This window comes from Bufo gargarizans, chromosome 11 (genome assembly GCF_014858855.1).
Source record: "Bufo gargarizans isolate SCDJY-AF-19 chromosome 11, ASM1485885v1, whole genome shotgun sequence".
NCBI lineage: Eukaryota > Metazoa > Chordata > Amphibia > Anura > Bufonidae > Bufo > Bufo gargarizans.
In genome coordinates, this window is record NC_058090.1 from 50,790,323 (window position 1) to 50,995,795 (window position 205,473).

A 205,473-nucleotide genomic window follows, 5' to 3' on the forward strand; every position below is an offset into this window, starting at 1 on the left:
TCAAAACGACTGAACTGAAGACATCCTGATGCAAACTGAACGGATTACTCTCCATTCAGAATGCATGGGGATATGCCTGATCAGTTCTTTTCCGGTATAGAGCCCCTGTGACGGAACTCTATGCCGGAAAAGAAAAACGCTAATGTAAAAGCAGCGTAATCCGTTCAGGATACATCAAAATGTCTTCAGTTCAGTCTTTTTGACTGATCAGGACAGAGATAAAACCGCAGCATGCTACGCTTTTATCTCCGGCCCCAAAAACTGAACACTTGCCCGAATGCCGGCGTTTTTTTTCCGAAAAAATGTATTGGTGCCAGATCCGGCATTCAAAATACCGGAATGCCGGATCCGTTTTTCCAAAAAATAAAATAAATGCTGGATCCGTTTTTCCAGATGGCACCGGAAAGACTGTTCCGGCATTTCAATGCATTTGTAAGACGGATCAGGATCCTGATCAGTCTTACAATTGCCATCAGTTGGCATACGATTTGACGGACCCGACAGGCAGTTCCGGCAACGGTGCCGCAAGTGTGAAAGTACCCTAAGCTCATGCAGTGCTGCGGTTTTTGCTACCATTTCGGACATTGTGGCAGCAATGTGTGATCAAAGCCTTAGAGGAAGGCTCCATTCACACATCCGCAATTCCGCTCCGCTTTCATTTTATTTCCATTACCCGCACTTCCGGGTCCGCAATTCCGATCCCTAAAAAAATAGAACATGTCTTATTCTTGTCCGCAATAGCGGACAAGAATAGGCATATTCTCTTAGTGCCGGCAATGTGCGGTCCGCTGTCCGTGTTTTGCGGATCCGCAAAACACACGGATGTATGAATGGACCCTAAAGTGGCAGCAGTGCTAGGAAAGTGTTCCCTGGTGGTCTGCTTAGGAGGTTATATGGTTATATAGTTTGTGGTGCCGGTGATGTGTCCTCAGTGTCATACAAGTCAATGAAGGTACAAAGTGCATGGCCCGACCGGCTGATAACCTAGACCAAACCGCCTGTGGCTGCCACAAAGGGGGTCGGGAGGGGGCTGTTCTAGAGAAAGAGGTGGGACCGACAGCACCGTGCATACGCCAGAAATATTCTGGATCGGTTAGTGCTTTAGGGTGCTGCAACATGTTTTTTGTTTTTTTTTGCCCCCAAAAATCCCCAAACACCTGACTTGGGTAGCATTTTTTTTAAAGGAACTTTATCCATATAAGGGCTCGAACGCGTGAATCCCGTGCTATGGACCGCAAATTGCGCATGGGGATCACAGACCCATTCACTTAGATGGGTCTGCGATCCTTCCGTTCCGCAAAAAGATAGAACAATTTCTATCTTTTTTCAGTGATGAGGCACGGAACGGAACTCCAGAAAGCACTCTGTAGTGTTCCGTTCTTCCGTTCTGCATCTCCAGATTTGCCGACCCATTGAAATGAATGGGTCCGCATCCGTGATGCAGAATGGCCACGTAAAAATTTCTCTCTGTAGTCCCTTTTTGGCGTCCTGCAGTTTTTGTGGTGTTTTCTGCACACAGTCAGGGGTCATGTAAGACCAGCGTGTGGTGCACTAGTCGCGATATTCCCTTCCCTGCAGGAGGGTGCGCTTAAAGGGCACCTGTCGGCAGATTTGTACCTATGGACCTGGCTGACCTGTTACATGTACACTCGGCAGCTGAAGGCTTCTGTGTTGGTCCCATGTTTATATGTGTCCGCATTGCTGAGAAAAATAGTGTTTTATTATGAGCCTTTAGGAGAAACGGGGGAGTTGCCTTTAGGCCTTGCGCACACGACCATTGCCCGGCTGTGCTCGTATCATGGCCCCCAAACAGCAGGTCCGCAATACATGGTCACCGGCTGTGTGTGCTGCGTATTATTGAAGCGGACCTATTCACTTGAATGGGCTCGCAATGCGGATGATGCGGTGCGGAGGCATGGAGCTGAAGGCCACAGAAGCTGAAGTTGAATGGGTATGCATCTATCTGCGCCAGCCACAGGGATGGTGCCCATGCATCAGGGACTGGAATTTGCGGTCCCCAATGCACGGAAAGATGCAAAACATCATTACCCCCCTGGCCCTGTCAAAATGCAGAGGGCGCAACAGTTACAGAGAAAACTTAGCCTTTAGGTGCAATGACAGCACCACTGTTGCTCCTAGAGGCTCGTTTGATATATTAAAAGTTCAACTTCATAGCGGCCTGCTATTGGCTGCACCCTCCTCCCCCTGTGAAGAGTGTCGGAAAAAGTGTAGAAATCCTAGATGTGCCAAATTGCGCCACATTAGTAAATCCGTGCCAGCATTTTGAGTGCAGTTTTTGCACGGTATGGGTATATTCGTCCTGTCTTGGTTCCTCTGCTTTCTGTTTTGTTAATCACAGCGTGCTCTGGGTGTGGCCATTTTTTAGGCATTTTCCCCTAGATTTCTCATAAGGAAAAAAGAAAAAAAAAAAGCAAGTAAGACGCTGAGTAACTAAACATGCCACCACTTGTAAAACTCAAAATTCCTAGGTGCTATTTTTTTTTTTTACAAGCCTAAAAATTGCTGAAAAAAAACCTAGTGTAATAATCACCCAAAGGCCTCGTTCACATTTCAGTGTCCGTCTGATGAAAAATCTGTCCGTCTTTCATCTGCAAAGAATCCGTGTGTCATTTCATTTATTCCATGGATGCTGCTCAGCTGAAACGTAATTTCCAGAGCATATACTTACCCTGCCCCCGGTGCCGCTCCTGGTCCCCGCACCGCTGCTTCTCCCCGTGTGCGGGTGAAAACATCCGGTGTCGGGCGGTGACAACTCTCCCCTAACGTCACCCGCGATGCTAGGGAGACTCGTCCCCGCCTGCCATTGGCTGCTCCCCCCGAGACCGGATGTTTTCATCCGCGCAGTGGGAGAAGCTGGCGCGGGGAGCAGGAGCGGCGCAGGGAGCCAGGTAAGTAGAATCAATGTGAGGGGCCCGGCATATGGGGGACATTTTTAGTCTTGGATAACCCCTTTAACGTAAGAAAATCCTCTTTGACCTATAATTGTCCACCCCAGCACCATGATCATTGCAGGATGACATTATACATCTTGAGACTTTTCTCTAAACTTAAAAATTATTAAAAAAATCTAAAACACAATTTTTACAGCATTTATTTAACAGACAACACGACAAATGTGTATGATCTGCCCGTAACAACCAATCAGATCTCACCTCTGATGTCCGACCCAGAGGCCCATCATGTGAGTCCGGATCGCCATACATATCAATATCAGTCGTTTTTCTCTATGCTGTTCACTTTCAGGGCCATCATTAGAACTGCTTTGGGGGTCAGACAACCCCTTTAATACGCAGTCCTAAGTAAGGGCCAGTGGCGTAGCTATAGGGGAAGAGGCTGCTTTGGGGCCCAGACCCACAAGGGGCCCCCTCAGGAGGAAGACTAAAAGATTTCATTGTCAGGGCCCCCTCAGCAGTATTATAACAATGACATTAAATGCAGTGGCACTGTAGGAAATGGACGGAACACTGCCGGGCCTGGTCTGAGAGCTCAATCTTGACTAGTTATGGGAGTACAAAAACTTGCTGTGGGGCCCGTCAGTTGTAGTTACACCACTGGTAAGGGCTGCATATTCTAGCTAGAGGTTTGTGTTTCTAGTAGCGGAGGCACGAACAGAACACCACGGAAGCACTCCCTAGTGCTTCCGCATCTCGGTGATTGTGGACCCATTCAAGTGAATGGGTCCACATCCGTGATGCGGAGTGAACACGGCCGCGATACGGCCACGGGCACACAACGTTCATGAGCAAGAGGCCTAAAACGGATCCTGTTGCATCAGTTAGGCCTTAGGCACATTCTGTGTCCGTTCCGTTTTTTGCGGACTGTATACAGAACCATTCATTTCAATGGATTTTCTATTATGCAGTCTGCAAAATGCGGAACGCACATGGCCGGTATCCGTGTTTTGCAGAATAGGCCCTTAAACACAGCACCTGGTCAATCACCACCCCAAGGGGCAGGAGGAGGTGGGCAGAGCACTCTGTTCATGAAAACAGACAGACTCGGGGGGTACGCTGCAGATTTTTTATTTCAGAATTGCAGGTAGAAAATCCACAATAGACGGTCTCCTTCAATATTTTCCGTGACTTTTTTTATTTTCTGACTTTTTTTACATCCATTTTCCACACCTAAAAAAGAAACATAAAAACACTGCATTGTTTGTAGAGCATTTCACTGTTCTCTGCTGATTAAAATGTTAAAAAATTAAAATCAGACATCATATGGTACATGGCAACCTCTTTCTAACAAAGCTAGAACCAGCCCTGTACCTCACATGGATCCAGAGATCTCCCCATTCATTACTCTGCTAGATTTATATCAAGCTGACAGCTCAGGGGGCGTGTCCATGCTCTCCCTATCACAGCTCAGGAGGCAGTTGAAGGATGAAACTAAGCATGTGCAGCCTTCTCAGTGAGCAGGTCAAAAAAATAATAAAAAGAACAAACAGCAGGTGGCGCTATACAGATACATTTTATTGAATAACTCGGTGGTTATGCTAAATTTTTAATTACATGCAAGTACAAAAGTATTCAGATCCAGGTGCTGGTTTGAAAACTGTAGAATTTTTTTTTCGTGGGACAACCCCTTTAACCACTTCAGCCCCGCTAGCTGAAACCCCCTTCATGACCAGAGCACTTTTTACACTTCGGCACTACACTCCTTTCACCGTTTATCGCTCGGTCATGCAACTTACCACCCAAATGAATTTTACCTCCTTTTCTTCTCACTAATAGAGCTTTCATTTGGCGGTATTTTATTGCTGCTGACATTTTTACTTTTTTTGTTATTAATCAAAATGTAACGATTTTTTTGCAAAAAAATGACATTTTTCACTTTCAGCTGTAAAATTTTGCAAAAAAAACGACATCCATATATAAATTTTTCACCAAATTTATTGTTCTACATGTCTTTGATAAAAAAAATGGTTTGGGTAAAAGTTATAGCGTTTACACACTATGGTACAAAAATGTGAATTTCCGCTTTTTGAAGCAGCTCTGACTTTCTGAGCACCTGTCATGATTCCTGAGGTTCTACAATGCCCAAACAGTAGAAAAACCCCACTAATGACCCCATTTCGGAAAGTAGACACCCTAAGGTATTCGCTGATGGGCATAGGGAGTTCATAGAACTTTTTATTTTTTGTCCCAAGTTAGCGGAAAATGATGATTTTTTTATTTTATTTTTTTCTTACAAAGTCTCATATTCCACTAACTTGTGACAAAAAATAAAAAATTCTAGGAACTCGCCATGCCCCTCACAGAATACCTTGGGGTGTCTTCTTTCCAAAATGGGGTCACTTGTGGCGTAGTTATACTGCCCTGGCAATTTAGGGGCCCAAATGTGTGAGAAGAACTTTGCAATCAAAATGTGTAAAAAATGACCGGTGAAATCCGAAAGGTGCACTTTGGAATATGTGCCCCTTTGCCCACCTTGGCAGCAAAAAAGTGTGACACATCTGGTATCGCCGTACTCAGGAGAAGTTGGGGAATGTGTTTTGGGGTGTCATTTTACATATACCCATGCTGGGTGAGAGAAATATCTTGGCAAAAGACAACTTTTACCATTTTTTTATACAAAGTTGGCATTTGATCAAGATGTTTATCTCACCCAGCATGGGTATATGTAAAATGACACCCCAAAACACATTCCCCAACTTCTCCTGAGTACGGCAATACCAGATGTGTCACACTTTTTTGCAGCCTAGATGCGCAAAGGTGCCCAAATTCCTTTTAGGAGGGCATTTTTTGACATTTGGATCCCAGACTTCTTCTCACGCTTTAGGGCCCCTAAAAAGCCAGGGCATAAATTAGCGGAAATTGATATTTTGTTTGTTTTTTCTCACAAAGTCTCACTTTCCGCTAACTTAGGACAAAAATTTAAATCTTTCATGGACTCAATATGCCCCTTAGCAAATACCCTGGGGTGTCTTCTTTCCAAAATGGGGTCAGTTGTGGGGTGTTTGTACTGCCCTGGCATTTGAGGGTCTCCGCAATCATTACATGTATGGCCAGCATTAGGAGTTTCTGCTATTCTCCTTATATTGAGCATACAGGTAATGAGATATTTTTTTCCGTTCAGCCTCTGGGCTGAAAGAAAAAAATGAACGGCACAGATTTCTTCATTCGCATCGATCAATGTGGATGAAAAAATCTCTGCCAAAAAAAAAAAAATGGAGGGGAAAGGCGTCTGCCAGGACATAGGAGCTCCGCCCTACATCCATACCCACTTAGCTCGTATGCCCTGGCAAACCAGATTTCTCCATTCACATCAATCGATGTGGATGAATAAATCATTGCCGGGATTTTTTATTTTTTTTATATATATATACAAAGTGCTTGCCAAAGCATAGGAACGCCGCCTCCTCCTCAGCTCGTATGCCTCGGCAAACGTATCTGTCACTGCAGAGGAGAAAATCCCGTCTTGCAGCGCCGCATACACCGACTTGCGTGTAATCTGATAGCAGCGCAATGCTTCTGTCAGAATGCACATCAGTGCTGCAGCTAGTCGATCGGTTGGTCCACCTGGAAGGTAAAAAAACAAAAAAGAAAAAACCAGGCCGCAACGCAATAATTTTATTAACTTTGCAACAGAACATATAAACTTTAACTTTTTTAACTGAACATTAACCTTTTTGCTTACTGGTGTTTTTTTTTACCTTTATAGAACAAACCTTTCCGCGTTATGCACTTTGTCCCATGTGAAAGGAGACGTTTGCAGCAGCTGTGAGTGAATGGGCCCTAATAGCCCTGTGTGCCTGTCCTGGTGAGATGATCCCTATGCTAATAGTGTACCTGTGAGTGGTACTTCTGGAAACACTCTCCAAAGCATAGGGCAGGGTGGTCAGGACAGTCAGGACAGAAATAGCGGGTGTCACACCTTATTCCACTGCTGCTACAGACACGACATCTTTTTCGGGGTGACGGTTGTGTTGAGGTACCAGGAACGACATTGGGGAAATGTCGCTCGTGTAGACGGCTAACTACACTGGTGGATGGGGCCACGGAACCTCCTGGGTACAGGAGGTTCTCGATGATCTCTTCCTGAAATTTGAGGAAGGATCCAGTTCGCGCGCTTGCTTGGGATGTATTGTTTGAAGCCAAGGCGCCCGGTAAAATGTATTAGGGACTCGTCTACGCAGATGTTTTGCTCTGGGGTATACAAATCTGCAAATTTCCGGTTGAAATGGTCTATGAGGGGCCGAATTTTGTGGAGCCGGTCAAAAGCAGGGTGGCCTCTGGGACGGGAGGCGGTGTTGTCACTAAAGTGCAGGAAACGCAGGATGGCCTCAAAACGTGCCCTGGACATAGCAGCAGAGAACATGGGCATGTGATGAATCGGGTTCGTGGACCAATATGACCGCAATTCATGCTTTTTTGTCAGGCCCATGTTGAGGAGGAGGCCCAGAAAAGTTTTAATTTCGGAAACTTGGACTGGTTTCCACCGGAAAGGCTGGGCATAAAAGCTTCCCGGGTTAGCGGTGATAAATTGTGTGGCATACCTGTTTGTTTCGGCCACAACTATGTCTAAGAGCTCCGCAGTCAAGAACAGCTCAAAAAATCCCAGGGCCGAACCGATCTGAGCTGTCTCAACCCGAACTCCAGACTGGGCAGTGAAAGGGAAAACTACGGGTGCGGCTGAAGTTGGGGACTGCCAATCAGGGTTTGCCAGCACCTCTGGGATTCTAGGGGCTCTACGGGCACGTCTTTGCGGTGGCTGCGACGGGGTCACTACTGCACGTGCCACCGTACCAGCTTCAACTGCCCTTCTGGTGCTCGCTACTTCACCAGGTTGTACGGCAGTGCTGGTACTAGGTCCAGGGAGGGCTGCGCTGCTGGTGTATGCCTCACCACGTAATCCGACAGTACCAGCCCCACTCTGCTGCTCTTGAAGCGGATCCTGCGCAACCTGTGATCTAGCGACACGGGGCCGGGTACGCCTGGTGCTATCAGGGACCTCAACCTCCTCGTCCGAACTTTGGGTCAGAGAGCCACTGCTTTCTACAGGTTTGTATTCTGACCCGCTGGATTCATCAGATGAGGGTTCCCACTCCTCATCCGACTGGGTCAGAAGCCTGTAGGCCTCTTCAGAGGCTGGATTAGCGATACGCTAATCAGCGAATAACGGACTGCGGTGCGGTGGGCTGGGCGCTAACTGATCGCTAACTACCTAACCAAGGGGCCTAAACTATCCTAAAACCTATCAGTCAATACCAGTGAAAAAAAAAAGTGACAGTTTACACTGATCACTTTTTTCCTTTCACTAGTGATTGACAAAGGGGTGATCAAAGGGTTAATTGGGGTTCAGGGGGGTGATCTGGGGCTAAAGTGTAGTGTTTGGTGTACTCACTGTGAAGCCTGCTCCTCTGCTGGATCCAACCGACGAAAAGAACCAGCAGAGGAGCAGGCAGCCATATAACAGATCATATTTACAAATATGATCTGTTATCTGGCGCTGTGATTGTTTTTTTTGAAAATCATCAGCTTGCCAGCCGCGATCATTGGCTGGCAAGTTGATGACGAAATGGTCCCTGGCGAAATGCCGGCCCGAACTGCGCATGCGCGGGCCGCATAGCGCGTCATCTCGTGTCTCGCGAGATGACGCGTATATGCGTCGTTGTGCGCAGCGCTGCCGCCTCCGGACCGCACATCTGCGTTAGGCGGTCCGGAGGCGGTTAACCACCTCCCGACCGCCTAACGCACGGATGCGTCCGGAAGGTGGTTGATTTACTCCTCCTGGACGCATCCGTGCGTCATCTCGCGATAGCCGAGATTTCCTGTGAACGCGCGCACACAGGCGCGCGCGCTCACAGGAACGGAAGGTAAGCGAGTGGATCTCCAGCTTGCCAGCGGCGATCGCTCGCTGGCAGGCTGGAAATGTGATTTTTTTAACCCCTAACAGGTATATTAGACGCTGTTTTGATAACAGCGTCTAATATACCTGCTACCTGGTCCTCTGGTGGTCCCTTTTGTTTGGATCGACCACCAGAGGACACAGGTAGGTCAGTAAAGTAGCACCAAACACCACTACACTACACCCCCCCGTCACTTATTAACCCTTTATGAACCACTGATCACCCCATATAGACTCCCTGATCACCCCCCTGTCATTGATCACCCCCCTGTCATTGATCACCCCCCTGTAAGGCTCCATTCAGAGGTCCGTATGATTTTTACGGATCCACGGATACATGGATCGGATCCGCAAAACGCATACGGACGTCTTAATGGAGCCTTACAGGGGGGTGATCAATGACAAGGGGGTGGTCACGCATATAGACTTCCTGATCACTTCCCTGTCATTGATCACCCCCCTGTCATTGATCACCCCCCTGTAAGGCTCCAGTCAGACATCCGTATGATTTTTACGGATCCACTGATACATGGATCGGATCCGCAAAACACATACGGACGTCTGAATGGAGCCTTACAGGGGGGTGATCAATGACAAGGGGGTGATCACCCATATAGACTTCCTGATCACTTCCCTGTCATTGATCACCCCCCTGTCATTGATCACCCCCCTGTAAGGCTCCATTCAGACGTCCGTATGATTTTTACGGATCCACTGATACATGGATCGGATCCGCAAAACACATACGGACGTCTGAATGGAGCCTTACAGGAGGGTGATCAATGACAAGGGGGTGATCACGCATATAGACTTCCTGATCACTTCCCTGTCATTGATCACCCCCCCTGTCATTGATCACCCCTCTGTAAGGCTCCATTCAGACGTCCGTATGATTTTTACGGATCCACTGATGCATGGATCGGATCCGCAAAACACATACGGATGTCTGAATGGAGCCTTACAGGGGGGTGATCAATGACAAGGGGGTGATCACGCATATAGACTTCCTGATCACTTCCCTGTCATTGATCACCCCCCTGTCATTGATCACCCCCCTGTAAGGCTCCATTCAGACGTCCGTATGATTTTTACGGATCCACTGATACATGGATCAGATCCGCAAAACACATACGGACGTCTGAATGGAGCCTTACAGGGGGGTGATCAATGACAAGGGGGTGATCACGCATATAGACTTCCTGATCACTTCCCTGTCATTGATCACCCCCCTGTCATTGATCAAACCCCTGTAAGGCTCCATTCAGACGTCCGTATGATTTTTACGGATCCACGGATACATGGATCGGATCCGCAAAACGCATACGGACGTCTGAATGGAGCCTTACAGGGGGGTGATCAATGACGGGGGTGATCAGGGAGTCTATATGGGTGATCACCCCCTTGTCATTGATCACCCCCCTGTAAGGCTCCATTCAGACGTCCGTATGTGTTTTGCGGATCCGATCCGTGGATCCGTAAAAATCATACGGACGTCTGAATGGAGCCTTACAGGGGGGTGATCAATGACAGGGAGGTGATCATTGACAGGGGGTGATCAATGACAGGGGGGTGATCAGGGAGTCTATATGGGTGATCACCCCCCCCTGTAAGGCTCCATTCAGAAATTTTTTTGGCCCAAGTTAGCGGAAATTATTATTATTATTTTTTTCTTACAAAGTCTCATATTCCACTAACTTGTGTCAAAAAATAAAATCTCACATGAACTCACCATACCCCTCACGGAATCCAAATTAACATTTTTTAGACATTTATATTCCAGACTTCTTCTCACGCTTTAGAGCCCCTAAAATGCCAGGGCAGTATAATTACCCTACATGTGACCCCATTTCAGAAAGAAGACACCCCAAGGTATTCCGTGAGGGGCATATTGAGTCCATGAAAGATTTAAATTTTTGTCCCAAGTTAGCGGAAAGGGAGACTTTGTGAGAAAAAAATAAAAATAAAAAATCAATTTCCGCTAACTTGTGCCCAAAAAAAAATGTCTATGAACTCGCCATGCCCCTCATTGAATACCTTGGGGTGTCTTCTTTTCAAAATGGCGTCACATGTGGGGTATTTATACTGCCCTGGCTTTTTAGGGGCCCTAAAGCGTGAGAAGAAGTCTGGGATCCAAATGTCTAAAAATGCCCTCCTAAAAGGAATTTGGGCCCCTTTACGCATCTAGGCTGCAAAAAAGTGTACACATGTGGTATTGCCGTACTCAGGAGAAGTTGGGGAATGTGTTTTGGGGTGTCATTTTACATATACCCATGGTGGGTGAGATAAATATCTTGGTCAAATGCCAACTTTGTATAAAAAAAATGGGAAAAGTTGTCTTTTGCCAAGATATTTCTCTCACCCAGCATGGGTATATGTAAAATGACACCCCAAAACACATTCCCCAACTTCTCCTGAGTACGGCGATACCACATGTGTGACACCTAGGTGGGCAAAGGGGCACATATTCCAAAGTGCACCTTTCGGATTACACAGGTCATTTTTTACACATTTTGATTTCAAACTACTTACCACACATTAGGGCCCCTAGAATGCCAGGGCAGTATAACTACCCCACAAGTGACCCCATTTTGGAAAGAAGACACCCCAAGGTATTTTGTGATGGGCATAGTGAGTTCATGGAAGTTTTTATTTTTTGTCACAAGTTAGTGGAATATGAGACTTTGTAAGAAAAAAAAATCATCATTTTCCGCTAACTTGTGACAAAAAATAAAAAGTTCTATGAACTCACTAAGTTGCATGACCGAGGGGTGGTAAGTTGGGTGGTAAGTTGCATGACCGAGCGATAAACGGTGAAAGGAGTGTAGTGCCGAAGTGTAAAAAGTGGCCTGGTCATGAAGGGGGTTTCAGCTAGTGGGGCTGAAGTGGTTAAGGCCGAGGTCACACGTGACATGCAGCAGATCCGCAGTGTTATACAGCAACGGCAAAAATATGCAGCAGAAAATCTGTGATATTGCAGGTTTGAAAGCCGCAACTTGTCAATTTATACAGCGTATTTCTCCTGCTTATTTCACCCTTTAGCATGGAGAGGGTATAATCTTCTGGCTTTTCTGCGGCCATAACTGCATGTAATACATGCTTGTTTTTGTGCGGTTTTTGCTGTAGAGGATTTTTCAGCCGGATTTTCAGTCACGTTTGTACCCGGACTTAGGCTGGGACTACAGATTTTGCTGCAGTAATTTCTGCGACTGAAATTCACTTCCATTCATCTGAATGGGGTTGGTTTTGGTGGCAAACACACAGGCCCTGATTTATCAAAACTGGGTTAAAGTAGAACTGGCTTAGTTGCCCTTAGCAACCAATCAGATTCCACCTTTCATTTTCCAAAGGAGCTCTGAAAGATGAAAGAAGGAATCTGATTGGTTGCTATGGGCAACTAAGTCTGTTTTCCAGTTTTGATAAATCCTACTCCATAAATTTCTTCAAGCATTATTCAGAAGAATGATACTGAGTTTCAGTCACAATAAAATCTGCCGCGTGTAAAGGCGTCTTATAGCTAACTCAACCGAAAAACTGTAGGAACTACCCTTGAAGGACTTATCACATAAGAGAAAAACTTGTTGATCTTATGGCGATGTGCTGATTATGGCGGTCTGTCTCCTGGACCCCCTGTTCCTATGGCAATGTGCTGATTATGGCGGTCTGTCTGCTGGACCCCCTGTTACTATGGCGATGAGCTGATTATTATGGTCTGTCTGCCGGACCATCTGTTTCTATGACAATGAGCCAATTATGGCGGTCTGTCCGCTGGACCACGTGTTCCTAAGGAGATTATGGCGGTCTGTCTGATAGACCCCTTATTATGGTTCCTATGGCGATGAGCTGATTATGGCGGTCTGTCTGCTGGACCCCCGTTCCTATGGCGATGAGCTGATCATGGCCGTCTGTCTGATGGACCCCTTGTTGCAGTTCCTATGGAGACGAACAGATTATGGCGGTCTCTCTGTCTCGAACCCTTGTTGTGCTTCCTATGGTGATGAACAGATTATGGCGGTCTGTCTGCTGGACCCCTTCACTTATTGCGGTTTTTATGGCGACGAGCTGATTATGGCTGTCTGTTCGTCTTGAACCCTTGTTGTGGTTCCTATGGTGATGAGCTAATGATGGCGGTCTGTCTGCTGGACCACTTCACTTGTTGCGGTTTCTATGGCGATGAGCTGATTGTGGCGGTCTCTCTGTCTCGACCCCTTGTTGTGGTTCCTATGGTGATGAGCTGATGATGGCGGTCTGTCTTTGTGGACCCCCAGTCATCACTCTCAGCGCCTCCATATTTTGGTGCAGTGGAAATGTGAAATTTGAGTCTCAATGTACCAGGGCAGCCTCTGTCAGGGTATGGTGGGAGTTGTACTCTTGCAAAATCGGTAGAGCATTAGGTTGTATCCGGACCCATAAGGTTAGGTCTACACGACGACATTTGTCGCGCGACATTTTGTTGCACCAATGTCGCGCGACAATTTTTATAATGGCAGTCTATGGTGTCGCACTGCAACATGCGACATGTTGCAACTGCGACAGTTGCAGAAAAATCCATCTTGAATGGATTTTCTGCGACTGACGCGTCGCAGTCGCAGCATGTCGCATGTTGCAGTGCGACACCATAGACTGCCATTATAAAAATTGTCGCGCGACATTGGTGCAACAAAATGTCGCGCGACAACTGTCGTCGTGTAGACCTAGCCTTAGAGATCTTTCACATGCGGCAGATTTTGTTGCAGAAATTCCTGCAGCTTAAAGTCGGTTCTATTCACCAGAAATCCATGTGCCTGACGCTCCATTCAAATAAGAACTGTTTTTCAGACGCGGAAACTTCTACAAATAAACCGGCAGTGTGTGAGTGCGCCTCCCTGAGCCTCTGCGGCGTGGCTGGTGTCTCCGCTTACATCTCTGTTTTCCTTCCAGATGTGACCCCCGCTGTATCAACACCCTTTGGACATTAGGTGGCAGCAGCGAGCGGGGAATAGCTCGGTGCTCGATTGCTTTGTTATGCTGGAGTCAGAAGGGGGCGGCCATGTCGGATGTATCTGTGTAACCTGCTGCTGTCAGAGCGGGGAGACCCGCACCCCTCCCATCACATCCCCGGGACCGGGGGCAGTCCGTGCCCTAAAATCTCGGGAAACCCGTTCCTCTCTGGACTGCTGCCTGGGTGGGGAGACCCCCGGAGGTGAGCCGGGGGCGTCCGCCTCCTCCTCTCATCCGGGATGTTCTCTAAAAAAACTCACGGGGATGTGAAGAAATCAACCCAAAAAGTGCTGGACCCCAAAAAGGATGTACTGACCCGGCTGAAGCATCTGAGGATCATGATAGGTGAGAGATCCGGGGATGATGGGAGTGCTGCTGAGGGGGGAATGATGGGAGTGCTGCTGAGGGGTGGGGGGCCCTGCTGCTGGGCCGGGGGTGGTTCCTGCTGTGCTGGAGGATGGGGTCACCATAGACATATTATTGAGCCCTGGGGACCTCATGTTTTTACCTCTGTGGAAACCAAACCCTCCGCCCAAATTTATTAGATCCTTGAGACAGTTCAGATTTATTTAAAGTGGTACATTTTTTAAATTAGTTTGATACCTGAAGCTCCCCTCGAAGGGCAGACAGTATTAATCTACCAGGAACACACAAACGATAGAGGTACTAAAGGCGAATATCTGCCAACTTCTAGACCAGGGGTGCACAACCTGCGGCCCCCAACCATCTGGTACCAGACATGTATGCCTATGACTCGTGGCTGCTCACATGTGTTTCTCCCATTAGATGGGAGTCCTGGAGGTGTAACTAGGCATTAATGGTATATCATATGCCAAAAGTACCACATTTTAGTTGTTAATACTCCTTTAAATTTTAATTTCGGCCCTCGTCATTGGTTCAGTCTGGCAATGTGGCCCCCAACCAGGAACCGTTGTCCACCCCTGTTATAGACTAAAGCGGCCACATCGCTAACACGTATGCAGCCCTGACATGGAACATACCAGACATGGGGCCCCGTAGACCTCAAGGGTGGGGTGCATTTGTATTCTAAAAGGTTAATTCTATGCTGGGAGGAAGGTAACCGCCTATGGCGCCGCTTATCTCAGTGAGACACAAGGAAAGTGACATTATACAGCCCCACCATCACTGACACGGAACATACCAGACATGGGGCCCCGTAGACATCGAGGGTGGGGTGTATTTGTATTGTAAATTATTTCTATGGAGGGATGAAGCTAACCGCATATAGAGCCGCTTATCTCAGTAAAGCACAAGAAAAGTGACGTTTACGCAGTACGTATACAGCCCCACCATCACTGACACGGAACATACCAGCCATGGGGCCCCGTAGACATCGAGGGTGGGGTGTATTTGTATTGTAAATTATTTCTATGGAGGGATGAAGCTAACCGCATATGGCGCCGCTTATCTCAGTGAGACACAAGGAAAGTGACGCTATACAGCCCCACCATCACTGACACGGAATATACCAGCCATGGGGCCCCGTAGACATCGAGGGTGGGGTGTATTTGTATTGTAAATTATTTCTTTGGAGGCAGGAAGTAATCCACTACTGGCGCCCCTTCCTGCTGGATTCATGAATGGCTTTGGCTAAAAAAGAAACGGTGTGAGAAACTGTCACCAAAAGCGGTGTGCGCCCCCGTCCATGGTGGGTGGCGGTGGAATTGGTGTCTGTGACCGGCCTCACTGCATATGTGCCACAGGTTCTGTTTCCTAATAAGTTTAGTTTGCACACAAGCCTTTTACAGGCACTTTCTGCTTGTTTTGCGCCCGTGCCATTGATGAGTTGGGGTCTGTAGACCGGCAGTCGGCCCAGGACCCCCTGTCTGCAGTACGCTTACGTGAGACTGGACTGGGTCGGACTGGTTCTAGTGGAAACTTGGGTGTGAGATGATGAAGAGCAATGTACCATACATCCAGGTATTGTTACTAATCACCTATCCTTTGGTATCAGTATCTGATGGGTGGGGGTCCGACTCCTGGGACCCCCGCCGATCAGCTGTTTGAGAAGGCACCGACGCTCGCAGTAGCGCCGCTGACTTCTCTCAGCTCCCCAAGCACAGCGCCGTACATTGTGTTTTGCGGTCCGTGTTCTTTGTTTTTCTTCTTGCTGACCCCTTGACATGGGTCGGTGGTTTGCGGACATGCTCTTATCTTTTTGCGGAACAGACGTACGGATGATTTCAGCATTCCAGTGGCACCAGATGTCACCGTGAGCGTGGAAATGTCCTCGCCTCCCACACAAACCACAGAATGGTGGAGAAAACAAAGCGCCATTGTCACGTCTAGCCGCCGGGGATGAAACCAGTGTAACTGAATGAAGACTAATGCATTATTAATTCCCAGTGACTGTACAGTATAAGGCACTATATGACGGTGACGTATCACTCGTCATACAGATCGCTCTGTGAACTACTGACTGGTGTGGATGTCCATCCCTCCCCTTGTGAGTAAAGTTTTACTGAAAACTAAAGCCAAGATGTGAGTCGTCGGGGAGGACTCCTTGCCCACGATCACAAATCGCAAATCCGCAAAATACGTATGCGGCCACATGCGTTGTACTGCGTGCATATGAGGATAGGGACTGAATAGAGCAAAACTCCAGCCGGGAGAGTTTGATGCCATTGAGCCCACGTTGAATATTATCAGAATACGTACCTCTATCCCGAATGTGTCTGAACCTGTCGAGTACACCGCCATCCCGAACACAGAAGGTAAAGCTTTGTGTCGAAGCAGCAGATTTATTTGGTAGAAATTGCCCTTTTTTTTTTAGCTGTATGTCTCGGCGTGGACCTTGAGGTCACATAACTGCGTCACTGTTCCCGGGCTGGGTTCACATTCATCACTTGTGTCCAGACAGGTCTTATTTCTATGCCTGAGCCTGAACAAACAGATGACATTTCTGTGCTCTGCTATTTCCCCAGGACACGAGATCACTGTCGCCGATCCGCTAGCTCCGGAACTACTCAGGCCGCCGTCACGCTGCGGACGGCGCTGGTCACTGCAGTGATGCTACCCAGTTCCGACACCTGAGCTGCTGCAGAACATCGGATCGGCTGATGCTGGATGATTAATCTGGTGCTAGGTGTTAGGCCCCTTTCACATGAGCGAGTTTTCCGCGCGGGTGCAATGCGTGACGTGAACGCATAGCACCCGCACTTAATCCTGACCCATTCATTACAATGGGTCTGTGTACATGAGCGTTGTTTTTCACGCATCAGTTCTGCGTTGCGTGAAAATCGCAGCATGTTCTATATTCTGCGTTTTTCACGCAGCCCTGGCTCCATAGAAGTGAATGGGGCTGAGTGAAAAACGCATTGCATCCGCAAGCAAGTGCGGGTGCAATGCGTTTTTCACTGATGGTTGCTAGGAGATGTTGTTTGTAAACCTTCAGTTTTTTATCACGCGCGTGAAAAACGCATCAAAATGCATTGCACCTGCGCAGAAAAAACTGAACAACTGAACGCAACCGCAGACAAAACTGACTGAACTTGCTTGCAAAATAGTGCGAGTTTCACTGAACGCACCCTGATCGCATCCGGACCTAATCCGTCACGCTCGTGTGAAAGAGGCCTAACCCTAAGTTCACACCTGAGTGTTTTATAGCGCGTTGAAACGCGCTGTAAAACGCTCAACACGTGAAAACCAATGCTTCCCTATGGCCCTGGTTCACACTTGAGCGTTTTACAGCGCGTTTGAACGCGCTGTAAAACGCCCGACGCATAAACAAGTTCTTGAGCTTTTTTTGGGGCGTTTGTCGCGCGTTTGGGCCATAGACTCATTGGACAACACTGCAGTCAATCACACAAACGTGCGTCAAACGCGCGTTTACTATTGCTAAAAACGCGCGACAAATACGCGCGTTTTACGCGCGTCTCAGAAACGCTCAGGTGTGAACCCAGGGTTAGTGTCTAACGCACTTGATGAATGCAGTCCTAAGCTTAGTACATGGATTGCAGGCTAAAACTTACCAGGAAAGAGAAGGACCTTAACATGTATAGCTTGGAAGAAAGACGAGACAGAGGGGATATGATAGAAACTTTTAAATACATAAAGGGAATCAACAAGGTAAAAGAGGAGAGAATATTTAAAAGAAGAAAAACTGCTACAAGAGGACATAGTTTTAAATTAGAGGGGCAAAGGGTTAAAAGTAATGTCAGGAAGTATTACTTTACTGAGAGAGTAGTGGATGTATGGAATAGCCTTCCTGCAGAAGTGGTAGCTGCAAATACAGTGGAGGAGTTTAAGCCTGCATGGGATAGGCATAAGGACATCCTTCATATAAGATAGGGCCAGGGGCTATCCATAGGATTCAGTATATTGGGCAGACTAGATGGGCCAAATGGTTCTTATCTGCCGACACATTCTATGTTTCTATGTTGTCCTACAGATTTTGGGCAAATTGTGCCAAACAAGGCACGTTTTCATGGCAGTTAAGGGAATCTGTCACTGTTATCTGCTGTAAAAAGTGCTTCCACCACTGCCCTAGAATAAAGCTCTCAGAGGCTACTTTGGGGTAGTGTACCTCTTGATGAGAGATCGTTGACTGCTAGAGATGCCACTATGATGCACTCAGACATTGTGCCCAGTTGACAGACTTTGAGATGGGGTACATCATTGGACTGAGAGAAGCAGGATGATTTTTTGGATTGTGGCCTAGCTGTTACGGGTCATGCATACTGCTGTTAGTGTTCTGCAAATCGCTGATCCACAAAACACGGTTCCCGGCTGTGAACATGCCGCCTTTTTTCCCCTGTCTAGAGAAAAGTCCTATTCTTGTCTACAAAACGGACAACAATAGGATAGGACTTTTTTTTTGTCGGGGCCACAGAACGTACGTACGAATGAGGACAGCATACAGTGAATGGGTCCACATCCAATCCACAAAAAAACACAAATCGGATGAGGACCGAAACTAGGGCCGTGTGCATGAGCCCTTAAGAGGTGTTGGGAGCAGTAGTTATGTGAGGGCACCCATGGCGATCAGGCAACGGATGACCCAGAGACCACCAGTAGAGAGCATTGTTTGATTCACTGACCAGCACGAGCAGCTCCCACAGTCTTGTTGTCCGCCAGCCAGACACGGGTGGCATCTTCATTACACCCCTGCTTCTGCCCAGACTACGAGGGAACTTACCAGAAGGAAATTTGGTGTCCCAGTGCCCATTACATGTCCTGCCACTCTCGCCTTCTTTTGCAGTGGTGTCATGAATGAGAAACCTGGATGACTACGGCCTGGAACTGCATCGTCTGAAAGCATGCCTGCATTTTCAAGGAGGAAAATAAAAATGGCTATCCGGAGTCCTTGTGTGCACTACTCATGTATTTTTTCAGATTAGTGACGTGTCAGGTTCTCTTTTAACATCAACGGGAGCAGTGCTGCAGGGACCAGCTCAGTTCACTACAAAGTAGATGGAGCTGTCTGATTCCAGCTCCGGAGCCATCTGATCAGCGGGGTGTCGGGCACCGCAGATCAGATGGTGATGGCCTGTCTGCAGCTAAATCCATAGGTAGCACATGGAAACCCAGCAAAATCCACAGTGTAAATTATGCCCAGTGTGTCCACGCTGTAAGGGTACGTCCACACGGGACATACAGATTTGCAGAGTATTTCACCCTCTGGCTTGCAAAGGATGAAGTCTGTGAAAATCCACAGGGTGACATGGCATCCCGCTGGTTAATTTCTGTGCAGATTTTGCCGCAGTGATGAAACGTAAATCTCGCCCACTTTGCTGCTACTGAACATTTTCTGCATGCAATTCTTTGGTGGAAGATCCACAGGGTTTGCAGTTACCCTACGTGGACATACCCTCATGAACAACATCTATCCGCAGGGCAGGAGATAAATGTATGATTTATGGGGCCGGGATCCCCAGCGATCAGGAGAACGCGGTCCCATGTGTGAATGGATCGGTTTGTGCGCATGTGTCAGCACCGCTCCTGTTACTTCTGTGGGACTGCACAACAGTCCTGTGGAAGTGAATGGAGCAGTGCTCACAGAAGATATGGGGATCCCCAGCGGTTAGGCCTCCAGCAATCGTACATTTACCAGGTCCTGGACCAACCTCTCTGCAGAGCGTCTCGATCACAGATTTCCTGTGGACAATACATGGTTGTGAATCAGTCTGTCCACATACATCGGGTGATGCCACAGATAGGACAGAAAACCTGTTCTCTTCTGCCTGGACTACTACGCCTGTATGCGGCGTCCCTGTATATGTCATATTGTTGTGGCCTCCGTGTGTTTTGCTCCGAGCTTGGCTTCCATCCCAGTTCTTAAAAATAATTAGTACACAAAGGAAATTGTGCAGCTAATGCACTGCCGTCATCTGCTACCTCCTCGCTCCGCAGTACACAGCACTAACTATTCATCATCCTCACTACATTGCAGCGTTCTGTTATCCTCCGTTTCCTCTTTGCACTAGACATATTGCATTTCCTGCCGGTTAGGATAGTCGTACTGTATGTAACATACTGATGACCTTGGATGATTACTATGTTATGACATAATGGTTTAATATGGTCACGGAGTCCACGAGCAGGGGTGCGCTTGGGCCGCTGTGTTGCTGCCCCTACAGTTGCGGTGCAGAATGGTGCCCACTTAGGAGGTCCAAATGTATACTAAGAAGCCCACGTTCATCTTGACAGATCTTGCTTTGCAGCAGTAGATCAGTTTATTAAGGTCGGAGCTGCACGCAGAGCCTTTTTTGGTGGGGTTCTCTGGTTTTGGCTGCGTCTGCCGTCCATGAAGGGACCTGTCCAAGTGATGCCAATTCTTATAAAAAATATCTCAGAATGGTGTTAAAATACCCACTCCACTGGTCACGACGGGCCACAGAGGTGACCCACCTTAGCCACTGTCTAAGTAGTCATTTCCTGCATGTTGAGAGGAGAACTACGGCCGAGTGGCAGGGGATTGGTGAGGTAGTGTTGCTGTAGTTTCTGCAGACTTGCATAAATTCATAGTACAAGTAAAGATAAGAAACTTTGTAACCTATCTTATTAGAGGGGGAAAAAAAATGCCTCATTCTCCATTCACAAGACATCACCCCAGCTTGTGCACTGATCACCTTGACTACCTCAGTCCATCTTGAGGGAGGCAGAGACCCAGATGCATTTTCAGCTTCACTGAGTGATCAGGTTTCAGTTGCTGCCCAGAGAAGTCTATGGAGAGAAGGAGGGAGAAAAAATAAAGGAAAAACCACTGTTTCCAGGAAATGTTTTATTCTTGCACCCCACTACTGGTACTGTATAATGTCCTCCATGCTGTCACTGCTGCTTCGATGCTCTATGGCAGTGTTTCCCAACCAGTGTGCCTCCAGCTGTTGCAAAACTACAACTCCCAGCATGCCCGCACAGCCAAACTGCTCTATGGAATGGGGAAAACTGCTCTATGGAATGGGGAGGAGAGCAGGGTCTCCTTTGTGTGCAGTGTACAGGAGACATCAGAGTAGCTAGCCTCCACTGACTAGCTCCTGGAAAGGTGAAAAATGTAGGTTACAAGTCGTATAATTTCCTGATAGTGCTATTCTTCATGTACACACACTATCAGCTTACTCTGAAAAGCCACTAAAACGATGGGTAGGCTTTAATTTTCTTTAGGAGGGCACTCCTAAGGGAACGCCTTCTCCCATGGCTCAGTCATTTATATCATGCTGGAAAAACGCACACAGAACATTCTATCCCAGGCAACACGCTTCTCATACTCAATCATATACCTCTCTATTACATGTATAATAGTATATACTACACGGGTCTCTGATCAGGTTTACTATTGTGCTTGCGCCTTGACTTTGGCTCAAAATGCGTTGCAGTAAGGTTATGGTACAAATGATAAGAGGACATGTACAGTTTTAATGCAGTTGACTTATGCACGGCTGGCACTTCTGCAGGCTATTTGGTGGATGTGATGAATCTCAATGTTAAAAACAGACCCGGATTCTTATAGTCAGGTTTTTTCTGCAGTGGGTTTGATGGTGCTGAGCAGTCACCAGGATGGAGGAGACTTGTGTTTGCAAACAAATTCTTGTCAGTAGGTTGTCAAATATTTTTGTGAATTCCCAGCAATGTGGCTCTGATATACTAAAGGGTGAACCTGCTGACTACCTCTTCTCAACTTCTGAGGTTATGGTAGCTGGAGCCAAAAGTTGTCAATGATTAGATTTAGAAAAAACAAAAGGAACTTCACAATTCATCTGGACAGGAGTGGTTCTCTCTGGTCCTGCTTCCTACCTCTTCCTCACACAGCAGTCAAGTCTTCTAATCTAGTAGGACAACAAGGTTAAAAGCAAGTTTTGAAGTTATCCCCTACCCACCAACTCATCTGTGGTCCGATCCTCTTCGTGCCCTGCCACTCCATTCATTTTTATGTGGGACCTCCAGAAATAGGGGAGCGACGTAATCTGCTGTCTCCAACGGTCCCATAGAGAATGATTGGAGCGGCAGGGTGCATGCCCGACCTGCCGCTCCATCAGATCGGGGGAATGGGACCCCCGTTCTTGGGATTGGAGTCTCAGCAGTCAGACCCCCACCAGTCAGTGATCAATAGTGGATTCATTCAAACTTGGCACAACCCCTTTTAAGATATGTAAATTTAGTAAAATGAGTAATTAAACAAAGGTAGTCAACCTTGGAGATGTTGATCTACCATTGTAACTTGAAAGGGTCTTGAGATCAACTTGGAATTGAGTTGTGACAAAACCATGGAGGAATGGTGTGACCATGGCTATAATGGTATGGGGGGGGTTATATCTATTGATTCAAAGATGACTTCTTCTCTGATAGCAGACTTTCCCATTTCTCTATTCATCTCAGATTTCGCAACACTTCTTTCAGCTAGTTTGTCTACAGAGGTTACTTTCCAGACATCTTAGGCTTTTGCATTATTCTTTCCACCTTCTCTCCATCTCCCATCCCTAACCACCACCTCTTGGAGCCCCCATAATATAGGATAAGGCCAGCCTCTACAGCCCATTTAATGTTTACTGAACCCCAATCATAGGGACAAAGCTCCTATATCGACACCACTCTCAGACCATCATCACTTGCATTCATGCTGCCAATTTCCCTGGTGCTACCCATAAGACACCACTAAGCATGTCCTTATGCCGATGTCACTGTCAGCCTACTGACCCGCTGTTTATGTGAACATCAAGCCTCCCTGAAGCCACAAGGTGTACTAATGCTCTCCTCCAAATATGTTCCCAACTGTCTCAGCAATCCCAAAGGCCCAAACAAAGCCCCTGCCACCTACCACTGCCTACTCTGATGCCAACTTGTAGCCAGCAGCACCCACTTCCCTCCATGGGTCCTTCTCCCTGTATATACCCACATGTTTGTGCTGTACCCTGGCTGTTTTACTGGCAATGCAGGTTACCCGTGTCCCCATTTTCTCAGCTCTATCGATTGACCCTGCAGGATAAGGAAGGGTGTGAATTGAAGTTCGTCTGGACACCCACAAATTTGAGGAACACTGCCCTATAGAGTAAGGACCTGGAATTTGGAGAATGTCCCTGCAGTAGTTCTTGTCAGGTATGGAAATTCTCTCCAGGTAAGGCCTCATGCACACAACCATGTCCATTTTACGCTCTGCAAAATGAGGATCCGCGAAACACAGATACCAGCCGTGTACCTTTGGCATTTTGTGTAACAGAACATCTGGCCCATAATAGAGCAGTCCTATCCCTGTCTGTGATGGGGACAAGTTTAGGACATGTCTTTTTTTTTTTTTGCGGGGCCTACAGAACTGACATGGATGGGGACAGCACACGGGTGTGCGTTTCGCATTTTTTGTGGCCCCATTGAAGTGAATGGGTCCGCATCCAACACGCCACTCAGGTGTGGACCCATACCATGGTCGTGTAGATGAGGCCTAAGGTGAATATTTCTGACAATAGCCAGAACTTTACTTTGCCTTTACCTTTTTCCAGAATGTATTTACTATGCATTGTTGTTTAGTGATTTGATGACTTTTGACAGAGTGTGGTGCTAGGCTTCCGATGCTGCTTGTTCTGTATTCTCACCATGTGTGTTCATTTTCATAATTGTGCTCTTTGAATAGTTTCCAAAGAATGGATTAGATGGCGATTAATGGAGAAATCACAGGATTTAAAGGGGTTATTTGATGATTGATGTAAAAAATCAACACCAGACATCATATTGTATGTGACAATCTCTTTCTAGGGCTCTTTCACACTTGCGTTGTCCGGATCCGTCGTGTACTCCATTTGCCGGAATTACACGCCGGATCCGGAAAAACGCAAGTGTACGGAAAGCATTTGAAGACGGATCCGTCTTCAAAATGCGTTCAGTGTTACTATGGCAGCTAGGACGCTATTAAAGTCCTGGTTGCCATAGTAGGGAGCGGGGAGCGGTATACTTACAGTCAGTGCGGCTCCCGGGACGCTCCAGAATGACGTCAGAGCGCCCCATGCGCATGGATGACGTGATCCATGCGATTAAGTCATCCATGCGCGTGGGGCGCCCTGACGTCACTCTGGAGCGCCCCGGGAGCCGCACGGACGGTAAGTATACTGCTCTCCCGCTCCCTGCTACACTTTACCATGGCTGCCAGGACTTTAGCGTCCTGGCAGCCATGGTAACCATTCAGAAAAAGCTAAACGTCGGATCCGGCAATGCGCCGAAACAACGTTTAGCTTATGGCCGGATCCGGATTAATGCCTTTCAATGGGCATTAATTCCGGATCCAGCCTTGCGGCAAGTGTTCAGGATTTTTGGCCGGAGCAAAAAGCGCAGCATGCTGCAGTATTTTCTCCGGCCAAAAAACTTTCCGGTCCTGAACTGAAGACATCCTGATGCATCCTGAACGGATTTCTCTCCATTCAGAATGCATTAGGATAAAACTGATCAGGATTCTTCCGGCATAGAGCCCCGACGACGGAACTCTATGCCGGAAGAAAAGAACGCAGGTGTGAAAGAGCCCTTACAAAGCTAGAACCAGCCGTGTACCTCACATGGATCCAGAGATCTCCTCATTCTTTGGTCCAATTGTTCTACTACTTTTATTTCAGGCTAGCCGTTCGGGTGGGGGGGGGGGTCCTTTTTCGGGGAAGTGTTCTTTCTGCTGTAGCTCGCTCCCTGTAACTAGCGGAGAAAAGTAGATGAAGCCCACAAGTCGGCGCTGCCAGCAATATAGATGCAGAAACAGTGTTCTTAGGAAGTTCTTCTTTATTGTAATGATAAAATGTCAGCGCGTTTCTGGGACAGAGCGTCCCCTTCATCAGGACAGTAATGGTAAGACATGCACAGGGAAGCTTTAAAAAGGCACATTTTTGGGCGGGCTGATTGAGGAGTGGGGAGGTACACAGGTGTGTTTTACATAATTACAGAGTCTGCAGTTAGTATTGTACGGTAGTTTGCTGATGGTGGAAGATCACATTGTCATATGAGTAAGAATATCCCTCATGCAGCATTAGAGGGAGCGCTTGCTGCAAGAGGTTAAAGCGATCGCATCCAGTGTCTGTTTCACTAGGGGCTTCGCGATCAATTACATGCTAATCGCCGGGCACCCGCCACGGAGCAGGAGATGTTCATCTCGTTGTTGTTTTTTACACTTCAGGGGAAAAGGGTACATTGGAAAACATACATTGTACATGTTGTATGGTAGGGGGGTCTGGTGCTGTGCTATGCAGCTGGATGGAGTGGCTGCAGGATAATAAATATATAGACTAGCATCAGATAAAAAGTTTCAAGTTTTCATCTAGGGTTGTTTCGGGTATCGAACTTTTAATACCCAGTCGATACTTTTGTCCCGGTATCGATACGATACCAAGACCATGGTCAGCTCCCTGCTGCTGTGTGCACAGGGCAGCAGGGAGAGTGCAAGATCCTATTTACCGTGATAGAGCTCTATCAGGGTGAATAGGACAAGGGTCTGGTTGTTGATTATAATTTTGCAACATAAGCATCGTGACGACCCACATTTGAAGCTCCCTAATCTTGGAGGGTGCTTGTCGTTATGGGTGTCCCGTTTCGGCTAATGCTGTTTTTGGTTTGCTCGGGGCGAGAATATTCTGTATAGTAGGAGCTCGTCTGCACGTAATCTTGGGCCCACCGGAAAGATATTTGGCTGAATGTGGGCGTAGGATATGTCAGTGCTTTTTAAAGTGGTTCTGCAGTTTTTTTAAAACTAATGATCTATCCTCTAGATAGATCATCAGCATCTGATCGGCGGGGGTCTGACACCCGGGACCTTTGCCGATCAGCTGTTTGAGAAGGCAGCGGTGCTGGCAGTAGTGCGGCGGCCTTCTCTCTGTTTACCAGAAGCCAGTGACGTCACGACTAGTATCATTGGCCTGGGTGGGGCTAAGCTCCATTCAAGTGAACAGAGCTTAGCCCCGCCCAGGCCATTGATACTAGTCGTGACGTCACTGGGTCTGCGGTAAACAGCGAGAAGGCCGCGGCACTACTGCCAGCGCCGCTGCCTTCTCAAACGGCTGATCGGCAGGGGTCCCGGGTGTCGGACCCCCGTCAATCAGATGCTGATGATCTATCCAGAGGATCATCCATTTGAAAAAACTGCAGAAACCCTTTTAAGGCTCGTTAGGATACATTTATTTGATGTGTTAAACTGTAGTGACAAATCGTATGTCATTAGTGGTCTGTGATCGTTTTAAACCAGGCACGAGGCATAAGTCCTGCATCTGTGTCATACTCTTTTGTATTTCATTTTGTACTAGCTTTTTAGGATAGCCTTTGTCACTAAACCTCTAATATTTTCGATTGAAATTTGTAATAGTGATTGCTCGTGCAGTTTCGTCTGATCCGTTTTCATTGTCCGTACAGTATGTTTTGTAACAATTTTTTTATGGTGAAAACTAGTGTAATATAACTTTTAGTGTCAACTGTTTTGAAGTAGGTTTTAGTGGATAATTGGTTGTTTTGGTATGTGATGACGATATGCAGAAATTCTGTTGTCGTTTTGTTGTAATTTGGCATAAGCGAGATACCCCAATCAGTACTGTTCAGCGAGTCACAGAACAGTATGACGGAGGTCTCGTCGCCATCCCATACAATGAATGTCATCAAGATTTTATCTGTTTGTTATATATGGGGTGGTCCAGGATGTGTTTGTGTTGCCTTTCGAAGTAGTTATTTTCCAAAATGAATCGTAAGCCCTCCAGAAAAAAGGCAATTTGTAGACTTTGACGTACCTTCTCGTGGTTTCACCCTGGCTTGGTTTTGTATTTCTCTTAGTTTCTGATTTGGCTCTGATTGCACTCTCCTGGTGTAACCTAGTCTGTCTGGTTACGTTCTGCTAGTGCTATCATTTGTTTTCTTTGCTTCTGATGCCTTCTGTGCTTTCCCTAATAAGCCCCAGCACTTAATGAGGAAGTCGTCCAGTTGTGGCCGTCACCAGGACAGATCGCACAAGTTGGTAGGGACAGTGATGCTGGTGGAGTTAGAGATCCCTGTTTCCCTCTGCTCAGCCTGGCATGCGTGTTTTCTTTTTAGAGCTTTCAGTCACTGCATGAAACCGCCCATTGAACTCCTGAGCTCCAACTGATCAGAGATATAAATAAAAATATTGCAAGCTACGCTGAATCTTTTTGTCATGAACTCACCTGGAGGTGGTCCTGTGACAGATCCTGTCCCTGGAACATGCAAGACCCTTGGCCTCTCCGGGAACGAAGGCATTGGACCAATCAGGTGCGACTCTGGCGTCACATACTCTCTGCCAGAGGGAGATATAAACAAGAAGTTGGTGGCAACAGGTGCCTGTGATTGGTTTTCTAAGCCTCACTAGTGTGAACTCTGGATTGCTCCTGACCTTGCTCTTGAATGCTGTGATCTGGTATTTGACTGATTATATGATGTTAACATCTTGTCTTGGTTCTGACGTATCTTTCAGGTTTGAACTCTGACCTGATTTTTACTCTTATTACGTCTTTTATTTTCATTTTGTATTTTCCCTCATAGGCCCCAGCACCTATTGAGGAAGGGACTGTCGTCCAGTTGTGGGCCATCACTTTAGGACGGAGTCGGGCAAGTAGGTAGGGACAGTAGTGCTTAGGTGAGTTCAGGTCTTCACCACTTCGTAGCATGACACTTTTCCCACAAAAATATATCCGTTGTGTCATCTACCATTGCTTTATAAGATGCTGTCTACACAAAGTGACATGTCCGACTTCCTTCCATAGTGACAAGTTCCCTTTGAAAATGAAAACTCCCTCCCTCTTGCTGAGGGTGAAGCAGTGTTATGGGTACAGGCATTGGTTATAAATGATCATTAGACAGCTTCCTACTATATATCATTTCTACATCTATGGCTCTGTTTGCCAAGCCCTGAATGTTGATATGCTGCCCTGTATGAACATGCAAGCAACTAAAAAGCACAGGCTTAAACTTGCTGCTGGAAATTGCCAGTCAGAGGCATGCAGGTATCACCTTGAGCCTCCATGTAGGCCGTGATCCGAGGAACAGACCAAGATGATGAGCTGAGAAAAGTGACGTGCTTGGTTCTTAATTAAACCTTTTTTCACTGCTGTTAAAATTTCACTAAACAAGTTGCTGTAAGTTTTACAGGGGAGTTGCTAGAAGTTTAAAGGTGTTATCCAGGATTAGATATTGATGACCTATCCTCAGGATAGGTCATCGGTATCAGATCGGCACTTGATACTGCAATATGTAAGATGTGATCCTAGACAAGAAAAAAACCACATTTCTCTGCTTATTTAAACCACTTAATGCAAAATCGCTTACACTTATGTCGTTGGATGCCTTATCTCGTTCACATGCGGTGATCCTATTTATGGGTACAGCTGTTGTGCCAACCCGATCGCCTCGTAGGAGGACGGCTGTGATTGACAGCTACACTGCCCAGCCAGACGTTTTCCACGAGGTTCATTTGAATGGGATTGTAGTGGCTGTCGAAGAATAGAACTGAGCGTGGGTGACCACCTGAGTGAGGTGGACAGAGAAATATGGAAAAGAACGAACACCAGGTGGCACTATATGAAGATTTTATTGTATAACTCGGCAGCTTTACAAAATCTTTATTTACATCCAATTCCAAAAGTATTCAGAATCTAGGTGCTGGTTTGAAGAATGCAGAATATTTTTGATTGGACAACCCCTTTAAGAGATGTAGCAGCCGACCAACCTTCTATTAACTGAAGCCAAAGTCCACATTTAGCCGACTCCTTGCAGGGATGTTTCTTGTTTGTTTTTTATGCTACATTTCTGAAATAATTTCCATTCTCTTAAGCCGCCCGTACACATGAGATAACTGCCGGCCAAACAAGCTTGTTCAGCAGACAGCTATCTCTTCCGATCCTCCCATACATATGCATGTGTATGTAGTGAGTGGGAGAGGGTAGGAAGCCACTGCCTGGCACCTCTGGGCGGGTGGTTTATCTCTCCGACAGGTAAAGAATTGGGCCTGTTTAAATCCATCATGTCCTGACCCTTCCCTCCCCCACCAGGCCCCCTTACTCACTAGATGGTCAGCCATTCCATCAAATTGAAGAGGTTTAGCCGACATATTGCAGGCTGCTGAGTGGTAGTGTGTGAACTGGTGCCTGACCTTACAAGGCAATAAAGCTTCTGTTTTTCTACTTGAAAGTCAAATGTGTTAACCATTTACTGCTGCAAGGTAAAAATTCTTCTTCACAATGTGCTGAACTAGTAGAGCAGAATCCACAGTGCTAAAGTATATTGAAGTACAAGAAATGCTGAAGTCCAGGGCTGGCGTAGATTTCAATCTTCTACTCCAGAAAACTGGAGTAGAAGATAACTGTGGCCAGGCCGGCAGGAGAAACGGCACCTGAGCAAAACAATTTTGCACTAAGTGCCGTTGAAAAATTTGCAAACATGCAGTTTCGTGACTTTTTCAAGTCACAAGAGCAGGCATCTGATGATAAATCTGGTCCACAGTCTCCTGCCCTTTTCCACCTCTTACTGCTGAACATGTTGTTCTTCTCTGGGGTAAAGCTCTTTATTCGAGCTGTAATCGAGTTCACCAATTACGTTAGATGCCTGCTTGGAGTAAGCACTGGCTTTGCTTGCTTTGGTTGGAGATGCTGGTCGGGAAGTGTGAGGGTCATGTTTAATATTGACACAACCCATTGAGAATTCAGTCTGGAACCTGCATGGAAGAATACTTGTGAGGATCACAGTTTGTGCCAAAGAATGTGAATTATTCCGGTAGCAGAAAAGGCATGACCTTCTGTTTTCTGCAGGCAGTGGAGACTGTTTATACTAGGTGTTGATATGAGGCGGCCTCTGGTGCCCCCCTCAGCACCGCCGCCTCATACCAGTTCTATTTCTGTACTTATGTTTTAGAGCTGAAGGGGGATGGGGCCTGCGTAAGAAGAGGTCTCCATGTCCGTCTGCTTCTAAAGCTGTCCAGTGGGACTTTTCTTCAAGAACAAGTTAAACAACTTAAACCGAAGTGAGGGAATTTACAACCTTGGTTCTTTGCAAACTCTGAGACCTGTAGTCACCGTCAGGTTGGCTCAGTGCTTGCTCCATGGTGTAGATGGTGAAGTTCGACCAGACTTTGTTCCTTCACACGGATTCATTCCTGATCCATTGTCCTTCTGAGGACATCCCACCTTTGGGATACCGAGCAATCACCTGTAATCTGCAGGGGATCATGGAAGCAAACATTTGATTCCTTGCAGTGCCACCACAGGAGAAATGATGCATTACAAGGTGCCTGTCTGTCTAATGCATGAATTTGCTAGGTCCTTCAAGCAAGAGAGAGGCTTTTGCTGACTACTCCTGCCAATGGATCTAGATCCTCGAAGAGCTGATATGATCTGTTGACTTAAAGAGGATCTTTTACCAGATTTCACAAAACAAACCACATACATTGTTAAAGGGAACCAGCCACGTTGAACATGTAGCCCTATATGCTGGCAGAATGTTATAGAGCAGGAGTAGCGGAGCAGACTGATGTATAGTTTTATGGGAAAAGATTCAGTAAAACTCGTTATTTGCATCCCTGCTCGTTCTGTTCTTAGGAGTCCAGTGGTAGTCCTAGTCAGGGATTGGCAATCACTGGTAGGACTGCCCCGCTGGGCATCTAAGTATAAAAAGAGCAGAGCATTACATAATAAAATACAAGGTATCCAGAATTTTGTCCCTCCGTAAAACTATTCTGCTCAGTTCCTCCTGCTGTATGACCTGATCCCTAGTCATTAGATTGCTTATTCAGCATGACAACTTCCCTTTAAAGAGGACCTTTCATCTGTTTAACCCTAGTCTAATTGGGGTCTTGCCTTATAGGGCGGCCACACTTTTATTTTTTTTCAAAGACTCCTCCCTGGCTATGAGTGGTGCGCTCTGATTGGATGCGCTCACAGCCAGGGAGAAGAGAACCGCTCCAGTCTCCACCTAGTATAACCAAGTCGGCTAATTAGAATAGAAGGCGGCGAAATCAACGAGGGACAACAGCGGACAGTGGGGGCCGCCCTATAAGGTAAGACCATAAAGACTAGGGCTAAACTGATGAAAGGTAGATCTCTTAGACCCAATGGGGCCGGTGTACTTACTTTGAAAAAGCATGTTAGAATGTCTTGTATAAGTCTTCTTAAGGCTGGGTTCAGACCTGAGCGTATTCAATATGCGCTTTTTACAGGCGTTTTTATCGGGCGTTTTTAATGGGCGGAAACAAGCAAAGGCCCATTTAGGCGCGTTCCCGCTGAAGTCTATGGGCGGGAACACGCGACAATACGCCCCAAAGAAGATCCTGTACTTCTTGAGGCGTAGGGCGTTTTACAGCGGGTTCGTACGCGCGGTAAAACGCTCGGGTGAGAACCATGCCCATAGGGAAACATTGGTTTTTGCCTGTTGAGCGTTTTACAGCACGTAAGAACGCGCTGTAAAACGCTCAGGTCTGAAAGGGAGTCTGTCAGTGTTTTAGACTGCTCAGATCGTGTTATAGAACTTTTACCCCCAATCAAAATAGTACCTCTCTTGTGTCTGTCCCACATAGAGATCCTGAAAAAAGTACTTTATCAAGTTATGCAAATTAGCTGTCGCCCAGGAAGTACCCAGGCATGGAGATAAAGCCACAAGTGCCCAAGCCCCTCAGCTATGTGTCCAGATAACTGTTCCCCTTGCAGTCCTCTGGCCTGCCTTCCTCTCCTACTTTTGTTCTACTCCTCTCGCCCGGAAATCTTACCCGAGCGCCTACCACCCCCTGGCCCGCACATGCGCACTGCTCTTCCCATGGGCAGAGGCACTGATCTTAACAGTGCGCAGGCCTGGTGGTGACTGGTGTTTGCGCGAGATCTCCAAGCCAGAGGAGGAGGTCTAAGTAGGAGAGGAGGATGCGCCAGAGGCCTGCAAGGGAAGCGGTTATCTGGGCACATAGCTGAGGGGCTTGGGCACTTGCGGCTGTAACATGGACCCTGGGCACTTGCGACAGGTAATTTGCATAACTTTTATAAAGTACTTTTTTTCAGGCTCTCTGAGTGGGACAGACACAAGAAAGGTACTATTTTAATGGGGGCAAACGTTCTGTACGTGTGTACTCTGTAAAATGTGGTGTGCAAAGACAACCAGGTAGCCTGCCCGGCACACCTGAAGGGCCGAATCCCCATGATGTACTGCCCAAGAGGCCCCCACTTGCCCGAGCAGAATGAGCAGTAACCGGGAAGGGTGGAGCCCAGTCACTGATGCAGTACGCTTCCACAATGGCCAAACGAATCCATCGGGAAATGGAAACTTTGGATGGAGCCATCCCTTGTCTCTGTCCCTCTGGAATGACGAATAGTGAATACGTCCGTCGGAAAGAGGACGTCTGAGACAGATAGATGCGAATGGCCCGAACCAAATCCAGAGTGTGGAGTGACTGCTCACGAGAATGAGACTGGGCAGGACAAAAGGAAGGGAGAATGATCTATTCATTGAGATGGAGTGCCGACACGACCTTCGGAAGTAAGGGCTGGACAGGGCGAAGGACTACCTTGTCCTGATGGAGGATAAGGAAGGGCGACCGACAGAAATGAGCCGCTAGTTACGACACCCTACGGATGGAAGTGACCGCCGCCAAAAAGGCCACCTTTGTAGGACAGGAAGCGAAGGGACACCTGCTGCAAAGGCTCAAACAGAGAGGACTGGAGAGTGCTGAGCACCAGATTAAGGACCCAAGGATTCAACGGAGGCCGGTAAGGGGGCGCAGCATGCCCCGGCCCCCTGCATAAAGGTCCGAACCGCAGAAAGTGAAGCCAAGTTCTGCTGAAAAAGAATGGAAAGTCCGAAACTTGCCCTTTGAGGGAACTAAGAGCCAGTGCCAAGTCCATGCCCGACTGCAGGAAAAACAAGAGTCGCGGCAACGAGAACCGAATGGGAGACAACTGGTGGCATTTGCACCAATTAAAGTAGGACTTCCAGGTCCGGTGATAGATCTGGGAGGATGACTGCTTCCTAGCCCGAATCATGGTCTGAACAGCATCCGAGAAACCCCTAACCCTTAGTGCGGTGGCTTCAACAGCATTGCCGTTAAATGTAGCGACCCTAAATTCGGGTTGAAGATCGGTCCCTGCGACAAGAGGTCCTCCCGAAGGGGAAGGCACTGGGGTTTGTCGGAGAGGAGGGAGACTAGGGATGCGTGCCCAGTTCGGGGCCACTAGAATGACTGTCAGACCATCGGACCTGACTTTCCAGAGAAGACGCGGAATGAGTGGAAGAGGAGGGAACATGTAAGGAAACGTAAACTGCGTCCACGGGATCACAAGGGTGTCCAACGCCCCCTGAACGAAAAAACCGGGGCGGAGGTGGGGAGCGGAACTCCAGTTTGTAACCCTCCGAGATGACTTCTGGTACCCAGACATCTGAAATGTGAGCTGGCCATACATGCTGGAACAGATGAAGATGACCTCCCACTCGACTGGGGGGGCGGCAGAAACCACACATCATGCAGAGTAAGACTTGGGTTATAGGGCTTGGAGCCCTGCTGGCAGGGACGCCAGGGAGGGTGAGGCTTAAAAGATGGCTTGCGCTTCTGTTCTGGGGCAGATTTGTTGGCTGGCCTCTGCGGGCTGGAGGAACTCCGAAAGGGCCAAAAAAGAGGTGCGCTTTTTAGACCTGTTGAAGCGCGTGCTACTCTGCGGCAAATGGGTGCTTTTATCCCCTGTAGCATCAAAGATAATTTCATCCAGACGCTTGCCGAAAAGCCTGTTACCTGCAAAGGGGAGGAACTTCAAGGGTTGTTTTTAGAAGCAATATCTGCCACCCAGCAAGATGGCCACAGGGTACGGCGAATAGCCACCAAAAGGGCTGAAGAGCGGGTCAAAAGCCTTGCCGCGTTCAGAGAGAGGCCTCACAGATATAAGAGCTGGCGTCGGAAAGTTGCACTGCAATATCCAAAAGTTCCTCAGAGGAGTCTCCCGAGGTGTGGCCCTGACATAGCTTGTTTGCCCACTCTGTCATTGCTGACCCATGTAGAGGTAAAAACCGGGCATAGGGCAGTGCCAACTGCTTCAAAAGCAGATTTGGCGAAATATTCAATTTTTTTATCCCTGGGGTCCGAGAAGGAAGCCCCATCCGCCATAGGCAAAGTGGTATTCTTAGCCAGGCGGGATAGCAGAGGGTCAACAATAGGAGAGGAGGACCACTTCTAAGCAAAGCAAAACGCCTGTCAGGGAAGTTCCATCCCTTGGAAAGGGAGGAATCAAACTCCGGGTGGTTGGGGAAAACTTTTGACAAGCAACGGGATTGCCTGAAGGAAAAACTAGAACCGTCGGAAGAGAGCGTAGGGTCCTGAACCTGTAAGGTTTCTATAACTGCTGCAATGAGATTGTCTACCATAGCGGATAGTTTGGAAGACATGGTGCGGGGGGTGGGACGACAGATAGAAGTTTGACAAGCACAGAGGGCTACCCGTAACCCCCACAGAAGAGCCGTCACGCAGCTGTTAACCCTTTCCCCCGCCTGGGGGGGGCAAGGCTTCGTGGGGGTCATCCACAGCAATTAACCTGAATGGTGACCTGAAGGCTGGAGGGATGCAGAGGCTTTAGGAACCTCTGGTCCTCCTTGTCTTCTGGAGACCAGGAAGGAGCAACTGGTTTGGGGACCCCCTGGTCTCCCATCTCCTGGGTGGGAGTGCAGGCAGCTAGGACTGCCTGTTATCCCGCTAGAAGAAAAGAGAAACTGTTTTAGCTTAGTCCCTGTAGGAAAGGTATAGCTGGAGGAAGAAGCTCACACTTTTGTGCTTAGTGTCGCCTCCTAGTGCCAGCAGCTATACCTACAGTCAAGCCTGTGTCCTTCAATGATACGGATGAGAAATACTATTTTGTACAAATCTAAGCTTTGAATCCTAGTCTTAGCTGCTTTTCAACCTAAGATACAGCCTTTAAAAATGAGGCCGAGTGTGAGAACTGCAGATTTATGCATCCCTCACTGGTCTTATGGCTATAGCTCTGGATGTATTATAGCTAACACTGTGATCCTGGTCCTGTTTTTAAAGCCTAGATTGTCAGCTTTGACATCGCTCTTCTCTATCAGCAGCAAGTACTATGAGGTATGTCCTTAGCTACTGAAGTGCCACCCTGCAAGGACACGTGAGACACACCGTTGGAATGAAAATAGTTAATGCTGCATCGTACAAAGGCATTTTTGGTGATTTTGTGCTTCCATACATTGTGGACACAGTTTGGGGATTTCTTGTATGCTGAAGTTGGCAGTACCTGTGCAATTTTCCTTTTGTATCTTGATTCTTGTAAGAGTAGGACTTGAAAGAAACCTTATTAGTTCCTTGCACTGCAGACTCGAAATGGAAGAAGTGACTTTGTGAGTATGTGTCATTTTTTAACTTGTATTTTTCTACTTGATGGTGGTGATTTTTTTTTCTTGGACCTAAATTCTTCACTTTGTATCCACCTTTTCTTTACGTGATACATCCGAGGCTTAGGGGTCTGGGCAGGAACTTCCTTTCTCATTGTCTAACACCACTTGACATTTTTATTGTTTTGTCTCCAAAGCTCTTTCTTCTCCATGGTTTCCAAGTTAGAGGGCTAAAGAATATTAGTATCTGTGTCTCCAGTAGATATACCAAGCCCTTTCCTCACAATACGACTTATTTATTCAAGTAGCTGAGGCTTATTCCGCTTTCCCCTTTGTATTAAAGTGCATTGCCTGCCCAAAAAAAAGTCGCCACCTGAATTTAACTAAGCAAATAGTTATGAGCCTCCTATTTGATAATTACTGCATAAGCGATTATCTTTCAGCTGGCAATAAGTTATTTAACCCCAACTGGTGCAATGAGTTGCTTCTCATTTTTTAAACAACCTTGTCGCAAGACACATCTCGTGGTCGTGGAAAAGATGTTAGTCTGTTTGAGAAGGGTCAAATCATTGGCATGCATCAAGCAGAGAAAACATCTAAGGAGATTGCAGAAACGACTAAAATTGGGTTAAGAACTGTCCAACGTATTATTAAAAACTGGAAGGATAGTGGGGACCCATCGTATTCGAGAAAGAAATGAAAAAAATCCTTAATGATCGTGATCGGCGATCACTTAAATGTTTGAAATCAAATCGAAAAAAAACTGTGGAACTCAGGGCTATGTTTAGTAGTGAAAGTAAGAGCATTTCCACACACACAAAGCAAAGGGAACTTAAGGGATTGGGACTGAACAGCTGTGTAGCCGTAAGAAAACCACTAATCAGTGAGGCAAACCAGAAAAAAAGGCATTAATTTGCTAGGGAGCATAAAGATTGTACTCTGGAGCAATGGAAGAAGGTCATGTGGTCTGACAAGTCCAGATTTACCCTGTTCCAGAATGATGGGCGCATCAGGGTAAGAAGAGAGGTAGATGAAGTGATGCACCCATCATGCCTAGTGCCTACTGTACAAGCCTGTGGGGGCAGTGCTATGATCTGGGGTTGCTGCAGTTGGTCAGGTCTAGGTTCAGCAACAGTATGTGCTCCAAGAATGAGGTCAGCTGACGACCTGAACATACTGAATGACCAGGTTATTCCCTCAATGGATTTTTTCTTCCCTGATGGCACGGGCATATTCCAAGATGACAATGCCAAGATTCATCGGGCTCAAATTGTGAAATAGTGGTTCAGGGAGCATGAGACATCATTTTCACACATGGATTGGCCACCACAGAGTCCAGACCTTAACCCCATTGAGAATCTTTGGGATGTGCTGGAGAAGGCTATTTTTTTAGACAAGCATTTAGTACGCCAGCCTTAAACTGGTGTGCCCTGGACTACAACGTGAAAAATGGATTATGAGATGCACACCTCTTAATAAGTTTGGCACATCTAAAAAAAAGTCTAAGCCTAAACCAAAAAATCATGTTATGTTCACCCCTTTCTCCAGAATCCTCCTCTGCTGCACTGGTCCAGTCCTCCTGCCGCTGCTTGTTTACAGACTGTCTCGGTGATGTTCCGGTATACAGCATGTGACCACTGCAGCCAATCACTGTCATCAGGATTAGACTGTTGAGAACAGTGATTGGCTGCAGAGGTCATTTGTCATGTACCAGCAAGAGGACTGTTCCAGGACTGCAGAGGATGTTTCCGGAGAAAGAGTTGAGCAGATCATGGTTTTATTTTTTTTGTTTTAGGCTTTTGGAGGGCTTGTTTGAAATTTTTTATTATTCCAGACTACCCTTTTTAAGCCAGAACATGTCATAAACTTGCTGACCTCACCCCCTCCCGCTAAACCTCATCCTTTCAAAAGTGGCGAGAGGAGGAATATAAAAAATGATTTCTCAAATGTAATATATGACGCAGATCCCCTTATATCTCTTTGTTGGCTTTGGAGGAAGGTTATGTAGAGACGTCATGAAGTACATATGTCAATAGAATAAAAAGTTAAAGTAGAGCTGCTTCCAGCATAAAAATATAATTGCCATCAGCCAACCTATTACAGTACATTGAATGTCCCATGTCTACTACTTGTAGCAGAGTGGTGGCTGCACGTGCTCAGACTCCCTCAAGTATGGAGACATGTAGACAGCCAGTTATTGAGACCTAGAGACTGTCAGTTATGGAAATGTAAAGACAGTCAGTTAGGCCTCATGCACACGACAGTTTTTTTCACGGTCCGCAAAAACGGGGTCCGTGATCCGTGACCGTTTTTTCGTCCGTGGGTCTTCCTTGATTTTTGGAGGATCCACGGACATGAAAAAAAAGTTGTTTTGGCGTCCGCCTGGCCGTGCGGAGCCAAACGGATCCGTCCTGAATTACAATGCAAGTCAATGGGGACGGATCCGTTTGATGTTGACACAATATGGTGCCATTTCAAACGGATCCGTCCCCATTGACTTTCAATGTAAAGTCTGGAGTTCTTTTATACCATCGGATTGGAGTTTTCTCCAATCCGATGGTATATTTTAACTTGAAGCGTCCCCATCACCATGGGAACGCCTCTATGTTAGAATATACTGTCGGATATGAGCTACTTCGTGAACCTCAGATCCGACAGTATATTCTAACACAGAGGCGTTCCCATGGTGATGGGGACGCTTCAGGTTAGAATACACTACAAACTTTGTACAAGACTGCCCCCTGCTGCCTGGCAGCACCCGATCTCTTACTGGGGGATATGATAGCACAATTAACCCCTTTAGGTGCGGCACCTAAAGGGGTTAATTGTACTATCATATTCCCCTGTAGGAGATCAGGGCTGCCAGGCAGCAGGGGGCAGACCCCCCCCCCCTCCCCAGTTTGAATATCGTTGGTGGCACAGTGTGCCAACCACCATCGGCCCCCCCTCCCTCCCTCTATTGTATTAAATCGTTGGTGGCACAGTGTGCCAACCACCATCGGCCCCCCTCCCTCCCTCTATTGTATTAAATCGTTGGTGGCACAGTGTGCCAACCACCATCGCCCCCCCCCCCCCCCCTCCCTCTATAGCAGTAACATTGGTGGCAGTGTGCGGTCTCAACAGTAGAAGATTCATACTTACCGGCTTGCTGCTGCGATGTCTGTGTCCGGCCGGGAGCTCCTCCTACTGGTAAGTGAAAGGTCTGTGCGGCGCATTGCTAAAGAACTGTCACTTACCAGTAGGAGGAGCTCCCGGCCGTTCACAGACATCGCAGCAGCAAGCAGGTAAGTATGAATCTTCTACTGTTGAGACCGCACACTGCCACCAATGTTACTGCTATAGAGGGAGGGGGGGGGGGGGCGATGGTGGTTGGCACACTGTGCCACCAACGATTTAATACAATAGAGGGAGGGAGGGGGGCCGATGGTTGTTGGCACACTGTGCCACCAACGATTTAATACAATAGAGGGAGGGGGGCCGATGGTGGTTGGCACACTGTGCCACCAACGATTTAATACAATAGAGGGAGGGAGGGGGGGGCGATGGTGGTTGGCACACTGTGCCACCAACGATATTCAAACTGGGGAGGGGGGGGGGGTCTGCCCCCTGCTGCCTGGCAGCCCTGATCTCTTACAGGGGAATATGATAGTACAATTAACCCCTTTAGGTGCCGCACCTGAAGGGGTTAATTGTGCTATCATATCCCCCTGTAAGAGATCGGGTGCTGCAGGCAGCAGGGGGCAGTCTTGTACAAAGTTTGCAGTGTATTCTAACTAGAAGCGTCCCCATCACCATGGGAACGCTTCTGTGTTAGAATATACTGTCGGAAATGAGTTTTCACGAAGTGAAAACTTAGATCAGAAAAAGCTTTTATGCAGACGGATCTTCGGATCCGTCTGTATGAAAGCAACCTACGGCCACGGATCACGGACACGGATGCCAATCTTGTGTGCATCCGTGTTCTTTCACGGACCCATTGACTTGAATGGGTCCGTGAACCGTTGTCCGTCAAAAAAATAGGACAGGTCATATTTTTTTGACGGACAGGATACACGGATCACGGCCTCGGCTGCAAAACGGTGCATTTTCCGATTTTTCCACGGACCCATTGAAAGTCAATGGGTCCGCGAAAAAAAACGGAAAACGGCACAACGGCCACGGATGCACACAACGGTCGTGTGCATGAGGCCTTATGGAGACAGAGGCCACTGAATCTGCTATGAGACTCTGAATCATTGGAGGTCTCTGCAGTCATACTCCTGATTAAACTTTTTGGAACCCCCTATCAATGTGCATATGCATAGATATATTGGAAAGTGTGTGGACACCCCTCCTCAGTGATCTTAAACATGGCACTATAGTAATATGGTACCTTTTCCAAGTCATTTTTGTGAAATGTCTGATTTGCCAGATCTGCCTGCTCCATTGTCAGTGCTAGGGCTTGTGTTCACACAGTGGTTTCCCATGGGTCGGCCATGTGGTAACGCCTCCCTTTCTTTTCAGTGCCATGCTGCCATTCATGAGGTCGCAGTCCTTTTCCGGCGCTGGTCTGCACTAGGGTGGATTTGATTTAAATCAATAGTCAGTAAGGCTTGATTTAAATCATAGTTTTCTACATAAAGACTAATTCTTGCTGGTATAACTTATAATATGCAAGTAGATAAAGATTTTGTTATAACATTTTTGCTGTGAAGAAGAGGCATGTGATCTCTGCTGAGTCAAATATAGTTTTGAGAACTGCAAAAGTAAACCAAGCATCTGTGATAATATCTTGTAGGCAGAGAAACTATAAAAAAATGACACATATAGAAACATAGAATGTGTCGGCAGATAAGAACCATTTGGCCCATCTAGTCTGCCCAATATACTGAATGCTATGAATAGCCCTTGGCCCTATCTTATATGAAGGATGGCCTTATGCCTATCCCATGCATGCTTAAACTCCTTCACTGTAGTTGCAGCTACCACTTCTGCAGGAAGTCTATTCCATGCATCCACTACTCTCTCAGTAAAGTAATACTTCCTGACATTACTTTTAAACCTTTGACCCTCTAATTTAAAACTATGTCCTCTTGTAGCAGTTTTTCTTCTTTTAAATATTCTCTCCTCTTTTACCTTGTTGATTCCCTTTATGTATTTAGCAGTTTCTATCATACCCCCTCTGTCTCGTCTTTCTTCCAAGCTATACATGTTAAGGTCCTTTAATATTTCCTGGTAAGTTCTATCCTGAAATCCATGTACCAGTTTAGTAGCTCTTCTCTGAACTCTCTCCAAAGTATCAATATCCTTCTGGAGATATGGTCTCCAGTACTGCGCACAATACTCCAAATGAGGTCTCACTAGTGCTCTGTAGAGCGGCATGAGCACCTCCCTCTTTCTACTGGTAAAGCCTCTCCCTATACACCCAAGCATTCTGCTAGCATTTCCTGCTGCTCTATGACATTGTCTGCCTACCTTTTAAGTCTTCTGAAATAATGACCCCTAAATCCCTTTCCTCAGATACTGAGGTTAGGACTGTATCACTGATTTTATATTCTGCTCTTGGGTTTTTACGTCCCAGGTGCATTATCTTGCACTTATTAACATTAAATTTTAGTTGCCAGATTTTTTACCATTCCTCTAGTTTTCCTAAATCTTTGTGTCATCAGCAGAAAGACAAACCTTACCATCGAGGCCTTCTGCAATTTCGCTGATAAAGATATTAAACAATATGGGTCCCAGAACAGATCCCTGAGGTACCCCACTGGTAACAAGACCATGGTCTGAATATAATCCATTGACTACAACCCTCTGTTGTCTGTCCCTCAGCCACTGCCTAATCCATTCAACAATATGGGAGTCCACGCACAGCCTTATTCTACATAATAAAAAAAAAAAATAATCTTTATTTAATGATGGAATAACCTTTGGATGGTAATACATTTTCCTCAAAAAGCATTTTATAAAAAAAAAATCGATTTAAATAAAACAAATCTGCTAAAAATAAATAAAAAACATATATATTATTATTTTTTTAAATCGTTGATTTTTTTCCACCCTGGTCCGCACGGATACAGCTGGATATCGTAGACAGGGTCTGCCCGCGGTTTAACTCCATTCAGTGGGGCTAAACTACAAGCGGGTCTGAAAAAATTCTCTGGTTTCTGGAGCGGAAGACTTAGCAGATTTTGCCAAAGGCCAAAGACACCACATGGACTAGCTCTTTTTAGGTTAGGTTCGCGCAACAAAATCCACAGCAGAAAAGTCAACTGCTGAAAATTGGTAATTTTACATGGTCATGCACATGGTTCCTTTTTTTTTTCATTGAAGTTGATGGCAAGCTTTTGATAGCATTTTGAATGAGAATTACACAGCAGAAAATGCCCATTTCAGTGGCTGATGACATGTGAACACAGCTTTCTTATGTAGTGGAAACCACTGGTTGGTAGAACACACAAAGGGGCTGCAAAGTGCTGGTGTGTAAAAATCCCCTATCTTTTTAGATCATTCAATACAGGGCTCCAAACTGCCTCCAAAAGTTACGTGGGTTTTCATGGTCGAGCAGGTGTACACAAGCCTAATGTCACCACACACAATACCAGATGTCATCTGGATTGGTGTAAAGCAGATCGCCACTGGACTCTGGAGCATTTCAAACATGGTGTGATGAATCTGGCAGTCTGGTGGAGGAATCTAGGTTTGTTGAGTGCCCGCAGGATGCTACCTTTTGGTGTCGGTCACAAATTCCAGTTTTGCAGGCCTGCTCCTCAACATAAATGAAAGTCCTGCTCCAGTAACGCTTGGCCCATCACGCCGATCTTGATAAATCAAAGCCATAATGTCTACGGTAAAATCTAGGAATAGTTGTCTAGGTTTAGGCTAGGCCCCTTATATCCAGAGAAGAGTAATGTTAGTGATACAGCGTACACAGACATTTTTGGATAATTGTTGCTTCCAACTTTGTGGCCATAGTTTGGGGAAGGACCCTTTCATGTGCCAGCATGACTGTGCCAAAAGTCAGATCCATAAAGATATGGTTGGGTGAGTTTGGTCTAGAGGGATTCTGACCTCAACCTAATCAAACACGTTTTGGATGATTTGGAATTGTGAGCCAGATCTCCTCCAACATCAGTGCCTGGCCTCATGTTTTTATGGCTGGATGGGCACAACGTCCCACAAACTTAAGAGCCCGAGCACCTTCACTTGCTCACCACTGACCTTTAAAGATCTAACAAAGGCCAGAGAATATGAAGAGCTTTATTTGTGTGTATAAATCATCTTGTACTTGGTCTAAACGTATTTTGAGTGGGTGTTTCCTACTCAAAGCACAAAATTGGTTTTCACGTAATTAGAACTAAATATATTGGTTTCCAAGGAAGCTGTAATAGATGTGACTGTGCCTGGGTCATGGTTAATCGGCTTGTTTTCAGAAACAGATTACTAAATAATTGCTTGCATTGTAAGATTTTACAGCTAAGTACCGTAAAAAGGTTACTTTTATTTAATTTATTTTCATCCGTTTTCGGTTGTCATTTTTTTCTCTCTTCACATTAGTATGAAACCCCCTCAAGCATTTTTAGTTCTTCCTTTTTTCTTTTTTTTTTTTAATACTCAAATCAATTCAACATTTCTGAGAGTTGCTTAGAGTTATTCCCATCACATTTCCACCTGTTAACCAGGCAATTCAAGTTTGAAGGGGCTCTCGGACATGAGAAACCCCTTTTCATTTGGGGTCACTACCAAGTTTCCTTCTGCTCTGCTTTCGATCCCTGCTGGAGGAAAAGGGAGCATGGTGCTGGACTTTGAGAACTGGTTAAAACTGAGTATTTTTTCTTTTTCTTTTTTTTTTCTTTTTTAACCCCCGCTGCCTGCCTGGCCATCTTAAAAGCAGCTCCTCGTCTCGGAGAAGCCCTTTAAGGGAGTTATGTAAAGAGGATAGGTTGTCAGTATATGGCTGTTGATTGAGACCCCTATCGACCACTAGAACAAGGGTCCCTGTCTTGTATGTAAGATGGAGGTGCATTAGAGTAAAGGCTAAGCATGTGCATTAGGAGGAGCATTGTGTCTGGATGACCATTCTGGTAATTGTTGTGGATAGAGGTCATACACATTGGAGGACTGTTGGCTGGATCTGGTAGGTCTGGGTAACCATCTAAAGTGCTTTAGGGTGTCCAATGGCAGATAGTCAGGTCCAAAAATATTGGGACATCGACACAATTCTAAAATTTTTGGCTCTATACACCACCACAATGGATTTTAAATGAAAGGAACACGATGTGCTTTAATGGCAGACTGTCAGCTTTAATTTGAGGGTATTTACATCCAAATCAGGTGAACAGTGTAGGAATTACAACAGTTTGGATATGTGCCTCCCACTTGTTAAGGGACCAAAAGTAATGGGACAACTGGCTTCTCAGCTGTTCTATGGCCAGGTGTGTGTTATTCCCTCATTATCCCAATTACAATGAGCAGATGCAAGGTCCAGAGTTTCATGTGTGCTATTTGCATTTGGAATTTGTTGCTGTCAGCTCTCAAGATGAGATCCAAAGAGCTGTCGCTATCAGTGAAGCAAGCCATCATTAGGCTGAAAAAACCTAAACAAACCCATCAGAGAGATAGCAAAAACATTAGGCGCGGCCAAAACAACTGTTTGGAACATTCTTAAAAAGAAGCAACGCATCGGTGAGCTCAGCAACACCAAAAGACCCGGAAGACCACGGAAAACAACTATGGTGGATGACCGAAGAATTCTTTCCCTGGTGAAGAAAACACCCTTCACAACAGTTGGCCAGATCAAGAACACTCTCCAGGAGGTAGGGGTATGTGTGTCAAAGTCATCAATCAAGAGAAGACTTCACCAGAGTGAATACAGAGGGTTCACCACAAGATGTAAACCATTGGTGAGCCTCAAAAACAGGAAGGCCAGATTACAGTTTGCCAAACGACATCTAAAAAAGCCTTCATAGTTCTGGAACAACATCCTATGGACAGATGAGACCAAGATCAACTTGTACTAGAGTGATGGGAAGAGAAGAGTATGGAGAAGGAAAGGAACTGCTCATGATCCTAAGCATACCATCTCATCAGTGAAGCATGGTGGTGGTAGTGTCATGGCGTGGGCATGTATGGCTGCCCATGGAACTGGGTCTCTTGTATTTATTGATGATGTGACTGCTGACAAAAGCAGCAGGATGAATTCTGATGTGTTTCGGCAATATTATCTGCTCATATTCAGCCAAATGCTTCAGAACTCATTGGACGGCGCTTCACAGTGCAGATGGACAATGACCCAAAGCATACTGCAAGAGCAACCAAAGAGTTTAAGGAAGTTAAAGTGGAATGTTATGTAATGGCCAAGTCAATCACCGGACCTGAATCCTATTGAGCATGCATTTCACTTGCTGAAGACAAAACTTAAGGGAAAATGCCCCAAGAACAAGCAGGAACTGAAAACAGTTGCAGTAGAGGCCTGGCAGAGCATCACCAGGAATGAAACCCAGCGTCTGGTGATGTCTATGCGTTCCAGACTTCAGGCTGTAATTGACTGCAAAGGATTTGCAACCAAGTATTAAAAAGTGAAAGTTTTATTTATGATTAATATTTTGTCCCATTACTTTTGGTCCCTTAACAAGTGGGAGGCACATATCCAAACTGCTGTAATTCCTGCACCGTTCACCTGATTTGGATGTAAATACCCTCAAATTAAAGCTGACAGTCTGCAGTTAAAGCACATCTTGTTTGTTTTATTTCAAATCCATTGTGGTGGTGTATAGAGCCAAAAATGTTACAATTGTGTTGATGTCCCAATATTTTTGGACCTGACTGTATAGGGGAGGAAGAAGGATCGTGCATGTTAGATTTCAAGATACCCAATCTTTATGTTAAGGAGCATAGAAGACACCACCAATTGAGTCTCCCAAAGGACTAATACCCCCTCCCTATGAGGGGCTTTGTGAGGATTAACTGCAGGACGAATTAATGATCGATTGTCCGACAGCTATCTAAGCTCTTTAGTGACTTTGTGGTACTTATTTTTTTCTTTTGTCCTGTAAGGCTAAGGATTAAAAATGGTCAAAATCCTGCAATAAAACATAACTTTGTGAGTGGTAACAACCCGAAATGCTTAAAGGGAACCTGTCACCGGGATTTTGTGTATAGAGCTGAGGACATGGGTTGCTAGATCGCCGCTAGCACATCCACAATATCCAGTCGCCATAGCTCTGTGTGCTTTTATTGTGTCAAAAAACCGATTTGATACATATGCAAATTAACCTGAGATGAGTCCTGTCCCTGACTCTCTCACATACAGGACTCATCTCAGGTTAATTTGCATATGTATCAAATCGATTTTTTGACACAATAAAAGCACACAGAGCTATGGCGACTGGATATTGCGGATGTGCTAGCGGCCATCTAGCAACCCATGTCCTCAGCTGTATACACAAAATCCCAGTGACAGGTTCCCTTTAAAGGAGTTCTCTAGGACTGCCGTGTGACCTACCATAGAGGATGCCTCGGTTCAGTTACTTATAATCCTCCATATACATCCACATTGATTCAGATGAAGCCAGCCATTAAGGCTACTTTCACACTAGCGGCAGGTCCTGATGCTATTTCGCCATGCCGCCGCTCCGTCCCCATTGACTATAATGGGGACGTAGCTCCGGTGCAGCACGGCAGTACACGGTGAGAGGCCTCTGGACTAGAGATGAGCGAACTTCTGTTTTAAGTTCGGCGTCTAAAGTTCGGGGGCGGGTTAGCGGAGAATCCCGATATGGATCCGGATATGGATTCCGACTTCCGTTGTGGTCCGTGGTAGCGGAATCAATAATCGGCCATTATTGATTCCGCTACCACGGACCACAACGGAAGTCGGAATCCATATCCGGATCCATATCGGGATTCTCCGCTTAGACGCCGAACTTAAAACAGAAGTTCGCTCATCTCTACTCTGGACTAAAAGTACTGCATGTCTGACTTTTTAGTCCGGTGGCCTCTCGCCGTGCACTGCCGTGCTGCGCCGGAGCTACGCTCCGTCCCTATTATAGTCAATGGGGATGGAGCAGCGGCACGGTGAAATAGCAGCAGGACGGATCCGTCTTGCTGCTAGTGTGAAAGTAGCCTAATCTGTTTTATCCAGTGAAATTAATGTACTTCTCAGCCTTGACTGGATAATTTTCAGCTTAAAATAGACAAACGAAATGAATTGTGCATTAGTAAGATGAGATAATACAGATAAATGCTGGGCTCTCAAGGAATTGTATGACTCTATAATCCTCCTCCAAATCCACCGCCATTGCAGATCCATCAGCAGCCTGTATTCTGCCTAGGGAGCAGCGCACTGTCATCTGATGGACTGACAGGATACCTGTAAAGGTAAAGGTCCTGCTGGGTCCCTACAGTACGCTGCTCTAGGAGGGGAGCCTTTTGGCTTTGCTTTGTAGCACATCAACATTTAGGTAGACTTTATAGTCTTCTACATTGACATATTTTTTTATTTTTTTTAATCTATATTGCCTTTGTATACCAGCAAGTGAGAAAATCTTCCATCTTGCAGTATTTTCTTTACCTCATGGACCTTTGTGAGAAATAAATATATTTTGTCATGACTGTGGCTCCCAACAAAGTTTCTACTAAATTGCAAAAATGTTGGGAAAGCTGTACGAGATTGAGGGGAAATCGAGAACATGGAGAAGTCCACTCTCTTATGGAGAAAACTGAGTCTATCTATGGCAGCGTTGCAGGACAGCCTGTTTGGGCTTTCCTACTACCAAGGTTCCTTTGCTCCTGATGAGGGATTCAGCTGCAAGACCTGTCACTTTTACAGTATGGCTCACTAGTTCTAGCCTGTTAAAGATGGTTGGCGTCAGGCCAGGTCACACCTTGGTCCAGAGCAAGTTTCCTAGAGGTAGTGTGTATACAGGTTCTCTGGGAGTGTATATGTTCTTCAGAAGTTCCTCCATGGTGATATGATTGGGGATCACTGCCCAGTACAAACCTGAAATCCAATTTCTTCAAATGGGAAACCACACAAGGAGCCATCATGACATTTCTGTAGACTTATTCTCTTTCTCTTCTTTTTTTTTTTTTCTCGTAGAAAATGCAGAATCTATTGACCTCAGGCAGTTTTTTGAACAGAACTTCTCTCACATCTACTATGTTTTCTTTGAAAACTTTGTGATTATCGAGACGTCTTTAAAACAAAAAGGTAAGACTTGAAAGGACTTCATAATGTTTTATGTTCATTCTAGTAGTGTGTGCTACTTCCAGTCTTTTAAGAGACCACGTTTATAGGAAATCCGTCACTTTGAACATGGTGTTTGAGCTGCGGACATCATGTTACAGAGCAGGAGGAGCCGAGCAGATTGATATATCGTTTTTTGCGAAAAGTTTTACTGAATCTTTTCCCAAAAACTATATATCAATCTGCTCAGCTCCTCCTGCTCTATCACGGGCTGCCTGCAGCTACATTGCATCTGAGGTTATCTGGGAAAATTATATTGATGACCCACGTTAATAAGCTGTTAGAAGAGGCCCAGAGCTCCGTGAGTGTCGCAGCCTCTTCCTAGTCCAGTGATGTCACCGTACCTTGATCACGTGGCCTATTTGCCGCTCAGTCCCAATCCAGTCAATAGGGCTGAGCTGCAAAACCAAGCATAGCCGCTATACAATCTACAACGCTATGCTTGGAGAGCTGTCCTAAAGCCACACGGCTCCGGTGAGCGTTGCGGCTCCCTCATTCTTCCAGGAGGAATAACAGAGGAGTACAACAAGGCTGAGTTCTAAGAGCAGATTCGGATTCCAGGTTTGGAGACCCGGCAGAGCCTCTTTAATGCATGTTCTAGCGTTGCTACTGCTTGTTCTGTACGTAATTTTCTCTTTCCTGTAAGGTCACAAGTCTCAGCGTGAAGAGCTCGATGCCATCCTCTTTATCTTTGAGGTAACAAAAGTTTTAACATAATAATCTAGAAATAAAAGCTTCTGGTGACCATTCCCACTGGTATCTTCTACAAGAAGTAGCTTGGGCCGTAGTTACTTAGTGCCCATTTTTAAGGCAATTTTTTATGAGTTCATTTTTGCTTATTTTGGGCTAAAAATAATTTTTTTAATTGATCTTTAATATATAAAATCGTCAGTTTTGGGCATAAAGGGTTCTGTTTCATCTGTAGAGTATTTACTTTCAGTTTTACTCTGAGCACATGACAGCTGGATCTGTAGCCCTCATCTCTGAATTCCTGGTAGGTCATAAACACTCATTATAGCTGCTATAACTATAAGGCCTCTTCCCCACGACCGTATGCCCTCTGAGATATATGGTCTGTGAGCGGCATTGATCGTGCGCACAGGAGCGCGCAGCATCCTAGATTACAATGATGCTGTGCACGTTGGGTCGCCCGCGGGACTATTGTCCTGCACTCATATGATCATATGAGTGCAGGACAAAATCCCCGCAGGCAGCCTGACATCCATAGCATTATTGTAATCTATGATGCTGTCTGCTCCCGTGCGCATGATCAATGCCGCTCCGGGACTTATGGCCCGCTCACGGACCATATATCTCGGAGGGCATACGGTCGTGGGCAAGAGGCCTAACTGATAAGATATGGCTTCAGTGTTTATGAGCTGTCAGGAGTTCAGAAATAAGGGTTACACATAGCTCTCAGATGCCTTCAGCTGCCAAGCGCACATGTAACAGGTCAGCCAGTGTCCTAGGTACAAATCTGCCGACAGATGCCCTTTAGAGGTCCTGCTTTTTTAATGTAATAATGTGGTATTTTCCAGTTGCAAATAAGTTGAAAAAACTGCATTTGATAGTTTTTAACTTTTATATTTTTCTAGAAAATTCTACAACTTCTTCCTGAGAGAATTCACCAGCGATGGCAGTATCACAGCATCAGTGAGTGTCTTCTGGAGGTTTGGTTACCCTTACTATTTGACACGGGGTTCCTTCTTTTTTAAGGCTCATCCTCTATTAGAAGGAAGTGGAACCGGCACTCACCAGTATGTTGTGATAAATATCTTCAGGATCAACCGAGGGGGAATGATCTGATCTCGGCTAATGAAACATTTCATGCTACGTGCTTATCCTCAGTCTGATGGGATACTGCTCCCCCCCTTTCATCTGTCACCAGTAAATTCTCCAGGATGTTGATATTAATGGCCTGTCCTCAGGATAGGTCATCAATATCTGATCGGTGGAGGTCTGACTCCCGGCACCCCTGGCGCTCTGCTGTATGATGAGGTTGCGGTGCTCCATCAGCACTTAGGCCTCTTTCTACACGTTCATCGGTCACATAGCCTAGACCAGGGGTGCACAACCTGCGGCCCGAGGGCCGCATGCGGCCCCCAGAGCCATGGTTTGCGGCCCCCGCCCTGCTGGGCAGAAACACAGCTGATCCTGCAATGAGCTGTGTTTCTGCACAGCGCGCCGCACAGCAGATGGATCACAGGTTTTGCACTGTAGCAGGAGCAGAAAGGGTCCCCGGCTATTAGTGAGAGCGGGGAAGCCGAGGAGAAGACAGAAGCGCTTTATTAGTGCTTCTGCCTTCTCCTCTATGAGCGCTCTGCAGTGTAGACCCAGCAATCACGTGATCGCTGGGTGTCTCGGGAACAGAGGAGCGCTGCCCTGGTACAAAGCCTCCGCAGCAGGCTGGTCTCCCTGTAACTGGGGCTCCTTTGGATGCTCCAGTTACAGTGGTAATAGTACAAAAAAAAGTCACTTATTGTCTCCCAAAAGTCTTTCAGTGACCTCTTGGGGACAAATTATGTGGTAAAAATATATTAAAAAAAGTTTTAAAAAATGTGAAAACTAAATAAATTTAAAAATGTAATAAAAAGGAAAAAGTGCTTAATAAAAGAGGGTTCACTGTCCCACCACAGTCTTTTTATGAAAAAGTGCAAAATGTAAAGTGACAGTGTGCCCCAAAGTCTTTTTATGACCTCTTGGGGGACATATTATGTAGCAGAAATATATTAAATAAAAAAAAAAAAGATACATAAAAGAAAAAACACCCACACCAATCAAAACCGTCACCATTACCGCCCCATTCATGTGAAACTTTTCATATTATATTGCAAAATGGCCTACACAAAATAGAGAACTAATTATAATAATGTATTTTGGTGTCAGTTTGCATATTTAAAGAATAAGGAGCTATAGTTTAAAAAAATATATACTTTTTAAAAACGTTTTGTACAGTTTCCCCCAAATAAAAATTGTTGCAAAAATTATTTTGGTAGTCCAACAAATAAGATAGTTACAATCGTTTGAACCACCACGCGCGCTAAATCACAAAAAAGTGTTTGGTCCTTAAAGGGAACCTGTCACATGGGCTGCTAGATGGCCGCTAGCACATCCGCAATATCCAGTCCCCATAGCTCTGTGTGCTTTTATTGTGTATAAAAAACGATTTGATACATATGCAAATTATACTGAGAGGAGTCCTGTATGTGAGATGAGTCAGAGACAGGGCTCATCTGAGGTTAATTTGCATATGTATCAAATCGGTTTTTTTACACAATAAAAGCACACAGAGCTATGGGGACTGGATATTGCGGATGTGCTAGCGGCCATCTAGCAGCCCATGTCCTCAGCTCTATACCCAAAATCCCGATGACAGGTTCCCTTTAAGGCCTTTTCGGGCCTGGTCATTCAAGCGTTAACCAATAGGCGCCTTCCCCACTAGCAAGGTAATGTGCTTACTGGTTACTGCAGAGCGCCTATAACTGGATTGGCAGGAGATGGTAGTAACCAGTGAGCTCCGTCCTCTGCAGGGAAGGAAAATGCTGATTTATAAATAGGAGGCAGGATGGAAGGAAATGTCACCACTTTTCTGGTAAAAATGATTTTTAACAAGTTCCTGCAGCATGGCCTCTGAAATCGAAAATTCATAATTACCTGCTTCACTCTGGTCCTCTGCGCGGCCCCCGCTGCCTCCATCTTCCGGTTCCTGCGCTGTTTACACCCGTCAGTGCATGGCCATGGTCACTTGCACGGATCCAGTGAATGACTGGCTTCAGCAGTGACACGCTGCTTGTGACCACATCACCGCCTAAGCCAGTCATTGTCTGGAGTGGTGTATGACCATGTCCATGCACTGCCAGGTGTAAACAGCGGAGGCAATTCGAAGAACCAGAGAGGCGGGGAACAGGTAAGTATAACTCTTCAGTTTCAGGGGTTATGCTGCAGCACTATATTTGGGACAATTACTGGGAACAAGTGTCCATTGGAGCGCTCATATCTTATATCTGGCCGGTATAATCCTGCAGCTGATTAGTCGATAAACAAGGAATTGCTCATTTGTCGTCTGATTTGCATATTTTATCAGGATGAAAGATGTCCGATCATCTGAAGCACGACTGTGACAGCGATCACTCCTCCCCAGTCACTTTGCACTGGCTTGTGTAATAGGCAGATGAGCGCCAATCAACATTTTTTTATTTGCGGCCCCTTGAAATAGAGCGATGTGACAATGCGGCCCCCAGACCAAAAAAGGTTGTGCACCCCTGGCCTAGACGCAGCACAGTCCTATAGAAGTGAATGGGGCTCAGCTGCAATTCCAAGCCCAGCCGCTATGCAGTGGATTGCGCTGTGTTTTGGTAAGCTGCCAGAAAGTCACATCGGTCGCCAGAGCTCCGGTAATCGCCGTGGCTTCCTCAAACAGCTGATCAGTGAGGGTCCTGGGAGTCGGATCTTGTATTGATGACCTATCCGGAAGATAAGCCATTAATGTAAAAATCCTAGAGCCCTTTTAAACGGGTGATTTACCAAGGTTTTACGCCAGGTTATTGGCGTAACTGGCGTAAATAAGGACAGTCATTTACTCCAGCTGCGGACAGCAAAAGGCGCGACAGATTTATTAAGCAATGTGCCTCCTAATAGATTGGTCAGATTTTCCTCTAGCTGGGTTATTACTAAAACTGGAGTGTGACTGTCTTTAGTAAATGACCCCGTTCTGCAAATCCACAAAACACAGATGGCGTCCGTGCGCGTTCCGCAAATTTGCGGAACGGCACGGACAGCCTTTACATCATTTAAACTGCCTATTCTTGTCTGCAAAGCGCGAACAAGAATAGGACATGTTATATTTTTTTAGCGCTGCCACGGAACGGAGCAACGAATGCGGACAGCACACGGAGTGTTGTCCGCATCTTTTGTGGCCCTATTGAAGTGACTGCGGCTCGGATGCAGACCAAAACAACGGCCGTGTGCTTGAGTCCTTAATATGACCTGTCGCCTCTTTTGACATGTCCTTTTTAGGAAATACTTGTATTCCCCATAAAGCGATCATTCTGGAGCATATTTTCTGTTACTCCTACTAGAAATTTACTTAAAAAATGAAGACTGGATGTTATGATTTATCTTCTCAAAGGGGTGTCCCTTCGGCACTGATTGGGCAGTGTCAGAATGTGCACTGTGACACCCCCCAAATGGTAACATCCAGGCCTCCATCTTTTCATGTATTTCTAGTAGTAATAACACAGACACTGTAATTATATGGTGCCTGCCCCTTTCAGCAGAGAAGGTTATTCCCTAGTAACATTGTTCTCCTGCTCTTATCTCGTCTGTATGTGTAGTACACTGGTAGAGCCTCCGTCCTTCCACACCGTGACCCAGGTTCAAATCCCTGTAGGTGCAGGAAGGCAGAGGTACCGTAAAATGTCTCAAAGGGTGGTCTGTTTCATCTTCCTTCAGGTATTGAGAAATTGCCTGAAGGACTCACTGATCACCAACATAATACTGGAGGATGCCAAAGACCGGTGCAGGAGATCTGTACGGTTCTGACCGAGGCCTCCGACACCGTGAAAGGATGCGTTTCTGAGAAAACCTTTCTTACAATCTGTTTTTTTAAATGGCAGATCCTATTAAAGGAAGGGTTGGTCTAGCACTTTGGTGACATATTGCTGGGATATGCCACCAATGTCTGATAGGTGAAGGTCCCCCCCAGCACGTGTCTTTAGAATGGGGCCCCCAAAGCAAAGGAGAGCGCACCGCACGTGTATGGCATTCACTTGTAAGGAAGTTCCGAAAAGAGCCGAGCAAGTGCACTTGTTATTTCCGGAACTCTCATGGAAGTGAATGGAGAGTGCACCGCGCAAGCGTGACCACTTCATTCACCTCCATGGGAGTTTCGGAAATAGTAGTAAATGGAGAGGTGGCCACGTGTGCGCAGTGCACCCTGCTTCACTCTGGGGCCCCCTCTTCTAGAGGTAGATGCGGGGGCAAACTATCGGACATTGGTGGCATCCTTGCACAATGTGTCAACCCCTTTAAGAGTGAACAGTGGTCTGACTCAAGGACGCAGAACTGTGGGCCATGCTGTTTGCTGTGGTCAAGTATCATCTGCATGTTTTTAACAGAGCAGAGACATCGCTAAAGGGGTTTCCCAGAAGTTCAATATTGATGTCCTATCCCAGGGAGGATGCCCCACCTGCGGTCCTCTATGCCTGGACAGCCTACAGCTATTATGGCATGCTGGGGGTTGTAGTTTTGCAACAGCTATAGGGCCGCAGGTTGAGCATCGCCGTCTCGGCCTCCTCACAGTTTACCAGTGCAGCGCCATACATTGAGTAGTGGCCGTGCTTGGTATTGCAGCTCAGGTGCATTCACTTGAATGGTACTGAGCTGCAGATAGGCCATGTGACCAGTGAATGCAACGTTACTGACCCGCAGCACTCATCGGAGCACCACAGCCTCTTAGAACACCTGGTCTGTGGGGGTGCTAGCAGTTAGGCCCCCTCTGATCATATATAGCTGACCTATGCTGGGGATAAGCCATTAATACCAAACTCCCAGAAACCCCTTTAAGAGTGCATTTGCAGCATAAGGAAATCCTCCCACCTCATGTCTCTGATATACACTACAAAAGCAGTAAGCGTGCAGGACAGAGTAGTCTGGCAGGGTCCGGAATAGAAATTTCTCTGTGTAAATGTGCAATATTTTAGAAACTGTGATATACATATTTTTTTTCCTTTAGGTCTGATCTTGAAAAAACTGCTTCACACTGGAAACTCCTTAAAGGTAATTACAGTTGTAAAGACGCGAGTGTATTATATAAAATATCCCGGTTCCTGCTGGGTTGTATCTGATTGCTTAGACTTGGGCTACATGCACACGAACGTTGTTTGTTTCTGTGTACGTTCAGATTTTTTATTTATTTTTTTGCGGATAGGATGTGGACCCATTAATTTCAATGGGTCCGCAAAAAACGTGGCCAGCACACCGTGTGCTGTCCGCATCAGTATGTCCGTTCCGTTGCCCCGCAAAAAAAATAGTGCATGTCCTATTTTTTTCTAGTTTGCGGACAAGGATAGGCATTATTACAATGGATCCACCAAAAAAAAAAACGGATGCCATACGGAACGTCATCCCTTTTTTTGCTGACCGCAAAACACATACGGTCGTGTGCCTGTAGCCTTAAAGCGTGAAAGAATCCAAATTAAATCATCCCTTAAAGGGCTTTCCCCACCTCAAACTTTGGCGTATCTGTAGGATAAAAGTGTCATAGATACAGGTTCCTACTCTGGGACCCACATCTCTCTCAAGAACAGGCCCCCATTTGCCAGCTGCAGTACATGGAGAGCTGGCCGTACTTGCACTGATCTATCCATTCACTTCTGTAGGATTTGCAAGGACATCGGCCGCGGTCGGCTGTTCTCGGAAATACCAGAGAAGTGAATGGAAAGAGACACAGCACATGTTCAGCCGTCACTCAGTCCCCCGCTGGGCGAGGCTCTGGTCCTAGCCTCCTTTGTGACTGCTGCAGCCAATCAGTGGCTTCAGTGGTTTAGAGTATGAGACTGCGGAAACCAATGAGTGGCTGCAGTGGTCACATGGTGTATATGGCTTCATAGACACTGCAGTCTGTAAGTAGGAGCCATAGGACTTTTCTGTAGATGGGGGGGGGGGGGGGGGGGGGGATGCTCACATCCAGGATCTGTGGTTTGTGAAAGTTGCTGATCCCTGATATAGCAATATCAGCCACTCATTGTGACGGTGAGATTATTAAAGGTATGGCGTTGTTTAGTTTTTTTTACCTATCTGTTTACTGGTGCCCTAGACAACCTCCCATTCTGTCTGCCCCAACTATTCAGTGGAGCCCTAGACAACCTCCTTCTGCCTGCCCCCTCTATTCTGTGACTCCCTAGACAACCTCCTGTTTTGCCTGCCCCATCTATTCAGCAGTGCCCTGCCTAGACAACCTCCTATTCTGCCTACCCCATCTATTCTGTGACTCCCTAGACAACCTCCTATTCTGCCTGCCCCATCTATTCAGTGGAGCCCTAGACAACCTCCTATTCTGCCTGCCCCATCTATTCTGTGACTCCCTAGACAACCTCCTATTCTGCCTGCCCCATCTATTCTGTGACTCCCTAGACAACCTCCTATTCTGCCTGCCCATCTATTCTGTGATTCCCTAGACAACCTCCTATTCTGCCTGCCCCATCTATTCTGTGATTCCCTAGACAACCTCCTATTCTGCCTGCCCCATCTATTCAGTTGAGCCCTAGACAACCTCCTATTCTGCCTGCCCCATCTATTCAGTTGAGCCCTAGACAACCTCCTTCTGCCTGCCCCATCTATTCTGTGGAGCCCTAGACAACCTCCTTCTGCCTGCCTCTTCTATTCTGTGACTCCCTAGACAACCTCCTATTCTGCCTGCCCCATCTATTCAGTGGAGCCCTAGACAACCTCCTATTCTGCCTGCCCCATCTATTCAGTTGAGCCCTAGACAACCTCTTTCTGCCTGCCCCATCTATTCAGTGGAGCCCTAGACAACCTCCTTCTGCCTGCCCCTTATATTCTGTGGAGCCCTAGACAACCTCCTTCTGCCTGCCTCTTCTATTCTGTGACTCCCTAGACAACCTCCTGTTTTGCCTGCCCCATCTATTTAGCAGTGCCCTAGACCAGTGTTTCCCAACCAGTGTGCCTCCAGCTGTTGCAAAACTACAACTCCCAGCATGCCTGGACAGCATTTGGCTGTGCGGGCATGCTGGGAGTTGTAGTTTTGCAACAACTGGAGGCACACTGGTTGGGAAACACTGCCCTAGACAACCTCCTATTCTGCCTACCTCATCTGTTCTATACTTAACTATTTACAGAAGTCCCATAGCAGTGATTTACAGAGATACTTGTGTGTGAGTGTGTGTGTGTGTGGGGCCTCCTCTCCATGCTGTGGATATGCCATGAATGTCCACATGGGACAACGACTTTAATTCAGTATCCTTGCACAGTATTGAAGGTTGTAAGCCTCTGTGCGCTAATATTGCAGTAATTGAGCCTGTGCTTATCCTACTACTGCATTACGAGGGCCCTTCCTAGTAAACACGGAGGCATCGGTGTGCTCCTTATGTTTAATGACCACTATAAGCTTTCACTTGACATTTACTTGTAGATAAGTGATTACCGTGTCTCATTTCAGATCCGCCTTGAAGGAATGCGCTTGTTTCTCCTGTGGCTTCAAGCACTTCAGAACAACTGCAGTTGGGAGCAGCTCTGCATGTTTGCCTGTCTCATCCCTGGTTTCCCTGCGCCACCCTCCGACCATGGAATATATACTCTGGATAATCTTATCAATCAGCCCTTGAACCTGCAAGAAAGTAATGCACTGATTGTGGCCCCTCTTCATTCTTCTAATACATCATCATCCATTCTTTTTGTATATTGCGATTGCAGAGGTGGTCGTAGATTTTACATAGTTGTCAGTTCGTCTGACCACTATCTTTTCAGACACCCCAGAGCAGACTCGGCCGAGTATTCGTATGTTCCGAATGGGGAAGTAAGGAGCTGCCAAGAACAAAAGAATGGGACATTCGATGGCAGAACTCTGTATATTCAGCCCTCCTTAGTCTCTTGTGTATGGCCACTCTGATCGGCCGTTCCAGGCATTGGGGACTGCAATTTGCGGTCCCCAATGCACAGGCAACATCTGTGCGGATTCCTCAGACGGATCCAGACCCATTCAACTTGAATGGGTCCGTGGTCTGTCCGCACCGCAAAAAGGTAGTCGATGCACTACTTTTTTGCCGTGCTTAGGCACAGACAGAAACCCCACAGAAGCACTCCGTAGTGCTTCCATGGGGTTCTGTGCCTCCATTCCGCACCGACCTTCCACATCCGTAATGTGGGGTGCACACGGCCGCTGCCAGCATATTGCGCACCCGCTGTTTGCGGGCCACAATATGGGAACGGCCGTGTGCATGAGCCCTAAAGCAGGAGTTTTGCCAGCAGATTTGCCTTCATTTTAGCAGGATCTCCCCATGTTGTAACACGTGGGCGTTGGTGTCAATAGGCTTTTTGCTGTGTTCATTTATTTTCCCCCTCCCAATCCTCTTCTGTTTGCGAATGCGCAGTGGGTGAGCTGCCTGGCATAGACATAGTGTTCTGCTTAATAGGCCATTTAATGAAGTTCACAGCAGCATTGTAAATGCACATGAATGGGATTTAGAAAACACCTTCCGCATTCAGAGATTTCAGAACGTGCTGCTGGTTTCCCAACTCTAAGACCCCCACCAGCCCTGGGAATGAAGGGGCTGCAGTGTTGATTCAGTGCTATGGCCTCTGCACAGTGGTGCACTGGCATAACCAGATGTGCAGGGTGCTGCGGCACATCAAGTGAATGAGGTCAGGTTGTAGTACCCGGCTAAGCCAAGATACCAGGCACGCCGTTATGCTGGAAAAAAGCTGTGAAGGGGCCCAGTGCTGAGTCAGCTCTTCATTATCAGGATCATATAGGTGTTCATACAGAGATGGCACAGCCTAGTGATAGACCATCACTTCATAAGAGGGGAATGACCCTTCAGTGATCTTTTAAATGAAAGAGTTCTCAGATTTCATTGTGGTTTCTGATGGAACAGATCTGAAACTGTAACCAGACATGCAATGACAATATACACAGTCAAGTCACATTATTCTGACCACAGCTAATCTCCAGAGTAACCGCCGTGTGCAGCGCGGCTCGACAGGCTGGGAGTCGCTCGGTAAGGTCCTGGTAGTTGTCCCAGGTATCTGGAGCCATGCTGACTGCAGTGCATCCCACAACTGCTGGAGGGGGCATGGGGGGGTATCTATAGAGGGAACGTGATGATCGAGGTGGTCCCACAGATGCCCAATTGGGTTCAAGTCTGGGGAATTAGGAGGTCAGGGGTAGTACCTTGAAAGTCTTGGTCATGCTCTTCCAATGTTGGACATTTCTAGACATGTGACATGTCTCATTGTCTTGATGGAGGATCCCATCTGCCCCAGGGAAGACAATCAGCATGTATGGGTGTACGTGATCTGCAAGGATGGATTCATAACCAAATAGGTTGAGAGTGCCTTCCACATGATGAGTGGTCCAAAGAATGCCATGAAAACATTCCCCAGAGCATGATGCTGCCACCGCCAGCTTGTGTTCTATCAGCAATGGTTACAGGGTGTTTGTTATCTGATGTTTCTCGCGTGACACGCCAACATCCGCCCAGTCAACAAAGCAGAAAACGTGACTCCTCATCAGAGAAGGCAACCGTTTTGTCAATCACCGGAGGTCCAGTTCCGATACTACAGCGAAAATTGAAGGCTTTTCTGCTAAAGAAACTTTGTTAGCAGAGGTGCAGTGACCATCCGTCTGCTTTGGGGTCCCATACACTGTAGGGTTCCCTGAACTACTGTTTTAGACACATGTCTGGTAGTCACTGGTTCATTTTGGCGGTGAGCTGCTCCTCTGTAGCATGTCGGACCACCCTTGTGCACCTTCATAGCTAACGTTCACTTCTCGCATAAATGGCACGTGGAGCTCCGCAGTTTCCATGAGACTTATTCACAATGGTACCATTTGTCCACTCACAATACACTTTCACCACAGCAGCTAGTGACCACTTCACAAACTGCACAGTCTTAGAAATACTGGCACCCAATAATCATCCCTTTTTACAACCCTTATAAATTGCCACTTTTTCCCATGGCAGAAACAAGGGATATGGGTGCAGACAGCCTATCGCACAGCTTATATACCCACCAAGCAATCTCATGGCACGTGACTTCCTTCATGAGCTACGTGCTGCCGACATCGAAAATAGGAAGTGATCATAATAATGGGACTCTACTGGGTATTTCCTCTAAAGCCTTGTCCGTATTACTGAAAAAGTTGGTATCCTGGTTGAGAAATGCCATTCTTTGGTTAAAATAGTAAGATTTATTTCCGTTCTCTCCAGGTCAAGTTGCCATTGAGGAAATTACACCACTCGTACCCCCCCAGTCAGGGGACAAAGCACAGGAGGATCTGACCAGCTATTTTCTGGAGGCCTTGTTGAAGTACATGGTGATACAGGTAAGAGCTTATATGTTTCAGTAATATATCTGAATAGACACCATGGTTTGTGTTTCTTTATTTTTTATATACCAATGTTATGGCCGAAAATTTAATTCTGCCAGCGCTTTCGACTTAGGCTACTTTCACATCTGCGCTTTCCCTTTCCGCTATTGAGATCCGTTTCCATTTTGTCCCCATTGATTATCAATGGGGACAAAACTGAACTGATTGAAGCGGAATGCACCAGAATGCATTCTGTTCCATTTGGTTGCACCCCCATCGCGGACAGATGTCCCCGATGTGGTGCGGAGCAAGACGGATCCGTCCTGACACACAATGTAAGTCAATGGTGGCGGATCCGTTTTATCGGACACAATAGAAAACGGATCCGTCCCCTATTGACTTTCAGTGGTGTTTATGACGGATCCATCATGGCTATTTTAAAGATAATACAACCTGATCCGTTCATAACGGATGCAGCGGGGTGTATTATCATGACGGAAGCTTTTTTGCTGATCCATGACAGATCAGGCAAAAACGCACTTGAGAAAGTAGCCTCACTGGAAAGTGTCCATTCTCAGTAAAAGGAAATAGTTGAGCATGGCTAATTCCACTACATAGAGGTTCTGAGGACAGGCGGGTACCTCATTGCCATTAGGCGATACTGAGTCACCCCATGACCATCTGCAAGACTATATATCTTAAAGAGAACTTGTCAGGAGATTCTTGATACCCAAACCACAGGCCGCATGAAATCTCAGCAGACTCCTTCATTAGAGACAACTTTATTTCCCTCTGAAACCATGCAGCATTTCAGAGGCAACATAGTGGGACTACGATCTGGGAATGGAAAGAAGATTCATGAGGGCTAGTCCTTGCAGGCTTCTCTCTGCCGTCTCGGCTTGATTTACTGGTCTCTCCGTATGCTGTGTGTTTATATAAGGAGTCTCTCCAGGGAAGCTCCATTCGTGTCCTTTTTAAGCCATATTTTCTCTGAAACTCTTTGGGGCACATTTACTACTGAAAATGTGCTTGTTTTGGAGGCATGGGCACCTCATTTGCCTGTTTTTAGATTTCTTTTAGACTAATTCAGAAGTTTTATAACTTTTGTTCCTATTTTCTGACCTATATAGCTGCGCCTTATTTTGCGTCTGATTTAGTTTAATTTCTACTCCATTCCAGACTTTTCTAAAGTCTTGTTCACACGTCAGTGTTTTGGTCCGTGATTATGAGCCTAAAGCCAGGATTGGAGCCTCCACAGACATAAGGTATAATGGAAAGATCTGCACCTGTTCTGTGTTTAGAGCCCCACCTGGTTTTGGCTCACAATCACTGATGGAAATCACTGACCAAAATACTGACGTGTGAATGAGGCATGAGTCTGTTTTGAGTGGCGAGTTGTGCCACATTTTGCCTAAGAATTCACTCTTTCATGGAGACGTGTGCCAACTTTCAGCTCACTTGCACCACATTTTTATGCGCATACTAATTAGACCAGCCTTAGTGAATATGAACCTGTCAACAACTCCCAGCATGCCCAGGCTGCCTACAGCTAGCCTACAGCAGGGCATGGTGGGAGTTGTAGTTTTACAACAGCTGGAGAGCCGCAGGTTGGCATCCCTGTACTAGTAGATCAGGCAGATAATTGCTGGGAGGGAAGCGTAACTTCCCAGCAATCACCTGCTTGTCACCAGAGAAGACCGCTGCTATTACAAGCAGAGATCTCCTGCTCAGTATGGGAAGGAGTAATCCCTAATGCCATCTCTCGTCCCCATACTGAATCATTTGCACAATCTGCTGCCAGCAAACAATGGTATTTAAGCCTTTGCTCGTTTATCGGATAATCTGCAGCAGTATTACACTGCCAGATTATCACTAACGAGCGTCCCGACGAACGCTCATTAGCAGTTATCTGGCCGACAATCGGCCATGTAATATAACTGGTTATATTGGTATAAAATATGGTGGCCGTATTTCCTGTTCCCTCACTGGTTTCTGTTCTTCCTGCTCCAGCGACATCATGTCAACCCGATCACTGGCTGTAGCGTTATCGTTTTGATACCACTGAGATTCTGCTGCAACAAGTGATTGGCTGCAGTGGTCAGATGTCGTGTTGGTACGTCAGCACCGAGCAGGAAAACATTGGCATCAGGGGAATGGCGAGTTGACAATGACTCCTTTTATTTTTCACTTTCTTTGTAATTCTTGGGGGTTGGACAACCCCTTCAAATCTCTTGAGTTGTTAAAGAACTACCAAACTACACGTCCTGTCCGGAAAATTTCATTCGAGTCACGTGATTTTTTATTTTTTTCCTGCTAATTAAGTCGCACACGAAAACAAAAATGGCAGTGTGATCCAGCCTGGTCCAGTCTGTACCCATTGCTGGAATGTGGCACAACTAGCAGCGCCAACATTAAGCTAGACACGTTTTCTTAACCCATTGTATGCTGTGAACTTCTAGTGTGGTTAAACATTACGATAATTAAAGGGGTATTCTGGTAAAGTAACTTAATTCTGTGAAAAACTGCATAAAGGCTGCAAGCTGTGACCCAACCAGAACCCATAACTATACATATAACCAGAGCTTCAGTTTACCTTGCAATCCATTTGTCTAGCTCCTGTGTGAGTCTGCAACACACTGAGAGTGTCATGGCGCCTGATCTCGCAAAACTTCAAAGACTACAATCCCCACAATCCCTAGCTTTCCTGCTGTGAGTGTTGATGTTTACTGATTGGCTGCCTGATATACAGTCCGGTCACGCCCCCTCTACTCAGTAATCACCAGCACACTGACAGCTAGAGGGGTGATAGCAGCACACTGCGCATGCTCGACCTAACAAAGGCTCAGCACTACAGGTCGAGGCCATGGTAATTTATGAGGAAACACAGTGGGTAGCAGAGGAAGAAAACTACTTTTATGTGATTTTGTATTAGGTAATTATTGATGATGAATTAGTCTAAAACAAGTTATATTTATGGTAACCGGAATACCCCTTTAACACATTTCACAACGTACTGTATTTTATATGTAGAAGGCCTCATGCACACAACCATGGTTTGGGTCTGCATCTGATCCACATTTTTGTGGGTCAGATGTGGACCCATTCACTTGAGTGGGGCTGCAAAAGATATGGACAGCACACGGAATGCCATCTGCAAAATTATAGAACATGTCCTATAATTGTCCACTTTACGGACAAGGATAGGACCATTCTATTAGGGGCTGGACGTGCCATTCCACAAAATGCGGAATGCACACCGACGGTATCTGTGTTTTGCGGATCTGTAACTTGCTGAGCACTATAAGGGCCCTGGCAGTTTGCATGAGCCCTACATGTGATCCACTTACTGAAGCCTGAGTTTTGTACCAGTTGAAACCACAAATGTGACTGTAATCCGCAATTAAAGTACATGAAAATAATTGTCTTACTCCCCCCTCCCTGTAGGTCCGGAGTCTGGAATGGCAGAATAAAGATAAGGAGGAAGATGGCTTTGCCTTCTTATTCTCCAACTTCAAGAAATACTACATGCCTTATATTTTCCCTGCCATGAGCAGAGAAAGCAGCCTATACAACCCCGTACTTGGTGAGCTGATTGTCAGTGCGGTTATTTCATGTGTTCCTGTTATGGCAGTGATACGCTGTATGATGGTTTTACTTGGGCATTGTATTGGTGGTGGTGATCAGGCGCTTTATGGTGTGTTTGTACATTGTATGATGGTATTACTTGGGCATTGTATGGTGGTGGTGATCGGGTGCTGTATGGTGTGTTTATACACTGTATTATGGTATTACTTGGTGGAGGTAATCGGGCACTGTATGGTGTGTTTGTACACTGATGGTATTACTTGGGCATTATATGGTGGTTATTGGGCACTGTATGGTGTGTTTTATGCACTGATGGTATTACTTGGGCACTGTATGGTGGTGGTGATCAGGCACTGTATGGTGTGTTTATACACTGTATTATGGTATTACTTATTGTATGGTAATCAAAAGACAATAGTAGGCAGTGAACAGGGCACCATGCAATCTAAGACTGGCCGTACGTTTTAGGTAGCTGTCGGCCTAACGCTTGTTCAGCTTTATACTCTCTCTCCAGACTGCACCGTACACATGCACGCTCGGTTGAGCATGCACACTTCTGTTCTGACTTTGACACCTGACAGCTTCTCTCCCATGAAAACAAAAGGATTGGTCACCTTAAAATCCAACTGCCGATTCTTCTCTCCCAGGAGGCCCCTAAACACACTAGGTGGTTGGCAGGTTTGACCGCCATTAATCCGATATGTATATAGTCTGGTTTTTCCATGATGCTCTGCTCTCGGATCATGTCTTCTCTTTTATACGGTAATCTGTTGTAAGGAGACGAGTTCTCCCCGTTTTAGTGTAGATATTGGATCATTGTACTCTCCTTCAGATCTGAATTGGTTGCTTGCCAGTTTGGCGCACTCCTTAATGGATTTAATTGGTGTGCAGTAGATTTAGCTGGGGCAGGGGTTCATGCACACGGGATGCTAACAAGTCTATGTCTATGCAGTGGTAGTATGGAGACTGAACTGTATTTGTCTATATGTGTTGGAATATGGAGTCTTACAGTATTGTACATGATGCAGACGAATAATACAACTTCATAAATGTTTGCAGAGATACCACAGATAAGACCAAAACCTCACTACATGCTGGTCCGGAGGGATGCAGAAAGCAACGAGGCTCAGTACTGCACCAAAGAGCCCTTTCTTAACGCCCGGGTCATCGTCATCAGATGGCTGGTGTCCTTCTGGCTGGAACCCAAGCCACACATGGGGACTCACATCCCTGGGACTGAAGGGGAGAATGTGCCAAAGAATATACAGGTACTGAGACTCAGGATAATCCACAGTGTAAGGAAAGTCTGTATCTTCAGGTCCCTTCTTGCCGCAGGTTTAAACCACCACTGCGCAATCCTCAGTGCTGCCTCCCATTGAAGATGTATGGGAGACAGAAAGGACACAGCTGGTCTCTGCTTTTTGGGGAGAAATTTCAACGCGGCTGTCCACGCCATAATTTCACTGTAATTTCCATCGTGTGATCGTCCCCTTAAAGGGGTTATCCAAAGTCTAACACATGCCTCTCAGTGCTCGGGCCCCTCATATAGATTATACTTACCCCGCTCCCCAGCATCCGTGTCGCTCCTGATCCCTGCCCCGCACGGCTGATGCATCGCTAGGGAGGCTCATCCCCGTCGCTACCTGCTGTTGGCTGCTCCCCCATCGCCGGGTGTTTTGATCCTCGCAATGGGGAGATGCAGCGGCGGTTGTGTGGGGATCAGGAGTGACGCAAGTGCCGGGGAGGGGGTAAGTATAATCTGTATAAGGGGCCGGGGCATTGGGGGGCATGTGTGACTTTGGATAACCTCTTTAAGCTTAGAAAGGATTACCTAGGGTGAATGAGTGTGTAGCAAGTATTAGTTGTGTATAACTTTTCAGCCCCTAGTTCTAAACTAGAGAGTTTTCATCCACTGACAGCAAGCAGGTCTTAACTGCCAACAATTAACAGGACGATGTGTGCACATTATTTTTTGTTTGTAATAGGAGAGGTTGTTAATGTGAAGACATTTTTTACCCACCTCTTTGTACTTTTTCTTTATAAATTAAGTGCAAGATTTCTAAGATTTTGCAGGTGTCCTTTTATGGACGTACAATATATTCTGATATTGTGCAATGTATTGTAGCTTTCTTGCTATATGTCCTATTTCTGTTAATGTCTCCATGTAGAGAGCTGCTGCCAACCTGGCTGCCCAGGAGGAAAGTAGAAATGAAAATGGAGAAAGGACAACTGAGCCCGAGCAATCGCACTCCAATACCAGCACCCTTACAGAGCGGGAGCCGAGTGTCTCCAGCCTGTGCAGCATCGCTGAAGAGCACGTCACAGACTACGAGATCATCCGCAGGTTCTTCTCCAGCAGACACAGTAACGTCGACTTTCTCATTGAGATCTTCCGGCAGGTGAGAAGAACATGCTGTGTTCAAAGGGTTAGGAACACTTGGATTTGGGCAGAACTGGAGATGGGAAATTGCATAGGTGAAGCTTTGCAGGCATCATCTGGAAGTGACCCGATCCTGTAAATGAGGCGACGGAGGGTGGAGGGTGTGCTGTCCGCATCCTTTGAGGCCCCATGAGTGGGTCCCCATCCTATATGTAAAACGTGGATCGGATTCAGATAAAAAATACAGTTGTGTGCATGGAGCCTAACAGTGCAGAGTGGCATGCCTTGACAACCACTCGCCTGCTTAACCCCATTCTGAGTCCTTAGTGTGTCAGGGTGGCTCTGGACTGAACAGCTGGCTTATGTGAGACAAACTAGTAGCTTTGGATAAATTGTCCCACTATATTCAAGATGTAAGATGTCATGTACCCAGTAACCAGTCCGCATTCAATTACTCGGATCTTCAGTTCATGAAAGAATTAACGCTAAATACAGGGAAAAGGTGCAAGGAGACTTGGCAGCCCGAAAACTATACAAAAGTAAATGCAGGTGGGAAACTTGTGTAGTAGGGTTGTCTCATCCAAGACAGCCCCTTTCAGAATATGGCCATCATGGGGATCAGCTGATCAGCACACTATGGCCATGGCTAGCCAGACATATATTTTCCATGCAGCCTGAGAATACGTAGTACTACATGCGGTTATTTAGATGAACGGCACTCCATGTAATACAAGAACAGAACGAGTCTTCCCGAACGGGAGCCACTGTCAAAGAATGCACACATCTGGAGACCAAATTCAAATAAGTAAACCCATGGTCATGCTGAGAAACGCGTCCAGAATACGGATGTGCGAATCCAACCTTAAAAAGAGTGTTATAGGTTGAAACATTAACTATTCATTGTCATTGTGTCTCTTTCTCTCAGTCTTTCTTGTTGCCGGTGTGTGAAGCGGCAGCCATGCGCAAGGTGCTGAAGGTGTATGAGCAGTGGATTAAACAGAAGGAAAAACCCTTGTTCATGCAAGAGCCTGATAAGCCGTCTGCCTTAGAGGAAGGCATTGTCATATCTGTTGAGCGGCAGGAAGGTTCTGCTGGGACGGAGAAGGGAAAAGAACGTGAAGAGGTAAGGGTATAGAAGTGGCCTTACAGTTTTCTGTTGGGTTAGTTTCATTCTTGCACTCTGGGAGCAACAGACCTCACTTTCATGGAGTCAGTATTTGGAAGAAGGATCTCCAGTTAGTAACATCATGATCATCTGACCAGAAAAGACTTCTATAATGTCCCGTCACCTTGCTCTAATCTTGCAGGTCCATTCTATAAACTGCTGCAAATAATTCTGTCCAAACATCGTCCCTTGGCTGTTATTGATAGCTGGGGATTAGATGGTGGATCTGTGAGCACCTAAAATGAGGGAATCCTTGAGGCAGCAGATGAAAGTCACAGTGATTTCTGCCGCACAATATTGATTTGGGGGTACTATCTTTCCTTGGGGAGAGTGCCTTTATTGGCATAAGGAGACATAGGCCATACATGCTCCTCTGGATTTCTGGGAAGAAAGGGATGCAAATGAGCTCTTAACAAGCTCTACCTCTAATGCCTCTATATGGCAGCTATCCTATAAGTCAATGTTAAACCCTTTTAAACAAGCCTTGAGACATGACTCTGATATTAAATAAGCCAGCACCTCATCTGCAGACACAGATTAAGACACCTCATGTTGATTAAGGCGCACTCTCCAAAAAGGAGATAGTACCTCCCCCCTATCCTGACGTAGTCTTTTCACCCAGTTAAGCCAGTACTCTCTGCTCTGATGAGGGGCAATCACCCCGAAACAGCTGTCTGCAGATGAGGTGCTGGCTTACTTAATATCGAAGTCATGTCTCAAGGCCTGTTTAAAAGGTTGAACATGGACTTATAGGATAGCTGCCTTACATCTGGTGGCATCAGAGGCGGAGCTTGCTAAGGGCTCATTTGCATCCTTTTTTTCGCGCAATATTGAGGGATTCTTGTAGACAGCACTTGAAGGGCTTGTTCACATCTGTGTCAGAGGCTCCCTTTTGGGCCTCTGTGGCACATTCTGTCAGAAACAGCAGAGAGGAGTCCTGCATGCCAGACTTTTTTCTCCGCCAATAAAGTGGACTCCTCTTTATTGGCGGATTACCCCACCTAAGACAATCGCCAAAAAAATAAATAAAAATATGGCTCTCAGACTATGGAGACACTTTCAAAAATAATAATATTGTGTAAAACTTAAATAAAAAAAAGTATACAAATTATTAGGTATTGTCGCGTTTGTAACAACCTGCTCTTTAAAAATATCACATGACCTGTTCTAACCCTTCAGGTGAACACCGTAAAAAAAAATTTTTTTTTATAAAAACTGTCAAAAAACATTTTTTGTCCCCTTACATCAAAAAAAGTGTAATAGCAAGCGATCAAAAAGTCATATGCACCCCAAAATAGTGCCAATCAAACTGGAATCTCATCCCGCAAAAAAATAAAAAAAACTATGGCTCTCAGATTATGGAGACACTAAAACATGATTTTTATATATATATTTTTTTGTTTAAAAAATATTATTGTGTAAAACTTAAATAAAAAAAAGGACACATATTGGGTATCGACACGTCCGTAACAACCTGCTCTATAAAAATATCACATGACTTAAAGGGACACTGACAGGCCCAATAACCATAATTAGCTGTACATATCCATGCACAGGTCTTCTATTGTGCATTAAAAACATATAAGTATAACCCCTGTCCACATTATTAATACAGCAAACTCACGTTTTATAACCTGAACTAATCGCTGTTCTTTCTGCCCAAGGGGCGGGGTTTCAGCTCCACTTACGCCCAGCCAGCATAAGCCCAACCGCCGTTTTGAAGCGCCGCCCAGCTCATCAATATTCACTTAGCTGGGCGGCTTCTGCTGTCCCCAACGTTCTGAGATACGGCGCATGCCCAATAGAAAGCTATGGCCATCGGACTCTCTTTCAGCTTCTGCGCATGCGCCCAGCACCCATAGCTTCCTATTGGGCATGCGCCGGATCTCGGAATGTCGGGGACTGCAGAAGCCGCCCAGCTAAGTGAATATTTGATAGATGAACACTGTAAATAAAATAAAAATATAAAAACTGTGGCAAAGCAGCTATTTTTTGTTACCCTGCCTCACAAAAAGTGTAATATAGAGCAACCAAAAATCATATGTACCCTAAAATACTATCAACGAAACTGCCACCTTATCCTGTAGTTTCCAAAATGTGGTAATTTTTTGGGAGTTTCTACTCTAGGGGTGCATCAGGGGGGCTTCAAATGGGACATGGCAGCTTAAATTTATTCCAGTGAAATCTGCCTTCCAAAAACCATATGGCGTTCCTTTTCTTATGCACCTGCCGTGTGGCCGTACAGCAGTTTACGACCACATATGGGGTGTTTCTGTAAACTACAGAATCAGGGTAATAAATATAGAGTTTTGTTTGGCTGTTAACCCTTGCTTTGTTAGCAGAAAAAAATTGACATGGAGAATCTGCCAAAGGCCCCTTGCAGACGAGCGTGTCCAGATGTGTCCCGGTGCATTGCAATGTGTTTTGCATGCGCGTGATAAAAAAACGGACTGTGGTACCCAGACCCGAACCTCTTCACAGAAGTTCAGGTTTGGGTTAGTTGTAGTGTAGATTGTATTATTTTCCCTTATAACATGGTTATATGGGAAAATAATAGCATTCTGAATACAGAATGCATAGTACATTAGGGCTGGAGGGGTTAAAAAATAAATAAATAATAATTTAACTCACCTTAATCCACTTGTTCGCGCAGCCGGCATGTCTTCTGTCTTGTTCTGTGAGGAATAGGACCTTTGATGATGCCACTACGCTCATCACATGGTCAGTCACACGATCCATCACTATGGTGATGGATCATGTGACGGACCATGTGATGAGCGCAGTGACGTCATCAAAGGTCCTATTGCTAACAGATGAAGACAGAAGAGATGCCGGCTGCGCGAACAAGTGGATTAAGGTGAGTTAAATTATTTTTATTTATTTTTTTTAACCCCTCCAGCGCTATTGTACTATGCATTCTGTATTCAGAATGCAATTATTTTCCCTTATAACCATGTTATAAGGGAAAATAATAATGATCGGGTCCCCATCCCGATCGTCACCTAGCAACCGTGCGTGAAAATCGCACCGCATCCGCACTTGCTTGCGGATGCTTGCGATTTTCATGCAACCCCATTCATTTCTATGGGGTCTGCGTTACGTGAAAAACGCACAAAGAGGAGCTTGCTGCAATTTTCACGCAATGCACAAGTGATGCGTGAAAATCACCACTCATGTGCACAGCCCCATAGAAATGAATGGGTCCGGATGCGGGTGCAATGCGTTCACCTCACGCATTGCACCCGCACGGAAATCTCGCCCGTGTGAAAGGGGCCAAAAAAGTGAAGTTCTGAAACTTCATCTACATTTTTCATTAATTCCTGTGGAACACCTAAAGGGTTAACAAAGTTTTTAAAATCAGTTTTAAATACCTTGAGGGGTGTAGTTTCTATAATGGGGTCATTTTTGGGTGGTTTCTATTATGTAAGCCTCACAAAGTGACTTCAGACCTGAACTGGTCCTTAACCCCTTAAGGACATAGGACGTACCGGTACGCCCTATTTCCCGAGTCCTTAAGGACCAAGGACGTACCGGTACGTCCTGACTTTAAAATCGGCATTCCGGCGCCGCAGGGGTTAATTTGAACAGGATGCCGGCTGAAATCATTCAGCCGGCATCCTGTTAAAACGCCAGGGGGGGTCATGTGACCCCCCCGTGTCGGCGATCGCAGCAAACCGCAGGTCAATTCAGACCTGCGGTTTGCTGCGCTTTTTGCAGTTTCTGATCCCCGCGGTCCCTGACCGCGGGGATCAGAAACTTTAGAGTGCCTAAAATCAATATAGTACACCCCCCCCTGCACCCATGCATGATTTGATGGCGGCGGGTGGTGCAGGGGGGGTGTCGCAGGCGGTGGGGGCGTTGCGGGAGGCGGGCGGTGCGGCAGGCGGGATCGCGATCCCCCGCCCGCCTCCTATTGCGTAATCGTTGGTGTACAGTGGGTATACCAGGGTGCCAGCACATTGCTGGCACCCTGGTATAAACGGCTGACATCGTTGATGCGATGTCAGCCGTTTAACCCTTTCCATACAGCGGTCCGTACGGACCGCTGTATGGAAAAGGTTAACAGTAAGAGGGAGCTCCCTCCCTCTCCGATCGGGGGGCTGCTGTGCCTTTGCAGCCCCCCGATGGAGAGGGAGAGAGCCCCCAGAGAGCCCCCCGAAGCCCCGTCCTCACCCTTCCCCGTCTGCGAAGTTCTGACCATAACTGAGCAGACGGGGAAGGTTCCCATGGCAACAGGACGCCTGCTCAGGCGTCCTGCTGTCCATGGTGCTGAACAGATCTGTGCTGAAAGCATAGATCTGTTCAGTGTAAGTAAAATACAGTACAGAAACCTATATAGAGTACAGTACTGTATTTTACAGACATCAGACCCACTGGATCTTCAAGAACCAAGTGGGTCTGGGTCAAAAAATAAAAAGAATAAGTGAAAAAAGTTAAGATAAAAAAAAAAACATTTATCACTGAATAAAAATTAAAAAAATAAAATAAACTACACATATTAGGTATCGCCGCGTCCGTAACGACCTGATCTATAAAACGGCCATGTTACTTTCCCCGCACAGTGAACGCCATAAAAATAAAAAAATAAAAACTATGAGAAAATTGAAATTTTGCCCACCTTACTTCCCAAAAAAGGTAATAAAAGTGATCAAAAAAGTCGCATGTACGCCAAAATAGTACCAATCAAACCGTCATCTCATCCCGCAAAAAATGAGACCCTACTCAAGATAATCGCCCAAAAACTGAAAAAACTATGGCTCTTAGACTATGGAAACACTAAAACATCATTTTTTTTGTTTCAAAAATAAAATCATTGTGTAAAACCTACATAAATAAAAATAAAGTATACATATTAGGTATTGCCGCGTCCGTATCGACCGGCTCTATATAAATATCACATGACCTAACCCCTCAGGTGACCACCGTAAAAAAAAAAAAAAAAAACGGTGTAAAAAAAGCTATTTTTTGCCATCTTACGTCACAAAAAGTGTAATAGCAAGCGATCAAAAAGTCATATGCACCCCAAAATAGTGCCAATCAAACTGTCATCTCATCCCGCAAAAAATTAGACCCTACTCAAGATAATCGCCCAAAAACTGAAAAAACTATGGCTCTCAGACTATGGAGACACTAAACAATTTTTTGGTTTTAAAAATGAAGTTATTGTATAAAACTTACATAAATAAAAAAAAATTGTATACATATTAGGTATCGCTGCGTCCGTGACAACCTGCTCTATAAAATTACCACGTGATCTAACCTGTCAGATGAATGTTGTAAATAACAAAAAAAAAACGTGCCAAAAAAGCTATTTCTTGTTACCTTGCCGCACAAAAACTGTAATATAGAGCAACCAAAAATCATATCTACCCTGAACTAGTACCAACAATACTGCCATCCTATCCTGTACTTTCTAAAATGGGGTCACTTTTTTGGAGTTTCTACTCTAGGGGTGCATCAGGGGGGCTTCAAATGGGACATGGTGTCAAAAAACCAGTCCAGCAAAATCTGCCTTCCAAAAACCATGTGGCATTCCTTTCCTTCTGCACCCTGCCGTTTGCCCGTACAGCGGTTTACGACCACATATGAGGTGTTTCTGTAAACTACAGAATCAGGGCCATAAATAATGAGTTTTGTTTGGCTGTTAACCCTTGCTTTGTAACTGGAAAAAAAATATTAAAATGGAAAATCTGCCAAAAAAGTGAAATTTTGAAATTGTATCTCTATTTTCCATTAAATCTTGTGCAACACCTAAAGGGTTAACAAAGTTTGTAAAATCAGTTTTGAATACCTTGAGGGGTGTAGTTTCTTAGATGGGGTCACTTTTATGGAGTTTCTACTCTAGGGGTGCATCAGGGGGGCTTCAAATGGGACATGGTGTCAAAAAAACTGTCCAGCAAAATCTGGCTTCCAAAAACCATACGGCGCACCTTTCACTCTACGCCCCGCTGTGTGGCCGTACAGTAGTTTACGGCCACATATGGGGTGTTTCTGTAAACGGCAGAGTCAGGGCAATAAAGATACAGTCTTGTTTGGCTGTTAACCCTTGCTTTGTTAGTGGAAAAAATGGGTTAAAATTGAAAATTAGGCAAAAAAATGAAATTCTCAAATTTCATCCCCATTTGCCAATAACTCTTGTGCAACACCTAAAGAGTTAACGAAGTTTGTAAAATCAGTTTTGAATACCTTGAGGGGTGTAGTTTCTTAGATGGGGTCACTTTTATTGAGTTTCTACTCTAGGGGTGCATCAGGGGGCTTCAAATGGGACATGGTGTCAAAAAAACTGTCCAGCAAAATCTGGCTTCCAAAAACCATAAGGCGTACCTTTCACTCTACGCCCCGCTGTGTGGCCGTACAGTAGTTTACGGCCACATATGGGGTGTTTCTGTAAACGGCAGAGTCAGGGCAATAAAGATACAGTCTTGTTTGGCTGTTAACCCTTGCTTTGTTAGTGGAAAAAATGGGTTAAAATGGAAAATTAGGCAAAAAAATGAAATTCTCAAATTTCATCCCCATTTGCCAATAACTCTTGTGCAACACCTAAAGGGTTAACGGAGTTTGTAAAATCAGTTTTGAATACCTTGAGGGGTGTAGTTTATAGAATGGGGTCATTTTTGGGCGGTTTCTATTATGTAAGCCTCGCAAAGTGACTTCAGAGCTGTAGTGGTCACTAAAAATTGGGTTTTTGTAAATTTCGGAAAAATTTCAAGATTTGCTTCTAAACTTCTAAGCCTTGTAACATCCCCAAAAAATAAAATATCATTCCCAAAATAATTCAAACATGAAGTAGACATATGGGGAATGTTAAGTCATCACAATTTTTGGGGGTATTACTATGTATTACAGAAGTAGAGAAACTGAAACTTTGAAATTTGCAAATTTTTCCAAATTTTTGGTAAATTAGGTATTTTATTATGCAAAAAAATTAATTTTTTTGACTTTATTTTACCAGTGTCATGAAGTACAATATGTGACGAAAAAACAATCTCAGAATGGCCTGTATAAGTAAAAGCGTTTTAAAGTTATCAGCACTTAAAGTGACACTGGTCAGATTTGCAAAAAATGGCCTGGTCCTTAAGGTGAAAATGAGCCTGGTCCTTAAGGGGTTAAAAGTGGGTTTTGGAAATTTTCTGAAAAATTTCAAGATTTGCTTCTAAACTTCTAAGCCTTCTAATGTCCGCAAAAAATAAAATGGTATTCACAAAATGATTCAAACATGAAGTAGACATATGGGGAATGTAAAGTAATAACTCTTTTTGGAGTTATTACTATCTATTATAAAAGTAGAGAAATTGAAATTTGGAAATTTGCTACTTTTTCAAAATTGTTGGTAAATTTGGGTATTTTTTTTATATATAAAAATTTAATATTTTGGACTCCATTTTACCACTATCATAAAGTACAATATGTGACGAGAAAACAGTCTCAGAATGGCCTGGATAAGTAAAAGCGTTTTAAAGTTATCACCACATAAAGTGGCACATGTCAGATTTGCAAAAAATGGCCTGGTCCTTAAAGGGAACCTGTCATCGCCTTTATGCTGTCCATACTAACAGCAGCATAAAGTACAGACAGGTGAGATGATTTCAGCGGTCTGTCATTTATAGTCATCAATAGTAAATGGTTGCCGAGAACCAACATCACAATCATTGCAGACTGGGCCTGGAAAAGAGTCCCGGCCACTGGAGAAGAGTCCTGGTTATTCATTATCTCCTGCTCTCCTGCCCACCTGCTGATGACTGACCGGCTTCTACTGAGTTTTCTCCCCATCTTTCTAGGAGAGAACTGCCAACCATCAGCAGATGGGGAGAGAGCAGGAGATTAGGAATAACCAGGACTCTTCTCAGGTAGATCTGACTCTTTTCAAGGCCTGGGCTGCAATGATTATGATGCTGGTTCTCGGCAAACACTGACTTTTAGCTCATGAGTGACACACCGCTGACATCAGCATTTCTGTCACTACTTTATGCTGCGTTCAGTGAGGCCCGCATAAAGTTGATGACAGATTCCCTTTAAGGTGAAAAATGGCAAGGTCCTTAAGGTGTTAAATCAAGTTTTTATGTTTAATACAATTTTTAAGATTTTTTTTTTAAACTTCAATCTCCATTTATATATATATATATATATATATATATATATATATATATATATATATATATATATATATATAAAAATAAAAATCTCACTATAGATTTACACTTCCTGTTCTGTAGAGTTCACTTCTCAGTAGTCATCTCATTATCATCACAGACAGGGTTACAATGACAGGTAAACACCTATATAAATACAGGATCCTCCGTTCACAAGAGGTGATGGTCACGGCTCACCTCCTCCTCCTTCCTGCACAAGTGACCCCTGCACAGGACAAAGAGTGTATCGGAACACTTTCCCATAGAAGTCATGGGTGTCGTTTCCAGACTACAGATTCCTATGGTCAATTTACAGCTGTACAGCATATCTCAAAATGCTGTTAACTGCTCAAGCATAATGGTCGTCCTCATAAAAATGTACAGACAACAGAATAAATATACAATAGTAAAATAACAGAATAGGACAAAAGAATATCAGTATCTAGTTTTAATACAGAACAAAAGTGGAAAGAAAGGTCAGCCATGTTGAATTGTAATAGGCCCAATCCTTTTGCTCTTAGGGAGATAAGCCGCTGGCAGAGGTGTCTCCTAGAAGCCTGGGGGGCACAGAGTAATAGTTGCTGGCTGAATGAGTGTCAGCTGTGTGGCCAAGTTAAGTTGCTGTAATAATGTATACAGCATAGGGTGGACTACGAATAACCAATGCATTCTTTCCCTTGTATAGGATGCACTGACAGTTCCTCCAGGACATGTCCGCACTGCCAGCTGGTCCAAGTGTCCCCAGGACTCCAGTAGCCAGCTCTCAGAAGCTGACCTCTTTGACAGGAATGTGAAGGCTGGTGCTCAGGCCGTGTATCAGGTATCCCTGTGCAGCGCCCTGATTCTGTGTCATTCACGGATGAAGCAATCATCAATTCTGTTTACGTCTTTGGTTCTATTTTATCTGTAGGTTTTTATCGTAAATGCTGCAAATATAATTTTGCTTGAACCGGCAAACGACAACAAGACCATGTTAAATGAACATACGGACATGTGCAAGAGAGTCCTGAACATCTACCGTTACATGGTGGTTCAAGTCTCCATGGATAAGAAGACCTGGTAATAAGGGCAACTGAGAATGACTGCTGCTGTGAACACGTGGTTTAGAGCTTTGCAGGTTATGCCGTATATAGAGTGCCTATTGTCCCACCATAAGAAATTAACCCCTATCCATAGGAAAAGGGACCCTCACTCATCACAAGAATTCAACAGAAGTCACGCGTGTGTGCTGCCGCTCCATTCAACTTACTGAGAGACAGCGAGTGCCACACTGCTTATCCTTGGAAGTCCCATAGAGGGAAATGAACGGCCGCACACATGCGTGACCACCAGTTTGTTTGCTCTGTAGACTCTGGTACCTCATTCTTATTATTGTTGGTGGTCCCAGCAGTCGGACCCCCACAGATCAGATACATATCTCCTAACTTGTGGATAGGGGATATGTTTTATGATGGGACAACCCCTTTAAGGAATTTTGACACTAGAGAGTTGTATAGCTTATTACTCAGGTATGCCATAACTTATTCTTCCCTCAATGGGAATCCGGAATGCCAGGATTACCATGCCAGCCAGGGACCGACAAACATTGCTTCTTTGAGAGGATCAATGAAAAAGAAAAAAACTGGGCCCTGAAGGCCCAAATTAGGTCGGTCATTAAGGCCCCTGGCAGACGAGCGTTTGTCACCTAGTCCGCAGGCAGCTCCCGGCCTGACCTCCCAGCACTGACGGGGTCACCTAGCATTATATTGATTTATGATGCTATGTAACCCTTACATTTCTGGAATGTCAGTGTCATCTAATACATTCCAGAACTGTAAGGGTTACATAGTATTATATCGATTTATGATGCTATGTGACCCCATCAGTGCTGTGAGGTCAGGCCGGGAGCTGCGCTGCGGACTCGCAGAGTGACACGCGCTTATCTGTAAGGGGTCGAGATATGAAAAGTGGGATATGCAAGATTTATTAAAACTGGTGTAAAAGAAGACTGGCTACCTTAACACCCGCGTTTGGTGCGGATCCGTCATGGATCTGCACAGACGGATCCGTTTTAGATAACACGGCCATCTGCATCTGTTCAGAACGGATCCGTTTGTATTATCTTTAACATAGCCAAGACAGATCCGTCTTGAACACAATTGAAAGTCAATGGGGGACGAATCGCTTTTCTATTGTGCCAGTGAAAACGGATAGGTCCCCATTGGCTTACATTGTATGTCAGGATGGATCCGTTTGGCTCAGTTTCATCAGACGGACACCAAAACGCTGCAAGCAGGATCCCTGAACGGATCTCTCAAATGGAAAACCAAAACGCCAGTGTGAAAGTAGCCTTAGTTAAACGTAGCAACCAATCAGATTCCACCTTTTAATAATTTTTTATTTTTTGGGGTAAAATTAAAGGTGGAATTTTGATAAATCACTCAGGTCACAACAATAAATTTTCTGTCCCTTTTTGTTCTGTTTAATCAATTACTTGCCATTGGTATTTCTGTGAATGTGCACAGTCTAGGTACCGTATTCTCAGTTAGGCAATAATAAATATATATCTAGCACACATAAATGGAGAATTAATTATTTTTTTGGGGGGGGGGGGGGGACTAACATATTGATGACTTGCCCATAGTACAGGTCATCATTATGTGATTGGCGGAGGTTCAACACCCCCCCACTGACCTGCTGTTAGCGGCAGCTGCAGGATCCTTAAATTTAGTATAGTGTCTAGAGGCAGAACACAGCTCCTTACACTGTCACTTAAATAGGATCATCAGCTGCAGTACCCAAGAACGGCCACTACACAATGTAAGGCGCTATAGTGTTACAGTTCAGTACACTGTTTACCTCTGGAACCTGCAGCTGCCAATGACAACTGGATGGGGGGTGCTGGGTGTCAGACCCCCACCAGTCTCCTACTGATAACCTGTTCTGTGGATAGGCCATCAGTATGTTAAGGCCCCCGTACATATTAGTGTTCGGCAGACACTTCTTCCAACTCTCCCCAGCAGATGTCGAGGGAGACAGGGATCAGGCGAAATTAATAATTTCTCCTCCTCTTTTTATTCTGGCGGAGATACGAACATCCAGAACCGTCTGGCATCAGCTTTCTCCGCTCTCCCCAGAGAATACACATTGGCCAACAGCTATTTTTGCATACCCACCTGTAAAAACCCCTGAAGACTCTTGGTTGATCAGGGCGAGCCCAGTCCTGGTTGGTTAGAAAACAATCAGGGTTTTTACAGAATAACCTTGTGAAATTGAATTTAGCAGCCTCAAAGGGGTTTTCTGGACTGTAATTAAAAAAATATATATTAGGTTCAGAAAAACATAATTGATACGTAACTGATCCCCTTTTATATCTATCACTTTTTTTGTTCCTTTACGCTCATGTTAAGATACCATTTTGTTGTGTCCAGGATGCAGTTGCTGCTGGTTATGCTCAGGGTTACAGAGTCTGTCCTGAAGATCCCACAACAGGTTCTACAGCAATATCAAGGCAGGAAGAATCAGATTTTGGCTGGCCGGTTGGCGGGACCCTTGTTTCAGGTAACTGTTGGTGGGTCACAGCGTGGAGGGGTAGATGTTACTATTGATGTAAGGAGTGCCAGACTCTCCGTGTTGGGCAGAAGACGTGGTCAGTGGCTTCTCATCTGAACTCCTCCTGTATTAGAATGATGGTCAGGCACATGAAGGGCAGGTTCTGATCTAATTTCCAGTATTGGCTCTATTAACCCCTTAACACATAATTCCGTATATGTACGACATTATGAGTGGGGGATTGTATGGAGCTGGCTCAGCGCCGCAGCCCGCTCCATACGCAGTGGGTGGCAGCTGTAAATACTACAAAAACCTGGCCGCAATGACGGGGATCAGCAATGATGCCGAAACTGGTTAGTAAACCCCTCAGGTGCCACGTTCAATAGCGATCAGGGCCTGTGTGAGATTAGGCAGAGGAATGCTGCACTCTCTGCCTTCCGATCAGAGCCCTCTCAGTGAAATTGCAGTGCTTCGATCGATTACCATGGCAGCCGAGGGTCTGCTGAGGCTTCCCAGGCCTGCCATGGTAAGCCCCTTTTGAAGAAGCTGAGCGAAACGCGCGTCAGGGGTGCGCTCACCAAGGTCCTAAGGTTGGTTCCCCTTCTATTCTATCTCATATATGTGTTTTACATGCCGGTCGTGACCCTTTATGTGCTGGATGCATTTGGCATTTAACTATGTCCGGTGTTGTGGATATGCTATCCATACACTGCGTCCATTTACACTTATGATTCGGCTGGCATGCTAACACCTGTATTATTACTTAAGCCCACGTTTCCCGTGGCCTGTGGATGAGACAACCTATCTTGATTAAGCTATTTAGCTTACTCAGGCTAGCAGGTGACGTGTGCTTAGGGGATATATCCACTTTGTGTAACCTAGGTGGGGCGCTGATCCGCAGTGCCGCCACATTACTGCTGTTATTCATTACATTTACTATTGTCTACTTTTTTTGTCCTTCTTGTGACTAATTAATAAAATATTTTTGTGATTTACGTACATGTGTATTCTTGTTTATCGGATCTATTATGCTAAGCTGAGCACGAGGCATCAGAATCCCATTCATCATAATAGATCTCTATTATGGTGCATGGGACAAGAGATCAAAAGATATCCCAGGTTTTAGCTCCCTAAGGCCTCTTTCACACTTGCGTTGTCCGGATCCGGCGTGTACTCCACTTGCCGGAATTACACGCCAGATCCGGAAAAACGCAAGTGTACTGAAAGCATTTGAAGACGGATCAGTCTTCAAAATGCTTTCAGTGTTACTATGGCAGCCAGGACGCTATTAAAGTTCTGGTTGCCATAGTAGGAGCAGGGAGCGGGGGAGCGGTATACTTACAGTCCGCGCAGCTCCCGGGGCGCTCCAGAGTGACGTCAGAGCGCCCCATGCGCATGGATGACGTGCCATGCGATCACGTGATCCATGCGCTTAGGGCGCCCTGACGTCACTCTGGAGCGCCCCGGGAGCCGCACGGACGGCAAGTATACTGCTCCCCCGCTACACTTTACCATGGCTGCCAGGACTTTAGCGTCCCGGCAGCCATGGTAACCACTCTAAAAAAGCTAAACGTCGGATCCGGCAATGTGCCGAAACGACGTTTAGCTTAAGTCCGGATCAATGCCTTTCAATGGGCATTAATTCTGGAATTCTGGATCCGGCCTTGCGGCAAGTCTTCAGGATTTTTGGCCGGAGCAAAAAGCGCAGCATGCTGCGGTATTTTCTCCGGCCAAAAAAGTTCCGTTCCGAAACTGAAGACATCCTGATGCATCCTGAACGGATTTCTCTCCATTCAGAATGTATTAGGATAAAACTGATCAGGATTCTTCTGGCATAGAGCCCCGACGACGGAACTCTATGCCGGAAGACAAGAACGCAGGTGTGAAAGAGCCCTAAGGGGTCTAAAAGTTATTACACAAGTAGTAAAAGAAGTAAAAATATACATAAAAATATATTAACTTAAAGAGGACCTTTCACTAGAATAAAAAATCGAAACTAAGCATACAGAAATGGAGAGAGGCGCAGGGATCTCACTGCACTTACTATTATCCCTGGGCGCCGCTCCGTTCTCCCGGTATAGGCTCCGGTATCTTCATATGTTCGGCTCAACTGGGTGGAGCCTGCCGGCGTCTCCTTCCCCCAGGCTGTAGCGCTGGCCAATCGTGCAGGGAGATCCCTGGGCGCCGCTCTCCATGTGTCTGTATTCTTAGTTTTGATTTTTTATTCTAGTGAAAGGTCCTCTTTAATTGTTACTGAAAAAACAAAAAACAGTCACCATTTTTTAGTCACGTTGTCCCCTGAAAAATTTGGAATAACAGTGATCAAAAAGTTGTGCATAGCCCAAAAATGGGATCAATAAAATTTAAGTTCATCCCGTGAAAAATAAGCCCTCATACAGCTGGGTAGATGGATATTTTAAAAAGTTATGGCTGTCAGAAAATGGCAATACAGAATAAAATTAGATTTTTTTTAAAAGTAATAAAACTAAATAAAAGCTATAACTATTCCTGTTCCTTTAGTGTTGTATAACATTTCTTTATATTAACCAATTTTCTATCTTTTGTCTCAGACGCTGATTGTGGCCTGGATTAAGTCCAGCCTTCATGTTAGCGTCTCCCGAGAACTGTGGGACGATTTATTGGCAGTTATGTCATCGCTGACGTACTGGGAGGAGCAGGCCACAGAGTGGGCTCACACCATGGAAACGTTAACCAAAGTGCTGGCCAAAAACGTCTACCATCTTGACTTGAACGAGTTGCCATTAGACAAGCTAAGCGAGCAAAAGCAGAAGAAGCACAAGGGCAAAGGTTAAAGAATACGTCTCAAAAGCTCACACTCTACTGATGTGCAGAATCGCACTCCTTGTCTGCAATCCATGTGTAAAAGGAACAGTTAAAGTGGATCTGTCCTCAGACTATGCTGGTCTTTGTCAAGTCAGCATAGTGTGGGGGACAGGTCCACTCTCCTGTTAACCAAAAAAAACACAAAAATATTCAGCTGTTTGGCTAAAGAGTGATCAAAGAATACACTGGACACATAGGTATGCAGTACACAGCAGCTTGCTGTCAGTCACTGCTAAAAGGGGAGGTAGAGCGCTCTCTCAATACACTGGACTCCTAACTTATGTGTCTGGTGTATTTTTATTAAATTTTTTTAAATAAAAGGGGTAGTCATATTTTAGTGGTGACCTATCCTCAGGATAGGCCATCACTACCTGATTGACAGTGGTTTGACACCATGCACCCCCTCTGATCAGCTGTTCTGTGTAGCTCGTCACTGGACGTCGGCGCCTGAGCTACAAAGCACAATCAGCGTTGTAGCAGACAGCACTGCTGTCATTGAAATCAATGTGAGCAGCGTTGCTGTGACAAGCATTGCCCACTTCAATGGTGACAGTGCTCTGTAGCTCCATTGTGCCGAGGTCCAGCGGCAGAGCTACACAGAACAGCAGATCGCTGGGTGTTGAACCTTTGATGGCCTATCCAGAAGATCACTTAAAAAGAGGCTGGAAGACCCCTTTAATTTTTACTCAGCTTAGAGAAAAAAAGAACAGTATGCATACTGGCCTTGCAAAGACCTCTAATATATAGTAATTGTACTTTGCTTTTACATTACCGATCCCATTGTAACCCATTCAAACAAAATTGGAGAAGAGGGGGGCAGGAGAAAAAAAAAAAACAAGACAGAGCATGTCCTTTTTCTTTGATAAAATTTGCCAAACAGCACAATGTTTTTTTTTTTTGCCGTTTTGGCTTATAGAAGAGTGGGCCTGTGACTATGATGTTACTATGATGCCATTACATAGGTATATCTCCTTTAAGTTGTGGTTGGTCAGACAATGAAGGGGCCTCCAGTGCATGGAATAATCCAAATGGCATCATGTAGTGACATTCTCTTCTCAGACCTTGTTGTCGTTGCCTTTATGTAGGAGGCGGCCATGAATTTCAGAAAGGTGCAGTGGATAAGTCGTTCTCACGAGGGTGGAGCAGAGAGCAGCCCGGCCAGGCTCCGATGCGCCAACGCAGTGCCACTACCACCGGATCTCCTGGCACTGAGAAAGCCAGAAGTATTGTGCGGCAGAAGACTATTGGTACGTGAATATTATAACATCTGCCATGATTTCATTGCTCATATCAGTCCATGATTTCACGGATTGCAGGATTCACTGCTGGTGCTTTTTAATTTGATGAGAAGGTTATAGAATTTATATCAGCAGAAGGTGTTGGTTAGAATCATCCTGTATGCAGAACCCATCCCTATTGTGTACAATCCCCATCATTCCAGTGTGCTGAGCTGCCTGTTATTTCATCATTAAATTATATAAAAAATACATGACTTAGCTACTGATCATAGGATCGGTCATCAATATGAGATCTGCGGGGGTCTGATTCCTGGCATCACTGCCAGTCAGCTACTTTCCCAAGGTTACTACAGCGCTGCTCTCATGGTGAGTGTCCAAACCCAAAAACTGATGACCTCTCCTAAAGTCGTCAGTGTTATAGTCTCTGAGAACCCCCTTTAATTGTGATGAATAACCAGTGCAATAGTAGAGCTATAAAACTGAAAGATCTAGTTCTCTGTAGCGTATAGAGCTTTCATTGCAATCCCATGTTTCCCAAATGTGAGAGGTGGCTGTGGCACATTTGCAGACAATTCCCGATGGTCTACAAGAGAGATATTAAATGTGGTTATAAAAAGTTATTCCCTATCCACAGGATAGGGTGATAACTATTAGATTGATAGAGGTCCACCACTGGGACCCGCACTGTAAGGCCCCTTGCAGACGAGCGTTCCTCTCGCAGTGAGTCCGCAGTGCAGCTCCCGGCCTGACCTCCCAGCGCTGCCGACCGATCATGCATATTTAGACTAGTGATGTTTATTTACTTTTTATTATTCTGTGTGTTATTTGTCTGTGTTATCTTATATGTAATTACACTTAGTAAATATATTTATTCACTTAGCCTGCGTAAGATTATTTATTTTCAAATCTTTGAATTCACGCTAGGCCCCTTGCAGACGAGCGTTACTCCCGCAGCGAGTCCACATCACAGCACCCGGCCTGACCTCCCATATTCACATAGCATTATATTGATTTATGATGCTATGTAACCCTTACAGTTCTGGATGTATTGGATAACACTGGCATGATGCTGTTACATAGCATCATAAATCAATATAATGCTATGTGAATACTGTCAGTGCTGGGAGGTCAGGCCGGGAGCTGCGATGCGGACTCGCTGCGGGAGTAATGCTCGTCTGCAAGGGGCCTAACGTGAATTGAAAAGATTTCAGAATGAATAATCTTACGCAGGCTAAGTGAATACATATATTTACTAAGTGTAATTAAATATAAGATAACACAGACAAATCACATACTAAAAAATAAAAAGTAAATAAACATTGCTAGTCTAATTCTGCACTAGCCTAAATATGCATGATCGGTGGGGATCCCTGTGGTTGCACCCCCATTGATAAAATGGTTATCCCCGATCATGTGAATAGGGATAAAATCTTATGGCCAGAATAACCCTTTAAAGTGGTTGTCTCATGATGACGGTAAAGCCAGCCAAAGATCAGCTGATCTTGGACAGTCTGGCTTCTGACTTGACAGTTAGCTATTTTCTCAGGGGGAAGCCAATATGGCTGCAGCAGGGGAAATGTAGTATCAGGCCTCTTGCACACAACGGTGTCCATATTGGGGTCCGCAAACCACTGATCTGCAAAATACGGCAACCTTCCACGTGCACTCTGCATTTATCTCACTCCTATCATTAGAAATAATTCTTCTTCTCTGCAGTATGAACAAGAATAGGACATGTTTTATAATTTGCATAAATAATTTCGACATAAGAATACAGACAGCAAACAGATGACATCTGTGTGTTGTCCGTTTTTTTTGTCGACCCATAGAAAGGAGTGGGTCCATGTGCAGTCTGCAGACCCATAGAAAGGAGTGGGTCCATGTGCAGTCTTCCAAAAAATGTGGATTGGACATGGACACAGATAACTTCACAGCATAATCAGTTCAGAAAGGTTTACTTAGTTAATGAGCCAGTACCCTTTCCCAAGTCATACTCACAGGAGTCTGTAAATCTGAGTTTTGGGGTGCCCTTTTTTTGGGTTTCTTACTTTGCTTTGCAGAATTAACATGGCGGAGAGATGCTGGGCTCCTCTGGGTATGACCTGGAAGGTGGACCCTTACTCCAGTCAAGGGGAGCATTCAGAACCTGTATATCTCCATTTGCTGTCCATGTGCCATGCATTATGTGATATCTTTTCCTGTCTGTGGTGTATTTTTCTGTTGTACCCCTCTCTCTGTCTTGTCCTGTTCTCGTCTCCCATGTCCATGCTCCACCATAAAAGCACACAATGTTGTAGAGTTCTCCACCTGCATAATTTCACTTTCTGCCTGCTTCTTGTGGTTTTGCTGCACTCTCATCAGTCACTTCTCTTTCCTCTCCGGTCCCTCTTCTCCCCCGATCTCTCCTGTCTTTCTGTCTTCTTTTTTTAAAGCCATGAGGAGCCGATCCATTGGGGACAGTGCCCTGCCATCAGCCTCTATCCGCAGCGCTAAAAGTGCACCTGTCCTGATCCATCCTTCCAAACCCCTTCTGCCTGATATTGTTCTCACTCTGCTTTCCGATGAGCTGTCAGGTAGTGGCACCTCTGTCTGCACTCCTTCCCACTGTCTGCAGCCCCCTGTAACCACACAGAAAAGAGGAGAGCATTATAGCGTCCGAAGGGTGGAATCTGCGCGCCCGTTCCCTCCCTGCACGTCCTCTAATCGCTGGTATCAGACATTCTCAAACTACTTCATAATCCAGCGTGTGGATCTACTACTCCCTGCATGCATTATTCACTTCTGTGGGAGTCCAAGGACAGCCGGCCGAGCAAGGGTTCATGCTGGGAGTTGTAGTTTCACAGCATCTGGAGTGCTGGAGATTGCTGACCCTTGGTGCAGTCACTGATTAATGGAGGCCATGCATTCAACTTGTTTAGGTCTCTCGCCCCTTAACATGCTAACATTTGGCTGACACTATGGGGCAAATTTACTACTGAAAATGTTCCATTATTTTGGAGTATTTTGCGCCAAAAAACTGGCGTGCATGCTTTAAATCACATTTACTAACTGTTTTACCCTTCACCTGACAAGGGCATGGCTTCACTTTGAAGAGCAGTCTCCTAAATCTACCTCCGTGCACCAGAAATGCATCAAACTTTTGCCGCATTTTTGGAGTTTCTGGTATAAATTTAGAATAAACCGTTTTTTGGGCTCACGGATAGAATTCTAGAGTAAATCTGCTGCAGGATTTACAATACTCCAAATTTCTAAAGGTCCATGCGCCAGAATAGTCAATTTGTCTAATATTAATTCTGTGATTCGTATTGTTAGACAATGTAAAGTGCGACCTTTGGTAAATCTGCCCCATTTTATCTGGGCTACAGTCCACTTTCCAAAAAGCAGTCCTGTGTTTTCTGCCCCGTTGAGAATGTCTGATACGTGTCCTTTATGCCGCCTTTCTGCACTAACTTGCCATATTGACTTGTTGCCTGGTATTTATGACCTGGACGCTCTAACCTTTTATTCTAGCTTCTGCCAATCGGAGCTCAAGCTCTGTCTCTTTTTATGTTCTAGATCTTCTCAAGTCATTTATAATGTTATTCTTATATTGTGTTAAAATTTGTGCAAATTCGGGAACATTTGCCATCAGAGTGCATGCCACCTTGCATGATCCCCTGAAATAGTTAAAACCAGTGCACACATGGAGTAAAAGCTAAACATTAAAGGGCATCTGTCAGCAGATTTGTACCTATGACACCGGCTGACCTGTTACATGTGCACTTGGAAGCTGAAGGCATCTGTGTTGGTCCCATGTTCATATGTGGCCATATTGCTGAGAACAATGAAGTTTTATTATATGAAAATGATCCACTGGGAGCAACGGGGGCGTTACCGTTACACCTAGGCAGTGTAAATGCAGATGGTGCAGCAGGTCCAGAGAGATCTGAGATCCTAGGTGTAACAGCAACGCCCCCATTGCTCCTAGAGGATCATTTGCATATAATAAAACATCATTTTTCTCAGCATTGTGGACATGTATGAACATAGGACCAACACAGATGCCTTCATCTGTCAAGCGCACATGTAACAGTGTCAGCCAGTGTCATAGGTACAAATCTGCTGACAGATGCCCTTTAAGAGTGGTGTTTGGTGCTTCCACTAGCATATATTTAATGTAATGTAATTTATTTAATTTATTTTTTCTTTTTTCTTCACGTATTTACAAATCTGGTGCATTCACCACTTACTGTAGCAGCACTACTAATACATGGCTGCCTGTAAAGGGATTCATGATGAATTAAGGACATTTACGTGGGTTGAGGACCCAGTCAGTTATGAGGAATGATTATTACTATGACTACTCGTTCTCATAAAATGTGCTGCCATTCATCCAACAAATGTGCAGCACATGACAAACTATTTGAGGGGTATTCCAGGAGATATAGATGAGCAGGGCAAGTCATCAATATCTAATGGGGGGGGTCAGACTTCCAGCACCCCCACCAATCAGAGCTGTTTGCAGGTCCACAGTGCTCGGGCGTGCGCTGCAGCCCATTCCTTGTCCTGGGCTGCAATACCAAGCACAGCCATTAACGGTATGTTGTTACAAGCACTGAGGCCCTTTAATTCAGCTGATTGGCGGGATTGCTGGGAGTCAGACCCCCACCGATCTGATACTAATGACCTGTCCTGAGGATAGTTCATCATTATTGTACTCCTGAAAGACCCCCTTAACTCATTGAAGGCATTTGCATTAGCTTGGGCCCAGTCGCCTCCCTTTACATGCTGCCATTTTTATATCAACGTACATACTAACAATATGCTTTCCCAGTCCTGATTGTTAACCCTCATCTTCCAGACCCCCCCCATCCCCCTTAATACAGTAAGGCTGCAATGAAATATAGTGACTGCATGTGTATAAAGAAGTAGAGTCACTTTGTGAGGTCTGTTCCTCCCCTGAATGTCGTGGTTTCATCCGTGACATTGCTTTTTAAAGTTGACTTCTTTCTACACAGCCGCAAAATCGTACAAACAAGATGATTGTTTTTAATTAAGCGACCAAATTGAAATCAATTTACAATGTTTTTCCCCCTTCTGTCTGACAGAAATGGATGACGCCCCTGTCCATCCACGCGTTCCCCGAGTAAGGCATTACTCCCAGAGTGAGGAGACCCCTACGGAGACATTTGGAGGAGCCAATGAGGAAACCTCAACTTTACCTCGCAGCAGCAGCACATCTGACATCCTGGGGCCCATGACGGCTGAGAGAGTCAAAGGTGCAGTGCCAGTTGCAGACCATCCCTCCCCTCAGACTTTGGACCCCCCTTGTGCTAACACACACTGTCAGGAAGCATCCCTAACACAGGCGGATGGCAGTATATATGATCACCTTTGCCAATTGACTGGCTCGGCTGAATTGACAGATGCAGAATTTGAGCAGGGCTGGTATGAGGAATTGGAGGGAGGAGGAGACCTTTTGCCTTTTTTAAGGGAGTATTTCAAAGCGCAAAGCATTCAAGGTGATGAGATGGAAAAAAGCAAGGTCGGGTCTACTTTGGTGGATCATAAAAAAGAGCACCTTGATGAATCAGAGTTGTGCCCTAAAGGAGACGGCCGTACAGTGTTAATCGAGGGGCTCCATCACCCACCACAGGGTGAGAGTGGTTCAGGTTTAGAGGGGCACGTAGCCAGGAAATCGGGGGGTTTGAAGGTACCTGGTAGATCGAGGGATGTTCATGTGAGGATTCAGGTTGACGGAGAGTTAACCGAAAGTAAATCTGTTCTGGAGCAAGTTGACCGGAAGAGAGGTCTGTTTAGACAAGCTGCAGCAGAGGAAGATGAGGTTCCTGATCTGCAATCTTCTCAGCCTCCTCAATCTTCAGGTGGTGAACACGGGGCCAACATAAAGAACTTGTGCGAGTCTGTGACGCACAAGGCCAAAGCAATTCGCCGAAAACGCAACAGTGTGCAGGTCTCTTTCCGTCCTTCGACTGAGGCGGTGCTTTTCTACAATTCTATGGAGAACAAAGATGCCCCATGGAAAGCCAGGCTGCGCAAGATAAGTGGCTTGAGTTCAAACTCCTCCATAGTTGTGGATACAGGGAAGCCCACGGCATCCACCGCCATGGGTGCAGTGAGAGTAGCGTCAGGCGTTAGCCAGTCAGGGACTGACCAAACTGGTGTTCCCTACCCTCCAACACAAGTGCATAAGGAACCTAGCCGCACCAGGCCGCGGTCTAGCAGTCAAGAGAGAGCCTCTTCTCATGCGTCTTTAGGAGGCGTATATAAATCTGTTGTTCATGCTCTCTCAAAACCTAAGGCCAGCGTGTCCCTGCAGAAGCAGCAAAGGACGGCAGCCGAGGCTCCACTGAAGGACCTGTACGGTCATGTAATGGGCTATTTTGGAAGGAAGGCAGCAGGTGAGATCCTTCAGCCCTGGGAAGTGTCCCCAGAGCGCACGCAACGATGCAACACCCGTTTGGCTTTGTATTGCAGATGAAAAAACCCCAGCTGCCAGCAATCAGGAGCTTCTTTTGGGATGACTTGCCGCTTATACCTCCTCCATGCCTCGTTGACACCCTCTGTGGGATCTTTGCATGTGACTCCCCTGTGGCTGATATAACCTTTCTGAAAGTGTTGTACCTCCCCTACCTTTTTCAGCAACTCTGCTTTCTTTACTAATACCCCTCCCCATGAGGTGAGTGCTGTCACGTCCTGGCTATCACAGTTGTGTCGCTGGATAGCTGGAGAACACCTCTGTTAAGTGTCTTGTCCTGCAGTCTTCTCGTTTGGTTACACGTAACTACTCCTTGAACGCATTGAATGGGGAATCTTTTCATTCATGTATTTAACAGTTGTGTCAACCCGTCCACCTATCACCACTGAAGTGTACAATGCACATATAAAACACTGACCATGACCTAGAAAACGCCAGGCATCAGGGTCAATCAAGGAGTATTCCGTTTTTTTTCAGTGTACTTTTGCATCTGTTCAACATGGTTTTCAAGATATCTGCTTGCCAGCGGACACCTTCATTTTTTTTTTTCCAGTGGAAAAAAATGTCCTGGTGGTGTGCACGCAGGGGCCGGAATGGTCACACGGTGTGCGCACATGGACTGGAATGGTCATGTGACGTGCACACAGTAGGCAGGACTGTTAACATGATGTGTACACAGGGGGCAGGACTGTTAACATAATATGCACACGGGGGGCAGGACTCTTCACATGACGTGCCCTCGGGGCAGGACTCTTCACATGACGTGCCCTCGGGGCAGGACTCTTCACATGACGTGCACTCAGGGGGCAGGACTCTTCACATGACGTGCACTCAGGGGGCAGGACTCTTCACATGATGTGCACTCAGAGGGCAGGACTCTTCACATGACGTGCACTCAGGGGGCAGGACTCTTCACATGACGTGCACTCGGGGCAGGACTCTTCACATGACGTGCACTCGGGGCAGGACTCTTCACATGACGTGCACTCGGGGCAGGACTCTTCACATGACGTGCACTCAGGGGGCAGGACTCTTCACATGACGTGCACTCAGGGGGCAGGACTCTTCACATGATGTGCACTCAGTGGGAAGAACTCTTCACATGATGTGCACTCAGGGCAGGACTCTTCACATGACGTGCACATAAGGGGCAGGACTGTTTACGTGACGCGCACACAGTGGGCAGGACTGTTTACGTGACGTGCACACAGTGGGCAGGACTGTTTACGTGACGTGCACACAGTGGGCAGGACTGTTTACGTGACGTGCACACAGTGGGCAGGACTGTTTACGTGACGTGCACACAGTGGGCAGGACTGTTTACGTGACGTGCACACAGTGGGCAGGACTGTTTACGTGACGCGCACACAATGGGCAGGACTGTTTACGTGACGCGCACACAGTGGGCAGGACTGGTCACGTGGTGTGCACACAGTGGGCAGGACTGGTCACGTGGTGTGCACACAGTGGGCAGGACTGGTCACGTGACGTGCACACAGGTGCATGGTGAACTGATTACAATTACAGGACATTTATCAGAGCTGTGTGCCACATGAGCAGGACACATTTATATTTACTGAAAGCTAACAATGAAGCATCCTATTGAATGACTGCAAGCAAAGATATTGAAAGAGATGAAAAAGTGATGCCGAAGATATATTGAAAAATAATATAACTTTTTGTTTTAAGAAAAAAAAACTGTTATTGCCAAAACCATCATACCTGCCATTAGTGCATTTTCTCATGTGACTCATTATCGTGCGTCACCATAAAAAAGCTCCTGATGTCTACAGCCGGCTTTAGTCCGATTAGTCACCATCTTCAAGTGTCCATTCTCTATGGGGACAAATAAATCAGGATTACTTCTGCCTTGAGTTGGTTTACCCCAGTGAAGTCCCGCCATTTACCCCGACCACTACATAGACCTACATGGCGACGATAATTGGATGGTTTTGGAGGGTGCCTGTTACTATCCATGGTCATGTGTATAGGCAGCTGATGTGATTGATGGTCCTGATGCCTGCTTTGTCATCGGGGTGTCTGCATGTGCACAAACTATAACCCGTGAGGAACTTTGCTGGTGATATGTGAACAGACTCCTAGGTAATGTTTGAAGCCTGTGTCACCCTTGTCTACTATTTTCCATTTACATATAGAGTTACTCTACATAAAAGGTTTGTAATGACTTTGTCGTATGCTACATTATTTATCTTGTACTGATCCTGAGCTACGGCCAGTGGCATAGTTCAGAGCTGCATTCCCAGTTCTGAAGGCTTCAGAGCTGAAATCTCCCAGCATTCCTTGCTGACTCAGTGTCAGAGCATGTTCTTTATTCCAGTCATTGTATATTGGAAATCCTGCCTACATTACTTAGCTCTGCTAAGCTGTCACAGATGTGTCTGACAACAGGCTCGTGGTCTATTTCCAATGACGACTGGCAGAACTATGAATGCAGCTGTGAGGTACAGGCAGGTTGCAGTGCAATGCATTTACAAAGTTATTACAGCTGTATGTAGGTGATAGCTACATGTAAGCGGTAAGATGGTGCTACGCGGTGCACGCTCCATTGACTGCTTTGTTGCAACGTGTTGTTTGTTCATTGCCTTGTGTACGGAGTTTGTGCTCCACGCTTTCACAAGTTCTGCAACTTCAAGAATTCTTCTATGTCCAGCTAATAATCCAGTTACCTCTGTATATTAATGCAACTTTACCGTATGCGCCACAATTGTTGCAAAACATCATATTCGGCCAGACAGACTTAAAGGGAACCTGTCATCAGCGACCTCCCTGCCAGCTGTTTTCACGAACACATAGCTGTGGTTCATCTGATTTAACCCCCGCTGTTTTTCTTTTGTTGATCCGAGGCTCCAGTCCCGAGTTATGTTACTTATGTTATATGCAAATGAGGTCTTTGGTGCAAAGAGGGCACCACCATTGCTCTTGTTGCTTCCATGCGCCACTAATTTCTGTGGACAGCCGCTTCTCGCACTGCTTTGCCACTGCCTGGACCTGTCAATAAAATCAGGTCAGGGAAGGAGATGGTCACAGAAAGGGGTGGGGCTTGGCTGTAACAAGAGCAACGGTGACGCCCTCATTGCACCAAAGGCCTAATTTGCGTATTAGGAAAAAAAAACATTTGAATCAGGTGAACCACAGCTTTGGGTTTATGCAAACAGCTGGATTGGGATGTCACTGTTGTCAGGAAATTTACTGATAAACCAGGTACAATGTCTTGTAGGGCTAGCAGCTCATCTGAATGTAATGAGACCTTTCACTGAGCCGTTGCTTCATTCTAAAGAAAAAATACTTGCAATCTATATGCAGATGAGCAGTTAAGTGCACTGAGGGCGGGCCCAAGCCGCTGTGTGCCCTCTTGCTCCTAACGCTTCCTCTGCCATCCTCTCCCTCTTCTTCCTGATTGGCAGGGCTAGGTTCCTACATGGTCATGTTGCCTGGCCCTGGCAATGTAGAGGAGTGGCTGGCAGAAGAAGCAGGCGAAACAAGGGTGCACAGAGTGGCTTGGACCCACCCTCAGTGCATTTAATGCTCATTTGCAAATGGATTAAAAGTACGGTACTTTTTTGCCAGAGAGAAGTAGAAGGTACCATTTCAATCAGCTGAGCTGGCCCTATAAGTCATTGTTCCTGACAGTGAATTTCCTGGTGGCAGATTCCCTTCAAACGTGTTGGCTCACCATATAACAACTTAACACCTACCTGATCACTTGGGGCCCGACCTAGGGCTGCAGCTATTGATTATTTTAGTAATCAAGTATTCTATCAATTAATCCAACGATTAATCGCATACTCTAATAAGAAAAAAAATGAATTTAAAGAACATTTTCCTTTATAAAAACTTATCAGCCCCCCGTGTCATCAGTCCTCAGCGCCATCAGCCTGCTCCATGCCATCAGCTCCCCCTAGTGCCATCAGTCCCTCTATGCCATCAGCCCCTTAATGCCATCATGTCCCCCACTGCCATCAGCCCCTCTATTTCATCAAGTCCTCCATCATGTCCCCCACTGCCATCAGCCCGCTTCACGCCATCAGCTCCCCCCTAGTGCCATCAGTCCTCTGTGCCATCAGCCCCTCCATGCCATCAGCCCCTTAATGCCATGTCCCCCGCTGCCATCAGCCCCTCTATTTCATCATGTCCTCCAGTGCCATCAGCCCCTCCATGCCATTATGTCCCCCAGTGCCATCAGCTCCTCCATGCCATCATGTCCCCCACTGCCCTCAGCCCCTCTATTTCATCATGTCCCCCAGTGCCATCAGCCCCTCTATTTCATCATGTCCCCCAGTGCCATCAGCCCATCTATTTCATCATGTCCCCCAGTGCCATCAGCCCATCTATTTCATCATTTCCTCCAGTGCCATCAGCCTCTCCATGCCATCATGTCCCCAGTGCCATCAGCCCCTCTATTTCATCATGTCCTCCAGTGCCATCAGCCCCTCTATGCCATCATGTCCTCCAGTGCAATCAGCCCCTCCATGCCATCAGCCTCTCCATGCCATCATGTCCCCCAGTGCTATCAGCCTCTCCATGCCATCATGTCCCCCAGTGCCATCAGCCTCTCCATGCCATCATGGCCATCAGCCCCTTCACTCCCCCCCCCACCGTAATACTTACCTTTCCTGGCAGGGTGCGCGGCTTGCCGATATGGAGTCCGCAGGAGAGGGATCACAGCTTCTTCTTCTTCCCAACATGCACTGGGATCTGACGTCGCACAGCGTCAGGCAGCGCACGCTGACTATGTGTACACACCAGGCCCAGGATAGTGCAGCGTGGTGCTGACTCACGCTCTGTGGTCACATGATCAAAACGAATCCTCGATGCAGGAAAACTGCATTGAGGATTTTTTTTTGTATCGATTACAGCCTGACCCCTGGTACCCTCACAGATAACGGAAAAGGCCTTTTCCCCTCCGTGACGTAAACGACAGTTACAGACGTGCGCTGGCTCTCCATTCTTCTCATTGAGACCCCTGGTGATAGTCAAGTGATGTGCTTGGCTTCTCTTGGCCTGTCTCATAGAGATGAATGGAGCGGCAGCGCACATTTTGGGACATTAGAACTTGATAATCCTCATGGTCAGTGGGGGTCCAGAGGATAGGTGAGGAGTTAAAGTTCGCCAACACTTCTAAAGGAGTAAAGGGGATATTTAACCTGTTGTGTGGGTATGACCGCTAGGACCCCCATCAATCAGTTTTTCCCTATCCAGAGGTTAAGGGAAAACATGTAGTAACCAGAATACCCCTTTAATAATGCATCCAAAATGCAGCATTTATTATAAAGGCAACCGGTCACCTAGGTTGGGGGCCATTAAACCTGGGGTTTAGCTTTCCAAACCTGCCCTTGTGAAAACCGTCAATGTGGACAATGTGTAGTAGAAGAACCGATATCTTATCAGAGTTTGGGACTAATTTCCGTCAGCATCCGGCGCATGTGCCCCAAGTACCTGAAGGGGAGCACCGTACACCTCACTGCACATGCTAAACTGCTACAATACAGCAGTGCCATTAGTTTTGAATTTGCCATTACATATTTGATCTTGGCACAGTGGGTCTCATCGGGGCTTCCGTGTCCCCCTTCTGAATTGAGCCGACATACACTTGTGTGACCAGAGCACACCTTGACTTCACATAGGGGACATGGGGACTCTTGTGACCGGTGGTGCTCCCAGCAGTTGCACCCCCAGCAATCATGCATTAATAATGTCATTGACTCACGCCTTCTGACGTGGGATCAGTGTGCATAACTGCCTTTAGAGTCAAGCAGCCCTATAAACAGCCTTATAAACTCTTGCTATCACTTTTTAGTACATTAATGCATCGCAGAAGACCTGATTACAGGTCATTACATGGGCGGAATGAAGAGAATTCCCGTACGGTGCCTGCAAAGAAGGATTTCTGAGCATCCCTCCTATGTACAGCTAATGAACGGGGAAGGGTTACATCTGCCAATGGAACCTCTGGTTATATCATTATTGGCTGCACACATGTAAGTGATCTGGCTGTCAACTCTCTAACTTCCAAATGGGATCCATACATCCAGTCCAGATACCATCCAACCTGGGTACCCCATTGCCTACAGCAGGGATCAGCAACCTTCAGCACTCCAGGTGTGGTGAAACTACGACTCCCAGCATGTACACTTGCTTGGCACAGAAGTCAATGGAGCATGCTGGGAGTTGCACAACAGCTGGAATGCCGAAAGTTGCTGACCCCTGGCCTACAGCATTTGCTTCTGTATCCCGGATTGGAGGTGAAGTAGTACATGAATTGTATAGTTGGTATTTAGTAGGAGGTGGGTACCCTCCCTTGTCTGAGTAAGATGGGTGCCCTTTTATTAACCGCGGTTCTATTTCATTGACCTCATTCTTACATTCGCGTGCAAATCCTCATTTATTCACTTATCCCCAGTGCACAGGACCGTCCATCCCGAGACAAGCAGTGTTGGAGGTTTAGTAACAGCCAAGCCAAACATGCACATTATCCAGGGGATCGGGGGGGTGCTAATACTCGGCCAGCACTTGTGAAACCAGCTAGTACCTGTTACCTCATCACTGATGCCACACATCGCCATCACACGTGTCACTGGCACCTACTGACGCAATGTACAATGGCGCTCACACCGTGTTTTGCTAGCATTCGCTTTGAGTGTTCCCTGTTGTAATAGAGCTTGCCCGTCTCTGGGAATGCTGGTATCTGGGGCAATGTTAAGGAATGGACTGACTGTAAACCGCTATCTAAGGGAACCATGAAATGTTAGAAATCACCGAGGTGTTCTGAGACCATGTAGAAGTGCCGCAGGGTGTCTCAAAATGACTCCTTATCTACTTACTCTAATAGTAGATACACACCACAGCTGCTGCTGAACCCCTTGTGTTTTAATTGCGGAGGTGTATATTGCTGTACCCGCCGCAGTGGCCATATATGCATGCATGTGTATGGTGGAGTCGGGTGGAAGGAGTATGGCCTCTTTTACCATTTTCTTTCCCTCCTTAGTGTAGTAGTTTAGGTCCAGCGTGCTGTACATCAATAGTCCTAGTGATTTCACGAATAGATGGTAGGTCCAAATACAGTAATAGCATTGGAGACCTACAGCTTGAAGCTACATCTCGGCTCATAATAGAGTACATGAGCCATTGTGTATATGCCCACAAAAACCCTTTAATGAAAACATTTCTTCTTGATACACCTTTCCAAATTGATGATTCTCATGATTTCATCCATATTGGAGTTGATATCCTGTGATATTGTAATGTGTATAAACTCAGGATGACCACCTTGTCCAGAGACGGACAAGCCTTGTTGGACTTTGGATGTTGTCATCCCCTGTCTGAATAACCAAGCTGCAATGAAGCATCCAGCAATCTGTTTAAGGGGCCGAATGGGTCTTGACTATATGAGAAAATCCAACATATTTCTTGGCCTCTGGACCCATGAAGTGAGCCAACACTTGCCCAGATAAGGATGACATCCAGGAATGTTACTCCGGCCTGTTACTCCATATAAAAATGTGTTATTTTTATTTTTTGTTTGTTTTTTACAGTTGGTTTGGTTTGTAATACTATAACTTTATATTATGTGGGGATATATTTTGTAACCTATGAAGGATTGATCAGGAAAGCCGGCCCAAGATCAGAACATCAGGAAGACTTTTCTTTGGAAGTGCTCCTTTCCTCTTCCTATAACCTGCCGACTCTGCTTCAAGGAATGACCTTTCTTTTAAAATTCCTCCCAGATTTCACTAACTGCTTATTGGCTGAAACATTGCAAAGAGTTTCAGAAATGACTAATCCCGAAAACACATTCCCCGCTCTACAACGTAGAGACCCCTCTTCCCTAATCGCATGCTGCAACCCTAACAAGTCTACTCTCCTCATCCGCCCCTATTGATCCTTGCTTGGTTTTGCTTTACAGCTGAATTTAAAATACTAAATTGATGATTTATTTTATTATTTTTCTTTTTTTTTTTGTAGCCACCAAAGAGGATTTAGCTCCCCAAATAAATTCTCTGAATAGTGATATCAACTCAAGCTCCAACATCCCCGATCTGATGGATGAATTCATAGCGGAGCGGCTGAGGTCGGGCACAGTTCCGGTAAGAAATGACTATGTTTTCTGACATCTCTTTGTAGGAAACTCTCAAATTCTTACTGTATGTCCACCTCCCCCTCCCTGTTTTCCAGAATTTGACAAGAAGAGGTAGTAGCCCCGGCAGTCTTGAGGTCCCTAAAGATTTGCCTGACCCACTAAACAAACATAGCCAAATGCGTCCAGTAGATGATCCTGGTGTCCCATCTGAATGGACCTCTCCAGCCAGTGCTGCCAGCAGTGATCTGCTAAGCTCAGACAGCCACTCCGACTCATTCAATGCCTTTCAGTATGAGGGGAGGAAGTTTGAAGGTGGGTACATGTAGATAGCAGCATGATAACCATGATAACACAATCAAGCAGCTCATGGCGTGTTCGGCTTTTTAATTTATTTTTATTTTTATAGCTGGTTTCCCATTTGGCAGCGATTCAGCAGCTCCTCTCACCACAGAGACAGATGCCGGGTCCATACAGCTAAGCACAGAAGAACAAGAGGTTGTAAGCCTGACCACTCTCCATATTGACTCCGAAACCAGCAGTCTTAACCAGCAGGCCCTGTCTGCAGATGTGCTGGTTACTGCAGGTATGCCCAGATTGCTAGGATGTCTTTTTGCCCTGACTGATTTTATATGCCTCAAAAACTAGTAAGGTTGCACACATTTGAGAGTTTTGGCTCAAAGGTCATCAGTTTCGGATCGTTGGAGGTCCAACACCCTAGCTGTTTGGAGAAGCCGTGGGGCTCAGGTGAGCACTGTGGCCTCCGCACAGGAAACCAAGCACAAAGCCTCTACAAACCGCTGATCGGCGGGAGCACCAGGAGTCGGACCTTCACCAACCAGATATTGATGACTTATCGTGGTGATAGGTAATCAATATTGATCTCCCAGAAATTCCCTTTAAGAACATGTATAGTAATGAGTTGGATCTTTTAGCCTTAGCAGTCAATATAGGTGACATGTACCAGCCATTCGAATGTATGACCCTTTCATGTAATCCATGGACATGCCAGGTCCACCAGAGCAGGAGTGTGAAGACACCAACTCTCCGTTCTGGATCATCTTCCAGATGCAACTACTTTTCTGATGTACAGAACGAAAGGAGCAAAATATACCCTTTTTTATGGCTTTACACCCTAAAACATTAGTTTGACCTACAGCCATTCCTCCCAACCTTCACATAAACATGCATTCTTGGCTCAGCCGAGTATGCATGTGTTCTCAATGGGGAGAGGAGAATAAGCCACTGACAGACGCCTTGAAAACAAAGAATCGAGCTTGTTGAAATCCTGCATGCTCGATCCTTCTTTCCTCAGCCATCTGGGGAGAGTCGGGACACCCCCATAACATGCGAGTTCAATTGTTGAATGCCCCCCCTTAGTGTGCCTTGTTGTGTAATCAAGACACTCTCTGTTCATGTAAAATGTGGATGTCATAGAGGGGGGCCTACTGAAGTACAATAATCATTTACAGTCAAATAACTTGGACAAAACCACTTCCTCAGCTTAAAAAAATAATATGTTTAATACTGTCTTAGGCTCTGAAAATGCATCTCCTGCCGTCTCTGCTCATGGCTCACGCTCCCAAACGCCGTCTCCTGCTGTGTTTCCTCCTGATCAGACAGAACTGCATGAGAAGCTTCAACATTCGGTGTTACAGACGCCAGACGATATAGGTAAATTAAATGTTAGATCAGATTTCTGATTGGAATAGTGTTAAGCCAAGAAAGCATAGTAACATAGTACATGAGGCCGAAAAAAGACATCTGTCCATCCAGTTCGGCCTGTCATCCTGCAAGTTGATCCAGAGGAAGGCAAATAAAGCCTGTGAGGTAGAAGCCAATTTTCCTCACTTTAGGGGGAAAAAAATTCCTTCCCGACTCCAATCAGGCAATCAGAATAACTCCCTGGATTAGCGATCCCTCTCTAGTAGCTATAGCCTGTAATATTATTACGCTCCAGAAATACATCCAGGCCCCTCTTGAATTCCTTTATTGTACTCACCATCACCACCTCCTCAGGCAGAGAGTTCCATAGTCTCACTGCTCTTACCGTAAAGAATCCTCTTCTATGTTTGTGTACAAACCTTCTTTCCTCCAGGCGCAGAGGATGTCCCCTCATCACAGTCCTGGGGATAAATAGATGATGGGAGAGATCTCTGTACTGACCCCTGATATATTTATACATATTCATTAGATCTCCCCTCAGTCGTCTTTTTTCTAAAGTGAATAAGTTGATAATCTTTTAGGGTACTGTAGTTGCCCCATTCCAGTTATTACTTTAGTTGCCCTCCTCTGAACCCTCTCAGCTCTGCTATGTCTGCCTTGTTCACAGGAGTAAACCGAAAGAAAAGAGAAGAGAAAAAAGCCACCAAGGCGGTGCCACAGACTCTATTAATCACTAAATGCACACTAAAGATACCAATATTTTCATATAACAGAGAGATATAAGAGATTATGAAACAAATAAAATTAGGTCTTGGAAGAGAAAATCAAACCTGAAAACAACTGCCCAACACCCTTGGACTTATTTCCCTGCAGACAACAAATGACCCCTTTAATAAACAGATAAGAGCCCCACCACCATATATCAGTAATAAGATCCCCGCCCCTTTTACGAATGACACCAGAAGACCACCGGTGAGGAGAACCTTTTGCAATAGTAAAATAAAAACAAGAAATATGCATGACCCTACATTATCAGAGTCCCGTCCACTCTCAAAAAATAATCCGATTTCCATATTTAGCCACTCAAAACCAATCCACGTCCTACCTACCAATTAACTCCTATCCCAAAGACCACCACCGCATTATGACTATAGTACCATCCAGTCCAGCTGTTCCTCTAAATAGAACACCAAAAAATAACCATATGCATCATGCGTGGAACCATGCCAATAGCTGAACGCAAAATGTAGAATCACGCATGTAGTACAAAAAATGTAAAAATCTTTATTACACAAAAATACAATATAAAATTTGCAGTTGAGGGCTACAGAGCAAAAATCACCCCTCCCCCAACACAGATGCCAATGGGTCAATTAAAACTATACAAATGAAATATACACATCAATAAGTGGCACCTAAACAGTGCTACAGTTATAAATCACATTGTAGTCGTCCATGGCCGGTACAACACTAAAAAGGAATCTATACCTCATCACATATGGTCAGAACACATCCGAATTCCTCCCTAGATATGGTCCAAACTCAGTGGCTCCAACTCGGGGAACTCCCGGAAAGTGTAACTAGCGACCATTAAAAAGGTGTAAACAACTAATATGGAGCTGTAACTTTCCTACTTATTATTGATGCACCTAACTCAATTGTGTTGGTTTGTGATTATTATGCCAATAAAAACATAGTTGACAAAAAAAATGGTGTAAACAACTGCTGACCAACACAGACAAACAATATACTGACCCTGTGTATCCGTGGGGGAGGGAGGAAGGGATGACTCCCTGATGTACGTTTCGCCTTAGCTTTGTCCAAGGGAATAGAGACACTGAGTTGCTACCTCCAATATAAACCCAGTATCTATCTTCTCCGTGTTACCCAGTGTTTTACCATTTAGTATGTACTGGGTGACTTGCATTATTCCTTCCCATGTGCATAACTTTACATTTGTGTTAAACCTCATCTACCACTTCTCTGCCCAAGCATCCAATCTATCCAGATCCTTCTGTAGCCGTATACTGTCCTCTTCCGTAATTACTTTACACAGTTTTGTAAAAATTTATATTTGACTGTGCAAGCCTTCTACAAGATCATTAATAAATATATTGAAGAGGATAGGGCCCAATACTGACCCCTGAGGTACCCCACTAGTGACAGTGACCCAATCTGAGTGTGTACTGTTAGTAACCACCCTCTGTTTGCATGAAGATTTATTTCTTAGGATAATCACGTTACAGCAGACAACCAAAGGTGTGTGATTTATCACCGTATTATGATTCTGCGCCCTGGCTGTGGCAGTTCTGTGTTCTTTCCTGTAGGTGTCACCCTTGCTATTGTTGTGAAGTCACTCGCAGACCATCGCGAAACCACATGTGCTGCTTTCTTTTGCAGAGCCTTGTGAATTCCCGCTGGAAAGCTGCAGCGTAATGGCAGGTGGGACGCTAACCGGCTGGCATGCCGATGTATCGACAGTTATGTGGAGGAGAATGCTAGGAATCCTGGGAGATGTCAATAATATAGGCAACCCTGAAATCCATGCGCAGGTTTTTGACTATTTATGCGAGCTGTGGCAGAACCTGGCCAAGGTAATGTATCTGCCAAGATCCATAGCTGCATGTATAGACGCTCATTTGAACGACAGCTATTCCTTCCAGCCCCCTTGTACTTGTACGCTTGACTCCTCTGGTGGCAGGATATCTCCCTTCAGAACAAAATGTTCAGGCATGTTAAATTCCAGTACGCCCAACCTTTATTTACCCCAATAGTATATGCCTGGGGAAAAAGGGAAAAAATAAGGTTACCTCCATGCATATTAGTGCCACATTAGTCTAATGTGTAAGGCCAGCTTAAAGGAGTTATCCAAAACTGAATAACCCCTCCCCTACAATGGCAATGGCCGGACCAGCGACACTGAACATGCTTTCCTGGTTTCCTCCCATATCGCTCCACGGCCATTTTCACATCTCCCCTGCCTGCAGAAAATAACATCCGTTAAAAATGGGATGGGGGGGTTGGTGGTGAAATGGGGGTGTGGGGGTGGCAGGTTGTGACAGTCGCCTGCCCCCTCACATGACGCACCAACCAACCCTCCCCCCCATCGACAGATGATGTTTTCTGCTGGCGGGGAAGATGCGAAGATGGCCATGCAAGAGCAATTAAGGAGGAAACCGGCGTCGGGGGGCCAGGTAAGTGTGCTCCGTGTCGCCAGTCCGGGTGTTGTAGGGGGTGGTTATTCAGTCCACGTGTGTCCGATTTTGCTATAGATTATTGTGCAACAAGTCTGCAGGAAAATCCACAAGGCAAATTTAGCTTTTCAGTGCAGAAAGAAAAATAAACTGTTGATTTACCTCTGCAGATCTGTGGGTTTCACAGAGAAATGGTAAAAAATGTGAACTGGTAAAATAAATGGTAAATAAAGTAAATCTGCAGCGGTAGATTACTTGCAGGTTCAATTATAGATTTTTCTTCCCCATTGAAGTCAAAGGGGAAAATCTGCAACAGATCTGACAGGCTGCGGCTTTAAAAATCCGTTACGCTGGTCAGAATCTGCATGGAAGGGTAAGACCGCTTGTAGATAAGACTTTGTGCAGTCTCATTCGCTTACATTGTAACTGTATTCCACGGTGGATCATTGCAGCAGAAATCCGAGGTATAATCCAGGGTAAGCTCGTGAATGATGTCATTTTTGTATTAACGTGATGATTATTTTCCTTTTCTAGATTCGAGACAATTTGGGGATTTCTTTGGATAATATGTCATCTCCTCCCCCGCCTGTACTTATCCCACCCTTAAGGATCCTCACCCCGTGGCTTTTTAAGGTACTGACACGTGCGTTTAGCCAATGTTAGTGAAAGGAGATCGTCAGGAGAAGCTGAGATCAGGGTTCTCACATCAGTATCTTTTTCTTCTCTTCATTAACCAGTTAATGACCCTGCAGGGCAAGGCACACTTCACATATATCAGTTGTGTCCAGCCAGCTACTGATGTATGTGCACAGCGCATCCGTGCACAGATCCGGCGTCTCTACACTGATGGCGCCGGACAGGATAACGTACCATGCAGCGTTTTTCCGTCCGCCACTATTTGCCATCCAGCATCACAATGATGCGCCAGATTTATGACAATGACTCAGATCAGTGCCCCTCCTGAAGTTTTCTACTTTTACACCGGAGGGGAATTGATCTGGATCGACAGAGATATCGTGAAGGGGGAGGGGGCGCTAAGATAAAAGCATTTTTGACCTATTAACCAGACAGTCAAGTAAAGCAGTGACCAACAACTCTCCATTATGGCAGCCGGATCCCCCTTCACTTCCATGGCCCCAGTGAGTGTGACAGGCATGCTACATGCTCAGATTTTGAATGATGTTAAGAATTCATTTTTTATTTTATTTTTTAGGCCACAATGTTACCAGACAAGTACAAACAAGGGAAACTCCATGCCTACAAACTGATCTGCAATATTATGAAGAGAAGACAAGATGTGTCTCCAAACCGAGACTTCTTAACGCACTTTTACAATATTATGCACTGTGGCTTGCTCCATAATGATCAGGTAAGTCTATGTCATTGGGCAGAGTCGCATAGAAACATGGCAGGAGGGGAAGAGAGGTAAGTGCTGGTGCCACCTTACTTCATTTGCTGTATGTACGGACTGGTCGCTGGTTGTCCCATAATGTTACATTAAGGCCGGGTTCACATCACCGTTTATTCTTCCATTCTTCTGATCCGTCTGAAGAACTGAAAAAAATGCCTAAAACGAATGTTAAATGTGAATAACTGATGCTTAAAATGCAGGATCATTTTTTTTTCCCTTTCCTTCTGGAAAAATAAATTGATGACGTGAACCCAGCCTGAGGGGATTATCTGGGTTGCGCCAGGATCGCATGCTGTATGTTGGGCACGTGATCCTAACCTGGCTAGCGCTGTTTCAAACCCAGGCTAGGATCTCATGCTCAATGTACAGCACGTGATCCTGGAAGTGGCCTCTACACGGTATAGCGGAGCAACCCGGATAACCCCTTCACATATGTCACATGTCACAGGACCAATTTTAAAAATAAACCCGATAACCTACCATGTTTTTATATTAACTGATTAAGAAACTTTTAGATAAGTGACTATATTTTTTTCCCCCCTTTCCTCACGTAGGATATAGTAAACACCATCATCAAGCACTGCTCTCCTCAGTTTTTTTCACTGGGGCTCCCAGGGGCCACCATCTTAATTATGGACTTTATTGTAGCAGCAGGAAGAGTTGCTGCCTCATCTTCTTTGAATGTAAGTAAGAGGATCTCTTGGGACTCTATAGGCCAACTGTGGTTTTCCTTGGGGATTATTCCCCCCCCAAATTATATACCGTACATAACTAAGGAGACCCAGCATCATCTGAATTGTGTACCACCATTATGTGCAATGTATAAGATGCAGTGGTGGAAAATGCAGCACAGTATGCAAAAATAATACTGACCACAAATTTACGGACTTCCATATTCAATGCTGTATTTCACCGGTCTTGCGTAGAGAGCCCTTTGTAAGTTGGCCTGGGCCATGTGCAGTAATTCTGTACCACCAGCAGCAAGCATACTAAACGTTGCAGTTTACAAATTGGTTTATATGACGTTTTGACGTTAGTTTTTGTATTTTCTTTCTGACAGGCTCCACGTGTGGAAGCTCAGGTCCTTTTAGGATCTCTGGTCTGCTTTCCTAACCTCTATCAGGAGCTCCCAGCCCTGCACCCTACCGGCTCTGAAATTGTCATGTCCAAGTTCACAGATGTAAAGGTGAAGCACCGAGATATTACCGTCTTCACATGTAATAGTGATATAAATGGGTCGAAAAGGGATCCTTTGTAAATAAAGCTTAATGGTTGTAGTAATGAAGAATTATACAACTTTCTAATCTGCTTTAAAGGGGTTGTGCCAGGTTTCTAAGTTATCCCCTATCCACAGGATAGGGGATAACTAGCTGATAGCTGGGGGTCCGACCACTCTGACCCCCACTGATCACCGGAACAGGTGTCCCACTCCCCCATTCTGATGGAGCAGCAGGTCATGCATGCGCACTGCTACTCCATTCATTCTCTTTGGGAGCGCTGAGGACAGCACTCGGGTGGTCATCTCTCCTGACAAGTTTTATTTTTATAAATGCTTATTTTCCCTGTGTTGTGCCATTCCTCTGTTATTCCTCCTCAAAATGTATAAATATACGGACAGCTGGATGTTACCATTCCCCTTGTTAAAGGGATGTAACCCTACACACTCTGACCCTGGTAGGACTGATCAGTCAGTGTCAGACACTGTAGGAATACCCACCTTTCCCAATAGTCCTTTACTAAAACAGACATATCAGGAAAGGCAACAAGGTTCTATTTAATTCATCGCCATTTTAAAGATTCTTTCTTTACATCTAGAGGCTAAACACCTAGTCAGCCCTATTACTTCTGAGAGTTAGATACAGGAGTATCTGTGTATCTAAGCTCTCCCTGTTCCTATTTGATTTTCTGAGTCCACAGTATTTAGCTCACATTGGTTTGTCTAGACCACATACCATGTAGAAAAGACTCTGCTATCTTAACGGGGGGTTTCTATCCATAGGATAGGTAATCTGATCAGTGGTGGTCCGACATCAGCACCCCCACCTGTCAGCTGTTACCTGCATCCTCAGTTCTATAAAGCAGACATTGTACAGAGTCAGTACACCACAGCTCCGTACAATGTGTAGTGGCGGTTCTCGGGTTCCGCAGTTGATGCTCCTATTTAAGTGAATAGAAGCTGAGCCCCAGTACCCAAGAAAGACCACTATATAGTAGACTGAGCCTTCTTCTTTAAGCTTTTTAGACGGCATCAACTGCAGCTGTCAGATACAGACCCCCATCGGTATTGGTGACCTATCTATTATTATTACTACAGGAAAATGCTTCTTCCTCCTGCACTGATCTTTGACTTTTAGTTCACTGTTGAAATCCATATACAGGAGTCTGTATACTGAGACATCAGGTTACATTTGATGCCCAGAAAAGTCTGAAGGGAGCAGTAGGGGGAGAGCCGCACAGACAGACACTGCTATTTTTATTTTATTTTACCGTCTTACGCCAGTTCTGGATTGACAGCTACACTGCTCAGGTACTGCTATATAATGTCCACTGTGCTATGGATTCTGAGTGTATGTAAGAGATAGGGGAGCAGGATCACCTCTTTTTTGTGTGGTATGTATGGGAGACATTCATAGCAGCTAGCCTCCACCTACTCTGAAGCTGAGCTCAGGGAAAACTGACAATTTGCTACTGAGCATATGGAAGTGGAGAACAGGTGAAAAGTATCAGATCCAAGTCATAATGGTCACATATAGCGTTCGTCATGTATACACGCATGGCAGCGTGTTCTGAAAAGTCATCAGAAACAACAGGCACACTTCAGTGCAGTAGAAACTCTGAAATCTGTATGATGCATTCACAAAGTATTAGACACCCTTTTTAGCATAAGAACATATCAAACTAAATTTGCATAGCTCTAACAGTCCCTGTGTGGTACCATTGTAATTTAGGAGACCGTGCTGGGTCTCCACATGGTGGTGAGAATACAGCTTTGTCACCTGTGGGTCACACCCCGCTGTTACGTGGCCCGTTGCTGCGCCTGGGATGTAACACATTCTCGCTGCTGATTAGTAAGCAGCGGGGAAATAGGAAAAGGCTTGTGCGCGTCGGATCATCAGGTAATGTGATGCTTGTGTAAATATGAGGACTATGTTAGGTGAAGGCCTTGCAGTAAATTGACTGGGGCTCCGTTACTTCCATTAGGAGGGGCAGCTTTCAGGACCCTTATGCTGTTCCCTCTAAGGACAGCATATACTGAGGTGACAAACTGGACTGATTTCGGATATCTTTCAGCCAGCACTCCAGCAAGGAGGCCAGTGAATATCATGACTTGCGAGCTCCCCCACCCTCTACTGTGGACATAAAGAGACTCGTCCGTCAGCAGTAGGATGGCGGAGCTATGCCCACATATCAGACCCCATCCTTCCCAGCCTAACCAATGAGCTCTTAAACGCTACTTTGTATTAACTCCTATGTGACAGTCCTCTGAAATCCGTGTGCCTTTTTCTACCCTATGGTTCTCCCATGAGTAGATGTAATGAATGTAAATCAGACATCATATAGTACATGACAATCTCTTTCTAACAAAGCTAGAACCAGCCCTGTACCTCACATGGATCCAGAGATCTCCTCATTCATTGCTCTGCTAGATTTATTTCCAGCTGACAGCTCAAGGGGAGTGTCTTCTCTGCTGCAGCTAAAGGGGCGTGTCCATGCTCTCCCTATCACAGTTCAGGAGGCGTGTCCATGCTCTGCCTATCACAGCTCAGGAGGCGTGTCCATGCTCTCCCTATCACAGCTCAGGAGGCAGTTGATGGTTGAAACTGCGCATGTGCGGCCATCTCAGTGAGCAGGTCAAAGAAATAGGAAAGAAACAAGCAGCAGGTGGCGCTATACAGATACGTTTTATTGAATAACTCAGTGGCTATTCTAAATTTGTAATTACATGCAATTACAAAAGAATTCAGATCCAGGTGCTGGTTTGAAAACTGTAGAATATTTAAATATTTTTATATTTTTTTTTTTTTTTGTGGGACAACCCCTTAAAGATGGATTCGGGCAGGTTCACTTTAAATGTAGGGATCGTTGCAGGTTGGGATGGTCGTTCTTTTGCCCGCATACAGTTTGCATTGTTGTTCGCAGCACACCCCCTTCCTTTACGAAGGGACTTCCTCCTCACAAACAGTGATTTTGTACCTGCATAAAATGTTATCAAGAACAAAAGTGTTTCACCATTTGCTCGCTGGACAACAAGCGTTCATGTGAGCAGAGCAGTCATTCGGGTAGTTAGTGCCCTGTGTACCTCTATCAAGCCATCATAACGTGGGTACACATGTGATGCGCTCCCTAATTGAGTTTTTATTTTATCACAGGAGCTCACAATCAAAACTGTTCTAAACTCTGCCAGAGAAGAGCCATCTGGGCCTGCGAGGTAAGACCATGAGAATCAGGTGGTGGATGCTTGGGCTCCTAGCTCTAATATTGGTTCCCCCCATAGTCTGAACACTTACTGACGGAAATGACTGCTTGTGCTGTGGGATATCCGTCTCTGAGTACACGTGGAGTGGTTGTGACTGTATAGCATGATCATCACATTGCAGGTTGCTTCCATGGTTGGGATGTCCAGACACAATGGTGGGTTTTCTAGCCTATCCTGCAAGCTGCAGATGTTGCATTATCCCTTGGGGGGGGGGGGGGGGGGGGCCAGAATCATGCTTTCTGGATCTTGTGATGTATGCATTTTATTAATCTGCTTCTTTTTCTTGCAGATGTGTAGCACTGTGCAGCCTTGGGATCTGGATGTGTGAGGAGCTGGTCAATCAGACACGTCATCCACAGATCAAAGAAGCGCTTAATGTCATCTGCGTGTCCCTCAAAGTAAGGACCGCTTATAAAATGGAAAAGACGTGTGTGATGATATATACCTAAAGACATGGAGGACATTTATCAAACTGGTGAATAGGAAAACTGGCTTAGTTGCCCATTCCTTTACACCAGACCACAGCGCTCACCGGACTCTTCAAGCATCTGATCAGCAGTCCCATAGACTTTGAATGGAGCTCTGAGCACATGCTCGACAACTGCTCCATTTCAAAGTTGGGGAAGGGCACAAACCCTCATTTTTGTGATCTGTTAGTATTTGAGTGATCAGGCCCACATCATTGTATCAGTTATCCCATATCCCATTGATAGGGGATAGCTTATTTTCTACTGGATGGAATACCACTTTAAGAGGTCACTGAGTTTTCAAAATACTTTTGATATGTCATAAAGACATCAGAAGTTTGGGTCGTGGGGTCTGAGTGCTGAGACCCCCACCAATCGCTAGAACCAGGAGAGAGAATAGCACACATACTGCTCTCTCACGTCACCTAGAAGTCCGTCAGTCCATGTCGATTCTGTCGATAGAGCAGGATATGGGAGCAGTTCTCTCTCCTCGTTCTAGGGATCGGTAGGGGTCTCGGCACTCAGGCCCCACCAATCAAAACGTTTGATGTCTCTATGACACATCAAAAGTTTTTTGAAAACTTATTGACACTTTAATGTATTTTTCATTATCAAAAATTTCCACTTTCCTTCATTGAACATCAATGAAATAATTGATATTCCTGTTTGATGAGGACAATATTGTTCTGTGCTCTCCCTTAGTTTCCCAACAAAGTTGTTGCACAAGTGGCCTGCAGCGTGCTGAACATCCTCCTCAGCTACGCCCCTCAGCTGCAGATTTACCATCCGGACTATCCGCTGAAAATTATCGAGGTAGGTTCATATCCTTGGAATCGCAATCGCTTTATACACGATGCACTGAACTTCTATGTGCTTTAAACATTGTACTGTTAAGGGTGGTGTCACAGTGCAGTTTTTGAGCCCAAGCCAGATTTCAATCCAACAGGAAGGAGTAGTAGTCCTTTCTTTATAAATTTCGTTCTCTTCAAAACGCTTCTGGCTTTGGCTATTTTCGCTGGCCCCATAGAAATGAATGCAGGGCTGCTGGGAATGCGTCCTCCTTCACTTTGCCGGCTCAGTTTACGAGATAGGTCCGGGTCCAAGAGGTGGACAGCAGACAACGAGGGCATATACTAGCGATTTGCTCCCATTGTCTCAGATGGGAATGCCTCTTTAAATGGTTCTACAAAGAAGATATCAGATGCTGATTCGACAGGTTACTTCTCCTATCACGTCTGTTTTGGTAACTACTTGTGTTCCCCATGTAGTAATAATTCTGGAGCATCTATTCTTATGACTCTATGTTGTACCGCTCTTCTCTTATTCCTGCTGGAAGTTTATGGATAAAGGTACAGATGGCTTTATTAGTTGGAGGGTGTCCCTGCACAGACTGCCATTGCCAGCTCTCATTGGACAATGTGAGACTGGGCAGGGACACCCCCCCAACTGGTAGCACCCATCTGTACCTTTATCTTTAAACTTCTAGCAGTAATAAGAGAAGAACGGCACAGCATAGAGTCAAAAGAATAGATTCTCCAGAATTGTCATTCCATGTGGAATACAATTGTTTAACTAAACAGACGTATCAGAAGTGGAGACAGGTCATCTTTAAAAAGAGTCAGTAAACCTACCGGTCTGCCTTCTGCAGTGAGATACATTGCTGTTGTATGGAGCCTATGGTGATGTTATGCAGTTCTGTATCCTGATGGAGTATTTCACACAAGTTGTTCATGAAATGCCATTTTACCACAAAAAATCTTTGCATTTTGTTCATTTTTTCTTTTTTTTGCGGCAGATCCTTCTAGCCACTGTGACACATCTCTTGCCAACTGCTGAGACCTCTTCATATGAACAAGATAAACGAGTAAGTACATAAAGGCATACTACGGGGCACATTTATTAAAAAGCCCTATACCTGGTGGTGGACCCGCCGGAGTTATTAGGAAGCGCCTCTACATAACCTCGGCAGATCTACCGCCGCTTCTAAATGGAAGACCGCTTCCTAAAACTGGCGTAGAAAATGGTAAATGAAAGGGGTCTCCTGGCCTGCCCATGCCACATCCACTTTTTTTAGACCTGGCGGGGGGAGGGGGGGGGGTTGCAGAATGCAGCGCAAAGGACCTTTTGCAGTGTATTTCTGTTTCATAAATGATCCCCTATGTGTGTGTATACATTCCTTTACAGGGGTATTCCACAACTTACATATTGATGACCTATCCTCAGGATGGTTTTTCAATAACTGGTCAGTGGGGGTCTGACTCCCAGCACCAACGCCTTTCACCTGTTCAGAGACCACAGCACTCCGAGTCTCTTCATTGTTTACAGCGCTGTACATTGTGTAGCAGCCGAGTCCCGTTCACTTGAGTGAGGATGAGGAGGGCAAAGGCCATATGTCCGACTGACGAGACTTCACAGGCCTAGGAAGATGATGTGACGCTCGCCCTAGTGCTGTTTCCCCTTCAAACAGCTGATCTGTGAGGGGGCCATGACTTGGACCCCCACCAATCACTTATTTTATAGAATGTAGACTTTTGCTGGTGCCAACTTGAATATGAGATGCGCCTTTTTCAGACTACTTCATGTGTGTAATGTTAAGCCCACTTCTTAGTACAGGGGTCAGCAACCTCCAGCTGTGGTGAGACTACAACTCCATTCATGCTCTATTCACTTCTGTCAGAGTTCCAAAAACATCCAAGCAAGCTTGCATGCTGGGAGTTGTAGTTTGACATCAGCTGGAGTACAGGAAGTTACTGACCTCTGTCTTGGGGCTCTTTTTACACTTCCCGATGTTCAAGCAGTAGGAGCACTGATGGATGATGCCACCTCCATTGGCACAGGCCGATACAAACTGAGTGTGGGGGGAACAATTACTGCAGTCATTCCTGGCAGCACATCCCTGATTACACAGAGAGCTGGGCTAGCGATAAATCGGACAACCCCTTTAGTGTATACTTGCTGAAGATTCTTGTATATAGTCATGTAACACTTTGCTTCCTGATGGTTGTTTTTCAGTTGATCGTGTCCCTGCTGCTCTCGCTTCTAGAATGGATGATGGCATTACCGCTGGCAGTATTACTGAAGCCAGTGCAGCATTCTGGCGGTGGAAACCAAGGAAGGGAAAATTCTGTATTGCACTGTGCTTACAAGGTAGTGTATGACTGCAAAAGCTTAAAATCCAGAAATGAAGAGTTTCTGCCCAAGTAAATCTGTCCAGCATAATGGATGTAACGAAACTCACTGTTTAGTATATGCCTGCTTAAAAGGACAATAGCATCAAAACTTTAAGGGGTTATCTGCGATGCATTTTTTAAATTTCATCTTGCTCCCGTGGATGTGAACTGCAACTGTTGTGATGATTAAAAATTCCTAACCGAGCCAGCGCTACGCTTTGCGGTCTAATTAGGTTGCGGGCACTTCCGGGATCACGTGCATTACATTGGGACAGCCTGGAGGACAAGGATCCAGAGGGAAGAAGAAAAATCATTGCTGCTCCCACAAATACTCCCATTTTTCTTCTTCCTTCTGGATTTAAAGCCTAAGATTTTGACAGTATCGGCTGACCATTTAATGTGTATAAGGCTCGCCAGTCTTTCCCCTGATTGCAGATATTAGAAAAAAGAAAGGACGGCCATGTTGGATTTCTGACGGCCGCCTTTCTCCACATTGAAAACTTGCGCACATTCAGCAGAGTTGAGGGTACATGTGTATAGGGGAGTCGGAAGATAAAGCGGTTTGTCCAACAGCTGTCTGCACTGTATGGGCAGCTTTAGGCTAATGTTTAAATGGGTTCTGCACTTTGTTTTAACTAATGATCTATCCTCTGGATAGATCATCAGCATCTAATCGGCGGGGGTCCAACACCTGGCGGCGCTCCAGCAGCGCTGCGGCCTTCTCACTGTTTACCGCTGGCCCAGTGACGTCACGACTAGTATCAACTAGCGTGGGCGGGACTAAACTCTGTTCAGTTGAATGGAGCTTAGCCCCGCCCACGCTAGTTGATACTAGTCGTGACGCCACTGGGCCGGCGGTAAACAGTGAGAAGGCCGTGGCACTACTGGAGCGCCGCTGCCGTCTCAAACAGCTGATCGGCGGGGGTCCCGGGTGTCGGACCCCCACCAATCAGATGCTGATGATCCATCCAGAGGATAGATCATCAGTTTAAACAAACTGCAGAACCCCTTTACTGTTTTGCCCTATCCACAGGATAGTAGATGAGTATTAGATTGGTGGGGTCCTACTGCTGTGACCCCCCCACAGATCATGAGAATAGGGTGTTTGTAACCCACAGGGCTCCCCAAAAGGAACAGCAGCAGGTTGAGCATTGCTGCTCCATTCATCTCTGAGACCTGCTGGAAATAAACAGTCTTGTAGCTTTCCCTTGTTACTAGAATACCCTTTAAATCAGAAACCATTCACTAAGACAAATACCATAATATGGGGCATCTGGAAGAAGACACATTGGGGGAGATTTATCATCTCCTTTGTGTCAGAAAAGTGGCTTTAACAAGTCATAAGCTGTGTGTTTGTGACTTTGGTGGGAAAAAAGGGGGACGGGAAAGGGACGTGGCCGGCTGCTGAGACAAATTTATCCTCATTTACACCAGTTTTCGGGTGCAAATGAAGCCAGATATCCATGGAATAGATTTCTGTTTAGGTGCATGGACTGCTGCAGGAGGCGCCTAATTTATAACTAGGCCTGTGCCTCCAGCAGCACAGGGGTTACCAAGACTGGCACAGAAAGCGCCACTCTTGATAAATCTCACCCATAGAGCGATTTAGGTTTTTGAACATAGGAGTGAATTGAAAGAAAGGAAAATATAAAGAAAAACTAATAATATATCTTGTTTCTTCTCCATTTGTTGTTTGTCTTTTTTGTAAATCAAGCCTAAAGGCGTATTTACACGCCCTGAACGAGCGTTTCTCTTGTGCCTCTGGTGTTTGGAAGCACCTTTACACTAACGTTCCTTCCCAGTCTGAACATCTGAACATACTAAAGCCGAATGCACACGGCCGTGAACGGTCCGTGGTAACCCGGCCTGGATTCCTGTTCAGAGCAGGAGCGCACGGCGTCATTGGTTGCTATGACGCCATGCGCTTCATGCCGCCGCTGCACTACAGTAATACACTGGTATAGATCATACGAGTGTATTACTGTAGTGCAGCGGCGGCATGAAGCGCACGGCGTCATAGCAACCAATGGCGCTGTGCGCTCCTGCTCTCGGCAAGAATCCAGACCAGGTTACCATGGACCATTCATGGCCGTGTGCATTCGGCTTAAGGGTCCATTCACACATCTGTATGTGTTTTGAGGATCCGCAAAACACGGACACCAGCAATGTGCGTTCCGCATTTTGCATACCGCACATCGCCAACACTCTCATTGAAAATGCCTTTTTTTTTTGTCTGCAATTGCGGACAACAATAGGACATGTTCTATTTTTTTGCGGATCCAGAAGTGCGGATCTGCAAATGCGGATCCGAACAGCACATTCCGGCCCCATTGAAAATGAATGGGTCCGCACCTGTTTCGCAAAATTGCGGAACGGACGCGGACCCATTTTGCGGACATGTGAATAGACCCGAAATGTGTCCCCTGGGACCTGTATTCACAGATTTCCTCTACATTTCGGATCTCTGTTCCTATGGGGGAACATTACACCAGACCTGGGCGAATTCCTCGGCTGCACCTTGCAATCTTCTTGTGTTCATACCTATCGTTTAAATAGGAATCGTCTCTCTTTCTAGATGCCTTCAATAAAGCAGTCACTCGGTGTAAAAGAAGTGTATTGACCTCAATTACAGTCGCTTTATGGTTCATTACAATCAGAAAGCTCCTTGGTCCAAGATGTAATTCATTACACTCTGATGCATATTGATTTTTACATAGTAAATCGCTGTGTTTGCTCCTTTTTCACACACGTCTGCCGTGTTAATTGTATTCTTTAATCTACAGGTTTTGCATGACTGTATTTATGGCTCGCAGCATTTCAGCAACCCGCGGTACTTTCCCCTGAGCCTTTCAGATCTGGCATCTGAAGACTATGATCCCTTTTTGCAGCTGGAATGCCTGAAGGAACCAGAGCCCCTCCACTCCCCAGATTCAGAGCGGTCCACTAAACTACAGCCGGTCACCGAAGGTAGGTACTAATGTGAAATACAATACAAATCCATGGCTACGCCAGTCCTTCCCTCCTTTAGTTGCCTCTTCCAAGTTGTTCTCAGTGTTTTTGATATCTGCTGCAAGCTTTTTTGTAAAAAAACTAAAAATAAGTATATTTTGAACATATCTGTGTCAGGAAGTCCATCTTATGGTCAGGTCTTAGTTTTTCTCCCATTTCTCATGTAGAAAAAAGTTAATACCAGACACTTACTAATGTATTGTGATTGTCCATATTGCCTCCTTTGCTGGCTTGACTCATTTCTCGCCCATATTCATTGGGGGACACAGGAACCATGGTATAGCTATGTCCTCTAGGTGGCGTTGACACTAGTAAAAGCAGTTAGCTCCTCCCCTGCTAGCTATACCCCCTCCAGCCTGGAGAGAGAGCTTCAGTTTTTTCTAGTGTCAATAGGAGCCAAGACCTCCCTCTGCAGGGATCTCCTGAAGATTTTTTTATTTTATTTTTTCATTTTATTTTTTTATTTTCCTCTTTTCAGGGGGGAAACAGTAGTCGTCTAGCCTCCCTGTTCTTCCGGGGGAGCATGCCTGCGTTGGTCCGCCACGCTGCCTCCTCCCCCACAAGAAGACAAGGTGGACCAGGGCAGCCTCGCTCCCCTGCATCCCGCCAGCAGAAGGGTCACCTAGGTCCGCCAAAGAAAGACCCTCCCGCCATACCAGACTCCTTCCACTCCAGTGCCAGCTGCTGAGGAGGTGACCCTACTGGAAGAAGGTGACCTTGCGGGTCCACTTATGGAGGGTGAACAGAAGAGGATGAAGATGAGGTTAGTACACGGGACTAGGTAAGTATGAAGCCCTCTTCCCCCTCCCTCCCTCTTTGGCATATCAAGAGTTAACAGGCACGGCTGCCAGGGGACTTTATTTATCTTAGAAACAAGACCCCTAAGGCAGAAGGGGTTAATCCACCACCAACGATACGCGGACGCCCCCTCTCACTCCCCCTCTAGGCCGACTGCTATTCCGGCTCCTAGGGGGTTAATGAAAAGTTCTCCCAGCGAAAAACAGAGGAGCGCAGGCGACTCCAACTTACCGCTATTCACCACCATATTCCGCCCCTTTCGGGAGCGGGCGCCAAGCGCGCTGCTCTGAAAGGGTTACTGCCACCAAAGATATCGTGGACGCCTCGTGCGCTGCGGTGCATTTTCATATAACTTCTGCCCGACTCCGGGCTCCAGCGGCAGATGGCAGTGTGTGTTTTTCCTCCGGGGACGGGCACCTCCGGCCGGTGGGGGCAATTCGCGCGCCACTACCAGGTCTATTTTTTTCCCCGGCCGTCGGGCAGTGTTTCAGGTCGGCTGGCGCAAATTCGTCTCGCCTAGCTGTTCCCCTCCCCCAGAAGCCAGCTGAGTTACCGCCCCTGGTCTTCTAGGCACGTAACCCTTCCTGGCCAGCCACTTCTTTTAGGTCGGCGCCGGTTTAGAAGGCAGTGCAGTTGCTGATACTCAAATTAACCCTTCATATGTTATTTCAAAAAAAAAAAAAAAAAAAAAGCATTTAATAGGGGCCCCGGCCCCCCTCAGCACACATCATAACTGTGCGGTACCAGACTGGGCCTGTGCCCTGTCCCGGTCACAGGAGGACCTCTCATAGTCCCAATCCGCCCTACACGGTCGCTTAATTGATAATTCTGCATGCATCTGCGCAATACAGTAAAGGACCCCTGAAACATTCCCAATACGTCCTCCAGGGCCGTTTGCGCAGGTGGAGGATTGTCAGCCAATCAAGGAGGACCTCTGACATTCCCAATCCACTCTCCTGGGTCGTGTGGTTGATAATTCTCCGCCTGCGCAATTCAATACTGGACTTCTGACGATCCCAATCCACCCTCCGGGGTCGTTCGGTTGATAATGCACCGCCTGCGCAATCCAGTGGAGGGACCTCTAGAAGTTCCCATTCCACCTCCTGGGTAGTTTGGTTGATAAGTCCCCACCTGCGCAGTCCACGACTGCCAGGGGCGTGATTCTGAGGGGTAGACCTACGCGCAAGCGGACCACAGCAAGACATCTTCGAAGTCTCCGCACCCCCACCCATCTTCCCTGGGTCACACTCTGACACACCCTCCCTCCCCGGAGAGGTTCAGTCCGAAGGGGGGGGGGGGGGGGGAATCACTAATTCAGACCCTGACGTGAATCCGAAGCAATCCCCCAAGATTCAGTACCTGCCGTACGCATCAGCCTCTTCCATAGGTGGCGTGATGACATTATCACTGGTTACATTGTGTGCTGTATGCATTACCCCCTTACTTAGGTGCAATTATTGCACTCCTACTGGGTACAGGACTCGCCATATTCACTAGTTCCCGCCGTGGGCATTAACCTCCGTTTATAGGGGAGTATTTCCCTACCACTGGCTTAAGTACTTGCCGTATGCATTCCACCTTCCATAGGTAGGGTAATTGCACTACTATTGCATACGGTCTCGACTGTCGCGCTCTCCCTCTCCATAGGCGGAGTGTTGCACTTCACCGTGCTTCCAGCTACGTTACCCCCGTCCACAAGTGATCCACTAGCGAGGAATACCTAAACATCTCGGGATGCTGCAATTCAACTACGCCATGGCTCTACGTGCCTTCGCTCATTTCACGAGGGGGCGTGGCAACAGTCAGTACCCGCGGGTGCCTGGTACTCTTACTCTAGTGGTATATGGGTGCCGCCAGTGGATACGGTGGCTATTCCTTCTTTTCTTTTGGCGCTGGTTTTGGACATGCTTATAACATCCTCTGTCTTCTCAGGGGGTCGCCTAGCATCTCTTGTGTCCTAGAGACCCCCCCCCCCCCCCCATCTGTCCGCATCAATGCGTAGTGCGTGCACTATTGCTCATCTATGGTGAGTACGTTCCAGCGAGTCAAGTGTTCACTGACTCTGAATTCTCTATCCACCACTCCTTCTCTGAGGAAGTGGTTATGCTATCACTCTGGTTTAGCTACTACAGCATGTTCCCCTATACAGGTGCAGCTTTTTCGCTAATGCTCGAGTTCGTAGTCGCTGCAGTGGGACATCCCCCTCAGTTAGGGGTCCTACCCTGGCACTAGCTTGCCAGTTTCTCCTGTTCAGCGCCCTTCCAGGTAGAGTTTTTACTGTAGCTCTACTTCACTGGAGCAGTATAGTACGTGGCTTCTACGGATAGTCTCAGGCCACCTCACTTTGCGCTGACAAGGCAAGCGCTGACTCCTACTGTGGGAGCGGTATTGCGTTCCACTACATACTTTGGTTTTTACTGCACAGCTCTTTAGTCAGGTGGTGGACTCTTCTAGCACTGAATTCGGTGGCCTCTGCGGGTGGCCCCCTCATCTGCTGCGGTATGGGGCTAGCAATACAGTTGGACTCCCCTTGCCTGGCTTTCTCCTCAGGCAGAGTTTTTTTGCGCAGCCACTTAATCCTTGGCTACTTCTGTATAGCGCCGGTCTCAGATGGGGAATGGGCTTCAGTCCTAGCCTATTCCTGTCCTGTCTTTTTCCTCTGGCTCATGGTTCGTAGCCACCCTGCAAGCCTTGGTAGCTCCTATGTTACTACCTTTCTCTCATCTGCTTTTGCATGGAGTATTCGTTTTGTGGCACTCCGGTCCCGACTGGTGGGCTGTGGCGCCCACCACATCCCTCCTTCTCCAGGCAATCCTTCCATTGATCCTGGGAGTGCTAACGGTATCTACACGACAGATTCCCAACTTTCTCTCCCGAGCAAGAGATCCGGAAGCATGCGGCGTGGACACCTGATGTCTCCTTGACAGGAGTTCTCCCTTCTTACGTGTTTTCCACTTCGCCCTCCTACCCAGAGTTCTACGGAAGATCAGGATGGAGGGCATTCCGACAATCCTATTCGATCCGGATTGGCCCCATCACGCATGGTACACTGACCTTGTTCTCCTTCCAGGAGAAGTCCCTCGGTCATTGCCACTCAGAGACGACCTTCTTTCTCAGGGACCGATCTTCCATCAGCATTTAAGGTCTCTTCGTTTGACGGCGTGGCCATTGAAACCGCCATTCTAATGCGCAGAGGGTTTTCGGCGGATGTCATCCGCACTATAATTCAGGCCAGGAAGCCTGCATTGTCTAGGATCTATTACAGGACCTGGAGGTCCTTCCTGGGTTCTGTAAAATCCGAAATATTCTACCACTTCGTTTTCCTTCTTTAATCAGGGTTGGACCTTGGTCTGGCCCTTAGTTCTCTAAAGGATCAGGCGTCGACCCTTCTATTCTTTTCCAGCTCCCTCTGGCCCCTTTGGGGCCTTTAAGGATTTTTTTTTCAGGGAGTGGCACATGTGGTTCCTCTGTACCGTCCTCATTTACCCCATTGGGGTCTGAATTTAGTCCTCTCATTGCTCCAGGCTTCCCCCTTTGAGCCCTTGCGGGAGATTTCTCTCCGACTCCTGTACTGGAAGGTAGTTTTTCTTGTAGCTATCACTTCCATCAGACGGGTGTCCGAGTTGGTGGCGCTCTCTTGCAGAGAACCCTTCTTGGTTATTCATAGTGACAAGGTGGTTCGCCGGCCTGTCCCTTCTTTTCTTCCGAAGGTGGTCACTGACTTCCATATTAACGAGGAAATTGTCCTTCCCTCACTCTGCCCATCTCCTTCACGCCCTAAGGAAAAGGAGTTGCACCATTTGGACGTTGTCAGAGCTCTGAAGATCTAGCAGCCTCCGGTCCCTTCCGCCATACGGACTCCCTTTTTGTGATTCCGGAGGGTCCTCGCAAGGGATTGGCGGCATCCAAACTGGCAATCGCACAATAAATTCGGTCTATAATTGCTGAAGCATACCGCGCTTGGGGCAGGGTTCCGCCCTTAGATGTCACGGCTCACTCCACCAGAGCGGTGGGCGCATCTTGGGCTCCGAAGAATCGCGCTTCGGTTGCACAGTTGTGTAAGGCGGCTACTTGGTCCTCCCTACACACACTCACAAAATTTTACTAGGGTGCATACTTATGCATCGGCGGACGCTGCCTTGGGCCGCATGGTCTTGCAGGCGGCAGTTTCTTAGATGCCTGCAGGGACGATTGCTTCCATGGGTCTGTGGTTCTTCCCTCCCTGTGGACTGCTTTTGGATGTCCCACGGTTCCTGTGTCCTCCCCCCCCCCCCCCCACCCCAATGAATATGGACGAGAAAACAAGATTTTTGTATAACTTACCAGTAAAATCTCTTTCTCGCTCTTCATTGGGGGACACAGCACCCACCCAGTATTGTTGTTGAACCACAACTGTGGTTGTTACTGATTAGAACCCCGTTGGGTCCTTGGCATTGTTGGTGTTCCATGTTTTTTCTTGGTTGGCTTGCTTCTCCTACTGCTTGTGCACAAACTGAAGCTCTCTCCCCAGGCTGGAGGGGGTATAGCTGCCAGGGGAGGAGCTATAGCTGCCAGGGGAGGAGCTAACGGCTTTTACTAGTGTCAACGCCTCCTAGAGGACATAGCTATGTCCACGGTTCCTTTGTTCCCCAATGAAGAGCGAGATAGAGATTTTACTGGCAAGTTATACAAAAATCTCCTTTTTTCCATCGCATTATACTCTGCTTGTATCCAGGGGCTATGACCACCACTGCAGCGCAGATACGAGGTGGCCAGGATGGGATCTGTGGTGCCTGCGAGCCTATGTGCACTAACACGGTCCTGGCCACCAGAGAGGCCAGCGCTTTTTCCTACAATATCCAAGCACGACCAGCACTGCTGGATTACAGGGTGGTCATAACCTCTGGTAACAAGCAGTGTATAATGTGATGAAAAAATGAATCCAGCCAGCAAAGGAGGCAATATGGACAATCACAATACATTAGTAAGTTCCTTGCATTAGCTTTCTCTCCATGATAAATGCTGAAGTAAGGAAACCCCTGTAATATGAAAAAACAGATAGAAACAAAAATGTCTTCCCACACATCTCGGCTTTCCTCTTGAGCTCCCATAAAAAATACGTAACCTTAAACAATTGTGCGTATATCCTCAGTAAGGAGCAGGGATTGGTTATGGTGAAATTCAGCTGCCCAGTACTTTTTTTTTGCATTATCTGCGTTGGGACTCCCACCATTCACACTAGAAAGTTGGCTGGTCCGGCTGAAATAGACGTACTTAATTAATGTTCATCTATGGGCATCTTAAAGGGTTTCTACCACATCGTTTTGACAAATTTAGCTGTCAGACAGACACTAGTGATCCGCTAGTGTCTGCTCTACCAAACAATGCTATTATAATAGCTTTTTGTGCAGCCGTTTCCATAAAAAACTAACTTTTATTGATATGCTAATGAGCCTCTAGGTGCTATGGGGGCGTCTTTTCAGCACCTAGAGGCTCGGTCTACCTTCACAAAATGCCGCCCAGCGCGTCCCTCCACCCCACCCATCTCCTGCGATCCTACCTCTGAGTCAGCGGACGAATTCTCGCGCTCCTGCGCGTCTGTCTTCGGCGCAGTGAATGTCTGACCGCTTCCTGCACAGTCATCTCGGTCATCGGCGCAGGCGCAGTGGAGATGTCTGTGCAGGGAGCGGTCAGACATTCACTGCGCCTGCGCCGAAGACAGACGCGCACGGCGCAGGAGCGCGAGAATTCGTCCGCTGACTCAGAGGTAGGATCTCATTCCAGAGGAGATGGGCGTGCTGGAGGGACGCGCTGGGCGGCATTTTGTGAAGGTAGACTGAGCCTCTAGGTGCTGAAAAGACGCCCCCATAGCACCTAGAGGCTCATTAGCATATCAATAAAAGTTTGTTTTTTATGGAAACGGCTGCACAAAAAACTTTATAATAGCATTGTTTGGTAGAGCAGACACTAGCGGATCACTAGTGTCTGTCTGACAGCTAAATTTGTAAAAACGATGTGGTAGAAACCCTTTAGGTTATGGCATAGCATTAGGATTAGGGTGGGGGTCCGCTGAATAAATGGGGCTCTTTGGAGTTCTGTGCACAACAGGTGATCGAGAGCACTGGTGGATAGGAACTGGCTGGACCTCCAAAGTACAGAGTTATCACTTGTTCTAGCAGTATGTCCTACTATTCCAAGATGGAAATATCTGTGTAAGGAGCACCCATTACACAGGTGTACTGCAATAACCATACAAGTGCACTTCTGTGGTGTGAGAGCTTCATTACACACCCTGTACGGGAATTTTATCCTTTAGACATTTTTACACCCTGTATGCAAATTATGACTCCAGTATAAAGGTGCTATTATATTTGCCTCTGCATGTGCTAATGGTACCCTATGTAGGCGTATAGGCAAATATGGCTGGAGTAAAACCCCATGTATCGTATGCAGTTTTGTGCTGCCATAACTGGGTTAGGCTACTTTCACACTTGCGGCAGAGTAATCCGGCAAACAGTTCCGTCGCCGAAACTGCCTGCCAGATCCGGCAAAACATATGTCGACTGATGGCATTTGTAAGACTGATCAGGATACTAATCAGTCTGAAATATGCCTGATAAGTCAGAAAAATGCATTGAAATGCCGGATCCGTCTTTCCAGTGTCATCCTGGCAAAGCGGATCCAGCATTAATTTTTTTTCGATCTGCGCATGCGTATTTTGAATGCCGGATGCAGCACGAATACATTCCTATGGAAAAAAATGCCGGATCATTCAGGCAAGTCTTCAGTTTTTTTGGCCAGAGATAAAACCGTAGCATGCTGCGGTTTTCTCTTTTGCCTGATCAGTCAAAATGACTGAACTGAAGACATCCTGAACGGATTACTCTCCATTCAGAATGCATGGGGATAAAACGGATCAGTTCTTTTCCGGTATAGAGCCCTTAGGACGGAACTCAATGCCGGAAAAGAAAAACGCTAATGTGAAAGTACCCTTAGCTGCCAGGATTAAGGGTACATTCACGCGACCGTATAATTTTATCCGCATCTAATCTGCATCCGTTCCGTATTTTGCGGAATAGATGCAGATCCATTCATTCCTATGGGTTAATAAAATGTGCAGAAGACATTCAGCATGTTGTCTGCATTCGTGTTTCCACATTTTCTCATCCGCAAAAATATGAAGCTTGTAATACTTTGTCCGCACAGATCGGTCCACAACCCCATTCAAGTCAATGGATCTGCAAGTTGCAGAAGACATACGGAAACCATTCCGCATGTCATTCGTTTTTTTGTGGATCCGTTTCCGTGTAATTGAAGTCTCTGCTCGCTGAGCTTGGTGCTAATTTTTCTGATATTACTATTGCAAAATGCGGACACCCGGAATGGAACCGATGCAGAAACGCAACAGAAACAAATTACGGACACATGGGTCCGTTATTTACGGACCACAGAACGGAAAAGGATTACACACGGTCAGTGTGAATGTACCCTTATACATACATAGAATTTCAGCATCCTAAGATGCCTTATCCAGACGTAAGGCATCCATATCTGACCAGCTTCTACGTAGAGTGGATATATGAATATTATTAGTATAAGTTTTATTATTATTGTATTTTTCTCCCACATTTTAGTTCTTTAATTAGTGTCCTAACGATTCTCAGGTCTAGGCCAGGAACTGGATTAAACAAAAAAGTATAACTAGTTTCAACCATGTTCTGTATGCAATGTTTTCACCCCTCACTGCGATGCCAGCAAAAATATTGAGCGCCAAAATAAACTTTTATGTCCATAATTTAGGATTTTTCACACCAAAAAATAGAGGAGGGCTTCAAGCCAGGTCCCCTAATGGTAAAAACAGCAATTCTATTAGCAATCATGGCACCAGTTGAAGGTTTGTCAGCAGGACGTCATACACAAATCATTTCATTTCTTGGATCAGCAAATAAATTGAATCCTCCATATGGGTCTCAATTCATCCATGGGATTTAGACTTGTTTAGACTGCAGCCTCATTTCCTGGATTTTAAAAGCATCTTAAAAAAAAAAGAGAGACAAAAGTTACTAGTTGTGCCAAGTACAGTGGAGTTAGCCCTTCTCCATTTTCTCTATACACATAGAATCTGTAGGTTGCAGTTCAGGCACAGTCTCTGATGGACTATATGTGCCAGCATGCTCTGCCAACAGGAATATTCTATGGGCAACCCAGACTAAAGAAATACTTTATGCAGCTTGTAAGTTTGATTGATGAATGGTTGGTACTTTGCAGATGTTGCAATATTCATTTAAACCTGCAAGTGAATTAAATTTTTGCAGATTTCCTACAAAATGTAAGTTGACCGTACAATACGGACATACAGTTTGTTTTCCAGACTGCCCTAGAAACATGCATGCTTAGCCAAGCACGCCCGTACATTTCAATAAAGAGCGAGGAATTAATTGCTTCCAGGTTGTCTACACGATAAATACTTGGCCGTTTCAAAATTGGCGAGTTGGACGAGCTCTGTTTAATGTGTAGGAGCAATTTGCAGCTTTTATCCTCCAAGTGGAATGAACGGAGGCATGTGTTGGTGGACATTGCAACGGTCCCTCTGCTTGTCCTGTTCAGGGAATGCAAGATCCAGTACTGTGCAGCATAGTAGTCTGCAAGCTTTTGACCCCATAGACTCAAGTGTGTAAAATGTAAGAAAGGAAATAATATACAGTGGAGTCACATTATTATGTGCTTACCGTGACACGTTTGCCGTGCATGCTGGTTGCCAGGGCAATGTGTCGTTTATGCAGCATGTGTGTACACTTCTCCTTTACACTGGGTTCACACCTGAGCGTTTTACAGCGCGTTCAAACGCGCTGTAAAACGCTCAACACATGAAAACCAATGCTTCCCTATGGCCCTGGTTCACACTTGAGCGTTTTACAGCGCATTTGAAAAAAGTTCTTGAGCTTCTTTGGGGCGTTTTGTCGCGCGTTCCCGTACATAGACTTTCGGGAACGCGTGACAATGGGCGTTCGCTTGTCTCTGTATGCGCGATTGTAAACGCCGGTACAATCGAGCATACAGAGCGCTCCTTTCAGAACGCTCAGGTGTGAACCCAGTGTTAAGGTTTGTTTCCCTTCCCTGTCTGGTGCTTGTGGGGTTAACTACCTGGCTGGGTGTGGTCACTAGGTTGCTTATATTACCTGTGGCTGATAGCCTAGAGTTTAGTTGTCCTCCAGCCTCTGTTGGTGCTGGAGCAATGCTCCTGTCCTGGGTATTCCATCTGCCCAGTTATTGAGAGCCACCTATTGAGACATCAATGTCATCCTGTTGTTACCATGTCTTCCTAATTTACCCGTTTCTATGTATGGTGTGGTTTGTTCAGGGTTTGTGTTGTAGGTCTAGTTGTTGTACCATGTTTGGTGTGTGCGGTCCTGCGTGGATGATAGACATTTCACGTGTCTGTGCCTTCAGTGAGAGGGCTCCTGGGTTCCCAGGAGAGGGAACAGAAAGTCAGTGTGCAGCTCTGCCTGAGGCCACCATGCACCCTGTCCGCATGGGGGTCCATGCAGTTCCTGTTGTGCTGGATTCCGTGTTTGTTGTTTGTACTGTGTCCTGTATGGCGTTTGGGTTCCAGTACATTTTAATGGGTTCCAGTTGTTGTGGCGTGGACTGCTGGTGTTCCTTCCAGCAGCCTGCGGCAGGTAAGTGAACAAGTATACCTGTGCCCTTGATCCAGTAGGGAAATATTTACCATTAAGTTCTTACCTGCCGATCCAGTTTTGCTTATCGCTGTCTTCTCTTTATATGTGCCTGTTATGGGGTTTCCTTTTGTTGTGGAATGTTCTAGGGGTTAGATGAACCTGCTCTGGAACATGACAGTTTGTTTTGTCTTCCCCTTTCATTGCATCTAGGCTGGTGGGAGACTCCTGTTCATCCTTGTCTTGGAAGAACAGGTCGTCTCAGTCCTGTCACTATTCCAGGAATATTTAGGGTTAGTAGGGCCCGAGGTTCCTGTGTATGAGCCCACCTACCATCTGGGTCCTGCTCATACAGATAGAAGTCAGGGCGAGGATTAGGGATGCTTTAGGAGGTTACTTGCTCCCTTTTCCGGGTGTCCTGGCCTAGTTTCTATTCCAGTTTACGTCGGTGTTCGGTGGGGAGTTTTCACCCACTCCCCACCATGACAGTTGCAGTCTGCTATGGCCACTCCCCCCTATTTCCGGATGTTTTGATCTGCACGGCAGCCGTGCCGGGGGAGCAGGTAAGTATGCTCTAGAGGAGGGGCCCTGGCATTCTGGGGGTCATTATAGAGATTGGATAGAATCTTGTACTTTAATATTTCTTATCATAGTTCATGCCATTATTGCAGGACTGGCGCGTTACAGTTTCCCAAACACGTGATTGCTGGTGCAGTGGCAGTCCCCATGTTTACATGGCAGCACATGTGATATGTATTAAGGTCATATTAATACAAAAAGAAAATAATCCATTTGACTTAATGTTTCCTGTTGAGGGGCCCATTATGTAAAGGTGTTCTCATTCATTGTCCCTACATACACATAAAGGTGTATGGTTTGTGTGCGCATGAGAGGTCATAATTACAGCCAATGCGGGAGCGTTTCCCCTTCGATGATGATCGCCTTATTAGCGCAATGTACTCATTTGAGGGCCAGGACGGATCCTTTCTCCAGTAATTACATTTTCACCTATTGCTATTACAAGAGGCTAACATTTGGGCCCCTTGTCACAATTGGTTTCATGTTTTCTTCTTTTCCCGGCAGTAAGGACAGCGGGCGCTCTGTGTCATGCGCCGCTTCTCTGTATGCTATAATGGCCTGTAATTACTGAGTTTGCAGCACAATGCATGGGTGTTTGTTTAAAGCTGAATAGCCTGCTCTGAATAGGCTCTTCTATTAAGTAAATAGAAGTTGCACAAAGCCGTATTATCAAAGGTATCCTAGGGATGGCATTCCCCACACGTGTGTCTTTGTGAGGACCGTCCATAGTGGCTGGAGAGTTGTCATTCTGTACATGTCACCTATTCTCTTTACAGGATATATAATAAATAAAGATATAATATAATAGAAAAAAAATCTAATTCTTGCGAAATCTACATTCGTAACACAATGTTATCACATTTTTAGCCATTAGACCTGTTTGCCCCTTTAATCCCTTTACATCCTTTAATTATTGGAGATAAAAGCAAATTTAGAAACTACCATATATGTTTGCCATTAGGACATCGTAGGCTAAAACAGACCCACCTTCATACTTTTTTGTCTTAAGGGTTTTTTCTTATCTGATCGGTAGGGGTCCGACACCCGGGACCCCTACCAATCAGCTGCACCGCAGCATTCTCATACCTTACGCTAGGACGGTGACGTTGCATTTATCGGTCACGTGGCCTAGGCGAAGCTCAGTCCCTTTCAAGTTAATGGGGCTGCGATACCAAGCATTGCCACAATACGATGTAGAGGAAGCTGTGCTCATTCAGACAGATAATGGGCGAGGGTCCCTAGTGTTGGACCTCCACCATCAGATACTGGTGACCTATCCCAAGGATAGTTCATCAGTATAACGGCTCATGTGTGTGTCCATAATATATGGCCACCGGCCCTGTTCAGTCCATATCACAGGTGCAAGATATGGATCGGATGCACACGGAAGCACTATGAAGCGCCTCTGTGGGATCTCAGACCATGCACCCACACAGCAACATGTCCTACTTTGGTCATGGGCACACCCTCACTGCTGGACCATTTTTGCAGACTGCTGACAAGTAATTAATAATGTTCTAGCAGGAATAATAGAGAAATGGCACAATATAGAGTCATAAGACTAGTTGTTCCCGAATTGTTATTATATGGGGAATACAAGTAGTTAATAAGACAGACATGTCAGGAGAGGTCACAGGTCCCCTGTGGGGAGGGCAGTGTAGAACTGCCACTTACCTCTAGATTTACACCAGAAAGCTGAAGCAGGGGGTATGATCAATTCTTCGCCAGCGTTTCCTAATTGGTGAACTTGTGAATTTTTGGGGTGTGCATCATATACAATGCATTCGGAAAGTCTTTAGACCCTTACACTTTTTCCACATTTTATGTTGCGGCCTTGTGCTAAGATACAAAAAAAATCTAGTTTTCCCCCCATGAATCTGCATTCAATACCCCATAATGAAAAAATTAAAACTGTTTTGCTAATTTATTAAAAAGGAAAAACTATAATTTCAAATAGACGTAAGTATAAGTCCTTTTGCTATAGCACTTGAAATTTAGCTCTGGGACCTTATTTCTCTTGATCATCTTGGAGATGTTTCTACTCCTTGATTGGAGACCACATGTGGTCAGTTCAGCCGATTGGATATGATTTGGAAAGACACAGCCCTGTCTGTATAAGGTCTCACAGCTGACAATGAAGATCATATAAAAAAACAAGCCATGAGGAGGAAAGAACTGCCTGTAGAGCTCAGAGACAGGATTGTGTGGAGGGACAGATCTGGAGAAGGGGACAATAAAATTCTGCTGCACTGAAAGCACAGTGGCCTCCATAATTCTTAAATGGAACAATAACCAGGACTCTTCCTAGAGCTGGTCGCTCTACCAAACTAAGTAATTGGGGGAGAATGGCCTCTCCTCAGTAAAAAAAAAAACATGAAAGTTTGCAAAAAATAAAATAAAAGCACCTAAAGGGCTGTGTTGAAACAAGATTCTCCATTCTGATGAAACCAAGATTGAACCTTTTTGGCTTAAGTTTTAGGTGTCCTGTTTGGAGGAAACCAGGCACTGCTCATCATATGCCCAATATCATTCCTACAGTGAAACATGGTGTTGACAGCTTCATGCTGTGGGGGTGTTTTTAGCGGCTTGGACAGGGAGACTGGTAAGGATTGAAGGGAAGCTGATTGATGCAAAGTACAGAGAGATTCTTAAAATAAACATTATCCAGAGTGCTCCAGGCCTCAGACTGGGCCGAGGGTTCACCCTCCAACAAGACTGATGCTAAGCACACAGCCAAGACAACACGGGAGAGGCTTAGGCTTGTATTACACCAATAGATTATCTGACATATTTTCTGACCAATCATTGGTCAGATGGCCTATTACACACAGATATTTTGTTATACACACCAACTATTGGTCTGATTGGACAGATATTGGTCAGATAATCTGTTGGTGTAGTACAGGCCTTAGGGACAACTCTGTGAATGTGGCCTAACCGAGTGCCCTGACTTGAACCTAATTGAACATCTCTAGAGAAACCTGAAAATGACTGTCCACCGATGGTCTCCATCCAACCTGACAGAGCTTGAGAAATCCAGGTGTGCAAACCTTGTGGCATCATACCTAAGTCCTGAGTAAAGGGTCTAAATACTTATGTCAAAGCAAGATTTTATTTTTTCATTTTCAATAAATTAGCAAAGCTTTCTAACATTCTGTTGTCACTTTCTCATTATGGGGTATTAAGTGCAGATTTTCATTTTATTTTAGCACAAGGCCACAACATAAAAAAAGTTTAAAAAAAAGTCAAATAGTGAAGACTTTCAGAATGCACTGTATATTAAATCTCATTTTATCCTGGAAGGAAGAGTCACCATTGAATATAATTCATTGAGTTCTACAGTGTTGTTTTTTTTTTTTCCGCAGATCCTCCAGTTTCTAGGAAAGCTGGGTATCAGCCAGTATAACTGCTATTATAGATCCAAAATTGGAAGACTACACTGCCTTTTAATGCAGTTATACACTCCCACGCCTTTGTGGCCACATAAATGGGCTCATTCTGGCAACCGTTAGTTGGAAATAAATGTCTCCCAAAGTCTTTGTGTAGTCCTAGTCCCGACTGTATCTGCAATGCAATAGACCTAGGCTGTATAGACACGTCTCTAGAGCGAGGCAGCAATCTCCTGGTGACTGCTGGCAGGCGGCCACGTATAGACCTGCTTCTCTAGCAGTGCTGTGGACACATTATGGTTTCAGTAACACGTTGGCTTTAACTGGCCGTGCGTTGCTTTCTGCTGATGGATCTTTATACATTCACTTAATCTAATTTTCATTAGTTTGCATAAAAGTCCTATATAAGCCAGCCTTAATTAAAGCAGAACAAAAGTAATTGCGTGCATATGTCCAAAGCCTTTCCAATATCACCCATGCCCAGGGGCCAGATCTCCTAAATAGAGATGAATTGTGAGCTCCTGCCCAAGTGTATGGTTTAATTATCAGATGCCAAGTGAGAGTGGTGTATTAGTGGGAAGGATGAGTTTGATATTCTGTCCTTAATTAGAAGATGATCAGATTTGTCTTTCCCTCGTTGACCTATAGTTAAACCCTCCAGCCCCAAGGGACTATTACTCTCTGTTGTCAGGAGATACTTTGGAGATAAACGCTACTCGTTGAGCTGAGCCCCGGCTGTAACCGCATTGTTCTTCGGAGGGTCATTTTCACTTCCCTCTAATCATGTAATGAACACATCAACACTACTGCTATTTTTTACAGGACTGGCCAAATATTGAATGACAAACTGAATTAACATTGGGGTTGGCGCGCTCCGCTGTGCATAATTGTCATTGGTCTTAGTATAACTCCACCATTATTCAGTATGAATAATCAGCAGCCATGGTCGTCTCCTCATTGGCATCATATGTCAGGAAGATCTCATGCACCTGTAATTTTATAAACACTGATCAGTCATCACATTAAAGGGGTTTTACATGATTATTTAACTGATGAACTATCTGGATAGGTCATCATTATCTGACCAGTGGAGGTCCGACACCCAGGCCCCCCACCGATCAGCTGTTTGAGAAGGCACTAGCGCTTGCAGTAGTGCCGCGGCCTTCTTGATGCTTTTGGTAGGCCATGTGAGGCTAGGTGGCTTAGATGCAGCTCAGTACAACTGCAAGAAAAAGGGGGTCAGTCAGAGCATCCCAATGCGCAGGTGCACGCTGCTATGGCTAGAAACATGAAGAATTAAAAATACAATGCAACAGCACTCTGCAAAGAAAATAAAGTATAATAATTCCATAGTTATAGAAAATATTCTGCTGCTAATGCTACGCTGATTTTGTAAACTTGAAATTCTTGGCAAATACATTTTTACAGACGTGGACAAAATTGTTGGTACCCTTTGGTCAATGAAAGAAAAAGTCACAATGGTCACAGAAATAACTTTAATCTGACAAAAGTAATAATAAATTAAAATTCTATAAATGTTAACCAATGAAAGTCAGACATTGTTTTTCAACCATGCTTCAACAGAATTATGTAAAAAAATAAACTCATGAAACAGGCATGGACAAAAATGATGGTACCCCTAGAAAACACAGAACATAATGTGACCAAAGGGACATGTTAATTCAAGGTGTGTCCACTAATTAGCATCACAGGTGTCTACAACCTTGTAATCAGCCATTGGGCCTATATATATGGCTCCAGGTAATCACTGTGTTGTTTGGTGATATGGTGTGTACCACACTCGACATGGACCAGAGGAAGCAAAGGAAAGAGCTGTCTCAAGAGATCAGAAAGAAAATTATAGACAAGCATGTTAAAGGTAAAGGCTATAAGACCATCTCCAAGCAACTAGATGTTCCTGTGAGTACAGTTGCACATATTATTCATAAGTTTAAGATCCATGGGACTGTAGCCAACCTCCCTGGACGTGGCCGCAGGAGGAAAATTGATGACAAATCTAAGAGACGGATAATCCGAATGGTAACAAAAGAGCCTAGAAAGACTTCTAAAGAGATTCAAGGTGAACTTCATGCTCAAGGAACATCAGTGTCAGATCGCACCATCCGTCGTTGTTTGAGCCAAAGTGGACTACATGGGAGACGACCAAGGAGGACACCATTGTTGAAAACGAATCATAAAAAAGCAAGACTGGAATATGCCAAACTACATGTTGACAAGCCACAAAGCTTCTGGGAGAATGTCCTGTGGACAGATGAGACAAAAATCGAAGTTTTTGCCAAGGCACATCAGCTGTATGTTCACAGACGAAAAAATGAAGCATATCAAGAAAAGAACACTGTCCCTACTGTGAAACATGGAGGAGGCTCTGTTATGTTCTGGGGCTGCTTTGCTGCGTCTGGCACAGGGTGTCTTGAATCTGTGCAGGGTACAATGAAATCTCAAGACTATCAAGGAATTCTAGAGAGAAATGTACTAGCCAGTGTCAGAAAGCTTGGTCTCAGTCGCAGGTCATGGGTCTTGCAACAGGACAATGACCCAAAACACACCGCTAAAAACACCCAAGAATGGCTAAGAGGAAAAAATTGGACTATTCTAAAGTGGCCTTCTATGAGCCCTGACCTCAATCCTATTGAGCATCTTTGGAAGGAGCTGAAACATGCAGTCTGGAAAAGGCACCCTTCAAACCGGACACAACTGGAGCAGTTTGCTCATGAGGAGTGGGCCAAAATACCTGCTGAGAGGTGCAGATGTCTCATTGACAGTTACAGGAAGCGTTTGATTGCAGTGATTGCCTCAAAAGGTTGCGCAACAAAATATTAAGTTAGGGGTACCATCATTTTTGTCCATGCCTGTTTCATGAGTTTATTTTTTTACATAATTCTGTTGAAGCATGGTTGAAAAACAATGTCTGACTTTCATTGGTTAACATTTTATAGAATTTTAATTTATTATTACTTTTGTCAGATTAAAGTTATTTCTGTGACCATTGTGACTTTTTCTTTCATTGACCAAAGGGTACCAACAATTTTGTCCACGTCTGTAACTAAATTATTTGGACCCGTCTGCCAAACGTCAAGGCGATCTCAGTAAGGCGGAACCTAACACTAAATACTACCTGTTATGTGCCATGACGGCCACCATAAAATTCAGGGAGTGCAGGTTCCACGTGCATGCTGGGTCCTCTCTGCCTTTTACCAATTTTGGTGCCATAATGGCCTCCATTAAATCCAGGGAATGCAGGTACCAACATGCATGCTGAGCCCACTCTATACTTCTGGTGCCAGATGGCTTCCAATGAATGCAAGGAAAGCAGGCTACTGCTTTATAATTACACTAATTAAAATCATCCTATGTATGGCACATAACGGGTATTATTTAGTGTTAGGTTCCCATCTTACAGATATAACCTTGGCGCCGCCAGACGGGCCCAAAGATTTTTGCCAAGAATCTCAAATTTACAAAATAAGCGTAGCATTGGCTCCAGAATATTTTCTATAACTATGGCATTATTGTACTTTATTTGGTTTGCAGAGTGCTTTTGCATTGCATTTTTCTTAGATGCAGCTCAGCCCCAATGAAGTGATGAGAGCGATACCAAGCACTGCCACTATACAATGTACGGTGCTGTGCTTAGTTAGCACTGAAAATGGCTGATGGGTGGGAGTCCCAAGTGTCAGACCGCCACCGATCATATACTGATGACCTATCCAGAGGAAAATCCTAGAAAACCCCTTTAAAACCGGAGAAGTGAAAACTATTATTATCTTGTTCATTTGCACCTGCCATGGGGTGGGATATAGGAGTCAGTGAGTGAAAAGCCAGTTCTGGAAGGTGATGTGTTGGAAGCAGAAGGAATGGGCAAGCATGAGGATCTGAGCCACTTTGACCGGGATAAGTTGTGATGGTTAGACCGCCAATTCAGAGCATGTTCAAAATGGCAGGTCTGGTGGGGTGTTTGCAGTGGTTGGTACCTTACCAAAAGTGGTCCAATGACGTAAACCAGGTTCATAGGGGCCTAAGGCTTATAGATTCAAGTGTGGAGCAAAGGCTAGTCTGGTGTAATCTCACAGAGGAGCTATTGTAGCACAAATTGCTGAAAAGGTTACTGCTAGCTATAATAGGTGTCAGCACACAGTGTATCGTAGCTTGCTGTATATGGGGCTGTATAGACCAGTCAGAGTGCTCATGCTGACCCCTGTCTACCGCTGAAAGTACCTACAGTGGGTATACGAGCATCAGAAATCCATGGTGTTGATGCATTGCTAACCTGGGGAAGAGATGCAAATGTCAGAGAAAGGGAAGTCGTGGAGGTAGTGTGATATTATGGGCAAGGTTCTACAAAAGAAACCTTGGGGCCTGGCATTCATATGGATGTTACTTTGACGAGATCCACCTAACTAGATATTTTTATTGCCTTACAGCAGGGGCCTCTTTCAGCAGGAAAATGTACCAGCCACATTGCATAAATTATGCAGAAATGGCTTTAGGAACATGACAAGTTAAAGGTGTTGGCCTCCAAATTTCCCAGTTCTCAATCCAGTCGAGCATCTGTGGGATGTGCTGGAAAAACAAGTCTAATCCAAAGAGATTAGGTTTGCCAACCGTCCAGAAATTTCTGGACAGTCCGTAATAGTAGGTGACTTTTTTTTTCCCGTCCATGAAAAAAATAGATGTGTCCTTGATTTTTTTTTTTTTTTAGGCTGATGCTACTTGATTAGATTATTGTAGTGGTAATTATCATTTTACAGCTCAGAGTAAAGGGTGCCAGTGAGTTTGGATCAGTATATTGAGCTATAGATATGTATTACTTATAATCGTTATCATTCATTATGGTTTTCCAACTTGTCCATAAAATAAATCCTGCCTATCCGGGATTTTGGGAAAAATTGTCCAGAAAAAAATAGAAATTCTGGTTGGCAACCGTGCACACCTCAGTTTACTCTACTGCTTACTTGATGCCAGATACCACAGCACACCTTCAGAAGTGTTGAAGAGTCCATGTCTCAATAGGTCATATCTGTTTTGGTGGCACAAGGAGAACCTACACAGTATTAAGTGGTGGTGTTCATGATGGCAATCTGTGTATGTCCAAGTACCATATATATAGTGGATTAGTGGTTAGTACTGTGACTTGCGGGATTGGGAAACTAGACTAGACTTAAACCAAGGACAAGTTTTGCATTGTGTTTGTATGTTCTGCATGTGTTGTGGGGTTTTCTGTTTCTCCAGTTCCCTCCCACTTTCCAAAAGCCTACTGACTTGCCTTAAAATTGGACCAGTTTTGAGGAGGGGAAATTTAGATTATGAGCCATAAATGGTTTAAGGGCTGAAGTGAGTATCTATCTTTGTACAGTGCTATGGAGTATATTAATACTGTCTAAGCAACAGCACATACATTAATACAAATTATATCCTGGTTAACATGAAAAATAATTAAAATGTGGACTTTAATTATTAATGTATATTATGTTCTTGCACTAAAATGTATTTTTTTAATTACAGTGAAAACCCAAAAGCAGCAAGGTTTGATCCCAGTAGCAGCAAGGACCGTTATCACACATCTGGTGAACCACCTAGGACATTATCCCATGAGTGGAGACCCTGCCATGCTGACTAGCCAGATCTGTGAGAATCATGACAACCCCTACAGTGAAAGCTCTGACCTCTCCCCACAGCTCTTCCATAGCCCCAACCTTCAGTTCTTTGTACTGAATAATACCACACTAGTGTCCTGCCTGCAGATCCCAGCAGAGGAGAAGCTGCCTCCTGGTGAGGAACTATCTTCTGCTAGTTCAATGGTTCGCATTATCATGAGGGACCTTTCGGGCAAGTACAGTTGGGAATCTTCCATCCTTTATGGACCTGCCCTTGAACATTCAGGACAAAAGTCTCAGTGGTCTTCCCTTCTTCCTGCCTTTAATACGTCTTCTGTTACTGTAGAAGAAGAACAGTCAACAGGCCAACGGGAGTCTGAGGAATTCTCCTTGGTTCATTCTAGAAGAAGAGGCATGGAAGCTCTGCCTTTATGGGACAGCTTGTCAGATGAGGAGGATGCTCTTGACTGCCTTTTGCAGTATCTGGGAGCCACAGGTCCTGAGTGCCTTCAAAGAGCTGGAGTTCCTCTAAACGTTCCCTCTCCACCACCTGCCTGCTTTTCTGAAAAACTGGAGAATGAGGTCAGTAATGCTATTTTAAAGCAAAGCGCAGAAGAGAAGGAATTTGTAGAGAAGCATTTCAGTAACCTCCACATGAGAGCGATGCCTCAAGAGGAACCAGACAACCAAAAACCAGAGTCAGCCTTCTACTACTCCCGACTGCTGCTCAGCATTTTAGGCATGAACTCCTGGGAGAAAAGGTAAAAATCCTATGCTGAACTGAACTTTTATCTTTTTGCCATTTAAATAAAATGATTGTATTTGCTTCTTAGGCCACGTTCACACAACCACTAGTTTTTTCTGAAACCAGTGAAGCTGAACAGACCCTATTTACTATAATGGCGTTTGTTTGGTTTTCCGCATGGGGAATGAAGGATGTGTCAAGTTGAAATCCAGTACTCAAGCTGCTCTAACACTGTCAGTGGACATCTGTCAGCCGAATCAACCCTATTAAACCAGCCACACCTAGTAAGGCTGACTTTGCCAAATAAAACCATACCTGTCATTCGCCAATCTGTTGCTTCATTTAGGGGAAATGTTTTTAAAAAATATACAAATATGGGCTTGAGTGCACCATGGGCAGGCCCTCACAACTCTGTGCACCCTAACTCCTCTGCTCAATTTCCCTGGACTCCCCCCTCCACTTGATTGACAGGACCAGGTGTCCAGATTGAGGGGGGAAATGTCCAAGGAAACAGAGCGGAGGAGCTAGGTTGCACAGAGCTGCTAAAGCCCACCCTGGGTGCACCTAACTCCTAATTTGCATATTTTTAAAACGCCTATTTCTCCTAAATGCACCACTGGATTGGAGATGAAGAGTATGTTTGTAACCAGCAGGGTCACCCCTACTGAAAGTTATAGTTGGTCCGTTTTGCCGGAACACTTAGGCCTAGTTCACAAGAACGTATGGCTTTTATAGTTATTTGCGGTCTGTTTTTCACGAAAACGTAGTTCAGTTTTTGAGTTCCGTTTCCTTTCCGTTTTTCCGTTCCGTTTTTCTGTATGCCATTGCCATGTACAGTATACAGTAATTACATAGAAAAAATTTGGCTGGCCATAACATTTTCAATAGATGGTTCAGAAAAAACGGAACGAATACGGAAGACATACGGATGCATTTCCGTATGTGTTCCGTTTTTTTTTTTTTTGTGGACCCATTGACTTGAATGGAGCCACGGAACGTGATTTGCGGGCAATAATAGGACATGTTCTATCTTTCAACAGAACGGAAATACGGAAACGGAATGCATACGGAGTACATTCCGTTTTTTTGCAGAACCATTGAAATGAATGGTTCCGTATACGAAACACAAAAAAACTGCGCCTACACTCGCAAAAAAAACGTTTGTGTGAACTAGGCCTTAATGCCAGATTCGGCACTAATACACTTCAATGGAAATTAATGCCAGATCCGGCATAGAAACATAGAATGTGTCGGCAGATAAGAACCATTTGGCCCATCTAGTCTGCCCAATATACTGAATACTATGGATAGCCCCTGGCCCTATCTTATATGAAGGATGGCCTTATGCCTATCCCATGCAGGCTTAAACTCCTCCACTGTATTTGCAGCTACCACTTCTGCAGGAAGGCTATTCCATACATCCACTACTCTCTCAGTAAAGTGATACTTCCTAATATTACTTTTAAACCTTTGCATTCCGGCAAGTGTTCAGTATTTTCGGCCAGAGAGAAAAATGCATCATGCTGCAGTATTTTCTCCGTCCAAAAAACGTAAGAGGGACTGAACTGATGCATCCTGAACGGAATGCTCTTCATTCAGATCGCATTAGAATAAAACTGATCAGTTTTTTTTGACAGAATTCAATACCGGAAAACAAAAATGCTAGTGTGAAAGTACCCCAAGATGAGTTTTTTCCACATGGGAATCCACATGGAAAAACTGAACGTATTCCGCAACATGCGCAGGTGCCCTAAAGAGGACCTTTTATGGAATTTTTTGGTTTAATTAAGTACCTTTTACTTGCGGGGTACCCTCCACTGATGCTACCATTCTTGTTCTTTTTTTTTCAAATACCTCTCACATGCCCCACTGTGCCCACCTGCCGTTTTTGTGCCCAGTATGTTAATACTTAACATCGGTACAGAAAGGAGCAGACGCCAGGGTTTCACAGGGGGTGTCTCCTTCTCCCTGGCTGTGCCGTGGTCCAATCACAGAGGTGAGTGTAACAGCCAGGGAGAAAAACAGCTCACCTTCTCCCTGGCTGTGCCGCACTCTGCTGCGATTGGACAGCGGCACAGCCAGGGAGAAGAAGACGCCCCCTGTGAAACCCTGGAGTCTCCTCCTCCCTGTACCAATGCTCAGTATTGACATACTGGGTGCGAAAACTGCAGGAGGGTGGCAGCATCAGTGGAGGGTACCCCACAAGTAAAGGTACATAAAGGGGTTATCCCATGACTAATGTAAAAAAATGAACATCAGAAATCATACAGGACACGGTACACAGGCTTGGTTCGTGCTGTAATTAAGCAGATGGGCGCACTATAGGGTATTTCCGCAATGGACAGAAAAATAAAGAACAAATACAAGGCTCACCTTGTTGGGTTGTGCTAATGATAGGCACAACTCTAATGAACGCTCATCAAAGTGGGTCCTGAGAGCCCGGAGAGTGGTAAGTCTGCAGCCACGGATAGTCTTCTTATCGGAGATGCCTGGAATCCCCAAGAAGATGCAAAGTTCCAGAGAAAAATGTCCTACGGCGCAAAAGACCAACCACAGGTCACCAGGATCTTGGTTCAAAGTATTTATTGCAGCGATACAATGCATTTCGGGGATTCCCCGAAACGCGTTGTATCGCTGCAATAAATACTTTGAACGAAGATCCTGGTGACCTGTGGTTGGTCTTTTGCGCCGTGGGATATTTTTCTCTGAATCATACAGGACACGACAACCTCTTTCTAACAAAGCTAGAACCAGCCCTGTACCTCCCATGGATCCAGATATCTCCCCCATTCATTGCTCTGCTAGATTTGTATCAAGCTGACTGCTCAAGGGGATTGTCTTTTCTGCTACAGCTAAGGGGGCGTGTCCATGCTCCACCTATCACAGTTCTGGAGGCAGTTAAAGGATGAAACTGAGCATGTGCGGCCATCTCAGTGAGCTGGACAAAGAAATAAAGAAACAAACAGCAGGTGGCGCTATACAGATACATTTTATTGAATAGCTCAGTGGTTATGCTAAATTTGTAATTACATGCAATTACAAAAGTATTTAGATCCAGGGGCTGGTTTAAAAACTATAGAATATTTTTTTTGTGGGACAACCCCTTTAATTAAACAAGGAAAATAAATTCCATGAAAGGTCCTCTTTAAAACTTTTTTACAGTACAATCAGGAAATGCAGATATATATTTATCAGTGTAAATCTGAATCGCCTGATTATTATACTTAGATTGCTCCAGCATTTGGACTGTGTGGAGGATTTAGTATTGTAGAGGTACAAGCTGATAAATCACTGTCTGATGTGCCCCTGACGTGGAGCTTCCTGATGTTGGACGTTTTAGTGAATTGCACAGTGTGTCGTCAGTAATCAGATATGTGGTTATTGTGTCATTATAAAAACTAGGACATTCTGCATATTGACGGCTGATATGTCCTGTTCAGCATCCTCCACGTGAACGCCATGTTCCTTTCTTTTGTATTACGTGTTGAGTATAACTTGTGTAAGAAAAAGAGGGTCAGCCAACACATCCCAATGTGCAGGGGCGCCCTGCCAAGGATAGAAACATGAAGAAAAAAACACAATGCAACAGCACTCTGCAACCGAAATAAAGTACAATAATGCCTTAGTAATAGTAGAAAACATTCTGCTGCTAATGCTATTCTGATTTTGTAAATTTGAGATTCTTGGCAAATACATTTTGTACAAAATTATTTTGACCCGTCTGCCAAATGTCAAGGCGATCTCTGTAAGACGGGAACCTAACACTAAATACTACCTGTTATGCGCCATAATGGCCACTATAAAATACAGGGAGTGCAGGTTCCACATGCATGCTGGGTCCACTCTGCCTTTTTCCATTTTTGGTGCCATAATGGCCTCCATTAAGTCCAGGGAATGCAGGTACCAACATGCATGCTGAGCCCACTCTATACCTCTCCTGGTGCCAGATGGCTTCCAGTGACTGCAGGCACAAATAATTTAGTACAAAATGTATTTGCCAAGAATCTGAACTTTACAAAATAAGCGTAGCATTAGCACCAGAATATTTCCTTGTACTTTTTGGGTTTGCAGAGTGTTGTTGCATTGTATTTTTTCTTTTTCTTAGTATAACTTGTTATCCACATGTCTCAGCTCTTTGCTTGGCGCGATTCTTTTGACTGTGTCTCCACTTCACGTAGTATTGTCTGTGACAAGAGTTAATGGAGGATCCATGACCTGTCTGTATACAGCATACTTCATTATATTGGTCGTTATTCCCACGACCATATGATTTTCCGTGTGCTGTCCGTTTAAGGGTACTTTCACACTTGCGTTGTGAGGATCCGGCAGGCAGTTCTGTCGCCGAAACTGCCTGCCGGATCTGGAAATCCGTATGCAATCGGATATCATTTGTAGAGGGATCCAGAGCCGTCTGACAAATGCATTGAAATTCCGAATCTGGTATTTATATATTTTTCACATTTTTAAAGGTCTATGCATGCGCAGACCGGGAAACAGAATCCGGTTTTCCAGAACACTTGGTACTGGATCCGGCATTAATACATTTCAATGGGAATTAATGCCCATTCCGGCAAGTGTTCCGGAATTGTGGCCGGAGAAAATACTGCAGCATGCTGCGTTTTTTTCTCTGTCCAAATACCGTAAAGGGACTGAACTGAAGACATCCTGATGCATCCTGAACCGATTGCTCTCCATTCAGAATGCATTAGGATAAAACGGAAGCGTTTTTTTCCGGTATAGAGCCCCTAGGACGGAACTCAATACCGGAAAAGAATAACGCTAGTGTGAAAGTACACTACCCATTACAAAAAAATAATTGGTCTGTTCATGTGCTTTTTTTTTTTTTTTTATAACAGATCTGTGTGTCCGATCCGAGAAACTCGCTGCAGGTCCTACTTGGTCTGTTTTATCAGATAAGACCGGTCTATTCAATTGAAATTTTTTTTTTTTTTTATGGTTGCATTTTACTCATTTCAGGCTAAAAATCCTTTTTTCAATTGGCCTTTATTAAAATATATTGAGCTGTTTTGTCACAAAGGGTTAACTGTTTTTCTAGCTGTGTGACTGGTACTTTCACTTTCACTTTGTGCCGGTCATCTAATAACCCTCTAAACTACTAAGAGGTCATAAACACTTATTTAAAGGGAACCTGTCACCGGGATTTTGTGAAATGAGATGAGTCCTGTCCCTGAGAGGAGTCACGTACTGGACTCCTCTCAGGTTAATTTGCATATGTATCAAATCGGGAGGAAAGTAACCACAATGACATGGAGGTGGATTACCCGGAAAATGAGGGCAGCAGCTCGGAGGACGAGGACACGGACAGCTCCAGCGGCAGTGAGGAGGGAGACACCTCGGGTAATCTGCGCTCCCCTAGTACAGTCTGCCGGTGTGCAGTTATGGCGGCGGAGGGAACTGAGGCAGTGATAAGACTGGAGGCATCTACCCCATAGGGTGACAGGGCCATCACTGCCGCAGGCTGGCAGGTGACTGGCATTCCTTAAAGGGGTGTTCCAGTAATTATCCTCAGGGTGAGGGATGGCTATTGGCTCAGTGGGGTCGTTCTACAGACCCCCCCCACCCAAGGGGTCATTCACCTGTCGCTCAGCTATGTCTGGCGAGTCCCAGCATCAGGACCCCCACCCGTCCTGTGGATAGGGGATAATTAGAAATTTTCAGATTATCCCTTTAACCACTTAAGGACCACAGGTTTATACCCCCCTAGTGACCAGGCCCTTTTTTACAAATCGGCACTCCACAACTTTAGCGGTTTATTGCTCGGTCATGCAACTTACCACCCAAATGAATTTTACCTCCTTTTCTTCTCACTAATAGAGCTTTCATTTGGTGGTATTTCATTGCCGCTGACATTTTTACTTTTTTTGTTATTAATCGAAATTTAACGATTTTTTTGCAAAAAAATGACATTTTTCACTTTCAGCTGTAAAATTTTGCAAAAAAAACGACATCCATATATACATTTTTCGCCAAATTTATTGTTCTACATGTCTTTGATAAAAAAAAAATGTTTGGGCAAAAAAAAAATGGTTTGGGTAAAAGTTATAGCATTTACAAACTATGGTACAAAAATGTAAATTTCCGCTTTTTGAAACAGCTCTGACTTTCTGAGCACCCGTCATGATTCCTGAGGTTCTACAATGCCCAAACAGTAGAAAACCCCCACAAATGACCCCATTTCGGAAAGTAAACACCCTAAGGTATTCGCTGATGGGCATAGTGAGTTCATAGAACTTTTTATTTTTTGTCACAAGTTAGCGGAAAATGATGATGATTTTTATTTCATTTTTTTTTCTTACAAAGTCTCATATTCCACTAACTTGCGACAAAAAATAAAAAATTCTAAAAACTTGCCATGCCCCTCACGGAATACCTTGGGGTGTCTTCTTTCCAAAATGGGGTCACTTGTGGGGTAGTTATACTGCCCTGGCAATTTAGGGGCCCAAATGTGTGAGAAGAACTTTGCAATCAAAATGTGTAAAAAATGACCGGTGAAATCCAAAAGGTGCACTTTGGAATATGTGCCCCTTTGCCCACCTTGGCAGCAAAAAAGTGTGACACATCTTGGTATCGCCGTACTCAGGAGAAGTTGGGGAATGTGTTTTGGGGTGTCATTTTACATATACCCATGCTGGGTGAGAGAAATATCTTGGTCAAATGCCAACTTTGTATAAAAAAATGGGAAAAGTTGTCTTTTGCCAAGATATTTCTCTCACCCAGCATGGGTATATGTAAAATGACACCCCAAAACACATTCCCCAACTTCTCCTGAGTACGGCGATACCAGATGTGTCACACTTTTTTGCTGCCAAGGTGGGCAAAGGGGCACATATTCCAAAGTGCACCTTTCGGATTTTGCAGGGCATTTTTTACACATTTTGATTGCAAAGTTCTTCTCACACATTTGGGCCCCTAAATTGCCAGGGCAGTATAACTACCCCACAAGTGACCCCATTTTGGAAAGAAGACACCCCAAGGTATTCCGTGAGGGGCACGGCGAGTTCCTAGAATTTTTTATTTTTTGTCGCAAGTTAGTGGAATATGAGACTTTGTAAGGAAAAAAGAAAAAAAAAGAAAAATCATCATTTTCCGCTAACTTGTGACAAAAAATAAAAAATTCTAGGAACTCGCCGTGCCCCTCACGGAATACCTTGGGGTGTCTTCGTTCCAAAATGGGGTCACTTGTGGCGTAGTTATACTGCCCTGGCAATTTAGGGGCCCAAATGTGTAAGAAGTACCTTGCAATCAAAATGTGTAAAAAATGGCCTGCGAAATCCGAAAGGTGCACTTTGGAATATGTGCCCCTTTGCCCACCTTGGCTGCAAAAAAGTGTCACACATCTGGTATCGCCGTACTCAGGAGAAGTTGGGCAATGTGTTTTGGGGTGTCATTTTACATATACCCATGCTGGGTGAGAGAAATATCTTGGCAAAAGACAACTTTTCCCATTTTTTTTATACAAAGTTGGCATTTGACCAAGATATTTTTCTCACCCAGCATGGGTATATGTAAAATGACACCCCAAAACACATTCCCCAACTTCTCCTGAGTACGGCGATACCACATGTGTGACACTTTTTTGCAGCCTAGATGCGCAAAGGGGCCCAAATTCCTTTTAGGAGGGCATTTTTAGACATTTGGATCCCAGACTTCTCACACTTTCGGGCCCCTAAAAAGCCAGGGCACTATAAATACCCCACATGTGACCCCACTTTGGAAAGAAGACACCCCAAGGTATTCAATGAGGGGCCTGGCGAGTTCCTAGAATTTTTTTTTTTTTTGCATAAGTTAGCAGATATTGATTTTTTTTTTTTTTTTTTTCTCACAAAGTCTCACTTTCCGCTAACTTAGGACAAAAATTTCAATCTTTCGTGGACTCAATATGCCCCTCACGGAATACCTTGGGGTGTCTTCTTTCCGAAATGGGGTCACATGTGGGGTATTTATACTGCCCTGGCTTTTTAGGGGCCCTAAAGCGTGAGAAGAAGTCTGGAATATAAATGTCTAAAAATGTTTACGCATTTGGATTCCGTGAGGGGTATGGTGAGTTCATGGGAGATTTTATTTTTTGACACAAGTTAGTGGAATATGAGACTTAGTAAGAAAAAACAAAAACAAACAAAAAATTTCCGCTAACTTGTGCCAAAAAAAATGTCTGAATGGAGCCTTACCAGGGGGGGGGGGGGTGATCAATGACAGGGGGGTGATCAATGACAGGGGGGTGATCAATGACAGGGGGGTGATCACCCATATAGACTCCCTGATCACCCCCCTGTCATTGATCACCCCCCCTGTAAGGCTCCATTCAGACATCCGCATGATTTTTTACGGATCCATGGATACATGTATCGGATCCACAGAACGCATGCGGACGTCTGAATGGAGCCTTACAGGGGGGTTATCAATGACAGGGGGTGATCAGGGTAATCAGGGTGATCACTCCCCTGTCACTGATCACCCCCCCTGTAAGGCTCCATTCAGACATCCGCATGATTTTTTACGGATCCATGGATACATGGATCGGATCCACAAAACGCATGCGGACGTCTGAATGGAGCCTTACAGGGGGGTTATCAATGACAGGGGGTGATCAGGGTAATCAGGGTGATCACCCCCCTGTCACTGATCACCCCCCCTGTAAGGCTCCATTCAGACATCCGCAGGATTTTTTACGGATCCATGGATCGGATCCACAAAACGCATGCGGACGTCTGAATGGAGCCTTACAGGGGGGTTATCAATGACAGGGGGGTGATCAGGGAGTGTATATGGGTGATCACCCGCCTGTCATTGATCACCCCCCTGTAAGGCTCCATTCAGACGTCCGCATGTGTTTTGCGGATCCGATCCATGTATCCATGGATCCGTAAAAATCATGCGGACGTCTGAATGGAGCCTTACAGGGGAGTGATCAATGACAGGGGGGTGATCAATGACAGGGGGTGATCAGGGAGTGTATATGGGTGATCACCCGCCTGTCATTGATCACCCCCCTGTAAGGCTCCATTCAGACGTCCGTATGCTTTTTGCGGATCCGATCCATGTATCCGTAAAAATCATACGGACGTCTGAACGGAGCCTGACAGGGGGGTGATCAATGACAGGGGGGTGATCAGGGAGTTTATATGGGGTGATCAGGGGTTTATAAGGGGTTAATAAGTGACGGGGGGGGGCGTGTAGTGTAGTGTAGTGTTTGGTGCGACTGTACTGACCTACCTGAGTCCTCTGGTGGTCGATCCTAACAAAAGGGACCACCAGAGGACCAGGTAGGAGGTATATTAGACGCTGTTATGAAAACAGCGTCTAATATACCTGTTAGGGGTTAAAAAATTCGGATCTCCAGCCTGCCAGCGAACGATCGCCGCTGGCATGCTGGAGATCCACTCGCTTACCTTCCGTTCCTGTGAGCGCGCGCGCCTGTGTGCGCGCGTTCACAGGAAATCTCGCGTCTCGCGAGATGACGCCTATTGGCGTTAGTGTGACCTGGGAGAGCCGCCGCGATGACGCCTTTCGGCGTTAGCGTGGCGGCAAGCGGTTAAAGAGAACCTGTCACCGGGATTTTGTGTACAGAGCTGAGGACATGGGTTGCTAGATGGCCGCTAGCACATCCGCAATACTCAGTCCCCATAGCTCTGTGTGCTTTTATTGTGCATAAACACTGATTTGATACATATGCAAATTAACATAAAAGAGTCATATCTTACTTGTGTGACCAGAGAAGTCATATTTTCAAGCTCTGACACATCTCAGGTTAATTTGCATATGTATCAAATCGGTTTTTATACACAATAAAAGCACACAGAGCTATGGGGACTGGGTATTGCGGATGCGCTAGCGGCCATCTAGCAACCCATGTCCTCAGCTCTATACCCAAAATCCCGGTGACAGGTTCCCTTTAAGATAAGAACCGAGCTATTATGACTATTTAGGACGCAGCAGTGGACTGGACACTCGGGCATGAACCGAGGGCCCGCGGCCACTAGGGGCCCTGTGAGAGGCTCCTGGTACCTTTTATCGGTTGGCAGCTTCACCTCTCTGATCGGTGATGCTGCCACTCTCTGAGCTCTGTGCTCCTCCGCACAGGCCTGCCACAGTAACATCACCGAAATGGCCGCCGCCCGTTAGCAGCGGCGGCCATCTTTATCCCCGCAAATGCCAATAACAGGCCAGGCTCTTTTTACAGGCTGCTGCCACTCCGATAATCGCCGCTCTGAGTTCATCCGCACGGGCTGCCTCACATGAAAGTCACTAAGATGGCTGCCGCGTGAGGGCAGCGGCGGCCATATTTAAACCTAGAAGTTCCCACAGTCCGGGCCCGGAAACAATTTTTTTTTTTGTTTACAATTCTGCTGATGGGCCTTTCTGCTGTGCTGCAATGTGTGGTATGTCTGCCACACATAGGCTATTGCTCCCCAGGCCTCTCCGATGTCCTGCAGGCTGGGCTGGCGCTGTGGCAGCGTACGGTTGCTCTGGAACTTTTCCCTTCACAGCCACTGCTATCTCCCTTCCTCTTGTACAGTGCGGACTCTGCAGGAAGCAGACTGTTTCATAAGTGCACGAGATGAGCAGGCAGCACCTACTGAGGAGACAGATAGGGCAAGCAGGTAGCAGGGCCAGCGGAAGGCTTGTATTCTCTCTCTTGTGAGTGTTCTTTTTTAAAATTAAGTCCTGCATCCAGTGCTTTACAGACTCCCGCGTCCAGTGGGTTGCCGGCTCCCGCGTCCAGTGGGTTGCCGGCTCCCGCGTCCAGTGGGTTGCCGGCTCCCGCGTCCAGTGGGTTGCCGGCTCCCGCGTCCAGTGGGTTGCCGGCTCCCGCGTCCAGTGGGTTGCCGGCTCCCGCGTCCAGTGGGTTGCCGGCTCCCGCGTCCAGTGGGTTGCCGGCTCCCGCGTCCAGTGGGTTGCCGGCTCCCGCGTCCAGTGGGTTGCCGGCTCCCGCGTCCAGTGGGTTGCCGGCTCCCGCGTCCAGTGGGTTGCCGGCTCCCGCGTCCAGTGGGTTGCCGGCTCCCGCGTCCAGTGGGTTGCCGGCTCCCGCGTCCAGTGGGTTGCCGGCTCCCGCGTCCAGTGGGTTGCCGGCTCCCGCGTCCAGTGGGTTGCCGGCTCCCGCGTCCAGTGGGTTGCCGGCTCTGTAACAGAAAGACTGTGAGGGATTCTAGATGGAGACGCAGAAGCCACTTAGCTTAATGATTCAACTGTTACGTGGTAAACATAAAAATGTAGTATAGCTAAAAAATGGAGTCAGTGATTTCCTATGCTCCTCATCAGCCCATATCAGGGGGTTTATTCACTGAGAACAATTCACCTAGACTACAGCCAAGCTAATGGTCTGCTATGTTAAACTATAGGGATACATCAATTCAGCTGCAATTCAAGTGAATATGAATAAACCCTATTAGTATTTTTAATCTCCTGACTGCAGTTAACACTAAAGATGATATAAATCTATTCTGAGACTGTCAGCCAAATGTGGGTTTAACATTACTTATGAAGTGCATTCAGTAAAAGATTTATTCACCACAAGCTAAATTTTTCAGAAAATGAAAGTCTAGTCGAAGCAGCCAATTTAGAAAAAGATTAAAATAAATGGGGAATTTTCACTGATTTGACGCACTGGACTAGATATTCAATTCCAATACCAATTCTCCACAATTCTTTCTGTGGGTTTTCAGCCTCTGCGATGTTTCTTGTGCACTCCGGTATTTTTTGTTTCCTGTTGCTGGCTTATTATGTTATCTACAGCAGTGCAAAACCACCTATTCAGAGATCGGTGAAAAACACCTGAACTTCCAACATGCTAATGTTTTTTGCAACTGTCAACGTCAGGGATAATTATTCCTTATTTTTATCATCAGGTATAAAAATATTGGCAATGCCTGGAACTTATAAAAACAAAAGTGGTGCTATGAAAAGAAATTTAAAGAGGTTGTCCGGGTTCAGAGCTGAACCCGGACATACCCTTTTTTTTCACCCAGGCAGCCCCCCTGAGGCTAGCATCGGAGCATCTGATGCGCTCCCTTGCCCTGCGCTAAATCGCGCAGGGCATGGGCTCTTTTGTTTTCAATAACACATGGCAGTGTGTTCGGTGACGTCACCGGCTCTGATGGACGGGCTTTAGTGCTGCCCTAGCCATTTGCAGCCCCATGGAGAGCCCTGGTAAGTCACCGGATCTCCAAAAAAATGCCTTTGCCCTGCGCGATTTAGTGCATGGCAAAGGGGAGCATGAACTGCTCCCAATCTCAAGTCAGGGGGCTGCCGGGGTGAAAATGGAGGTATGTCTGGGCCGCTGGCTATGTCCAGATGTTGCAGAGAGCATTCCTCATGACTGAGGGCCCTCGTCTGTGTGGTAAAGACTGGGTTTTTCAACAGGACAACGCTACAATACACAATGCCCACAGGACAAGGGACTTCTTCCAGGAGAATAACATCACTCTTTTGGCACATCCTGCATGTTCCCCTGATCTAAATCCAATTGAGAACCTTTGGGGATGGATGGCAAGGAAAGTTTACAAAAATGGACAACAGTTCCAGACAGTAGATGGGCTTCGTGCGGCCGTCTTCACCACTTGGAGAAATGTTCCCACTCACCTCATGGAAACGCTTGCATCAAGCATGCCGAAACGAATTTTTGAAGTGATAAACAAAATGGCGGAGCTACTCATTACTGAGTACTCATGTTTGGAAGTTGGATTTCTGTTTTGGGGGGGTTTAGTATTTTTTTTTTGGGAGGTGTGGTCCTAAACTTTTGATCAGCTAAAAAACAGCCTGTTTCAGTTTATTCGTTGTTTTCATTAAATTGATTGCTCAAATTTTTTTTGGTCTCACTCCCATTTCTTCTTGTTGCATGTTGAAGCTCTACTTGGAACCTTGTTAAGATCCAGCCATGCTAAATATGATTTTTTTGCCATTTTTCAAGTGGTCTTAAACTTTTGATCAGGACTGTATTATGGCCAGGAAAAGTATAAGCGGACTCAGTTAATCCAGGGTTGTAGCGATTGGAGACGCATCACAACAAGATTATCGGAACGTGAAAACTCTCCATGCCATAAACTTGCAAGTGATGCTTAATTTGTCAATATGAGGGGCAAATCCATTAAGCACAAATTGTTAGGTGGTCAGATGTCTCTAAGAAATCGGCAGGTACTCCAACGTCGTGCTGTTGTAAGCCACATACTTGATATTGTTTTTCTCATTGGTGTTCCAGCATTCAGAAGCAGTCATTTAGAGTCTGTGGCAGGTGTGTTCAATGAGGACCATCTTGATAATCAAGGCAATTTTCTGGAGATTGTCAAACCTCTTGCTGACTACAGTCTAGTCTTGTAGAAGCACTTAAGAAATGTTTTGCAGAAAGTAAAAAGCCACGATCCAGAGAAAAGAGGAAGAGGGAAGTTTGTCACTTTCCGAAGTAAATCAACGATAACAAATGTCAACGATAAATGAATGTTTTTAATTCAAATGGACTCCACACAAGATGTGTCAACTCACGATCAGTGTGCCATTGTTCGGTATGTTGCTGGTGATAAAGTTAAAGAAAGATTACTGTCTTGTTACAGTTGAAGATTCCAGCAGTAAAAACCTACATCCCATACTTGCTGAATCACTATCTGCTTTAGGACTTAATCTTGAAAAGTGCATAGGTGATTCTTTTGATGGAGCGGCCAATTTGAGTGGGACTTACTCAGGCTTGCAAGCATTTATGAAGGAGGTTCTTCCTACACACATTCACACAGGGTGTTACGCACATGTGCTTAACTTAGTTATTGGCGATGCGAGTACTGTGTGTGTTCCAGCAGTCGGTCTCATTGGGCTCCTTAGCACCTATCAACATTTTTCACTGAATCATACAAAAGGATGAAACTCTGGGAAGACCAGATGAAAAAAAAAGACTGGCAGTTCTAAGCTTAAAAAGCTGGAACGTCGTTTCAGAACAAGGTGGTCAAGCAGACCTAGAGCACTTTGAAAGTTATTTAGAAGCTTTGACGATCATTCCAAAGAGTTAGGCTCCGATCTCTTAATTATCTTGGAACAAGTAAGCGAATCCTCAGATTTTTTTTTCAACCTCTGTTCGCCACGAAGCTCTGAAATTAGGTGAAAACCCCAGCAAATTTGAAACCATCCTGGTAGCTTTTACCTTTGTTCGTATTTTTGACATTACTACCCCTGTATCGGATTATTTGCAATCAACAGGCCTTTATTTTATCCAGGCATGGAGGAATGGTGGATGATGCTGTAAAGCGTTTTGCAGTTGGCAACTCATTTTATAGATTTTATTTTATTTTTTAATTGAGAAGTTGGCAAATGAAAACATTTGTTTGAATAGGAGCTTTTCAGACCTAAGATCCACGAGAAAAGCAGAAGGTACTGATAATAAGAAACATTTTCAGATTTCTTGCTGCAGTGTTATCGTTGAGTAGAGAGTGTGAAGTAAAGATTTTCCACTCATGGAGAACTTTTACAAGCAAATGTCTTGCTTTGATCCCAATCGGTTTGGGGAAATACTGGCCTCTTCAGACAAAATGCAGTTGAATGTTATTTCAGAAGCAGTACCAGTAATAGACCCAGTTGCTCTACGTGAAGAACTAATCTTATTTGCCCCCAGCTGCAAATATATCCGTAAAGGCTTGTTGGATGGCAGTGATGACTGAGGAGGAGAGTGAAGAATTGGTTTCAGATTTGGAAGCTCTAGATCTGAGCCGTCTACGGCTGCTGCAAAGAAGGACTCCTGCTAGAACTGCATGTCTTGTGCTTTCAAACTACTGTATCAGTACTGACGGTGTTCAGCGGCCTTTGAGAATCTCTTCTTGGCATACCAATATTTAATTACACTGAGCACTACACAGTGTACATGTGAAAGATGCTTTTCCAAGTTAAAAATATTAAAGTCAAGACTAAGTCATCTCTTTCACAGCATAACCTGGAGCCATTGATGCTCATTGCAGTAGAAAAGCAAGTTGCACTAAACATAAAGAGTGACAAAGATAAAATCATTGACAGATTTTGTAACATGCAGGTCAGAGCTTCTTATTTGTTAAAACGTGTTTACTTTTACTGAGTGAGTTTAATTTTTTTAATTGTTAATTTAGCTTGTATGTGTGTGTATTTTACAGACATTTGTTTCCTAATATTCTGTGCAGGATTTATTCTAAAATATGCTGTCAACCATTCAGTTGAATGCTAAATATTTTGCAACAAACATTCAAATGTTTACAATTTTTTACAGTGTTTTTTTTATTATGCACTTTTTTCATTTTTTAAGATGCACCTTTTTTCTTATTTGAAGATGCACTGTTATGTCTTGGAATTCGATGCTCACATTTAGGTAATAGGAAGAGATTAGCGGTATTTTCTGTGATGTAAGTTTTCATATTCTATATTTTGTTATCTTATTAAAATGTTCAGCTAAGAAGACATTTGTTACACCTGTTATATTTTGTTAATTTATTAAAACCTTGATTTTGGAAATGTACCATTTTTTTTAATTAGTAAACATTTATTTTTGAACATAGTGAAGAGAAATTCTGTACCAAGTGTAGGTGATGTAGGTGGCGCGATATTTAGGTGGGGCTGTGTGTGGGTGTGGCTTGAGGGTGGGCGGGGGCACAGGGGCCCCATAATCTCATATTGCCCAGGGACCCCTGTTAGGAGGTCTAAGAGCAGAGATAAGGAGCCCGTCAGCTCCCCAACTGACGGAAAAGACCGAAAATCCAAAGGGGGCTACTAGAGCATCTCAGCTATGTACAGAAAAAAGGGACTCCATATCTTTAAAAAGACCAATTAAAAATATTCTTTTTAGCTGAAAATGAGTACAATGCAATAATTAAAAAAAATGCCCCCAAAGGTGTACATAGCCTTTAAAAAATGGACATGGTCATGTGAATGAGCTCTTCTGTTCCAGCACCGAGCTCCCTTCTCCTGTGTTTCCGTTTCCCGCTCGATCGGAAGTTTGACTTGGCCTCAGCAGTGACTGCTGCCACCGCTGAGGCCATTGATTGTCTGACCTGCACATCACACTTTGGTCCTCCAGGGACTGAAAAAAATAACTGAGCTCAGTGAGCACCAGTGACGGTTGATCATTTTTTTATTTACAATTTTTTTTTTTACAATTGCTCCTGAATATACCATCACCAGCATAAATGAAAATCTTGCATGTACGTGTGAAAGAGTGAAACGTCTCTGAGTTTACCAAAATGACATTTAAAATTGGTCTTCTCTAATAGATGATTATACATAACATATGGTGGAACTGGAAATCTGGTCTGGATAAGGGGGGGGGGTCTTCTCAAAGAGGTACATTCCAGAGTAACTTTACTACTGTGCATTTACTTATTTTGTGTGACCAGAATGCCACCTAAGAGTAAGCTGGTGTAGCACCCACATTACACTGGTTCAGAAAGGAGCATATCGCAGGCTACCCAATACTGGTACTAAAAAGATGGAGGTCAGGTGCTCCCAGATGCTTTCTAAAATGCAGTGCCAGGGGTTAGACACCTATATACACCTATATCCTGAGTGCAAAAAATAGTTTTAATTTGAAAGCACATTCCTCCTTTTTATTTTTATTTTTTCAGGAGAAACTTTCATCTTCTCAAGAAAAATGAGAAGTTGCTTCGAGAACTTAGGAATCTAGATTCCAGGCAATGGTGAGTGGTACATTGTGTTTAGTGTCTATATGTTATAATAAAAGGATTGTCTGGATAAAAAAGTAGAGTGAGTTTTCTTTAATTTGCGAGACCGGAACCATAGAACTAAGAGACAGCTCCTCTGATGATGGTGGCATGTTGGTGTGAATATGAAGTGCTGTCTTCCAAAAGGCTCTGAAGTAAATTTAAAGAGGACCTTTCACTAGTATACAAACTAAAAACTAACTCTATCTGTGGGCAGAGCGGCGCCTAGGGGTCCCCCTGCACTTACTAGTATGCCTGGGCGCCGCTCCATTCGCCCGGTATAGGCTCCGGTGTCTCAGCTCCGTCTGTTGTACTGGACTGATTTTTTGTAGGAGGCGTGTCCCTTGCTGCAGCACTGGCCAATCGCAGCACACAGCTCATAGCCAGGCTATGAGCTGTGCACTGCGATTGGCCAGCACTGCAGCAAGGGACACGCCTCCTACAAAAAATCAGTCCAGTACAACTGACTGAGCTTAGACATCGGAGCCTATACCGGGCTAACGGAGCGGCAGCCCAGGCATACTAGTAAGTGCAGGGGGACCCCTGGGCGCCGCTCTGCCCACAGATAGAGTTAGTTTTTAGTTTGTATACTAGTGAAAGATCCTCTTTAACGGAGGGAAAAGCTGCACAAAAGTTGCAAATGTGTGCACAAAATGTTCAAATTTTTCAAATCGTTTTCAATTTTACACCGCACTCCCACTTTTGGAAAAATGAGATGGAGGAGAGTGCGTGGCCTCCCACAGTCTGACCAGGTTTACTACAATTTACTGCAGAGCCCTCTCCCCCCCCCCCCCCCCCCAAATGTTTTTCCATAACCATCCAATGCCTGAAGATCCTGGTAGGTCCTGGTGATGCCAATTGAACCCCTTTATCCAGGAATTAAGAAAATGAAAATACATGAATCTTACTTTATTATAGATATATTCCCAGATACCTGTCATTAGTTAGAATGGCTCGTTTTGTCTGAAGAGCAATCATTAGGAGAAATAAATTGGCTGCCATCCTATTAGTACACACAAAACCTGTCCTAATCACACAGGAAGACAAGTGACTTCACAACTCTGAGCTAAAGATCTGTCTCATCCTCCCTTCTGCTCTGCTTCTCAGTGATTATGATCCTGAATACAGATAAGATCTTCAGATGATTCTCTGTGGGAATGGAGTTCATGAGAAGACAGAGAGGAGGTGGGGATGTGGGTAATGAGCAGCAGCACTTGTATGCAGTCTCCATTACCACAGCCTGTCCTGTCCGTCCTCTCTGTACTTCATGTCTCTTCATGAACTCCATGAGCTCTGCTGTAACTGCTGGGATGGGAGCCAGCTTTGATCCCAGCAGGTTAATCTCTTAGACGCTGCAGTTCAGTAGTAACCATGGCATCGAAGTGATTGACAGAGTCCTAACAAAAGCCCCCAGGCACGCCATCAGTATCTGCCTATTTGGCCCTGCTGGAGATGTTGCCTAAAAGGTTGCTTGTCAGTGTAATACTGCCAGGGTATAATGCCATCGAATACTGTCATAGATCACTACTTCAGGTCCCCAAGCGGGACAAAAAAAAAAGTAAAATTATGTTTAATAAAGGTTAATGAAAAGTTAAAAAATAATAATAAAAACTTCTTTTAACCATAAAATTTACATATTTGGCATTGTCACAATGAGAATAACCCTCAAAATAAATATAACTTCTTATTTTAATTATTGTGCAAAATTGATAAAAGATAGATAATACTTTGAATATCTGGTATCACTGTGTTCGTACGTAATATTTTATTATTACCGCACTGAGAACAGAGGGGAAAAAAAAGCCAATATCGATGGCAGCATTGCTTATTTGTCTTGCATGCCCTCAGCTAATCAATAAATTATGTTCCCCAAAATAGTGGCATTGAAAATACAGTGTGATCCACACAAAAAAACAAGCCGTCATACAGCCTCTGTACGAGGAACGGCGCTCTGCTTGGGGTGCTGTGAGGAGGCCGCAGCGCTCAAGGGAGTACTGCAGCCTCTTCAAACAAATGGTCGGTGGCTGTTTGGAGAGCACATGTGCTCCTTTATTATGAAGACATGCCTTAATAGGGCACATGGAAAGAGATTGCCCACATTGGATGGGGGATAACTATTAGATTTAAATGGAGCCCTACTGTTGGGACTCATCACAAAAATGGGGACCCCATATCTCTCAGGGTTCCCTGAATTGAATGGAGCTGCAGGTCATGCAGTGCTAGTCCGTTCATCTCTTAAAGTTTGGCTAATTCTGGAAAAACCCATAGAACGTAATGAAGCGGCAGTGCGCATTTCTGTTGTTGAATCATTTTATTAAGGTTGAATATGTAATAACATGTACCAGTACAATGTGGAAATCAAATCACAAATAATAATCTCATTAATAGGGTTACACAATCTGAACATAGGTGATCGCACAATTACTAAGCCCCCGACACAAGACATACGGGACAGACAAACTCAGACATCACACATACAACACATAAGGGTAAAGACAAACAACAAGGTATCATTCTGAGATAACCGGAGATGAACTGGTCCGTTCCAGCCAATCAGAGAACTCCTGGGACCCTTTGAAAAAAAGCCATGGCGTCCACAATTTCAAATATTTCTGATCTAGTCCTGCATCTTCAGCAATCCATTCCTCCATTCTGCGCATATTCTCGAACGTCTCTAACCATTCTTTCACAGTGCGCATTTCTGACCTGCCTCTTTGTTCATTTCAGTTGGGGTGACAAGCTGCTCCCAAGTGGTACAAGGTCCCAGTTCTTGTGACTGGTGGTGGTCCCAGTGGTAGGACCCCCAAGATCTAAGAGTTACCCTAGGGGATAGCTTGTAACAACCGGAATGCTCCTTTTAAAAGAGGGAGGTTGTGATTGTTTTCCCTTTTTTAATAATTTTTTTATTCTTCTTTTACAGCCGCGAAACACACAAAATAGCAGTTTTCTACATTGCTGACGGGCAGGAAGATAAACACTCGATACTCTCCAACACGGGCGGCAGTCAGGATTATGAGGACTTTGTGGCTGGGCTTGGGTGGGAGGTAGGAACTCTTCACTTTCCACTTAAGTGTCTCTATAATTTGTCACCTGAGTGTATCTCTTGAGTGTTTACATGTCTTCGTGATGAGGCGGTATGCATCATAATCACTTTTTTTATTTATTTATTTATTACTGTACTGGAAAGCCTACTGCGATTTGCATTTTCAGTGCCCTTAATAACAGTTAGTGATAACTATGCATCTGTTGTATAGATCCGCACCATGGGGCAGATTAGTCACAGCCCTGTGGTATATGCTGGTCTGCAATAACCAGGCGCGCTGCCAGATGCTGCTCCGGATTTATGATGAGGCACCTACCTCTTCATTTATTAGGCGCAGCATCCGTCAGTCTATGCACGTGAACTGAAATGTACTCAAGCCCCTGGCTGGCATAGATTTTGGCGGTGTTCTTCACCAGTAAATTGACGCAGAAGATGATAAATGTGGCAGCAGAAAAACGGCACTTATGCAAAAAAAAAAATTGAGCAAGTGCCATTGAAAAAGTTGCAATCATGTAGTTTGCGACTTTTTCACGCCCCTGTGTATCTGGCACATATGTTGGGAGTTGAGTGTGCACCTTGAATGGGATATGTACAAGACCTAAGCATCTTATATATTTTATTTTTGTAAATTCTAGAATTATTAGTACTGTTTTTTAGGAGGTATTCAGCCTCTAATATATGTCATGTCTGCAGGTGAATCTAGCTAACCACTGTGGCTTCCTGGGAGGGCTTCAGAGGAACAAGAGCACTGGACTGAGCACTCCTTATTTCACCACTTCTATGGTAGAAGTCATGTTCCACGTGTCCACTCGGATGCTTTCTGACTCAGACGACTGTTTAACAAAAAAGGTAAGAGAGAAATGATATGAAGTGACTCCCGCAGGTCCCTGTGTCCGGCCAAGAGCCAGCCTTACACAGTAAGCCAGAGTCTCCCAGTCACACAACTTTTCCAAACTATCTACGCAATTTCTGTTCCTACAGAGTGTATACTATACAAACTGGCAGTGCTCATTGTATATATGTGACATGCTCTGTAAATAACCCTATGGGATTTATGTAATGGGATTGTCCCGTCATTACATATCATCCTCAATGTGTAGATCCTAGTCATTATTACATGCTGGACCAGGACCAATTTTTGCAGTAGCATGGAAGTACAGCTAAGAAGATCTTTTTTTTTTTGCAGAGGAAATAAAAATGGTGGAAGGAGGCTGATTGTCTATAGCAGGGATCAGGATATCAATGAGCAATAAAGCACAAAACCGGAATACGGTTATATAGCACAAATAGAACGCAAGTGTCAAAAATGAATATCTCCTAGATGGGACAAACCCAGGTACTCAGCATATACAAAAATATATATACACAAATATATCTTTATTGAAATCGATAAAACAAATAACTAGATGCTTAATTTGGCAAAGACAGACACAACCACATGGAGAGTGCACAAAATACGTCGGGACATCAAGTTATAGCATTGCAGGTAGTGGAAAAGGTGGGATGGAAAAACAAGTACAAATAAATACAAAATCAAACCATGTGGCTCCCCCCACCTAGATAAAAGACTATGATTCACAACATATACACAATACAGACCCGGCTAGTGGCACCTCCAAGAGACCCCTACACAATGTTTTGCGTCGGCTTCCTCAGGGGTTGATTTTGTATTTATTTGTACTTGTTTTTCCATCCCACCTTTTCCACTACTTGCAATGCTATAACTTGATGTCCCGACGTGTTTTGTGCACTCTCCATGTGGTTGTGTTTGTCTTTGCCAATTTATGCTTCTATTTATTAGTTTTAGCTATTTCAATAAAGATATTTTTTTATATACATTTTTGGTATATGCTGAGTGCCTGGGTTCGTCTCATCAAGATGCTATAGCAGGAATCAGTAACCTTTGGCACTCCAGCTGCTGTGAAACTACAACTCCCAGCATGCAAACATGATTTGTTCTTCTAACTATCATAGAAGTGAATGAAGCATTCTGGGAGTTGTGGTTTCTGAACAGCTGGAGTGCCGGTGGTTGCTGGTCCCTGGTCTATAGTCTGCTTTCAGCAGTGCAGATTAGCAGCAGAGACAAGTAGGAAACATGGAAGTAGAGAATAAAAAGGGTATTTTTGTGGTAGAAACACTGCAGATTACTTTTAAAAGACCATTTACTCCAAAACTATTTTTGAACACGTTATGCGAGCTCCAGGAGTCTAGACCAGGCCTGCAGAGTTACACTCCCGACTCCTTCATTAATGGCCAATAATTGCTAATTTTGGTAGAGAACACAGAAGATGGGAGAACTGATTATTTATCACCACTAGAACACACTGATTATAGTATAAGAGACAGGGGAGAACACAGGAGAGGTGAGAACCGATTATCCATCACCATTAGAACATTCTGCTTATAACTGATTATAGTATAAGGACAGGAGAAAACACAGGAGAGGTGAGAGCTGATTATCTATCACCACTAGAACACCCTGCTTATCACTGATTATAGTAGAAGGACAGGAGAGAACAGAGGAGAGGTGAGAACTGATTATCTATTACCCTAGAACACCCTACATATTACTGTTTATAATAGAAGAACAGGAGAGGTGTGAAATTATTATCTTTCACCAATAAAATACTCTGCTTATCATTGATTATAGTATAAGGACAGGAGAGAGAAATACTGATTATCTATCGCCACTAGAACACCTTGCTGTTATAGATGAATAAGGCTATACTAGTGCCGGTTAGACTGCACACCACACGTGCAGGGGTACTGCTCCATCATACAGTTAAGTAGATTACCTGATTCAGGGCCTCTGTACAGCTTCTGATGAGGTGTCCGCAAAAGGGATACATGAAACGCGTTGAGCAAGTTAGGCTACTGACGTTAATAAGGAGATCTTATTTTTGAAGCGGTCACTGTTCTGAATCTCTGGTGTCCTTTTAGCCATAGGTTCCATCTGCCTATGGATATATTAATACAAGGGTAAACTCTATATTTTTATTATTCTTATCTGGAATAAAACTTAATTTTTTTTGTTTTAACCATCTTGTGCAGGTAGTTAGGTTATAGATGAATAAGGGCCTTAGATTGATGGAGCATAAAATTCCTTTGAAAATTAATAAATACATTAAATACACAATATTATTAACAGATTAATAATGTTTTAAGCCAGAATTTCACAACCCAAACCCCACAGCCCTGGTCTGGACAGTACACCTACCAGGTATAAGGCATTTGTTCCCTGCAGGAGAAGTTTTGTTGTATGTGCTGTTAGGGGGAGGATAAGGGGGATGCACTCTCTTTTAGAGAATTGTAGGATAACAATTACCAATAAGATTTCTATTAAGATGACCCTGCTGGAATCTGGCTGTAAGCTTCTGAGGTGGGTGAAGATTAAAGGATGTTCCAGAATTTTACCATTGATGGCCTGTCCTCATGATAGCCCATTCATTTTTTTAACCAAGCCTCTTGCTCCTGATTTGTGGCACCAAAAAGTCACAAGGTTTTGACTCTTAGCCGTTGTGTCACTTTTGTTACAAGTAGGCAGGGCATCAACAGAAGCGCATGGGTCCTACATGGGCTGCAACCGCTGCAAGCCGTGCCTGATACCTACACAAGCTGATACTTTGCGTAGATTTTAGAGTGCGGTGCACGTACCTGCCTAGGTGTGCCAAAATTAATAAGAGGTGGGCGTCTCTTTTGGAGCATCTCACACCATCGCAAACTGCATCAAGCGTGTCTTTACAAACGCCAATCTTGATAAATTTTTTTTTACATGTTTGCACATGCATTTAGTAAGTTACGTATGTGTTTGGTTCATGTGAAATGCAAATGCAGATCCACCAGGCGAGCCAAGTGCACACTTACCGTAAAATGTGTGGCGGTTTGTCTGCAGAAGTATTTGTTTTTGATGCTGTGCAATAAATTCTGCATTAGTGCTAACAAGTCCAGGTCTCGGATCTTGGCCCTTGTCAGGGGTGCGCATCCTCCCCCCGGCTCCTCCAGACATGCATCTTCCGAGGTGTTAATCCAGTCAGTGGGAACATTAATGAGCGCACGCTGGATAGCTGGGGATGCAGGAAGTGGGAACTGCTTGACCTCAGCATGGAGTTTAATGCCTCTAATTAAATTAGAACGATGGAGCATTGGGATCTGGCCATGCCTCGGGCTCTAGCTGTGCGCTATGGATCCTCCTGTGCCTCACGTACAAAGACAACTCCATTTCATCATCGTTACTGTAAGGAAAAATGATCTGAGGGGAAAGCCATATGTCCTTACCATTTACTTCTCTATACGTTGTTCTAGTTTTGTCTATGTATCTATGCCCCTTATTTTACATTAATGTGTCAGTGTAATGCAGGGGAAGTAACTACATTCGGCATTGCGCTGAGGTTCTGACACTGTAGAGCTGCTTCTGTAGACTGAATGTATAATATATCATGACACTGGGGTCCTGACGGGGGCTTTAGGTGTCCGTGTGTCTGGCATTGACATCGAGGAAACACTGATCACTGGTGATTTTTCTTCCCCTGATCAACAAAGGAATTATCCAGACGGTAAACGGGTTGATGGGCATAAAAAACTGATATATTGGTGTTAAGGTGTGAAATGAATTGACTTAATAATTTTTCCGGACATTCTGAGGTTTTCTTCTTAGTTGATGTGCCATCACCGGGAGCCACCAGTCAATTCATAGGAGGATCTGCACGAAACGACCCTTCTGAGGGGTTGACCCCACAGCTCCAGACGCTCCCTCTGCCGGCAGATTAACATGGCCGCCCATGTCATGTGATCTTTATAATCTCGCAGTAACAGTGCACGAGCTGATAATACGCCTACGGATCCAGGTCAACCAATTTTAGCGGCATGCACAGAATCGACAATTTGTTTCTGTAGGCATATCCTCTGCGCATGCAGTGCCTCCGCAAGATTATCAAGGCCGCATGAGATGAGCCGCCATATCGATCTGCTGGCAAAGTGGGGAATAGTCTGTAGATGGATAGTCCTTCACTGACTGAGGGTTCGTTCAGATGAACATATAGATTGGTGCAAATAAATTCACTGATCCTTAGGCCTCATGCACTTGACCATTGTTTGGGTCGGATGCGGACCCATTCACTTTAATGGGGCCGCAAGAGATGCGTACGTCACTCCGTGTTCTGTCCGCATCCGTGGATCCGTTCCGCGGCCCCGCTAAAAAAATATAACATGTCCTATTCTTGTCCGCGTTTTGCGGACAAGAATAGGCATGTATATTGCCGGCGCCCATTCCGCAAATTGCGAAAGGCAACACGGGTGGCTTCCAGTTTTTGCGGATCCGCGGTTTGCGGACCGCAAAAAAACGGCACGGCCGTGTGCATGAGGCCTTACTTTATTGTAATCCTTCCGGTCATGATATTGAGATGAGAAGTCCTACCGAACAGGAAGCGCCTATTTCGAGGCTCAGTGGCCAGAGTAAAAATTGTGCTAATTCAGGATTTATTTATTTATTAATTTTGTAAGATGTAAAATTTTAAAAAAAAATAATTAAAAATTCTTAAATCTTTCATGTAAAAAATTGATTATATTTCTGATGACACATTCCCTTTAATACGGTACAGATAAAGCAGACTTGCAGGTAGTGTAATACCGTATTCCGCTGCCTATAGAAAGCTTTATGACCACTACGTCAGAGGCATAATGCATGTGTCATTACAGCTTCAGAACCCCTGGATTATATATTTCCATCGGCAGGGCGTTCCTTGTATCACGGTGAATCTCCCTCCTAACATCCTCCGTCATGGCCGGCTTTGTTTGTGATGGCGTCTAGAGAGCAGAGATCCGTGCGCGATACCCTGGTGCTGGCAGCCAAAGTTCTGCTTTAGATTAGGACATTATTGGATCAAAATTGCATTTAGTTTTGCCTCCAGGTTCCATTTACTTCACATTTCTCTTAGGTTCAGTTAGTACAAGGTCTGACGGCACAAGACGTATCGCAGGAGCCCAAGCGAGTAGATGATGTTACACAGCAGGACAATATGTCAGAGATGGTCTTTCAGAGGAGCATTTCAAGAGAGAGAGAAATCCGATTGAAACTGTGTTTACAGCATTCTGGGGTGTGACCACAAATGGAGGCCAGCGTAGGTCAGCCATGTTGATTATAGAGACTCTGCACGTTACAGCCGACCATGCACAACGGGGTTAAATGAAAAACATGGGAACTGCCCATACTGGGGTTTATAGGCCTCCCCAAAAGTGTTCCACTGCCCCCATGAGCCATAAAAGAAAAATACTGTACTATATATTTCTTTGTTTTAAGGGTTTTTATTTTAATTTATGTAATTTTTGATGTTTCCTTTTTTAACTATAATGTATCGGAATAATTATATATGTAAGGACGTTTCTAAAGTTTACCCTAACATATATGCTAAGCATTGGCCCTGGGGATTGCAGTGCTGGGACCAAACCCAGGAAGCCTTTCACTTCTGAATGACCACCAAGTATTCCAGCAGTCATTAAAGGCGTATTCCCTTCTGAGCGATTTATTGGCAGGTCCTCTGATTGGTAATCCCGATCTTGTTTTTTTTTTCTGGCCGTAACGTTTTTATTTTTCGGTCAATGTAGACCTTGTTTTTTGAGGGATGTCTATTTTTTAGTGACACAGTTTTCCTATAACTTAAGTTTTCCTAACTTCTTTTGGGGTGGTGATGACAATCTGCAGGCAGCATGTTACAGCAGGAGGAGCTACGTAAGCGAGAATAGTACTCGCTTCCATAGCCTGTTCTCGGGAGGTTTACCAACTCTCAGGAGAACAGCTCGTCTTCTCTCTGGCTGTGGACTGGTTGGCAGTGATTGGACAGCGTCACAGCCAGGGAGAAGGTGGCGCCCACTGAGAAGAGCGCCAGTTCTACTAATAAGCATACTACAGTAGGGACATAGTGGCACAACGGAAAGGACAATCTGCTGGAGGTGGGCTACATGCTCTGGTATTAGTAAAAAAAAATAAAAAATCACCTTAAGGCTAGATGCACACGACCGTATGTGTTTTGTGGTCTGCAAATTGCGGATCCGCCCCCTCAAAAAACGGATGAAGTCTGTATGGCATCCGTTTTTTTTTTTTTTTTTTTTTTTTTGCGGATCCATTGTAACAATGCCTATCCTTGTCCTTCAAACGGACAATAATAGGACATGTTCTATATATTTTTTTTTGCGGGTCTATGGAACGGAGCAACGGATGCGAACAGCACACAGAGTGCTGTCCGCATCTTTTGTGGCCCCATTGAAGTTAATAGATCCGCACCCAAGCCGCAAAAAATGCGGCTCGGATACGGAACCAAACCACGTTCAGGGTCCATTCGCTCGTCCGCAAAAGGGTCCACACCCGTTCCGCAATTTTGCGGAACGGGTGCGGACCCATTAATTCTCTATGGGCCCGGACGTGAAGCGGAGAGCACACTATGTGCTCTCCGCTTCCGCAATTGTGGAGCGCGGCCCCGAACTTCCGGGTTTCGGCACCGAACTTCCAGTCCGCAGCTCTGCAAAAGATAGAACATGTCCTATTCTTGTCCACAGCTGCGGACAAGAATAGGCATTTCTATAGCGGGTGCCGGCCGGCTGTGTTGCGGGTCCGCAACACACCACGGACGTGTGAATGGACCCTCATGTGCATGTAGCCTAAATAGCATGTTATCTTTATTATACAGCTGATGGTGATCATGGGAATACATATTTATGTGTTGTGTGAGGTTTATTTACCACTTAGAAAAATATATAAAATCTCCTGTGGAATTTTTTTTTTTTTTTATAAACTTCATTAATCTGTTTTTTTTTGTTTTTTTTTTACATTGAGCAGCCAGTGCTGGTAGCACCAAGAATGTATAGAGACACATAAATTTCTAGGCGGGATAAGAGAGGAACGTCACAGTGCAGAGCCGTAAAGATGCTCCAGAATTGTTGTTCTATGGGAAATGTGTTTATAATCTGGACTGGTGACAGGTCCTCTTTAAATCAGTATTCCCATCTGGGCAGTTATGGTGAATCCTCAGGATAGATAAGTGGAGGCACTACCTCTGCGAAAGGGGCCCTTCTCACACCCCTGTGTATGGAGAGGTGCACATATAAGCATGGCTCTCGCCATTCGCTTCTATAGGATAACCAAAAACTGTTAACTGGCTACACCTTCCCCCCCAAAGCAAATGCTGAGATCCTTACGTGCGTGGTCACCTCTCCATTCACAGCAGCGTGAGATGGGACCAGTTCTCCAGATAGGTGCAGGTCCCACCTCTGGAATATGCTCCTGGATGACTTCTATGCCGTATATATTTGGACAGGCCATAAATGTCCAGATGGGGATTATCCCTCTTGGGGGTGGGAAGAAGTGAAGTGTCCTGATCTCTTGGTGCAGGAATGCCGTCCTTTTGTTCTCCGCATGTCCCCGTCGTCCTGTGTGTATAATCCAGTTCTAAAAGTTTTGTCATTGTGTTCAGCACGCACCATTTCTCACCTTCACACATTATTGTCTGCCTGTTCTTACAGGGCTTAACGCAGCAAAGTAGATTACATTTCCCCCCGGCAAATTAAATTTCATAACAGCTGGCTTTCATTTTTATTCCCAATTATACTCATTCACTTTTTTTTTCTGCCTCTTTCAATTTCCTTTACCTCTGAAGCTTCGCCACCTCGGCAATGATGAAGTGCATATCGTCTGGTCGGAGCACAGCAGAGAGTATCGTCGAGGCATTATACCCACCGAGTTCGGGGATGTGCTACTAGTTATCTATCCCATGAAGAATCATATGTTCAGCATCCAGATTATGAAGAAACCCGAAGTAAGATGCTACCTGTCTTTTCATTCTGTCCTAATTAAAGTGACGCTAACCCTTTCTCATCACAGGAGCTATGGCGTGTCACATGGGGAGGTGATCAACTTTTCTATAGTTTATTATTATTTTTTTTACTAGATCACTCTGTATGGGATAGCGGAGACTGTAGTAAAAAGTGGAAACCAATTTTTTTTCTTTTGTCCTCCGTTGGTATAATAGGATCTGTTTAACATATGTGCCGAATATAGCTCCTCCCGCGTACGGTAAAGAGGCACTGCAGACCCAGCGTGAAAAGAGCGTGTGTTAGAGAGGTTTTCCGCTTTTTAGTAACTACAGCTTATTTGTTGTTCCGCATTTTTCCCAAATACTTATTTTATATCAATTCCTCAGGGATTTTTATTTAAAGAAATGGCATTAACCGCTTGAGTACCGACCCTTTTTTGGTATTATAGTTGTCCAGGATTTTACAAGTCATGGTCTATCCTCAGGATAGGCCAACAATATCTGATGGGGTCAGGGGGTAGTGGATGGAGCTTTTCACTGCAGTGAAGTGAACAGGAGCAGAGCTGCAGTTACCAGCTCCGTCCACTACACAATGGATGGAGCTATGTAGTCCTGGTGGTGGACCTACTCCGAAACAGCTGATCGGCGGAGTGTGGGATGTCGGACCCCTGCCAATCAGACACGGATGGCCTGTATTGATGATAGCCTATTACTTGTAAAATCTGGATAATTCCTTTAAAGGTGTTGTCCCGTCTCTTATATTGGGGGCATATTTCTAGGATATGCCACCTCTGTGACCTGCACCTACAGCGAAGTGAAGAAGGGTGCACTGCACATGTGTGGCCACCCTCCATTCATTTCTGAAGGACTGCCAATTTCAGTCAGCCCCATAGAAGTGAATGAAGTGGTGGCTGCTCTTGCCATTCATTTCAATGGGACTTCCAAAAATACCAAAGCGCACTGCTCAGCTATCTTTACTCCCATAGAACTGAATGGAGTGCGTGCCCGGTGTGTCCTCCTTCAACTTGTGGGCTACTTTCTAAACATAGGTGCAGGTCCCAGAGGTGGGATCCACACCTATCCAGTGGCGTAGCGTGGGTTGGCAGCACCCGGGGCACCCCCCCCCCTCCTCTTTTTACAGATAATGTAGTAGATATCACCTGAGGTCCTATGTAACACAGTGATAACTGTCTGTGTACAGATAATGTAGTAGATGGGTGAGAGGCCCCAGATTTCAGAACACGCACAGTGTGACCTGAAGTCTGGGGCCAGGATGCGGTAGTGTGGACCATATTCTATATCCACCCTCCCATCACTACAGAACATACAGGGTAGTACAGCCCCACATACCTTTTACATCCAGTGATGTCTCCTTTGATGTAGATGTTCTCTTTCCTCATCTTCTCCTTTCAGACCAGACCAACATTTTTCAGCCATTTCTCGTCTCTGCAGTTTGGCAAAAAAAAAATCTTAGTTTACTGCTTTTCCATCATCCTCCCATCTTCTGGACAACTCATCCTACCACCCCCAATACTGTGCCGCTGTGCTCCCCAATACTATACTGCAGAAACAGATAAACCCCCTGATAATAGTAGTACCATGCAGATAGTGCCCTTCAATAATTATTGGCACACAGTGCCCTAAAATAACTGCGCCCAGAAAATAGTGCCCTTGACACTAATAGTGTAAACATAACGTCCCCTGAAAATAATTGTGGTAAGCTGATACTGTGCCAAGGTGCCCCCACAGTAATAGTGCTTCCAAAAGTCCCACCAATAAGAATAATTCTCTGCTAGAGCACACATGGTAGTAATAGTGCTCCTATAGTGCCCCAACATGTCCCCACTGTGCCCCAGAAGTAATAATGCTCCGATAGTGCCCTTTACTAGTAATCATGTTCCCCCTAGACCCCCAGTAGTAATAAAGCCTACCATAATGCCCCCCAGTAGTAATAATTCTCCTTATAATGTGACAGTGCAAAAACCACCCCCTTTTAATGCCCCTAGTTGAGCTAATGTCCCCATAGTGCCCCCATAATTTTCCAGTATAAAATTCCCCTATAAAGTGCCCCCAGTAAATGCCCCCCATAGTGCTCCTCTCCCCCTCCCTCCTAGTGCCGCCCAAAATGTACCACTATAAAATGCCCCATATATAATGCCCCAATAGATGCCCTCAGTTTCCCCCATAATTTGCAAGTATAAAATACCCCTTCTTAGTGCCCCCGTAGATGACCCTATAGTACTCCTCTCCCCCCTTCTCCATAGTACCCACCATAATGTGTCCCAGTATAAAATGCCCATATACAGAGCCCCCAATATAAAATACTCCTCCTTTGTGGTTTCAGTAGATGCCCCCATAGTGCCACCCAATAATGTGCCAGTAAAAAGTTCCCCCAATAATGTGCCAGTAAGATGTGTCCCCACAGTGCCCCCCAATAATGTGCCAGTAAGATGTGCCCCCACAGTGCCCCCCAATCATGTGCCAGGGAGAAGTGCCTCCCATAGATGGCCCCCCAATCATGTGCCAGTAACAAGTGCCCCCCAATCGTGTGCCAGTAGCCAGTATTGTACCATATAAAAAATAAACACATACCTCCATAGCAGCGATGCGATGCAGGCCTCTTCCGGCCTGTGTCCCGCGCATTTTTTTTGTGGTTTTTTTTTAACGTTGTTATCTTGATATCTCCATTCTTATTTTTGAACCCACTCTGAGCCCTTTAGTCAAGGGAAAAAACTTCCCAGGTGCAAGTTATACAGTGCAAGGTTGTACACGTGTGATGCCCTCCTTATAAGCCAAACATTCAAATGCAATATCGGATTTAATTTATGGGGTTCACTGGGGGGATGGGGGCCCTGATCCTGATATTAGTACACCTGATTGTTTTTTAGGGTAAAGAACCCATATAGCAATCCCAATAACCGCATAAAGAGTAAATAGTCAATAACAGAAAAGTAGAATTTATTATTCTCACAAGTAATAACACAAATATGAAAATAGGGTCAAAGCCCCAAAATGTATGCTACAGAAGAGAAGCCAATACCGGGCAGTTTATACAAGGCCAATGGGATACTGATAAAGAGAACTATATTTACATTAGTACATCTACAATACCGCACGTAGCTACATTGAGAAGAATAGTCGACATATCCCACATCGTAACTCAGTGAGAGTCAATGGACATGCAGCATATTGCAAAACACCCAGACGCCTCCTGACGAAGCTAGTGTAGCGAAACGCGCGTCAAGGGTGTCTGCCGTACGGGGCACTTTGGGACTACCGCCAATATGGGTATTTATATACTTTACAGATGAGCTATTTATGGTATATTCTGCTTTGTGATCTTTGTCCACACAATAATGTTATCTCTGTGAGAGTCTTTCTGATATTGCAATATAATAGGGTTGATGGTTATTTAACCTCTTTTGCCTGGTTATATTGTATGGTCTATTTAACTACTTCTATATTTATTCATTACTACACATGTACTACACATACTCTTTTACCTGGGTATTTTGCAATATGCTGCATGTCCATTGACTCTCACTGAGTTCTCTTATCATTATTCCATTGGCCTTGTCTAAACTGCCCGTGATGGGCTTCTCTTCTGTAGCATACATTTGGGGGCTTCGGCCCTATTTTTATATTTGTGTTATTACTTGTGAAAATAATAAATTCTACTTTTCTATTATGGTCTACCATTTACTCTTTATGGGGTTATTGGGATTGCTATGTGGGCAACAGATTTTTTTGCCACAAGAGGCGTCAGGTACCTTAGTAATCCGGCCTGACTGAGAAGCTTAATCCGATGACCCTCTCCTCATCACTTCTTATGGCAGATAACTCTTCCTTTTAGTTGCATGTAATGCCTTGTTTCTTTATTCCCTGCAGATCCCTTTTTTTGGACCACTTTTTGATGGAGCCATTGTGAACGGTAAAATACTTCCAGGCTTGGTTCGGGCAACCGCAATTAACGCTAGCCGAGCGCTGAAATCTCTCATCCCATTGTACCAGAACTTGTATCCTTTCTATGGAGAGCGGTGGAGGTAATGTTTGGATTTAGAAGGATGAAGGTATCTGCCTTTAGGGCAGGAATCGGCAGCCTTCGGCACTACAACTCCCAGCATGTGCACTTGGCTGGTAGCTCCCATAGAAGTGAAAGGAGGATTCAAGGAGTTGTAGTTTCAGAACAGCTGGAGCGCCGGAGGTTGCTGATCCCTGCTCTAGGGTACATAATCTTCACACCCAAAATACATGGGTAGTACAATGTATGTGTCATCACTTTCAGATTTTATGTGTTTATGGATATGAAAAGCTGAGAGCTGTGTCCTGCTGCCCCTACTTCAGTCCCTTTGTGCTTACTGCTCCATATGTGTCTTATAGTTTTATAGATTGGTTCTTTCATTCATCCTAATAGTGAAACAGGTCATATATTACTAGAAATTGCCCAACTGATCACCGCAGGTCCAACCCCCATCACACCTGGCAAACCACTGATTGTGTTGGGTCAAGCCTTGTGTGGGCATTAATGTAGATTACTTAAAGGAATTGTCCAAGTTAAACAAATATTTCCCCAGAAGCATTGCAAAGTCATATTTGCCACTTTTCTCCCCTCCCGCTTCCAGCGTCATGCTCTGCAGCGCTGATGTCCTCTTCCTGGCTGCAGCAGTGATGTCCTGTACACATCAGGTCACCATACAGCCAATCATTGGCCTCATTTGTGTACAGCACGTGACTGTTGAAGCCAGTGATTGGCTGCAGCAGTCACATGGTATGTACAGAATGCCACCGCGGCAGCCAGGAAAACCAAAACGCCAAGAGAGGACCAGAGCACACCGCCAGAAGTGGCATGGGAGCAGAGTGAAGAGTAGGACTTTATTTTATCACATGTACTGCTCCTGGGAAAATATTCATGTAACTTAGAAAATCCCTTTTACTCTCAACCATCTGTGCAGCATGTAAAATATACCGTATGCCCCTGCACAAACTGATACTGGCTGCACTGATTGGGCATCATCAGACTGTGTACTGACGCACCCCATTGAGAACAGAATGGTAACACCCAGTTAGCTATTGCTACATTTCCAGGAGGAATAAAATAGGGACAGAACAATTACAGATATACAGTGACAGATATGTCGGGAGTGGTCACGAATCCTCTGTAAATATAGTATGTAGTGCTAATGTAAATTTACTTGAAAGGCGCATGGTTTTAAAGGGGTATTGTTACAAGAAGTTACCCTCTATCCACTGCGGATAACTGTTATATCAGTGGGGTCCAATCTCTGGGACCCCCACCGATTACAAGAACGAAGGTACTGTGTCACCACCCCCTTCCCCATATTAATTGATCAGCGGTGAATCATGTGCACGGTCTCTATGGAGAGAGCGGAACAGTGTACTCCGCTTTATACAGCAGTCCCATGGCGATGAATGGAGCATGCTCAATCGCCACTCCGTTCAAATGGAGGACATGGGACCCCTGTTCTTGTGGTTGGACCACCACTGATCTTGCAATTGTCCACTATGCAGGGTATAACTCGTTGTTGCCGTTAGTGCATGAGCAAAGTACTATGGGGTTACCCGGAAAAACTGTTTCCTGTTGGATACAGCGCTACCTGATTTTACCGGGACCACTTTATATGCAGGTGAAGTAATTGCCCCCTTAAGCGTCCATTCACACGACCGCAAAATGGGTCCGCATCCTTTCCGCAATTTTGCGGAAATGGTGCGGACCCATTCATTTTCAATGGGGCCGGAATGTGCTGTCCGGATCTGCACTTACCGTTCCGCCAAAAAAATAGAACATGTCCTATTCTTGTCTGCAATTGCGGACAAGAAAAGGCATTTTCTATGAGAGTGGGATCCGCAAAACGCATACGGACGTGTGAATGGACCCTTACAGTGATGACTGCGGTAGACCCATTAAAGAGAGCGTGACTTTTCTGACTTTTTAGAGGTGGGAACATGGTAGGACTCGCTTAGATAACTGATGTTAGGCACGGTGCGTTGGCAAAAAGTTAATACTGGACCGAGAAAGTCTTAATAAATTTGGGGTCAAATAATAAGTGTATAAGAAAAAAAAAAAAATGCATAATTGTGCCAGGAGGCGATCTTCCCTCCCTTTATTCTTCTAAAACGCAGAAATCGCAGGTTTTTAGGCCCATATTCAACCATCCACTGTTTGAAAAAATAAAATAAAAAAATTGCCAACCCCCATGAACGCCTTGTTTCTAGTGGAGTAAGAGTTTTAACAAATGTGTATTTGTGCTCCTGAGCGAAATAGGCTGCTTATTGATCGCAAGTTGCTTCTTGGATCAATCAGGCAGAATTACAGCAATCTGTCTCTATCACTGCCCGTGGCTCTGGCTCTGAGGTCTCTCGCCCTCCCCGAGCCTGTCCCTCTCATCTAGCGAGTGTGCCAGCTTTTTCCAAGCCTCTAAGCTGCTACATTTTGTCTGCAGTGCCCACTTTTAACAGCTGCCTCCCGCAATTACAAAGAGAAGGTACAACAGGCAGCGATCGGAGGAACAATTGCTCCTTTCTGAACTCGCCAGAGATGCTTTGGTGTCAGCCAGTCGCGTCTTACTTACCTGTTGATAGATGGGTTATTTTTCCTCTGTGATAATTTCTTTAAAAGCCTCCGAGTTCAGCAAAGACCCAGACTGCATTATTGTCCTCCACCTTTCTATGGCATTATTTCTGGTACCAATGGGGTCTACACGCCCCTCTCCTACTGTAATCGCCGGGACTCCTGTTAGCGACAGAAATGCTCTTTTAACTCTTTCCTTTTGAAGGACATTCAATTTTCATTTCATTTTACTAGCACCAAAAACTGAGGGGGGGGGGGGGGGCTTTTAGAGCAGCAGCTAATTCTATTTTCGACATTGGGCTAAATGATCTTGATTAGTATCATTTAAGTAATCTATACACCCCTTCTGAGTCTGCCGGCTCTTGCCGAGAATACACGCATCTGTGGCTGGTCAGAGACGGATGAAAAATAATCCTAGTTTTCTTTTAGTTTTGTTAGTTTTTTCATTGCTATAGATTTACAATGTATACAGTAAACCCCTAAATGGAGGTGGAGCAGTTAAAAATTCCTGATTAACGGATGAGTGTAGAAAATATATGAGAAGAATGCTGAAAATGAAATGCTAGCTGAAACCGTGCGTGTGTAAATCACGGATAACCAGTAGCCACTAATATTAGGATCTCTGTCTTGGTAGCCTAGGAAAAATAATGAATACTGATAAAATGTAGAACAAATATTAAAATTAGTAAAAAAAAAAAAAAAAACGGAACTATGACTTTAATTTTCAATCTATATGAAACCTGATGTATGTGACCCCAAAGCCATAACAAATTAATTCCTTGTCACTCATTTTTATCTTCCCAGTCTAAGCTTAAACTTTTTGTATTAACAAAAAAATAATAATATTTTCAGGGAATACATTTTTGTAACATTTTTTTTAATATTAGCTATTCCCTATAATTTGTATTTTTTTGATAGGAGGATAGAAATGTAAATTTTTTTTTATTTCAAGTTTGTACATAATTTGTTTTATATTTTTGTATGTAGCCTTGTGCACACTGTGCTACCAGATCTTTACACGATATTAAGGGGGGAGGGGGGGAGCTTTCCCATTGGGACGAGGCATTATTCTGATGGAGCTTTGTGGTCTCCTCGCATCTGCTGCTGACAATAGGGAAAGACAAGGTATTCCCCATTTTTGGCGTCCAATGCCATTTTCACATTGCCATGCCTAGGACAAAGGCATGCACAGTTTGTAGCGATGCCTTCTTCTCAGAAACCCAAGAGGCCGACCATTCGCATTGGCATATGTTACAGCCAGATAGCAGCGCTTGGCTTGGTTCTCTTGATGAGAGCCTAAATCTGCGTCTTTGTTCTTGCAGACACCAATCAGGGGCAGCAGGAGCTTCCTCTCAGTGGGAAGAGATGACCGCCAGGGTTCACAATAGTAGCATTGTGCTGTTGCAAATTTCTCAAAACAGCTTGACAGATCCTAGAAGAAGGGGGTCAGAGAATGGGAGGAATCTCTCCCAGCACCAGCTGCAGGTTATAACCTGAGATTTTACAAATGCTGACTGAACCCAGGGAAAAAACGGATTTGTGACAATTATGAAGGCTTGGGCTGGCATGGAAAATCTGCCCTCTTGCTGCGCCTCACATTAACCTTCATTTGCAGCAAGGAGATGCCAGAAGGAGCTAATTTGGCAAAGGTCACAATTTCCCTACCTAGCAAGATGATGGTGCTTGTCTTCAGTGCAATGTGTACGCGTTAGTCACCAGTAGCTGTACTCATAGAATTAGATTTATATACCGTGATCTTTATGGTCTGTATGAAATAGACCTTGTTGTTGATAAAATTGGGAGGGTTTTTAAAAATTTGTTTAAAAAAAAAAAGGGGGTTTGCAGCCCAACTCTCTTCCATGGACTTTGAAGGTTAAACTGCAGCACAACTAATCAAGGGGTATTCCCATCTCAGACATTGATGGCTTATGGCTAGGATATGTCCGATAGGTGTGGGACCCACCTCTGAGACCTGCTCCTATCTCCAGAACATCCCCCCCCCCCCCCCCAAGTGAAGGAGAGCGTACCGCACTCTCCATTCACTGACATGGGATCTCCGAGACTGAGTGCTTCTACTTCTAGCAGAGCAGTCTCATAGCGGTGAATAGAGAGGTCCTGCTTGTAAGGTGCGCTGTCCATTCACCGCTATGGGATTTCTGAAAAATATCTGTTTGTCTACTTATCTATCCTAATATGTGTATGTGTGTATATATATATATTATACACACTCGCCTATGCCACGTACAGACTGGACACAAACATGTCTGATTACTCTGAGGAGGTCATGTATTGGAGGCCATTTGTCCCTCTTATTGCAGCATCTATTATACTTATTGTTCCCGGACCTTGGCCAGCTGACCCCTAGAGGCACATTGTGCATTAGTTTAAACTAATATGCTCCTTATCAGCAGGACAGAGGCGGTGGCCCTCGCTGTCATTTGTCACAGCTCACTAAGTAATAAAATCAAACTTTGTGCACGTTCATAAAAATTACGAGATTCAATTGAGCCTGGCCGTGATTGCCTTACGCGCAGATGCAGATAAGCCCTAAGTAATTCACCTTATGATGATCTAGACAGCTGAACATCTTTGTGACTGCCATGCGAAGCTTAGCTGAGGATTAACAGAAGTGCCTGCTTTTCTGGACAGATTGCCTGTCTGCTGCGTCTGCCGGGCACCCCTTGTCCTGCTCATGCCGACAGTGTTCTCCGGGCAGCTAACTAGGTCACAGTTGCCGTTGGCTCTCGGTTCAGTCGACTAAGTGCGCTGGTGGCAAATGGCACCTTATAAAACGAATATAGAGCCTCATACGTGTCATCTCACACGTTTTACTACTTTTATGATAAATATACATTTATATTTATTTTATATGTACATTTATAATACTGATTGTTTATTACTTTTACAGCTGCAGAATATTTAGCATTTGTTTATGTTTTGTGGTTAAAAGCAACCTTCTACTTTATGGGTAACGGGTGTTGGGGTGACATCACGCTGCCCATGACAGTAGTCAGACCGTATTCTGAAGAGGCTTAAGGGGTTTTCCAAGATGTTATTACTGATGACCTATCCTCAGGATATATACAGGATGTGTATACAGATAGGCGACGCTTTGACCCCATGTTTAGAAGCCCTTTTTCAAGCCAGACCATGTGCGCACTCGCCTCTCAGCAGATTTCATCTATGGAGAGCTGTCTACCTGTGTACACATCAGATTAGGGCTGAAACGATTACTCGATTGACCACGGAGCGTGAGTGAAGCACTTGCTATTACTCACCGCTCTGTGGTCACCCGCCGGCCTGCACCGCGCTGCACAGGATGCCTGACACATAGTCAGGACATAGCGCATGTAAGCGTGCACTATGACCTGACACTGTGTGACGTCAGGACGACAGTGCAGCGCGCGGAGAAGAAGATGGACGAGCCTGTGGAGCTGCGCCCCTACAAGAGAGGTAAGTATTTTATTTCACTGGCGCTGGGGACATGGCTAGGAGGGGGAGATGGTGGCACTGGGGGGGCAGCTGATGGCACTGGGGGTCACCTGATGGCTTGGGGGAAAAGCTGATGGCACGAGGGGGGGGGGGCCTGATGGCTTGGGGGGAAATGCTGATGGCACGGGGGGGGGGGGGACTGATGAGATTTTTTGTTATTAGAGTACTCAATTAATCGTTGAATTAATCAATAGAATACTCTATTACAAAAACAGTCGATAGCTGCAGCCCTACATCAGATAGTCTTCTCCTGTCCCTGCAGAAATGGGGGGGGGGGGGGGGGGATCTTAATCTAAACTGTATAGGCACCTTAAGGGCTTATGCACATGAGCGAGTTTCATCATGGACCGTACCTTCAATAAAAAGTAAATGGGTTTATGCACATAGGCGATTTCTCGTGCAAGCTCTCGTTATATGAAAAAAAAAATACTGGATCGGTAAGGGGAATATTAAAGAGCATCTGTCAGCAGATCTGTACCTATGACACCGGCTGACCTGTTCCATGTGCACTTGGCAGCTGAAGGCATCTGTGTTGGTCCCATGTTCATATGTGGCCGCATTGCTGAGAAAAATTATATTTTATTATATGCATATGAGCCTCTAGGAGCAACGGGGGGGTTACCATTACACCTAGAGGCTCTGCTCTCTCTGCAACTGCCGTGTCCTCTGCACTGATTGACAGGACCGGGCAGTGTAGACATCATCACGCCTGGTCCTGTCAATCAAAGTACAGAGAGAGCAGAGCCTCTGGGTGTAACGACAACGCCCCCGTTGCTCCTAGAGGCTCATTTTCATATGATAAAACACAATTTTTCTCAGTAATGTGGGCACATATGAACATGGGACCAACACAGATGCCTTCAGCTGCCAAGTGCACATGTAACAGGTCATCCAGTGTCCTAGGTACAAAACTGCTGACAGATGCCCTTAAGTATTTATTAAAGCATTGGTTGCTAATTACGAGTATAATATAGATTTCTATATAATAAGTACTAGAAGTATGTCCCTCTGAGGTCAGACAGTCACATACACACCAGCAGCGTCTCGTTCCCGCCACTGTGATGTGTTTTTCTGTGTACTGAGAACAGGAGATGGGAAATTCCGCATAGTAATGGGAAATTGAAGCATTCCAACAAAATAAGAGCTTTGTCGATTACATTTTACTTTTTGCACACCTATTTCACATCCAATTTGTGGCTCATAAGGAGGTCGCCAGATTGGATAAGTCATAACTTCGTAAAGATGCTTTTATTTTTCGGTTTAGTCAGTCTGTGCGATGGCGCCTGTTGTAATGGAGGATGTGTCCTTTTAGCCTGTGATACCTATCTGAGAGGCATCTGGTTACATGTGGCATTTAAAGAGGACCTGTCACCTCTCCTGGCATTCCCCATGTAATAACAATTCTTGAACATTTAGTCTTATGACTCTGCTGTGCCTCTATTATTCCTAATAGAAGTTTATAAATGAATTGCTAGCAGTCTGCAATATAGGTCCAGGCGGGCGTTACCAGTTGGGGGGTGTCCCTGCACAGTCTGATACTGGCAGCACTGATTGGATAATGTCAGACTTGTGCAGGGAAAGTGCCCACACTGCGTCCAGTAGCTGCAGTCATTGGTAGTCACGGCCAGGCTCAGTGTATAGCCCCCAGCCTTAGTGGTTTGCTTTCCTGCAGTTACGATAATACTTTATCCTATGTCTCAGGAACATGGTTTTTTTTCAGTCTGTGATGGATTTGTTCCTTCCCGGCAGGTACATTTACATGCAGCGATCTCCTCCACAGTATGGGGAGGAATGATCATGAATGCCATCTCTCATCCCTATTTGTAATCATTGTTTGCCAGCAGCAAAGTGCTGTTTAGATCTGCCGCTGGCAGATGGCCTTTTAGGTGACCGCACAATCACATTACCCTATGAACAAGCGTACTAATCAGCGGCACCTTTACACCAGTAGATCATCGCTAACGAGCGTTAATATGAATGCTTGTTAGCAATTATCTGTCCGATGCTCGCCCAGTGTAAAGGGACCATTAGTCATTTGTTTCTATAAACGTCCTAGGACCCAATTTTGGATATTTTCACATTAATTTATTTATTTTGCTGCATTGTATTATGTCTAAAATAGCAATGACGGATCCATCTCTAAAACCATTGTAAGTCAATGGGGCACGATACGTTTTCTTTTGTGTCAGAGAAAACTGATCCGTCTTGCTCCGCATGCCAGGACGCACTCAAAAACGCTGCTGGCAGCGGTTTTGTGTGCTTCATGGGAACGCAATGAAATGGAATGTATTCTGGTGCTCTCCCTTCAGTTAAGTTTTGTCCCCGTCCCCCCATTGGCAATGAATGGGGATAAAACTGAAGTGTTTTTCCCTCCTATTGAGATCCTATGACGGATGTCAATAACGGAAAAGGAAAGCGCAGATGTGAAAGTAGCCTAAGGACTCATGCACACAACCGTATGTATTTTGTGATCCACACAAAATACGGATGATATCCGTGTGCATTCCGTATTTTGCTATCCTTGTCCATAATGCGGACAATAATAGGACATGTTCTATTTTTTTGTGGAGAGGAAATACGGAAACGAAATGCACACGGAGTACCTTCTGTTTTTTTTTGCAGACCCATTGTAGTAAATGGTTCCACATACGGTCCACAAAAAAAACAGAACAGGCACGGAAAGTAAATACGTTTGTGTGCATGAGCCCTAACAAAGTAGAACATGGCACTGACCAACCAACAGGGGATGACTTGGAACTTCAAAAAAAAGCAAAAAACTAAAAGAGGCCCCAATGTTGTAAGTGGTTTCAAATTGACAGACGGCAGGGCAACCCAAGAAGATGGGGCCAATACAAGTTATCATCCCACAGAACCAAATACCATAATGAAGCACAACTGAAGCTGTCCCTCTGTGGTGGCCATCAGTGACTGCCAAGTTCTGTCCTCCTCATCCAGTTGTCTCAAATATGGATATGGAGGTAATATGTGGGCCACAACCCCAAGCCAGCCCTACCCTCAGCATGTTGCCTAGACTTCCTCTAATAATGACCCCTATAGTGCCCCCAGTAGTATGTACCCAGACAGTAAGGACTCAAGTGGCCCTGTGAGCATCGACCCACCAGGACAACTCCCTGTAAGGTCTATGGCCAGTCCACCCCTGCCGTCCGACAAACATGTCCACTTCATTGAAGTATCAGAAACAGCATGATCGCCCTATCCTTATCCACACTATGCTGTTTCAATAAAGTGGGCATATTCATTGGATGGTGGAGTACCATGTTCTACTTTGTTTCATAGGAGTATGAAAGATGCATAAAGATGACCATCTGCACTTGTGCTGTGCTTTTCTTGTAGATGATAATTTTATTAATTGAAGGGGTTTTCCAGGATTTAGATATTGATGACCTATCCTCAGAATACGTCATCAATATCCGATCAGCAGGGGTCCTGACTCCTGGCACTCCCACCAGTCAGCTGTTTGAAGGGGCTGTAGTGCTAGGTACAGGATCTCCATTCTCGTGATTGGTGGGGGTCCCAGTGTTGAGCACCCCCACAATCTTATAGTTATCCCCCCATCCTGTGGATTGGGGATAACTTCAGGTTACCCAAATACCCCTTTAAAATTTTACATAGCCATTGAGTTATCCAAGGCTGGACTGGCCATAAAACCGTACAAGGAAACTTCCTGGTGGGCCCATGTCCAGGGGAACTCAACCCCTCCTTACTGCCGCTGACCAAGTACATGATGATCTGATGCTCTAAGGCTGGGTTCACACCTAAGCGTTTTACAGCGCGTTCCTACGCGCTGTAAAACGCACAACAGGCAAGAACCAATGATTCCCTATGGGAATGGTTCTCACCTGGGCGTTTTACAGCGCGTACGATCGCGCTGTAAAACGCCCGACGCTCAAACAAGTGCTTGAGCTTTTTTTTGGGCGTTTGTCGCGCGTTCCCGCACATAGAAATTCGGGAACGCGCGACAATGTGTGAACGCCAGTCTCTGTATGCGCGATTGTAAACGCCCGTACAATCGCGCATACAGAGCTATGGTTTCAGTACGCTCAGGTCTGAACCCAGCGTCAGTGAATGCTGAGAGAACCAGGTCCCCGCATACCGGGTCGGCAGCTGCAGATTTCCTCCTTAATTCAATTGTATGGCCTCAGGATGGTGATACATTTGAATACTGCAGCGGGCATGGGTGCCCATGGCTCCGTATCTTATCTAAAGGCAACTGGAGGAGGACGGAACATGCAGCTATTAATGGCCACCACAGAGGGACAGCTTTTGGGGCAGTATCTAGTGCTGCAGGGGCCGTACTTTGTGCTGCACTGTGGTATTGCTGAACCAGTCTAGTTGTGTTGGCACTGCCTACTTGTGTTACCCTGCCTTCAGTTTGCCACTGCCTACAGCATGGTGGCCACATTTAAATTTTTATCAGGGCCACTTTGAGTTTCCAGTCCGCCCCTGGAGTTATCCAATAAAATGTATCTGTATAGCGCCACCTGCTGTTTGTTCTTTTTCTTATTTCTTTGACCTGCTCACTGAGATGGCCGCACATGCTCAGTTTCATCCTCCAACTGCCTCCTGAGCTGTAATAGGAATCAGGGCCAGTTCTAGCTTTGTTAGAAAGAGGTTATCATGTACTCTATATGATGTCTAATTTTCAATTTTTTACATTAATCATGGGGGAACTCCTTTAACTAATATTTTTGTTCTTATTCTAAAGGCTTAGGCTCTACTCAGACTAGCATCATAATTAGTTCATAATAGGGTTAGCACAGTCTCCTTTGACTTATAATGGGTTCCAAAAGGTTTTTCAGGTTTTTTTTTTTCCTGCCTTTTCTAGGCAAGAATATTGCTGCAGACTGCTTGCTCTATTCTTGCCATCAAAAGACCCCCCTGACATAAAAAATAACTGAAATAAAGTGGCCTAAAAGGGAGGAAACGCTCAAAACCCCCAAACACTGTGGCGTGTTTATAACCGGGGGAGCAATTCCTCCGCGTGTGATCCGTTGCTAACGGAGGTTCCCAGCAAAAATGCATACAATGGAGGATGTCGGCAGTGGACCACATGCACCACAATGGCATCCTACACAAGATGGGATAATGTGTGGATGGAAATATTAAAATACATAAATCACTGTGAAAAGTGCACCACAATGATATGCAACTGACAGCACTGGCCAATCCCTCAAGCTGATCAAGAAGGAGTGAGACTTTAGCCAATGTATTAATGTCAGGAACACATCGGAGCCCTTTTGCACCACCGTCAAGGTATCTCAGTGTGGCATGGGTTCCTACCACTAGACTACGGTCTGAGAGGGGCTAAGATACAACTTACAGCCAAGCTCCCACATACCTCCATAGTGGGATCACTCATGTAGTGGGAGAGATAAGGCTGTAAGTGATTTCACTATGGAGGTAACTTCGCACAGCTATTGAAGAGGAGTGGACCAACATTCCACAGGCCACAATCAACAACCTGATCAACTCTATGCGACGGAGAAGTGTTGCACTGCGTGAGACAAATGGTGGCCACACCAGATACTGACTGGCAATTTGCGGAACGGCACGGACAGCCTTTACATATAACTGCCTATTCTTGTCCGCAAAGCGCGGACAAGAATAGGACGTTATATTTTGTTTTGCGGGGCCACGTAACGGAGCAACGGATGCAGACAGCACACGGAGTGCTGTCCGCATTTTTTTTGCGGCCCCATTGAAGTGAATGGGTCCGCACCTGAGCCCCAAAAACTGCGGCTCGGATGCGGACCCGAAAAACGGCCGTGTGCATGAGGCCTTAGACAGATTTGTGAACAATATTTGAGAGTAATGGGTCTTTTGTTTCTGTAGAAACTGTGTCAACTCAAAATGGGAGCAAAACCGAAAGTGCTGCGTTTATATTTTTGTTTAGTGTATAAAAGACAGATACGACTTCTATTTTTTGAATTCACTCCTGGTTTTGGAATGCAGAAACCTGACAGTCTGGCCGTACCCTAAGGGCTCATGCACATGAATGTATTTTTTGCGGGTCGGATGCAGACCTATTCACTTCAATGGGGCCGCAAAAGAATAAAATGTTTTACGGACAAGGATAGGACAGTTCTATAGAGGGCAGGACGTTCTCTTCCGCAAAATGCGGAACACATGCGCCTGGACCACAAAAACGGAAACGGCCGTATACATGAGCCATAAAGAGAATCTGTCATCAACTCTATGCTGACCTCACTGGGGGCAGCATAAAATAGTGACAGAAATGCTGATGTCAGCGCTGTGTCACTCATGAGCTAAAAGTCAGTGGCTGCCGAGAACCAGCATCATAATCATTGCAGCCCAGGCCTTGAGAAGAGTCAGATCTACCTGAGAAGAGTCCTGGTTATTCCTAATCTCCTGCTCTCCCCCCATCTGCTGATGGTTGGCAGTTCTCTCCTAGAGAGAAAGGGAGAAAACTAGGTAGAAGCCGGTCAGTCATCAGCAGGTGGCAGGAGAGCAGGACTTCATGAATAACCAGGACTCTTCTCAGGTGGCCATGACTCTTTTCCAGGCCCAGTCTGCAATGATTGTGATGCTGGTTCTTGGCAACCACTTACTTTTCACTTATAAATGACAGACCGCTGAAATCTACTCACCTGTCTCTACTTTATACTGCCGTTAGTATGGGCAGCATAAAGTTGATGACAGGTTCCCTTTAAGGGTGTTACGAACTGGTGCTCCAAATGTGCTTTTCTTGGGAATGGGACAACAGAAATATATTACCAGGGTATAGTTCTTGTTGGCATGGTCAACCCTACTAGACTATGGGCGACCTTTATGAAAACCAGTGATTTAGATGCCGGTCTTTATCCGTCCTGCGCTGGCGGGTTATCTGCCAAAGTTATGTAGAGGCGCAGTGCCTAAAATGTACAGCACATAATATAGATTTTCAATGGCAGACTTCTAGTACAGATACATTTGCCTAGGTCATAAAAGATTCAGTGTGTACACCAAAAATATGCCAGGAGCATGTTATGAATAGATGTAAAGTGCTATTTGTCAAACTGACACAATCATGAATTTTATCTAAAATAAAAAAAAAAGTGATACTTTGCGGATCCGTCTCCTTTGTAATCTCTTGATCCGAGGTGTGCATCCATGCAGGGAGCCTCTCCCAGCTGCTGATTTCTGTGCAGTTAATAGAATCGGCAGATTCACAGCAAGTCTCCCTTGCACATGAAAAAAACTTGCCCTTTGTGTATTACCAAAACTAATTTTCTATTTGGCTGAAAAAGAAAAAAAAAAACTGTTCTTTTCTGCCTCCTGTGGAGCTTTTCATTATGTTTAGTTCACTGAACTTCTAAGCTATTCCTGAGAGGCAGAAAGGTAAAAAAATAAAATAAAGAGGCAAGAGGGAGGAAAAAATTAGCTTGTTAGCACATTACAGACGTGGCGTCTAGGTGGGTCCTAGAAAATCCCACTGGTGTGTTAACTTATCTCTCTAGGCGTGCTGGGAAAGAGGCGCCTTCAATTGATCACTCCTGTTCACACTAGAAGGCCGTAGAAAGCTGCATAACCACTACTCCACATTAGCACTGAGATATTGTCAGCTATCTGTATAACCAAATATATCACATTTTAGATTAGCACAGCTAAGAGTTCTCTAGAGGGGGAGAACCGATTCCGAAATGTTACAGCAATTGTATAAAAAAAAGAGCTAAAAGAAAATGGCACCAAACATAAATGGAGACCTCAGGTCCAAGGATACAGAGGATGATTGTTAGTTTACTTACGTCCTGTCCATTAGGTCCTGTTTACATTTATGCTTTTATGTCAGGGGGGTAAATCACCGCGAAAGGTGCACCACAATGATATGCAACTGACAACACTGGCCAATCCCTCAAGCTGATGCTAGGAACTAAGACTTTAGCCAATGTATTCCTGTCAGGAACACATTGGAGCCCTTTTGCACCACTGTCAAGGTATCTCGTATAGTAGGACTGGGTAAGATTCAAGTAGAAGTGTATAGTATGACTGGGTAAGATTCAAGTAGAAGTGTATAGTATGACTGGGTAAGATTCAAGTAGAAGTGTATAGTATGACTGGGTAAGATTCAAGTAGAAGTGTATAGTATGACTGGGTAAGATTCAAGTAGAAGTGTATAGTATGACTGGGTAAGATTCAAGTAGAAGTGTATAGTATGACTGGGTAAGATTCAAGTAGAAGTGTATAGTATGACTGGGTAAGATTCAAGTAGAAGTGTATAGTATGACTGGGTAAGATTCAAGTAGAAGTGTAGATTCGATTTGGGCAAGGATCCACTTACTACACAAGAGAATTGTTAGACAGTGAAGCAAGAACCTGATTGAATCTTATACTGACTGTTCCTGATGCACAGGTCTGTTTTGTATGGTGCTGTCATCAGTAAGGTCATCATTAGGTGTGGCATTCCTCCATAAATCACACTCTGCATCAGACAGCGGGGGAGATGCTGGGCCTAGGTGCTAATAAGTAAGTGCTGTGACCTCTACGTTTTACGTTATTACTCTTAACTCCAAACACTGAAGCTTTGAGGAGCGAATGCGGTATTTGAATCTAATCATCCAGCAACATTTGGAGCCAACCACCTTTGAAGATTATGCTGCGCAAGTCTTCTGCCCAGCTCCAAACCATAACCACCATCATCTAATGAATTCACGTAAGTAGTAATTGGTTATACTTCCCTGTTTGATTGATGCTTTGTTTTTTATTCCTCCTTTTTTATATTGCCTTCAGTGAAATTCAGGACTTGGTATATATTTGATGCATATTTAGATGGCTCCCTGTCCCAATCGCTGAGCCTTCCTTTCCCTCCGTTGAACTAAAATGTTATCGGCTTGTTTTGATGTTCAGGTTTTACGCCTCAGGACTGGCCGCCATTCCTCTGGTTGGCTTGGTCAGTTGTACATTTTTGCAGCTATTTTACCAGTGTACATATTTGGCATGCAAACAATAGACCTCGCTCACAGAATTATAAGTCTGATTCCGGCAGGAACCTGCTTGCGTTGCCAGCTTGGAACAGGTAAATCTTATTCAGCAGATTGAGTCGCTAGGTTGATCTATTTTCTGAAAGTTCACAAAATGTCGTGCCATCTGGCTGCCAGGGAGAAAAAAAAGTTCAATTATGTTTTCTCTTTTATGTGTGACCAATACTGCTGCTGCCTGACATTCTTCCTTTTGGTTAAAGATGATACACAAAGATTACATCAAAGGTGGTCTTGGAGCAGCTCTTTTGGATGCTGTTCTCCGCACCGCATGACGTTGCTGTAAACACTTTATTAAATAACCGCAGCATACGCCATTTATTGGCCTATTATAAGACCTATTTGTTCTTATCAGTGGCTGACTGCCCAGGAAATATTCCACAGACTATAGCCTCGGAGGCACAATGGCTTCAATGTGCCACCTGTGTGTGCAATAAAAAAAAACACACTACTTATAAAGCAAAAAAGTAGAAAACCGATAAAGAATGTTGCGTAAGGTAGGCTCTTTCCACCTTCCTCTCTCTGTATTCTCTGCACACAAAGCCAGTTCGTCAGACTCTCAAAGTTGAGCTTTCATGTGGGCATAAATCGGCCTAGAAGATCGTTCAGGCGAGGGCAACCTAGAAGCCAGACAATATTATTTTTTTAAAATAAAAATACATGAAAATTAATAGAAAATTGCTCCAAATGTGTCAGTAGCCTTTAACTGGTGTTCTCCAGGATTTAACAATTGATGGCTTATCCCTAAGATACATCTTCAATATCAAATAGGCTGGGGTCCAACACCCCGCACCCCCCCACCAATCAACTCTTCAGGAATAGCAGGTGGAACGACTCACTGATATGATAATTGTGTACTGCACTATAGAACACAGTGCTTAATGCACTGTAAATTAATGTTACAGTACAGGAAGGGGTTAATATACACACAGTATTTTTCACTTTATAAGACACACCTGGTTATAAGATGCACCTAGGTTTTAGAGAAGGAAAACTAGAAAAAAAATGTTTTCATCAAATCTCAGATCAGACCTCAAATCAGGCACATAAATATATAAATTAACTTACCGCTCCTGCTCTGGACAGCGCAGTCTTTCTGCGTTCACCCCTCCCTGGTCTTCTTCCAGGCCTAGCACTGCACCGTTACCTGATGCTGCACAGCACCAGGTAATAGGCACATGCACTACACCCTGGCGCTGTACACCGTTGGGACCGGAAGGACCACGGAGTGGTGAGTACAGCAAGCGCTTGCCATAACATGACAAAGGCATCACAGCTGCTTACAGGGGTTCTCAGATCATTAGTCCAGGTTTGTGGGCATCGCAGCCATTCTTCACATGGTGATCAGCTACTAGGGCATCTTAATAAATAAGAATGTTATCGAAAAGTTAATTTATTTCAGTAATTCAATTCAAACAGTGAAACTCATGTTATATAGCTTCATTACACACAGAGGGATCTATTTCAAGCTTTTACTTCTTTTAAAGTTGGATGATTGACTTACAGCTAATGAAAACACAAAAGCCAAAATCTCACAACATTAGAATATTGTAAAAAAAAAAAAAAAAAAAATGTTCTATATTGTAGACTCCTGGTGTCACACTATTGTATAAGTTTCACTTTTTGAATTGAATTACTGAAATAAAATAACTGACAGATGATAATACTATGTATTGGGATGCACTGGTATGTCTGCGCGATCGCTATGATGTGCATGTATGGCATTGTGTGAGGATTGCCTCTTGCTGATGGACATGCCCATCATGGCGTGCCGGCTTTAGCTGTGTACTACATTACTAATTCTTCTCCAGACACTGATCATTGAAATGGCTTCATCAATTTTTAGTTCATGTCTAACACCTTACATATTGGAAAACATAATTCAGGGATACAACTTCTTCAGGTATTTTCAGACGGTTAAAGACACGTCAAAATTGTACGTATTTGCTGTGGAATTTGCAGCAGAAATCCAAGGCTGTCACTTGGATTTTTGCCATGGATTTAGCCCCATTTCATGGGTCCATTCCACTAGCTTACATCTGTCATGGTTTCTGTGCCAAGAACTTGTGTGCTGCTTTCTTTTCCCTAACAATGTGGTTTTACAAACAGCACGTGGAAGAATTTGCGTCGTTTACACCAGAATGCCAATTTCCCATTGAAAACAAGCGAAGCCAGATGCCTGGATTGAATAAAGGCTATGTGAACTTAAAGGAGTTATCCGATCCCTGAAATTCCCCCCCATATGCCCGGGCCCTTCACACAGATTGTACTTGCCTCGCTCCCCGGCACCCACGTTGCTTCCGAAGCCTGCACGGCCGTCGCTGCTTCTCCCTATGTGCGGATGAAGACATACAGGGTTGGGTGGGGGGTGGCAGGCGGTGACTGGGGAGAGCCACCCTAATCTTATCCTTGATGCTAGGGAGGCTTCTCACCGCCTGCCATTGGCTGACCCCCACCACCGCCAGATGTTTTCATCCGCGCGACAGGAAGATGCAGCGGCGGCCGTGCAGGCTTCAGAAGCAACATGGGAGTCAGGCAAGTACAGTGCTGCCCATAATTATTCATACCCCCGGCAAATTTTGACTTAGTTACTTTTATTCAACCAGCAAGTAATTTTTTGACGGGAAAGGACATAGGTGTCTCCCAAGAGATAATAAGATGATGTACAAGAGGCATTATTGTGGAATACATTTCTCAGCTTTATTTACATTTGAGCAAAAAGTTTCCAGTCCAAAATTATTCATACCCTTCACAAACAAAAGTTCTATACCATTCCAAATAGTCTGAGCTGTTCTAAAACATCCTAATTACCCTGATTAATTGGGAACAGCTGTTTTTAATCAACTCAACAGGTGAAAAACAGCAGCTCTCTGCAGTTGGTTTGTGGACAGTCAGGAGCTCCGTGAGGACCTGCGGCTGCGCATTGCGGCTGCTCACAAGTCAGGAAAGGGCTACAAGGCCATTTCTAATTGTTTTCAAGTTCCAGACTTGAATCCATTTGAGAATCTGTGGAGGGAGCTAAAGATCAGGGTGATGGCAAGAAGACCCTCCAACCTGAAAGATTTGGAGCTCATTGCTAAAGATGAATGGGCAAAAACACCTGTGGAGACCTGCAAAAAAGCTGGTCTGCAATTATAGGAAGCGTCTGATTGCTGTAATAGCCAATAAAGCCTTCTCTATTGATTATTGAGAAGGGTATGAATAATTTTAGACTGGACACTTTTTGCTCAAATGTAAATAAAAGCTGAGAAATGTGTCTTTTTCCACAATAATGCCTCTTGTAGATTATCTTATTATCTTTTGGGAGACACCTATGTCATTTCCCGTCAAAAAATTACTTGCTGGTTGAAAAAAAGTAACTTTAAGTCAAAATTGGCCAGGGGTATGAATAATTATGGGCAGCACTGTACATTGTGTGGAGGGACCCGGGCATTTCAGGGGTCGGAAACCCCCTATAAGTTTCTCTTCTGGAAGACGCTTATCCAGCTGCGCAGGACTTCTGTGCCGCTTTGTCACTAGGAGCCCGTTATTCGTCCATTTCTCTTCAGCTTATTTGGAGAATTGGCTAACAAATGATTGCGATGTTCACGTTTATTGACATCTGGGACGCTAACAGTTAAATCTGTATTAGAGAGGCTAAGAGTAATTATAGCTTCCTTTAATGACTCTCATTTGATGAGATTGTTACAAGGGCTGTAAATTGCCACAATAAATAACGGATCATCTTCTTCTTTCCTTTGCCAAATGAGTCTAATGAATCCTCATTAAGCAGATCAAAGATGTGTTTATTACGTAGCTGTGTGAATGATGGCTGCATTAGTCCTGACGTGGGACGCCTCTAAGACGCGGGGCATGTGTATAGCCGGATCAGCGATCAGATCTGAGATTATTGCCATCTTGATTGATTTGTCTAATCACATTTGATTGGTATTTTTTTTATATTTGCTTTATTATTTCTTCTCTTTAGATCATTAAATCTCTGTTCTCTTTATGAGAGGTAAGCCCTGATTCTCTTGTCACTTCCTTCAGCGCTGAATCGCCCTACTAACCTGCATGCTTCTGTACTCGCCTTGCATGATTTCACAGAATGGCTACTGGTACCAGGTTGGTTAGCATAATTCCTGCGTCTGGTTTAACCAATATGTCAGTTCTTTTGGTGGTTTAGGGCTTCTATTTGGCATTCTAAGTTACATTTGCATGCATTATGTAGACACAAAGGTAATACGATCGTATCAGAGGGATAAATTGCAAAAAAGACAATATACAGTACTTAAAGGGTGTGTACACATGTTATCCAGATATATCCTACGTATCATGTTAAGTAATATTGTAAATACATTGTATTACTAATATTGTACTGCTCTTGAGATGCAGCTTATATCCAGATCTTCAGCGTTTCCGCAGAGGCTAAGCATTTTACTAGCCAAAGGTCTAAAGAGCATAGCTGAGCTCCTATAATGCAACGAGAAAGTTTATACTGTGAAAAATAACTATCACCGAATCCAGATTTCAGATTTTAAAAAATCCAGACTTGGAGCTAACATAAAAGGAGGGAGATTTCAGCTCTAAAGCCTGTAGAATGGTGAATGCAGCTTTGGATTGAGATGCGACCTATAGTTCAGGATCAGTACAAAATAAATGTCAACCTGATATGTAAAATGTTATTCCAAGGTGAACATATAGGCCCATGCGCAGGTGTCTGGTCGGGAACCACCCGTTCAGCTGCAGTAAAGCTGCATTTTCCTGCGGCAATCATCCCCTCCAGTTTACACAGGGCGATGTGCGTGAAAGATACAATCCCCCGATGAACGAGCTTCGGATGATTGGCAGCACCTTCTCAGATAACTATTTAAGGCTACAATTAGTCATGCCACTAATTGGTTAAAAAATGCACTTGTGTAGATTTACTTCAGACCGTCTAAAGAAAAAGGGTAGTTTTCTGGAGGGGTTAAAATCCGCACAGCAGGTCAGTTTCTCCACGTAAGAAAATACAAAACGTGTACATGGGATTTGGCAAAACCTTCAGTTTACTGGTACTGTACGCTTAGTTTTTTTCTGCATGAAAATCCGTGCCGAAAAAAAATATAAAAACACTGTTATCAGCAGTGGTGTGCAGGTACCCTAAAAGGGCCCGTACTTTCATCCACTTTTGCTGCTTTGTAAGGCCTCAGGCGCACAACCGTATCTTCGGTCTGCATTTCTGCGGACCCATTTATTTCAATGGATTCAAACAACATTATACTGTGCTGTCCGCATCCGTATGTCCGTTCCACGACCCTGCAAAAAATAGAGCTTGTCCTAGTCTTGTCCGTTTTGCAGAATGCAAAATGAATGCGCCGTGTGCATGAGGCCTGAAGCTGTTTCTTGGGCTTCCCAAAGTAATGCTAGTGGGAAAACATGGTTTCCGTTTCCATTCAATCACTATTATTTTTTTCACTTTGGAAGCGTGCAGAGAATATATATATATATCTTTTCTCTAAGCCCTACTACACCTCCTTTTTTTTTAACTCAATATAAATCAAATGCCGTATTAGAGGTATTGAAAATCCTGTATTTCATAGTACTCTTATGTTTTTGGGTTTGCGCTTGTATTTCATTAGTTTTTTTCCCCAATGGAAAACGTTTTACTATGATTTGCTTGTACATTATTTTAGTTTTTTATCATTTCCAAAATTTCTGACTGCTGTTAGTGAATGGAAACATTAGGGGGCCTTCCCGCATGGCAGATTTTGTTGCAGAAATTTCAGTAACCGAAAATGGGTTCCGTTCATCTTAATAGGATTGTTTTGTCGACAGGCACAAGGCTTTCCAGTCCCAGACATTTCTGCAGCTCCATCTACTGTGTTTGAAGGTCACATTCAGAAGCTAAAGCCTGTCCGACCAATTCATGCTGGTGCAAGGCTACTCCATGTATCCATGAGCTCTCAGCATCTGCATGTAAACAACAAGGTTTCCATCTACCGACAAAGTATAGATCTTAAAGGGGTTGTGTCATCTCAAGCATTGGTGGCATATAAAAAAAAAATGTTATGTGTTCCTATACAAACCTTGCTCCAAGGAAAGCAGTGTCTTGGGCATATTGCTTACTTCTGTGCAAGCAGCCCTTCCCCTATAGAAACGTAATGAAAGACACATTAAACTCACTACTAGACTTTCTCAATCTTGGACCATAATCGATCACCCAAGAATGAATAAACTTAAAGAGCATCTCTTAGCAGGATCATCCCTATTAGACCAGGCATATTGCCTGGTGGGGTTGATCATGGTGAGTAAAGTGAGACCCTTCTTTTATCTCTAGGGTGAATAGTTGCCAAGATAGAATACTTTCTTATATTTATGCAAATTACCTATTTTCAGCACCGAGGGGCCGGCTGTAGCACTTGGAGCACCACTACCGCTACTCCCCTCAGTACTGTGTACTCCTCCTTCTCTTTGATTGGCAGGGATAGACATCTCATCTAGCCCTGTCTTCTGGTGTCTTCTCTGTGGCTCACCTGGTCATTGGTGGTCCAGGGGTATTATAGTGTAAAAATATTCATTGGCGTTCGTGTAATTTAGCCAATATGTGGGTGCAGTGCTGCATAGCCTTTGTAGAAGGGAGCGAGCACTAACCAGGGAGCCCAACAGCGATGCTCCAAGCCAGGGGTGGCCAACCTGAGGCTCTCCAGCTGTTCCAAAACTACAACTCCCAGCATGCCCAGACTGCCTGCAGCCTACAGCAGGGCATGGTGGGAGTTGTAGTTTTACAACAGCTGGAGAGCGACAGGTTGGCCATGCCTGCTCCAAGCACTAAGGCCAGCCCCCCGGTGCTCAAAATAGATCATTTTACATAAATATAAAAGTATATCTCTGCCCCTCTTAAATTTAGAGTTCAAGCATTGGCACTTTGTAGTCTATGGCAGTTCTCATGCTATGGCAGGATCCCATATGTAGGACCCACCCACACCCATCGGGCATTTATGGGAGCCACAATTTCATGGATCTCTCGCTTCAGCAAAATGGTTTGTTCCATATTCAGGGTATCTTAAAAGGGAACCTAAGTACAGTATCACATGTATAGAACATAATTTGTAGGTCATTACCTGCCCCTTTCCCCTGCTGTGTGCCTACAAAATAGCTGTGTAATACATAAAGAAAGAGTCATCTCAATGGATTATGCAGCCAGATTGCTGGCACATATGGGATGAATGTAGAGACACAAGTTACTGGAGTCAGCAGCAGATATTCTGTACATTACTGTACTTGATAGGAATTGCAGGAGGTGACATTCCCTTTAAAGGTGTTTTCTGGGACTCAATTAACCAACCTTAATTAATCATAACTTACCCGCTTAAAAAAATTCTAATAAATTTGGGGCAGATTCCTTATTAAAAATGCTCCCAAAAACTGGCATTCCTGCATCACATTTACCCCCTTTTCTAATAATCTGATAAGGGGTGTGGCTTCACAGGGAAAGGGGGCGCGGCCTAGATGCACTTGTGTGCACCAAAATGTTGGAGAATTTTTGGAGTGAAACCAATTTATAGGTGGCATAAACTTGGACTACACGGTTTTTTAGTGCATGGAAAAAATTCTGACATATGGACAAATTTTGGGCGCCCTAACAGAATTCAATTCTGGCCCAGGATTTACAATACCCCATGTGTTGTCTGATATGACTAATAAAATTGTAAATATTTCTACCATATACATATTACATATGTACAATAATATGTAGAAAATATTTATCATAGTATAATTATGTGTACATAATATATACCGTACTCTGTACTTATATATCCATATGTATCCCAGTGTAACTTTATATGTACCATAGTATAGAATGCATAATATTTACTATAGTATAATATGTAACTAAATATGTTTATAGAGGTTGTTCACGGCCTCCACATGGCCGGACCTGCGGACAGAAGCATACTTATCTGCTCCCCACTGCTAAGTTGCAGCTCCAATCCATTGTCTATCCCGTTTGTCATGTGTCACGTGGCCCCTGCAGCCAATGACTAGCGACAGCGGTGACGTGTCCCTCATGTGTTACATCACTGGGTCATGAGAAGCATGGGTGACACATCACCACTGAGGCCATTCACTGGCAGCAGCGGCCACGTGACCCGCATCAAACAGGATGTTGACATGTCGATAGGGTAGTGAGGCAGTGATATACATTTATGATATACTGTATGTTCAATATGCCATAAATATAATATTTCAGTTGGTAATACCCCTTTAAGTTTTATTTTTGGCCCTCAGAATTGGTTCAGGCTGACAATGTGGCCCCAAACCAGAAAAAGTTGTGCAGCCCTGTATTAGACGATAAAATATATAGTTATACTATGGTGCATATTATATAGCAATACAGTGATAAATATTCATACTACACTATAGTACGTATTATATGGTAAATATACATACAATACATATGGTGGAGTACATGCATATATGTAGTAATACTTTGGTAAATATACATGGTATACATTTATATGGTTATTCTAACGCAAATTTTCTACATAGTACATACAATATATAGCTACAGTATGGTAGAAATTATACAGTAATTGTTCATATGGCACATATAGTTTCCATTTTCTATTGTGTCAGAGAAAACGGATCCGCCACCAATGACTTACATTGTGTGTCTGTCTTGCTCCGCACCACATCCGGGACAGAAAAACTTTGCTTGCAGTGTTACTCTGTCTGCGATGGGAGCGCAACCAAACTGAACGGAATGCATTCTGGTGCACTCCGTTCCCGTCAGGTCAGTTTTGTCTCCATTGACAATGAATGGGGACAAAACGGCAGCGTTTTCCTCCGCTATTGACATCCTAAGACTGATCTCAATAGCGGAAAGCAAAAGTGCAGATGTGAAAGTAGCCTTATATAGTTATAATTTATACATATTGAATACTATGGTATATATTATGTAATACAGTGTAATAAACTTAACCCGTAGGCTGGGAACAGGGTCACAAATCCTAGCGCCATACAGCTACGGTGCTCTGATCGGTCGGGCGCAGGAGCTGCACCCGCCCGATCAGCAGCAGGGTTGAAAACACAGATGCCAGCACATTAACCCTAGATGTGCTGCAGTCAGCGGTGACCGCGGCACGTGCGGTATCCTGCCATGTGTCCATCGTTGCCTTCCTTGAGTAACAAATTATGGGGTGCTTTTTCTCCTGTTACCCCTTGTGATAATGAAAAATTAGGGCTAAAGCAACATTTTATTGGAAGAAATTAAACTTTTTATTTTCACAGCCAAGTGTTTCCAAATTCCGTAAAGTGCTCAGTATCCCCCATAATATATTCTTTAAGGGGTGTAGTTTCCAAAATGGGGTCACTTTTTGGGGGTTTCCACTGTAGGGGTAAGTCAGGGTCTCTACAAATACAAAATGGTGCCTAAAAACCATTCTTGCAAAATCTGCCTCCAAAATCCATATGGTGCTCCTTTCCTTCTGACCACTTCTACGTGCCCATAGGGCAGTTTATCACCACATATAGGGTATTTCTGTAAACTGTAGAATCAGCGTAATAAATATTGAGGTTTATTTTGCTGTTAACCCTTGCTGTGTTGCAAGAAAAAAAATGATTAACATAAAAAAAATCTACCAAAAAAGTGAAATTTTGAAATTTCACCTGCATTTTTCTATAAGGCCTTTTTCACATGGGCAAGTTTTCCGCGCGGGTGCAATGCCTAAGCCGCACTGAATCCGGACCCATTCATTTCTTTGGGGCTGTGCACATGAGCGGTGATTTTCACGCATCACTTGTGCGTTGTGTGAAAATCGCAGCATGCTCTATTTTATAACATGGTTATAAGGGAAAATAATAGCATTCTGAATACAGAATGCATAGTACAATAGGGCTGGAGGGGTTAAAAAATAAATAAAAAATCATTTAACTCACCTTAATCCACTTGTTCGCACAGCCGGCATCTCTTCTGTCTTGTTGTGTGAGGAATAGGACCTTTGATGACGTCACTATGGTCTGTCACATGATCTTTTACCATGGTGATGGATCATGTGACGGACCATGTGATGAGCGTAGTGACGTCATCGAAGGTCCTATTGCTCACACACCAAGACAAAAGAGATGCCGGCTGCGCGAACAAGTGGATTAAGGTGAGTTATAAGGGAAAATAATAGCAATCTACACAACCTTGAACCCAAACCTGAACTTCTGTAAAGAAGTTCGGGTCTGGGTACCACATTCAGTTTTTTATCACGCGCGTAAAAACTGAACAACGGAACGCAATTGCAGTCAAAACTGACTGCAATTGCGTACCTACTCGTGCGGGTTTGCCACAACGCATCCGGACCTTATCCGGACACGCTCCTGTGAAAGAGCCTAATTCTTGTGAAACACCTCAAGGGTTAACAAAGTTTGTAATAATTTGAGGGGTGTAGTTTCTAAAATGAAGTCATTTATTGGTGGTTTCCATTACATAAACCCCTCAAAAGCACTTGATAACTGAATTGGTGCTTAAAAAAATGATTTGGGAAATTTTGGTAAATATGAAAAATTACTTCTAAACTTTTAAGCCTCCTAACTTCCTAAAAAATAAAATGACATTTACAAAATGATGCCAACATAAAGCAGACCTATGTGGAATGTTGATTGATAACTATTTTATGAGGAATTATAATCTGTTTTAAAAGTAGAAAAATTCTAATTTAGAAAATGTGATTTTTTTTTTTTTCCCTATAGCTACGCCCCTGGCTATATAATATGAACTATAATAAAAGAATGAGGGGCACTCCGTATGAGGGAACAGGAGACAGTGGTTCACAATAAAATTTATTATTTGATATACTACCACATATATTTACTGTATATAAAAACAATAAAATAAATAATAAAACAAATTAGATCAGGATCCTAATCAATAATAAAATGTCCAGAAAGTCCATAGGACAACACACATCCGGTGTTAAATCGCCACAGATGGTATGGGCAAACTATCGTATCAAGGAATCTTTTTCCAATGTATCACTTGGGGATGTCAAGCTTCCACAAAGTCCCATATGAAACATCCGATTACGGACAGATCAGGCATACAATACAAAAGTTCTCTTTATCCGATAGGACAGCCAGTATATCTTACCCTCTGTATGTCCGCACCACCGGTATGGGAACTCGAGGTAATGGCTGGGTGATGTTAACGCGGCGTCCCACGTGGTACGAGTCTGACGTGACGTCTCACGTGACTCACCAACTTGGATCGTAGTAGCGTATGCCAGTAGCGTCACCGGCTCTGTGTTAGAAGCTTGCTGTATAGATGGCCCCAACCGAAGCTGTCGCTCAACGGTTCACTTGTAGTGTTCAGGGGGAAAGAGAGAAGGCTCACTGTCTTGACTTGCCCAAACGCGTTTCGAGGTATACACCTCTTCCTCAGTGGTGAAAACAGTGAGCTCTGAGCAGCCTTTTGTATCCTCCCAGGAAGCCAGCTCAGGTGGAGCTGCTTTAATTATAACATCCAAACCACGGCATCGGGACCTGATTAGATTCCATATTGGATCCTGCTTCTTTCATAATATAAACATCAAATATCGCAACATTTTATCGTCTGTATCAAAACAGAAGATAGCAAAATGGTAGCATCCCATAATCTATTTAATATTTGACACGTGCAGTATCCAATGAAAAGTCACAGCTGTATAAGGGATATTTCCATGGACTAACTCACCACATTAACATAAATATATTTCATTCCAATAAAATGACATAACACTAACCAAAATATAGAATTCTGGCCTAATAGCATTGTTAATGGTGCTATCATATCATTTTCAAATAAAACGCACCGAAAACGCATATGCGTTTTCAGTGCGTTTTTAATGCCTTTTTTATAAAAAATCAATTAAAACTTAAAATAATGTTAAAAAACCTTCAAACACAATAAAATAAGCTTCGTGCAACATATATGAAGCATCATACAGTTAATTTTTTTCAAAAATAGAGACCCGGGGAAGCTCCCCTCTAAGAAACATGATATCTATACCGGAGGAGGGGATAAAAATATATATTCATATACTCGTGTGTAGATAGGGGAGGAGAGCTGGGCAGGGAGGCAGGAACAGGGTGCTGTAACACAAGCAGAACCCTGAATCCACATCCCCACCCAACTCCACCCCCGATCCTCAAAGGAATCCAAATAGTTCCCATTCCGCATTCAAACCCCTGGGAATAAGGGATTCAAACTCAAAAATACGGCGTGATTCTTGTCTGGACATGGCAGCCACATGATTGCCACCTCTCCATGGTTTTTTCACTTGTTCTAATGCAATAAATGTTAAGGATGAGGGGTCACAATTATGAACCTCCTTAAAGTGTTTTGAGAGGGAATGTAACAATTAACCTTTTTTGATATTTGCCAGATGTTCTGCCACTCTCTTTTTTAGGGTCCTCTTAGTCCTTCCTATATACTGTTTTTGACAGCTACATTGAAGAAGGTAAATAATATCAGTCGAGTCACAGGTCAGACATTCCTTAATGTCTAACCTGAAGGAATTTTGAGTCGACATGACACTTGTGGTTTTCTTAGCAAAATTGGTGACCTTGCAGTTCCCACACCGTCCACATCGATGGAAACCACCCTTTGTCAACCAACTTTGTCCTTCATTAGGACCTTTATTCATCTTCTTCAATGTAGGTGAGAGAGTGGGAGAGTGAGACCATCAGGCATAGGCTGGGGGGGAATCTGGTCCTATGGCGTAGGTACATTGATGACGTGCTATTCATTTGGGAAGGCACGAGGGAAACCCTTGAAAAAATTTTGATAGAGATCAATGAAAATGATAGGAATTTAGTGTTCACTCCAAAGATCAGTCATGAAGAGATTGAGTTCCTGGATATCAAGGTGGCGATAAAAGGAAATAAGATCAAATGTTGTACTTTCGTGAAAGAGGTAGCTAGGAACAGCTATATTCGATTTTCCAGCTGCCACTTGCCAAGATGGCTACTTAACATACCAGTTAGCCAATTTAGACGACTAAAGCGAAATTGTACTGACCAGGAACAATTTGAGGAAGAAGCCACCATTTTGAGTCAACAGTTCCTAAAGAGGGAATATCCCAATCAAACAGTGAATACAGCTTTAGAGAAAGTCAGGAATATGCACAGACAAGATTTTTTTGTCCCAAAAGTTAAGACCCCTACAGATGAGACTTTGAGAATGATTTTGCCTTATAATTCCCAATATCGGCAGGTAGAAAAAATAATTAGAAAATATTGGCATTTCCTTCTGGACGATAAGATCATAGGTTCATCTCTGACTAGAGACCCGAGGATCACATATACTAAAGCGGTCACATTAGCATCCAAGATAGCACCTACATTGAAGAAGATGAATAAAGGTCCTAATGAAGGACAAAGTTGGTTGACAAAGGGTGGTTTCCATCGATGTGGACGGTGTGGGAACTGCAAGGTCACCAATTTTGCTAAGAAAACCACAAGTGTCATGTCGACTCAAAATTCCTTCAGGTTAGACATTAAGGAATGTCTGACCTGTGACTCGACTGATATTATTTACCTTCTTCAATGTAGCTGTCAAAAACAGTATATAGGAAGGACTAAGAGGACCCTAAAAAAGAGAGTGGCAGAACAGCTGGCAAATATCAAAAAAGGTTATTTGTTACATTCCCTCTCAAAACACTTTAAGGAGGTTCATAATTGTGACCCCTCATCCTTAACATTTATTGCATTAGAACAAGTGAAAAAACCATGGAGAGGTGGCAATCATGTGGCTGCCATGTCCAGACAAGAATCACGCCGTATTTTTGAGTTTGAATCCCTTATTCCCAGGGGTTTGAATGCGGAATGGGAACTATTTGGATTCCTTTGAGGATCGGGGGTGGAGTTGGGTGGGGATGTGGATTCAGGGTTCTGCTTGTGTTACAGCACCCTGTTCCTGCCTCCCTGCCCAGCTCTCCTCCCCTATCTACACACGAGTATATGAATATATATTTTTATCCCCTCCTCCGGTATAGATATCATGTTTCTTAGAGGGGAGCTTCCCCGGGTCTCTATTTTTGAAAAAAATTAACTGTATGATGCTTCATATATGTTGCACGAAGCTTATTTTATTGTGTTTGAAGGTTTTTTAACATTATTTTAAGTTTTAATTGATTTTTTATAAAAAACGCACTGAAAACGCATATGCGTTTTCGGTGCGTTTTATTTGAAAATGATATGATAGCACCATTAACAATGCTATTAGGCCAGAATTCTATATTTTGGTTAGTGTTATGTCATTTTATTGGAATGAAATATATTTATGTTAATGTGGTGAGTTAGTCCATGGAAATATCCCTTATACAGCTGTGACTTTTCATTGGATACTGCACGTGTCAAATATTAAATAGATTATGGGATGCTACCATTTTGCTATCTTCTGTTTTGATACAGACGATAAAATGTTGCGATATTTGATGTTTATATTATGAAAGAAGCAGGATCCAATATGGAATCTAATCAGGTCCCGATGCCGTGGTTTGGATGTTATAATTAAAGCAGCTCCACCTGAGCTGGCTTCCTGGGAGGATACAAAAGGCTGCTCAGAGCTCACTGTTTTCACCACTGAGGAAGAGGTGTATACCTCGAAACGCGTTTGGGCAAGTCAAGACAGTGAGCCTTCTCTCTTTCCCCCTGAACACTACAAGTGAACCGTTGAGCGACAGCTTCGGTTGGGGCCATCTATACAGCAAGCTTCTAACACAGAGCCGGTGACGCTACTGGCATACGCTACTACGATCCAAGTTGGTGAGTCACGTGAGACGTCACGTCAGACTCGTACCACGTGGGACGCCGCGTTAACATCACCCAGCCATTACCTCGAGTTCCCATACCGGTGGTGCGGACATACAGAGGGTAAGATATACTGGCTGTCCTATCGGATAAAGAGAACTTTTGTATTGTATGCCTGATCTGTCCGTAATCGGATGTTTCATATGGGACTTTGTGGAAGCTTGACATCCCCAAGTGATACATTGGAAAAAGATTCCTTGATACGATAGTTTGCCCATACCATCTGTGGCGATTTAACACCGGATGTGTGTTGTCCTATGGACTTTCTGGACATTTTATTATTGATTAGGATCCTGATCTAATTTGTTTTATTATTTATTTTATTGTTTTTATATACAGTAAATATATGTGGTAGTATATCAAATAATAAATTTTATTGTGAACCACTGTCTCCTGTTCCCTCATACGGAGTGCCCCTCATTCTTTTATTATAATACTCCTTTCTTGTGCGGTCTGGGTGGACCGAGAGGTGTGCACCCTGTCCATTCAGTATTGGGGTGAGCCGCTGATTATTTACATTTTTTATAATATGAACTATAGTTATATATGTTTATTTCTCAAAGTATTACTATAGTAATACTAAGTAGCATAGCCCCTTAGTGACCACCAATACGCCATTTTATGATGGTCACTAAGGGGCCTTATGCCAGGCCAACTCTTTAACAGCAGCCTAATTATGAGTTTTTATGATAATTGGGCAGTGTAAGGGTACGACCACACAACGGGGCGATATGCAACCGCAACACGACCGCACTGTATGGTCGTACCCTAAAAGGTGTGTTTGATCATCCGATGTTATTGATGCTGTTGTCACGGATGATGTTGCAAATAGCTGGAACTTATGAATAAATGTCCGACTGGCTTGATCCCAAACTAAGGAGCATATAGGTGAGCCCTATAAAACACTAAGAGCTCTCCCTGACTGCTATGCCCATGCAAGGGTCTCAATGGTAGACGATTGCATGCCCACGTACCCAAGACTGTGTGACACCTGAAAACCCTATAATAGTGAGGGGACACTACCACCGGCTCCCTGCACTTAATACAGATGGAGTCAGGGTCACCTAGAATCAAGCCAGCAAGGGAACACAATACATGAAAAGACTTATCTCAGTAAACAGCAGCAGCAGCAGCCTCCAGCAGTGAACACTTCATCCAGGAAGTAGTATAAACCGCAAAGTGAGGCAGTGTGGGAGGGAATATAAAGGGAGACAATTAGTCTAAATAGGTGACACCTAGGAGAAGGAAAGGAGATGACAAAGTGAAACCAAAACAAAGAACATCATGCAAGAGGTATGATGTTAGGGACCTGTGAAAAACATTATGGATCTTCCAAGTCTGAGGAAGATCAAGACAGAAGGCAACGGGATTGATGACGGACAAGATCTTGTAAGGCCCAATAAACTTAGGACCCAACTTCCAGGAGGGAACCTTCAGTTTGATATTCTTTGTAGACAACCACAAGAGGTTAACCCACATTCAGGTCCGGACCAGGCACACGTCTCTTATCCACCACACGCTTATATCTCTCACTCATCCTCTTCAGATTACCCTGAATCTTTTGCCAAATAAATAACAAAGACGAGGAAAATCTCTCCTCCCAGCAAGGGACAAAAAAGTATACCAATCCTCTTGATTCTCCGCCACAAAACAGCGCAGATATGTCTCCAGATTCTGATTGACGCGTTCGGTCTGACCATTCGACTGCGGGTGAAAAGCAGAAGAGAACGACACCCGAATTCCCAAGTGAGAACAGAAGGCCTTCCAGAATCTGGAAACAAATTGCGTGCCCCTATCAGAAACTATGTCTGAAGGAATGCCATGCAATTTAACAATGTGATCAACAAACGCTTGCGCCAGCATCTTGGCATTGGGTAACGCAGGAAAGGGAATGAAATGCGCCATTTTGCTAAAACGGTCCACCACCACCAGAATCACAGTCTTCCCCGAGGAACGAGGCAGGTCTGTAATGAAGTCCATGGACAGATGCGTCCAAGGATGGGAAGGAATGGGTAACGGGAGGAGAGAACCCGATGGCCGTGAATGAGGGACCTTGGCACGTCTCGCATGCTGCCACAAAATTCTCAACAGTCTTACGAAAAGCCGGCTGCCAGAATCTCCGAGCAATGAGATCCACTGTGGTTCTACTCCCCGGGTGCCCAGCAAGGACCGTATCGTGGTGCTCCTTAAAAACCTTGTGTCGTAAAGCGAGAGGCACAAACAACCTCCCAGGAGGACAAAGCCTCTGCCTGGGCTGCCTGAACCTCTGCCTCCAAAATCGGGATAAAGAGCAGAGACGACCACCCCTTCAGCCAAAATGGTACCCGGGTCTTCAAAGTTCCCCCCTCCCGGAAAATAACGTGACAGGGCATCCGCCTTCACATTTTTAACCCCAGGGCGGAACGTGACAACAAAATTAAACCTAGAAAAGAACAAAGACCATCTGGCCTGTCTCGGGTTCAGACGCTTGGCCGATTCCAAGTAGGCCAGATTCTTATGGTCGGTTAACACAGTAATAGGGTGTCTGGCTCCCTCTAACCAATGGCTAATTTGATGGCCAACAACTCCCTATCTCCCACATCGTAATTTCTCTCTGCAGAGGAGAGTTTCCTTGAGAAAAAGGCACACGGTCGGCCATTTGGCAGGAGAGGGACCCTGAGATAAGACCGCACCCACACCCACCTCAGAAGTGTACACCTGAACAATAAAAAGGTAGAGAGACATCAGGTTTTACCAAAATTGGAGCGGAAGCAAAACTGTCTTTGATACTAGAAAAGGCTTTAAGCGCATCTACCGACCACAAGGAAAAATCCACCCCCTTTTTAGTCATATCAGTGAGGGGCTTAACAACAGAGGAATAATTCAAAATGAATTTTTTGTAATAATTGGCAAAACCGCAACAGCGCCTTCTGATTCTCAGGAAGCTCCCAATCAAGCACAGCGCGGACCTTCTTAGGGTCCATGCGAAAACCAGAAGCGGAAAGAAGAAAACCAAGAAATTGAATCTACGGAACCGCAAAGACACACAATTTATTCTCCCACAGAATCGGCAAGACCTGACGTAGGTGGTCCCGATGAGTCTTGAAATCAGGAGAAAAAAATCAAAATGTCATCTAGATACACCAGAACAAATTTCCCCATTAAATGATAAAAAATATTGGAAGACGGCCGGAGCATTCATCAAACCAAATGGCATAACTAAATTCTCGAAATGACCCTCAGGGGTATTGAAGGCCATCTTCCATTCGTCTCCTTCTCTGACCCTGACCAGGTTGTATGCCCCTCTTAAATCCAACTTAGAAAAAACTTTAGCCCCAACAATCTGGTTAAACAGGTCGGGGATCAGAGGAAGCGGATATGGGTCACGAATTGTGATACGGTTCAGCTCCCTGAAATCCAGACAAGGTCTTAAAGAACCATCTTTTTTCTTAACAAAAAAATAAACCAGCGGCAACAGGTGACTTAGAGGGTCGGATGTGTCCCTTTCTCAGGCTCTCAGAGATATAAGTACGCATAGCGACTCTTTCAGGTTGGGACAGATTGTATAAACGTGATTTTGGCAGCTTGGCGCCTGGGATGAGATTAATAGGGCAGTCGTAATCCCGGTGAGGGGGCAACTCCTGGATACCACTCTCGGAAAACACATCCAAAAATTCAAAGAGAAAAGATGGTACAGTCTTGGTAAAAACCCCTGAAAGAGACGCCGTGAGGCAATTCTCTCTGCAAAACTCACTCCAACCATTTATTTGCCTTGCCTGCCAATCAATGGTGGGGTTATGTTTAGTGAGCCAGGGTAGCCCCAGAGGAGTAGGTAATCCGCTTAGGACGAAACATGACATATCCTCAACATGAGCGTCACCCACAGTCAAACGGATATTGTGAACTAAAGATGAAGGGCATCTTTAACGATCTTTGAGAAAGTGGAGCGGAATCGATAGCAAAAACAGGTATATCCTTTTCCAAAGTGCATACCTGGAAACCATGAGTTATTGCAAATTGATTATCAATGAGATTGACAGCTGCTCCACTATCTACAAAAATCTCACAAACAATGTTCTTGCTGTCTAGCGCCACCCTGGCAGGTAAGAGAAAACGGGAACTACAAGCAAACGCCAAACTTTCAATTTCCGCATCAACCTTGCCAATAGTAACAGATGGAAAGTTTTTAGAGGTTTTTTTTTTCTTTTTTTTCTTTATTACCCTCAGAAAACTCCATGAATCTCCTAGCAGGGCAAACATTAGCCAAATGACTTATACCCCCACAACAGAAACAAACCCTCCTCTGAGAGCTGAATCCTCTACTATCAGAGGCAAGCAAACCCAGCTGCATGGCCTCCTCCTCAGAGGGGATTGAGAGCGACTGAGACCCCTGCACACTGAATGAGACAGCCCCATTGTCCTTGGGCTGAATTTGACAGGAAAGAGTAGTCTCCTCTCTCTCTCTAAGACGCCTGTCAATACGAACAGCTAGAGACATGCCAGATTCTAATGAGGCTGGTCTCTCATGAAAAGCAAATGCATCTTTCCGAAAGACCATGGCAAAATTGACTTTGGAGTGCAGCATCATGCCAACAAGTATCAGCTGCCCATTTCCGAAATTCAGAACAATATATCTCTGCGGACTGTTTACCCTGGCATAAAAGACGCAGTTTAGATTCAGCCAGAGCAATACGATCCGGTTCATCATATATCTGCCCCAGGGCTACAAAAAATTCATCCACCGATCGGAGGGGCCGTGCCCCCACCGGCAGCGAGAAGGCCCAACACAGAGCGTTATCCCTGAGCAGCGAGATGATGATCCCCACCCTCTACTCCTCATCACCAGAGGAATGGGGAAGTAGGCGAAAATGGAGTTTGCAAGACTCTCTAAAGCGAACAAAATTCTCACTACCCACGGAGAACGTATCCGGAAGCGAGATCTTGGGCTCGGAACAAACTCCATGAACACCAGCAGAACCGGTCACCTGAAACTGAGACACAGTTTTACGGAGATCTGCTACCTCCAGCGAAAGACCTTGCATGTGGTCAATCAACGCTGAAACCGGATCCATGCTAAAGACGGTTACGCCGGTTTATAATGTCACGGATGATGTTGCTGATAGCTGGAACTTATGAATAAACGTCCGACTGGCTTGATCCCAAACTAAGGAGCATATAGGTGAGCCCTATAAAACCCTAAGAGCTCTCCCTGACTGCTATGCCCATGCAAGGGTCTTAATGGTAGACGATTGCATGCCCATGTACCTAAGACTGTGTGACACCTGAAAACCCTATAATAGTGAGGGGACACGACCACCGGCTCCCTGCACTTTATAAGGACGGAGTCGGGGTCACCTAGAATCAAGCCAGCAAGGGAACACAATACATGAAAAGACTTATGTGAGTAAACAGCAGCAGCAGCCTCCAGCAGTGAACACTTCATCCAGGAAGTAGTATAAACCGCAAAGTGAGGCAGTATGGGAGAGAATATAAAGGGAGACAATTAGTCTAAATAGGTGACACCTGGGAGAAGGAAAGGAGATGACAAAGTGAAACCAAAACAAAGAACATCATGCAAGAGGTAGAGAAGGACGTCTGCCAGACCTTCTCGCAGAACTGGTGGTGACAGCTGCAAAGTGAAAGTTATAAAGTTTTAAAAATATAAAAAGAGAATAGCAGAATTGCTGTTTTTTCCCCATTTCCCCAGAAAGAGTTCAAAAACTTAATCAACAGATTATGTGTACCCCATAATGGTGCCATTATACAACCTTATACTACAATAACACCATAATATAACTAGTATAAAATGTAAGCGTTTAACATGCACATTATTAATATAGAGTGTGTATAATATGTAAGGCTGCTTTCACGCTTGCGGCAGAGGATTCCTGCAATCCGGACGCAGACTGATTAATTTGTTAGACGGATCCGGATGCGGATTAGTCAGACAAATGCATTGCAAGAAAGGATCTGTCTTTCTGGTTGTCATCCGGAAAAACGGATCCAGGTATTAATCTTTTTTCTCATTTTTTAAAGGTCTGCGCATGTGCAGATCGGGAAAAAGGATCAGTTTTTCCGGAACACTTAGTACCGAATCCGGCATTAATACATTTCAGTGGAAATTAATTCCGGATTCGGCATTCCGGCAAGTGTTCAGGATTTTTGGCCGGAGAGAAAAATGCAGCATGCTGCGATATTTTTCTCTGGCCAAAAAATCGTAAGAGGGACTGAATCTGATGCATCCTGAACGGAATGCTCTCCATTCAGAATGCTTCAGAATAAAACTGATCATGTTTTTTCCTGTATTGAGCTTCTGTGACGGAAGTCAATACCGGAAAATAAAAACGCTAGTGTGAAAGTACCCTAAGCCATCAGTACAGCACAGTTCACTGACATTACCAGCCACTTGTTCCAGGACCTGGGTCTAGCTTAGATTACATGAACACCATTACTCAGACTCCCTTCTGGGGTTCAAGATGTAACAGATTTTGGGGGTAATATTAAACTTATTTCACCAGTTTCCAGCAAATCACAAGAATTTTTTTTTTTGATGTACAGTGCTTTGCAAAAGTATTTACCCCCCTTGACTTTTTTCGTATTTTGGGGCCTCACAGCCTGGAATTAACATGGATTGTTTGAGGATTTGCATCATGTAATTTACAGAACATGCCCACAACTTTGAATATGTTTTTTTCTTTTCATTGTGAAGCATACATCAAATATGACAAAATAACAGAAAAAGTCAATGTGCATAACTATTCACCCCCCTAAAGTCAATACTTTGTAGAGCCACCTTTTGCGTCAATCACAGCTCCAAGTCGCTTTGGATAACTCTCTATGAGCTTGCCACATCTTACCTCTGGGATTTTTTCCCATTCCTCCTTGCAAAACTGATTTAGCTCCTTCCAATTGGATGGTTTGCTCTTGTGAACAGCAATCTTTAAGTCTGAGTCTGACCACAGATTTTCTATTGGATTGAGATCTGGGCTTTGACTCGGCCATTCCAACACATTTACATGTTCCCCCTTAAACCAGTCAAGTGTTGCTTTAGCAGTGTGTTTGGGGTCATTGACCTGCTGGAAGGTGAACCTCCGTCCTAGCCTCAAATTACGCACAGAGTGGGACAGGTTTTGCTCAAGAGTATCCCTGTATTCAGCACCATCCATCTTTCCCTCAACTCTGACTACTTTCCTAGTCCCATCCCCACAGCATGATGCTGCCACCACCATGTTTCACTGTGGGGATGGTGTTCTTTAGGTGATGTGATATGTTGGGTTTGTGCCAGACATAGCGTTTTCTTTGATGGCCGAAAAGTTCAATTTTAGTCTCATCAGACCAGAGCACCTTCCTCCATACATTTTGGGAGTCTCCCACATGCCTTTTTCGCAAACTCACAATGTGCCTTTTAGTTTTTAGCTGAAAGTAATGGCTTTCTTCTGGCCACTCTGCCATAAAGCCCAACTCTATGGAGCATACGGCTTATTGTCGTCCTATGTACAGATACTCCAGTCTCTGCTGTGGAACTCTGCAGCTCCTCCAGGGTTACCTTAGGTCTTTGTGCTGCCTCTCTGATTAATGCCCTCCTTG

The 205,473-nt window shown here is 44.9% G+C and overlaps 1 protein-coding gene across 5 annotated transcripts; it reads left to right on the forward strand.

Moving 5' to 3' along the window:
- The first annotated feature begins 13,152 nt into the window (after positions 1-13,152).
- Positions 13,153-187,320, forward strand: RALGAPA1 (Ral GTPase activating protein catalytic subunit alpha 1). 5 transcript variants are annotated; one of them, XM_044271450.1, is made up of 42 exons: positions 13,153-13,279; positions 13,570-14,190; positions 47,696-47,806; positions 48,489-48,538; positions 49,438-49,495; positions 54,576-54,619; positions 57,021-57,198; positions 59,791-59,906; positions 63,336-63,474; positions 64,536-64,744; positions 65,645-65,875; positions 66,782-66,979; positions 75,836-75,970; positions 76,061-76,209; positions 78,561-78,690; positions 81,252-81,489; positions 82,611-82,772; positions 85,196-85,336; positions 87,851-89,164; positions 97,225-97,346; positions 97,435-97,651; positions 97,746-97,922; positions 98,873-99,010; positions 101,402-101,595; positions 102,730-102,828; positions 103,409-103,564; positions 104,161-104,289; positions 104,667-104,792; positions 107,977-108,035; positions 108,373-108,481; positions 109,253-109,363; positions 110,346-110,414; positions 111,563-111,697; positions 114,504-114,687; positions 134,675-135,527; positions 152,092-152,163; positions 155,108-155,231; positions 155,924-156,079; positions 163,876-164,034; positions 167,920-168,047; positions 182,653-182,783; positions 187,076-187,320. In XM_044271450.1, the coding sequence occupies exons 2-42, from the start codon at positions 14,085-14,087 to the stop codon at positions 187,081-187,083; spliced, it is 7,365 nt and encodes a 2,454-aa protein (XP_044127385.1). In that variant the 5' UTR covers positions 13,153-13,279; positions 13,570-14,084; the 3' UTR covers positions 187,084-187,320. The 5 variants fall into 5 exon arrangements, with proteins under 5 accessions (XP_044127385.1, XP_044127388.1, XP_044127386.1 ...); XM_044271453.1 differs by having other exon boundaries at positions 87,851-88,021; positions 187,076-187,318; XM_044271451.1 differs by lacking the exon at positions 85,196-85,336 and having other exon boundaries at positions 187,076-187,318.
- The last annotated feature ends 18,153 nt before the right edge of the window (positions 187,321-205,473 follow it).

Bases quoted from the DNA above. Each gene is read 5' to 3' on its own strand.
- RALGAPA1 (XM_044271450.1), top strand. From the start codon at position 14,085: ATGTTCTCTAAAAAAACTCACGGGGATGTGAAGAAATCAACCCAAAAA. The intron at 49,496-54,575 runs GTGAGTGTCTTC...TTTTTCCTTTAG, and splicing joins ATGGCAGTATCACAGCATCA to GTCTGATCTTGAAAAAACTG. The intron at 78,691-81,251 runs GTAACTGTTGGT...CTTTTGTCTCAG, and splicing joins TGGCGGGACCCTTGTTTCAG to ACGCTGATTGTGGCCTGGAT.